Source organism: Pelodiscus sinensis, chromosome 24, assembly GCF_049634645.1.
Source record: "Pelodiscus sinensis isolate JC-2024 chromosome 24, ASM4963464v1, whole genome shotgun sequence".
Taxonomy (NCBI): Eukaryota; Metazoa; Chordata; order Testudines; family Trionychidae; genus Pelodiscus; species Pelodiscus sinensis.
Genome location: NC_134734.1, coordinates 1965393 through 2240324, shown reverse-complemented (window position 1 = coordinate 2240324; position 274932 = coordinate 1965393). Strand labels below are relative to the sequence as shown.

General features: G+C 55.4%; 14 protein-coding genes and 1 long non-coding RNA gene across 39 annotated transcripts; 7 read left to right on the top strand and 8 right to left on the bottom strand.

Annotated features, from left to right (window-relative positions):
• Nucleotides 1-3847: 3847 nt before the first annotated feature.
• On the top strand, nt 3848-15089 carry SPACA6 (sperm acrosome associated 6). 7 transcript variants are annotated; one of them, XM_075908395.1, is made up of 10 exons: nt 3848-4190; nt 5663-5773; nt 10354-10431; nt 10627-10695; nt 10998-11021; nt 11413-11490; nt 13475-13635; nt 13866-14019; nt 14240-14453; nt 14962-15089. In XM_075908395.1, the coding sequence occupies exons 1-10, from the start codon at nt 4178-4180 to the stop codon at nt 14996-14998; spliced, it is 939 nt and encodes a 312-aa protein (XP_075764510.1). In that variant the 5' UTR covers nt 3848-4177; the 3' UTR covers nt 14999-15089. The 7 variants fall into 7 exon arrangements, with proteins under 7 accessions (XP_075764510.1, XP_075764511.1, XP_075764512.1 ...); XM_075908396.1 differs by lacking the exon at nt 10354-10431 and having other exon boundaries at nt 3850-4190; XM_075908390.1 differs by lacking the exons at nt 3848-4190; nt 5663-5773 and adding an exon at nt 7424-8295.
• Nucleotides 14973-22247, top strand: LOC102446080 (protein BTG3-like). 3 transcript variants are annotated; one of them, XM_075908399.1, is made up of 5 exons: nt 14973-15111; nt 19242-19433; nt 19628-19765; nt 20164-20368; nt 21249-22246. In XM_075908399.1, the coding sequence occupies exons 2-5, from the start codon at nt 19261-19263 to the stop codon at nt 21435-21437; spliced, it is 705 nt and encodes a 234-aa protein (XP_075764514.1). In that variant the 5' UTR covers nt 14973-15111; nt 19242-19260; the 3' UTR covers nt 21438-22246. The 3 variants fall into 3 exon arrangements, with proteins under 3 accessions (XP_075764514.1, XP_075764515.1, XP_075764513.1); XM_075908400.1 differs by having other exon boundaries at nt 15021-15040; nt 21249-22247; XM_075908398.1 differs by lacking the exon at nt 14973-15111 and adding an exon at nt 15625-15946.
• Nucleotides 22248-77253: 55006 nt separating this feature from the next.
• Nucleotides 77254-91727, top strand: KCNN4 (potassium calcium-activated channel subfamily N member 4). Of its 2 annotated transcripts, none has more exons than XM_075908260.1 (9): nt 77254-77385; nt 81428-81523; nt 84170-84579; nt 85387-85522; nt 86548-86658; nt 87079-87191; nt 88438-88507; nt 88829-89006; nt 90410-91727. In XM_075908260.1, exons 1-9 carry the CDS (start codon nt 77269-77271, stop codon nt 90415-90417), a joined length of 1239 nt encoding a protein of 412 aa, XP_075764375.1. In that variant the 5' UTR covers nt 77254-77268; the 3' UTR covers nt 90418-91727. The 2 variants fall into 2 exon arrangements, with proteins under 2 accessions (XP_075764375.1, XP_075764374.1); XM_075908259.1 differs by lacking the exon at nt 77254-77385 and adding an exon at nt 77928-78263.
• Nucleotides 91728-92241: 514 nt separating this feature from the next.
• On the bottom strand, nt 92242-95889 carry LOC142819701 (uncharacterized). Of its 3 annotated transcripts, none has more exons than XM_075908247.1 (3): nt 95751-95889; nt 94973-95061; nt 92242-94584 (listed from the first exon to the last, which is right to left on the bottom strand). In XM_075908247.1, exons 2-3 carry the CDS (start codon nt 95036-95038, stop codon nt 92554-92556), a joined length of 2097 nt encoding a protein of 698 aa, XP_075764362.1. In that variant the 5' UTR covers nt 95039-95061; nt 95751-95889; the 3' UTR covers nt 92242-92553. The 3 variants fall into 3 exon arrangements, with proteins under 3 accessions (XP_075764362.1, XP_075764361.1, XP_075764360.1); XM_075908246.1 differs by having other exon boundaries at nt 94973-95120; nt 95751-95878; XM_075908245.1 differs by lacking the exon at nt 95751-95889 and adding an exon at nt 95484-95617.
• Nucleotides 95695-105630, top strand: SMG9 (SMG9 nonsense mediated mRNA decay factor). Of its 7 annotated transcripts, none has more exons than XM_075908248.1 (15): nt 95695-95833; nt 97405-97569; nt 97660-97734; nt 98539-98782; nt 98902-98964; nt 99096-99193; nt 99462-99574; nt 99824-99935; nt 100415-100510; nt 100750-100835; nt 101149-101255; nt 101547-101654; nt 102122-102247; nt 102842-102986; nt 104691-105630. In XM_075908248.1, exons 2-15 carry the CDS (start codon nt 97414-97416, stop codon nt 104767-104769), a joined length of 1608 nt encoding a protein of 535 aa, XP_075764363.1. In that variant the 5' UTR covers nt 95695-95833; nt 97405-97413; the 3' UTR covers nt 104770-105630. The 7 variants fall into 7 exon arrangements, with proteins under 7 accessions (XP_075764363.1, XP_075764366.1, XP_075764368.1 ...); XM_075908251.1 differs by lacking the exon at nt 95695-95833 and adding an exon at nt 95869-95944; XM_075908253.1 differs by lacking the exon at nt 95695-95833 and adding an exon at nt 95887-95947.
• A 3786-nt stretch (nt 105631-109416) lies between these two features.
• LOC102448763 (interferon-inducible GTPase 5-like) lies at nt 109417-115640 on the bottom strand. Of its 3 annotated transcripts, none has more exons than XM_075908258.1 (2): nt 115476-115640; nt 109417-111711 (listed from the first exon to the last, which is right to left on the bottom strand). In XM_075908258.1, exon 2 carries the CDS (start codon nt 111705-111707, stop codon nt 110481-110483), a length of 1227 nt encoding a protein of 408 aa, XP_075764373.1. In that variant the 5' UTR covers nt 111708-111711; nt 115476-115640; the 3' UTR covers nt 109417-110480. The 3 variants fall into 3 exon arrangements, with proteins under 3 accessions (XP_075764373.1, XP_075764372.1, XP_075764371.1); XM_075908257.1 differs by lacking the exon at nt 115476-115640 and adding an exon at nt 113021-113056; XM_075908256.1 differs by lacking the exon at nt 115476-115640 and adding an exon at nt 113082-113222 and having other exon boundaries at nt 109418-111711.
• A 4151-nt stretch (nt 115641-119791) lies between these two features.
• LOC102446314 (interferon-inducible GTPase 5-like) lies at nt 119792-122224 on the bottom strand. Its single transcript, XM_075908261.1, has one exon. It carries the CDS (start codon nt 121514-121516, stop codon nt 120227-120229), a length of 1290 nt encoding a protein of 429 aa, XP_075764376.1. The 5' UTR covers nt 121517-122224; the 3' UTR covers nt 119792-120226.
• A 6644-nt stretch (nt 122225-128868) lies between these two features.
• LOC112547806 (uncharacterized) lies at nt 128869-155260 on the top strand. The gene is made up of 5 exons (XR_012897529.1): nt 128869-129571; nt 132144-132252; nt 142756-142815; nt 150238-150507; nt 153318-155260. It is a non-coding gene; the product is annotated as an uncharacterized LOC112547806 (long non-coding RNA).
• LOC102449006 (interferon-inducible GTPase 5-like) lies at nt 132246-143504 on the bottom strand. Its single transcript, XM_075908287.1, has 2 exons — nt 143351-143504; nt 132246-134770 (listed from the first exon to the last, which is right to left on the bottom strand). Exon 2 carries the CDS (start codon nt 134430-134432, stop codon nt 133353-133355), a length of 1080 nt encoding a protein of 359 aa, XP_075764402.1. The 5' UTR covers nt 134433-134770; nt 143351-143504; the 3' UTR covers nt 132246-133352.
• Nucleotides 155261-155393: 133 nt separating the features above from the next.
• Nucleotides 155394-198762, bottom strand: LOC142819711 (interferon-inducible GTPase 5-like). 2 transcript variants are annotated; one of them, XM_075908285.1, is made up of 4 exons: nt 197624-198762; nt 179306-179412; nt 157960-158184; nt 155394-156834 (listed from the first exon to the last, which is right to left on the bottom strand). In XM_075908285.1, exon 4 carries the CDS (start codon nt 156822-156824, stop codon nt 155655-155657), a length of 1170 nt encoding a protein of 389 aa, XP_075764400.1. In that variant the 5' UTR covers nt 156825-156834; nt 157960-158184; nt 179306-179412; nt 197624-198762; the 3' UTR covers nt 155394-155654. The 2 variants fall into 2 exon arrangements, with proteins under 2 accessions (XP_075764400.1, XP_075764399.1); XM_075908284.1 differs by lacking the exons at nt 157960-158184; nt 179306-179412; nt 197624-198762 and having other exon boundaries at nt 155394-156857.
• LOC142819709 (uncharacterized) lies at nt 158119-177303 on the top strand. 4 transcript variants are annotated; one of them, XM_075908280.1, is made up of 7 exons: nt 158119-158257; nt 168076-168152; nt 171350-171703; nt 172398-172736; nt 173650-173771; nt 174895-175000; nt 175793-177303. In XM_075908280.1, the coding sequence occupies exons 2-7, from the start codon at nt 168095-168097 to the stop codon at nt 176464-176466; spliced, it is 1653 nt and encodes a 550-aa protein (XP_075764395.1). In that variant the 5' UTR covers nt 158119-158257; nt 168076-168094; the 3' UTR covers nt 176467-177303. The 4 variants fall into 4 exon arrangements, with proteins under 4 accessions (XP_075764395.1, XP_075764392.1, XP_075764394.1 ...); XM_075908277.1 differs by having other exon boundaries at nt 173596-173771; nt 175793-177299; XM_075908278.1 differs by lacking the exon at nt 158119-158257 and adding an exon at nt 158271-158466 and having other exon boundaries at nt 173596-173771; nt 175793-177300.
• LOC142819712 (interferon-inducible GTPase 5-like) lies at nt 181611-186019 on the top strand. Its single transcript, XM_075908286.1, has 2 exons — nt 181611-181907; nt 184317-186019. Exon 2 carries the CDS (start codon nt 184398-184400, stop codon nt 185535-185537), a length of 1140 nt encoding a protein of 379 aa, XP_075764401.1. The 5' UTR covers nt 181611-181907; nt 184317-184397; the 3' UTR covers nt 185538-186019.
• A 146-nt stretch (nt 198763-198908) lies between the features above and the next one.
• Nucleotides 198909-203451, bottom strand: LOC102446549 (interferon-inducible GTPase 5-like). 2 transcript variants are annotated; one of them, XM_075908281.1, is made up of 2 exons: nt 203319-203451; nt 198909-202096 (listed from the first exon to the last, which is right to left on the bottom strand). In XM_075908281.1, the coding sequence occupies exon 2, from the start codon at nt 202084-202086 to the stop codon at nt 200917-200919; it is 1170 nt and encodes a 389-aa protein (XP_075764396.1). In that variant the 5' UTR covers nt 202087-202096; nt 203319-203451; the 3' UTR covers nt 198909-200916. The 2 variants fall into 2 exon arrangements, with proteins under 2 accessions (XP_075764396.1, XP_075764397.1); XM_075908282.1 differs by lacking the exon at nt 203319-203451 and adding an exon at nt 203075-203298.
• A 658-nt stretch (nt 203452-204109) lies between these two features.
• On the bottom strand, nt 204110-212812 carry LOC102449248 (interferon-inducible GTPase 5-like). Its single transcript, XM_075908283.1, has 2 exons — nt 212594-212812; nt 204110-208940 (listed from the first exon to the last, which is right to left on the bottom strand). Exon 2 carries the CDS (start codon nt 208919-208921, stop codon nt 207680-207682), a length of 1242 nt encoding a protein of 413 aa, XP_075764398.1. The 5' UTR covers nt 208922-208940; nt 212594-212812; the 3' UTR covers nt 204110-207679.
• A 2369-nt stretch (nt 212813-215181) lies between these two features.
• LOC102446797 (interferon-inducible GTPase 5-like) lies at nt 215182-239314 on the bottom strand. The gene is made up of 4 exons (XM_075907100.1): nt 239298-239314; nt 235789-235863; nt 234265-234863; nt 215182-217012 (listed from the first exon to the last, which is right to left on the bottom strand). The coding sequence occupies exons 3-4, from the start codon at nt 234821-234823 to the stop codon at nt 215811-215813; spliced, it is 1761 nt and encodes a 586-aa protein (XP_075763215.1). The 5' UTR covers nt 234824-234863; nt 235789-235863; nt 239298-239314; the 3' UTR covers nt 215182-215810.
• Nucleotides 239315-274932: the final 35618 nt, after the last annotated feature.

The window sequence follows — 274932 nt, the reverse complement described above, 5'->3', positions numbered from 1 at the left end:
AGTTCGAACTACCTACCTGCAGCTACACGCGGCACGGACTAAGTAGTTCGAATTAAAGCTCCTAATTGGAACTACCGTTACCCCTCATTGCAGGAGGAGTAACTGTAGTATGAATTAGGAGTTTTAATTCAAACTTAATTTGTGCCGTGTGTAGCCACGGGGAAGGTAGTTCGAACTACAGGGCATTTAAAAATGGCGGCGCCCAAGAATATGCAAATAAAGCCCAGGATATTTACATCCCAGGCTTCATTTGCAAGTTCGAATGCCTACATTAGCCGCCCTAGTTCGAACTAGGGGGCTAGTGTAGACATACCCTATGAGATTTTGGAGTCCATTTATGCATAATTGAGTGATAATGTGATGAATGTAGTTGTGCAGTACAGGTATGTTCTGGTATGTATATTTTGTGTTGTGTGCTAGTACAGGGGATGTGTGGCTAGTATCGTCATATTGTACTTGTGTTTGTATTTTACCGTGTGTGTGTTGTCTGAGCAATAATGTGGTGATTGCATAGTGGGTACTAGTCGTGTGATTGTGTATATGGGATTGTCATGTGTGCATAGTGGGTTATGTGTTGAATGAATGTTGCAGTGAGAGTATATATTATGTGTTGTGTTGTGTTTGGTACTGCACTTTTGTGTATGCATGGTGGATATGTGTTATTCATACACTGTGGGTGTATTGCATTCTGTGTGTATATGTTATGGCTATGTGAGTGTTGTGGGAGATATTGTGTGGGTATGCACAATGAGTGAGGATGTTGCAATGGATGTGAGGGTGTGTGATATTATATGTGGGTGGGTGTGGATGGAGTGTATGTTGTGTATGTATTATAGTGGCTGTGTCTCATGTGGTATTATGTTGTGAGAATATTGGGTGTGTAATTATGTTTTGTGTGTTATGGCGGTGGGATATTGCATTGTGTTTGTTATAGTGGTGGTGGGATATTGTGGGAGCTTTGTGTGTGTGCTATAGTGGAGATGTTGTGTTATGTGTGTTCTGCTGGTGGGTTGTGTGTGTTATAGTGATAATATTGTGTGTTATTGAGGGATGTTGTGAGGTGTGTGTTATTGTGATGGATGGGAGCATAATGGTGGAGGATATTGGGAGGTGTTTGTGGGAGTGTTGAGGTTATTGTGGGAGTGTTGTCTTGTGTCTGGAGTGTGTTATTGTGGTGTTGTGAGGATGTTATGTATTGAGTTGTGGGTGGGTGTTATGGTGGGTGGTGGATATTGTGTCATGTATTGTGGTGTGAAGTGTGATTGTGAGATGTGGATTGCAGGGGTTTCTGAGTGTATTATTGTGGTGTGGAGTATAGTGTGTTGTGTGATGGTGTGTGATTGTGGTGTTGTTGGGAGTTTTGTTTGTGTGGTGTAGTGTGTTACCTTGTGAAGTGTGACTGTGGTGTGGGTGATTTGTGTGTGATTGTGGTATGGGGTGTAGTGTGGGGTGTTGTGTGTGTGATTGTGGTGTGGGGTGATGTGTGGTGTAGTGCATTGTGGGCATGTGTAGTGTTGTGCATGTATGATTGTGGTGTGGTGGGTATAATGTGTTGTGTTGCGGGTGTGTGATTGAGGTGTTGTGTGTGACTGTTGTGGGCTGTTGTATGTTGTGTGGCAGGGGTGTGATTGTGTTGCAGAGGTGTGGTTATTTTGTGGGGTATTGTGTGTTGTGGGTGTGATTGTGGTGGATTGTGTTCCATTGTTAGTGTCTGATTGTGGTGTTGTAGTATGTTGTGATCTGATTGTGTTTTGCAGTGTAGTTTGTTGCATTGAAAGTGTGAGATTGTGGTGTGGGGTGATGTGTATGCTTACGGGGTGTGGTGCTGAGAGGTGTAGTGTGTTGTGTTGTGGATATGCATTTGTGGTGTGGGGTGTTGTGTGTGATTGTGGGGTGTGGTGTTGTGCAGTGTAGTGTGTTGCATAGCGGGTGTGTGATTGTGGTGTGGAGTGTTGTGTGTGGTTGTGTGGTGTGGTGTTGAGCTGTGTAGTGTGTTACATTGTGGGTGTGTAATTGTGGGGTGGGTTGTCGTGTGGTGTAGTGTGTTGTGTTGCGTGTGTGTGATTGTGGGGGTGTGATTGTGGGGCGAGTTGTGGGTGTAGAATATTGTGTTGCGGTGTGTGATTGTGGGGTGAACTGTTGTGTGCTATAGTGTGTTGTGCTGCGGTGTGTGATTGTGGGGTGTGGTGTTGTGTGTGGTTGTTGGGCGAGCTGTTGGGTGCTGTAGAGTGTTGCATTGTGTGATTGTGTGTGATTGTGCGGTGTGAACGGTTGTGTGCTCTAGTGTGTTGTGTTGCGGTGTGTGATTGTGCGGTGTGAACGGTTGTGTGCTCTAGTGTGTTGTGTTGCGGTGTGTGATTGTGCGGTGTGATAGCGGGGTGAACGGTTGTGTGCTCTAGTGTGTTGCGTTGCGGTGTGTGATTGTGCGGTGTGATAGCGGGGTGAACGGTTGTGTGCTCTAGTGTGTTGCGTTGCGGTGTGTGATTGTGCGGTGTGATAGCGGGGTGAACGGTTGTGTGCTCTAGTGTGTTGTGTTGCGGTGTGTGATTGTGCGGTGTGATAGCGGGGTGAACGGTTGTGTGCTCTAGTGTGTTGCGTTGCGGTGTGTGATTGTGCGGTGTGATAGCGGGGTGAACGGTTGTGTGCTCTAGTGTGTTGTGTTGCAGTGTGTGATTGTGCGGTGTGATAGCGGGGTGAACGGTTGTGTGCTCTAGTGTGTTGTGTTGCGGTGTGTGATTGTGCGGTGTGATAGCGGGGTGAACGGTTGTGTGCTCTAGTGTGTTGCGTTGCGGTGTGTGATTGTGCGGTGTGATAGCGGGGTGAACGGTTGTGTGCTCTAGTGTGTTGCGTTGCGGTGTGTGATTGTGCGGTGTGATAGCGGGGTGAACGGTTGTGTGCTCTAGTGTGTTGTGTTGCGGTGTGTGATTGTGCGGTGTGATAGCGGGGTGAACGGTTGTGTGCTCTAGTGTGTTGCGTTGCGGTGTGTGATTGTGCGGTGTGATAGCGGGGTGAACGGTTGTGTGCTCTAGTGTGTTGTGTTGCGGTGTGTGATTGTGCGGTGTGATAGCGGGGTGAACGGTTGTGTGCTCTAGTGTGTTGCGTTGCGGTGTGGGGGGGTGATTGTGGGGCGAGCTGTTGTGCGCTGTAGTGTGTTGCGTCGCGGTGCGTGCGGCTCCCACCTGCCGCTCGCTGGCTGCCCGGCCCCTGGCGGCCGCCCCCGCCCCCGGCGGCCCGGCAGCCGGCGCGGCTCCAGCCAGACAAGCGCCGCATTGCGATACCGGCCGCCGCCGCCCGCCGAGACAGAGCGAGACAGACGCGGCGGGGCAGAGACGCGGAGCCAGCGAGCGCCAGACAGCGCCCCGGGCCGACAGACAGACCGACAGGCGCAGCGTCCCCCCGCCCCACGCCCGCCCGCCCGGCGGCGCAGCCAGGACAGGACACGGCCAAGGACGGAGCCCAGCGACAGGCAGAGTCCGCCGCGGGGCGGGGAGGGACGCGCCGGGGGGAGCGGAGGGAGAGGGAGGAAAGGGGGATCGAGAAAGGCTTCGGCATGGAGAGGTGCCCGGGGAGACAGGGAGGGAAGGGGGGGATGGGAGGGCAGGGATGGAGGGATGGGGTGGGGGATGGGAAGGCAGGGATGGAGGGATAGAGGAAGGGAGGATGGAGGGATAGAGGAAGGGAGGATGGAGAGATGGGGTGGGGGATGGGAAGGCAGGGATGGAGGGATAGAGGAAGGGAGGATGGAGGGATAGGGGTGGGGGATGGGAAGGCAGGGATGGAGGGATAAAAGAAGGGGGATTGGGGGATGGGAGAGCAGGGTTGGAGGGATAGAGGGGTGGAAGGATGGGAGGGCAGGGATAGACTTGGGGGTGTTGCAGGGGTGGGGAATACAAGCTATAGGGGTGTTGGGAGCATGGGCTGTTGTGGTTTTTGCATGGGGTGGAAGGTTACAGGCTGTGGTTTTGGGGTTGTTGCAGGGGGTGGGTTATATATAGACTGTGGAGCGTGTTACAAGAGGTGCTTGAGGTGTAAGGCTGTGGGGGTATTGGGGTTGCAGTGGAAGGTGTTACAGGAGGTGTTGGAGGTATAAGGCTGTAGGGGAGTTGGGGGTTCTTGCAGGGGGTGTCATTCACAGGCTTTGGGACCATGGGTGCTACAGGTCTCTTGCCCCTCAGTTATGGGGGCAGCAGGTAAGTACAGTGGGCTCCCCGGCTCCTGGCGCCAGGGCGGAGGCTGACTGTCCCCGGTGAATGGGACCGACAGACTGTTCAGGTGCTACTAGCTCAGCCCTCACCCCAGGATACCCCCAGGCATCCCCTGCCCCATGGGGGGCCTGGGCTCCCAAGGCCTGCCCAGCACTCAGCCTCCTGCTGATGGGGGAGGGGAAGGGAGGCTCGTACTATGTGGGGGGGGAGGGGCTTTTGGGAGTAGGACTGAGACCTTGCAAACTTGGCTCACATACAGAGCTGCTGAACCACATTTTGCGACCACGCTGCCCCCTCCCCCTCCAAGGCCAGCCAGCCTCTGCCCTGGGACCAGACCCCCTGCCCCACAACCCTGCCATCTCCCCCCCCCATCCCTGAGGCTGGTCAGGGTCGGTGCCCCCTAGAGGGAAGGGCCCATGTCCTTATTAGGTGTCTGGCTGGTTCTCCAATGCTCTAGATAGCGTTGGATTTTGATACAAATGGGGGGGGGGGGGATGCCCAGGGCCTCTTGGGGGTCCTGGCCAGGGTATCAGACAGGCTGGGGGGCAGCAGGGGTTCTGAGGACAGTCGGGATCCTGGAGAGAGGGAGGCAGGCTGGAGTTGTTCAGGGTTTGAAGATCTATTTCTGGGCTCCTTGGGGGGCTCAGTTTCTCTGAGCTGGCCTTAAAATGGGGCCATGGGAAAGGCCCCCTGTCACTGGGGTTTGGGGGATCCCTTCCCTCCTAGGCCCCCCAGACCAGCCGTGCAGAGCCAGCCCACAGTCCTTGGTGACAGCCAGCAGCCAGTGTTACCTGTCGGTGACCAGCCAGAGCTGTGGATCGTTGTGGTAACGGCCTTTCCCAGGAACCACTCGTGGGGGGAGGTGGGGGGGGGGGTGTCTCTGGCCTTCCCGGGCCTTGGTCTGTGGCTGATCCACCTTCCCAACCACTGTTGCCAGCCCTGCAGCTCCAGGCTGGCGGTTCTGTGTCATGGCCAGTCAGCACCCACTCTGGGTCACCCCTGCCATGGCTGAGCCCCCCAGCTCCCCCAGCTGGGAAAATCTGCATTTAACCAGTGCCCCCAAAGCAGCTTGTTTCAATCCCCTGACTGGGATATGTGTGGGTACCAAAATCTGCAGATTTCCCTCCTCCCATTGGGATCCCAGCAGGACAGAAGAACAAGCCTGACAGGCACTCCCTGGCTCCCCCTACCGCCCTACTGACAGCACCAGCAGAGAGACAGAGAGCGAAAAGATCGGTGGGGGAGGAGGGGCAGGAGTTAGTGGGGAAATGCAGGTTGCAATTGAGGGGCACTGGCAGAGTGCTGGGGGGAGCCCAGAATGGGGATCAGTGGTCAGGATTGAGGGGCATTAAAATCCACCCAAAATCCCCAGGTCAGGCTCCTCCTTCCAGTCCGCTCAGCCCGCCCCCTGGGGGCTCTGCCACTCTAACCTCTCCGCACCCCTCTCTTTGTTCCAGCGGGGCGAACGGGACTCCCAGGCCTGCGCTCTCCTCCCTCCCTGGCTCGCTCCCGGCAGCCGGCTCTGTCCCTGAGACCCTTAACCTGTGAGGGCAGCGCAGAGTTCACAGGTGAGGTTCTTGGGAGCTGAGCCACTGACCCCGATGCAGCACTCGCCAGTGGGATAGGTCTCAGCCTGTTCGTGCCTCAGTTTCCCCAGCTGCACAATGACACAACTGGGCCCTGATCGCAGTGGGGTCTGGTGGAGTCTTGGCTGAGCATGGCCTGAGTTTGAGCTGAAACAGGCCTGGGAGAGCACGAAACACTTCTCCCCACCCCCACCCCTGGCTCGCCTGAGGGAGCAGGTTTGACGGGTGTCTCTGTGCCTTTAAGGCTCCTGCTCCCAGAGACACCATCAAATGGCTGAACCCCAAAGCACGCAGCATGGACCCGCTGAGCCAGGCAGTATGGGGAGGCTCCTCATCACCTACAGCCACAGACTGAGAGAACCCAGGAGTCCAGGCTCCCCCACCCCCACTTCTAACCACTAGACCCCTCTCCCCTCCCAGCTGGGGAGAGCACCCAGGAGTTCTCCCAGCGCCCCTCCCCCCTGCTTTACTCACTCGACTTCCATCCCCTTTTCTATGGTAACTACTTGGAGAAACAGCTCTCACAGCGCCCCTCGCCCCCGGCCCGCAGCCCCGGCTAGCGCAGATCTGCACAAGGTGGGAGTTGGGACCCCAGGGCTGGGGGGCAGAGGCTGCGGGGCAGGAGTGAGGGGTGCCGGCAGGGTGGGGGGGCAGGGCTGGGCTGGCAGGGAATGCGGGTCGGGAGCGAGGGGCACCAGCAGGGCAGGGGGCAGGGCCGGACTGGCAGGAGCTGTGGGTAGGGAGGGAGGGGCACAGCAGGGCTGGAGGGGCAGGGGCTGCAGGTCGGGAGCAAGGAGCAGCAGCAGGGCTGGGTTGGCAGGGGCTGTGGGGTGGGAGTGAGGGGCACCGGCAGGGCTGGGTTGGCAGGGGCTGTGGGGTGGGAGTGAGGGGACCAGCAGGGCTGGGTTGGCAGGGGCTGTGGGGTGGGAGTGAGGGGCACCGGCAGGGCTGGGTTGGCAGGGGCTGTGGGATGGGAGTGAGGGGCACCGGCAGGGCTGGGTTGGCAGGGGCTGTGGGGTGGGAGTGAGGGGCACCGGCAGGGCTGGGTTGGCAGGGGCTGTGGGATGGGAGTGAGGGGCACCGGCAGGGCTGGGTTGGCAGGGGCTGTGGGGTGGGAGTGAGGGGCACCGGCAGGGCTGGGTTGGCAGGGGCTGTGGGGTGGGTGTGAGGGGCACCGGCAGGGCTGGGTTGGCAGGGGCTGTGGGATGGGAGTGAGGGGACCAGCAGGGCTGGGTTGGCAGGGGCTGTGGGGTGGGAGTGAGGGGCACCGGCAGGGCTGGGTTGGCAGGGGCTGTGGGGTGGGAGTGAGGGGCACCGGCAGGGCTGGGTTGGCAGGGGCTGTGGGATGGGAGTGAGGGGCACCGGCAGGGCTGGGTTGGCAGGGGCTGTGGGGTGGGAGTGAGGGGCACCGGCAGGGCTGGGTTGGCTGGGGCTGTGGGGTGGGAGTGAGGGGCACCGGCAGGGCTGGGTTGGCAGGGGCTGTGGGGTGGGTGTGAGGGGCACCGGCAGGGCTGGGTTGGCAGGGGCTGTGGGATGGGAGTGAGGGGACCAGCAGGGCTGGGTTGTCAGGGGCTGTGGGGTGGGAGTGAGGGGCACCGGCAGGGCTGGGTTGGCAGGGGCTGTGGGATGGGAGTGAGGGGCACCGGCAGGGCTGGGTTGGCAGGGGCTGTGGGGTGGGAGTGAGGGGCACCGGCAGGGCTGGGTTGGCAGGGGCTGTGGGGTGGGAGTGAGGGGCACCGGCAGGGCTGGGTTGGCAGGGGCTGTGGGGTGGGAGTGAGGGGCACCGGCAGGGCTGGGTTGGCAGGGGCTGTGGGGTGGGTGTGAGGGGCACCGGCAGGGCTGGGTTGGCTGGGGCTGTGGGGTGGGAGTGAGGGGCACCGGCAGGGCTGGGTTGGCAGGGGCTGTGGGGTGGGAGTGAGGGGCAGGCTGGGGGGGTGGAGGCTTCTTGTCCCTTTGCTGCGCTGATCCTCCTGCCTCACAGGCCCCCCTCTGTTTAAGGGACATATTAATTCACAGCTCCATGCTGGGCTGTCTGGTTTCCATGGAGACAGATCTTGGAGGCCGACAGCTCCCCCCTTCTCCTATCGCCCCGAGCTGCCTCCCTCCAGCGCTGGGTGTGCGGGGACCCCTTGCCTGGCATGGGATGCAGCCACCTCTGGGGTGGGGTGGTGCCTGGTTATAAAGGGACCCCTCACCCCATACAGAAATCCAGCTGCCTCTGGGGTGGGTGTGGCCAGAATGTGGGCCCGCCCTCTCCATTGTGATGTCCCTGCAGGTTCCATGCCCCCTACGCTGGGCGATGCCCGTCACCTCCCGGCTGTTGCTGCCCCTTTGCCTCAGCCTCCTCCTGGTCCCCTGGGCGCCCGGCTGCCTCTTCTGCTTCTCCACCCCCCAGCAGCGCCTGCGCGTCTGCCAAGTCTTCCTGGGCCATGCCAGTTCCCGGCACACCGCCTGCCTGGGCACCCTGCAGGCTGCCTTCCAGCCCCACACCCAGCTGGTGGTGGGTGAGTGGGGACCGGGAGCTGGACAGCCAGCCCCAGATCCGCCCCCCAAAACCCACCCCCTGCAGCTCCGTCCATCCTCTGTTCCCTCCCTTCCTCCTATCTGTCTGCCCATCCCTTCTGCCTTCTGTTCCCTCCCTCGCTCCTGTCCCTCTGCCCAGCCCTCCCACAGCTCCACCGGGCTCCAGCTGTGTCCTCTGTGGCCTGTGAGTTAGCCTCTCCCGCACCCATCCTGCCATTTCCAGCTCCACCCACCCATCCGGCCATCCCTCAGTTCCACCCTTCCCCTTCTCCAGCTTAGCCACTCTCTAGCTCTCCATGCCTAGCTCCATCATTCCTCCATCTTCCTCTCCGTCCATCCCTGGCTCTGTCGTCCCTCCGTCTTCACCTCCATCTGTTCCTGGCTCCGTCATCCCTCTGGTTTCCCCTTCATCCCTGGCTCCATCATCCCTCTGTCTTCCCCTCCTTCCATCCCTGGCTCTGTCATCCCTCTTTGCTCCCATCCATCCCTAGCTCCATCATCTCCCCATCTTCCCCTCCATCCATCTCCATCCCTGGCTCCATTATCCCTCTGTCCTCCCCTCTGTCCATCCTTGGCTCTGTCATCCCTCCGTGTTCCCATCCATCCCTGGCTCTGTCATCTGCATCTTCACCTCCATCCATCCTTGTCTCCATTATCCCTCTTTCTCCCTCTTCCTCCATCTCTGGCTCCTTCATCCCTCTGTCATCCTTCCCTAGCTCTCTGTCATCCTTCCATTCCCCCCCCCCCATCCATCCCTGATTCTGTCATCCTTCCATCTTCCCCTCCATTCATCCCTGGTTCCATCATCCCTCCATCTTCACCTTCATCCCTTCCTGGCACTATCATCCCTCTGGTGTCCCCTTCATCCCTAGCTCCATCCTCCCTCTATCTTCCCCTCCATCCATCCATCCCTGACTCTGTCATTCCTCTGTGTTCCTATCCATCCCTAGCTCTGTCATCTCTCCATCTTCCCCTCCATCCATCCCCATCCCTGGCTCTGTCATTCCTCCATCTTCCCCTCCGTCCATCCCTGGCTCTCTCATCCCTCCACCTTCACCTCCATCCCTTCCTGGCTCCATCATCCCTCTGGTTTCCCCTTCATTCCTAGCTCCATCATCCCTCTTATCTTCCCCTCCATCCATCCATCCCTGGCTCTGTCGTCCCCCCGTGTTCCCATCCATCCCTAGCTCTGTCATCTCTGCATCTTCCCCTCCATCCATCCATCCATCCATCCATCCATCCATCCCTGTCTCCCTTATCTCTCCATCTCCCTCTTCCTCCATCTCTGGCTCCATCATCCCTCTATGGGTATGTCTACACTACCCCGCTAGTTCGAACTAGCGGGGTAATGTATGCATACCGCACTTGCTAATGAAGCCCGGGATTTGAATTTCCCGGGCTTCATTAGCATAAGCGGGGAGCCGCCATTTTTAAATCCCCGCTGCTTCGAACCCCGTGTAGCGCGGCTACACGGGGCTCGAACTAGGTAGTTCGGACTAGGGTGCCTATTCCGAACTACCGGTACACCTCGTTTCACGAGGAGTACCGGTAGTTCGGAATAGGACCCTAGTCCGAACTACCTAGTTCGAGCCCCGTGTAGCCGCGCTACACGGGGTTCGAAGCAGCGGGGATTTAAAAATGGCGGCTCCCCGCTTATGCTAATGAAGCCCGGGAAATTCAAATCCCGGGCTTCATTAGCAAGTGCGGTATGCATACATTACCCCGCTAGTTCGAACTAGCGGGGTAGTGTAGACATACCCTATGTTACTCTCCATCCATCCCTGTCTCTGTCACCTCTCTGTCTTCCTCTCCATTCATCCCTGGCTCCATTATCTTTCTGTGTTCTCTTCCATCTGTCCCTGGCTCTGTCTTCCTTCCATCTTCCCCTCCATTCATCCCTGGCTCCATTATCTCTCTGTCTTTCCCTCCATCCATCACTGGCTCTGTCATCTGCATCCTTCCCTCTGTCTATGATCCCCCCGTGGGCCGGACTTCAGGGCAGAACTTGTTCCCTTACCCACTAACCCTACTCTCCCCAGGTGCAGTGGAGCTGGAGAAGCTGAAGGATACTTTCTCCAATGTCATCTTCTCCCTAGAGGAGAAAGGAGTGGCCAAGGGTGGGTCAGGGCTGGTTGGGGCCATGGGGAAGGAGGGAGGGGAGAGGAAGGGGGAAGGGAGGCCCAGGAGGTGGCTGGGAAAGGGGAAGGAGTTAGGGTGATGTGGGGGAGGGGCTAGAAAGGCAGGGGGAGGAGCCAAGGCTGTGGGGAGGGTGTGGGCAGGGGGCTTGGTTCTGACCCCCTCTGGCCCCCCAGTTCCCTACCAGGTGGCCTTCCCGGAGGTTGCAGCGCGGATCCAGCCGGAGCTGGCTCAGCTGAAACCAGGTGAGACGGGGCCTGAGGGGGGCTGGGAGCTGACTGCCTGGAGGGACCTGCCCTAGCACGTGCCCCCCCCCCCATCCACGTACATCCCCTGTCCTGGAGCAAGCGGCGAGGGGCTGGGTCCTCAGGGCCCACCCAGCCCTTGGCCTGCTGTGGGGCAGGGGCTGAGACCCGCAAACTCCTTCCCCCGACCAGCCAGGCCCTGCTCTGTGGCTGGGTTGGAGCCAGCACCCCCTGGAGGGGCCGGGCTTGGGGGGGATGCCCAGATATGGCCTGACCTGGGCTCCTGTTTCCTCCCTTTGCAGCTCCTGCTTGCATCCCGCCTTGTGGTGAGTCCTCATGTCAGGGGGGGCTCCCCTCCCCCCAGCCCTGCCAGTGCCCCTCCCCACCGGCCCACAGCCCCAGCTCTGCCCCCCAGCCTGCCCAGTGCCCCTCACTCCTGACCTGCAGCCCTTGCTCTGTCCCCCCAGCCCTGTCGGCACCCCTCACCCCTGACCCTCAGTCCCTGCCAACCCAGCCCTGCCCCCCAGCCCTGCAAATGCCCCTCACCCCCGACCCGCAGCCCCTGCTCTGCCCCGCAGTCCTGCTGGTGCCCCCACTCCCGACCCCTGCTAACCCAGCTAACCCAGCCTGGGCTCCCCACAGCTCTGCCGGGCCCCTCACTCCCGACCCCTGGCCCCCTGCCCTGGTCTCTCCTGCCCATTTGACCGTTCTCCGCAGGGTATCAGAAAGACGCCCAGGTTTACCGATGCTCCTCGTGCAGCACAGTGGAGTGTCAGCTGCCCCTGGACTGCCCAGGTACGTGCTGCTCCCCGATGCCCATGGGGCGCTGTGATGCCCGGTTCCTCCAAGAGTCCCATAACCCCAGGAGCCCTGGCCAAAGCCTACCAAGGGGTTCAACCCAGGCTCCACAACCCGGTCCTGTGCTTTCGGCAGACACAGAAATCCCCTCATCTCCAGCCCCACGCCCCACCCGGGTAGCCATGTCCCAGTGCTGGGCAAGGGGTCCTCTCATCTCCAGCCCCACGTCCCACCCCGGGTAGCCGTGTCCCAGTGCTGGGCAAGGGGTCCTCTCATCTCCAGCCCCACGTCCCACCCGGGTAGCCATGTCCCAGTGCCGGGCGAGGGGTCCCCCCATCTCCAGCCCCACGTCCCACCCGGGTAGCCATGTCCCAGTGCCGGGCGAGGGGTCCCCCATCTCCAGCCCCACGTCCCACCCCGGGTAGCCGTGTCCCAGTGCTGGGCAAGGGGTCCTCTCATCTCCAGCCCCACGTCCCACCCGGGTAGCCATGTCCCAGTGCCGGGCGAGGGGTCCCCCCATCTCCAGCCCCACGCCCCACCCGGGTAGCCATGTCCCAGTGCCGGGCGAGGGGTCCCCCCATCTCCAGCCCCACGCCCCACCCGGGTAGCCATGTCCCAGTGCCGGGTGAGGGGTCCCCCCATCTCCAGCCCCACGTCCCACCCCAAGTAGCCGTGTCCCAGCGCCGGGCGAGGGGTCCCCCCATCTCCAGCCCCACGTCCCACCCCAAGTAGCCGTGTCCCAGTGCCGGGCGAGGGGTCCCCCCATCTCCAGCCCCACGCCACACCCGGGTAGCCATGTCCCAGTGCCGGGCGAGGGGTCCCCCCATCTCCAGCCCCACGTCCCACCCCAAGTAGCCGTGTCCCAGTGCCGGGCGAGGGGTCCCCCCATCTCCAGCCCCACGCCACACCCGGGTAGCCATGTCCCAGTGCCGGGCGAGGGGTCCCCCCATCTCCAGCCCCACGCCACACCCGGGTAGCCATGTCCCAGTGCCGGGCGAGGGGTCCCCCCATCTCCAGCCCCACGCCACACCCGGGTAGCCATGTCCCAGTGCCGGGCGAGGGGTCCCCCCATCTCCAGCCCCACGTCCCACCCCAAGTAGCCGTGTCCCAGTGCCGGGCGAGGGGTCCCCCCATCTCCAGCCCCACGCCACACCCGGGTAGCCATGTCCCAGTGCCGGGCGAGGGGTCCCCCCATCTCCAGCCCCACGCCCCACCCGGGTAGCCATGTCCCAGTGCCGGGTGAGGGGTCCCCCCATCTCCAGCCCCACGTCCCACCCCAAGTAGCCGTGTCCCAGTGCCGGGCGAGGGGTCCCCCCATCTCCAGCCCCACGCCACACCCGGGTAGCCATGTCCCAGTGCCGGGCGAGGGGTCCCCCCATCTCCAGCCCCACGCCACACCCGGGTAGCCATGTCCCAGTGCCGGGCGAGGGGTCCCCCCATCTCCAGCCCCACGTCCCACCCCAAGTAGCCGTGTCCCAGTGCTGGGCGAGGGGTCCCCCCATCTCCAGCCCCACGTCCCACCCTAGGTAGCCGTGTCCCAGTGCCGGATGAGGGGTCCCCCCTATCTCCAGCCCCACGTCCCACCCTAGGTAGCCGTGTCCCAGTGCCGGGCGAAGGGTCCTCTCATCTCCAGCCCCACGTCCCACCCCAAGTAGCCGTGTCCCAGTGCTGGGCGAGGGGTCCCCCATCTCCAGCCCCACGTCCCACCCCGAGTAGCCGTGTCCCAGTGCTGGGCGAGGGGTCCCCCATCTCCAGCCCCACATCCCACCCCGAGTAGCCGTGTCCCAGTGCCGGATGAGGGGTCCCCCCTATCTCCAGCCCCACGTCCCACCCTGGGTAGCTGTGTCCTTGCACCGGGCGAGGGGTCCCTGTATAACCAGCCTCACACCCCACCCCAGAGGTGGCTGCATCTCAGTGCAGGGCAAGGAATTCCCTGGGGGGAGGGGTTCCTATATAACCTACTCCCCATGCCCCACCCCAGAGCATCTGCATCACTATCCTTGCTTGGACTCCCCCCACCCCTGTTTTGCTCTGCCAGTGGAGGACGTGTGGAAGGCGGAGGGGAACCGGACGGCCCTGAGATGCAGGGTCCCCTTCCAGACTTCCCCCGAAGTGAGGATCGGCTGGAGGTTTGCCAAGGATGTGAGTGTGGTTGGGGGAGGGGTCCTGTCTCGTTTTGTGGCTGCCCATTAAGGGAGCAGAAAAATCAATGGGGGCACCTGGGGGTGTGTATGGAAGCAAGTCATTTTACTGGCTGTCCAGACTGGAATGGGGCGGCTGTCTGTCGGCTGCCCCCGCTCCATCCCCCTCACCCCTCCCCATGCCCACTTCCCCGGCCCACACCAGCCAACTCCGCTCGCTCCTGCCCCCAGCTCCGAACCCGAGATCTCTCCCTCTTCCGGGACCTGCGCCAGGGGGCCAGCTCCCTCATCCTCCACCCCACGCGGGTCTCGCACCGTGGCACCTACGTCTGCCAGCTGACCGAGGAGGACGACGTGGTAGCCCGCAAATACTTCTACCTCAATGGTGAGAAGGGATGTGGGGTTGAGTGGTTAGAGCCGGGGGACTGGGAGCCTGGGTTCCATTCCCAGCCCAGGGAGGGGAGTGAGGTGGAGCTGGTAAGACCGGGGCAGGCGGCTGGGAATGGTGACTTGTGGGTTCTATCTTGCTCGGGGAGGGAGTGGGGTCTAGTGGTTGGAGCAGCAGGCGCTGGGAGCCAGGACTCCTGGGTTTTCTCTCCCCACAGTGACTTCCAGCAGCCAGGGGGCAGAGACGGACCTGCAGAACATGTTCCTGGCCATTTTGCGGTCCCCAGGGGGGCGGGGGGCCGGCGGGCCCGAGGGACATTTCCCCCGGCTCCCGGAGCTGCTGGCGGAGCCCGACTCCCTGCACAAGAGGAACGTGGTGCTGCTGATGGTGGGGCTGGCATTGAGCGCCATGCTGGGCACCCTGCTGCTGGGGTGAGCTTGCTGGGCCCCTCCAGCCTGGGAACCTCTCCGCCCCATGGGCCTGACCAATGGCCCATCTGGCCTTGGACTCCACCCCTACCAGACCTGACCATTGGGCCCACCCACAGCCTGGTATCTGGTGGCAGGGAGTTCCCCAGGCCCCCACTTCCTCCTCTTATCAAGCCCTTGGTGGCCCCAAACTCCCTGCTCTGGGGGGGCCTAGCCCAGCCCCCAAGACCCCATTGGCCTTCTGGGTCCCAATTCAGTCCAGCCCCCTTCCCTCCCCCTTCCGTAAGCACCCAGCAGTGACACCAGCATGCTGGGGGCTGGAGGCTGCGTCCCTCCTTGGGCTTGTCACTCCCCGCCGGCCCCCGGGCCCCCTGCCATGGCTTCCTTCTCTCACTGGCTCCTCCCTTCACAGAGGAGATCCCCCTGCCTCTGCTCCCTCTTTTCCTCTCCTCCACCCTAGCACTTCTCCCCCCCTCCCCCCCGCCCACATCTTCTCTTTCTCTCCCCACAGGGGCGTCTTTCGCCGGGCCATGGCCTGGCCCCGATGAAACCAGCCCAGAGCGGACCCTCGGCTCCTGCCGTGCCCCAGGGTTGGAGGAGTGAATTCCCTGATAAGAATAAACTCACAGTCCAGCCTGAGCCGGAGTCCCGCAGTGTGGGGGTGGGTGCAGGAGCAGGTTGCAGGGGGAGGGGGGGATGCTGGTGGTCAGGGGGCAGCATGAGGGGTGCTGCACTGCAGAGGGGGCCTGGTAGGGTGGGCCCAATGCTCTGAGGTGGTGCACGGGGTCCTGGGCTGCATGGGGGGGTTGTCAGTGGTCAGGGGGCAAGCCTGATGCACTAGAGTAACACCGGGGAGTGCTGGGCTTGGGGGGGGGGGGTTGGGAGTCAGGGCTGGCTGATGCCCCGGGACAGCCCTGGGGGGTGCAGGGTGGGGGGGGCTGGGAGTCAGGGCTGGCTGATGCCCTGGGACAGCCCTGGGGGGTGCAGGGTGGGGGGGGCTGGGAGTCAGGGCTGGCTGATGCCCCGGGACAGCCCTGGGGGGTGCAGGGTGGGGGGGGCTGGGAGTCAGGGCTGGCTGATGCCCCGGGACAGCCCTGGGGGGTGCAGGGCGGGGGGGGGGGGTTGATGCCGGGGTATTTGATGCTGTTGGCACATGCAAATAGCTGGAGCAGGGTCTGGGGTGAGGAGGGCCCCCCCTGGGGAGGAGACAGTCGGGGGTGAGGGGAAAAGGGGGCGTAGCTTGACGTTTGAGGAGTCTCCCCTCCCCACTTGCCCCGCCCCCTTTGTTTCCCCGCCTCCCGGCACTCGCTGCCTCCCCCTGGCGGCCAGGCGAGCTGGGTGCGGGGGGAGGGGCAGGCTCCTGGAAGTTCCCACGGGCCCAGGATCTCCTTATATGGTCAGTGATGTGGCGCGAGGCGGGGATTCCCCCTGCGCGCGGCCGAGCCTGGCCCGGAGCAAACAGAGCCGCGTGGCCGGGGAGCGAAACGCAGCGCACGGTGCGTCCGGGGCGGGGGGCAGGTTGGGGGGACCCCACGGGCGGGCCCGGCAGGGTTTGGGGGGGACCCCACGGGCGGGCCCGGCAGGGTTTGGGGGGACCCCACGGGCGGGCCCCGCAGGGTTTGGGGGGACCCCACGGGCGGGCCACGGCAGGGTTTGGGGGGACCCCACGGGCGGGCCACGGCAGGGTTTGGGGGGACCCCACGGGCGGGCCCGGCAGGGTTTGGGGGGGACCCCACGGGCGGGCCCGGCAGGGTTTGGGGGGGACCCCACGGGCGGGCCACGGCAGGGCTTGGGGGGACCCCACGGGCGGGCCCCGCAGGGTTTGGGGAGGACCCCACGGGCGGGCCCGGCAGGGTTTGGGGGGGACCCCACGGGCGGGCCCGGCAGGGCTTGGGGGGACCCCACGGGCGGGCCCCGCAGGGCTTGGGGGGACCCCACGGGCAGGCCCGGCAGGGTTTGGGGAACAGGCTCCGCTGTGGGGGGGGTCTGACCTGCCTTATCGCGCCGACCAGGGGCTAAGATGATGGGGTCTGACCCTCCCCCCCCGAAGCCCAACAGCGTCCCGGGGGGATTCCTCCCCCCCCCCCCAGTTCTTTCTTCCTTTTCTCTGTCGCTTTGTGTCTTCCCTCGCCTGCGTCTGCAGCTTCCTCGGAGTACCAACCAACCCCCCATGCCCATGGGGAGGAGAGACTGGGGGAGGGAAAGCTGTGGAGGAGTGTTGGGGGGAGAGAAGGGATTATGGGGTGTTGGGGACAGAGGAGGGGCTGTGGGATGAAGGTGGGGGAGGGGTTATGGAGTATTGGGGGCAGAGGAGGGGCTGTGGGGTGGGGGAGGGGTTATGGAGTGTTGGGGGCAGAGGAGGAGCTGTGGGGTGAGGGTGGGGGAGGGGTTATGGAGTGTTGGGGGGCAGAGGAGGGGCTGTGGGGTGGGGGAGGGGTTATGGAGTGTTGGGGGCAGAGGAGGAGCTGTGGGGTGAGGGTGGGGGAGGGCTTATGGAGTGGTGGGGGGCAGAGGAGGGGCTGTGGGGTGGGGAGGGGTTATGGAGTGTTGGGGGCAGAGGAGGAGCTGTGGGGTGAGGGTGGGGGAGGGGTAATGGAGTGTTGGGGGCAGAGGAGGGGCTGTGGGGTGAGGGTGGGGGAGGGGTTATGGGGTGTTGGGGGCAGAGGAGGGGCTGTGGGGTGAGGGTGGGGGAGGGTTTATGGGGTGTTGGGGGCAGAGGAGGGGCTGTGGGGTGAGGGTGGAGGAGGGTTTATGGGGTGTTGGGGGGCAGAGGAGGTGCTGAACCTGGTAGATAGAGCGGGGGCTGGGGCGGAGGGGGGGGGGGAGGAATACTGAGATTTCCCGGAGGTCAGGAAATGTTTCCAAACATCCTGATGTGAGGAAAGAGGCTGTGACGTGGAGGGGGCGGGAGGGGAGGGTGTGTGGGGGTTACCCGGGCATGTGACTCATAGGAGGAGACAGTTGCAGGGTCAGTTTCAGAACCCAGGTATCCGGACAAGTATCTTCCCCCTGCCCTGCTGACCCTGATGGGGGGGGGGGGGGGGGAGCGGAGCTGGAGGGGCTGGGGAGATGGAGGAAGGTGCTTCTTCCCTTTCCAGCTGTTGTTTGGGGACTGATGACCCCCACCCCTGCCAGGGTCACCTACAGCCACCTCCCTGAGACCAGCCTGGGACTTTCACCCCACCCCGGGGGGCAGGCGGGAACAAGGTTCCCCAGAGCTAGGTCCAGGATTCCCCAACCTGGGAAGTTCTCCTGAAAGTCCCACACATGAGGGGGGAGGGGCTGAGATTGTGAGGGGTGGGGCTTTGCACCTCTGTGAGACCATGTGGCTGTGAGTGAGAGTCTGGGTGTGTCTGTTTATTTGTATGGTTGTATGTGTGCAGAGGGGTGTGTGCCTGGGTACAGCTGTGCATCTTCATGGCTTTGGGTGTGATTGTGTGTATCTGGGGTTGTACATCTGCATCTCTGAGTGCCTGTATCTTTGTGCGGAGGTCTCTGGGTGGCAGGGTGTTGATGAGCCTGTGCTGGCATAGCTGTAGGCCCAGCACCGTGGGTGTGAGGGAGAAATGGTGTGCAAGTGTGTCTTGGGAGTGCACTTCATTTCCCCTCTCTTGGGAGTTAAATGATTGCCAATTAATTCCAGCTAATTAACACTTCTGTGGCCTGGTCAGAGCTGTATAACTCCCCTGGGTTGGCTTGGCAGCTGCCCTTCTGTGGCCTTGTCTCTGGACAACCAGGGTGGTGTATAGGAGCCCAGCCTCAGGGTGTCACCTTAACCAAGCGGGCGCACAAGGCAGCTGCATGGGTCAGGTTTAGCATAACTATGGCTGGTCGTAGGTTGGCCTCCAGGGCTGACCGTGCCAAGAGGAGGCTGGAGGCCACCAAACCCCCATCCGAACCTGCTGGTGGCTGCCTGACTGAGGCTGGCACAGACTCATTGTGGGGTGTAGTCCCCATCCTGGCTGGGGATGTCTCGATCCCTGACTCCGCACCTTTGCTTTTGGGTGCCTGTAGGTGATCTGGTTTCTCCAGAGGTGTCTTTCCCTCTGTGTGTTGAGGCCTGCCTGCTTGTGATGTGAGGAGGGGTGGGGGGGACTGCTTGGTTGTATGTGGGTGTCTGGGGGGTGTCTCTGTGTGTTTTTCTCTGAGGGTGTCTGTGTGCCCACATGTGTGTTTCTCTGGGGGTCTTTCCCTCTCTGCCTGTGTGTGTATTTGGGTGTGAGCAGCTGTCCGACTGTGTGTCTGTGCTTTTTTTGCTTGTTTCTCTGGGACTGTCTCTTACCCTTACTGCCCTCTCCGCCTGTGTCTCTGTCTGGTGGGTGTGTAGGGAGGTGTCTTTCTGCCAGTCTCTCCCACGCCTCAGCCCTGGATTTCCGGCTGTGTTGTAACCTTGTGACACCCGGGGCGGGCTGTGGGTGGGAACACGAGAGGCCAGGCTGCACCAAGAAATGGGCTGAGGCCACCCACGAAGGGGGATACCAGGGTGTCAGGCCTGGGGGAGGCACTGATGGGGGATAGGATGCCAGGGTGAATGGCCCCAGGGGGGATTGGATGGGCCAGGAAGCCGGGCAGGCCATAGGTCTGAGCCTAGCTGAGCAGGCGCGTGGTGATGTAACTGGGCTGCAATCCTGCCGTTGTTCCTGACTCGCAGTGATGTCACCGGCTTGCATCAGCCACACAAACCCCTCCTCTTCCTCGCTGGCCAGAGCTCCCCTGGATCCAGCCCCTCAGTACCCTGAGCCCCATTCCCCTGCCCCCCACAAGCGGCTCACCGGGGTCCTGCCCCCCCAGGACGAGCCCCGCCCGCGCCATGAGAGAGGAGGTGGAGACGGGCGCCCGGTTCCTGTCGTGCTTGGTGAACCGGCACGGCCGGCTGGACGAGGGGCGCATGGAGCAGTTCGGGGAGCACCTGGCCGCCGTCCTGCGCGAGCGGTACAGCCAGCACTGGTACCCCGAGAACCCCGCCAAGGGGCAGGCCTACAGGTACGGCCAGGGCTGGGGGCTGTGGTGGGGAGGCTCAGCCCGCTGGGTACCACAGCCCGAGCTGTAGCCGGGGCTCGCTGTGCGGGTGGTGGGGAGGGAAGCTATTTTGCATGGTGCTTGGTGGGGTGGTTGCCTGCTGGGGGTCCCGTCAGGTCGCTGGTCTCTGACCCCCTCCCCGGCCTCTCCCACTCCAGGTGTATCCGCATCAACCGGAGGCATCGGGTGGACGAGTCGCTGCTCCAGGCCTGTGTGGACTGCGGGCTGGAGTACTCGGAGCTGGCGCTGCCCCGGGAGCTGGCGCTCTGGATCGACCCAGGGGAAGTTTGCTGTAGGTGAGTTTCTCCCCCGCCCCTGGCTCGCAGCACCCTGCTGGACCCCTCCTGTAGGAGACAAAAGCCCTACTACCGCTGCAGTGCCTGGAGAATCGCCCGTAGCTCAGCCCCTTATGCCAGGACTCCTGGGTTCTGTCCCGCTCCCACGCAGCTCCCCCACCAGGCACTAAGCCCTTCCTCGCCCCGCACTGGCTCTCGGGTTGGGACTGGCTGGCTCAGGAGGGCCGGGAACGGGGCACAGGGCCTGTCTCCTCTAGGGGGCGCTGGTTCTGATCCATCCCAGGGCAGGGAGCTGGCTGGGCGGTATGGGGCACAGGGACCATTGTGGACTAATGGGGCCGGGGTGCCAGTTTCTGAAGCACCCTCTCTCCCCCTCTCCCGACGCGCCCGTCCCCCAGACTTGGGGAGAACAGCCAGTACTTCACGGTGAGCCCCTCAGAAGAGGCCAGCGGCAAAGGGACCCCGGAGCCCGAGACGTCGGACTATCACTCGGCGTCGCCCTCGGACAGCTCCTCGGAGGACGAGGGATCGGCCAAGCCTGCCTTGTTGCCGGCCCCGGCTCTGGCCCCGAGCCGACCTGTGCCGTGGGAGCCTAGCAAACAGGTGATGGGGTCCCTGTGGCCCAGCTGGGGGGAGGGGGGATCCCTGTCCTTACGGGGCGTGGGGCTGGGACCCAGCAAACTTACCAATAAACAGGGCTGCTGATGGTGGAGCCCAAGGGGCCTAGAGCCACCCTCCCGAGCCAGCCAGTCCATCCCCTTGGGGCTGGAGCAGAGTTGGTACCCCGGAGAAAGGCCCCACCCCCGAGCCGTGCCCCTGCATCTGGAGTGAACGTTCCAGAGGTGGCTGCATCTTGGCACTAGGCAAGGAGTCCCTGGATAAGCAGTCCCCGCGCCCCACCCCAGAGCCAGCCGCATCTTGGCGCCGGGTGAGCAGAACACCCCACCCCAGAGGCAGCTGCATCTCAGCTCCAGGCAAGGGATCCTTGTATAAACAGCCCCCATGCCTCACCCCAGAAGCAGCCGCATCTCAGCTCCAGGCAAGGGATCCTTGTGTAAACAGCCCCCATGCCCCACCCCAGAGGCCGCTGCATCTCGGCTCCAGGCAAGGGATCCTTGTATAAACAGCCCCCAGGCCCCACCCCAGAAGCAGCCGCATCTCAGCTCCAGGCAAGGGATCCTTGTATAAACAGCCCCCATGCCCCACCCCAGAGGCCGCTGCATCTCGGCTCCAGGCAAGGGATCCTTGTATAAACAGCCCCCATGCCCCACCCCAGAAGCAGCCGCATCTCGGCTCCAGGCAAGGGATCCCTGTATAAACAGCCCCTATCCCCTTCCCCAGAGGCAGCTGCATCTTGGCTCCAGGCAAGGGATCCCTGTATAAACAGCCCCTATGCTTCACCCCAGAAGCAGCCGCAGCTTGGCTCTGGGCGAGGGGTCCCTGGATATTTCGACTCCTGCTAAGGTCTTTTCTTTCCCCACAGGCTGCTGAGTTATTCTACGTCCCAGCCCCCATGTGGGTTCCTTGCACTGCCCAGCGCCTGGTCAGCTACATCCCCACCTACCAGCCTCTCTCCTTCTACTACGTCAGCCTCGGAGCAAAGCCCTCGCTGACCAAGAGACCCAACGCCGACCGGCTGCGGCGCCTCACCCACCGCGCTGCCAAGGCTTAGGGGCAGGGTGGGAGAGGGGAAAGACTCCAGCCCCTCTCCCTCCTGCCCCCCAGCCCTTTCTCCCAATTAGCACCCTGAGGCTGAGACTGGGTGGAACTCACCACAGCTCTATCCTGCCATGCAAACAGCGCCACCTGGTGGCCATGCAAGGAAGCAGGCTGGAAATGGCTGGAAGCTGGGGATGTCCTCTCCCCACCTCCCAGCTGGTGTCTTAAGGGTTAACCACTCTTCTTGTCAGGCAGGGGATGCGACCCCCAAGACCATGAGGCTGAGCCAGTCGAGTCCGTGTCCTCGGGGACCAGCCACATAGGCAGAGCTCAAAGGCAAAGGGAAGGAAAGACAGGCCTTTCTCTCCCTGGCTGTGGGAGGGGAGAGAGGCTTAGTGGTTAGAGAGGGGGAAGATTGGGAACCAGCTCTGGGATGAGAGTGGGGCCTAGTGGATGGAGCAAGGGGCTGGGAGCCAGGACTCCTGGGTTCCATTGTTGGCTCTTCTGGCACAAAAACAAGCATGTGCACCCACAGCCACACAAGCTGTGCCTCAGTTTCCCACAAGACTCACCTACCTCAGACGGGTGCTGTAGTGCAAACAAATGCAGGGACACTTTATAAAGGCTTTTTCCAGGCAGGGGAAAGGGTTCTGCTAATGATTTTAATATATGTGCTGTAAATAGTGAACCAGTAATTTAATTTATGGGAGCGGAGAGCTGGGGGGGGGGGGGGGGGTTAAGTCAAACCTATTTACAGAGGCTTTTTGTAGGGTTTTTTAAAAAATCCTTTTTCTATAAAAATTCACAAGTGCCAATTAAAGCGAAATCTGTGGTGACGCAGGAAAGTCTCTGTTTGTCTCTGTCTGTCTGTCTGCAGCTGTGTGGAGCCGGCCTCTCCCGGGCAGAGCGGCTGGGAGGATATTTGGGTTATGGCACCAGGTGGTAGCTCCAAGCTTGGCCTGGCCCAGGAGAATGCTGGTCCCAGTATGTTGCCACGATTGGGTGTATTGTGTCTTCAGTGCGTGCAGTCGGGAGAGCTAGGAGCTAGTTCTGGGAAGTATGTGGGGTCTAGTGGTTAGAGTGGGGGGGGAGGAGGGGCAGGGAGTCAGTATTCCTAGGTTATTTTTCAGGGTCTGCTCTGGGACCTTGAGCAGGTAACTTCCTCTGTCCTCTAAGGACCCCTCTGTTGCCCATTAAAATGTCCCAAAGAAAAAATACCGTTGGAAACGTGAAGAGATGAGATTTGGGCCGGAGCAGCCGCACCTCCAGATATGGCCACAGGAGGGAGCCAGAGGGTCCCATGACACCTGGAGGGATTTCCCAGCTCTTCCAAGGAAGTTGCCCTCCTGGCCTACCGTTGGCCTGTGGAACTCCCTGCCACTGGATGGGGTTGGGGTGGGGACGAGTTTCCAAGCAGTCCTGGTGCTCCAGCAGGAGGGGAAGATCCAGAGTCAGAAGAACTCAGGCTCCCAAAAGTATGGGAGAGCGGGAGAGGGGAGTGCAGGACTGGACCCCATGGGGCTGGCAAGGGCCTTGCGTCCTCCCCCCTGCTCCAGCTCCAGCTATGATCTAGAAACCCCGGACCCAACCCATTTCAGGCTAGCTGAAGGACGGTCTCCTCCTATATGAACCTGCCTGGGGACTGAGGTCAGTAAGGGAGGCTGTGATCTGTGCTCCTTCACTTATGGAGATACGGTTGACATCTACGCGGGGCAGGGCCTTCTCAGCCTTCACCCCAGGCCATGGAGTTCTCTTCCACTGGGATAGTCGCCTGGCCCCAACGTTGGCGCTGTTTCAGTGCCAGGCCAAGGCCACCCTTTTTACCCAGGCTTTTATTGGTATTTACGTGTGTGTGTCTGTGTCTGTCCCTCCTCTTGAGGTGTTTCAGGAGGTGTTATGCCCCCCCGTTGGGGTCTTGTTTTTTACTTTATATTCATTTATTTATTGTGTTTTAAACACATTTTGTAAGCCACTTTCTATATTTTAAATAGAGAGGCAGGGTAAAAATATTTTAAATAATAGTTCCCATTCATGAGCCTGTCTTTCAGGGACTTGCCTTGAACCTAGATACACTTTTGCCCACTACAGTATCCCCTGGCAAGGAGTTCCACAGGTTAACAACACATGGTGTGAAGAAGTGCTTTCTATTGGTTTTAAACCTGCTGTCTAGATTTTGTGTGACTTGAAAGGATACATAACACTTCCCCGTTCACTTTCTCCATGACAGCCTGGATTGTATTGACCTCTAACATATCTCCACATCCAGACTAAACCGGCCGGGTCTTTTCAATCTCTTCTCATATGGCAGCCGTTCCCTATCTCCAGTCATTTTAGTTGCCCTTCTGTGTAGCTTTTCCAATTCCTATATATATATTGAGATGAGGTGACCACATCTGCACGTAGGTTTCAAGTTGTGGACGTACCAAGGATTTATACAGAGGCATTCTGCTATTTTCTCATTCTCTATCCCTTTCCCAAGGATTCCCAACTTTCTGGGGCTGGGGGGTTGTTTTGGTTTTTTGCTTTTTTGGTTTGTTTTGTTTTTGACTTCTGCTGCACGGTGAGTGGATGTTTTCAGGGAATTATCCATCATGACGCCAAGATCATCTTCTTAATCCCTAATTTAGACCCCGTCCTTGTACATGGAAAAGAGAATCCCAACTATCCAATGGGCATTACTTTTCACTGATCAACGTGGAATTCCATCTACCGTTTTGTTACCCCGTCACCCTGTTTTGCAAAATCCCTTTGTAACTCGTCAGTCTGCTTTGGACTTAAGTATCGTGACTAACGTTGTGTCCTCTGCAAACTTCACCAGCTCTGTGGTTAGCCCCTTGTTTAGGTCACTGGAAGATTTCCCCGGCGTTGCTCTGGTCCTTAATTTTTCTGAGGGACAGCCATGTTAGTCTCTAATTTTAAAACCAATGAGCAGTCCTGAGGCACAGTAGAGACTAGCAAAAACATATAGGCTACGTCTAGACTGGCATGATTTTGCGCAAATGCTTTTAAAGGAAAAGCTTTTCCGTTAAAAGCATTTGCGGAAAAGAGCGTCTAGATTGGCACGGACACTTTTGCGCAAAAGCACTTTTTGTGGAAAAGCATCCGTGCCAATCTAGACGCGGTTTTGCGCAAGAAAGCCCTGATCGCCATTTTCGCCATCGGGGCTTTTTTGCACAAAACAATACCGCGTTGTCTAAACTGGCCCTCTTGCGCAAAAGCATTTGCACAAGAGGGCTTTTGCCCGAGCGGGAGCAGCATGGCATTTCCTCAAGAACACTGACAATCTTACATGAGATCGTCAGTGTTCTTGCGGAAATTCAAGCGGCCAGTGTAGACAGCTGGCAAGTTTTTCCTCAAAAGCAGCTGCTTTTGCAGAAAAACTTGCCAGTCTAGACATGTCCAGTCTAGACTTGCAGCCATAGAGGATCATGAGCTTTCGGGGGCAAAACCCACTTCCTCAGAGGAGCTGCAGTGGAACCCAGAATTCATAACAGAAAAGGCAGGGTGAGGAAAAAAAGGTCCCTGTCAAAGTAGGCCCGGTGCTAATGAGGTTAGCTGAGCGGGCTGGAAGTGTCCCGAACTCGGCTTTTGGTGTCAATGAGGGCAGGCTGGCTTTATGATGTGACATCCAGTTCTGGGCTTTGATCAAGCCCAGGGAAACAGTGTCAATTTGTAGATAAACGTCAGTTCTGCACTCTCGCTCTGTATAGGCTGGTGAAATTCCTCTGTGGAACGGCTACTTGTAAATCCAGGACTGAGACCCCTGGCGGGTTAAAATGGCCCCTACAGGTCTGGGTGCTACCATTCCTGAGTCTGATTTGGTCCATTTATCCCTGCCCGGTTTGGCCCATAGTCACAGCAGAGGGGCCTGGCTGGCACAGATCACATTAGCAGTAGGGTTGCTAGATGGTCTCCCAAAAAATACTGGACACCCAGTATTTTTTGATCAAGCCCAAAAAAAAAAAAAAAAAAAAAAGGAACACGGGCGGGGGAGAGGGGGGGGGGGGCAGGGCCAGGTGTGCAGGGAGATTGTGGATGCTCAGTCGTTCCCTCAGGAAGCCGGTGAGGAGAGAGTCAGCAGAACCAGAGAACCTTCGTTTGCATCCAAAGTGGAGTCCCAGACATTTCCAGGCCTCTGTTAGCCTCATTAGCACTGGCCCTACAATTAACAGGTACTTCCCCCTCCCCCTTTTTTTCAGTTATAAATTCTGGGTTCCTGTTACTTCCACTCCAGCTCCCCGAGGAAGTGGGTTTTGCCCACAAAAGCTCATGGTCCTCTCTCTCTCTCTATTGGTTAGTCTCTAAGGTGCCACAGGACTACTCCATCCATTAACTTTTGCTTTTCTTCATTTGTCACTGCTCTGGGGTGGGGCTGGGAGGGAGGGGTTCAGGGTGCAGGCTGCCCTGGGGAGAGAGGACAACCCCAGCCCTCTGTCACCACAGCTGGGGCCAGGTGAGAAGTGCCTCTCTGTGACCACTACAGCTCCAGCAGGCACAGATGGGGGAGGGGGCACATCCCCCAGCTGGGGCAGGTCCAGGTTTGTCTGCCCCCCTGAACCCCCCCAGCCAGAGTGAGGAATGCAGCAAACTGGGCACTTTCCCCTGGGGGAACAGCCAGCGATGTCCCCGTATGGACTGAGGAGGGGAAGCTTCAGCTCTTCCCACCCTCCCTAAAGGGCACCTGGAGGGTGGGGCAGTCCCAGATTGGGGGTGGGGAGGGTCCAGCCAGTCCCTTTCCCCTGCCTGGTGATTTTCTTTTCTGTCTGGTTCGCTGATAACTGGTTAAAAGGCAGGAAACAAAGGGTCAGAATAAATGGTCAATTTCGCAAGAGTCCCTCAGGAATCTCTATGGGGACCAGCAAAGCGAGTGTACGCTCCCCGGGATCCCCGGCTAGTCTTGTGGGTGTGTCGTGCCAGCCCGAGACAAAGGGACGGGTCGCTTTCCAGCATATGCAGGCTTCCTTTTGGATGGGAAACCCTTGTTTCTAAACTCCTGCCCCCATTGAAAATTGCCTGGTTGAACGGATACATCGGTGTAGGGTTTGGTCGCTTGTCTTTCCAGGACCAACCCAGCCCAAACTTGAGAGAAAATCAGGCTGCTCTCAAGTCGTTAAGCTGATCACATTGTCATTCAGGGCACATCTGCACAGCAGGGCTGAAGATGAATTAAGTACATAACTTGGGCTAGGTTAATTGTATAGCCGGAGTGGAAATCGCTTAACTGGTTTTGGCGCTGTCTGCAAGCAGGAAGGGGAAGGAAGAGCGCTTTTCCCCCCAATTCCCTTACTCCTGGTGGAAAGAGGGTTACAGGAGGAGTCGCGGTAAGAAGCCCGTTAATTCGAGATTATTTCGAAAGAAGGGACTTGCTGGGTAGACCTGCCGTCTGGTATTTAGAAACAAGCGCGCAGTGTAGACACAGCTGCAGGGGTCTGAGCACTGGAAACACCCCTGAGGGCTTCCCTTTGCACATTTAAACCCATAAGCCATCCCCTACCCCACAGCTCTAACTCGGCGCCCCCGCGTGACACATACCAGAACGAGCTCTGCTCGTCCAGCCGATGGCGACCTGAAGACTGGACGGTTACAGGGGGGCGTATTTTTGAGTTCTGCCCATTTGTGTCCCTATGTCAATTTCATAAAGCGGGGCAGAGGGACTGTCGTGGCCTGGTGCTCAAACCCTCCAGCAAGGGCGTCCCCACAATACGCAGCTGCGGAGGGTGCCGTGAAGTTTGGGGAACCAAATGGCCCCATGTTTCATGGAGCCAGGGCAGCTATGGGCTGTGATACGTATTGTTCCGGGCTCCGGCGGCCAGCCCCATCCCCCGGCTGACCCCCCACCCCCGTGTGCTGTGCCCAGCAGGGTCTCCCCTAGGGGGTGTGGGGCTGGGACACCCCCCTGCTCTGCCTTGGCCCTGCCCACACTCCACTCCCACCCCTTTCCAGCCCCTCCTCCCCAATCCACCAGTTTCCCGAGCCCCTGCCCCAAGCAGCTCGACCCAGGGCATTAATGGGGGGCTCTGCATCCCACCCCCAGAGAGCATGGGGGCTGGTTCCCCCCTTCCCCTGGGTCCCCTCTCCTGAACAACGGGGAGTCCCACTGCTGCCGGTGAGTGGGGCTGGTCTGCACCTGACTCAGGCATGTGCCTGGCCTGCGGCAGGTCTCTGCTAGCGGTCAGAGCAGGGCCTCCCCGGGGCAGCTGCGGGCTAACTAATTCTACCCCCCCACCTGCTTGGGGGCTGCCCTGTGGCTGACAGTCTGCCCCCAGGCTGGCACTCACAGTCGTGAGCCACTCCAGACAGCCGCAGAAACTGACCATCGACAACGGCTTTCTGTAGTTACTCGGGGGGGTTGGGATTTACAGCCGTGGCACCTGGACAGGTCTCTGGCTCTCTGGACCCCAAAAGAGCCCCCCCAAAGACCACAAATCAGATAAGGATTGAAGGTGCCCGGCCAGGCGCATTGCTTAGCGAAGTAGTGGTAGTTGTCATAGACTCTACAACAGTAGCCTCCGGCTGGACAGACTGTCCCTCCAAGACACCGCTTTATATACAGGTACAAACAACCTACACGGCACTGCTGACATGCCAGGTCACCACCCTCGGACGCTGCTTAGATCCCACCCATCACCCTGGGCCTTTGCGGTTTGATTAGAGCCTCTCTGTCCATCACACTGTCATTTTAGACCCTCTCCTGAATGTGGCTACAGCCCAGGGACAGCCGACCCCAGGGTGGCCGGGGCGATGGAGTTGTCTGAGCAGCCAGGATCCCCACCAACCCAGTGGCTGCCACGCTGCCTCTGTCAGGGTCTGGCTGGGGCACACTGGAGCAGGTGGGCCTGTGTCCACCCCTACCCTCGGGTGGCAGGTTTCCTCTGTGGGTGGGGTCAACCCCCCTACGCTTGTCAGCCCTCCGCCAGCGAGGAGACCCGACCCCACCCAGCTGGGACCAGGCTGGTGCTTTACACTGTGGTTGAACTGCTTGTGTTCAATGTTTGTCTGTCCACCCCGCTCTGACCCGGGGCTGGGCCTTGCAAATTGCTTGCCCAGGCCAGGCCCTTGTTACTCCACGGCTCTGCCTGAACTGAAGACCTGGCTTATAAATTGCTCATTTGGTGCCCACCCTGATGGAGGCCGTGGTCGTTCTAAACGGTTGCTCAGCCTGCGGCCAGGCCCACGATGTTCCGGGCAACTTGTTGATAGCCAGTGGCCCTGCAATCTCCCTTTAACGGGGCACTAGAGGGAGTCAGCATGGCCTCCCGCTGACACTTTCCAACTTGGAACAGTCCCCAGGCCGGGCAGTGGGCTGCCTCCCCCTAGGGCCTAGCGTAAGAGGCAATGTGGAATGGAGAGCCCCGTAGCATTCGGGGCAGCCTTGCCCCTCGGCTAAGAGCCCAGCCGGCTGCTACAACTTTGCCACCGTTGAGAATCACAGAACGTGACTCGCCGGGTCAGACACTGTCCCCGTTTTCATCGGTTTACTCTCGAGCCGGCTGCCCGCCACGTTTCCAGGGGGCGCTCTAGGCGACCGATTGATCCGGGGATGCGGCGGGTCTCAGGAGGGGGAGCCCACTGCTGTGGTGATATTTCTGGAAGTCTGAGTGACCTTTTGTGGGAAGGTCTGGGGGAGAAGACGGAACGGGAATTCCAAGGGGACTGTCTGGACTCCGTGGTGAGACTGTTACAGTGACCCAAGAGCTCACGTCTGACACGGTCTCAGTGACGTCTAACTCTACGCTCCCCCCCTCCCCAGCTTGAGGGCTGCCCTGTGGCTGTCACGGAGGTTGGCCCTCATGGTCATGAGCCACCCCAGACGGCAGGACAATCGGGTTCCAAAGGGGGCACCGGAGCGTTCGTTCAGGCGCGCTTGGCTGGCAGACGCAGGCCGGCTCACTCACCAGGCGTGGGCTGGGTCGGAGGGTCTGGCTTGCTCAGCCAACTGCATAATGTTGAGCTCTGTGGCCGGACTGGGAAGCAACGTCTCCTGCAGTTAGAGGCTGAAATGACCCTGACGGGGGAGGTTCGCTGTCCCGGCACAATTAGACACTCCTGGCTGACCCGTAACTTGTGAGCTCCCCACAGCCCACCCCCCGCCGGCTCCTTGCCAGCCTCCCTGCCCCCAGCTCCCTGGGTGCCCCCACCAGGGCCGGATTATGACGGGATTTAGGGGCTGCAGCCCAGGGCACCGGGTTAAGGGAAGCCCCTTAGGCTGAGGCGAAAGCCCCCGTGTGCTGCGGCTGTGACTGGTGGGGGTGGAGGAGTGGCTCTGTGTGATGCCATTCCCCCTCCCCTCCCTGGAGCCATGTCCATCACTGCGAGGGGTGGTCACCTGACTGGTCCACCCCTGCCACTCCCATTGGCCAGGACCACTGGGGGGTACTGCCTGAAAGCAGTGGAGTCCCCCATGGAAGCTGTGCCAGGGAAGAGCCCCATTCCCTTCCTATCTTCCAGGTCCGGCACCCCCCAGCCCTCTCCTGCATCCTGCCTCCCACCCAGACCCTGCACCCCACTCTCTGCTCCCTCCCAAAATCTCCCTCACCCAGACCCTGCAGTCCCACCACCAGCCCTGTCCTGCCTCCTGCCTAGACTCTGCACCCCCCTTCCCTGCCTCCTCCCAAATCCTCTCTCCTCCCAGACACAGCACCCCACTGCTTGCCCCACCAGAACTCTCCCTCCCACTCAGCCCCTGCACCCCCATCTTGCTCTGCGTCATCCCCCTCTCACACACCGAACCCCTCATTTCTTGTCCCAGCCCAGCACGTAGGGTCGTGGTGTCCAATCAGTTCTGGTGCAGTAGCTACTATAGTGGCTGCTTCTATTGTGAACTAGCCACGTTATTTGGAAAATGTAAATAATGTTGTGAACCAACTAGCCACCCTAAACCAGCCAAACAGCCACAGGTGGCTAGTGACGAGCATGTTGGTCATCCCCCCCCCCCCCGAGGGGGACTCTAGGAGATGCCAAAGGAGCACACGAGGATGAAATTAATTAAATTCTTTGCTTAGGTCTTCAAGGCTGGGGATATTGGGGAGATTCCCAAACCTGAGCCATTCTTTTCAGGTGACAAAGCTCAGGGATTGTCCCAGATTGAGGTGTGATTAGAGGAGATTTGGGAACAAATTGATAAACTCAATAACAAGTTCCCGGGACCAGTTGGCATTCACCGAACAGTTCTGAAAGAACTCGGATGGGAAACTGAGTATTTACTAATCTTGGTTTGTAACCTAGTCTATCTATCCGCTTCGGAACCCACTGTCTGGAGGGTCGGTAATGTGACACCAATCTTTAGAAAGGGCTCTAGAGGTGACCCTGGCAATTACAGATTGGTAAGTCTGACATCAACACTGGGCAAATTAGTTGAAACTACAGTAAAGAATAAAATGGTCAGACACATTCATGAACATAGTTTTTTGGGGGAAAGTCAGCATGGTTTCTGGAAAGGGTTAATCATGCCTTACTAATCTGCTGGGCTATGTCTACACTGGCATGATTTTCCAGAAATGCTTTTAACGGAAATGTTTTCCGTTAAAAGCATTTTCAGAAAAGCGCGTCTAGATTGGCAGAACACTTTTTGCAGAAAAGCGTCCATGGCCAATCTAGACGCGCTTTTCTGCAAAAAAGCCCCGATCGCCATTTTTGCCATCAGGCTTTTTTGTGGAAAACTATGCTGTCTACACTGGCCCTTTTGCGCAAAATTTTTTTGAAAAAAGACTTGTGCCCGAACGGGAGCAGCATAGTATTTCCGCAAAAGCACTGACAATCTTACATGGGATCGTCAGTGCTTTTGCGGAAATTCAAGCGGCCAGTGTAGGCAGCTGGCAAGTTTTTCCGCAAAAGCAGATGATTTTGCGGAAAAACTTGCCAGTCTAGACACAGCCCTAGAGTTCTTTGAGGGGGTCAACAAACATGTGGACAAGGAGGATCCAGTGGATCGAGTGTACTTAGATTTCCAGAAAGCCTTTGACAAGGTCCCTCAGGAAAGGCTCCTAAGTACAGTAAGTTGTCATGGGATAAGAGGGAAGGTCCTTTCATGGACCTTTAATTGGGATTGGTCCTGACTAGGGCAGGGGGCTGGTCTTGATGGCCTTCTAAGGTCTCTTCCAGCTCTATGGTTCTATGACTGGTAACTGGCTATAAGACAGGAAACAAAGGGTAGGAATAAATGGTCAGTTCTCAGAATGGAGAGAGGTAACTAGTGGGGTCCCCTAAGGGTCTGTCCTGGGACCAATCCTATTCAACCCCTTGTGACAGGGTCAGGCTAGAGGGCTCGATTAGAAGTGGGGAGAGGCAGCTCTAAAAAGAGGAAACTCTCTCCTAATTAGCCAGGTCCTATTTCAGAGCAGCCAGGTGCAGCTGACCCGGATTTAGCATTGGCAGAGTGAGAACAGCCAAGACAGGGCTGCTCCAAATCAATGAAGGGCCAGCTGATTTCATTCAGGCTGCCACCGACCTTTCAAAAAGCCTTCCCTGCTGGGGGCGGGGAGAGGCGAGGGTAGGAAAGGAGGTTAGAGTGAGGTGGAGAGAATACAAGCTAGGGAGAGAATCAGAAAAACCAAGAGATAGAACTGCAGCGTGGCCAGAGACCATGGGGAAATTGAGGGGCTCCAACTCCTGATCTCTCAAGTAGCCCAAGAGTCCAGCCAGTAGCTGGGGAGGTCTGGCTGCCCAGCCGAGGCTGACCAGGAGACACCCGCCCTAATGCCCTTTTCAGCTGAAGTACAGAACCCCAGCCCCTTGTTGCAATACCGAGATTGTGGATTGAACAGGGGCCCAGGAGTTGGACTGACCTTGCCACAATATTCATAAATGATCACAAGAAAGGGGTAAGCGGGGGGGGGGGGAATCTGCAGGCGGTACCAAACTGCTCAAGTAGTTAAGACCGAAGCAGACTGTGAAGAGCTTCAAAAAGATCTCCCCAAACTAAACCTACAGGGGGAGCCGAGTTAGCCTGTAGCAGGAAAAACTGAAAAAACAACAAATAGTTTAGTAGCACTTCAAAGACTAACAAAACACATAGGCGATGTCTGGCGATGTCTACACTGGCAAATAGTTGCACAAGAATCCGCAGCACGTCCACGCGGCCTGCCAGCTTTTGCACAAGAAGATTTACAGTAAAGCGTGGGAAGAGAGGGCTTCTTGCACAAGAGCTACACAAGAGAGCAGTTCCCATAACATAAGCACTAGGTTCACCAAATGAAATGAAGAGGTAGCAGGTTTAAAACAAACAAAAGGAAGTATTCACGCAGCGCACCGTCAACCTGTGGAACTCCTTGCCAGAAGATATTGTGAAGACCAGGACTTGAACAAGGTTCGAAGAAGAGCTAAATAAAGTCATGGAAGACCGTCCCTTTGATGGCTTTTAGCCAGGATGGGCGGGGATGGTGTCCCTAGCCTCTGTTTGTCAGAAGCAGGGAATGGATGACAGGAGAGAGATCACTTGATTCCCTGAGGGGTAGCCATGTTAGTCTGCAACTTAAATTTAAAAAAACCCAAGCGAGTAGCACCTTAGAGACTAACAAAGAATGCCTAGAGCAGGATTATGAGCTGTGGAGGGCACAGCCCACTTCAGAGGGGTGAAGTAAGAGGCCTCTCTATTAGCCTCATTTAGCATGGACCCTATCTTTGACAGGGTGACTTGTTTCCTCCTTTCTCCTTCCCCCCTCCAACTTTTCTGCTTAAAACTTAGGATTTCTGTACCTCTCTGTGCCTCTTGCGCCACTCGTGAGTCCACAGAAGTGCACGATCCCATCTGCATGTGGTGTTAGTCTCAAAGGTGCGGCAGGACCATTCATTTTTAATTGTTTTTTGATGATTCCCGGTTGTGTTCCCTCCCTCTGTTGTACTTAAAAGAAGTACTCGGGATCTTTTTCAGAGGGATAAGGCAACACGCCACGTTTATTGATCACACATAGAATAATCAATACTTATCATATGCATGTGCCGAAAGTGTCCGTCTGCTATGTACATTGGACAAACGTCTCAGACACTTCGGCAAAGAATCAATGCCCACAAAACAGACATTAGACAGGATCACAAAGAAAAAACAGTTGCTTGTCATTTCAACCAGAAAGGACACTGTCTGAATGACCTGCTAACCTGCATCCTACTTCAGAAGACATTCAAATCTGCACTTGAAAGGGAATCCTCTGAACTGGCATTCATGCTAAAATTCGACACTCTCCGCACGGGACTTAACAAAGACCCCAGCTATCTTACCCATTACAAAGATAGCTTCCCCCATTATCACCTCAAATTCTATTAACTCACAGACATTTCCCCTTCCCCACCTCTAATATCATTAACTCACTGGCATTCACCTCCTCCCCCCCCCCCCACATCCCCCTTCTGTTCTGCAATGTGATTTGTCCTTTTCATGTGTGTTCACTTTTTTTTAAATTGTATCCTTTGGTATATATGGTTGTGACTATTTTCTTCCATTATTTGATCTGAGGAAGTGGGTCTGGCCCACGAAAGCTCCTCACCTAATAAACCATCTTGTTAGTCTTTAAAGTGCTGCATAGTCCTGTATTTTGTTTCAGCTACACCAGACTAACACGGCTACATTTCTATCACTATTCTATCATATGCATGTGACACATCACACTCACACACTCTCTCTCTCACACACAAGCACACTCCATCTTGTTACCAAAAGTTGCTCCCCCTAACTGCACTGGCCAGGTGAGTTAGATGGGGGGGGGGGGGGGGGGGGAGCCGGGCTTCTGCCAATCCGGATCGATGCTCCCATGTTGACAAGATGAAATCCCGGGGTCCCTCTGCAAGATGCCTCCTATTTATCCCTCTCATGCAGCCAATTGGTCATCACCTCGCCTATCTTAATGCTGCTTCAAAGAGAGATCTTCCAAGGGCAGGCACTTGCTGCTTGACTCCCAAGGCGCTGTCTGTCCAGTCCTCTTAATACCCACTTTGCAGGTATTGTCTTGGATCTGCCTCCCAGACCTTCTCCACCCTTGCAACTGCTGCTGGAGGGGCTCCCCTTTCATTCTCCATTCACACCTCGTTCATTGCAACAGGGCAATCAAGGAAAGGGGGGAGCTCAAAAGACATTTTTTCTTACAAGATCTATAGATCTTAATACAAAGTTCTAGGAGAAATGTTCCAGAGATGCTATAAGACACGTAACAAAGATAGATCGAAAAGGACAAGATCTTAATACAAAATATAATATCTCAGGGATTTCTCCACACCTCTGGGGCACCTGGCACTGGCCACTGTCAGCAGACAGGACGGGGGCAGGACGGACCTTTGGTCTGACCCAGTGTGGCCACTCTGGTGTTCTTGTCATGTATGGCAGCCCGTGTGCCATGCCAGCAGGTCTTCTCTTGGCCACCAATACTGGCTGCTTCAGCACACGCCAGCCCCTTTTGGCTCCTGGCTGTTCTCCTCACCAGCTGCCTCAGACGTTCTGCTGGGAGTTAGACTCCTGTTCTGCGTGTCGGCTGACGGATTGCCAGTTGGCTTTCCTAGCCCTCGGGCCCCAGCGGAATGGCCCGTGCTTGTGAATCCTGCAGGCTCTGAGGCAGGGCTGAGGAGCGTGACAGCCAGCATTCCCTGTAAGCCGGGTGCTTGTGTGGCTGCCCAGGAGACAGCCAAACACCGCCCAGCTGATCAGCAGAGCCCCCGCAGCCAGCTTTGTGTGTCTCCTGGTGGTGCACACCTGAATATGTTCCAGCGCGCAGAACAAATTTATTCCACACATGGCTGGAAAAATCCAGCCATGAAGAGAAACTATTAGAGGAAACAGTGGTGATGCCCCCTCCCCCCATGGTTTATGAAATTGGCTTATGAGTATAAAGATGCTTGAACAAGGGGCCCTGGCAAAGCAGGGCAGTGGGGCGGGAGGCAGCAGCCCAGGGCTGAGCTGGAAGGGGGCAGCAGGTCAGGACTGAGGGGCACCTGCACTGGCCCCGGCTCACCCAGCGGGATGTAAAATCTCCCCCGTGTCTGTTGGTAGCTAGTGCCAAGGGTCAATTCCCCTCTCGGGTAACAAGCTGCACCTCAATTAATCTCGCTTCAGCTGCCAGCCGTTGGCTTTTGTTCTGTCCTGGGCCGCTGGGCGTAACAGGCCTCCGAAATCTGACATGCAACAGCTCAAATCCCTGACGTCCCTTGTGAGGCATTTTCCAAACCTGACTCATTCCTGAGGCTTTCTGGCAACAGCCAGGGTTGAATAGAGGCCTCCTGCTTTACAAGGCACGAGAAATGCATTACCTAGGGTGAAACCTCCATCCCTAGAGGGCTACGTCTACACTGGCATGATTTTCCAGAAATGCTTTTATCGGAAAAGTTTTCCGTTAAAAGCATTTTCGGAAAAGCGTGTCTAGATTGGCAGGACGCTTTTCCGCAAAAGCACTTTTGGCGGAAAAGCGTCCATGGCCAATCTAGACACGCTTTTCCGCAAAAAAGTCCCAATCGCCATTTTTGTGATCGGGGCTTTTTTGCGGAAAACAAATCTCTGCTGTCTATACTGGCCCTTTTGCGCAAAAGTTTTTCAGAAAAAGACTTTTTCCCGAACGGGAGCAGCATAGTATTTCCGCAAGAACACTGACAATCTTACCTGAGATCGTCAGTGCTTTTGAGGCAATTCAAGCGGCCAGTGTAGACAGCTGGCAAGTTTTTCCGCAAAAGCAGCTGCTTTTCCGGAAAAACTGGCCAGTCTAGACACAGCTGAGGTGTTTAAGTCCCTTCTTGACAAAGCCCTGGCTGGGTTGTTGAGTTGGGGTTGGTCCTGCTTTGGGCAGGGGGCTGGACTCGATGACTCCTGAGTTCTCTTCCCACCCTGGAATTCTATGAGTCTATAAATTAAAGGGGCATCTTCTTCCAGGGGAAGGCAGTGTGGGGCATAGGATATTGTGACAGACCGGGCCGTGTCTGGGCACAGCTGAGGGCGTCCGCTCAGGGTGAATTGCTCAAATTCGGAGATCCTTACAGCCCCCAGACTGGTGACCTCTCCGAACAGGCCACAAACCAGTCCCACAGAGCGCTTAAGCTGCCTGCCTGAAGCCTCCCGAGCAAAACCCCTCCGACACCCCAGCAATATCCATGCCCCAGATGGCCCCGGGCCTCGTACACAGGTGGGGAGTCCTAGCACCCAATCCCACCTACCCCGAACAAGTTCTGTCCAGTTCCAAGAAACCAGCCACAGATCCCTGGTCAATTTACCCTCTGGACCTTACCCACAAATCACGCTGGGCCAATCCTTTAGAATCTATATCTAAAGGTTTATTATCACAAGAAAGAAAAGCAGGAGAGTAAGATTGTTAAAGATTAGTACATTACATGCACCGAATCTCCCAGTCCTCGATGCAGGCTCTAGCAGAGATGTCACAGCTGCTGGTTTAAAAGTTCTTATTGCACATCCTGGCATCAGGATGGGTTCACAGGTCTTCCGGACTCTTCGATCCCTGCAGTGCTGCCTCTGGGATGAAGTGCTGAGCTGAGAACAAAATGGCATCGACCGCATGGCCTCTTTATACCTCCTCCTTGGCCTCTTCTAGTATGTAGCAGGTCACCTGGACAGAGGCCAATCTCTGTGTTTCCTGCTGGCTGCTCTCAGATGACAGCCCCCAATCTTTAGGTGTGTCCTTGGCCCATTGAGAGCCATTGTCCCACAGGGCCTCGGTAATTAGCATGTCCACAGGCTCGGCCCTGCCCAATGCTTAACCACATGCAGGGAAATCTTCAGTGTCCATACAAGTACATGCTAATAATTACACACACAGACATTATACAAACACATGAACAGCGTACATAGGATTATCAGATAATAAGCTTCTATTCAATACCTCACATGGCCCCCTTCTATACCATTTTTGGGGCCAACTCCCCCACCTATGGGTGCATCAGTGATCTGGCTGCTCCCCTCAAGATCCAGTAACGTGACAGATATTGATTTTAAAGTGTTTCCTTGCCTCCTTAAATCTCATGCAGGACGAGCCCCTGAAAGATCTGAATAGTCGAGGGGGTGAGGGAGGGAAGGGGGAGGCCAAATGGAACAGAGTCGAAAGGAACATGTGAGCTTGTAGGCACCTCCCCCTCGGGGTCAGTGGGCGGCCACTCTGACCCACTACAGATCAGAACAACATTGGCTTTAAAGAAAGTAGCTTAGATCTGTGTTTCTCAACTGTTTTTTTAAATAAAGTACTCCCCCCCCCTTTAAAAAAACTTAGAAGTACTGCCAGTACCTACAGTTTTCAGACACACAACCTTTTTTTTCTACTATTGCAACACATTTGTTTAAACAAGTTCATCGTAGCCGGGCGGGTGATGACATTTTTGGGTGTAAAAAGTACAAAACTAATAAAGTGCTGACAAACTCCGTATAAAAATTCAGTGTTCTCCAAATGTCAGTTGTGTTGACGTGACCCCCAGACGTCTCTCGAGGAGCCCTGAGGGGACTCGTACCCCTGCTTGAGAAACACTGGCTGAGATCACATCCGGGAATGGGACCTGGGGCTTTTCCCCTTTAGGGGATGGGAGCGGGGAACAGGCTGGCTGCCAGAGGGCAGGGACTGGGACAGGGAACTTTCCCCTCTAGGGGGTGCTGGTTTGCAGAGCAGTCCCCCTAGTGGCCACATCTGGAAGTGCAGCTGCCTAGGATCTGATTTCCGGTATTTCATTGCCCCTGTAAGATTTTCCCCCCAAGGGACATTTTAGCACCTCTGGCTGGAAGGGGAGGGGAGGGGCTGACTCAGAGCTCAACCCGTCTGGGTGCGGCCAGGGCCTGGCCCGCTCAGGCACCGCTGGCCCATTGCGCAGAGGAGGAAACGAATGCTTGGAACTGAGACGGGTCAGAATTACTTTCCCAAAGTCGTAGAGTAGAGCTGAGTTGGAAACCAGAAGTTTTGGCTCCCGGCCCCTTCCTCCCCACCCCCATGTCCCCAGTTCTGACTTACTAGACCTCACTCTCTTTCCAGAGCAGGAAAAGAACCCAGGGCCTGGATCCCAGACCCCCTGTCCCAGCTCTAACCACTAGACACCACCCCCTATCCAAAGTAGGGAAAGAACCCAGGGCCTGGATCCCAGACCCCCTGCCCCAGCTCTAACCACTAGACACCACCCCCTATCCAGAGTAGGGAAAGAACCCAGGGCCTGGATCCCAGACCCCCTGTCCCAGCTCTAACCACTAGACACCACCCCCTATCCAGAGTAGGGAAAGAACCCAGGGCCTGGATCCCAGACCCCCTGCCCCAGCTCTAACCACTAGACCCCACTCGCTGACTTCCCTTTCTGGTGTTTAATTCCCAGCCCACCCCTGCAGCGGCACTGGGCGCACATGAGCCTGCGTGGCGCAGGGAGAGAGGACATGACACCGTCTAACCCCCTGGCTGTGTCCTGTAATAACCGGCATCCAGAACAGTCAGTTCAGCCCCGCAGGTGAGAAGAAGTGACGCCAGGCTGTGACGTAAGACGAGCCATTTAATCGCAGAGCGGCAAAGCATCGGGCAGGGCCCCGGCCCCAACGGCCTGCATGGCCCAAGCCCCTCCCACGGGGCTCGTTCCTCCTGGGGAGCAGAGACCTGCTAAGTGCAGGGAAAGCAAGAGCCGTGGCTGTGCTCTCCCTGGGGCTGGCCTCCGTGCTGACCCCAGTTAAGCAGCACGATGCTTAGTGCAGAGGTGGCTATTTGGCACCTCTCGTAAACATCCCTGCCTGGACCGGGGAGGGGGGAGAATGTCTATGACCTTGCTTGCCACTGAGGCCCACGGCTGCTGTTTTGCCGGGCTGAGCTCCGCCCTCAGGGCCTCGATCTCTCGTTTCTGCTGCTCGGCCTCCTTCTTCCAACCCTCCTCCATCAGCCACGCTTGCTCCTGCAAAGGACAGTGAGGGCAGGGCATGAGCAGCTCTACTGGGGAGCCTGGGGCACCCCCACTGGCACCCCAGGCACTGAGCCCTGATGATGATGGAGCAGCTCAGGGGGTTAATTACAACCAGGCTTGGTCCTCTGTGGGTCTCACTGTCCCGCCTGACGCTAACCTTCCACCTCCAGGCCTGGCACAGGCACAGCCCACAGTGGGGTGGGAAATCGGGGCGGGGAACGGCCAGTGGAGCAAACTGCTCAGGGAGGCGGCAGCTCGTCCATCTCCTGCCCCCTTCGCTGCAGCCCGGGCCAGTCCGTCACACGCTCCAGCCACACCCGAGTCACTGGCGTCAGGGCCGGGTGACTGGCCCAGCCACAGGCCGGTGCTGTCCAGGGCATCGAAGGGAGACACAGGTGCCATCGAGAGGGCAGGGACCGTTGTGAGCAGCTCGAGGGACCCCCGGACAGCCCAGGCCAGGCACCGGCCCTCAGAGCAGACGGGTGAGAGAAACAGCCCCACAGTTAATTCCCCTCCCCCTTAAACAGTCACCCATTACATCCCGTCTGTACCTGTCGGCTCCCGGTCCGTGGGCCACGTCAGCCCTTCCCCCCTGGACTGTAGAACCTGTCGCCAATACCTGCCCCCGTGTAGATAGTTACAGGTAGGACCCAGGCACCCCTCGCCTTCTCGGTGCTAGCTACGAAGCCGGGTCAGCTCCTTGCACATCTCCCCCCAAGGCCGATTTTCATCTGATCCCCGAGCATCGGGCTTCTTGAACTGCAGGCACCAGACCGGGCCGCACAATCCCAGCAGAGGTGACACCTGGGCCAAGTCCAGAGGCAAGATCCCTCCTGCTCCTCCTGAGAATCCCCCGCTGATACCGGCTGCGACTCCAGCCAGGGCCGGCCCACAACGTTTTGGCACCTGAGGGGGGGAGCTCAAATGACGCCCCCAGGCCTCCTCACTTGGGCCAAAACTTTGAAAGGTCCCAATTCTGCCTCTTCCTGTTCTGCTCCTCTCAGGGGGCTGCTCTGCTACCTCCATTCGCACCAGCAGCAGACACAATGTTCTACACGCTGGGTCCAAGTGGCGCCCACCCCCCCTCCACAGTCTGGCACCTGAGGTGGCCGCCTCAGTTTTCCTCATGGTGGGGCCAGCCCTGCCTCTGGGGTTCACATGGTGGGACACTAAACCCCTCCTGTTCACACCTGGATCAAGTTATCGTGTTGTTCGACGACGAGGTATCATGTCTAACCTCACGCTCTGCTGAATATGATTGCTGGGCGAAATGTGGGGAGAGCCAGGAGATTTCACTGCGTGATGGTAGAACAATGTGTTATCCTTGTGGGGAACACACCGACCATCTCCTCAGAGACAGCCTGGCCGGGCGTTAGCAGACGGTGGCCTGTTTAAGGGGCGAGGGGAATAAGAAATTAACATTTCATCCAGGGACAATTGCAACCTCACTCCCAGAAGAAACGTTTTATCGGCTGCACTCCGGCTGGGCTGAAGGGATTCTTCAAAGAGGAGCAGGAAAAGAGGGGGTGGGCTCCAATTCACTTCTTAGCCCCCTCTCTGCTCACTGTAGCGATAATGATGGAGGTAGCTCCCCCCCTTTCCCTTCTTGTTCTGTTATAAATTCTGGGTTCCTGTTATTTCCACTCCAGCTCCTCTGAGGAAGTGAGTTTGCCCACAAAAGCTCATGAGAAATATATGTACTATCGTTATGTTCTAAGGTGTCACAGGACCACTCATTGTCAATGATTTTTTTCTTCATTGCAATCATAGTTCTGGGGCAGGACTGGAAAGGAGGGGCTCAGGATGCAGGCTGCCCCGGGGGGAGCGGACGACCCCATCCCTCTTTCACCGCAGCAGCGTGGGGAGAGGTGAGAAGCACTTCTCCATGGCCACTGCAGCTCCAATGGGCACAGCTGGGGGAGGGGAGCATGTCCCCTGGATGTAACAGGTCCAGGCGTATCTGTTCCCTGCACCCCCCAAACCAGAGTGAAGAATGCAGCAAACTGGGCACTTTCCCCTGGAGGAACAGCCAGCGATGTCCCCGTATGGACTGGGGAAGGAGCTCCAGTCCTTTCTGCCATCGCTAAAGGGTGCCTGGAGGTGGGGCAGTCCCAGATAGGGGCTGGTTAGAGGAACCCTTCCCCCCGCACATTCCCCTGCCTGGTGAGTCTCTTTTCTGTATGGTTCAATGGGAAACAGTCCCATTCCAGGCACATCCCATTGCCCAGGCAAAACTCCACCTTCACCTGGCTTTCAGTTAGGATTAAAGGAAGCTGGGTACTGAATTTGGTGGCCCCAGCCCTCACCGGTTAGGAGGAGTTGTTGGACAGACAGACAGACAAACTCTCTCACGCATATCGGAGACAAGTTGCAAGCTTCTGCCAGCAGATGGCTCCCTGCTTCACGAAATAAGATCCCCCGTTCCTTGTGTCCTTCATTTATTTTCATTCTGGGCACTGACTCAGCACAGCCAAGCGCTGACCTGGCTTTCAGTTATGCTCCGAGGAAGCTGCCTACCAGAGCTGGTGGTCCTAGCTCTGGCCATATAGGACTGGACTGGGGAACCGTTTTTGGGTGGGACGGCCGACCCACAGAAAAATCTGTTGGGGGCCACACACAAGGGAGAAGTAAAAAAACAAATGAAACCCTCATTGATGTGGCCCCTGAGTGAGAAGGAGAAAGATCCTCCCCATATTCCCCTCATACACCAGAGCCTGGGGGGCCCAGACTAGTAGATTTTGTGGGGCAACAGGGGGGCTGGAGCATCAGTGCAGGCTCCCCAATGCCGGGGGGACCCTGAGCCTCAGGGGTTGGATCCAGGCAAGCTGGGGGCCCCATCCGGCCCCTGGTCCTGAGGTTCCCTTCCCCTAATTTGGGAGGCGTTCTTGAACGAGCAGACGGACAGACCCACAGACAGACAAACTCTTTCAAATACGTAGCAGATGAGCAGATTTATCCGGCGTGGCCTGGTAGCGCCAAACCAGAGCACAACCCCACATGCCTCCATGTTATCTCTTTTCCGTGCGGTTTATTGAGAGGCAGCCCTCTGCCAGGTTCCTCCTCTCTTCCTGGCTCCTCTAGTTCGGCCTCTTTCAGCATCCACTCGGTGCTGTCTGTCGGGAGGGCTGCGCTTGCTTTGGTGACTCAGTCTCCCTTCTGTTGGGTTTCCTGAGAAGCAATCTCATTCCAGGCACATCCCGTTGGCTGGGCACCACCACACCCTGGCCTGGCTTTAAGTTCCAGTCAGAGGAAGCTGCAGACCGAATTTGGAGTCCTTGTTCTTGCTGTTTAGGAGAAGGTCTTGATCCAACAGACCAACAAACAGGCCACCTCTCCATAGGGATCATTTATGAATGTGTGGACCAGCACTGGTCCCAGTAGAGATTCCTGGGGGACTCTTGTGAAAATTGACCATTTATTCCGACCCTTTGTTTCCTGCCTTTTAACCAGTTCTCAGTCCATGAAAGGACTTTCCCTCTTATCCCACGACAACTCACTTTACTTAAGAGCCTTTGGTGAGGGACCTTCTCAAAGGCTTTCTGGAAATCAAAGAACACTAGATCCACTGGATCCACCTTGTCCACGTGCTTGTTGGCCCCCTCGAAGGGCTCTCCTAGGTTAGTCGGCCTTGGGTTCCCCTTGGGAAAGATGTGTTGGCTGATCCCCAACAAACCCTGTTCCCTCTTCAGCTGAGAATTTTGTTCTTCTCTTGAGTTTCAAGCCATGTGCTGGGCACTGAAGTTAGGGTCACTGGGCTGTGATTGCCAGGATCCTGTCGGGTTTTGGGGGACAAGTCAGTGATTAATCACCCATGATGGGGAGAAAGGAATCAGGCCACAGGGGATGCAGCTGCGTGGTGTGACTGTCCCGGGGGCCTTGGATCTCCCGGAGACTCGTGTTAATAATTGACAGTGCCCAAACCTTGTGGCCTGGGGAGCTGTTCAGGGCAGGAAGGGGGAGGTTTTGGTGCTTGGATCAGAGCATAGCTGGGGAGATGCCGAGTGGGAATTTGCCATCCGAGGGGGAGGGGAGAAATTCCTCCTCTCGGCGGCAGCAGGTGTGTCCCGGATCCTTCAGTGGGGTGTGAATAAGTGAGAGAAAACTGTTCCCGGGGGCTGTGCCCGTGCTCTGCCAAGGGGAAATGAGTCATCCTGTCTGGGGTGTCTGCCAATCACAACAGGACTCCACCATGCATGGCACTGCCCAGACCCAGCCAGAAACAGGCCCTGCCCGGCTGGGATCAGGGCCCTGTTGTGCCGGGTGCTGCTCAGGCTCAGACAGAGACAGGCCCTGCCCAACTAGGATCAGGGGGCCATAAATGAAGAGTGCCCCCCCCCCCGACTCAGGCACATTCTGCCCCCTGTAAGTCCCTGCCCCGGGGCCTGCAGCTATGAACCCCCAGCCCCTGCCCTGCTGTTTGGCAACCAGGAATTTGCTCCCATAGCTTATCCGGCTGTATCCAGGAACAACCCGCAGCCCCGTGAGAGGAGCCCCCTGTCTGTGGCCGCCCCACGGGTCTGCTTGCTAGCCACTGCAAAGGGGCCTGCGCTCTGGAGACAGGCCGACCGGGGCTGTTCACCGGGCTCCGAGCAGCAGGCCTGGGAAGCTGTGCTCGGACAGCAAAGCTGGGCCCTGCACCGTCTCTCCCCATGGACGGGGAGAACGAAAGACCCGACACCGGCCCTGGGGTGGAAAAGCACAAAAACGGGACGTGGAAGAAATAAACCACCAGCATCTTTGGTGGGAGCTGCTTGACAGTGTGAGGTCAGTTGCAGGGGAGGGGAGCTGAAAATTCCTTTAAACGCCCCCTCCTTCCCCACTGAAAATCTGTTTCCTTCAAAGTTCGCTGTCCGTTTCCTGCTTGGTTGCCCTTTTCTCTCCATGAGGAAGGGGGAGTCGCTGGGCAGGGGGATAACAAGCAGCCCCGCCCCCGAGCAAAAGGCCAGTGTGGGGCTTGGTTCGTGGTGTCGATTCCACAAGGGCTGCGCTGACGAATGCAGACCCCAGCTGCTCCCCTGCAATCCCCTCATGCATCCTCCCCCCGGCATTGTCCTTCATCCGTCGCTGCATCTTCGGCAGTGCTCCCTCGCTGCCACGCCGGCCCGGCCCAGAGAAACGCGCCTTCGGCTGGTCACAGGCGTTTTCTGGGCCAGGATCTCCTGCCAAGGAGCCATGCTGAGCCAATCCCTGCTCACCGTTTCCAGATCCCTCAGGGGCCACCAGCTGGTAGCAGATCCTGCCACGAGGCAGCTGTTCCCCTGTTCTCTGTACAGCAAGTCCCTGCCTGACCCCAGCAGCTCTGGGCTCCAACTCTGGCCCATTCTAATGGAACAGCCTCCTCTTGGAACCTAACACACGCCTGTCGAGTTGCCCCAACACCCACCAGATGTGGCTTCGCCAGACCCTGCTATGAGAGACCCTCTTCCTGTTCCCTGACCTCCTCAACGGCCCTCCCTGTCTGAACCCCGGCTCCTTTGTGACCTGGTTCTGACGGGGATGTTGCTGATCACAGCTGCAAGGCCGTGTCTGATCAGAACATCTGGCGGAAGTCGCTCCCTGGCTCCAGCGCCCATGTCCCGCTGCAAGGCTCCCACTCAATGTGGAGCTGTACGAAGGGCACCTCAGCTGTCTGCCCAAAAATGCCTCCAGGTTCCTCCTCCCGGGCTAATTTCCTGTTAATGAAGCTAATGTCTGCGGTGGGATCTCTACATCTCGGGTACAAAACCCCGCTGACCCCGGCGCGCTGTCCGGACTCCTCATCGCCCCTCCGTGTCTCATCCCTCCCTTATTTCCATTCCTTCCTCCTTTTCCTTTTCGGGATTAGCAGAGTGGTAGCAGCAAGCCCTGCAGTGCTCCCCTGTGGCCCCAAGGTGGCAGTGTTTGCATTTCAGTGACGCTGTGTGGACTATATCCGAGGGGTTGCCGTGGTACTCGGTATCGGCAAAACCAGCGAGGAGTCTCATAGACTCATAGACTTTAAGGTCAGAAGGGACCATTTTGATCATCTAGTCTGACCCCTGCACAGTGCAGGTCACAGAATCTCACCCACCCCTCCTAGAATAATCCTCTCACCTAGAGCTCAGATATTGAAGTCCTTGAAATGATGCTTTAAAGACCCCAAGATGCAGAGAATCCTCCCGCTAGTGACCCGTGCCCCATGCTACAGAGGAAGGCGAAAAACCTCCAGGGCCTCTGCCAATCTACCCTGGAGGAAAATTCCATCCCGACCCCAAATAAGGTGATCAGCTAAACCCTGAGCATGTGGGCAAGACTCACGAGCCAGACACCCAGAAAAAAGTTCTCTATAGTAACTCCTATCTTCCCACCATTGGCCTATTTACCACTGGTAGTGAAAGGTCAATTAATTGCCAAGATCATGTTACCTCATCAAATCATCCCCTTCATAAACCCATCTAGCTTTATCTCAAAGCCAGATAGATCTTTTGCCCCCACTACTTCCCTTGGAAGGCTGTTCCAGAACTTCACTCCTCTAATGGTTAGAAACCTTCGCCTAATTTCGAGTCTAAACTTCCTACTAGCCAGCTTATATCCATTTGTTCTTGTGTCCACATTGGTATTGAGCTTAAATAATTCTTCTCCCTCCCTGGTATTTATCCCTCTAATATATTTAAAGAGAGCAATCATGTCTCCCCTCAGCCTTCTTTTGGTTAAGGTAAACAAGCCAAGCTCCTTGAGTCTCCTTTCATAAGACAGGTTTTTCATTCCTCGGATCATCCGAGTGGCCCTTCTTTGTACCTGTTCCAGTTTGAATTCATCCTTCTTAAACATGGGAGACCAGAACTGCACACAGTATTCCAAATGGGGTCTCAGCAATGCCTTGTATAACGGCACTAACACCTCCTTATCCCTACTGGAAATACCTCGCCTAATGCATCCCAAGACCGTATTAGCCTTTTTCATGGCTATGTCACAATGGCGGCTCATAGTCATAGTCCTTCGGGTATGTCTACACTACAGTGCTATTTCAAATTAACTTAATTCGAAATAGTTAATTTGAATTAAGCTAATTTGAAATAACGCATCTATACACAAAAACGATTTTGAAATAGCGTTTTGCTATTTCAAAATAGCATGTCCACACTGAGTGGACCCTGAACCGAAGTTAAGGCTGGCCGGAACCAGTGCAGGCAGGGCATCAGGTTAGGACCTAGTGTGTGGGGCTGCTGCCTGAGGCTAACTGAGCTCCTCCCTAACTGCTTAAAGGGACCCGACTCCCATCCCAGACAGACAGTTCTCAGGGTTCCCCGCTTGCTTGTCTACCTCGATGAGGGACAGCAAAGCAGTCCTGGCTTGGAGTGCCCTGAGTGCCCGCACTCAGGATACCACAGCACTCGGCCACATGGAGCCAGAGTTGCCCCTGGGCTCGCCGGGGCGTCTCATGGGGTCATTGCTATCAGCCCGGCTGCACTTGCTGCAGGCTACCATCCGGGGGTCCATCGGGGGGCTGTCAGGATCCAGGAGGCCCTGAGGGAGAGCATCCACCTCTCAGAGCCCCCAGAGCCTTCCCAGTCCTCCCCACAGGGGGCTCATGCCCCATTCCTCAGAGTTAATTCGAATAGTTAATTCAAATTAAGCTAATTCGAAATAACACATCTATACAAAAAAACATTTTGAAATAGCATTTTGCTATTTCAAAATAGCACATCCACACTGAGTGGACCCTGAACCAAAGTTAAGGCTGGCCGGAACCAATGCTGGCAGGGCATCAGGTTAGGACTTTGTGTGTGGGGCTGCTGCCTGAGGCTAACTGAGCTCCTCCCTAACTGCTTAAAGTCTACACAGCACTTAATTTGAAATAGCTATTTTGAATTTGGTGTTACTCCTCATAGAATGAGGTTTACCAAATTCGAAATAAGGGCTCCACTATTTCGAATTGATTTCGAAATAGCAGTTGGCTTGTGTAGATGCTAGGAAAGTTAGTTCGAAATAGCGGTTTGCCTGTGTAGACGTTATTAAAGTTAATTTGAAATAACGGCTGTTATTTCGAATTAACTTTGTAGTGTAGACAGACCCTTAGAGATTAACCTTTTCCCACCAAAGGGTATAAACTTCGTCAGATGTCTGGAGTGGAGTCCAGAGGCAGCAGAAATATACTAGCCCATGAAAAGCAGGGTGTTACCGTATCAAGTGAAGAACCAGAACTAATGAGGCCAATTCACAGGGTGGATGTGGCCGACTCCAGACAGCTGATGAGGAGGTGTGAACACCCAGAGAGGGAAAATTGCTTATGCAGTGAGCCAGCCTTTCCCAGTCCCTAGTTACACCTAGATTATTCCTGTGAAGTTTGCAGAAAAAAGAAAAAAAGTGCAGCTCTGCAGTTTCAGTTTGATGTCTGTTGGTGATGTTTGTGTGTTGGAGGAAGGCCACTTTTCAATTGCTTACTGCATTCCCAAAGAAGTGAAAGTCTCCCCCACTGGTTAGTGTGTGTTACTGTTCTTGAGGTCAGATCTGCGTCCATTTGGTCTTTAACTTGATTCTAAATCAGACTGTTAGTCTATTAGGCTTATGTCTACACAGCAAAGTTATTTCGAACTAACTTTCCTAGCGTCTACACAAGCCAACTGCTATTTCGAAATTAAATCGAAATAGCGGAGGGCTTATTTCAAAATTGGTAAACCTCATTCTATGAGGAATAGCACCAATTTTGAAATTGCTATTTCGAAATAAGTGCTGTGTAGGGCTACGTCTACACTGGCCCCTCTTCCGGAAGGGGCATGTAAATTTCACTAGTCGTCGTAGGGAAATCCGCGGGGGATTTAAATATCCCCCGCGGCATTTAAATAAAAATGTCCGCCGCTTTTTTCCGGCTTTTAAAAAAGCCGGAAAAGAGCGTCTAGACTGGCCCCGATCCTCCGGAAAAAGTGCCCTTTTCCGGAGGCTCTTATTCTTACTTCAAAGTAAGAATAAGAGCCTCCGGAAAAGGGCACTTTTTCCGGAGGATCGGGGCCAGTCTAGACGCTCTTTTCCGGCTTTTTTAAAAGCCGGAAAAAAGCGGCGGACATTTTTATTTAAATGCCGCGGGGGATATTTAAATCCCCCGCGGATTTCCCTACGACGACTAGTGAAATTTACATGCCCCTTCCGGAAGAGGGGCCAGTGTAGACGTAGCCTAGATGTTTATTTCGAAATAGGAGGCCTAAAGCCCTTCCCAGGGTGAACCTGTTGGCTGCCCTGGCCACAAGGTAACTTCTGACCTGATGCCCTGTCGGAATCAGTTCCGGCTGGCCTTAAATGTGATTCAGCGTCCACTCAGCATGGACGCGCTATTTCAAAATAGCAAAAAGCTATTTCGAAATGCATTTTGTGTGTGGACGCGTTATTTCGAAATAAGATATTTCAAAATAACTATTTTGAAATAACGCTGTAGCGTAGACATACCCACAGACTCCTCCTTGGTTTTGCATGGAATATGGGGGACCCGTGTATCTCTGACACCAATAGTACAGAATTGCAATGGCAAGATATGTCACGTAAAGCGTCAGTGGAAAAGGTACAGTTTGCCAAGTATGATCATGTCTCGTCTTTGTGTCGTGAGTTATTAATATGTACGCTGGGCGTGCGTCTCAAACCTGTGCTGTGTGTCTGGATGTCACCCCCAGACAGATTGGTGTCTGCATTACCGTGCCTGTGTAATAGCCAATTCAGGGTCAACTGTAACCCCTTCAAGAGAAGCCTGGGAGTCAGCAGGACACGCTGGGACGTGCCTATGGACAGGGGACTCCAAGAACTTTTTTGTGTCCACATGCTGTGGTAAAGGATGTCTAAGCCACGAGGAAAAAATAATCTAAAGGGCAGTTGTATCATGTTCCTTTTGTCTGCAGTCTTGTGTCTCAGCTCGGGAACCACTTCCTTACAGACTGGAGCTCTAAACAAAGGACTGCCAGACCCACCCAATCTTTGGACTCATTCCCTAGGGACTTGATTCAACAGGAAAGTCACCCATGCTGATAGAATCTTATCTATGGACTTTGAAGTCAGATATCGATAGACACATTACCTGGCCTTGTAACAACTCTTGTCTTGTCTTGTCTAGAAAAACTTTTCCTTGTAGATACTAAGGGGCTGGGCTGCAGCGAGGGATTTTGGGTAAGATCCAAACTACTCTTCATTTGGGAATGTGGCTATTGGAAGAACATTTTGTGGAGTCGGCAGAGTTGGATGGATGTGCAGCTTGGGAGCCAGGGAGCTGGAATCCCATCACGGGTTCTGCGGGATTTGTTCTTTCAGCTCCTTGATAACCTGCGTGTTGGATCAGGAGTCTGCGGTGGGTTGGTGAATACATGCCGTCTTCGCGATCAGTCCAAGATAGGTTCCAAAAACCGTGGACTTAGAGCGAAACAACTTCAAGCGGGGAATTTTTTCCCTTGGCCGACTTCCATTTGAGCAAAAAAAAAATAAATAAAAAATGTTGTGGTTGACTTGAGAGTGGGGAACGGGAAGATTCATAACGCATCAGTTCCTACAAGCGCCAACGACTTTAGTGTGGAAGGGATGTATCCCGGAGCAACGCACAGCAGGGACACCCTGTATAACTACAATGTTACCCACCAGCTTTGGGAGAACCGTCTCTCCTTTTGCAGCCTGCCCGGACCCGGGCATTTCTACCGAGGGCTGTGCCTAGGGACCCCAGGTTGCATTGGTGTAGTAGACAGGCTCCACAGAATAAGATAAATTGGAGTTTGGATCGGAACCCAACATTGACCCAAATTGAAAATTTACTACCGAGACTGGTAAAGGGCAAGGTTAGGATCATTCAAAGCACCTACCTATACAGTGGATGAGAAGCTGGATATGAGTCAACAGGGCACTCTTGTAGCCAAGCAGGCTAATGGCAGGTTGGGCTGCATTAGGAGGAGCATTGCCAGCAGATCCAGAGAAGTGATTATTCCCCTTTATTCGGCTTTGGTGAGGCCACATTTGGAGTATTGTGTCCAGTTCTGGGCCCCCCACTACAGAAAGGATGTGGACGCATTGGAGAGGGTCCAGTGGAGGGCAACCAAAATGATTCAGAGGCTGGAGCCCGTGACCTACGAGGAGAGGCTGAGGGATTAGGGCTTGTTTAGTCTTCAGAAGAGAGGAATCCAGGGGGATTTGATAGCAGCCTTCAACTTCCTGAAGGGAGGTTCTAAAGAGGATGGAGAGAGGCTGTTCTCAGTAGTGACAGGTGGCAGAACAAGGAGCAATGGGCTCAAGTTACAGTGGGGGAGGTCTAGGTTGGAGATTAGGACAAACTATTTCCCTAGGCGTGTGGGGAAGCCCTGGGCTGGGTTCCCTAGGGAGGGGGTGGAATCTCCATCCCTAGGGGTGTTTAATCCCAGCTGGACAAAGCCCTGGCTGGGATGATTGAATTGGGCTGGTCCTGCTTTGGGCCGGGGGCTGGACTTGATGCTTCCTGAGGTCTCTTCCAGCCCTAAGGTTCCATGATTCTGACCAAACAAGAACTGAAACAACCATGCACAGGTAGAAACAAGCCTCAAAGGGCCTGCTCTGGTCAGAAGATGAGAGACTTTCCCAGGGTCAGTGACCAGAGAGACGCGTCCCCGCCTGTCCCTCCCACAGACGTAGCTACTGCAGGAGCAGTCAGTCTGCAAGCCCCTGTGTGGGGGAGCAAGGCAGAACTTGGAACGCGAGAGCAGGACATCTTGGCCCAGCAGGAGAAAGAAGCTGCCGAGGGAGAAGAAGGATCTTGCAGGAGGCCCATGGAATTGCTCCAAGCCGAGACAAGAGCTGCCAGATTCCAGCTCCAAATCCTGGGGGGGGAGCGTGATCTGTCGTGCCAGGAAGTATCTCTCCTCGCAAGGCCAGGGGCTGGAAGAGACGCGTCCTGTTCACACGGACAATGCAGATGTGGAGGGATTTCTGTCCACACGGGAAAGACTTGACAACAGTCCTCAAGAGAAAATGCCTGTTCGCCTCCCCAAGTGATCTGGAAAGGCAAGAGAGGCCCACGCACACACTGGCGACCAACGGTGGGGAAGTCTGGTCGGCCCTCCCGTGACCAGAACACCAATGTCTGCAGTGCTAGGCCTCGTGTCGGCCTTGTCCAAAGTATGAATCTCTGTCATGGCTCCTTAGGTCCGACTCAAGCCTGGACATACACGTACGTACGCAGCCAGGCCAGAAAGGGTGGGGAGAGTCAGGAGTGCTGCCTAATTCTGCAGAACTTGGACAGGACAGTGACACCAGGCCAAAAAGACCAGAAACAACCTGCTACTAGCACATCCCATATTTTGATAAGAGAAAAATTCCAGAGACAGCCAGAAAAACGACTGAAGCGCTCTTGCAATATTTTGGCATTGCAAATCGTATCCCAGCTAGTGGCATAATAGGAGTTTTACGCAAAACGTACTTGATTGGTAGATACGACTAGAACGACCGAGTCGCGTTTGCTATAAATATAGAGGTAAAAAAGATAATCAGTGGGAGGGAATAAGCAGGATCGACCCACAGGTCCTGCTTTCGATGTAACAAGAAGGAATGGACCCCATCACATCGGCAAGCCCAGTGCCTGGCGTTCTGACGCGTGGGAAACAAAGGAACCACGACCGCCTGTCTGACACTGTAGGTAGCATACGGGTGAAGTGTAGGTGAACTAGGCCTAATTATTGTATTACTAGACAATTAGCCTGCCATAAGACGGGATTTTCCAGTCTCTCCTCCACGCCGGTCTCTCGCTCCCTCTCTCTCCTCCTCCTGCTGCCTCCCCCCCCTCACAGCTCTCCTCTGCCTCCTGCCTCTCTCTCCGTCTCTCTCTTTCTCTTCTCCCCCTCCTGCCTCTCACTCTCCCTTTCCCTTTTCCTCCTCCTCCTGCCTCTCACTCTCTCTCTACTCTAGTCTGTCTCCATCGGGGATACACACTTGTCCAGGCCCCGCCCTCTGGGCGTGTACATCACCTCCTTGCCCCCCTTCGCCTCCTGCCGTGGCATTCGGATGACTTCTGCGCCGCTCAGCCAGGCCACTGCGGGGGAGCCCAAACGGCTACTTGCTGCTGCACGGCAGCCTGACTGAGCAGCGCGGAAGTCAGCCGAGCACCACGGTGGGGTGGGGCAGTGATGTGCAGCATGACAGCAGCTCCAGGCCCCGCTCCCTGACCGTGAATGTCACTGCCCCGCCTCCCTTTGCCTCCCGCTGTGGCCCTTGGTTGACTTCTGCAATGCAGCACGGGGAGCGCGGAGCCCAAACGGCCGTTTGGGCTCTGTAGTCCCTGGAGTGACAGGCAGGAGGGGGAGGAGAAGAGAAAGAGAGAGGCAGGAGGTAGAGGAGAGCTGAGAGAGAGGGGGGGAGGCAGTAGGAGGAGGAGGAGGAGGAGAGAGAGACACGGACATGGAAGAGAGACCCGAAAATCCCATCTTATGACGGGCTATTGGCTAGTATGATAGTAGTCTTCTATTACTTGCTTTTGCATTGCTTTGCACTGTATTAATTGCTTTAGATTTTAAACCTTCAATATTTTAAATTGTACAGTGATTGTTGGTAAGGCTTGTAAAACCTAAATAACTGTGTTAACTCTTTAAAGCTTGCAATAAAGAAGAAAATGGTGACGTCTCTCTGGAGCCTTCTGGTTTCCTTTGGCTCTAAAAAGGGAACCACACGACACCGACGAGTTAGAACAGGCAAACCCCCAGCTCCCTTTCTTGCATCCCGGTCACCGGCTCCCAATCAGCGACTGGGTCCCGGACAGTGAGAAGTGACGTCAAACGCTGTTCACTGCACAAAAGGTTTTCCTGGGCCCCCAAGGACATTACCAGGCTGGTGTGACTCCTCCCCCAGTACCACGCTGCCAGCTGACCCTTCAGTACGGAAAATGGAAAGTTGTATTAGATAAGAAAAGAAATAGAATCCGAGAACACTAGGACGGGAAGGGACCTCGGGGGGTCACCAAGTCCAGTCCCCTGCCCTCACCAAGCACCATCTAGATCAGGGGTGGGGAACCTAAGGCCCGAGGGGCTGGATGCAGCCCCTGGCTTGCCTGGATCTGGCCCCCAAGGCTCAGGGCTCCCCCCAGCATTAGGGAGACCAAACTGGTCCTCCAGCCCGCAACCCTGCACCCATGCAGGGCCGGCCCACAACATTTTGGCACCTGAGGTGGGGAGCTCAAATGACGCCCCCAGGCCCTCTTGTTCGGGCCACAACTTTGAAAGGTTCAATTCTGCCTCCTTCCTGTTCTACTCCTCTCCTGGGACTGCTCTGCTGCCTACCCCAATAAAGGGGAACTAACAGCAGCAGACACAATTTTCTACACACTCCTAGTGGCACCCCCCACAGTCTGGCACTTGAGGTGGCCGCCTCAGTTCACCTCATGGTAAGGCCAGCTCTGCGCCCATGGACAGGAGCACACAAAATGTACTAGCCTGGGCCCCCCATGGGAGGGGTGGGTCTTTCTCCTACTCAGCCGGGGACCACGTTAGGAGGTGTTTGGGGTTTGTTGCTTCTCACTTGTGTGCAGCCCCCAGCTGATTTTTCTGTGAGTCAGTGGCCCCCAGCCCCAAAAAGGTTCCTCTGATCTCGATCCTCCCTGACAGGAGTCTGTCTAACCTGCTCTTAAATATCTCCAGGGATGGAGATTCCACAACCTCCCTGAGCGATTTATTCCAGTGTTTGACCACCCTGACAGGCAGGAACTTTTTCCTAATGTCCAACCTCAACCTCCCTCGCTGCCGTTTAAGGCCCTTGCTTCTTGTCTTGTCCTCAGAGGCCAAGGGGAACAATCTCTCTCCCTCCTCCTTGTAACACCCTTGAAAACTGCTCCCGTGTCCCTTCTCAGTCTTCTCCTTTCCAAACTAAACAAACCATGCAAATAAAAAGAGCTGTTAAATGATAAAGCAACCGGATACACACCGAGTACTTCGAAGTCCAGAGATAACGTTTTTATCAGCGTTGGTGAATTTGCTGACTTGGACAGTCCCTTGGAATCGCTCTGAGGAGTCTGTTAGCCCTTTGTTCAGGGACCAAAGCAGAACCAACCCCAGCGAAACCTTCCCAGCCAGGGCTCTGTCCAGCCGGGGCTGAAACTCCCCTAGGGATGGAGATTCCACCTCCTCCCTAGGGAACCCAGCCCTGCACTTCCCCACCCACCTAGGGAAATAGTTTGTCCTAATCTCCAACCTAGACCTGCCCTTTGTAACTTGAGCCCATTGCTCCTTGTTCTGGCACCTGCCCCCACTGAGAACAGCCTCTCTCCAGTCTCCTTGGAATCCCCTTTAGGGACTTGCAGGCTGCTCTCAAATCCCCCCTCACTCTTCTCTTCTGCAGACTGAACAAACCCAAATCCCTCAGCCTCTCCTCGTAGGTCATATGCTCCAGCCCCCGAATCATTTTGGTCGCCCTCCCCTGGACCCTCTCCAATGTGTCCACATCCTTTCTATAGTGGGGAGTATTCCTGGTTAATCCGTTAGACATTCTGTTTAACCAGTTTACCAATTACAGTGGGGGGGGGGGGTGGGTTTGCCCCAGCCCACAAGTTAACTGTAACTGGTAATCATCACCCAGTAAGGGTGCTCCCTACCAGTTAACTGGTTAACTTGTCTCATCCCTAGTGTGCAAGGAGAGGAGTCTTGCGTCAGAGGTATTGTTTGTGTAGTCGGTGCTGGCCTCAGGGTTTATGCTGTTGCTTCCTCTAATAATAAAGCTTCCTTTGTTGACCCCCCCGACTCCCTCCCATCTCCAGAGTTACATCTTGGGCAGGGCAGCTCTGCCTCTCCCAAGCAGGCAGGGCTCTCTTTGCGGGGCAGTACACGTACTTTCCCAGGGCTCTGGGTGGAGGCTTGGGGCGGGGTTGGGTTTGCAATGGACCCCTCGGGAAACAGGCTGCTTTTTCTGCCCACCTGGTGAAAAGCTTTCCCCGAGACCCTTGTGAATATCGACTGTCTTCCAACACGTGAATGTCCAAGCCAGCCCCCAACCGGCAGGGCTGATGTTGGGAGTTTTGCTGCCCTGCCCCACGGTCCCCACAAGCTGGGTATTTCCACAGCCTCACCGAGGTGGCTTCCGTGCTGACCTATGGCCCCACTGAGATCACCTCTCCCTAGTGCAGACGGACCCTGCGCTGGGGCTGGCTGGGGCTGCAGCTGCTACGTCAGGGGAAGGGTTTTCCCGTGAGGGCTATTCCTTTCCCAGGGGCGGGGAAGAATTCCCCTGTGCCAGGCTGAGGAAGAATTCTCCATCCGCCCTGTGGCAGCCAACCCAGGGCTGTCAGCCTGTCTGTGGGGCTCAGGGTGAACAACGTTCCCCAGCCCTGTGCAGCATGGCGAGGCTGCTCTAACCCAGAAGGGGGGCTGGGTGGGGTTCATGTGGTAGCTCATCAGACAGTGTCCACACAAGCTTTGCCTGCGGGACCATTGGGAGGCATTGCGGAAACTGAGAACAAGGAGCAATGGGCTCAAGTTACAGGGGGGGAGATCTAGGTTGGAGATTAGGAAAAACTATTTCCCTAGGCGTGTGGGAAGCCCTGGGCTGGGTTCCCTAGGGAGGGGGTGGAATCTCCATCCTTAGGGGTGTTTAAGTCCCGGCTGGACAAAGCCCTGGCTGGGTTGATTGAGTTGGGTTGGTCCTGCTTTGGGCAGGGGGCTGGACTCGACGCCTCCTGAGGTCTCCTCCAGCTCTACGATTCTATGACTTGATCTCTGCTTTGGTTGGTTCCAGCCTCATTCAAAAGCATCTTCATTTCACAGCAAAACCAACCCAGCTGCTCTTTCCTCTCCCCTGATCGTACTTAGTCGTTCTCTCGGGGCACGGGCGCCAGGAGGAAATGCTATTTCCTCTCCACGCGGATCCAGTCCCCAAGCGCCGCGGGCTCCGGGCCAGACCTGGGATGCTTTTGTTCTCTCGCATGGCTGGCCCCTGTCAATGGAATGGGTCCAACCTCCCTTCCCTGTGCTGGAACAGGGGCTCTCAGCCGGGGCAGTTAAGGGCTGGAGTGTGCCTCAAATGGTACAGGCCACAAAGGGTAACGTCAACACCAGGGGTGGGCAAGATACGGCCCTCGGCCACCCCCCCACCCACACTAGGCCAATCAAGGCCCAGGGCTGGGGCAGTGCGCACAGTCATTTGCTGTTCCTAAGGGCTGGTGGGCCCCCCTGGGCGTCGTGCACCCCCAGCAGGTTGGAGACGGGGAGGTGAGAAACTTCATGCGCTCCCTGCTCCTAGGCCAATCGGGGCCTGGATGGCAGAGTGCATGGAGTTTCCTCCCCCCACCAGGGTGGGGCGGTGCCTAGAGGGAACTGCCCCTTTCTTCCGGAGGCCCCGCCCCTTTCCGCTGGAGACCCCACCCCTTTCTGCTGGAGGCCCCGCCCCTTTCCGCTGGAGACCCCACCCCTTTCTGCTGGAGGCCCCACCCTTTTCTGACAGAGGCCCCGCCTCTTTTGGGGTGGAGCTGGATCATGACCACAACCAACATTCATGAAGTGGCTCCCTTCCCCCCCCCCAGCCAAAATTATTGCCCACCCCTGGTCTCCACTGTATTGTAAGCCTGGGTCTGTGGATTCAGCCTTTCCAGCCTGGGCCGGCACCCCTCCTCCGACCCCTTCAGCACAGCAACAGCTCTGGAGACGTTCCCAGCTGGGCAGCCCTATGACACTCTCCCATTTCCTCCTCAGCCCCCCAGGCCGCCGACAGCCCCCGCTCGGAAACAAATCAGCCAGGGCGGTTCTTGGATCGTCCATCGTCCTGGAAACAGAAACAAACAATCTGTTTGGGGTCGGGGTCCCCCCCGGAGTCAGCCGAGCCAGAGTCACGACGCCATAAACGTTAAAGTCAGCAGGGACCCCCTGGGTCACGGGGCTTGGTGCTCTGCCGCTCGCTGCCCGCTGCCTGGACACAAACCCAGCGGCCATGGGGAGAGCCTTAACGCCCCCAGCAGGCCGACCCGTCGTGTGCTGCAGGAAGGGACCAGGAGGCCCCGGGCCCCTCTGGTGGCAAGGAACTGACCGAGGGGGAGAGACTCCTGGGGCGGGCGGGAGGGAGCCGGTGGTGAGAACGGGCCGATAACACCTTGCGAAAGCTTTTCAGCACCGACGTGCCCCTCCTGGGTTCCCTCCCCTGAATCGTTTCTGTTCCCCTGTGCCGGGCCATGTCCCATGTGCCCACGTCCTGTCTGTCGCGGGGGGCCCGGAACGGGACGTGACACTCCAGGGCTGTGTCTAGACTGGCAAGTTTTTCTGCAAAATCATCTGATTTTGCAGAAAAACTTGCCAGCTGTCTACACTGGCCGCTTGAATTTCCGCAAGAACACTGACGATCTCATGTAAGATTGTCAGTGTTCTTGTGGAAATACTGTGCTGCTTCCGTTCGGGCAAAAGCCCTCTTGCGCAAGTCATTTACGCAAGAGGGCCAGTGTACACAGCACAGGACTGTTTTCCGCAAAAAAACCCCATCGCGAAAATGGCAATCGGGGCTTTTTTGCAGAAAACTATGTCTAGATTGGCCCCGGACACTTTTACACAAGAAGTGCTTTTGCAGAAAAGCGTCCTGCCAATCTAGACGCGCTTTTCCGAAAATGCTTTTAACAGAAAACTTTTCCGTTAAAAGTATTTTCGGAAAATCATGCCAGTGTAGACGTAGCCCAGATGTGAGGGGCCAAACGGGCTGTTACGGGTGGTTATTATGGGATGCCGGCCTGAGCCTCTGGGGTCCGGCCCTTGAGGCTCCGGCACCAATGTCTCCAGCGCCTCCGGACACGTTTTCCCAGCCAGTAACGGGGCTGGGGCAGAGATGGCCCAATGCTCCTGCCAAAGCTGTGGGGACGCTCAGCTGCCGGCTGCCCATGCTGCAGGGCTGCTTGGCCCCTGTCGGGCTGGTGCGGTGTGGCACTGGGGGGCAGGCAGCGCGGCCAGGGGGGCACTGGTGGGGATCAGGGGGACCAGCGATGGGGGAGGCAGAGATTCAACCTGGCACGGGGGCCCTCGAGCCAACTGCAGCCCCCAGAGCCGGAAGAGGCTCCAGCCCCACTCAGGGAGAAGATGCTGGAGGGAACCCCCCCCCCCGCTGGGTAAACCAGGCAGCTTCACCAGCACTGGGGCCCTCCTAGCCCCCACCCACTGGTAACTGCAAGGGAGGGAGCATGGGGTGTCTGGGGGCACGCAAGGGACTGGGGGCTGCTTTCTGTGGGAAAATGCAAGGGCCGGGGGCTGTGCACTGTGGGGAACACGGGGAGGGTGGGGCATGTGCCATGGAGAATGGGGGAGCGGAGGCTTCGTGCCTGGGGAACACAGGGTGGGTGGGGGCTGAGTGGGGCAGGGGATCGAGAAGTTTGTCACCCCACTGACATTTATCGTCCCTCTCTCCCTCCCAGGAGCGTTTCTTCCCAGTCCCCCATGACGTCCCCTGAGCCGAACCCCCCACAGGGCAGAGCGGGAAACAGGGCCAAGCCAGCCATCTCCAGTGTAGGTGGGGGGTTTGTCTGGGTGCCGGGTCGTCACAGGAGGCCCCATGGGGCTGCCTCCCGGGAGCTGACACGGCCCCTGCCACTCTCACCGCCCGGTCCTGTGGGGCCAGCTCCCTGGTCTCCCCCAGCCACGGCCTGGAGCTGAGATCCCTGTTGTCCCCCCCACCCCCGCCCCCGCGGAGCAGCACAGACTGAAACCCTTCAGCTCTGAGGGAAGTGCAGTTGTGGGTCCAGCTTCCAGGGGAACCCCTCCCCAGCTGGGCTCAGGACCCCAAATCCATCATCCAGGCCAGCCCCCGATGGCCCCCCAGGAGCAGTGATGGACACTGGGCTGGACAGTGAACCCAAGTGATTGTGGTCAGGGTAGAAGAGGCTGCAAGTGAGACCAGGCCGAGCCAGGTGACTCTCAGAATTCACAGACAAGCAAACCCAGAGCTAGTTCCAACCCACGACACTTGCTGCAAACTCACCCTAAAACCGGTCTGGTTCAGGACCCCTCAGCCAGCAAAGCGCGTGTACGCTCCCCAGGGTCCCCGGCTAGTCTTGTGGGTGTGTCGTGCCAGCCCAAGACAAAGGGATGGGTCACTTTCCAGCATATGCAGGCTTCCTTTTGGACGGGAAACCCTTGTTTCTAAACTCCTGCCCCCATGGAAAACTGCCTGGTTGCACGGATGCATTGGTGTAAGGTTTGGTTGCGTGTCTTTCCAGGACCAACCCCGGCCCCAACTTAAGAGACTACGCAGCAGGAAGTGGACAGAAAAGCCCTCTTCCCCCGACTTCCCTTCCTCCTGGTGAAATAAGCGTCACAGGAGTCACAATGAGAAGCCTGTTAGTTGGAAATAAGGAGCTTGCTGGGTAGACACGCACTCTGGTTTGGGGGATACGTGCACAGTGTAGACAGAGCCCGGGGTCTGAGCACTGGAAACACCCTTGAGGGCTTCCCTTTGCACATTTAAACCCACAAGCCATCCCCTACCCCATAGCTCTAAATCTACACCCCCGCGTGACACCCCAAAGTGAGCACCGTACCCCGTAGGACAGTGGTCACCAACCAGGAGCTAGGGATCTACTGGTAAAACTTGGAGCCTCGGACAGGGGATCCTGACTGGTGTGGCCAAGAGGCTGTCAAGTGCTGACACGTCAGCTGCCGCTCCCCCCACTGCTGCACATCTCCTGCCCTTTGCCTTGGAATTGTCCCATCAGGAGCCTCCTACTTTCTGTGCAGGGCAGGTGGGGGAGGAGAGGTTCCCCCCTCCCACCCTGTAGCCTATCTCCAGGACTTGAAATGGGGTTTGCTGGCTGCTTTTGGAAGTGGTGCGGGGACAGGACGGGGGTGAGCCTGCCCTAGCTTCACTGCACCCAGGAGTCACTTGAGGTAAGCAGTGCCCAGCTGGTGCCCACCCCAGTCATGAACCCCCTCCTGCACCTCTAGCCCTGAACAGCCCTGCATCCAAATGCCCTCTCAGTTCCTGAACCTAGAACCCCTCCAACAGCCCAACTGCCTGCCCCAAGCTCAGCTCAGAGTCCCTCTCCCACTCCAAATCCCTTAATCCAAGATCAGAGCCTGCACCCCAACATGCTGCCCCTGCCTGGTGAAGGTGAGGGAGGGTGAGGATGGAGTGAGCAGGGGTGGAGCCTTGCAGAAGGGGCACGAAGGGGGCGGGGCCAGGGGATCTCAGGTAGATCTGGGATTGCATTTAAATGCAGAAAGTGATCTCGCGCAAAAAAAGGGTTGGAGCCCACCGCCCTAGGCTATCGGGGGTGTGTTCTCCAAAGCATCTTCGAGTTCTGCCTCTGTGTCCCTATGTCAATTCCATAAAGCGGGGGTGGGAGAACGGTCAAACCCTCCAGCAAGGGCGTCCCCACAAACGCGCAGCCGCGGAGGGTGCCACGAAGTTTGGGGAACCAAATGGCCCCATGTTTCATGGAGCCGTGGCAGCTGTGGGCTGTGATACTCAGGGTTCCGGGCTCCAGCAGGGAGCCCATCCTCTGGCCGACCCCTCACCCCTGTGTGCTGTGCCCAGCAGGGTCGCCCCTAGGGGGTGTGGGTCTGGGACACCCCCCTGCTCTGCCTTGGCCCTGCCCACACTAGAATCCTACCCCTAAGCTCCCACCCCTTTCCAGCCCCTCCTCCCCAATGCACCAATTTCCTGAGCCCCTGCCCCAAGCGACTAGACCCAGGGGATTAGCGGGGTCTCTGCTTCCCACCCCCAGAGAGCACAGGCGCTGGTTTCCCCCTTCCCCTGGGTCCCTTCCCCTGAGCTACAGGGCGTCCCACTGCTGCTGATGAGTGCGGGGTTCCTGCCCCTGGCTCAGGCACATGCTCGGCCTGCAGCAGGTCTGGGCTAGCAGCCGGAGCAAGGCGTGCCCTGGGGCTCTCCGGGGCAGCTGCGGGCTAACTAATTCTAGCCGCCCCACCTGCTTGGGGGCTGCCCTGCGGCTGACAGTCTGCCCCCAGGCTGGCACTCAGTCGCGAGCCGCTCCAGACAGCCGGATAAACTGATCAGCGGCAACAGCTTCCAAAGGGGCCTTGGTCCCTCCGTCGTGTCGGGTCTGAGACCCCGCATGGAGGGAGATTCCCAGAGCCCCAGTTCTCACCTGAGCCCCGATGTCTACGCTGCATTTCTGGACCCGCAGCCCAACTCAGACAACCTGCGGCCGTGCGGTGGGGCTTTTATTGCAGCAAAAGCCTCCCCTCGGCATCTCAGCGCCTGTCGTGTCTCCGGGTTCCCGAGCGTCTCCACGGCACTCCTGGTTGTGAGCTTCTCCAGACCTCGGCCCAAACTGAGCCTCGGAAACAGCTTCCAATTGGGGCATTGGACCCGTCCTCATTTCAGGTCTGTAAATCCAGCCTGGCCACCAGGCTTGAAGGAGCATGCTAGCTCACCCCCCAGATATGGGCTGGTGGGGATATGGCTTGAATAGGCAGGAGGCCAGCACAGCACTTTCTGACCAGGAATTCTGGCTGGATTGTGACTCAGAGAGGCTGAAATAACCCTGATGGGCGAGGTTCAATATCCCTGCCAACATGGTTAGGGTAACATGCTAGAGACATAAAGAGTAACAAGAAGACATTCTACAAATATATTAGAAGCAAGAGGAAGCCAAGGACGGGTAGGCCCATAGCTCAGTGAAGAGGGAGAAACAAGAACAGGGAAGCTGGAAATGGCAGAGGTGCTTAATGACTTCTTTGTTTCGGTTTTCACCAAGAAGATGGACGATGACGGGATATTCAACATAGTGAAAACTAGGGAAATACAACCTGGATGGGCTACTATAAGATTGGGTGCATAACTGGCTGGATAACTGTTCTCAGAAAGCCTCAGAGGGTAGCTGAGTTAGTCTCGGCTCATTCCACGAGGAGTAACAGTTCATTCGAACTAACTCCTTAGTTCGAATGAATGTTTAACTGCCGCATGTAGCTGCGGGCAGTTAGTTCGGACTAAGGGGGATTTAAAAATGGTGGCACCCAGGAACATGCAAATGAAGCCCGGGATATTTAAATCCCAGGCTTCATTTGCAACTCCAGTTGCCCTCATTTGCCGACCTAGCTCGAACTAACGAGCTAGTGTAGACATACTCTAAAGTGCTACCAGACCATTTGTTGTTTTGTTCTCAGAGAGTAACTATTAACGGTTCACAGTCATGCTGGAAGGGCATAACACGTGGGGCTCCGCAGGGGTCTGTTTTGGGACTGGTTCTGTTCAATATCTCCATCAACGATTTAGACATTGGCATTGAGAGGAGGCTTATTAAGTTTGCAGAGGATACCAAGCTGGGAGGAGTTGCAGGTGCTTTGGAGGATAGGGACATAATTCCAAATGATCTGGACAAATTGGAGAAATGGTCTGAGATAAACAGGATAAAGTTTGATAAGGACAAATGCAAAGTGCTCCACTTTGGAAGGAACAATCAGTTTCACACACACAGAATGGGAAGCGACGGTCTAGGAAGGAGTCCTGCAGAAAGGGATCTAGGGTCATCGTGGACCACATGCTAAATATGAGTCAACAACGTGAGAGTGTTGCGAAAAAGCCAACATGATTCTGGGCTGCATGAACAGGAGTGTGGTGAGCAAGACACGAGAAGTCATTCTTCCGCTCTCCTCTGCACTGATTAGGCCAGTTGGAGTATTGTGTCCAGTTCTGGGCACCTCATTACAGGAAAGATGTGGAGAAGCTGCAGAGAAGAGGAACAGAAATGATGAGAGGCCTAGAAAACATGAGCTATGAGGGCAAACTGAAAGAACAGGGCTTGTTTAGTCTGGGAAAGGGAAGACTGAGGGTATGTCTACACCGGCCATTTTTCCGAAAAAACCTGAATTACGTCTACACTGCAATTGCATTCTTCCAAAAGTAAATCGAAAGAACAAAGAGGGTTTTGAAAGAAGTCTGCAGTCTAAACATAACCTGAAAGGGGACAAGGGAGCACTTTTCAAGTATCTAAAAGGGTGTCATGAGGAGGAGGGAGAAAAATTGTTCTCCTTGGGGGATATAAAATATATCCAAAGGATAGAGCAGGCCGGGTGGGTGGTGGAGTGGCACTGTATGTGAAAGATAATGTAGAATCAAATGAAATAAAAATATTAAGTGAATCAACATGTTCCATTGAATCGCTATGGATAGAAATTCCATGCTCCAATAATAAGAAATTAGCAGTAGGGATATAATACCGACCACCTGACCAGGACAGCGATACTGACATTGAAATGCTGAGGGAGATTAGAGAGGCTACCAAAATAGAGAACTCTATAATAATGGGGGATTGTAATTACCCCCAGATTGACAGGATACATGTCACCTCAGGAAGAGAAGCGGAGATAAAATTTCTCAATGGCTTAAATGACTGCTTCTTGGAGCAGCTGGTGCAGGAACCCACAAGGGGAGAGGCAATTCTCGATTTAGTCCTAAGTGGAGAGCAGGATCAGGTCCAGGAGATAACCGTTACAGGACCGCGTGGGAATAGTGACCATAATATAATAACATTCAACATTCCTGTGGTGGGAAGAACACCTCAGCAGTCCAGCACCTTGGCATTTAATTTCAAAAAGGGGAATTACACAAAAATGAGGAGGTTTGTTAAACAGAAATTAAAAGGCACAGTGACTAGAGCCAAATCCCTGCAAGCTGCATGGAAACTTTTTAAAGACACCATAATAGAGGCCCAACTTAAATGTATACCCCAAATAAAAAAACATAGTAAGAGACCTAAAAAAGAGTCACCGTGGCTTAACCACCATGTAAAAGAAGCAGTGAGGGGCAAAAAGGTATCTTTTAAGAAGTGGAAGTCCAACCCTAGTGAGATAAATAGAAAGGAACATAAACACTGTCAAATCAAGTGTAAACATGTAATAAGAAAAGCAAAAAAAGATTTTGAGGAACAGCTAGCCAAAAACTCAAAAAGAAATAACAAAATGTTTTTTAAGTATATTAGAAGCAGGAAGCCTGCTAAAAAGCCTGTGGGTCCCCTAGATAATCGAGCTATAAAAGGAGCAATCAAGGATGATAAAGCCATTGCGGAAAAACTAAATGATTTCTTTGCTTCAGTCTTCACGGCTGAGGATGTTGGGAAGATTCCTGAATCAGCACCGTCCTTTGTGGGTGATGAATCTGAGGAACTGTCCCGGATTGAAGTGTCATTAGAGGAGGTTTTGGAACAAATAGAAAAACTTAATGTTCACAAATCTCCGGGACCGGATGGCATTCATCCAAGGGTTCTAAAAGAACTTAAATGGGAAATTGCTGAGCTATTATCTGTGGTTTGTAACCTATCCTTTAAATCGGCTTCCGTACCTAATGACTGGAAGGTAGCCAACATGACACCAATATTTAAAAAGGGCTCTAGAGGCGATCCTGGCAATTACAGACCAGTAAGTCTAACTTCAGTACCGGGCAAATTAGTCGAAACAATAGTAAAGAATAAAATTGTGAAGCATGTAGAAGAACATAATTTGTTGGACAAAAGTCAACATGGTTTCTGTAAAGGGAAATCCTGTCTTACTAATCTATTAGAGTTCTTTGAAGGGGTTAACAAACATGTGGACAAGGGGGATCCAGTAGATATAGTATACTTGGATTTTCAGAAAGCCTTTGACAAGGTCCCTCACCAAATGCTCTTGTGTAAATTACATGGCCATGGGATAAGAGGGAAGGTCCTTTCTTGGATTGAGAACTGGCTAAAAGACAGGAAACAAAGGGTAGGAATAAATGGTAAATTTTCAGATTGGAGAGGGGTAACTAGTGGTGTCCCCCAAGGGTCAGTCCTGGGACCAATCCTTTTCAACTTATTCATAAATGATCTGGAGAAAGGGGTACGCAGGGAGGTGGTAAAGTTTGGGGATGATACAAAACTGTTTAGGATAGTCAAGACAGAAGCAGGCTGTGAGGGACTCCAAGAAGATCTCACCAAACTGAGTGATTGGGCAACAAAATGGCAAATGAAATTTAATGTGGCTAAGTGTAAAGTAATGCACATCGGGAAAAATAACCCCAACTATACGTACAGTATGATGGGGGCTAATTTGGCTACGACAAATCAGGAAAGGGATCTTGGAGTTATCGTGGACAGTTCTCTGAAAACTTCCACACAGAGTGCAGCGGCCGTCAAAAAGACAAATAGGATGCTAGGAATTATTAGGAAAGGGATAGAAAATAAGACCCAGAACATCTTACTGCCCCTGTATAAAACTATGGTACACCCACATCTTGAATACTGTGTACAGATGTGGTCTCCTCACCTCAAAAAAGATATTTTGGCCTTGGAAAGGGTTCAGAAAAGGGCAACTAAAATGATTAGGCGTTTGGAACGGGTCCCACATGAAGAGAGGTTAAAGCAACTGGGACTTTTCAGTTTAGAAAAGAGGAGACTGAGGGGGGATATGATAGAGGTCTATAAAATCATGAGTGGTGTGGAGAGGGCTGATAAAGAAAAGTTATTTATTAGTTCCCATAATAGAAGAACTAGAGGACACCAAATGAAATTAATGAGTAGCAGGTTTAAAACTAATAAAAGGAAGTTCTTCTTCACACAGCGTGTTGTCAACCTGTGGAACTCCTTGCCAGAGGAGGCGGTGAAGGCTAGGACTATAATAGAGTTTAAAGAGAAGCTGGATAGGTTCATGGAGGTTAGGTCCATAAAAGGCTATTAGCCAGGGGATAAAATGGTGTCCTTGGCCTCTGTTTATCAGAGGCTGGAGAAGGGTGGCAGGAGACAAATCGCTTGATCGTGTCTTCGATCCACCCTCTCTGGGGCACCTGGTGCTGGCCACTGTCGGCAGACAGGATACTGGGCTAGATGGACCTTTGGTCTGACCCAGTACGGCCGTTCTTATGTTCTTATGTTCTTATGTTCTAACAAGAAGCAATGGGGTTAAACTGCAGCCAGGGAGGTTTAGGTTGGACATTAGGGAAAAACATCCTACCTGTCAGGGTGGTTAAACACTGGAATAAATTGCCTGGGGAGGTTGTGGAATCTCCATCCCTGGAGATATTTAAGAGCAGGTTGGACAGACACCTGTCAGGGATGATCTAGATGGTGCTGGGTCCTGCCATGAGGGCAGGGGACTGGACTTGATGGCTCTCGAGGTCCATGCCAGTTCCAATGTGTGATTCTAGGCTTCTATGCTGCCTAGTGCATGTTAGATCATAGAACCATAGAGCTGGAAGAGACCTCAGGAGTCATCAAGTCCAGCCCCCTGCCCAAGGCAGGACCAATCCCAACTCAATCAACTCGGCCAGGGCTTTGTCAAGCCGAGACTTAAACACCCCTAGGGATGGAGACTCCACTACTTCCCTAGGGAACCCAGCCCAGTGCTTCACCACCCGCCAGGAAAATAGTTTTTCCTAGTATCCCATCTAGCCCTCCCCCACTGTAACTTGACCCCATTGCCCCTTGTTCTGCCACCTGTCACTACTGAGAACAGCCTCTCTCCAGCCTCTTTGGAACCCCCCTTCAGGAAGTTGCAGGCTTCTCTTCTGCAGACTGAACAAACCCAGATCCCTCAGCCTCTCCTCGTAGGTCATGTGCTCCAGCCCCGAATGATTTAGATGAACTCATTTCCTTCTCCCGGGCTCCTTGCTTCCTCCTCCCCCCCGCCCAGCTCCCTGGGGGGCCCCACCCATAGCCAGTGTTTCACAGATTCCAGTCGCTCGGGGTGTTGATATTTTAATTGCTGTGGGGACAATGGGCAGAGCTGACGGGAGGGGTTAGGTGGGGGGGGGCAGTGTCTTTAAATCCATCGAGAAGCTTCCTGCTAGCTCACCCATCAGATATGGGCTGAGTGGAGGATCCTTGGGCGAGGGGCTCTGGTCTGTGCTATACGGGGGCCTAGTTGGGCCAGGGAACGGGGGATGGGGGGATTTCAGGGCTGCGCGGTGCTGGCGCTTTGTCCTAGAGACGATCACACACCCGGGTGAAGCAGGCGGCTGTGCTGACGAGATCCCTGGGGCCCCGTATCTCCCATTTCCCCCCTTCCTGGTGTCAGGATTTCACCCAGAAGCTTGGCCCATGATGGTTTGAAAGGCCTCAGACATGGCAGCCAAATGGCAGAGCCAGGCCAGCGGGTTGAGTTTCTCCTCACTGGCTGCTCCCGACAGCGTCCAGCACGGCTCTTTCACACGGTGGCTGTCGCTGCCGCTCCCATTCCCACGCACCTTTCAGGAACCAAGAGTTGAAATACGAGTTTTCCGGCCACTGCATCTTTGGGGCTTCTTCCAGCTTCTTGAAACAGCCCAGGCCTGGCCTATGACCCCCAGCCACTTCCCCTTTGCTTTAGGAATCGGGCTCTCTCGGTTCAGACGAGGACAGACGTGCACATGCCATGGATCATGCACACATGCCTCCCTCCCCCAGGATCACGCTCCCTGCCTCAGTTTACCCCTCTGTAAAATAGCATTACTGATTCTCTTAGGTGGTGAGCACTCAGGGCAGGGCCTGTCTCTCGCTGGGTCTGGGCAGCGCCTGGCACACACACGCACACGCACAGAGCAGGGCTTGTTCCCTCCAGCCCACAGCAGCAGGGAGGGAGGACGGTCACACACACAGAGATGGGGAACCAGATAGTGACTTCCGCAGGTCCCAGGTCACAGTGAGAGCAGCATCCACCCCATATCTGATCAGCGAGCTAGCACCACGGCTGCACACGCACCCAGCCTGAATTTCCAGGCCTCTCCGTGTTCTTTGGTAACTTGTGCCAACGGTCGATGCCAGCAACAAGCTGTACCAGTTACCAGTTCAATTTGCTTTGCTTCAGTCTCCAGCTGTCTGCTCCCGTCCTGCTTTGGGCTGCTGGATTTAGTGCATTCATGAGCCAGTAGCTCAACCCCCTCTCCCCGCCCCCTACCTCTTGATATTTCTCAAAAGGTGTTTTCCCCACCCCGGCTCGGCTCATTCTTGATTTTTCCCAGAAATGAGCAGGCCCCTTTCTGCTTTACAATGCACGGTACATTTCTGGGGACTCTTTCCCTAGGGGAAGGCAGTGCGGGGTATAGGATATGGATTTTCAAAGGTCCCTTTGCCTCTTCAGATATCACACGCTCGGAGGCCGTGCAAGACCTGAACGGCTGCGGGTGTGAGCGAGGGACGGGGAAGGTCAAATGGCACCGAGTCGAAAGGAGCAACGACCAGGAATCGCTTTCGGTTTTAACTGCAGCTGCTCAGATCGCATCAGGGAATGGGGCCCTGGGCTCTTCCCCTCTAGGGGGCGCCGGCCCTCATCCGGCCCCAGCCTGGGAAGGGGCTGGCTCGGGGGGGAGGGGGGGGGCAGGGCCTAGGGCAAGGGGCCTTTCCCCTTATGAGGTCACCGGCCCCCATCCGGGCCCAGGGTGGCGACTGGCAGCAATGCGTTATCCTGAGCTCTGCACGTGGCGCCCCCTGTTGGCCACGACTGGAAGTGCTGCTGCCCCTTTCTCCATTTCCTAGGGAAGATTTTTTTTCGCTTAAGGGATGTTTTAGATCCTAGGTCGGGGGTGGCAGGGCCAGGTGCTGGCTCAGAAACACCCAGCGCTCGACCCCACTGTGTGCCTGAGGCTGCCCCATGCCACCAGCCCGGGGCAGGAAAGAAACACAGATGGGGGTGGGGAGATTATTTGCCCAGAGTCATGGAGCAGGGATGTGGATAGAATCCAGGAGTCGCGGCTGGCTCCCAGTGCCCCTGCTTTAACCACTACCCTGCTCTACCCTGTCAGCACTGGGGATAGAACTGAGGACTCCTGGCGACCCAACCCACTAAACCACCATCCCCAAGCCAGGGGCAGGGGGAGGAGGTGTCTAGCTATGGCACGGAGTGGAAGGACCACTGCTCTAACCACTAGGCCTTACTCCCTGCCTTCCTGGTCCCGTTTTAAAGCCCAGCTCAGCCCGTCAGCAGCACGCAGGGGGGCTGTGCAGCTCTGTGGCTCCATAAATGAGGACGCAACAAAGTGTAACCCTCCGGCGTTGTTCCTTCATCATCCTGCAGCCGTGAGCGAGTCGACTCAGCCCCGGGTGTGAGCGGCGCTTAAAACGGGGCTGCCACAGGTGAGTTAATCCTAGAGCGTCAAAGCATCGGGACCCCCATAGGTCCCCACAGGTCCTTTGTTCCCCAGCTCTGCGGCTAGGCACTCGCAGGCTGCCTGGCCTTGTCGTCCCAGCCAGGCCAGCAAACGCCGCTCCAAGGTGCAGGTCCCCCAACCCCCGGCCTCCCCCCACAAACTCTCCAGCGGGTCTTTGACTCCAGTTGCCTTCGGGGGAGAGTCCAGGGGCTCCGGCCGGGCAGTTCACCACAGAGAAAGTTCAGGTCTGTCAGCACCTACACGGGTGTTTTGCTAACGGGCCCCTCAGTCCGGCAGGGAAGGTCGGTCCCGACCCCAGGCCGGGAGCCGCCGGACAGACTCCGACTGGGAATCGAGAGTTTTTAACAGGGAGGGAATTAACCACCAGGCCCCCCCAAGGGTGGGGGTGCCCCATCGCTGGCAGCGTGTAACCCCATCGGGGCTGCTTGCCTGGTCTGCTCGGGGGCAGGTCTCCAGCCTGGCCTGTGCTGGGGTCACATGAGCTGCTCACGCCCGTCCCCGGGGCTGCTGTCAGTGCCGTGGGTTGGGCCCGACAGGGAGGTGGCCGAGCAGTTCGCTCCCGTGGTCAGTCGCCCGCCGGGCTCCAAACCCTGCGTGTTGAAGCCGAACATGGGACGTGGGGCCTGGGCCTGGGCCTGGTGTAGCCTCCCTCTGCGGGGCCGCGGGGCCCTGGGGGCGTCCCCCAGGCTGAGACGCCGGCATCATGTCCCTTGGTGTCATCTCTCTGGGAAACTGAGCGGCTGCTGCTCTTCGCTCCGCCCCGTCCAGCGTTTGCTCCTCGCGGGCCTGAGGCGCGAAGCCAGCGGGTCTCCCCAGCCGGGTCGGCCTGCCCGGGGTGCTTGGCAGGGTGAGAAATTCCCCCCACTCAGTGCTGCAGCCAGGCCCAGGCTCCAGGCCTGAGGTCTCAGAGGCAGCAACTCCCTTCCCCTCAGCCCTTAGGAGAAGACTCTTGCATGGGAATTGAACCGGAGCCAGGGCAGCCGCCCTTCCAGGTGTGGCCACCAGGGGGACATTTGCAGGCTTTGTGTGTTGACACCAGTCTCCTGCCCTAGGTCCAGATCCGGGCTGGAGCCCCCTAGAGGGAAAAGGCCTCTGCTGAATTCCCTGCCCCCGTGGGCCTGGCAGACCCCTGACCTGGGCCCGGGTCAGGGCCAGTGTCCCTTACCCCCTTCCCTGATGCGATCTAAGCCAATTTTATTTAAAACACAATGAATTCCTGCTGCTGTTGTAACCCACTCACCTAGGCTACGTCTACACTGGCATGATTTTCCGCAAATGCTTTTAAAGGAAAAGTTTTCCGTTAAAAGCATTTGCGGAAAAGAGCGTCTAGATTGGCAGGATGCTTTTCCGCAAAAGCACTTTTTGTGGAAAAGCGTCCGTGCCACGCTAGACGCGCTTTTGCGCAAAAAAGCCCCGATCGCCATTTTTGCAATCGGGGCTTTTTTGCGCAAAACAAATCTGAGCTGTCTACACTGGCCCTTTTGCACAAAAACTTTGCGCAAAAGGACTTTTGCCCGAACGGGAGCAGCATAGTGTTTCCGCCAGAAGCACTGATTTCTTACATGAGATTGTCAGTGTCCTCGCGGAAATTCAAGTGGCCAGTGTAGACAGCTGGCAAGTTTTTCCACAAAAGCAGATGATTTTGCGGAAAAACTGGCCAGTCTAGACACAGCCCTAGTGTGGTTACTGAGGAATGCAAGTAGTACCTAGACCATAGCAACCGTTAAAATCAAGAGACCTCTACAGCATGGGCTGGGAGCCAGCTGGCTTTTAGCTCAGAAGGCAGAAGCTCCTATACTAAGATCCCAGGTTCAAATCTGCCTGGTGGTGGTGACCCTGTGATGTTCCTTTACACTTGTTTCTATCTGAGCTTCTGCTTTGCCATGTGGGTCTTTCAGGGGCTTTTAATACATGAGGTTTAGAGAGGCAAAGGGACATTTGACAATCCCCATCCTATTCCCCGCACTGCCTTCCCTGGAAGAAGATTCCCCTCTTTCACGCCTTGCACAGCAGAAAGGGGCCTCTTTTTAACCCTGGCTGCTGCGGAAAGCCCCCGAAATGAGCCGGGGTGTGGAAAACGCCTTGGCTACATCTACACTGGCATGACTTTCCGGAAATGCTTTTAACGGAAACCTTTTCCGTTAAAATCATTTTCGGAAAAGCGCATCTAGATTGGCAGGACGCTTTTCCGCAAAAGCACGTTTTGCGGAAAAGTGTCCTTGGCCAATCTAGACGTGCTTTTCCGCAAGAAAGCCTCAATCGCCATTTTCGCAATCGGGGCTTTTTTGCGGAAAACAAATCTCTGCTGTCTACACTGGCCCTTTTGCGCAAAAGTTTTTCGGAAAAAGACTTTTCCCTGAACGGGAGCAGCATAGTATTTCCGCAAAAGCACTGATAATCTTACATGAGATCGTCAGTGCTTCTGCAGAAATTCAAGCGGCCAGTGTAGACAGCTGGCAAGTGTTTCCACAAAAGCAGATGATTTTGCGGAAAAACTGGCCAGTCTAGACACAGCCCTTGTGAGGACATCGGGCGTTTGAGCTGTTGGCTTAGGGAAGAGATGACGCTTCCAGAGGGCAGCCCAGAAGGGGAGCCAATGGCTGGACGTGGAAGTGAGACGGATTCAGCCTGGGACGAAGGTGCTGCGTGTTACCAGAGGGAGAGTCGACCCCGGGCATATGGGGGAGCCTGTGAATCCAGGCTGGGTGTGTCTGCGCCTGCGGTGCTAGCTCCCTGACCAGATAAGGGCTGGATGCAGCATTCACTGCCTGAGGGGACGGGTCCTGTGTTGCGCAGAAGGTCGGACATTTGCCTGGCTCCAAATCTGTGCCGGAGGGTGTCCCTGCTCCCATCTGCCGGGGGCGGGGGGTGGAACCTGGCTCCGCATGTGTCTGCCTGTAGCTCCCAGGTATGTGCCCTGCCTTCTCTGCAGGGGGTGAAATCTCTCAGCTCCCTCACAAACTGTGCAACTCAGTGAGCCCGAACAGTGCCCAGGGTCTGTGCCAGCTCCCTGCCCTGCCCTGCCCAGCCCAGGAGAAATGACTCATTCTGTGCAGCACAGGGGGGTCTGCCAGTCGCAGCTGAGATCCGGGCCCCGTTGTGCCGGGCACTGCCCAGACCCAGCCAGAGACAGGCCCTGCCCAGCTGAGATCCGGGCCCCGTTGTGCCGGGCACTGCCCGGACCCAGCCAGAGACAGGCCCTGCCCAGCTGAGATCCGGGGCCCATTGTGCCAGGCGCTGCCTGGACCCAGCCAGAGACAGGCCCTGCCCAGCTGAGATCCGGGCCCCGTTGTGCCGGGCACTGCCCGGACCCAGCCAGAGACAGGCCCTGCCCAGCTGAGATCCGGGCCCCGTTGTGCCGGGCACTGCCTGGACCCAGCCAGAGACAGGCCCTGCCCAGCTGAGATCCGGGCCCCGTTGTGCCAGGCACTGCCCGGACCCAGCCAGAGACAGGCCCTGCCCAGCTGAGATCCGGGCCCCGTTGTGCCGGGCACTGCCCAGACCCAGCCAGAGACAGGCCCTGCCCAGCTGAGATCTGGGCCCCGTTGTGCTGGGTGCTGCCCAGACCCAGCTGGAGAAAAGCCCTGCCCCAAGCCCTCATTGTCTAACAGCGTCAGTATCCCTATTTTACAGTGAGGGAAACTGAGGCAGGGAGCATGGCCCTGCCTAGCCAGTGGGAGGCTGAGCCAGATGTGCAGGATCCCTGAGCCCGGCGTGCCCCTGTTCTGGGCGGGTGTGGGTGGATGTGGGAAAGGGAAGTTCAGGAACCGAGGGGAAGTAGCCGGGGGCCACTGGCTGGACCTAGGCCAGTGTGAGAAGCTGAACAAGATCACAATTGGTTGCCCAACGGCTTCCGGGAAGAGCTGGGGGGACACATACAGGGGCAGCCTTGTGCCCTTGCACCCGACCCGCAGCCCCTGCCAGCCCAGACCTGCCCCTGCTGCTGCTGGGACCACAGGGATTTCACCCCATGCGAGGAAGGGCTCAAACTTTCCAGCCGTAGATCCAGGCTGACTTCCGACCCCTCCCGTCCCTCCTGAAAATAGCAGCTTGCGGCTCACCCGTCCCTTTATGAATCACATTTTCTCTTCCTCCCAGTTATCTGAGCACCATTATTCACCATGACAGGGCACCTTGGCTCTGGCTCATGCGCTACAGCTCCAGGCTTGCCCAGCTGGCAAGGAGATGCAGCCGGCTCTGGGGAGGGACGCAGGGGCCAGTTATGCAGGGTCCCCTCACTCAGTGCTGAGGTGCAGCCGGCTCTGGGGAGGGACGCAGGGGCTGGTTATGCAGGGTCCCCTCACTCAGTGCTGAGGTGCAGCCGGCTCTAGGGAGGGACGCAGGGTCTGGTTATGCAGGGTCCCCTCACTCAGTGCTGAGATGCAGCCGGCTCTGGGGAGGGACGCAGGGGCCGGTTATGCAGGGTCCCCTCACTCAGTGCTGAGGTGCAGCCGGCTCTAGGGAGGGACGCAGGGTCTGGTTATGCAGGGTCCCCTCACTCAGTGCTGAGATGCAGCCGGCTCTGGGGAGGGACGCAGGGGCCGGTTATGCAGGGTCCCCTCACTCAGTGCTGAGATGCAGCCGGCTCTGGGGAGGGACGCAGGGGCTGGTTATGCAGGGTCCCCTCACTCAGTGCTGAGATGCAGCCGGCTCTGGGGAGGGACGCAGGGGCCGGTTATGCAGGGTCCCCTCACTCAGTGCTGAGATGCAGCCGGCTCTGGGGAGGGACGCAGGGGCTGGTTATGCAGGGTCCCCTCACTCAGTGCTGAGATGCAGCCGGCTCTGGGGAGGGACGCAGGGGCCGGTTATGCAGGGTCCCCTCACTCAGTGCTGAGGTGCAGCCGGCTCTGGGGAGGGACGCAGGGGCTGGTTATGCAGGGTCCCCTCACTCAGTGCTGAGATGCAGCCGGCTCTGGGGAGGGACGCAGGGGCTGGTTATGCAGGGTCCCCTCACTCAGTGCTGAGATGCAGCCGGCTCTGGGGAGGGACGCAGGGGCTGGTTATGCAGGGTCCCCTCACTCAGTGCTGAGATGCAGCCGGCTCTGGGGAGGGATGCAGAGGCTGGTTATGCAGGGTCCCCTCACTCAGTGCTGAGATGCAGCCGGCTCTGGGGAGGGATGCAGGGGCTGGTTATGCAGGGTCCCCTCACTCAGTGCTGAGATGCAGCCGGCTCTGGGGAGGGACGCAGAGGCTGGTTATGCAGGGTCCCCTCACTCAGTGCTGAGATGCAGCCGGCTCTGGGGAGGGACGCAGGGGCTGGTTATGCAGGGTCCCCTCACTCAGTGCTGAGATGCAGCCGGCTCTGGGGAGGGACGCAGAGGCTGGTTATGCAGGGTCCCCTCACTCAGTGCTGAGATGCAGCCGGCTCTGGGGAGGGACGCAGGGGCTGGTTATGCAGGGTCCCCTCACTCAGTGCTGAGGTGCAGCCGGCTCTGGGGAGGGACGCAGGGGCTGGTTATGCAGGGTCCCCTCACTCAGTGCTGAGATGCAGCCGGCTCTGGGGAGGGACGCAGGGGCTGGTTATGCAGGGTCCCCTCACTCAGTGCTGAGGTGCAGCCGGCTCTGCGGAGGGACGCAGGGGCTGGTTATGCAGGGTCCCCTCACTCAGTGCTGAGGTGCAGCCGGCTCTGCGGAGGGACGCAGGGGCTGGTTATGCAGGGTCCCCTCACTCAGTGCTGAGATGCAGCGAGCTCTGGGGAGGGACCCAGGGGCCGGTTATGCAGGGTCCCCTCACTCAGTGCTGAGATGCAGCCGGCTCTGGGGAGGGACGCAGGGGCCGGTTATGCAGGGTCCCCTCACTCTGTGCTGAGGTGCAGCCGGCTCTGGGGAGGGACGCAGGGGCCGGTTATGCAGGGTCCCCTCACTCAGTGCTGAGATGCAGCCGGCTCTGGGGAGGGACGCAGGGGCTGGTTATGCAGGGTCCCCTCACTCAGTGCTGAGGTGCAGCCGGCTCTGGGGAGGGACGCAGGGGCTGGTTATGCAGGGTCCCCTCACTCAGTGCTGAGATGCAGCCGGCTCTGGGGAGGGACCCAGGGGCTGGTTATGCAGGGTCCCCTCACTCAGTGCTGAGGTGCAGCCGGCTCTGGGGAGGGATGCAGGGGCTGGTTATGCAGGGTCCCCTCACTCAGTGCTGAGATGCAGCCGGCTCTGGGGAGGGACGCAGGGGCTGGTTATGCAGGGTCCCCTCACTCAGTGCTGAGGTGCAGCCGGCTCTGGGGAGGGACGCAGGGGCTGGTTATGCAGGGTCCCCTCACTCAGTGCTGAGATGCAGCCGGCTCTGGGGAGGGACCCAGGGGGGCTGGTTATGCAGGGTCCCCTCACTCAGTGCTGAGGTGCAGCCGGCTCTGGGGAGGGATGCAGGGGCTGGTTATGCAGGGTCCCCTCACTCTGTGCTGAGATGCAGCCGGCTCTGGGGAGGGATGCAGGGGCTGGTTATGCAGGGTCCCCTCACTCAGTGCTGAGATGCAGCCGGCTCTGGGGAGGGACGCAGGGGCTGGTTATGCAGGGTCCCCTCACTCAGTGCTGAGATGCAGCCGGCTCTGGGGAGGGACGCAGGGGCTGGTTATGCAGGGTCCCCTCACTCAGTGCTGAGGTGCAGCCGGCTCTGGGGAGGGATGCAGGGGCTGGTTATGCAGGGTCCCCTCACTCTGTGCTGAGGTGCAGCCGGCTCTGGGGAGGGATGCAGGGGCTGGTTATGCAGGGTCCCCTCACTCAGGGCTGAGATGCAGCCGGCTCTGGGGAGGGACGCAGGGGCCGGTTATGCAGGGTCCCCTCACTCTGTGCTGAGATGCAGCCGGCTCTGGGGAGGGATGCAGGGGCTGGTTATGCAGGGTCCCCTCACTCAGTGCTGAGGTGCAGCCGGCTCTGGGGAGGGACGCAGGGGCTGGTTATGCAGGGTCCCCTCACTCTGTGCTGAGGTGCAGCCGGCTCTGGGGAGGGACGCAGGGGCTGGTTATGCAGGGTCCCCTCACTCTGTGCTGAGATGCAGCCGGCTCTGGGGAGGGATGCAGGGGCTGGTTATGCAGGGTCCCCTCACTCTGTGCTGAGATGCAGCCGGCTCTGGGGAGGGATGCAGGGGCTGGTTATGCAGGGTCCCCTCACTCTGTGCTGAGATGCAGCCGGCTCTGGGGAGGGACGCAGGGGCTGGTTATGCAGGGTCCCCTCACTCTGTGCTGAGATGCAGCCGGCTCTGGGGAGGGATGCAGGGGCTGGTTATGCAGGGTCCCCTCACTCAGTGCTGAGATGCAGCCGGCTCTGGGGAGGGACCCAGGGGCTACAAGGGGATTTTAAAAAGAGCGAGGTGAGTGCATGGAGTTAGGTCCATCAATGGCCATTAGCCAGACTGGGCAGGGATGGTGTCCCTGGCCTCTGTGTGTCCCTCCCGCGTGGGCACCTGGCCTGGCCACTGTGGGCACCCAGGACACTGGGCGGGATGGGCCTTTGGGCTGAGCCAGACGGGCTGGTCTTAGCTCTCACACGGGGATCTCATCCGGGGCTGAGATGCGGCTGCTTCTGGGGCAGGGCGACAGCATCAGAGCGGAACGAATCCACATGGGAGGGGGCGGGGGCGGGGTGAGACCTGGCAGGGGAAGCCAGGGAGCCACAGGATGTGCCTGGCCTGAGTCAGGGGAGGCAACCTCACTGCTGACTCAGAGCCCAGCTTGGGGGGGGGACTGGGGGGTGAGTCAAAGTGGGGCAGGGACGGCTCTGATGCAACAGTTGCCCCTCCTTGGGGGGGGCATCAGCAGGGCGGGGGGCAGGGGCTGGGGGGCGGGAGTGAGGGGCTCCGGCAGGGTTGGGGGGCCCAGTCTCTGGCTCGGAGTGTTGCATTGAAAACTCCCCAATTCCTCCCCCCCGCGAGCAAGGGGGACAGACGGGGGGGGGGGGCGGGGGCAGGTTCCAGCCCCTCCCAGCAGGGCTCCAGATGCGGCCCCCGGCCCGGATCCCCCCTGGGGGGCGGGGCTGGTCCAGGTGACTGACCCAGGACCCCCCCCTGCTCCGCCGGTGTCCCCCCCCCCCAGCCCTGGCTCCTGCCCCGCCCCTTTGTCCCGGGACACATGCTCCTGGGAGCCCCGCCCCCGTCAGCCCCGCCCCCCCCCCGCCGCACCCCTGGGGCCGAACCGCGCCGGGGCAGAGACTGGAGCGGCCGGAGCGGAGCCCAGCGGCAGCTGCAGGTGCCCTCGCCCGGCTCGTCCCGTCCGGCCCCGCTGCCCAGCCCGGCCCGTCTGCCCGTCCCGTCCCTCTGCCCTGCCTGCCCGCCTGTCTGTCTCCCTCGATCGGCCCCGGCTGCCCAGGTCCCTGCCTCCTGCTGCGCTGCCCTCGCCTGCGCCCTGCCTGGCTGGCCGCCCCGTCTGCCTCTTCCACCTCCCCCCGGGACCGGGCTCCCTGCGCTCCTGCCGGCTCCCCGCCCCAGCACCCTTCTCCCCATCCCCGCCCCAGCACCCCTCTCCCCATCCCCTCCCCGGGCACCCCTCTCCCCATCCCCTCCCCGGGCACCCCTCTCCCCATCCCCTCCCGGGCACCCCTCTCCCCATCCCCTCCCCAGCACCCCTCTCCCCATCCCCTCCCCGGGCACCCCTCTCCCCATCCCCTCCCCAGGCACCCCTCTCCCCCTCCCCTCCCCAGCACCCCTCTCCCCCTCCCCTCCCCAGCACCCCTCTCCCCATCCCCTCCCCAGCACCCCTCTCCCCATCCCCTCCTCGCGGCCCTTTCTCTCTCCCCCCCCCCCCGCCCTGGGTTTGGGCCCCCCCGTGTCACGCTGGCTGCACGCTGGTTGCTGAAGCGCCAGCGCCTCAGGGCAGCCGGGGAGTCCCTGGCCCCCTGCCTGCCCATGCCGCCCTATGCCCATGAGATGGGGGCCAAGCAGAAGCCCCCCGAAGCCACCACCCTGCCCGTGCCGGGGGCGCCGGGCGAGAACCTGCGGCGCTTGCGGCTGCGGAAGGGGCTGCTGAAGGCCGAGGGGCAGCTGGCGGGCTGGGGGCTGGCCCTGGCGCTCGGGGGCCTCCTGCTCATGGTGCTGCACGCGGAGCTGGCCTGGTTCGGGGGCTGCAAGGTAGGAGGCTGCAGACCCCCCCTGCTTCCCCCCAGCCCTGCCGGTGCCCCCACCCCTGCCCCCCAGCTCTGCTCCCCCCAGCTCTGCCAGTGCCCCCCACCCCTGCCCCCCAGCTCTGCTCCCCCCCAGCCCTGCCGGTGCCCCCCACCCCTGCCCCCCAGCCCTGCCGGTGCCCGTCACTCCTGCCCCCCCAGCTCTGCCAGTGCCCCCCAGCCCTGCCCCCCAGCTCTGCTCCCCCCCAGCCCTGCCGGTGCCCCCAGCCCTGGCCCCCCAGCTCTGCCAGTGCCCCCCCACCCCTGCCCCCCAGCCCTGCTCCTCCCCAGCCCTGCCGGTGCCCCTCACTCCTGCCCCCCCAGCTCTGCCAGTGCCCCCCAGCCCTGCCCCCCAGATCTGCCAGTGCCCCCCCACCCCTGACCCCCAGCCCTGCTCCCACCCAGCCCTGCCGGTGCCCTTCACCCCCGACCCGCAGTCCCTGCCCCCCCAGCCCTGCCAGTGCCCTTCACCCCTGACCCGCAGTCCCTGCCCCCCCAGCCCTGCCAGTGCCCCTCACTGTTTATCCGCAGCACCTGCCAGCACTGCCGTGCCCCCCAACCCGCAGCCCCTGCCAGTCCAGCCTTCGGCCCCCCCGTGCCCCTCACTCCCGACCCGCAGCCCCCCCATGTCCATCTGGGGCACTTGCTCTGAGCCAGGCCATGGGGGCGGGGACAGTGGCTGTGGCTCTCAGCCCCATCCTGGAACCAGCCCCCGTGTGCTGGAATTCGGTGCTTCGGGCCTGGCCTGCAGGAACTTCATTAGCCCAGTTATTTAATTACCACGTGTGGCCGGGGGGGAATCACGGGGCGGGGGCTGGGCGCCCGGGTTCCCATCCCTTCTCCTAGGCCCAGGAGTCCCGGGTTCCTGCCGGGGTCTCGGTCAGTGGGTTGGGTTTTGCTAACTCTCGTGGGTCTCTGACCGTCCCTGCACCCAGGACTGCCTGGCTCGGAGTCTGGAGCGGGCCCTGGATCCGTCCTGGATCCTCTCCCAGCCCTTCCCTCTGTGGGCATGTCTGGGCACGGGCAGGGTGCAAAACCCTGTGCTGGGTGTGGGGGCATCTCCCCAGCAGGCAGGGCTGGCCCCGATGCCCCAGGGGGCACCGTGCTACAGGGGGGCAGGGTGGGAGGCTCAGTGGGGAAACTGAGGCATGAAGCCGTGAGAGTTTTTCTCTCTCTCTCTGGGCACCTGCCATCTCCTCCCAGGGCGGCCCTCGGCCACCCTGCTCCCTCTCTGGGCACCCGCCAGCCCCATTCCCAAGACGCAGCCAAGACTAGCTGCTCCGATTGTTCCCAACACAATCGTGCCCTTTCCCCGGGCTGGGGGGGTGTTGATTCTGGGCCAGTGACAGGATAAATATTGATCCGGATGGAGGAGGTAGCAGTTTGCTACAGAGTGAGAGAAACCACCGGCCAAAGGCATGGGGAGGGAGACCTAGTGGTTGGGGCGGGGAGCCCGGACACCCGGGGTTCCACCGGGGCTGGATTCTGGGTCCCTGGGCCTGCCTTGCCTGCACCCGGCCTTCCTCTGCGGGATGAATCTCCGCATTCCCCGCGGCCTGGCTCCAAAACCTGCCCCACGGCCGCCTGGTGTTTGCTCAGGGTGGGGCTGGCAGCAGAGCTGGGGCGGGGGACGATCCCCACTCCCTACCCCCTGGGCCCGGGCGTCCTATTGGCCTTGCCTGGGTCGATTGCAAACAATGAGATTTTTGCACTGAGGCCTACAAGGCACATGGGTCAAACCCCCTAGAGCCACCCACCCGGCTGGGGGCAGGAAAGGGGGCTCGTGGCCTGTCCCTTCTGGGGGTGCTGGCTCCCATCTGGCCCTGGGGCAGGAACTGACTGGCTGGGGCAGGGACAGGGACTGGCTGGCTCAGGGAATCGGGGTACGGTGGGGGTGGGGCAGGGACTGCCTGGCTCTGGGGGAGAAGGGATCTATTGGGGGCCCCAGGGCAGGGACTGGCTGGTTCAGAGGGTTGGGGGGGGGCAGGGACTGGCTGTCTCAGGGAGTCAGGGGGAGGAGGGACTGGCTGGTTCAGGGGGCCGGGGGGGCAGGGACTGGCTGTCTCGGGGGGTTGGGGGCCGGGGAGGCAGGGACTGGCTGTCTCGGAGGGTTGGGGGGCAGGGGGGCGGGGACTGGCTGTCTTGGGGGGCCGGGGGAAGGGGGGACTGGCTGGTTCAGGGGGCCGGGGGGGGCAGGGACTGGCTGTCTCGGGGGGTTGGGGGCCGGGGGGGCGGGGACTGGCTGTCTCGGAGGGTTGGGGGGCAGGGGGGCGGGGACTGGCTGTCTTGGGGGGCCGGGGGAAGGGGGGACTGGCTGGTTCAGGGGGTCGGGGGGGAAGGGACTGGCTGTCTCAGGGGGCCGGGGGGGCAGGGACTGGCTGTCTCAGGGGGGTGGAGGCAGGGACTGGCTGTCTCAGGGGGCCGGGGAGGGGGCAGGGACTGGCTGTCTCAGGGGGCCGGGGAGGTCGGGGGGGACAAGGACTGGCTGTCTCAGGGGGCCGGGGGGGTGGTCGGGGGGGCAGGGACTGGCTGTCTAAGGGGGCCGGGAGGGGGGTCAGGGGGGACAGGGACTGGCTGTCTCAGGGGGCCAGAGGAGGGCCGGGGGGGCAGGGACTGGCTGTCTCAGGGGGCCGGGGGGATCGGGGGGGCAGGGACTGGCTGTCTCAGGGGGCCGGGGGAGTCGGGGGGGCAGGGACTGGCTGTCTCAGGGGGCCGGGAGGTCGGGGGGGCAGGGACTGGCTGTCTCAGGGGGCCGGGGGAGTCGGGGGGGCAGGGACTGGCTGTCTCAGGGGGCCGGGGGGGGCCGGGGGGCAGGGACTGGCTGTCTCAGGGGGCCGGGAGGTCGGGGGGGCAGGGACTGGCTGTCTCAGGGGGCCGGGGGAGTCGGGGGGGCAGGGACTGGCTGTCTCAGGGGGCCGGGAGGTCGGGGGGGCAGGGACTGGCTGTCTCAGGGGGCCGGGGGAGTCGGGGGGGCAGGGACTGGCTGTCTCAGGGGGCCGGGGGAGTCGGGGGGGCAGGGACTGGCTGTCTCGGGGGGGGCCGGGGGGGCAGGGACTGGCTGTCTCGGGGGGCCGGGGGGGCAGGGACTGGCTGTCTCGGGGGGTTTCACTCCAGTTTTCTCTCCTCGCTCAGTGGTTTGCGTATCTCTTCCTGGTGCGCTGCCTCCTCTCGCTCTCCACCGTTGCCCTGCTGGCCCTCATCCTGGCCTTCCACGTCAAGGAGATCCAGGTACCCCCACGTCAGCCGGGCCAGGGTCCCGATCCCCCCGGGCTTGCCCCCCATAACGCTTCCCAGGAGGGGGTGCGCCGGTGGGGTTCCCGCTTGGGACTAACGCTCCCCTCAGCTGTTCTCAGCTCTATGGCAGCCAAGTCAACTAGGGACCCAGGCGCCCTGGCTCCCAGCCCCGTGTCCTGCTCTAACCACTAGACCCCGCTCCCCTCCCCGAGTTGGGAGACAGAACCCAGGCGCCCTGGCTCCCAGCCCCGTGTCCTGCTCTAACCACTAGACCCCGCTCCCCTCCCCGAGTTGGGAGACAGAACCCAGGCGCTCTGGCTCCCAGCCCCCACTCCAGCCCCCTCCGCCCAGTGACAGAAAACGCACCGGCAGCTTTTCCGGTAGTTGGGGCAGATCCCATCTAATCTCTGCAGATCAGGCTGAGTCTGCGCCTCACACACTGGGGCCCATGTCCCCGCTGCACGTGCAGAGACACACACACACAGATACACACACAGGCAGGGACACAGAGACACACACACACAGATACACACACACAGGCAGGGACACCGAGACACACACACACAGATACACACACAGGCAGGGACACAGAGACACACACACAGATAGGGACACAGGAACACACACACACAGATACACACACAGGCAGGGACACAGAGACACACACACACAGATACACACACAGGCAGGGACACAGAGACACACACACAGATAGGGACACAGGAACACACACACACAGATACACACACAGGCAGGGACACTGAGACACACACAGGCAGGGACACTGAGACACACACACACAGATACACAGGCAGGGACACTGAGACACACACACACAGATACACACACAGGCAGGGACACAGAGACACACACACACAGATACACACACAGGCAGGGACACAGAGACACACACACACAGATACACACACAGGCAGGGACACAGAGACACACACACAGATACACACACACACCGGCAGGGACACAGAGACACACACACAGATACACACACAGGCAGGGACACAGAGACACACACACACAGATACACACACAGGCAGGGACACAGAGACACACACACACAGGCAGGGACACAGAGACACACACACAGATACACACACACACCGGCAGGGACACAGAGACACACACACAGATACACACACAAGCAGGGACACAGAGACACACACACACAGATACACACACAGGCAGGGACACAGAGACACACACACAGATAGGGACACACAGGCAGGGACACCGAGACACACACACACACAGATACACACACAGGCAGGGACACAGAAACACACGGATGCGTCTAGACTGGTAAACTTGCCAGCTGTCTACACTGGCCGCTTGACTTTGCGCAAGAGCACTGACGTTCTAATGCAAGAATTCAGTGCTTCTTGCACAAATATTTTGAAGCTCCCGCTCAGGGATAAGCCCTCTTGTGCAAAAATACTTGCGCAAGAGGGCCAGTGTAGACAGGCACCTTAATGTTTTGCACAAGAAAGCCCGATGGCTAAAATGGCCTTCGGAGCTTTCCTGCACAAAAGCGCGTCTATACTGGACACGGATGCTTTTGCACAAAAGCACTTTTTGCACAAAAGCATCCTTGCCAATCTAGACGCTCTTTTGCGGAAATACTTTTAACGGAAAAACTTTTCTGTTAAAAGTATTTCCGGAAAATTGTGCCAGTCTAGACGCAGCCACAGATTCACACAAAAACGTACACACAGATACAGACACTCACAGACATGCACAGACACACACACTTGCACAGACACGCAAACAGATACACACAGACAAACACATGCAGATACACACACAGGCACGGACACAGAGTCACACACACAAACACACAGATACACGGACACACACAAACATACACACACAGATACATGCACAGGCACAGACACAGACACACAGACACACATACAGATACACAAACAAATATACACACGCAGATACACAGACAGGCACAGACACATAGATACACATACAGATACACACACAGGCATGGACACATAGATACACACACAGATGTGCACATAAACATGTACACACATACACACACAGGAATGGACTCTGAAACACACACATGTACACACAGGCACAGACACAAATACACACACAAACATACACATGCATGGACAGACACACACGTACTCACACATACACAGAGGCAGGAAAACATCTGCACACAGATTCACACACACATGCATGGACAGAGAAGTGCACACGCATACACACACACGCACACACACACACACACACACACACACGCACGGTGTTGGAGCTGCAGCCAGGTTTTGCAGTCCGTAGGCAGGAGCGGGAGGTTGATCTTGTGAGGCTGGAAATTTCCTACCCTGGGTTATTGGGGCAGGTGAGCAAAGGGATGGCGGGTGTGAGTCACCCACACCCGCCTCTGGGCCCAGACACACACACGCCTCTTGGCACAGACAGACAGACATGTGTACACGGGGAGCAGGGCTCAGCCCACACACACACACACCCGACAGCGGGAGGGTGTCTGTGACTGCATTCTCTCTTGCTCGGCGGGGGCAGGGGCAGGGGAGTCTAATGGTTACAGGGGTGGGAGCCAGGACTCCTGGGTCACATGCTCCCCCCGGCTCTCTCCCCCCACAGATCTTCATGCTGGACAACTCGCTCCAGGACTGGCGCATCGCCATGAGCGGCCCCCGGCTGGGCCTGATCCTGCTGGAGCTGCTGGTCTGCGCCCTGCACCCCTTCCCCATGGGGGGCTCCCCCTGCCTGGGCTCCGAGCAGGGCCCCTCCCTGCTCTTCCTGTCGGGGGCCGAGACGCTGCTGTCGCTGCTGATGTTCCTGCGGCTCTACCTGGTGCCGCGGGCGGCGCTGCTGCTGAGCCGGGTGCTGGGCGACGCCTCCTACCGCAGCATCGGCTCCCTCAACCAGATCCGCTTCCAGTACCCCTTCGCCCTGCGCCTGCTGGTCAACAGCCAGCCGGGCCGCGTGCTGCTGGTGCTCACGCTGGGCCTCTGGATCACCGCCTCCTGGGTGCTGTCCGTCTGCGAGAGGTGGGCCGTGGGGACGGGCGGGCGGCTGAGAGCAGACGACTGTAGGCCCAGGGGCACCGAGGGAAAGCGGCCAGGTTATGGCCCAAATGCATCGTGGGAAAGCAGCCAGTTTATGGCCCCAATGCATTGTGGGAAAGCGGCCAGCTTATGGCCCAAGTGCATCGTGGGAAAGCAGCCAGTTTATGGCCCCAATGCATTGTGGGAAAGCGGCCAGCTTATGGCCCAAATGCATCGTGGGAAAGCAGCCAGTTTATGGCCCCAATGCATTGTGGGAAAGCGGCCAGCTTATGGCCCAAGTGCATCGTGGGAAAGCGGCCAGCTTAGGGCCCAAGTGCATTGTGGGAAAGCGGCCAATGTAGAGCCCAAGTGCATCGTGGGAAAGCGGCCAATGTAGAGCCCAAGTGCATTGTGGGAAAGCGGCCAGCTTAGGGCCCAAGTGCATCGTGGGAAAGCGGCCAGCTTAGGGCCCAAGTGCATTGTGGGAAAGCGGCCAATGTAGAGCCCAAGTGCATCATGGGAAAGCAGCCAATGTACAGCCCAAGTGCATCGTGGGAAAGCGGCCAGCTTAGGCCCCAAGTGCATTGTGGGATAGCAGCCAGCTTAGGGCCCAAGTGCATTGTGGGAAAGTGGCCAATTGAAGGCCAAAGAGCAGCATGGAAGAGGGGTCTGTGCCCAGAGCAGGCTGGGCAAGTGGCCAGGCAAACGAGACTGGGGCACAGGGGGAGGGGTCCTATTTCAGAGGTGGGGGTGGGCCCAAGGCAGGCTCCATGCGGGGTCACTGACACTGCCTTTGTGACCCCCATGCAGGGAGAAGGTGATGGGGGTGGGGCACCTGGAGGGGACGCTGTGGCTGATCCCCATCACCTTCCTCACCATCGGCTACGGCGACGTGGTGCCGGTGACAGTGTGCGGACGGCTGGTCTGTCTGTGCACCGGCATCTTGGTAAGAGTGCAGCCCAGCGCCCCCTAGGCAGCCCCGGGGCCAGTCCCCCAGCCCAGCGCCCCCTAGTGCGGCCCCAGGGCCAGTCCCCCAGCCCAGCGCCCCCTAGTGCGGCCCCAGGGCCAGTCCCCCAGCCCAGCACCCCCTAGGCAGCCCCGGGGCCAGTCCCCCAGCCCAGCACCCCCTAGTGTGGCCCCGGGGCCAGTCCCCCAGCCCAGCGCCCCCTAGGCAGCCCCGGGGCCAGTCCCCCAGCCCAGCGCCCCCTAGGCAGCCCCGGGGCCAGTCCCCCAGCCCAGCACCCCCTAGTGCGGCCCCTGGGCCAGTCCCCCAGCCCAGCACCCCCTAGTGTGGCCCCTGGGCCAGTCCCCCAACCCAGCGCCCCCTAGTGTGGCCCCGGGGCCAGTCCCCCAGCCCAGCGCCCCCTAGTGTGGCCCCGGGGCCAGTCCCCCAGCCCAGCGCCCCCTAGTGTGGCCCCAGGGCCAGTCCCCCAGCCCAGCGCCCCCTAGGCAGCCCCGGGGCCAGTCCCCCAGCCCAGCGCCCCCTAGTGTGGCCCCGGGGCCAGTCCCCCAGCCCAGCGCCCCCTAGGCAGCCCCAGGGCCAGTCCCCCAGCCCAGCGCCCCCTAGGCAGCCCCGGGGCCAGTCCCCCAGCCCAGCGCCCCCTAGTGCGGTCCCTGGGCCAGCTCCCCAGCTCAGCGCCCCCTAGGGCGACCACAGTGCCAGCCTCCCAGCCCAGCACTGCCCTGGGGCCAGCCACCCCCAGCACAGCGCCCCCTAGTGCTGCTGTAGGGCCAACCCCCCACCCCAGCGCTCCTAGTGCTGCTGTAGGGCCAGCCCTCCCAACCCAGAGCCCCCTAGTGCAGCCCCTGGGTCCAGCCCCCCTGCCCACCACTGCCTAATGTGTCTCCGGGGCCAACCTCCCCCCAGCCCAGTACCCCCTAGTGCAGCCCCGGAGCCAGCCCCCAGCACAGCGCCCCCTAGTGCGGCCCTGGGGCCCTGCCTGGATAACCACATCCCCGACTCTGCCGCAGGGCGTGGGCTGCACTGCGCTGCTGGTGGCCGTGGCAGCCGACAAGCTGGAGTTCAGCCGGGCGGAGAAACACGTTCACAACTTCATGATGAACATCCAGTGCACCAAGGAGGTAGGGGGAGTGCCAGCGCCCGCCCCCTTCCCAGCGCAGGATGAACCCAGGGGTCCAGGTTCTCTCCCACCCCGCTGCCCAGTCCTGGGACTGGGGGGAGGGCCAGGGCCCCCAATGCTCCCCCCCCCCCTTCTGGCCAGGCTCTACCCACCCCCACTGCCCAGAATGAGGTGACACAGGGGCATTGTGGGAAAACGGCCAAGGCTCCTGGGTCCAGGTGCATGGTGGGATGGGGGAATTAAGCTCCAAGGTGCATGGTGGGAAAATGCCCAACCCTATGATCCAAGTGCATTGTGGGAAGTATAGGAAGGACCCCTCCCCCAGAGCTGGGACAGGCATGGGGCAAGGCACAGCTGTCCCAGTGCATTGTGGGAAGAACCAGGGGCCCAGGATCACATCCTGTCTCCTCCGCATCCCCAGTTGAAGAACTCGGCTGCCAGTGTCCTGCAGGCAGCTTGGTTCTGCCACAGGCACAGCAGGGCCAGGGCCGGGCCCCGGGCACATCACAGGCGCCTGCTGGCGGCCATCCACAGGTGAGTGACAGCACCCGGGTCTGCTCCCAACCAGGGAGCAGTGGAGTCTAGTGGTTAGAGCATGGGGCTGGGCGGCGGGACTCTGGAAGGGGAGTGGGGTCCAGTGAGACTGGGGGCCAAGGCCTGGGCTGCAGGTGGGGAGTGAGGTCGCAGTGGGGGCAGGGCTGAGCCAGCAGGGTCTGAGGGTGGGGGGGTGAGGGGCACAGGCAGGGCTGGGCCGGCAGGAGCTGTGGGTCGGGGGTGAGGGGCACCAGTAGGGCTGTGGGGGGTAGGGGCAGTGGGTTGGGAGTGAGGGGCTGGGGCAGGTCTGGGCTGGCAGGGGCTGTGGGTCAGGAGTGAGGCTGCTGGGGGGGGCAGGGCTGAGCCAGCAGGAGCTGTGGGTCAGGAGTGAGGCTGCTGGGGGGGCAGGGCTGGGCTGGCAGGGGCTGTGGGTCGGGAGTGAGGCTGCTTGGAGGGGGGCAGGGCTGGGCTGGCAGGGGCTATGGGTTGGGAGTGAGGCTGCTTGGAGGGGGGCAGGGCTGGGCTGGCAGGGGCTGTGGGCCGGGAGTTAGGCTGCTGGGGGGGGGCAGGGCTGGGCCGGCAGGGTCTGAGGGTGGGGGGGTGAGGGACACAGGCAGGGGTGGGCTGGCAGGAGCTGTGGGTCGGGGGTGAGGGGCACCAGTAGGGCTGTGGGGGGTAGGGGTTAGTGGGTTGGGAGTGAGGGGCTGGGGCAGGTCTGGGCTGGCAAGGGCTGTGGGTCGGGCGTGAGGCTGCTGGGGGGGGGGCAGGGCTGGGCCGGCAGGGGCTGTGGGTCGGGCGTGAGGCTACTGGGGGGGCAGGGCTGGGCCGGCAGGGGCTGTGGGTCGGGAGTGAGGCTGCTGGGGGGGCAGGGCTGGGCAGGCAGGGGCTGTGGGTCGGGCGTGAGGCTGCTGGGGGGGGGGCAGGGCTGGGCCGGCAGGGGCTGCGGGTCGGGAGTGAGGCTGCTGGGGGGGCAGGGCTGGGCCGGCAGGGGCTGCGGGTCGGGAGTGAGGCTGCTGGGGGGGCAGGGCTGGGCTGGCAGGGGCTGTGGGTCGGGCGTGAGGCTGCTGGGGGGGCAGGGCTGGGCCGGCAGGGGCTGTGGGTCGGGGGTGAGGCTGCTGGGGGGGCAGGGCTGGGCCGGCAGGGGCTGCGGGTGGGGGTGAGGCTGCTGGGGGGGCAGGGCTGGGCCGGCAGGGGCTGCGGGTGGGGATGGGGGGCACTGGCTGAGCCCTTTCTCTTGGCTCGGCAGGTTCCGAGAGGTCCGGATTCGGCACCGGAAGCTCCAAGACCAGGTGAACGCCCTGGGGGATGCGTCAAAGGTGAGTCCTGCCTGCGTGGCCCGGCCCAGTGGAGGGGTCACTGAATCGAGGGTCCCTGAGTCCTCTGACCTCCCCGGGCCCTTAAGTAACCAGCCCCACAGCCCCCTGCTCCGGGACGACCCAGGACTGAGCCAGCGGGGGGCTGGGAGCCAGGGCTTCTGGGTTCTTTCCCTGGCCCAGGGAGGGGGTGGGGGCTGGTTGTCAGAGGCAGGGCTGCGGGCTGGGAGCAAGGGGCACTGGCTGCAAGGCGCTGCTGCCCAGGGGCTGTTTGTCCCCCCAAGGCTCAGCTGGGGGGTGTGACCCTTGGCTGCTCCTCCACAGATGCAGACGCTCCTCTGCGACCTCAGCACCGGGCTCAGCGGCTCCCAGCGGGGCCTGGAGAAGCGAATCGATGCCCTGGACCAGAAGCTGGACACTCTGACGCAGCTGGTGACGGCTGCCCTGGAGGCCAGAGCACCGCAGGAGCTGGGACTGCTACAGCCCCACGACAGCCAGACAGGTGGGCACAGTGCCCCTCGCTCCTGCCCCACAGATCCCTGCCCCCCCAGTGCCCCTCACTCCTGCCCCGCAGATCCCTGGCCCCCCAGTGCCCCTCGCTCCTGACCCACAGATCCCTGGCCCCCCAGTGCCCCTCGCTCCCGACCCGCAGCCCCTGCCCCCCCCAGTGCCCATCGCTCCTGCCCCGCAGATCCCTGGCCCCCCAGTGCCCCTCGCTCCCGATCCGCAGATCCCTGGCCCCCCAGTGCCCCTCGCTCCTGACCCACAGATCCCTGGCCCCCCAGTGCCCCTCGCTCCCGATCCGCAGCCCCTGCCCCCCCAATGCCCCTTGCTCCCAACCCGCAGATCCCTGGCCCCCCAGTGCCCCTCGCTCCCGACCCGCAGCCCCTGCCCCCCCAATGCCCCTTGCTCCCGACCCACAGAGCCCTGGCCCCCCAGTGCCCCTCGCTCCCGACCCACAGATCCCTGGCCCCCCAGTGCCCCTCGCTCCCGACCCCAAGCCCCTGCCCTCCCCAGTGCCCCTCACTCCTGACCCGCAGCCCCTGCCCCCCCCAGCTCTGCCGGTGCCCCTCGCTCCCGCCCCGCAGATCCCTGGCCCCCCAGTGCCCCTCGCTCCTGACCCCAAGCCCCTGCCCTCCCCAGTGCCCCTCGCTCCCGACCCGCAGATCCCTGGCCCCCCAGTGCCCCTCGCTCCTGACCCACAGCCCCTGCCCCCCCCAGCTCTGCCGGTGCCCCTCACTCCCGCCCCGCAGATCCCTGGCCCCCCAGATCCCTGGCCCCCCAGTGCCCCTTGCTCCCGACCCGCAGCCCCTGCCCCCCCCCCAGCCCTGCCGGTGCCCCTCACTCCCGACCCGCAGCCCCTGCCCCCCCCAGCCCTGCCGGTGCCCCTCACTCCCGACCCGCAGCCCCTGCCCTCCCCAGCCCTGCCGGTGCCCCTCACTCCCGACCCGCAGCCCCTGCCCTCCCCAGCCCTGCCGGTGCCCCTTACTCCCGACCTGCAGATCCCTGGCCCCCCAATGCCCCTCACTCCCGACCCGCAGCCCCTGCCCCCCCAGTGCCCCTCACTCCTGACCTGCAGGTCCCTGGCCCCCCCAGCCCTGCCGGTGCCCCTCACTCCGGACCTAGTCCCTGCCCCGCCCCACCGTGTGGATGCCCCTCACTCCCAACCCACAGCCCCTGCCCCCCAGTGCCCCTCATTCCTGACCCACAGCCCCTGCCCCCCCAGCCCTGCCGGTGCCCCACTCCCAACCCGCAGCCTCTTGAGGGTCCACCCTTTAGCTCCTCCCCCCAGCTTTGCCTACTACCCTGCCCCCCTTAGTGTGGGTGTGTGTGTGGGGGGGGGAGCTAGGGTGTGATAAAGGGCTTCTTTGGTGTAACCTGTCTCCATTTCTCTCTGCTCTGCAGGCCGCTGAGGGGCTCACCCGGCGTTGGAGCCCAGACCCTGATCAAGGGGGCGCCTGCCCCATAGGGGCCTGCCAGGACTCAGCTCCCTGTACCAGGGAGATGCCTCTGGGGGGGCTGGAAATGGGTGAACAGCGCCACCTGCTGGCCACAGCGCCAGGGGCTTGCACACTAGAGGGGGCCTGGTTAGGCAGCTCTGCAAGGCACTGGCATGAAACACGCAGGGCACAGGCCTTGCTGGAGGGGATTCTCACTGGGGAACAATCTGGGGGGCCAGGGGCAGCAGGCCCACGCTTTGCAGCAGGTGTGCAAAGACGGAAGCCATGTGCTTTGCACCAGTAGATTTGATTGTGAAATGTGTGAGCCAGGGAGGGCATATGCTTTGTGCACTGGGCTGTGGATGGTGAACGCTCCAGGCCCTGAGACACGGTGCGTCTATGCACAAGGCTGAGCGGTGAATGCGAGCCGGTGTGCAAAAGCACCAGGCTGTGAAGTATGGCCAGCCTCCCCATCGCACCAGAGTGCTGGGATTGTGAACAAGTGTGAGGGATGCTAGCTATAAAACATGGCAGACGTGTGTTTTGGCTCTGGCGTGCGAGGGACAAGTGTGCAAGGCTTGGGAAGCACTCGCTTTGCACAAGGGACTTTGGAATTTTGAAACACAGAGCTCACAGGCGGGCAGCTCAGCGTGCAAGGGGGCGAAGTGTGAAAAACAGCAGAGCGTGCACACTCGCACTGGGTATCTCAGACCACGGCGCTCAACCCAGGCACCCGGCGGTGCGTACATCACCAGGCGTGGCCAACGCTGGTTCCCGCCACGGCCAAGCCCCGAGCAGCATGAAATGCCCCTTGGAACGTGGGCTTTAACTCAGGGGATAGTGGTGCCCTGGGGGTTTCACTCGGTCCCCTGAGGACAGTAGGGGCCTGTGGGCTCCCCCTTGCCCGACTCGGGCATCAATCCAGGGGTCCTGGCCCAGCCCAGCCCCTGTGATTTCCTTCCAATTCCCTACAGTCCCCACTAGTTTGGGTCTCCCTCACCTGCTGTCCCAATGCCCCAGAGCCACTTGCATCTCAGGGGGTGGGGGAGGGGTCCCTGTAGAGCCAGGCCCTGCCCCATCCCAGAGCGGCTGCATCTGCACCCAGGCAGGGGCCCTCTCTAGATATCTGGGCTTGAGTCAGGACTATCATAGGGAAAAACAGGCTTGAGAAATGTATGAGGGGGAGGGGCTGGCATCCCCATACAGGGCAGCCCGGGGGCGAGATGGGAGCATGATGGTACCAGCCACAGCAGCAGCGCGGGGAATAAAAGCCATTTGCCAAGTGTCCGTCTCGGCCTCTTTCCTGCTCCAGAACTCGATGGCCCTGGCTCCAGAACTCCCCCCCCCGCCTCCACCTTCAACTCCCCCCCCCTTCAGCTTTCCTCCCCCATAAATGGCCCCTGCAGCCCTTCCCCCATCAGTCACCCCCAAAACCTTCCACCTACCCCTCAGACACATTGTTAGCTCCCTCCCCCAGTGTCCTGCTGCCTATTGTGCAGCCCTCCCCCCCTTCACCTACATCTGGCCCAGCCCCGCCACAAGCCCCCCCTTCCCGCTCTGAATGCCCTGTGGCTTCCCCCAGCCCTAGACAATCTCCCGGACACGGGGCCCGCTCCTTGCTTGGCAGAGCTTGACCTGGCCCCTCAGAAGGGAGGATGGCGCGTGTGTGCGGAGATGGCAGGTGGGGGCACACTGACCCCCCCTCACAATTTCAGCACTGCCTGGGGAAGCCCCCACCCCATCACCAACACCCTCAGGCCAGGTCCCAGGAGGGGGGGAGAAGAGGCGACAACGGCCGCTTGTTAGCTCTTTAATTAGGAACAATCTAATTACAAGAATCAGGTAGCTCGAGTCCTCCAGACCCCGTGTGAGGGCCAGTGCCCACTGGAGTGGACGGGCCCTGTGCCCCATTCTCTGTCTGTCCTGAGCCAGCACCCCCTGGAGGGCACTGGCCCTGTGCCCCATTCTCTGCCTGCCCTGAGCCAATCAGCCCCTGTCCCGGGGACAGATGGGAGCCGCTGCTCCCTGGAGGAGACAGGCCCCGGGCCCTGTTCCCCCACCCCTGAGCCCATCAGCCCCTTAGCAGGGAGAGACCTCACATGGTCCCCCTCAGGCCGGGGAAAGGAAGCTGGCCAGGCTGTAGACACCCAGGCCAGGTGGCTGGTTCCGGATGCGGTGCCAGAGGTACCGGGGCAGACGCTGGAATCCTGCCCCGCAGGGGCAGCGGAAGCAGGGGGCACCAGGGTGCCGCCTGCCATGCCGGCCCAGTGCCCGGCGCCCCCTCAGGGCCTCCCCGCAGGCGGCGCACAGGAAGGCCGCAGCCTCCAGCTGCCAGAGATGGTGTCGCAGGATGTGGAGGAGGCCACGGAAGGGCCGGCCGCAGCCACACAGTCGGCGCCCGGGCCCCCGGCGGTGGGAGCGCAGCTGGGCTGCCCGGCCGTAGCGCACCCCGCAGTCAGGGCACCGGAAGTGCCGGTGCCAGCTGGCACCCAAGGAGAGCTCCGTCCCCGCCGTGCCAGGCTGGCCAGCCACTACCTCCTCCCAGCTGCTGATGTCTGGCTCCAGCTCCACCACGATGTAATCATCCTCGGCCTCCGCCTCCAAGCCGCTGCCCGGCGCGTACTCCAGCTCCAGCACCTGGGACAGCTCGCCAGGGTGGGCAGGCATGAGGTGGAGGAGCACGGGGGCCCGCGGAGACGGGGGCGGCTTGGCCAGGCCTGGGGGGCGACACTGTTGGTTGAGCGGCGGGAGGTAGCCCGTGAGCTGGAAAGCCGTGGGCTGAACGTCTCCAGCCTCGTCAGGAAGCTCTCCTGCCATCTGGCTGCCCCACGGGACAAGCCCTTGGGAGTCGGGGAGCAACGGGACCAGGCGGAAGGTCACCGCATCCAGCGCTGTGCTAAGGCCGGGCTCGGCTTCCAGGAACAGCGAGGGTGGGACCTCGTCTGCCCGCAAGGGTGTAGGGTGGAGGGGACTCACGCCAACTTGGCTTTCCAAGATGGCCGCCGGCTCCTCCGCTCCCATCACCACGGTCCGGAAAGAATGGAGAGAGTTAGCGCCCAGTAGGCTAGCCAAGATGGCTGCCTCCTCCTTGAGGTGTACCGGTGGAGTCCCGGCAGCCAAGCTAGCCAAGATGGCTGCCTCCTCCTCAGCGGTGATGACCAGCGTCCTGAGAGAGCTCTCGCCAACCTGGCCATCCAAGATGGCTGCCTGAAGAGTGTTTGCACCAAGCTGACCGTCCAAGATGGCCGCCTGAAGTGTGCTCCCGCCAACCTGGCCATTCAGGGGCTGTGGAGGGCTCATGCCAACCTTGCTGTCCAAGATGGCATCCTGCCCCTCATCCTCCACGGTCACTGGCTGAACAGGACTCGTGCCAACTGGCCTGGATAGACCGAACTCCCGGCCCAGAGTTGGTTTACGCCGCCGGGTCCCTTTTGGCCGTTCCATGGTCCGTCCCTTGCTTGCTCTCTGGGTCTTGGGCACTGTGGGCATCTGCCGCCCCTTTGACTGTCCCACATGCCTCCAAGAGCGGGCTCTGTCCTGCTGTTTCCTAAGGCTGGGCACACCCTCCCGACTGCCTCGTGGGCAGGGGACGCCCCCAGAACCCTCCTGGCTCTCCCCAACTCCTGGCGGCTCGTACACATAGGAGGTGAGGGAGCAAGGCCGGGCCCCCAGTCTCCGCTGCACCCAGATGCCTGCCTGTGCCAGCTTGAGGTGCCACCTGACATGTCTGGTGAAGCGGGGCTGGTGGGAGAACCTCTTTCCACACTCCGGGCAGCGCTGCTTCCTCCGGGTTAGAGAGCGGGGTGGGGCTGGTGGGGGCCGGCGGGCCAGCTCCTGCGCATGCTCCTGGCTGTGCTGGAGATAGTGCCACTCCTCCACGAAGACCTGGCAGCACTCCTGGCACTGGTAGGCCCCAAACACTTGGGTCCCTGGGGAAGAAGCAGCAGGCCCCGGACGGAAGGGGACGATGATGTTCTCGAGAGGCAAGGATTTGGTGGCGAAGGGGGGTGCCAGCCGGTGCGGTGCCAGGGGCCGCGGTGGGCGCAAAGGGGGCAGGAAAGTGGGGGCGCCGGCTTCCCCGTCGTCATCGCTGCTGGAAGCTTCCAGGCCTTCCCACGAGAGGCAGTTCTTAGCGTTCTCCTGGGGGGCAGGAAAGGGGGGTTAGTGAGGGAGAGAAGCCACACTGGGGAATCCGGTGAGTGGGGAATCAGTAGAGGAATCCCTCCTCCCTGTGACTGCGACCCCCAGCCCTGCTCCGGCGCGCTGGAATCCCCCAACCCTGCCCCACACCAGGTTCTCTATGGAGTTTGCTCCAGTTGAACAGCGGAGGAAGGACCTGGGTCCAGTCCAAAACCACCCGCACTCGCTAACGTGATGCTCCTGCCCCTCTAGCCTGACGCAGCCGCCCCCTTCCTCTCCAGAGGCTGCTGCATCTCTGGGCTGGGCCGGGAGCTCCTGTCCAAGCAGCCGCTGCGCCCCACCCCAGAGGTGGCTGCACCCACCCGCCCAGCGCAGCGCCGGGACCTACCAGCCGCAGCGGCAGCTCCTCCGCGGCCCCGTCTTCGGTCACTTCGATCTCGGCCCCCAGCTCCATGGCGGGGGGGGCTCCGTGCAGGCCTGGGAGGGAAGCAGGAAACTCCCTGGGGGGGGCAGCTCGCACCCCCCGCAGGGCCCCACTGGGCGGGGGGGCAGGGTCGGATCAGCACGTGCTGGAGTCCTGCCCCCCCCCCGCTCTAACCACTAGGCCCCAGCCCCGCCCGCGCGCAGGAAATGGGGGCAGCCCCGGGGGGGGGGGGCGGGAGGATCCCGGGGCCGCTCCCCCCCCCGCGCAGCGGGAGCCCCCGGCCCGGACCCAGGCGGGGGGGGGGGGTCACGGCCCCCCCTCCACAGCCGCGAGCTCCACGCGCCCCTCCCCCACCCCGCGCAGCGCTGGGCGCGGAGGGAAACTGAGTCAGCGGGAGCAGCGCCTGACCACGCGAACAGGCTCCGCCCCCTGCCTGGACCCGCCCCTCCCGCCGCCGCTCGGTGCGCATGCGCACTGGGTGTTCCCCGGCGACAGCCGAGTTCTGGCGGGAGGCCACGCCCCTGAGCCGGGATCTCGGCGGCCCAGGCCGGAGCAGTGCGCATGTGCGGCAGCCGTGCGTGCGCCTGAGAGGTCGCCATTTTTGGCCACGCCCCCCTCGCGCGCAGGCGCGCTCGGAAAACAACGGTGGCCGAGCGGGTTCGTTCCCAGCCGGCGCCCGGATGCTCTGATCGCGCCGCGCGCCGGCCTCCCCCGGCAGCTCGTCCCGGCCGCGCCACGGTACCTCAGCGCCAGTGAACCGCCCGGTATCCCTCCGCCGTTACCGGGGAGACAGCTCCGGCCTCTGCTCTCAGCTGCAGCGCCCAGGTATCGCTCCGCGGGGCGGGGTAAATAGCGCCGGGGCCGCGTTACACTCCTCAGATCCCTCCGAGGGGCGGGCGGCTGGGACGAGTTACCCTGCCGGGTATCCGTCCGCAGGTAGTGAGTTGGCGCCTCCTTTTACCTATTACCCCGCGGCCGGACCTGTGGTCCTGGCGCCTCTTCACGCAGCGTGTGACCTTCCGCGGGGCATGGAGTCCCCACAGCTTCATAACCGGGGCGGAATCCCTCCACCGGATCTATTTTATATAGCGCCCGGTATCCCTCCGCGGGCTTTATAGCTCTGGGTGGACGCCTCACCCCTCTGGTCTGTATCCTTCCGCAGGCCACATGGCCCCCTAGGGGCTGCCTCTCGCTCTGTATCCTCCACAGCCCCTGGAGCCCTGGCGAGTCCCGGCACAGGCGGTCCGGCGCCCCGGGGTGACCCCTCGCAGCCCCCGTATCCCTCCGCGGGCCGTATCGCCCCGGGGTGACCGCCCCTCCCCCGCGCCCCTTCTGCAGGTGGGGGCACTTGCCCCCGTATTGGCCCCTCTGCGCGGGGTGAGGAGTCGGCAGGGCTGTGAAGGGTGTCACCCCTCAGTCGTGTGGAGGGATACGGGGCGGGGGGCGTGAGGCGTCCCCATGGGGCTGCAGGGCCCGCGGAGGGATACGGGGCGGGGGGCGTGAGGCTGCAGGGCCCGCGGAGGGATACGGGGCGCTCTGTGGCCTTGGTGCATCACCCCAATGGCGCCCCCTCCAACAGCCTCACGCCCCGTATCCATCCGCATCTTGAGAACACCCCAGCGCCTTCACTCTCATCTTAAATATTCCTCCGCTCCGGGGCAAAGTAGTCCCCCACGGAAGGGCCTGGCGGTGCGAACCCCAAAGCCAGCCCCGGCGCCGTGCGCTGGTTTGATCCTCCACTGAGCAGGGTGAACAGTCCCTAGTAATAAGCCCCGTCTTTCTTCTTCCCCCGCCAGGTCTCTGTTGCTTGCTGGTTGACTAACCCTGGCGCCCTTCCATGTGCCAAGTAAATAGGCCCCGGTGATGGTGTCTCTTGTGGGGGCAGCGACATTGCCCTGCTAAGTCCAGGGTTGTGAGTTCAGTCCTTGAGCAGGGCCATTTAGGGATGTGGGGCAAATCTCTCAGGGATGGTACTTGGCCCTGCCATGGGGGCAGGGGACTGGACTCAATGACCTCTCGAGGTCCCTTCCAGTCCTAGTATTCTATGGTTCTACGCTAGGGAAATAGTCCCTGGCAATCTCTGCAATATAGTCCTCTGCCTTTTTGGGGAAATAGTCCCCAGTGGCCTCCTTGGTTTGGTATCCCTTCACCACCCGTGGGAGGGAGTTCCATGGCTCTCTTTTGCAGTATCCCTCCGCCATGCCAAGGGATAGTTCTCTGGGCTAAATCCCTATGCTGGGGAAATAGTGCCAAGGTGTTGAGCGTCACCTCCCTCTGGTATCCCTCCACCACTTTGGGGAAGTAGTCCCTAGATGTTATTACATTCTCCCCTGCAATATTCCTCTGCTGTGGGGCTGGTGTTGATGTGACTCTCACCTTCTCCCTCCCCCCTGCAGGCGGTGGCCATGTCGGACTCTGGGCACAGCCAGCCCGGCCTGTACGGCCCCGACCGCCGGCGCCGATGGAACCGTGACAAGGAGCTGGGCCCCCCAGGCGGCCCCCAGAGCTTGTCTGGGCCGGGCCGGGAGCGCGACTATGGTCCCTGGGACCGCGAGCGCCGGGTGAGTAGTGGCGGAGGGGCCGCAGGGTGGGGTTGGGGCACTGCAGGGACCCCCCCCCTTTCTCACCCTTTCCCCCGATCTCTCCCTCAGGAGCCCTCAGAGGAGCCAGTCGGGTCCGTGATGCAGAAGACGCCCATCATCCTGGCCAAGCCGCCCGCGGAGAGGGTAAGTCCCATACACGGGGGAGGCTGCCCCCTAGGGCCTGACACTCCCCCCAGCAAGAGCAGTGCCAGCCCACAGGACTGGAGCGGCTCCATCCACAGGCAGCTCTGGTAGGGCTGTATCCCACCGCCTGGAGCTGCAGGAGTTACTCTGGCAGCAGCAGTAGGCTGTTAACCAGACCAGTCGCTTAGTGAGGGCGTCTCATCTCACTTTCCTGGGGTTGTCTACACTACCACCCTAGTTCGAACTAGGGTGGTTAATGTAGGCAACCGAAGTTGCAAATGAAGCCCGGGATTTGAATTTCCCGGGCTTCCTTTGCATCTTGCCGGGCGCCGCCATTTTTAAATCCCCGCTAGTTCGGACTCTGTGCCCGCGGCTACACGCGGCACGGAGTAGGTAGTTTGGATTAGGCTTCCTATTCCACGAGGTGTACCGGTAGTTCGGAATAGGAAGCCTAATCCGAACTACCTACTCCGTGCCGCGTGTAGCCGCGGGCACAGAGTCTGAACTAGCGGGGATTTAAAAATGACGGCGCCCAGCAAGATGCAAATGAAGCCCGGGAAATTCAAATCCTGGGCTTCATTTGCAACTTCGGTTGCCTACATTAACCACCCTAGTTTGAACTAGGGTGGTAGTGTAGACATACCCCAGGAGAGTCCAGCAAGAGGGAAGACTGGCCAAGAGCCATGGGTTCTGCCCCAGCTCTGGGAAGGGGTGAGGGGCTGGGAGGCAGGACTCCTGGATCCTGTTCCCAGCTTAAGGAGAGCGGGAGCAGGGACGTCCTTGCTAACCTCGTTCTCCGCACAGTCCAAGCTGGCCCCAGCCCCAGCTCCGGTGCCACCTGCCACTGCTCCTCCCCCCATGGAGAAGCCCATTGTGCTGATGAAGTCACGGGAGGAAGGCAAAGGCCCAGCAGGGGCGCCAGAGGGGACTGCCCAGCCTCCCACAGCTGCCGTGAAGGGGGAGAAGGAGGGGCAGCGTCCCACGCAACCCGTCTACCAGATCCAGAACCGAGGCATGGGCTCCGCCGCGGCCAGCAGCACTATGGACCGTGAGTGTGCTAGGAACAAGTGGGGATTGGGGGCAGGACAAGGGGTAGGAAGCTGTAGCCCCAGAGCGGTGCGATGGGAGAAGAGCCCTGGGTCCCTTTAACATGCATGTGGTTCCCAGTGCCAGCTACCGGATGGCAGCACCCCTCCCAGCTGAGCAGCTGGACCAGGCTCCTGGCAACTGGTGAGTGTGGAGGCTGGGGGTCAGGACTCCTGGGGCCTCTCCCCAGTGGTCTGGAGCCGCACGGGGCGGGGACACCACGTAGCCAGGCCGGGCGGTAGGTCTCTGAGCCCCGTCTCTTTGCCCCTCCCCAGCTGTGGTGGGCCAGGCGAAGCTGCTGGCGCCAGAGAAGATGAAGCACAGCATCAAGCTGGTGGACGATCAGATGAACTGGTGTGACAGTGCCATTGAGGTACCTGGCCCAGGGGTGCCCCCACCCCACATACAGACCCTTGGGTGCCCCTCTGCTCTTGGGAGCGAGGCCAGAGCAGAGCTGGCACCCCATTCCCTCTCCCTCCCCCCCCAGCCTGCCAGTCTCTGCCCGGGGCTGGGTGGGAGCCATCACCCCCTGGAGGGGACAGGCCCCTGCCCCATTCCCTGCCCCCTGTGCCGCGCTCCCTGCCCTTGCCCTGCTGGGTTCCCGGGGAGCTGGCTGCCACTGAGTGCTGTGTCCTCGGCAGTATCTGCTGGACCAGACAGACGTGCTTGTGGTCGGGGTGCTGGGATTGCAGGGCACCGGCAAATCCATGGTGATGTCTCTGCTGTCAGCCAACCAGCCTGAAGAGGATCAAAGGTGGGGGGTGCGAGGGGGCTCGCCCGGGGTCTGGTGTGCTGGGGTGGATGCTGAGTGGCCGGGGCAGGGGGAAAGCTGGGTTGTGGTGGATGGGAGGGGAGATGGGGGGCGGTGGCAAGCGTTTGGGGGGAAGTGCGGGCTGGGCAGGGGGGTGGTGGGATGTTGGGGGGTGTCAGGTAGGGGATGGGAGGCAAGAAGCAGGTTGAGGAAGCACAACCCCCCCCACTGAACCTTCTCCCCCCATCCCAGGGCCTACGTGTTCCGCACCCAGAGCCAGGAGATCAAGGAGCGTGGGGGGAACCAGACCAGCGGCATCGACTTCTTCATCACCCAGGAGCGCATCATCTTCCTCGACACCCAGGTCCCTGCCCTGCCCCGTCCCCAGGGGCCCCCGCCCTGCCACCCCGTTGGCAGCAATGGCATGGAGATCCCGGCACAGCAATGCCTTTGGCCACTAGGGGGCAGCACCTCACCACTCTGCCGTCTGCGGCTGGCTCTGCCAGAGCTGGGCCATGCCCGCTCAGCTCCTTACCTTGATGAGCTCAGCCCTCAGGACTGACGCCTTGTGCTTGGTGAGGCGCCCTGGGTCCGTAGCAGTATGGAGTCTATGTGACACGTGTCAACAGGGCGAGGGCTGGTGGTGGCAGAATGGGGATGGCTGGCTCCATGGCTCTGTAGCAGTGCGGGATCTCTGCGGGCAGAGAGTAGATCCCTCCTTCCCATTGGCCCATTCAGGGTTAGAGTGGGGTGTTTGTGTGTGTGTGTCCGTGTGAGCCCCTGGCACCGCTCAGGTCGGACGGACGGACGCTGTAACGCTTCCTGCCCCGTGTTCCCCTCCAGCCCATTCTCAGCCCTTCTATCCTGGACCATCTCATCAACAACGATCGGAAGCTGCCGCCCGAGTACAACCTGCCGCACACCTACGTGGAGATGCAGGTAGGCTGCCACCCACCGCTCCCGCCTGGCCCCTGGGCGCGGACTGACCGGCTCGCGGGGACACAGCGCCAGTTCCTCTTGGAGGCGCCAGCCTGGCCCTGGCTGGGGTTCAGGGGAAGGGTAATGGGATCCGGGTTGTTCCCTTTTGTGGGGAGGGCATTTGCATTGCTGGCTGGGTTCTGGGGGGGAACCTGGGTCCTGGGGGGGACCTCCTTTGACCACTGCTCCACTCCTCACAGTCCCTGCAGATCGCAGCCTTCCTCTTCACCGTCTGCCACGTGGTCATTGTGGTGCAGGACTGGTTCACTGACCTCAGCCTGTACAGGTGAGAGGGGCCCTCGCGGGCAGGGAGCGGGGCCCGGGGTCCTCCCCTCTGGGGCACCAGCTCCCATCCGGGCCCGGGGCTACCTGGCTCGGGGTGAGGGGCAAGGGGCCTTTCCTCTTCTGGGAGGGCCAGCTCCCATCTGGCCCCAGGCTGCAGGCACAGCTGGCCCCTTCTACCTCAGCAATTCATGTGTGACTCAAGTGTGCCAGGTCTCAGCCCTGTTCTCCATCCATCCCATGAGCACTAAATGGCCTTAGGGACCCGGCCCCCACCACACCCCCCACTAATTGCTGCTCCCCGTGTCCCCTGGCAGGTTCCTGCAGACGGCTGAGATGGTGAAACCCTCCACGCCCTCCCCCAGTCACGAGTCCAGTGGCTCCTCGGGCAACGATGAAGGCACAGAGTATTATCCCCATGTCGGTGAGCAGGCACGGCTCCTGCAGCACAGCGCCCCCTGTGCCAGACCTGCTGGGGGAGCCCCACCCCCAGTGCCAGCCTGGGCACCGGGCAGCCCTGCCAGGGAGAGCCCCACCCCCAGCACCAGCCAGGGCTGGCCTTGATGCCCAATCAGGGGAGGCCTCCAGCCTATCCCTGCAGCCAGTGTCCCCCAGCACTGCCTGGGTGATTTGGGGCCAAGTTACTCCCTCAGGTGTGGGTCTGTGCAGCTAAATTTTCTCCCCCCCCCCCCCCACCCCTCTCCCCCGGCCCCAGTTTTCCTGCAGAACAAGGCCAAGCGGGAGAACTTCTGTCCCCGGAACCTGAAGCAGATGCACGTGGTTATCGACAAAATCATGATGCACTCGCACCTGAAATACAAGGGTGAGCCGCTCCGCCTGGGTGGGGTGGGGCAATCGGGCCCGGACACCTGGGTTCCTGTGGGACTGCACCAGGCCACAGAGCTAATGGCCCAGCTCTTGCCAGGGAAAGTGCTGGGGGACTTGGAATGGCTGGTAGCGGGGGTGTGCTCACCCCAAAGTAATTCAGCACCCCCCAGTGCCATGCTGGGCATCGGGGAGAGCCCCCACCCTGCCCCCTAGCGCTGCCCAGCCGCCAGCTGGAAGGTGTGTCTGTCTCCACCCTGCCCCCTAGCGCTGCCCAGCCGCCAGCTGGAAGGTGTGTCTGTCTCCACCCTGCCCCCTAGCGCTGCCCAGCCGCCAGCTGGAAGGTGTGTCTGTCTCCACCCTGCCCCCTAGCGCTGCCCAGCCGCCAGCTGGAAGGTGTGTCTGTCTCCACCCTGCCCCCTAGCGCTGCCCAGCCGCCAGCTGGAAGGTGTGTCTGTCTCCTAGGCACTCTCTCCATGCTGGAGTGTAACATCTTCCCGGGCCTGCCCTACGACTACCTGGACACGGAGGTGAATCTCTTCCTGCTGCCCTTTGCCGACAGCGACGCAGACGACTCTTTCCCCAGATCAGGTCGGGCTCTGGGATCCCGCCCCGCAGGCCTCCTACCTCCCGTTCCTCTGCTCTGCCTTGTGTGGGTCACGTATGTCCCCCCCCCTGGGCTGGGGAGCAGGCGCCTACCGTCCCAGGGCATGGCCCCCTGCACTCCCCTCGTGTGGCCCCAAGAGCGGCACAATCCCCCATGCCCCCTGCTGTGTGGTACAGTTCCCCTGTCCTGTACCTCTTGCGACCCCAGTGCGCTACAGTCCCCCCGTCCTCCTCCCACATAGTACAGTCCCCCTGCCTCCCCCCCCTTGCGGCACCATCATAGTACAATCCCCCTGCATGACCCCCCGTGTGGTACAGTCTCCTTGTCTCCCACCCCTCATAGCCCCTGCGTGGTACAGTCCTGCCCTCCTCTATGCAGGCCCCCACTCAGTACAGTTCCCCTGCCCTCCCCGCAGGGCCCGCAATGTGGTACATTCCCCCTGCCCTCCTGTGATCCCCAGTGTGGTGCTGTCCATGCCGCCCCCCCCTTCCCTTGGCCCCGTTTGTGCTGTCCCGCGCCCTGCCCCCACCGTGGTCCTCGGGTCGGTGCTGTTCTCATTCCCCCCCTTGTGCCTGCAGCTCCTGGGGGTGGCCCCCTCTTCTCCCTGCTGCCTGGGTACAAGGGGCACCCCAGCTTCCAGTCGCTCATAGCCAAGCTGCGCAGCCAGATCATGTCCATGGCGCGGCCCCAGCTCTCCCACACCATCCTGACCGAGAAGAACTGGTGAGAGGGGCACAGCTGGGGGTGCTGGAGATAGTGGGGCAAAGGATTATGGGCCCCGCTCGCCAGCTGCGCTGTCCGGCGCTCAGCGCATGTGCAGATCGCCCAAACCCGGCTCTTCCGGGTTGTAATCTACTCGCCGCGGGCATTATTTGTTGAGCCCTGATTATGGGTACAGCTGAGGGATGTATAAAAAGGGGTGGGGTTGGGTTGGGGGCTCTACCCTGGCAGACACCACCAGTCCCAATGCCCCAGGCAGCACTAGGGGGCGCTGTTCCACAGGGAGTGGGGGAGAGGCTGGTCCCAGGCAGCACTAGGGGGCGCTGTTCCACAGGGAGTGGGGGAGAAGCTGGTCCCAGGCAGCACTAGGGGGCGCTGTTCCAAAAGGAGTGGGGGAGAGGCTGGTCCCAGGCAGCACTAGGGGGCGCTGTTCCACAGGGAGTGGGGGAGAAGCTGGCCCCAGGCAGCACTAGGGGGCGCTGTTCCACAGGGAGTGGGGGAGAAGCTGGCCCCAGGCAGCACTAGGGGGCGCTGTTCCACAGGGAGTGGGGGAGAAGCTGGCCCCAGGCAGCACTAGGGGGCGCTGTTCCACAGGGAGTGGGGGAGAGGCTGGTCCCAGGCAGCACTAGGGGGCGCTGTTCCACAGGGAGTGGGGGAGAAGCTGGCCCCAGGCAGCACTAGGGGGCGCTGTTCCACAGGGAGTGGGGGAGAAGCTGGCCCCAGGCAGCACTAGGGGGCGCTGTTCCACAGGGAGTGGGGGAGAAGCTGGCCCCAGGCAGCACTAGGGGGCGCTGTTCCACAGGGAGTGGGGGAGAAGCTGGCCCCAGGCAGCACTAGGAGGGGCTGTTCCACAGGGAGTGGGGGAGAGGCTGGTCCCAGGCAGCACTAGGAGGTGCTGTTCCACAGGGAGTGGGGGAGAGGCTGGTCCCAGGCAGCACTAGGAGGTGCTGTTCCACAGGGAGTGGGGGAGAAGCTGGCCCCAGGCAGCACTAGGAGGGGCTGTTCCACAGGGAGTGGGGGAGAGGCTGGTCCCAGGCAGCACTAGGAGGCGCTGTTCCACAGGGAGTGAGGGAGAGGCTGACCCCAGGCAGCACTAGGGGGCGCTGTTCCACAGGGAGGGGGGAGAGGCTGGTCCCAGGCAGCACTAGGGAGCGCTGTTCCACAGGGAGGGGGGAGAGGCTGGTCCCAGGCAGCACTAGGGGGCGCTGTTCCACAGGGAGGGGGGAGAGGCTGGCCCCAGGCAGCACTAGGGGGCGCTGTTCCACAGGGAGGGGGGAGAGGCTGGTCCCAGGCAGCACTAGGGGGCGCTGTTCCACAGGGAGGGGGGAGAGGCTGGTCCCAGGCAGCACTAGGAGGCGCTGTTCCACAGGGAGTGGGGGAGAGGCTGGTCCCAGGCAGCACTAGGGGGCGCTGTTCCACAGGGAGTGGGGGAGAGGCTGGTCCCAGGCAGCACTAGGGGGCGCTGTTCCACAGGGAGGGGGGAGAGGCTGGTCCCAGGCAGCACTAGGAGGCGCTGTTCCACAGGGAGGGGGGAGAGGCTGGTCCCAGGCAGCACTAGGGGGCGCTGTTCCACAGGGGGCGGGGTAGGGGCTGACCCCAGGCAGCACTAGGGGGTGTTGTGCTGCAGCAGGCTGCAGGAGGCGGGGGTCAGCAGGGGCGTTCTTCCCTGGCTGTCAGTGCTGACCCACAGGCTTTGTCCCCTGGCAGGTTCCACTATGCGGCCCGGATCTGGGATGGTGTGAAGAAATCCTCGGCACTCTCGGAGTACAGCCGCCTGCTGGCCTGAGCAACTGCTGCCTGAGGAGCTGCCATGCTGGGGGGCCAGATGGGGCCCCTGCTCTCTGCCTCCTGGGGCCGAAGGGGCCTGCCGGGCAGCCCGGGAGGAGCTGTTTGGTCACTGGCCTGAGGCAGGAGAGGCCAGGCCAGGCGGCAGACGTCCTTGCCATGCCACCGCTCTGCTCCTCGAGGGCAGCAAGGGCAGAGCCGCCCTGACCGCTCCCCCTGGCAGACGGGGAGCTGGGGGGAGCCCACGCTTCCCCCACCTTGGCTGGGGCTGAGAATGCGCCCACAGCCTGCAGGGCAAGATCAGGGAAAGACTGGGGAAGGGGGCACCACTGGGCAGAGTCACAGCCATGGGGCTGGGCCTTTCATCTCCTCTTCCCGTTTCCTTCCTTCCTCCTCCTCCTCCCTTCCCTTCTTCTCTCCCTCCTTCCCTCTGTTCCTGTCCCTTCCTCTCCCTCCCTCCCTCCCTCCCTCCCACCTCCTCCTCTCCCTTCCCTCTGTCCCCTCGCTTCCTCTCTCTCCCTCCCACCTCCTCCTCCTCCTCCCTTCCCTTCTCTCCCTCCCTCCCACCTCCTCCTTTCCCTTCCCTCTGTTCCTGTCCCTTCCTCTCTCTCCCTCCCACCTCCTTCTCTCCCTTCCTTTCATCTCTCCATCCCTCCCACCTTCGCATCTCATCCCCACCAGTCTTAAAGAAGAATCTTTTCCCTCCCCCATTAATTCCCCCTTTTTTACTCTTCCCAGAGTCTCTGCCACATGTGACTCTCTGATCCCATACTAGGGTCCCTCTACATTGACCGTGGTGTGTGTCTGTGAGGATCCCCTCCTTGTGCCCCCTCCCCTGCTAATAAAGAGGCCTTCAAGCGAGGCACTGAATTTGTGATGTTTTGTTAACACCCGAGATCATCCCCTGGCCCAGGTCCAGCCAGTGGGCCTGTCTGCCAGGTGTCGACCCACGCCACCTCAAGGCAATGGCTCTGTCTGCATGGGTAGCAGGTCAAGTGGGGGCTCAGGTTAGGCCAGGGGTGGGCGATACTTTTTTGCAGGGGGCCACTCCAAAATTTTGGATAGTGTCCAAGGACTGCACTTTTCTGTGGAGGGGGTGCAGGATGGAGGCTGCGTGCAGAACAGTGCACAGGGTAAGGGACTGGGGTGCAGGAGAGGTTGTGAGGTCTCAGAGGGTGTTTAGGTGGAGGAGGGGGTTGTGACCTGGGGCAGGGGTATGGGGTGCAGGGTCTGGGAGGGTGTTGGGGTGCAGAAGAGGATTCTGGCCTGTGGGAGGCGTGTAGGAGGGGGTGCAGGGTCTGGGAGGGAGTGGTGACCTGGGGCAGGGGGATGGGGCACAGGGTCTGGGAGGGTGTTGAGGTGCTGGGGAGGGGTGTAGGAGGGGGTGCAGGGTCTGGGAGGGAGTGGTGACCTGGGGTAGAGGGATGGGGGGCAGGGTCTTGGAGGGTGTTGGGGTGCAGGAGAGGATTCTGGCCTGGAGGAGGTGTATAGGAGGGGGTGCAGGGTCTGGGAGGGAGTGGTGACCTGGGGTAGGGGGATGGGGGGCAGGGTCTTGGAGGGTGTTGGGGTGCAGGAGAGGATTCTGGCCTGGAGGAGAACAACTGAGCGAAGCTTCCAGATCGCAGGCCCTGGTTCTCATGGGGGACTTTAATCACCCTGACATCTGTTGGGAAACCAATAGGCAGTACACAGGCAATCCAGGAAGTTTTTGGAGAATGTTGGGGATAACTTCTTGGTACAAGTGCTGAAGGATCCGACCAGGGGCCGTGCACAGCTTGACCTTCTCCTCACAAACAGGGAGGAACTAATAGGGGACGTAGAGGTGGGTGACAACCTGGGAAGCAGTGATCATGAGATGGTAGATTTCAGGATCCTGACCAAAGGAAGGAAAGAGAGTAGTAAAATACACACCTTGGACTTCAAAAAAGCAGATTTTGACTCCCTCAGAGATCTGATGGAAAGAATCCCCTGGGATGTTAACATGAAGGGGAAAGGAGTCCAGGACAGCTGGCAGTATTTTAAAGAAGCCTTATTGAAGGCACAGAAAGAAACCATCCCAACACGTAGCAAGAGAGGCAAACCTGGTAGGAGACCGGATTGGCTTACAGGGGAAATCCTTGGTGTACTTAAGCACAAAAAGGAAGCTTACAGAAAGTGGAAACTTGGACAAATGACTAGGGAGGAGCTTAAATGTATAGTTCGAGAATGCCGGGGGGTTATCAGGAAGGCGAAAGCGCAAATGGAGTTGCGACTGGCTAAGGATGTGAAGGATAACAAGAAAGGTTTCTACAGGCATGTCAACAAGAAGAAGGTGATCAGAGAGGGTGTGCAGTCCCTAATGGATGAAGGAGGTAACCTAGTGACAGAGGATGTGGGGAAAGCTGAAGTACTCAATGCTTTCTTTGCCTCTGTATTCACGGACAAGGTCGGCTCCTGGACTTCTGTGCTAAGCGACGCAAGATGGGAAGAAGATGGACAGCCCTTGGTGGGTAAAGAACAGGTTAGGAACTATTTAGAAAAACTAAACGTACACAAATCCATGGGTCCAGACTTAATGCACCCAAGGGTACTGAAGGAGTTGGCAAATGTCATTGAGGAGCCTTTGGCCATTATCTTTGAAAAGTCGTGGAGATCGGGCGAAATCCCGGATGATTGGAAAAAGGCAAATGTAGTGCCCATCTTCAAAAAAGGGAAGAAGGACGATCCAGGGAACTATAGGCCGGTCAGTCTTACCTCGGTTCCTGGAAAAATCATGGAAGGGATCATAAAGGAGTCCATTTTGAGACACTTGAATGAGAGGAAAGTGATCAGGAATAGTCAGCATGGATTCACAAAGGGCAAGTCGTGCTTGACCAATCTGATTAGCTTCTATGATGAGGTAACTGGCTCAGTGGACATGGGAAAGTCAGTGGATGTTATATACCTTGACTTTAGCAAGGCTTTTGATACGGTCTCCCACAATATTCTTGCCAGCAAGTTAAGGGAATGCGGATTGGATAAATGGACGGTAAGATGGATAGAAAGATGGCTAGAAGGCCGGGCCCAGCGGGTAGTGATCAACGGTTCGATGTCAGGATGGAGGTCGGTTTCTAGTGGAGTGCCCCAAGGTTCGGTTCTAGGACCGGTTTTGTTCAATATCTTTATTAATGACCTGGATGAGGGGATAGATTGCACCCTCAGCAAGTTTGCAGATGACACTAAGCTAGGGGGAGAGGTAGATACGCTTAAGGGCAGAGATAGGGTCCAGAGTGACTTGGACAAATTGGAGGATTGGGCCACTAGAAATCTCATGAGATTCAACAAAGACAAATGTAGAGTCCTGCACTTGGGACGGAAGAATCCCAAGCATAGTTACAGGCTGGGGACCAACCAGTTAAGTAGTAGTTCTGCAGAAAAGGACCTGGGGGTTACAGTGGATGAGAAGCTAGATATGAGTCAACAGTGTGCCCTTGTAGCCAAGAAGGCTAATGGCATATTAGGATGCATTAAGAGGAGCATTGCCAGCAGATCCAGAGATGTCATTATTCCCCTTTATTCGGCTTTGGTGAGGCCACATCTGGAGTACTGTGTCCAGTTCTGGGCCCCCCACTACAAAAAGGATGCGGACGCATTGGAGAGGGTCCAGCGGAGGGCAACCAAAATGATTAGGGGTCTGGAGCATATGACCTACGAGGAGAGGCTGAGGGACTTGGGTCTGTTTAGTCTGCAGAAGCGAAGAGTGAGGGGGGACTTGATAGCAGCCTTCAACTTCCTGAAGGGAGGTTCCAAAGAGGATGGAGAGAGGCTGTTCTCAGTAGTGACAGATGGCAGAACAAGGAGCAATGGTCTCAAGTTGTGGTGGGAGAGGTCCAGATTGGATATTAGGAAAAACTATTTTACTAGGAGGGTAGTGAAGCATTGGAATGGGTTACCTAGGGAAGTAGTGGAGTCTCCATCCCTAGAGGTGTTTAAGTCTCGGCTTGACAAAGCCCTGGCCGGGTTGATTTAGATGGGATTGGTCCTGCCTAGAGCGGAGGGCTGGACTTGACGACCTTCTGAGGTCTCTTCCAGTACTGATTCTATGATAAGGGGATGGTTGGATGAAATAACATGATCTTGGTAACTAATTGACCATTCATTTCCAGTTGGAAATAGGTCAATGGAGGGATGATAGGAGTTGCTATAGGGAACTTTCTGGGTGTCTGGCTGGTGAGTCTTGCCCACATGCTCAGGGTTTAGCTGATCGCCATATTTGGGGTCAGGAAGGAATTTTCCTCCAGGGTAGATTGGCAGAGGCCCTGGAGGTTTTTCGCCTTCCTCTGTAGCATTGGGCACAGATCACAGCTGAAGGACTCTCTGCATGTTGGGGCCTTCAAAGTATTGGAAGGCTTCAATATCTGAGACATAGGTGAGAGGATTATTCTAAGAGGGGTGGGCGAGATTCTGTGGCCTGCACGGTGCAGGGGGTCAGACTAGATGATCATAATGGTCCCTTCTGACCTTAAAGTCTATGAGTCTATGGGTGCAGGATCTGGGAGGGAGTGGTGACCTGGGGCAGGGGGATGGGGCACAGGGTCTGGGAAGGTGTTGAGGTGCTGGGGAGGGGTGTAGGAGGGGTGCAGGGTCTGGGAGGGAGTGGTGACCTGGGGCAGGGAGATGGGGCACAGGGTCTGGGAGGGTGTTGAGGTGCTGGGGAGGGGTGTAGGAGGGGTGCAGGGTCTGGGAGGGAGTGGTGACCTGGGGCAGGGGGTGCAGAGGGTTTGCAGGCTCTGGCTGGGAGTCGCTTATCTTAGTGGTTCTTGGCCAACAGCCCTGCAGCACCCCCAAGGCAGGCCGGGCTTCCTGCCTGCGGTGGCCCCAAATGCCTTAGAGCTGCAGGCTGCTCCCTCCAGGTGGCTCTCAGCTCCAGGAGGAGAGAGAAGCATGTGCTGCCCCCATCCCCCAGGCTAATCTCTCAGCTCCTATTGGCTCGTTTCCAGCCAACAGGAGCTGAGGATTGGGCTGGGGGAGGGGAGATCGCACAAAGCCTCCCCCTCCCTGCAGAGCAGAGAGCAGCACGGACTGCGCTTTAAACCGCGGCAGCTGCGTGCCTGAGGGTCCCGGCAGGGTGTCCGTGGGCCGGATCCAGTGGCTTGGTGGGCCGGATCCGGCCCCTGGGCCGTATTTTGCCCAGCGCTATGTTAGGCCTTGGTGGAGAGAGGGTTGTGAAGTCTGCTCCGTATTCCATCTCAAAGCTGGGGTAGAAGCCAAGGTCCCGGCTAGACCCCCCCTTCTGGTGCCCACGTGTCCCGAGTTCACGGGAACAGTGCCGCCATGAGACTGTTTTATATGGCACCTATTGCCCCTCACTCCCTGTGCCACTTGTTCACATTCGGTGTCTGGTCCCCTGTCCTCCCCCTGAGCAGGGACAGAACCCAGGACCCCTGGCTCCCATCTCCTACTTCTCCATCACACAAGTGCATTGACCATTTGTTTATTCAGCCACTTGTGATCTCGTCCCACCCTTCTCCTGGATGTACCATGCCCAGGTTGTGCCAAAACCAGGCAGATCCTGGACTAGGGCCGTGGTGCTCCCACAATCCCCCACTGCGAGGTGCAAGGTGCCCCTTGCAGGATGCCCAAATAGCACCAGAGTCTGTGGCTTCCCGTTTCCCCTACTCCCACTGAGGATCCGGCTCCGAAATCTCTCCCGCCCGCCTGGGGATTTCTGTCACAGCCACGCTCCCGGGTCCTTCAGACGCCCGTCTCAAAGGCCTTTATGAAGACGTTGTGGGCGTCCCTGGCTAGCTCGTTCAGGAAGCTGTGCAGCATGTAATAGGTGGTTCCAAAGGAGACCGCCCCGGCCGTCATGGACCCAACCACTGGCACCAAGCTGACCAGGTACTCTGCGAACATCAGGGCTGCCCCGCCGGCCTTCGTCAGCATCTTCACCACCAGGTCCTTCGAGAGCTCCTTGGCCAGCGGCGACTGAATCGCCTCCTTGATGTCCTCCACGGGCTTGCCCACCCTCTCGGCCAGCTTGCAGAGAGACTCGTCGTCCAAGCCGAAGTCCCGGCGGTAGTTGGAGAGGGTTTTGACCAGGATGGTCACGTCACAGACCACCGAGAGCCCCGGGATAGGGACAGCAGCAATGCCACAAGAGATGGTGGCCAGCTTCCAGATCTGCTTCTGCCTGGCTTCCTTCTTCCTCTGCAAGATGGCCAGGGACAGGTTGGGCAAAGCCATGAGGAACGCGTGTCTCTTGTGGCTGGGCAGCTCCTTCTCCAGGGTCTCCTCCAGCGCCTGGAAGTCATATTTGCCCAGCTCCCAGCTGGAGAGGAGGAAGACGGTCGGGGAAGCCACCCCTTCGTCCTGCAGCAGCTTGCAGCAGTTGTTCCGGATCTGCTCCAAGATCCTGTGCTCGCTGTAGCTTGCCCGCCGCCGCATTTTGGAAGCAGCCAGGTCGGCATCCACCTTGGAGCGCACGAAGTAGAAGCGCTTGCCCATCTGCTGGATCTCCCGGGCCAGCTGGGCGTGGTTGGCACGGAAGCGCTCGGAGGCGAGGACGATGAAGAAATCGTAGCGGGCGAAGCCCACCTGCTCCAGGTAGGTGCTGGACTGGAACGCCGGGGTGCCGATGCCCGGCAGGTCCCACAGCGTCACGTTGGGGTATGTGGGGTGTGGGTATGGGGTTGGCTCCGTGGTGGTCTCCACCACCCCTGTGGGGGCTGCGCCCTCGTCCTCGTCCTGCATGCTGAGAATGGCGTTGATGAAGGAGGATTTGCCGGAGCCGGACTCCCCGGTCACAGCGATGTCCAGCCGGGTGTTCTCCAAGGACTCCAGGCTCTCCAGGATCTTTGAGGCGGCGTCGGCCAAACTGCCCCCTTCCAGGGCCTCCCTGATCTCCGCAATCTCCTCGTCGGTGATTGTTTCAAACTCCTCCAGGATGCTGGCCTGGCACTCATCACTCTGATCCGCCATGGGGCTGGGGAGGATGCAGACATGGGGGTTAGTGTAGGGAACAGGACATGGGCCTTCCCCTCTAGGGACGCTGGCCCTGATCCAGCCCCAGGGGCAGCAGGGAGCTGACAGGCTTGGGGGCCAGCGACTGGTTTCCTTCCTACTGGGGCAGGTGAGCAGAAGGCCAGGGCACTGCTGAGTTGTGGTCTTCACCCCCCCCATCTTCACAAGGACAAGTGCAGAGTCCTGCCCTTGGGACAGGGGAATCCCAGCATTGGTACAGGCTGGGGACCGACGGGCTAAGCAGCAGTTTTGCAGGAGAGGCCCTGGGGATTCCAGTGGAGAAGCTGGAGATGAGCCACCAGGGCGCCCTTGTAGCCAGGCAGGCTAATGGCGTATTATGGGGCATTGGGAGGAGCACGGCCAGCAGATCTAGGGCAGTGATTGTTCCTCTTTCTTTGGCAGCAGAGGCCACAGCTGGAGTGTTGTGTCCTGTTCTGGGCCCCAATACAGAAAGGATGCGGGTGCACTGGAGAGGGTCCAGTGGGGGGAGAGGGGAGCCACACAAATTATTCGGGGGCTGGAGCACATGACCTGCGAGGGGAGGCTGAGGGATTTGGCCTTGTTCAGGCTGCAGAAGAGAAGAGTGAGGGGGGATTTGAGCAGCCTGCAACTCCCTGAAGGGGGGTTTCCAGGAGGCTGGAGAGAGGCTGTTCTCAGGGGGGGCAGAACAAGGAGCAATGGGGGAGTTCTGGGTTGGAGATTAGGACAAATGTTTTCCTCAGGCGGGTGGGAAGCCCTGGGCTGGGTTCCCTGGGGGGGGGGGAATCTCCATCCCGAGGGGTGTTTTAGTCCGGGCGGGACAAAGCCCTGGCTGGGCTCATTGAGGTGGGTCGGTCCTGCCTTGGGCAGGGGGCTGGACTCGACCCCTGAGGTCTCTGCCCGCCCGGGGGTCCTGCGAGTCGGCGATTCCCGTCTCTCTTACGCGTGGCCCCGCCGGGGGGGCTCAGGCAGAAAGCGGGGCACGCTCAGGGGCTCCCTGGGGCCCAGCTGCGTTTGGGGCGCTGGGAGAGCGGCTGGTGGGGTCCCCGCCTCTCCCTCTGTCCCCCCGAACCCCCCAGCTCCCCCTTCTGCCCCCCCAGCTCCCCCTTCTGGCCCCCAGATCCCCCTCCCTCTTCTGCCCCCCCAGCTCCCTCCCCCTTCTGCCCCCCCAGCTCCCCTCCCTCTTCTGCCCTCCCAGCTCCCCCTTCTGCCCCCCAGATCCCCCTCCCTCTTCTGCCCCCCCCCCCCCCATCCTCCTCCCTCCGCTCTGCCCCCTGGTCTCCGCCGCCTGCCTGGTTGCTTCTCTCCGGCCGCCCAAGCCTCCGCTCTGTGCCCCCGCCCGCGGCGTGTTACCTCCCCCTGCCGGGTCAGATCCGTCCCTGCTCCAGCCGGCCGGGGACCCGAGGGATTTATTCGCGCACTGGCCGGAGACTTTCACTTTCGTTTCCTCTGTGTGTGTCTGCTGCCCCCTGCTGGATGGAGCCAGCGCTGCTCTGTGTGTGTGTGTGTGTGTGTGTGTGTGTGTGTTTGTGTCTGCTGCCCCCTGCTGGATGGAGCCAGCGCTGCTCTGTGTGTGTGTGTGTGTGTGTGCTGCCCTCTGCTGGATGCATGTGGTATGTGTTTGTGGGGGGGGACGGGGGGGGAGGAGCTGTCTGTCTCTCTCCCTCTCCTGCCCTGCTGCCAGGAACTAGCCCTCGGGGGGGGGGGGGGGGGGCGTGTAACAACCAGCCCTATTCTGTGTCTGTGTCCCCCTCCTGGACACCCCCTGCCCTCTGTGTTGTCTGGTCCAAGCCCTTCCCCACTGCTCGTGTAGGAAGCTGCCGATTTCAATCAGTGTCGCTGCTCCATGCACTGCAGGGACCTAGAGGCAGGGCCAGGCCCCACCCAGCTCCCTGCGACATACGCTGCAGGCTTTGTCCCTTCCCTGCTGGGCCCCGAGCCCTTCACCATCCAGCTTGGGGCCTGCTCAGAAAACAAAACCGTTCCCAGGGGGCGAAAGCTCCGCAGTGAACGTGGGATCCCGCCCAGCCCGGCCGTGCGAGAGACTGCCCCCCCCCCCCGCATCCGCTCGTGAGCCACGCCAGGGGGGCACGGTTCTGTCACAGCCGCTGGCGCAGTGGGGTTCCAACCGCGACGGCGTTTATAACCCAGAGAACCTGCGTAAGCCGGCAGGTGCCACCTCCACACCCTGTGGCCCCCAGTGCCAGCTACTGGCTGGGCCTGCCAGCAGGCGGGTGATGTGGCTCTCACCGCCCACACGTGCCAGCTGCCCAGTGCTCCTGGCCGGGGCAGCAAGCGGCTTGGAGAAGCAAAACGGACCAATAAATACAGCTGGAGTTGGAGGGGAAGCCCTGTTCCTTGGGCCGTTGCAGCCGCTGACAATTTGTCACTTAACGGCTCCCAACCTTCGCTTTCTGCATCACTGCAGCTCTGGGCACAAAGTCATTATTGGCTCCCCCACCCCGAATTTCCTGCTGCTGGGATAATGTAAATCAATAAAAGGGGAAGGGGGGTGACACGTGTACCGCAGCACAATGGTGAACATGCACGTGGATAAAAGCACGAAACGCAAAGTGCACTATTATCCAGCCAAACGCCGTCCACCTGATCGTGTTGTGCCAGGCCTGAATGCAGCCCGGATTCGGTACCGGCTGTGGGGGTGTTTCCGTGTTTGGCTTGTGGGATTGCGTGTTCTAGAGCAGTGTTTCTCAAGCAGGGGTCCGAGTACCCTCACGGGTACTGGAGAGACGTCTGGGGGGTAGGTCAACACTACTGACATTTGGAGACAACTGAATTTTTGTTTGAAGTTTTACAGCGCTTCATTATTTTTGTACTTTTACACCCCAAACTGTCATCGCTGGCCTGACTACAATTAAGTTGTTTAAACAAATGTGTTGCAATGGTAGGGGGAAAAAATGGTGTGTCTGAAAACTGTAGGTAGTGGGGGGACTTTCTTTTTAAAGGGGTACTTTACAAAAAAAAGTTTGAGAAACACTGTTCTATAGGATTCCGTGTGTGAGACAAGGAACCAGAAAGTGTGTGTGTGTGTGTATCCCACCAAGAGCATGAGCGGCGGAGTGGGGTCTGAGATGGCTCCAGGCTGCGGCGGTAGAGCCAGGGGCTGGAGCAGGCTGGACAATGTGAAGAGGGGCAGGGGATAGTCGCTTTCTGGAGCCCAGGCAGAAGGAGGAACCTTGGGGCCTGGTCTAGAGAGTGGAAGCCGGCAAGCAGCCGGGGAAGGTAGATCAGGCATTGTGGGGAGCAGCGGGGGCTCGCCTATGGAGGAGCAGCTGAAGGGACTTAGAAGCGAGCCCAGGAAGGGCAGCCAGGAATGGCCTGGTGGGAGGGCCTGGTTCCCTGACCAGTCGCTGGCCAGGCAGCACCGGGCCAGAGACGGGGGCTGAGGATGCCCAGAAGCCCAGGGTAAACACGTCAGCACCGCATGGCTGCGGCAAGGGGAAACTGGCGAGAGCAGGACAATTTTCCTCATCACAGGCTGCGTGGCCCCTCCAGCATGACTACAACCAGCATGCCCTGTCAGCTGGGTGCTTGGTTGGCTGCCCAGGAGAGAGTCTGGTGCCGCCCCATTGATTAGCAGAGCATCCACAGCCGGCAGCATATTTCTGGTGGTGCACATCTGCGCACACCTTGGTGCGCTGAACAAAATTTATTCTGCACACGGGTGGAAAAACTGAGAGGGAACATTGAATAGGACCGCCCCAAAGGCCCCTCAGGCTGTATACTCACTGATGTCAGCTGTTTGGCTGCGTGTGTGGGTCTCCCTGTGTCCCAGCTCTGCACAGACCTCACGCGAGGCGCCCAGTGGACCCACACCCTCGGTCGGTAGCGAAGGAACGTGGCCAGTGACGGACGGTGCTAGTGCTTGGGCTGCGCAGGCACCGGCACGCTGACCCAGGTGCACTGTGGCAATGGACTAGCTCAGTTACGTGCAGGACTTTCCGCGATCTCTCAGGCCTGCCAGAGACAACTCCCTTAGTTACCGCCTCGGTCACAGATACAAACGAGTTCTGCAGCGTGCCTGCCAAATGTCGGCACCTCCTCTGCCGGCTCTGGGTGGTGCCCACCGCCTCGTGCAGGCTGGTGCCCTGTGAGCTGCTTTCGGACGGGCAGTTCCTGGTGTCGCCGGGGCCTGTGGTTGGTATCGAGGTGTTCTGCTCCCGCCGTCCTGGAATGTGCTTGTGCTTCGCACGGCCCAGGGACGAGCGCCACCGGTTCCTGCCAGATTCGCCCACAGGTCAGCTTGGCTTCAGAAAAGCAGCGTTTTGCCTGTCAGCCCAGGCCCTCCCATTGACACGGGGCTTGTGCGTCAGGTGACATTCCCCGGCTGTTTGTCCCTTTCCGGGCAGGGCGTTGCCCCTTGTCTGGGAGAAGCAGAGGGCATCGAAGATGGACTGGGGGGCTCGACTCGGCTTTGTGGTTGTCTCACTTTATCATGCCTCGTCTCTCCTCTGCTCTGCCCTTCCCCTCCTCCGATCGATGGCCGGGTTTTGTTTTCCAGTTGATGGTAGCCCTCTGGGTGGGCCTGGGAAGGTTAGGCCCAGCCCCCCTGCATTCTAGGCTCGGGGGGCTGGCGTTGCACTGCCTGACCTCCCGACAGTTCAGGGGGACACTAAGGGCACCAGTGGCCACAAAGGGGGAAAGCTGGCCTCCAGTGGGCTTGGAAGGGGCGGGGCCTCAGGTGGAAGGGGCGGAGCTTGGGGGCCAGCCTCCACTAGCCAGTTGTTTACCCAGGAAGGAAAGGCCATGTTACAGATATTAGTGGTTAGGATTAGAAGCCGAGTCGGCATTTCTGTTGCTTGGCAACCACATCTTCAAAAAAGTTTGGAGTAATTCCAACTGTTGCACGCTAACGGGTTGAACTAATTAGTGTATTGGGTTTATTCAAGTACAGGTTTTCCCTTCTTCTGTTTTCCACGGGTTTATCATGTGGGGGTTTCGGCAAAACGGTAACTTTTAGAACCGGGAGAGAGAACAGAAGGGAGGGGGACAGTGGGGGTAGAACAGCCTAGGAAGACAGGGACCCAGCCAAGAGAGATTCACTCTATCAAGGGAGCTTAACCTCCAGGCAGCAGCAGCAAGTTTAGCAACCTGAGAGCAGAAAGGAAAACTCCACAGGCAGGTACCACCGTTCTGCTTTCAGCTGAGAGCAGAGTGTGGTTCTGCGGGCAGAAACCGTTTGGAACTCGCCCCCCTGGAGCAGTTGCACCCGCAGCTGGGTCGTTTCCCAACTCTCCGCTCTGCTGAGCCCTGACTGGACTCGCCCTGGGCTGGGCTTCACTGGGCACTTTTCCATGGGCCTGTTCCTTAGCCCGGGGGAAATAGTGAAGGGCAGGTGGGGGCCCTGCCCTAAGGGGACGCTTGAACCACAGCTATGGGGTGGGGGGAGGAGTGGAGAGGGTTGACAAGCCCATGAGCTCACCAGGGTGGGGTGTGTCTGGGTTGCGCCCAGTGCCCCTGTTCTGACTGAAACTCGGGATGCAACAATAAGGAAGTGATCAACGATTATTAGGGATTGTAACCCTGGTAATCCTCCCATATGCACTTGAAATGGCAGTGGCCTGGGGACCCCATTCACCTTTTTTCCAGGCAGTGAGGTATTGGTGTCAGAAGTGGGATCCCCTAGAATTTGCCCCCAGCAGCTCAGGTGTCCCTGCTGAGGTGGTGATGGTAGAGGCAGGCCTGCTTTGCTCCTCCCCTTCTGCTCCACACAGAATCCCCTGCTGGGGTTGGGTGAGCTTGGGGTTAACGCCCCAGAAAGAGGCACAGAACAACTCCACTCTCAAGGAGATGGTTCAGGCTCTCTGCTGGTTCAGGCAGCAGCACCTCATACATATCTAAACATGGTCACATGTCTGGGTTTCTCTCACCAGTGGCGAGGGGTAGGAAAGGACACTTTTGCGCAAAAACATGCTGCCTGTCTACACTGGCGGGGAGTTCTTGCGCAAGAACACTGATGTTATAATGTGTGAAATCAGGGCTTCTTGCGCAAGAACTATGATGCTCCCGCTCAGGAATAAGCCCTCTTGTGCAACTGTTCTTGCGCAAGAGGCCAGTGTAGACAGGCAACATGAATTTCTTGCACAAGAAAGCCCGATGGCTAAAATGGCCATGAGAGCTTTCTTGTGCAAGACAGTGTCTACACTGGCACGGATGCTTTTGTGCAAAAGCACATGCTAGTGTAGACACTCTCTTGCACAAACACTTTAACGCAAAAACTCTTGCGTTAAAAGTATTTGCGCAAAATCTTGCTAATGCAGACGTAGCCCATAAGTGTCAGCTCAGAGCTCCTTATGCGTGGCTACTCCCAGGATCCTCCTTCAGCTTTGCTCAGCCCTCATGCTCGCTGCGTCTACACTGCAGGCTTCTTGCGCGTGAAGCTTTTTGCGGAGGAGCTCTTCCGCAAGAAGAGCGTGTCCACACTGCAGAAGCGCATTGAAAAAGCGACGCGCTTTTGTGCAAGAGAGGATCCAGACTGCATGGATGTTCTCTTGCAAGAAAGCTCTGATTGCCATTAACAGAATGGCCACCAGGGTGTTTTGCGCAATAACCCTGTTTCCCATCCACACACACCTTTTTGCACAAGAGCTCTTGCCCAAAAAGGAGTTATTCCTCGTAGAAAGAGGAATACCCACACCGCAAACACCCCTCTGTTCTGTCAATTCACTGTACATTTTCTTGAGCAAAAATGCACTTGAGGTGTGGTTGCTCCGTGAGTTTTTGAGCAAAAACTCTGCAGTGTAGATAAAGCCCCAATAACCTCTCTCCTCAGAGATGCACAGCAACCTCCCTTAAAGCCAGAGAAGGGTCCTATCTAGTGACTTAGGAAAACCTTCACATTCCTTCTCCAGTGGAATCAATATTTGCTAACAGATGTGATGTTCAGAGAACTCATGTTAGCCTGTGTTAGCATGGTAGACTCAATGCTTCTCTATCCATCCTCTGTGTTACCACTGGTCTTTGGTCTGCTGTCATGTGAATAAATTCTGGTTAGATTAGGCTCAAGAATCTGCGTGACTCTCTGAACCAGATGGCTCACTAGTGAATAGGCTCGCTTGAAGAGCCGTGCACCAACACAAGGGCAGAGGAGAAAAATGATCCAGTGAAATCATCTGTCTTTGTGCATGTCGTCAGGAGTGGGGGGCACTGGATGTTTATAACAAATTTCAGTTAGAAACATAGAATCATAGAATCATAGAACTGGAAGGGACCTCAAGAGGTCATCGAGTCCAGCCCCCCGCCCTCAAGGCAGGACCAAGCTCCGTCTACACTATCCCTGACAGATGTCTATCTAACCTGTTCTTAAATATCTCCAGAGAGGGAGATTCCACCACCTCCCTTGGCAATTTATTCCAATATTTGACCACCCTGACAGTTAGGAATTTTTTCCTAATGTCCAATCTAAACCTCCCCTGCTGCACTTTAAGCCCATTACTCCTTGTCCTGTCCTCAGAAACCAAGAGGAACAAATTTTCTCCTTCCTCTTTGTGACACCCTTTTAGATATTTGAAAACCGCTATCATGTCCCCCCTTAATCTTCTTTTTTCCAAACTAAACAAGCCCAGTTCATGAAGCCTGGCTTCATAGGTCATGTTCTCTAGACCTTTAATCATTCTTGTCGCTCTTCTCTGTACCCTTTCCAATTTCTCCACATCTTTCTTGAAATGTGGCGCCCAGAACTGGACACAGTACTCCAGCTGAGGCCTAACTAGTGCAGAGTAGAGGGGCAGAACGACTTCACGAGTTTTGTTTACAACACACCTGTTGATACAACCTAGAATCATATTTGCTTTTTTTGCAACAGCATCACACTGTTGACTCATATTCAACTTGTGGTCCACTATGACCCTTAGATCCCTTTCCGCCATGCTCCTTCCTAGACACTCGCTTCCCATCTTGTATGTATGGAACTGATTGTTCCTTCCTAAGTGGAGCACTTTGCATTTCTCTTTATTAAACCTCATCCTGTTTACCTCTGACCATTTCTCTAACTTGCTAAATCAGAGGAAATCGGGTAGCTTAGTGGAATACCCCGGAGGCCCACTGCATGCCAGAACAGGAACAAAAGAGAGGCATTTTGTACATGCTTTCAGTCCATGGGGGAGACACCAGTGAGGCAACCAGACAGCGGGGTGGAAAGCGTACAATTGAAGCGCACAAAATCGTCAAATGCAGGTCCAGGAAAATGCGATGGGCCTAGAGCGAAGCTCACGGAGAATCGACGTGGCTGTCGCCGAGGGGTCCCCATGAGAATAGAAACAACCACGTGATCGACCCAGAAAGAGCCAGGATGATCAGCTGGTGGAAGGCCTGGACGTGGCGAAGGGTGGCCGGGATAAGAGAAGAATGGGAGTCACGTTGCGCTATCTGGGGGCTGATTGATCAAGGTGATGAAGGCTGCATTAGATCTGAGCACAGAAAAATCTGCCATAGTCCTCTGGTTGGCTCCAGTCTCCATCGGCCAGAGGCAGGTCCACAGCTCACTGGTCTTCATTCTCTTCCTCTTCTTTGGCCAAGGCCTCGACCAGGACCCTCTGGGCATCTTCAGCGACACCATTCAGAAAGCTGTTCAGCATCCTGTAAGTCACGGTGAAAGACCGCTCTGCCGCAAAGACGGTCCCCGCCAGTGGGATCATGCTGACGAAATGCTTTGCTATCAGCAGCCCTTCCCCTGTGGCCTGTCTCAGCAGCTTCTCGGCTGTTTCCTTGGAGATGTCTTTGGCCAACGGAGACCTGACCACGGACTTCAGGTCTTCCACCCTCTTCCGAACCTGGAGGGCGAGGGCATTGAGGGAAATGTCGTCCAGGCCAAAGCTCTCACAGTACTGCCGCATGCTGTCCACCAGCGTGTCCACGTCGCACCTCACCGAGAGCATCGGCAGCGGCACAGTCGCGATGGCGCAGGACTTCAGCGCCTGCTTCCAGATCTGCCCCTGCAGAAGCTTTTTCTTCTTTTCCAAGATTGGCTGGGACAGGTTGGGCAGGGCCATGAGGAACAGGTGTTTCTTGTGACTGTCCAGTTCCTTCAGCAACTTCTTCTGCAGCTTGGGGAACTCGTATTTCTGGAACTCCCGGCTCGACACGAGGAAAACCCGGGGGGAACTGATCCCCTCTTTGGAGAGACGCTCGATGCAGTCTTTTCTGATCTTCTCCAGGATCTTCTCCTCACTGAAGCCCTTTTTGCGATTCTCGTTGTACAGGTCCACATCCACCTTGGAGCGCACAAAGTAAAACTTCTTCCCCATCTTGCGGATCTGCCGGGCCAGGAGGGCGTGGTTGGCTCGGAACCGCTCTGAAGCCAGGATGATGAAGAAATCATAGCGATTAAACATCACTTGCCTCAGGTAAGTGGCAGGCTGGAAATCTGGGGTCCCAATCCCGGGCAGGTCCCAGAAGATCACATTGGGGTACTTAGAATGCTGGTACCGCTGTAGCTGTTTGGTTGTTTCTGTCACCCCAGTCTCCGCGGCGCCTTGGTCTTCATCGCTCAGGCCCCGGAGAGCATTAAGGAAAGAGGATTTGCCAGCGCCTGACTCCCCCGTAATCGCGATGTTGAGCTCGGTGTTTTTGAGCAGCTCGTCAGATCTCTGCACCACGTAGGCCGCTAGGGGAAGGTCTCCTGTTTCCAGGGCAGCCTTGATTTCCTCAGTCTCCTTCTCAGACAGACCGGGAAGCATGTTTCTGTCCTTTTTGAACACTTTACCGAAGATAACTGTGAGCTCTTCTGTGTCCCTGTGGGGGGAAACACACCCCAAATTACACTGTGTCATTTTCCTGCCACAGAACAAAATCACCTAGGAATTGCAATGGGCAGTGAGTAGAAAAGAGTGTTACCTAGTGGACAGAACCTCAACTGGGACTCAGTTTCTCCATCTGTGAAATGGGGTTAATGAAAAGCACTTTAGACTTAGAGAGAGAGACAAGCATGACATAAGAGCTGGGTACTGTGTTTCCTGTGGGCATGGTGTACTCTCCCTGCCCCCAGTTTGTCCAAGCTCCACCTCTCCCCACTACCTCTCTCTTCTCTTCCCTCCACCACCCTGCTCACCTCTTCCAGCCGAATCCCTGAACCCACATGTAGCAAATGATGTTTGAAAAGAAACCCACTCTCCTAAAATTTCTTTCTATTGAAAACGGAGCCTGTTTTCCACGGCACGCCAGATTGTGACGATTGGACATGCTGATGGTTCCTAATTAAAAGCACTAATTAAAAGCAGCGACAGCTTTTTGGTGTACCCTGGAGTTTATCAGAGTTTTGTTTGTAAACACTTCGTAATAAGGGGAAGTGAGCTACATATGACAGAACACACGACACCGCCCCCTCTCTGCTTTACATTCTCTTCAGCTGTATTTCTAAGCTGATTTTATGTTTTAAAAGTACCCTGCAGTCTCCATAAAGCAACCATTCCTGATGGCTACCTGCTGATGTCCCCCAAACAGCAACATTATTTCAAACGAATCAGCCCGATTCATTTGTCCAGAGCAGGTTCGTGTGTCCATAACAGAGTTTGCTCTGTTTAGAAAAAGGGACCCTTCATTTATTTTGCGGGCTCTCTATAACACTAGACAGTCTTACGACACTTCACCTCCTGTTTATATTAAAAACACATCTCCAAAGATTGGAGGCCTACCGAAGGATTTTACGTCTTACGCCAGAACTGATTGGGGTGGCAGGTTCTCTTAAAACTAGTTCATCGAATAGGCCAAAGGAATCATAGAATACGAGGACTGGAAGGGACCTCGAGAGGTCATCGAGTCCAGTCCCCTGCCCTCATGGCAGGACCAAATACTGTCTAGACCATCCCTGATAGACATTTATCTAACCTGCTGTCACATTACTGAATTGGAGGGAAGTAGCCAGATCGCTGCTGCACCCCTAGGTGGGGGTGTTGGCCCCAGAAATTGGTATAAAAGGGAGCCATGTGGCGTATTGAATGGGAGCTTGTTGTTTGTTGATCCTGTGTACACTGTTTATGTGAGTATATAATGTCTGTGTGTGTAGGTAGGAATCTGTGTGGAAGCTGAATATTTCTCTGAATGTGGTTAAGCATGGCTATGGACAGGCTGAGTAGCAAAGCCCTGTGGAACAATGGCTCTCAATAGGCTATGGACACACCCAAAGAATGGGGTTTGTCATCTGAGGGCAGCCAGCAGGGAACATAGAGATTGGCCTCTGACCAGGTGACTTGCTGCATACAAGAAGAGGCCAGGGAGGAGGTATAAAGAGGCCATGCGGTCGATGCCATTTGGTTCTCAGCTCAGCACTTCATCCCAGAGGCAGCATTGCAGGGATTGAAGAGCCCGGAAGACCTGTGAACCCATCCTGATCGTAGGATGTGCAATAAGAACTTTTAAACCAGCAGCTGCAACATCTCTGCTAGAGCCTGCATCGAGGACTGGGAGATTCGGTGCATGTAACGTACTGTACTTTAATAACCTTACTCTCATGCTTTTCTTTCTTGTGATAATAAACCTTTAGATATAGATTCTAAAGGATTGGCCCAGCGTGATTTGTGGGTAAGGTCCAGAGGGTAAATTGACCAGGGATCTGTGGCTGGTTTCTTGGAACCGGACAGAACTTGTTCGGGGTAGGTGGGATTGGGTGTTAGGACCCCCCCACCTGTGTATGAGGCCTGGGGCCATCTGGGGCACGGATATTGCTGGGGTGTCGGAGGGGTTTTGCTCGGGAGGCTTCAGGCAGGTTGCTGAAGCGCTCTGTGGGACTGGTTTGTGGCCTGTGTGGAGAGGTCAGCAGTCGGGGGCTGTAAGGAGCCCCGGATTCGAGCAATTCGCCCTGAGTGGACGCCCTCAGCTGTGCCCAGACACGGCCCGGTCTGTCACACCTGCTCTTAAATATCTCCAGAGATGGGGATTCCACCCAACCTCCCTGGGCAATTTATTCCAGTGTTTAACCACCCTGACAGGTAGGAACTTTTTCCTAATGTCCAACCTAAACCTCCCTTGCTGCAGTTTAAGCCCATTGCTTCTTGTTCTATCCTCAGAGGCCAAGATGAACAAGTTTTCTCCCTCCTCCTCATGACACCCTTTTAGATACCTGAAAACGGCTCTCATGTCCCCCCTCGATCTTCTCTTTTCTAAACTAAACAAACCCAGTTCCTTCAGTCTTCCCTCATAAGTCATGTTCTCTAGACCTTTAATCATTCTCGTTGCTCTTCTCTGGACCCTCCCTAATTTCTCCACATCCTTCTTGAAATGCGGTGCCCAGAACTGGACATTTTTTGAGCTCTGGGCAAGAAAAGGGGCGTAAGGGCTCTTTCTGCAGCGGGTTTTTTAATGAATTGCAGAATTCATTTGAAAACGGCCTCCCGGAAAGGCCAGGCATTTCAGGCTGGAGATGAATACTCAGACTGGGTGTCGAAAATCGTCACAAGGGGTTTTTAGAGCGGTGGGTTTATAATCCTCAGCAGCGGACTGATGAACTGTTTAAAGCACATTCTGAGCAAAGGCCTGGTAGGCAAATTACAGTAACACACGACTGTCAGCGTTGGTGGGTTCAGAGAGGGACAGACTCTCCCTCAGGGTTGGCCATGCTGTGACACGGCCACTCGATGGCTCTGTCAGGGGGTCAGTGTTATGCCCACAGGCCTGGTAGCAGGAAGGGTTTTCACTGTTAAGGTATCAGAGTCACTGCAGGGGAAAAGGCACCAGCCTGAGCCAGGCGGCCATGGGGCTGCAGGGGGTCAGAAGAGGGGTAGACAGTAGGGTTGCCAGGTGTCCGGTATTGGCCTGGACAGTCGGGTATTCGTGCGCTCTGTCCGGTAAAAAAAATCAGACAATACCGGACACGTGCAGTGTGCAATGTGCAATGTGCAACGTCCGGTATTTTCCGATTTTTCCAGCTGTGCACTGGACGGAAGCCCGGTGTGGGCGGGGGAGGGGCTGGGAGTCCCAGCTGGGAGGCGGGGCCACGATTGCCGGGAGCCCTCAGTCGGTTGAGTGTGAGGAGGAGGGGAAGCCTCCTCCTCGTTCGTGCGTTGCCGGGTCCCTGCGCGGGGCAAGCAGCAAGTGCCCAGGTCAGTCCCGCTCCCTGCTGGCCGATTTTCTCACCCCCCCTTCCCCGGCCACCCCCCCCCCCCCCGTACCTCCCAGCTCTGCTTCCCACCGACCCTGCCCTCTTCCTTTTCTCCCCCGGCCAGCGCCGCTGCACCTCTCCCCGCCCCCACCAGCTCTGTTCCCTGCCCCCTCTTCCAGCCCCCCCTGCTGCACCCTCCCACCAGCTGTGCTTCCTGCTCCCCCTTTCTCCTGGCCCCCCTGCTGCACCCCCCCACCCCCGCTAGCGCTGCTTCCCACTCCCCCTTCCTCCCGACCCCCCCCGCTGCACCCCTCCCCACCCCCCAGCAGCTTTGCTTCCTTCCCCCCTTACTCCCAGCCAGCCCCGCCCCCTTCCAGCCGGTCCCCCCTCCCCCGATATACCGTGGCCAGCCCCGTTCCACCCGCCCCCCCTCACACCCAGCCCTGCTTCCTGTTGGCCCCCTCATCACCCTCGCCCCCTCCCCGTTAGCTGTTTCCAGGCCCCCGCGTCCCTCCCCAAAGCGTGTCCGGGTTTGGGTTTTTTTTAATGATTACCTGGTAACCCCTAGCAGTGATCCAGGTTCTCGGAGGGTGGTTTTTTTTTTTTTTTTTTGCTGAAGAACTTGGTCCCCCCGCCCCCTCTTTTTTTTCCCTGCAACAAATTTTTTGGGGGGGGGGGGTATTTTTCTTCAGCCATCTGGCAACCCTACTAGGAAGAGGGGAGGGGCTGAGCACTAAGACCCAGTGAGGCCTCTTAGACCCAGCACGCGTGCTAAGGGGGGCAGGGACATGGAGACCTCGGCTCTGTGTCCCTCCATCCCCTTTCAATTCCTCCCCAGGCGGGAGTCCCCTCCCCCTGCCTCCCTGTCAGGGACGGGGACCCACCACTCCCCGACTTGTCCAGCCACGGGGCACCAGGTCCTGCCCATCCCCCCGACTCTGCTGCTCCCGCGGTCGGTCAGAGCTGTGCAGCACAGGAGGGCGGGGGAGGTTCAGTCCCCCCCAAAGCCCCGTGTCTCCTCACACCCCAGCTCTGCCCCCTCCTGCCTTCATGCCAACCCCTCCTCCTCCCCCTTAATGCTCATACACCTCCCCTGCCCCACTTGCCCCTCCACGCCCAGGGTGTGCCGGGCAGGCGGATGGGAGGCCAGGGGAGGTACAGCTGAGGCGTGAGCTTTGGGGGAGAGCCCCACGGAAAGTAACAGCCCCAGAATTCGTGAAGGGGGCCCAGAGGTGCCCTTCCGGAACGTGCCGAGGGACCAAACATAAAGCCCGGACAACCGGGACGTGACCAGTGAAAAATACTCCCCAAAGCCCCGCAGGGCAGCCCCAGTCCTGCTGCTCTCACTCACCCCTCCACCTGCCCCGGGGACCCCAGGCCTCTGTGCCACGAGACAGTCGACATTCCCCGCAACCGGCAGCCTCGGTGTGTGGCAGCAGCCTGCGGCGCTCGGTACGTCCACCCGTCTCCTCTCAGCCCCCTGCCCGGCGAGCGCGTCCTTCCTCCAGCCCGGCTGCACCTGCCCGGCGAGCGCGGTGTGTGCCAAGGGTGCAGGAACTCAGCGCCGGCAGCAGCGCAAACAACGACATTCCTATCAGGTCTGGGCCCCGCCCTTGCTCGGCCAGTCCCGGTGGGTTTGGCTGGCTTCAGGGAGGCAGTCACGGTGGCTGCCGACCTCCTGGGCCCTGCGTTCACACCCCGGCGTCCATGGGGCACAGCTCTGACCTGCCACGTAACCTGCTCCATGGGCAGACGCCGCCGTTGTTTGCAGCCGTCTCCTCCGCAGCAAAGGGGCTTAACGGCGGATGGAGAGGGCTGGGTTGTAATGGGGAGTCCTGGCTCCCATTTCTCTGCTCTAACCACTAAACCTCATGTCCGCTGGCCCGGCTGTGTCTGCGCTGGGACTGTCAGCAGAGCCACGTCGGCCTGTGGCGGGTTTTTCACGTCCTGGACCCCTGCTGGGCAGATGCACGGAGCGAGCACAGAGCAGGCCTGACAGGGCCCATCTGCAGGGCAGCTAAAGTCCCTCAGGGCCGAGCATCAGGTGACTTGGACTCCGGGTGCTTAGGCTGAGGAGCTAAGAGCCGCGTAGACGCCACAACGCGGGTTCGGGGAGGGTGTCAGCGGGGGTGGGTGTGTGCAGCCCAGACACCTGCCCTGCAGCCCAAGCCTGGGGAGGGTGAGTCGACTGGCCTGATCTCAGACCTGGTGCAGGGGCGTTCCCCCTGCAGTGCAGACGTACCTGCCACGGCGCCCCCTCACTTAGCCATGAGATGGCTGGTTTGGCTGCTCAAATGAACCGCGTTGAGGGAATCGACTTGGCTTGGCAGAATTCAATTTTTTTTAATATAATATAATTTTGATGGATAATATTCATGCTTATTTTTAAGCCTTTTTTTTTAACAATGAACATTTCAAGAAAGTATGGAGAGAGGGGTCGGGCAGGAATTATTTCATGCTTATTTCCTGACAGTGGAAGAGGCAATTCAAAACATTAGATCTTAGTAGACCATTAAAATCATGGTCTCCAGCCCTTGTTGAAATATGCAATCGACGCGACTTTACTTCAAAGTCTAGTAACGTCGCCCGCTGCATTTTTCGTCCTCTGCCTAAATTTCAGTGCTCACAGACGGAATCATTTTTCATTGGTGTGTGTGTGGGGGGTGTGTGTGTGCGTGTGGGGGGTGTGTGTGTGCGTGTGGATTGGTGTGTGTGTGTGTGTGTGTGTGTGTGTGTATGGGTGCAGGCGTGTGTTTGTGTGTGGGTGTGGTCCATTTGACATTTACTAAGGAAAAATAATCTTTTCAAGTGTAAACATACTGAGAGATCTGTGAGATACCTGCCTTGGCTCTGCATGTCAGTCAGATAAAAAGACACCTAGAACGATACAAACATCGGGCGGCACCCGGGAAATGGAATACAAGCTGGCTGACAGCTCTCCAGGTGTCATTGTAAAGGGGGAACAACTCTGGGCAGCTGGGACTGGTTGTATTTGAACTGCCTGCAAGAACTGGGTGTTGGGCCTCCCTCTGCTATTTAACATTTTCTATCCCTGCAGGCAGCAGCAGATCCATGCCACAACGTTAGCAGATGACTCACAGAGCGGGGGAGTGGTACACAACGACCAGCACAGGTTAGCGACGCAGGGCGACCTGGCTCACGTGACAAGCTGGGCACAGGCGGACAAGACCTGTTATTAGTCGTTGCGGTGTCAATGCATTCGGCCAGGAGCAGATCGTGTGAGGTAATACACTGAACATGAGCTCTCAGTGCAACACTGGGGCCATCGGAGCTCACCTATCCGGCCTGCGATGCTGGAACAGAACAGCTCCTGTGCTTATCCGTGTAGCAGTCTGTGCACGGGGTGAGTGGTGGGGAAGTAAAACCAAAAGGCAGTCATGTAGCACTTTAAAGACTAACAAAATAGTTTATTCGGTGATGAGCTTTTGTGGGGCAGACCCACTTCCTCAGATCTTCTTCTGAAAGTGAATAGGCATGACCATTATACAACAGAAAGTTAAACAAAAGAAGTTAAAATGAAAGAAAGTAAAAAAAAAATGTTTTTAACTGACAAATCAGCTACACAGAACAGAAGATGGGGGCAAGGAGGGAGAGCGACAAGAAAGGAGGAAATTGCTTATTGTAAGAGTCAATTAAGTGGCTAATCTGGGATCACTACGAATATCAAAAGGTGGGGAGGCTGTCTTTGTAATGTGTAAGATAATTATCATCTCAATTAAGGCCCATTTGCAACGTTTCAAATTTTAGCATAAATAAAAGTTCTGAAGTCTCCTTCTGTAATTTGGTGTTAAAGTCTCTTTGTAATAAGACGCATGTTGTTAGTGATAGAAATGTAGCCGTGTGTCTTTAAGAGCATGGCCAGTTTGATTGAAATGCCGGCTGACAGGTCTGTGTGAGTGGAGATTTCTGATGTCTGATCAGTGAGCATTAATTCTTTGGTGAAGTGACTGACCAGTTTGTCCAATATACAGTAATTTTTTTTTTTTACTTTCTTTCATTGTATAATGGTCATGTCTATTCACTTTCAGAATAAGATCTGAAGAAGTGGGTCTGCCCCATGAAAGCTCACCACGGACTAAACTATTTTGTTAGTCTTTAAAGTGCTACACAACTGGCTTTTTGTTTCACTATGGTGGGGAGGTGTCATTCGAGAACCCCCAGACTGCAGATGACGTGTGGTGACAGTGTGTGCAAAGTGCTATAGCTCCACTGGAGGGTGCTGGCAACACACGATACACCCCACCGCCCTGCCCACACAGAGGTTGTTACCCAGGTCTGTGGCGCGTGCCAGGAGGCAGGTGTGTGAGCTTCAGCAAAGCTGTCAAGTGGGAAGGGCAGAGACCGAAACCCCAGGCAGAGGAGGAAAAACAGCTGGAAACAGCCTCTCCTGGAAGTGTGGTCCCTGGAGGGACTGACCCTCTGAAAAGGGGACGACCTCCCCCCCCCCCCCCCGCAGGACTCTCACTCGCTCTGAGCATGGGCTCACGGTGTGAGACAGGGCCGGGGAGCAGCCATGACCCCGAAGAAGGGTCCTGGCCCACGGAGTCCGGCCAGTGACTGCTGGGAACACGTGGTGAGAATTCTGCTTTCAGCGGCCCCTGGTCTGTCACGGCCCCGGCTGCCTTTCGTCTTGGTTTTTCTTGCAGCATTTCTGCCTGGCTCCTCCTTTGGATTCACTTACAGTCTCGCCCCCCGTCATTAATACGCCTGCCCCACTGCTGCGCCCAATCCCGCGGGTTTGAATGGACGGGTCTGGGACACTCCACGTGAGGTAAGTAGGTTGGCTTGGATCGTTTCTGTTCATAACTGGAGGGACCTTGTAGGAGCCGGCTGTGCCCAGGAGTGGGCAGGGCAGTACGGGGCGGGGGCCTTTCCGGGTCTAACTCTGGGCTGGGAGTGAGCTGGCGTCCCCCCGGGGGTAACTCAGGCTGGGAAGGCCTGGGTGGGCCTGGCGGTTTGCAAGCGCGCACAGAGAGCGGGGAGAGGTGCGCAGGGCGGGGGTGAGTGTGAGCCGGCTAGCGAGAGGCTACCGCAGCGAAGCCGAGCTAAGCGTGTCCTCAGTTAGCGGGCCAAGCTGACCCTGCTGCTCTGGATTGTGCCTTGGGGATGTCACAGTGGTGTAAACAGGGGAACTGGAGAGCTCCCCTCTGGGCCTGGCGCGGGTGCGACTCCTGCTGGAATCCTGTGTCCAGCCCTGGTGTCCCCTGAGCGCACCAGGCACCCGTAAGTCTGCCCAAAATGAGTTATTCCGCTCATGCCGGCAGCAAAAGCCCCCTAGCCCCAAAGCCTCCCTCAGCTCCCAGCCATTCTCCCCCTTCCCCGCAGCTGTCCAGCCCCTCTGCACGGCCCAGCCTGCAGGCTGAAAGTCCCGAGTCAGGCCCCTGAGATCACGAGCTGTGTTAGAGAATCCGCTGGTGCAGGCAGGTCTGTTTGTCCCTCCCCAGCGTGCGGGGAACTCTCCTCCCATTTCCGGTGCCCTAGTGGGCTCAGGAGCCATCACGCCCCGAATTCCTAAATCCATCTTGTTCCCAAAGGCTCCATCCAGCCATTCCCAAGCCCCCGTCCTCCGCATCAACTCACCCTCCCAGCCCCACTTTTAATTCCTCCTGTGCCCCCCATCCCGCAGGTGAGCCCTGCCCCCACCCCCTGCATCTGCCAAGGGGGCACCCCCTGAGCTCAGCCGGCAGCGTGAAGAACCCAGGCAGTGCGATGTCGCTGGTGCACCCACTCCTGCCCTGGCCGACTCTTGGATCTTCAGCTGCCCCCCTCCAAACCTCCCCAACTCACTCATGGTTAGATCTGGGGCTGCTAAAGGCCCTTACGATGTCATCACCACACCCACCGAGGGTTGCCAGGTGTCTGGTTTTCACCCAGTATTCGGGTCCCCCGCCCGGTAAAAAACCCCAGAAAATGCCGCATGTTTCATTTCCTGTTTCCCTCGGATGAAAGCCCAGTGGGGACAATTTTCCCCTGCCCTGTATGGTGGGGGGCAGGGAGGTGAGGAGTGCAGGGCCGTTTAAAGGCACAGCGCCCCCCCCCCCTTTTTTTTTTTGCTTAACAACTTTGGTCTCTGCCTTTTTTTTTCTCAACCGAATTTTTTCTGGGTGTTTTTTTGGGGGTGTTTGGTATTTTTTGTTAAACCATCTGACAACCCTATACCCAGCCCCTGCCCCTGCCAGCCCCTTTGCATGGCTGAGCTGCTCCCCCCCCCCACATTGTGAGTTTTGTGGATCAAGCCACACGCAGCCTGGCCTAGATCTGCAAAGTTTAAAACCAGAAAAGACTCTTAGATGGTCTAATCTGATCCCCTGCCCACTAGTGAGTGCTGCACCAAGGCCTCCTGGGACACCCCTCCTCACATGGGCTCAGAACCCAAATCTATCATCCCGGCCAGCCCCCTGTAGCACTGAAAGGAGGGTGTGTGCACTGATGTTGTAACAGTCGTTTACACAGGGCTGGATAGTACACACAATTGTTTTTATTCAGGACAAGCAGCGGGATTTCAGTGGCTGCAAGTGAAAACAGGCCGAGTACAGTGAATTGAAAGTTTAAAACAACCATAATGCAAGAGCCAATTCCAACATACACTCACGATCACGACAGTCACCCTAAAAGTGTCCTTATTGCAGCCAAGCCTCCAAACCAGGGAAGTCCCCTTTCCTCTGAGTCTTTAGTTGTCCTCTTTGGTGGCCACGCCAGGTAAAGACCAAGGGACAGCCAGTTCCCCATTGTGTTACACAGGGCCGGCTTTGGGAAGTCCGGGGCACAATTTGAACAGTTTCGACGGAGCCCCGGCAACCAAGATTTTTTGTTGAGCACGGCACGTCACAGAGCTGTGGGAGGGGAGCAGCCAGCGCGGGACCCTCTTAGGCGCGGGGCCCGATTCGGGGGAATCGGTTGAATTGGCCTAAAGCCGGCCCTGGTGTTATAGATCCCACTTGGGGTGGGAATTCTCTGTTTCTACATTCCACCCTTTCACTGAAAGTTACCTGACCAGCCCTACCCGCTGGGGTGGTCCCAAGTCTTCCTAAGACCAGTCTCTGCTTGGATTCAAAGGACAAAGGAGGCTGTTTACTGGTGATCACTCAGACATCGAAGGAAACACCCTGGGTGGCTTTTGTTTGCACATTTAAAGCCATCAGCCATTTCCTATCCCATCACACAAGGGTGAGACACACACCAAAGCAAGATCCACAGCCCCGGCAGACTGTGACATGGAGGGCGATAGGTTCCCTCAAACGTTTTGTCCAAAGCATCTCGGAGTTCTGCATAGTTGTGTCCATCAGTCAGTTCATAAAGGGGGGTTCGTCACAACGGTAACAGGTTGTCTTTCACGCTTGCAGATTTCCGCTGGGATGGCATCTTTTCCAAAAGCCTTGCCACTTGACGGCAAATGACTGACCTTGCTTAGCTCTTCTGCTGTGAGTCCCGCATCGAGCTCTGGTGTAACAGGTAGAGTTGCTATTTCATAGTCCAGCCTCCCACCTGTCCCCACAACCGCTAATGCGAGACCCTTTAGATACCATCCACCAACACCAGCACTGCCAAAGACCCTCCAGGACCCCCACTCACCTATCCAGAGACCAGGGCTGTCACGAAATTTAAAAAAAGAATGATGCTGAATCGCGCTGTTACACAATAAGCGCTCGCCATTTCGTGGAATATTTCTGGATTTTTCTACATTGTCAGATATACTGATTTCAATTACAAAGCAGAATCCAAAGTCTACAGCACTCACATTATTTTTGATTACAGATATTTGCACTGTAAAAACAAAAGAAATATTATTTTTCGTTCACCTCCTACCGGTACCGTACTGCAATCTCTTTATGTTTTTTAAATTGTGCTTGATTGATTAGAGTCGGCTGCATGAGTTAACTGTGATTAATTGATAATCCTACCCCAAACCCCAACACCCACTCATCCTGTTTCTCCAACAGCCCTCAGTCCTCAGTGCACCCCCCATAGATCCTCCAGCCCCCACCCACCTGCTGTGGAATCTCCAGAAACCCCAGCACCCGTGTATGGGGGATAGATGTGTGTGCAGGGATAGATGAACAGACAACATTACAGGGGCTATTTAATGGGATGTGGAGCAGCCACTGTCTATGGGGTGCTTCTCCTCCCCGTGTGCTGCTGCCTCTGTCCATGGGACCCCCTGTGGACAGGGGCTGCTGCCACCCCATGGTCTTGCCTCTGTATCAGAGGCAGCAGCGCAGGGTGAGGGGAGCCCTTTTTCAACTGGCTCCCCTCGCGGACCAGCTCCTGCCTGGCACCCCACACTGCTGCCTCTGATCCAGCAGCAGCAATGCAGAGTGGGAGGGGGCTCCCTGGGAGTGGGGCTGGAGTGCACCCGCCCCCACGGACCATTGAATAGTCACGTAACTGTTAACATTTCATGCAGTCACATGACTATTTCCTTCCACGTATGTACCACCCCGCTATCTATATGTCTGGCGTGAGCTTTCAAAGGCACGTGAGAAAAGGGGGAGGGGAGAGAGGGAAAGAGAGAACCCCAAAGGTCCCCCAACTCTATTTTAACTTTCCCATTCTCATTGCAAAGCCTCAGTCAGCACACTTTGGGCATCATCGGCCAGATCTGCCACAAACGCATCCAGAACCTCTTGTATCTGAATTAAAGCATAACCTGAACTGAACACTGGTAGCCACCAGTACAGCCCGCTCCCTGCTCTATTTTCCATCTTGGTCTTTATATCAGCATATGTTATTGTTGAGGCGAGTGGAGTCTTCATAACATCTGTGAGGTCTCTGATGCGCTTCCGAGTCTGGTTAGCAATTGCTTCGAGGGAACTGTCATGCAGGCCAAAGTCCTTGCAGTAATCTCTCATACAGTCTGCCACAATGGCAGCAGTCGCCTCCTTAGAGAAGATAAAAGCGACAGAGAGACCGAGACCTAGGGCACCTGGCCTCCACGTTGTCCCCTGGATCGCCTTTTTCTTCTCTTGTAGGACAGAGCGAGAGATGGTAAATAACATCTCAGTATGTCTGCTGAGGATGGATGAAATGTAGGTCTTCAGGCCGGGTAAATCATACTTGTCATGATTCCGAATGGATGTAAGAAACACGTCAGTGCAGTCAATCCCTGCAGTTTGCAGACGATTGTTGAAATCCTTTCGGATCTGGTCCAGGGTTTTCTCCTCGGAGTAGTCTTTTTTCTTCCTTTCATTATCCAAGTCCTTGTCCACTTTGGAGCGCACAAAGCAAACGCCTTTTCCCATTTTCTGAATCTCTCTGGCAAGGCTGAAATGGATGGCTGTGCAGCGTTCAGCGGCGATGATAATGAAGAAGTCATAATGGCTCAAATGTGCTTTCTCAAGGTTTTGGCTTTCTTTAAAACATGTGCCGATTCCTGGCAGATCCCAGAGAGTTACACGAGGATTACTGGGAAATACGTATGATTCTTTTTCCCGTGTAGTTTGGAATGTCCCTGTTTTGGCAGCACCTTCATCATTATTCTTCAGATCTGTAATTGCATGAATCAAGGAAGATACACCAGAGCCAGATTCTCCTATAACAGCAACATAACACCTTGAAAGAATCATCTTTGCGATAGAAACTGCTTTTGAAAGATCACCTGTTTTGACAGCTGCCTTGAATTCTTCTGTTGACATGATGGCATTAATAGCTCCTATTTCTTACTATCAGAAAATTGGATCCAAGCCAACTCTCATAAATGGAATACGTAATATTAGTGACTCCAGGAGTTTAGCAGCACTCGGAAAAGGACATCAAAGGCAACAAACCATCATGCTTCAGGGCACAGTCCAAACATTAATAAACAGAGATCGTGAAACCAACACCCCATGTAGGAAGGTTATCACATCACTGTGAACCAGGCAGTTTTTTGCACTTCCCTCTGACCAGCAGCTCAAAGTGGTCACACTTGGAGACAAGAAGTTGGGCTAGAAGATGAAGCAGGGGTCCGATCTGGTTTGCAGATTCCTAAATTCTGAGAAAAGGCAAAGAAAGAGTTAGATTATTATCCATCGGTTTATTTCTTATTAAGCAACACAATTGAAAAGGAAGAAGAAAAAGCCCTTTATGATGACTTTTTGAGTTATGCTTTGCAGAGGACAAAAAGTTAATTAGAAAAATCTCAATCCCCATTGAACACGTATGTGACTAATCCCAGTAGAGACAGAATTTTATTTTAGGAGGCGCTGAAAAATCAAGGCCTCTGAAATCAGAGTTACTCACTGGAGGAGAATCAGGCTAGTGGACTCTGGAGGAGAATGTTACAGTCTGGGGGACAAACCTGATGAGTGAGAGGTTGTTTCACTGCCTGCCTCTTAATCCTGGGTACCTCAGAATGTTTTGTGGCTGTAACTTCTAAACTGGGATGTTCACAGTCAGTTACTCCCTGAGCACCTATGGGTAGCTGCAGCTCTGGTCCAGCAGCTTGAAACCGTGCAGCCTACAAGCAACATGCCGGACACATTCTGGCTTCCACCAGCCTTTGTTACAACCAGCAAGGGGACCCCAACAGACACCTGGTCCTGATTGTTTTGCAAACCATGTGCTCTGCAAAGTCCAGCCCTCTCCTGGACTCTTGAGAGAAATGACATGGTTGGTTTGTTCCTCCAGACCGGGGCCTCCAACCTTTTCATGTCCAACATTTACTTTTTGAATTTAAGGGCAACCCAGGATCTACCCTGCACCTTCTGGGGGCAGAGCGTGGGCGGGGCCAGGAAGGGTGGGTCTTCTCCTGCCTAAGCCAATGGATGCCCACGCAGAATATTGATAACGTCTGAGTATCAGTTTTCAAATGATACCTCACAAGGCATATTTTGTACAAAGATTACGACAACAGGGCGTAGGGTTCTCATGATTATGAGGGTTAGCCAGCAGCCTGGGGACTATGGGGTTAACTACACCTAGCCTGGTGGAGTGGCCGATAGGAATCATAGAATCATAGAATAATAGGACTGGAAGGGACCTCGAGAGGTCATCGAGTCCAGCCCCCCGCCCTCAAGGCAGGACCAAGCTCCGTCTACACCATCCCTGACAGATGTCTATCTAACCTGTTCTTAAATATCTCCAGAGAGGGAGATTCCACCACCTCCCTTGGCAATTTATTCCAATATTTGACCACCCTGACAGTTAGGAATTTTTTCCTAATGTCCAATCTAAACCTCCCCTGCTGCACTTTAAGCCCATTACTCCTTGTCCTGTCCTCAGAAACCAAGAGGAACAAATTTTCTCCTTCCTCCTTGTGACACCCTTTTAGATATTTGAAAACCGCTATCATGTCCCCCCTTAATCTTCTTTTTTCCAAACTAAACAAGCCCAGTTCATGAAGCCTGGCTTCATAGGTCATGTTCTCTAGACCTTTAATCATTCTTGTCGCTCTTCTCTGTATCCTTTCCAATTTCTCCACATCTTTCTTGAAATGTGGCGCCCAGAACTGGACACAGTACTCCAGCTGAGGCCTAACTAGTGCAGAGTAGAGCGGCAGAATGACTTCACGAGTTTTGCTTACAACACACCTGTTGATACAACCTAGAATCATATTTGCTTTTTTTGCAACAGCATCACACTGTTGACTCATATTCAACTTGTGGTCCACTATGACCCCTAGATCCCTTTCCGCCATGCTCCTTCCTAGACAGTCGCTTCCCATCTTGTATGTATGGAACTGATTGTTCCTTCCTAAGCGGAGCACTTTGCATTTCTCTTTATTAAACCTCATCCTGTTTACCTCTGACCATTTCTCTAACTTGCTAAGGTCATTTTGAATTATGTCCCTATCCTCCAAAGAAGTCGCAACCCCACCCAGTTTGGTATCATCTGCAAACTTAATAAGCGTACTCTCTATCCCAATATCTACATCATTGATGAAGATATTGAACAGTACGGGTCCCAAAACAGACCCTTGAGGAACTCCACTTGTTATCCCTTTCCAGCAGGATTTAGAACCGTTAACAACAACTCTCTGACTACGGTTATCCAGCCAATTATGCACCCACCTTATCGTGGCCCTATCTAAGTTATATTTGCCTAGTTTATCAATAAGAATATCATGTGAGACCGTATCAAATGCCTTACTAAAGTCTAGGTATATGACATCCACCGCTTCTCCCTTATCCACAAGGCTCGTTATCTTATCAAAGAAAGCTATCAGATTAGTTTGGCATGACTTGTTCTTCACAAACCCATGCTGGCTATTCCCTATCACTTTATTACCTTCCAAGTGTTTGCATATGATTTCCTTAATTACCTGCTCCATTAGCTTCCCTGGGACAGACGTTAAACTGACCGGTCTATAGTTTCCTGGGTTGTTCTTATTCCCCTTTTTATAGATGGGCACAATATTTGCCCTTTTCCAGTCTTCTGGAATCTCCCCTGTCTGCCATGATTTTTCAAAGATCATAGCTAAAGGCTCAGATACCTCCTCTATCAGCTCCTTGAGTATCCTGGGATGCATTTCATCAGGACCTGGTGACTTGCTGACATCTAACTTTCCTAAGTGATTTTTAACTTGTTCTTTGTGTATCCTATCTTCTAAACTTACCCTCTCTCTGCTTGTATTCACTACGTTAGGCACACCTCCAGACTTCTCGGTGAAGACCGAAACAAAGAAGTCATTGAGCATCTCCGCCATTTCCAAGTTTCCTGTTACTGCTTCTCCCTCCTCACTAAGCAGTGGGCCTACCCTGTCCTTGGTCTTCCTCTTGCTTTTAATGTATTTATAAAAGGTCTTCTTGTTTCCCTTTATGCCTGTAGCTAGTTTGATCTCATTTTGTGCCTTTGCCTTTCTAATCTTGCCCCTGCATTCCCGTGTTGCTTGCCTATATTCATCCTTTGTTAGTTGTCCTAGTTTCCATTTTTTAGACGACTCCTTTTTTATTTTGAGATCGTGCAAGATCTCCTTGTTAAGCCAAGCTGGTCTTTTGCCATATTTTCTATCTTTCCTACACAGCGGAATTGTTTGCTTTTGGGCCCTTAACAACGTCCCTTTGAAATACTTCCAACTCTCCTCAGTTGTTTTTCCCTTCAGTCTTGCTTCCCATGGGACCTTACCTACAAGTTCTCTGAGCTTATCAAAATCTGCCTTCCTGAAATCCATTACCTCAATTGTGCTGGTCTCCCTTCTACCTTTCCTTAAGATCATGAACTCTATTATTTCGTGATCACTGTCCCCTATACTGTCTTCCACTTTCAAGTTCTCAACTAGTTCCTCCCTATTTGTTAAAACCAAATCCAGAACAGCTTCTCCTCTGGTAGCTTTTTCAACCTTCTGAAACAGAAAGTTGTCTCCAATGCAGTCCAGAAACTTATTGGATAGCCTGTGCCTCGCTGTGTTAGTTTCCCAACATATGTCTGGATAGTTGAAGTCCCCCATCACCACCAAATCTTGGGCTTTGGATAGTTTTGTTAATTGTTTAAAAAAGGCCTCATCCACCTCTTCCACCTGGCTAGGTGGCCTGTAATAGACTCCTAGCATGATATCACCCTCGTTTTTTACCCCTTTTAGCTTAACCCAGAGACTCTCTACACAGCTATCTCCTACATTCATCTCCACTTCAGTCCAAGTGTGTACATTTTTTATATACAAGGCAACCCCTCCTCCCTTTTTTCCCTGTCTGTCCTTCCTGAGCAAGCCGTACCCTTCCATACCAACATTCCAATCATGCGTCCCATCCCACCAGGTTTCTGTAATACCAATGATATCATAGTTGTATTTATTGGTTATCAATTCCAGTTCTTCCTGCTTAAAGGTAGGTAGAATGTAGGTAGGAATTTCAAACTGGGACAAAGGAATTTGGCTAGGTCTACACTGGCATGATTTTGTGCAAAAGCAGCTGCCTTTGCACCAAAACTTGCTGCCTGTCTACACTGGCGGGGAGTTCTTGCGCAAGAACACTGACGTTCTAATGTGTGAAATCAGGGCTTCTTGCGCAAGGACTCTGACGCTCCCGCTCAGGAAGAAGCCCTCTTGCGTAACTGTTCTTGCACAAGAGGCTGGTGTAGACAGGCAGCCAAGAGATTTTGCGCAAGAGCCGTCCAAACGGAAAAAAGCCCTAGTGGCCTCTTGGATGCTCTGTACGTGCAGGCAGCTCTGGACTTCCTGGTAACCCGAGCCCCCTTAAAGGCAGACGCAGCCGGCAGAGGCCACGAGGCAGAAGCCCTTCTGCCATCTCTGCCACCCAGCTCTGCCGTGCGGCTCTCCTCCCTCCCCAAACAGCCACCAGACCACCAGGATGGCCGCTGCAGAGGGGGAACAGCCCGCACCCCCAGTGCAGGAAGCCCCAAGGGGCACAAAGCAGCATGCCCCGTCCTGGTCCCCAGGGGAGATTGAGACCCTCCTGGGCCTCTGGGTTGATGAGGAGACCCTCCACGACACCCGGTCCCATCGGCACAATGCAGACATCTTCCGCTGCATGGCCCAGGCGCTCTCCGAGTAGGGTCATCCAGCCCGGACCCTCGAGCAGGTCCAGGCTAAGGTCAAGGAGCTGTGCCTGGGCTATGTCCAGGCCAGCGAGGGCCAGGGGGCAGGAGCCAACACCTGCCCCCATTACCAGCGGCTCCATGGTATCCTGGGCCAGGCAACACCCCAGGGACCCTTGGTGCCAGTTGACACCAGCAGGCGCCCCCCCCGTCACCAGGCCCAGTGAGGTGGGGGATGAGGAACAGCTGCCCAGTGGGTTGGAGGAGGAGGAGGACCAGGGGAGCAGCGTGAAACTCCAGCTGGGGGTCCTCTCCGAAACCCCGACGTCTCCCGTGCATCATCGAAGGCCGGGGAAGGATCCACTGGTGAGTGTTGCACTTTGCACTCACAAGGGCGAGGGGGAGCCAGGCACACAGCTCCAGGAACGTCCGCTTTCGCATGCGAAAGTTCTGGAGCCATTGCTGGTCGTCCCATCGCCCCAGGACCAGCCAGTCCCACCAGTCGGTACCGGTGTCCAGTCTCCACAAGGGCCTCTCCACGGTGGGGTGGGGATGCCACAGGGAAGCCAAGGCCTCCCTGGTGAGGGAGTCCAGAGCGACCTGCACCTCGAGGTCCTGGACGAGAAGTGCAGCAGCTTGGAGCAGCAGCTGCAGGCATTCCAAGATGGCCGGAAGGGACCAGAGCAGGCACAAGGCCACCTCTGGCTCCATGGCACACAAAGAGAGCTGAGGTCAAAAAATCAGCTAATGGCACTAAGGCACAAGCTGTGGTGTCCAACAGGCAGAGAGCAACCACAAGTAGAACTGCTACGGCTGTCAGTCCCTGCAAGAGGTCCTATAGCTCGCAGCAGGAGAGAAATGGCTGTCCAGGGAGATCCCTTTGAGAATGTGTTTCAAAGGAGATCCAGCCCCTGCCCCTGGAAAGGGCTGGTGCCCTTTTGCTCTCTCCAAAATGGTTCTGGGCTCCTGCTTTTGCGCAAGAGCGTCCCACCAACGTAGACGCTCTCTTGCGCAAAAGTGCATCGTTCTCACGATGAGTCCCAGCCAATATAGGCGCTCTTTTGGGCAAATACTTTAACGCAAGAACTCTGTGATAGGGAACAGCCAGCATGGATTTGTAAAGAACAAATCATGTCAAACCAAGCTGATAGGTTTCTTTAATAGGATAATGAGTCTTATGGATAAGGGAGAAGCAGTGGATGTGGTATACCTAGACTTTAGTAAGGCATTTGATACCATCTTACATGATATTCTTATCAATAAACTAGGCAAATATAACTTAGCTGGGACTACTAGAAGGTGGGTGAATAACTGGCTGGATAACTGTAATCAGAGAGTAGTTATTAATGGATCTCAATCGTGCTGGAAAGGCATAACAAGTGGGGTTCCACAGGGGTCTGTTCTGGGACCGGCACTGTTCAATATCTTCATCAACGATTTAGATATTGGTATAGAAAGTACGCTTATTAAGTTTGCAGATGACACCAAGCTGGGAGGGGTTGCGACTAATCTGGAGGATAGGGACATAATTCAAAATGACCTGGACAAATTGGAGAAATGGTCTGAGGTAAACAGGATGAAGTTTAATAAAGACAAATGCAAAGTGCTCCATTTAGGAAGGAACAATCAGTTTCACACACACAGAATGGGAAGTGACTGTCTAGGAAGGAGTACGGCAGAAAGGGATCTAGGGGGTATAGTGGACCACAAGCTAAATATGAGTCAGCAGTGTGATGCTGTGGCAAAAAAAGCAAAGCTGTTTCTGGGCTGCATTAACAGGTGTGTTGTGAGCAAGACACGAGAAGTCATTCTTCCGCTCTATTCTGTGCTTATTAGGCCTCAGTTGGGCTGTGTCTAGACTGCATCCCTTTTCCATAAAAGGGATGCAAATTAGACACATCGCAATTGTAAATGAAGCGGGGATTTAAATCCCCCCCTGCTTCATTAGCATAAACATGGCTGCCACTTTTTTCCGGCTCGGAGCTTTGCCAGAAAAAAGCGCCAGTCTAGATGCGGATCTTTCAGAAAATAAAGCCTTTTCCGAAAGATCCCTTATTCCTCTTAAAATAATAAAAAATAAAATAATTAAAAAAAGCTTGCATTATGGTCCTAGGACCTGCAGGTATTTGGGAAACTGGAATTTTTACATGCGTGAGACTCCATCTAAACAATTCCCAATAGAAGGTACCATCAATCTAGATAAAATTTTATTCCTCAGAGAAACCCTTAAATCACCAAAAATGTCTGGTATACAGTGGGAGCCATTTGTCTATTGGTGGGAGGAAGCCACGAAGAGACTCCATGAGTCTTTACTGCGGAGTCTAAAGGAATCCCAGGAAAAATGAAAAACTCAAGTGCAGGATTTAAAAACAAACCGTAAAGCATCCAGATGCCTTCCCACCCAAACTACTCCATTAACCCCCTCGGCGCCTTTATATCCCCAATTAATTAAGACTGAGAGCAAGGAGGAGGCAGCTCAGGACATTGTGGATTTCTTCTGCAGTGTCCCACGGCAGCAGCCATTACCTTCTTCTCCCTCTCAGCCAGCTGCGCTTCCTCCTGATCCACAAGCTGCAGCACAAACCTCACTGACACGTGTCAACTGTACGAATTGATCCCTCTAGAGAGAGCTCTCTCCCTCCGCCGCCCTGTCATCATCAAGCCAGTGGAGCTGATTCCGATTTATCCAACAGCTCACCCAGTTCTGGGTCCTTTAGCCCAGGCCCAGTTGCAAACCACACTAGGAGCCGACAAGACCCGGCATTATTGATCCAGGCCCCCTTGAGACAACTACCTGGTGCAGGAGATGACTTGGTTACAGTACACGCTGCTTGGACACCGAAGGACCTTAGGAATATGGTTAAAGAGTTTCCAAATATCAGCGGAGCACGTCTGAGTCTTCCCTGCCGCCATGTGGGCTTTGTCCCCTGTCCAGATCAGACCCCGTCTTCCAGCAGAGCCTCCAATATCCCCTACAGCAGCCCCTCCCCAGCCATTAAGTTCAAACAGTGGGATTTCCGTGGTTGCAGATGAAAAACGGGCAGAAGAAAGTAAATTACAGAATTAAAATGAAAGTGCACAGCTAATTCAAATCCACTAAAACACTCGTGACGAGCAGCCCCTTGCCCTGACGAGCTTGTTATTTCAGGCCTGTCTTCAAGTCATAGATGATCATTTACTGAGACTTGAATTTCCAGTGGTTCCCTTTTGTTTCTCTTGTATCTTAGTTCGTCAGACCTTTCCCCAGCCTAAAGGCAGATAAAAGGACCCATTGTTTATATAGGTTCCCACGTGGGGTGGAAATCTGTTACTCTCTATCTCCACCTTCCATGGAAAATTATTTGGTCAAACCCCTACCAGGTGGAATGGCCCCACGTCTTCTTAGGACTAGCTGCTGCTTAGACTTAAAGGACAAACAAGGCTGTTCTCAAGTCGTTACATTGATCAGCCCGTCATTAAGGTGTCTGGGAGCACCCCTGAGGGTTTACATTGGCACATTTAAAACCATAAATAATTTCACCCCTCATATTTCTTCTAACATTTCAGACAAGACTGATGCATGCAGCCAAATCGGCCACCCAGATGCAGCAGATTGTATTACAGCTGGTAAGTTAAATGAGGTATTTTGTCCGAAACATCTTCAAGTGATGCTTTAGAGTTAGCAACCAATGTTATAAAGTATGGGGGGAGGAGAAATGGTCACAGTTAGGGTTACCAGGTAGCTTCAGAAAAAATACCAGACACACTTGAATGGGGGTGAAGGCGGGTGGGCGGGACCAGCTGGGAGGGGAGCGGCGCTGGCTGGGAGGGGGGGGGACGGGAACCAGGGCTGGTGCGGGGGGATCGGGAACAGTGAGGCTGGCCGGGGAAGATTGGGGGGGGGTGACCGGTGGGAAACAGAGCTGGTCGAGGGTGGGGTCAGGGGCAGCAGGGCTGGCGAGGGGAGATGGGGGAGGATTAGGGGGAGCAGGGCTGGTCAGGGGAGACTGGGAGAAGGAGAACTGGCCAGCAGGAAGCAGGGCTGTCCGGGAGGGGGTTAGGGGGAGCTGGGCTGTCCTGGAGGAGGTTGGGGGGAGCAGGGCTGGCTGGGGGGAGGAACGGGGGTGGGGGAGAGAATCAGCTAGTGGGGAGCAGGACTGACCTGGGCACATGCAGATCCCAGGGCGTTGCCTGTCCCCCGCATGGTCCCAGCGAAGCACGAGCGAGTCCGGCTATGGCTCCACAACGCACTTGACCAGCGCTCAGGAGCACAGACAGGGCTTCTCCTCCTCCCCATCAGACTCCTACAGCACACACAGCCACAGGCTCCCAGCACCGATCATGCCCCGCCTCCCAGCCACTCCCCCCGCCCCCGCCAGGCTCCCGTTGGCACCCAGCCAGAAAACCAGAAAATATTTTAAAATAACTGGGACTGGTCTCTCAGAATGTGTCCTAAGTGCTTACGCTAAGCAGTGAGTTCCCCCAGACCTCTGGCAGAGCCCCTGGCCTGCTGCGCCCGGCAGCCTTAGCTCAGTGCCGTGAAACTGGCCTGCGAAGACTTAAAAACCAACCAATCGTCTTGCAGCACCTTAGAGACGAACAAACCATGTCGATGGGATCAGGAGCTTTCATGGGCACAGCCCCCTTCCTCAGGTGAAAGAAAGGCTGGTGCTGGGAGAAACTCTCAGGAATGTTCACTGCTATTTTCTGGGGATACTTTGTCCCCATTGCTCTGTGCATCCTGCCAGTCAGAGGGTGGGCGCCCTGCAAATAGCCCTGCTTGACAATGCACCTTCACACAGGCAGAGCAAACATTCTTCTCTCTGTAGATTGCCAGGAAATCATAAACAAGTTCTCCTTAGTGCTCGAAACCTCTCACGCCAGGGACAAGGGTCTGGGGAGTGGGGAAGTGAAACCTGAACAGAGGATGTTGGTGCCCCAAAACAGTCACCTCTTTCGTAAGAATAGTTGGGCCTAGCCAATCCATAGCACGTTTAGTTCAAAGCAGCTCATCCAGCTTAGCCATTGGGCTCTGGCCCACTTCCCAGAAGGCTGCCATTGTCACTGACCCTCTGTGACCCTCCTCACAGCTGAGGACAGTGAGGCAGAAGAATTAACTCCCCGTGTGGAGCTGCTCAAGCCAGGGAGAGAGGATCGGAGGCAGACCTGAGCCCCAGGAGGGGGCCCTGGAACCTTGCTCCCATGCAAAACCCTCCCAGGAGCTTTCCATTGTCACAGGCGCACAAGTGGTACATTGCTTCCCAGGGCCTCTGACTGCAGAGCACTTCACAGAGTCAGCATAGCCCACACTGCCCATGTCAGGCCGGTCTGGGTCGTCTCCAGTGCGCGGGCGGCTCCCGCTGGCTTCAGCGGCACTGCGGCAGGGCCAGAGAGAGGCTGAGGGACTTGACCCTGATCATGTAGCAAGTTGGAACCCTGGTGGTTGGGCCCCAGCATGAAGTACCTGGCCAGGCAGCTAGTCTGTGCCCCAAGTCCTGGCACATGGTCCAGTTGAGGGGAAATATTTCCTATTTGCAGTTCCCTTATGACCATGGGCAGCCCAGGCTCTGCCTACTGTAGGTGTTCTGGGAGCAGCATGGGGGCAGTGTCCACCCTCCCCATGCACCAGGGCCAGGGAGGTTCACGCCCCATGCTCTCCTCTCTCCCCGGTGCTCTGAGATGGGGAGTCTGGGGTGAGTGTGCACTCGCATCCTCCCCATGGTGGGGGGCATGCACATTCAACGTGCTACCCCTCCACCTCTCCTCCTCATGTTGGGGGCAGAACCTCAGCAGAAGGGACAGGGCTGCAGGTGGAGTTGGGGGCCTACCTCCCCCAGCCCTAGCTGCACTGACCACCCATGCTTATGGGGTAATGGATGATGACTTCAGTACTCCATGTGGGGGAGAATGTGGGTACCTAGACCCCTGTTAAAAGGGGAGGGTGAAACAGGCACGGTGGAGCACAAGCGGCTTCACAGACACAGGGGGAAGATTCCCAACAACCCCCTAATTGGATGCCGGGGTGGGGAACCCAGACCGAAGGGCCAATGCGCATTGAAGAAGAGATCCACCTGCTGAGGCCAGACCTTAATCCCCAAAGCGTATGTTATGAGCATGGGCAAGAAGGCCACTGGAAACAAGAGTACCCCTTTATGGACTGTGCGTACGGCCAGGCCATGGCTGCTAATCTCCAAGCGAGACCCCGGGATCAGACAAAGATTACTGTACAGGGAAAACCAGTGACAACCCTGGTGGATTCTGGGTGCAGCCAGACCATGGTCTAGACAGAGTTGGTCCCCGAGTAGGAGGGGGCAGGTGGTACAGTCCTGATGCAATGTATCCCCGGAGATATTAAGATGTATCCGACAGGGTGGGTCTGCCTGTCTGATGGGGTAGATGAGTTTGTTTGTAGGGTAGCATTAATCTTGAAACTCGTATACCTGGTCCTCCTGGGGTGGGACTGGCACAGATTTGGGCGCATTCTGCACAACTGGGACCAGTGGGGGCAGGGTCAACCGCGACCAGCAACGAGCAAGAGCTTGAGAAGGGAAACATCCCGAGATCGTGGGGAGGTGTACGACCCCGAGAAGACCCTCGCTTCGGAGGAGGTAGGAGTGGATGAGGACTTCCAACAGGAACAACAGGAGGATCCTTTCTTGACACGCGTGAGAGCAAGATGAGGAAGGGACAGAAGATCGTGACCCTGGGACACCTTGCGGCCCAACCCTCGGTTTGAGGTAAGAGCCGACCGGCTGTACCGTATCATGAGACTGTCTGATGGACAGACATAAGTCAGCAAATTGTTGGTCCCCACACGGTACCGGAGGCAGGTATTAGACCTCGCCCATGCTGATCCATGGGCAGGACATCTGGGTCAAGAGGTCAGTCTCTCGAAGAGGATGCCATGACCAAGGAGAAACGCAGGGGGACACCACCTAGAGAGAGGCATCCAGAGAGGCAAGAGAGCTAATTCCCAGGACAGCTGGCTGGGGGTACCAGGGTGATGAGCCAGCCCCCCAACACTGACACACTGTGTGACCATCCGTAATGTCACCATCGCCGTGAGCACAGCGGTAGAGAGCAGCGTGGGATCTATTCTTTCAGACACAGATGGCGAGCCCACCACAAACAGAGGCCGCTGAAGCCGAAGCAGGATCTGAGCATGTGCACTACCGATGCTGTTACAATGCTTTTGGTCAGCAGTGTAATTTTTGCTGACAAAACTGAGTGTGCAAGGTGCAAGGAATGGAAAATCTGAAATGGCTCAGCAGCACCGTCTGAGTTACAGGGAGCTTGGAACAATTCCAGGGCCGGCGCGGCACGCACCTTCGCATCTGATAGAAACCGAAAGCAACAGGCTGGGCTGCCCTTTCCCAGAAATAGGAGATTGTCAGGAAGGGGCCTGGCTGTGAGTCATCAACAGAAAACTCCGGAAGTCCTTTTCTTGCAAGGAAACAGGCCCCCAAACACAGGCCAGAATGCCAGAAACAAAAACCTGCAGCCAGATCCCCAACTGCTCCATTTATCTCTGCCCCCTGCAACTCACCTTCCAAGATCCACGGTTTCTACGCACACCTGTCACAACCTATGCACCTCATCCAGTTCCCTAAATGTCCCAGAGACAGCTGGTGGGGTTAAACCGGACCATCACTTCTCTCTTTGGTGAGCTCACACAGGAAAATGGTCTGTCCTCGCCCTCAAAGGCACCCTGCACAGCACTTTCTGAAGGGGTATGTCTACACTACAAAGTTAGTTCGAACTAACGGACGTTAGTTCGAACTAACTTTAATAGGCGCTACACTAGCGCTCCGCTAGTTCGAATTTGAATGGAACTAGCGGAGCGCTTAGTTCGAACTAGGTAAACCTCATTTTACGAGGATTAAGCCTAGTTCGAACTAGCTAGTTCGAATTAAGGGGTGTGTAGCCCCTTAATTCGAACTAGTGGGAGGCTAGCCCTCCCCAGGTTTCCCTGGTGGCCACTCTGGCCAACACCAGGGAAACTCGTCTGCCCCCCTCCCGGCCCCGGACCCTTTAAAGGGGCACGGGCTGGCTACAGTGCCCATGCCAGGTGCAAGCCTGCCAGCACCCAGCCAGCAGACCCTGCACCTGGCACGGCACAGAGCCACCCACCCGATGTCCCCCAGCCCACCCCCTCTTCCCGGGACCAGGCTGGCGGCTCCCGGGAGCTTGCCCTGGACCGCAAGAGGCGGGCACCTTCCTGGGCTAGTGCGGACATCGTGGACCGCGTCCACGATCTCCGCACTAGGCACAGGAAAGTGGCCGTCTAGGGCAGGAGAGCTGCCAGCCTGGCCACCCAGGAGCAGGTGTGCATGAAAATCAAGGGGGTCCACTGAGACCCCCGACCCTGAGCCCTGAGCTTACAATGGCCGTCCTGGGTCAGACCAAAGGTCCATCTAGCCCAGTAGCCTGTCTGCTGACAGCGGCCAACCCTAGGGACCCTGGAGGGGATGAACTGAAGACAGTGACCAAGCCATTTGTCTCGTGCCATCCCTCTCCAGCCTTCCACAAACTTTGGGCAGGGACACCACTCCTACCCCCTGGCTAATAGCACTCCATGGACCCAACCTCCATGACTTGATCTCACTTCCCTTTCAACTCTGTTCTAGTTGTAGCCTTCACAGCCTCCTGCAGCAAGGAGTTCCGCAGGTTAACTATTTGCGTCGTGAAGAACAACTTTCTCTTACTAGTTTGAAGCCTGCTACCCATTCCTTTCCTTTGGTGTCCTCTAGTCCTTCTTTATGGGAACTCAGGAAGAACTTTTCTGAATGCACCCTCTCCACCCAACCCCTGCTTTTAGAGACCTCTATCCTGTCCCCCCTCCGTCTCCTCTTTTCTAAGCTGAACAGTCCCAGTCTCTGTAGCCTTTCTTCATCTGGGACCTGTTCCCAACCCCTGATCATGTTAGTTGCCCTCCCCTCTCCCAGCCTTTCTCTTCCCCTGTCCCACCTCCTTTTCCCAGTCTCCCCCAGTTTTGTTCAATAAAGACAGAGTCAATGTTGGAAGACACGTTATCTTTATTTTGTACATCAATAAGAAGGGGGGCTAGGGAAGGGTAAGTGGAAGGAGGTGAGGGAGGAATGGGGTACGAGCCCCCGATGGGGAGGACTGGGCTGGCTCTGCGGGCTTCTGGGGGTGGAAGCTCTCCTGCAGCCCCCCAATTGCCCCCTCTCCCCAGATGGCAGCCTGCGGCAAGTGCAGCCGGTCTGATGGCCGAGTGGTGCGATGTGCGCAGTGTGGGTACTCCGGGCACTCCAAGCCAGAACTTCTTTGCAAGCGGGGCACCCCTGAGAACTGTCTGTCCGGGGTGGGGGTCGGGACCCTTTAAGCGCAGCCCTCGGCTAGCCTGAGACAGCAGCTCCACGCTCTAAGTCCTCCTCTGATGCCCTGCCGGCACTGCTTCCGGCCAGCCTTAAGCCCTGTTCAGAGTCCACTCAATGTGGACTTGCTAGTTCGAATTAGCAAAACGCTAATTCGAACTAGTTTTTAGTTCTAGACATTTGCATCCTCTGGGAGGGAGTTTTGCTCTGTCAGCAGGAGCGTGCTCCTGCTGAGACAGCACCATTCACACGTGCACTTGCCATGGCAAAACGTGGTTGTCCATGGTTATTTTAAGCATCCATTAACAACAAAAATGTTGGTGATCAAGAGTAAGGGTAGACAAAGCTTTACTCTGAGCCGAAACACCATGGACTGAACAAAAGCCCTTGCTTTAGGGCTCATTGCAACAATCTGTGACCCAGTAACCTCTTTGGGCATGTCTACACTACAGCGTTATCATATATTTAGTAGCCCAATGTCTGAGACTCTGTAACGCTGTAGTGTTTGGTGTTGCCTCTGAGTGGTGCTGTTGCCCCCATAATGTCCTTCGCCGCCCCCCTGTCGTGGCACTCGGCTGACTTCTGCGTCACCCATCTGGGCCACCACATGGGAGCAATTGGCGCAAACGGCTGTTTGGGCTCTGCGGTCCCCTTAGTGCTACAAACCTCTCATGGGACTGTGACGGCGCGTTGTGGTTTTCCCGTCTCCTGCACCCCTGTAGTGGCACGAACAGACTCCACCAGCCAGTAGAATAGAGGGAGTCCTCTGGGCTGGACTTGGCCTGGCAAAGCTCAGCTTTGTGTGCCTGGGCTCCCCGAACAACGCACAGAGAGGAGGAGCTGAGAGTGGGACCCACAGAAGCCAGCCTGCTGAGCCGAGGGGTTTGGCCTAAGGGATTTAGTCTCCTCCATCTGCCCAGGATTCCCCCCAGGAGCCCTTTTCTGGGTGATGTTCAGGGTTACCCAGAGCCCCCCCCCCCAGCGCTCAGACCCCCTGAGGGATGCCAGATGCAGAGGAGAGATTCCTGGGAGGGGCCTGCAGAGACATCTTCCCTCTGAGCCCAGCTCTGGCTGGGGGAACAGGTCCCACCCTCCCGTCTGTGCACCCTGGGCGTTTCTCTCAGCCTCTGGGCACGGACTCACTGTCTCCCTGCCAGCAGCACCCTCCGTTCATGAGCTTCCCCCCGCTTTGGCCCTCGCCTCAGCCCCGGCCCTCAGCTGTGTCTGGCATGAAACCCAACAGACGTCTGTCTGACACGGCTCCACATAAAGATTCCAATGAGGACAAGTCTACGCAGGGCCGCTGATTGGGGAGGAGTGGGGAGCTGCCCTGGGGACTAGTGACTCCTGGCCATGGCCACTGCTTCCTTGGAGCGACTAGAGCCCCAGGGCCTTCAAATTGCCCCCCAGTATCCTCTGTAGCCCTGACAGCAGTGAAGGCCTGGTGGGGGGAGGTTAGCCCTCAGCCCCACCCCTTCTGCCTGAGGCCCCGCCCCTTAGCCCTCAGCCCCGCCCCTTCTCCCTGTGGCCCCACCCCTTCAGGGCAGCTCAGAGCTGGCTCTTCCCAGGGCCCAGCAGAGTTTCTTGTCAGTCCTCAGTTTAAGGCTTGGAACTGTACGATTACAGATAAAAGACAACTATAAATCACCACCTAGAGCCTGAACTGATTAACAAATTCCCTCCCGTCTAACGGGCTATTTCTCACCCAAAGGTCGGCCTGAACCCTGCTGGTCTGGCAAGAGAGCCGGGATCCGCTCCTCATGAGCCTCCCACGCCGGCAGAGCGACACCGCCACAGTGTGCCGAGGAGACGTCCCCGATTCGTACGATGTGGAACAGCATCACCAGAAGAGACCGAGAGAGCTGGCACCACAGCACGTCCCCCAGCCCCATCCGCGGGACAGCAACCTAGCACGTAGGAAACCTGGATTCATTGCTGCAAAGGAGATTGCTAGTTTAGTGCCAAAACTAACAGTGCTGAGGTAATCCACATTGGCTGAGCAGAATTCCACTGTTTTATATATAACCTTCTGCTAGGTCGCGCCGGCAGCAGCCAGGGCTGGGTTCCTCTCCATCCATCCAACACAGAACTGACTCCAGCCCCCACCAGTAGCCTGGGAAATCCACACAGACCCCTGGGCACCTCTGAGTCCAGGTGTGGAAGAGTCCAAGTGTGGAAAAGAAACTTTTAATACAAAGGGAGAGCAGTAACATGGCATTGATTTTGGAAAACCCACAGACACAGTCCACAGGAAAACACCACAGACACAGTCCACAGAGTTCACACAAACCCACGAGTGACCGTCCCTACTCAAATGAGTTGGGCAATGTCCTTGTCCTCTCAAGTCCAGCAATGTAAGTGTCCCATTCACAGGCCCAACCCTTCTCTGCACCCCCCTCAGTCACGGCCCTTGGTCAGGGCAGACCAGAGCTCAGAGGTGATCTGCAGAGTTCTCCTCCCATCGGAGGGGAAGGGGTAAGGGAGGAGGGGTAGGAGGCATCTCGCCCACTCTGCGGGTCACTTGTCATCCACCGGCTCTCTGCTCTCTGGTGCGGCCCTGCTGATCATTTGTTACCCCTCGCTGCCACGGCTCTGCTGGCTCCGCCTCACACCTCCCCACCAGTTGCCCCTCGCTGCCTGCTTCATGTTACAGGAGACCCCGAGTACCCCAGGGGTGATGTGGGATCGTCGGGGGTCCTCTCCACCCCCTTGCTGCAGCCCTTGACTCCTAAAGGAGTATAATAGGGTGGTGCCGCCACCTGGCTGGGCCTGCGCACACTGAATAGGGTGCCCTAGGAGCCTCCAGGAATCAACGTATTCCAGTAGTAATCTGGCTGTAGCCCCAAATCAACCATTGGAAATACCACACACCGGACTGGTCCCAGGAGAATTCACCCACCTGTACTGAAGTACTACGGAAACCGGGCTGAACATTCTAAGAGTGAATAAAATCAATTCACAAGGCCCCCAGAAATAAAGGGCTGCCAGGTGTCCGGTTTAGAACTGACAGTCTGGTACTTGAGGGTTCTGTTCAGGAAACAAATTGAGAAAATACCGGACATATAAAATGTTGGGTATTTTCTAATTAAGGAAGTTTTATTATTATCAGGAGTATCCGTACGTAGTTGCAAACTGCCTGGCTGGTAGATACACTCACACTGCATCAGTGTGTCCACCAGCCAGACAGTTCGCAACCAGGCGAGGGGGTGGACGGAGCCGGGGCGGGATCGAATCTCTGGGGCTGGACTTGCTCGTGCTTCACCAGGACCCTGCGGGGGTCGGGCAGGGCCCCGGGATCCGTGTGCACCCGGATCACTCCCGCTCCCCGCTGGCCGATTCTCTCCATCCACTCCTCTCCCAGGCCAGCCCTGCTCCTCCTGACCCCCTCCCGGCCAGCCCTGCTTCCCGCTGGCTGGTTCCCCCCCGATATACCCCGGCTAGCCCTGCTGCCCCCGACCCCTACCCCCATCTCCCCCGGCCAGCCCCAATGCCCCCGACCCTCTGCCCAATCTCCCCCAGCCAGACCTGCTGCCCACCGGCTGGTTCTCCCCCTCCCCCGCACCTCCTCCTGGCCAGCCTCATTCCCCTCCCGGCCTGTCTCCCCGCCCTCTTATTTGAGATCAAGTGTCTCTAGTATTTTTTTAAGCCACCTGGTAACCCTACATCTCACTGGCATTTGCCTGGCCGCCATGTATCCCACCCAGCGCATGGCTCCCTCTGCATCGCAGAGTCCCATACACTGGCTGGCCTAGGCACTTGCAGGCCTCTGGCTGGAGTGGAGACAGCCCTGGGCAGGGTGTGTGTATGTGTCAGTCCAGGTAGCAACAGCTGCACAATCCCCTGCCACTGGGGCAGGCCCCACTAACTGCCAGTGGCTCTGGTGCCTTGGGCAGGTCTTTTGGCCTCTCTGCAGACTCAGAGCCCGTCTGTTTGCTGGGCTCCGCCCAGGGAGAGCTTTCCCAAACAGCCTCCCTTACTCACAATCACTTCTTTGCAGGCCCTTTCCAGTCACAGGCACAGCCAGGGCCTCTCTGCTCCAGGGACAATCCCCACCACCCCCAGCAGGCTCCCCATGGCGGTCCCTGGCCTGGAAAAGGCTCCACCCCAGCTGTCACATTATGGGATTTCACAGGGAACAGCAAGATCACTGCTGGTTCCAAGGGAGGAGGGGTGTTTGCCCTAAAGTCTGTACAAAGGGGCCATGGGAGGTGTCAAATGAAAGCTTGTATCCTACTGATTGTGTGTGTGCTACTCATGTACTTGTGTGATGCCTGTATGTGGAGTTATGAATATGGGCTCAGCGCTGGTGCTGTGAATGTTGTCTGCCTGAGATAGAGCAATGGGCTGTGGAAGGAATGTCCAGTCAATGACTATGCTAATTAGCGAGGCTCCAGGGACAATGGCTCTCCAGGTGGCCAATACACACCTGAGGTAGGTGTCTGGAAACCTGCAAACCAGCCAGGGCATAATGGCTGCCAGTATGTGAAACACAGATAGGTCACTCGACCATGTGACCCACTCCAGCTTGGGAGACACCAGGAATGGATATAAAATGCCACGAGGCGGTTTCCATATTGTCGTCAGTCTTGCTACTGATCCCAGATGCAGCCTTGTGAGGGACAGGGAGCCGGGAAGGATTTGCCAACCCATCCTGCCATTGGATGTGCACCAGAGACTTCTAAGCTGGCAGTTTGTAACAGCCCTGCTGAGAGCCTGTATCAAGAACTTGCTGATCGATGCATGTGATGTATTCTCCTTAACAACCTAACTCTCAATCTTTTCTTCCTTTAGATTTTAGATCCTAAAGGATTGGCCCAGTGTGCTCTTGTGGGTAAGATCCAACGTGTAAACTGACCAGGGATCTGTGGCTGGTTCTTTGGGACCTGTCGGGTCCAGAGATAGGTGAGATTAACCCCTCATTTGTGTGCAGGCCCGGGGCTCATTGTGGCACGGGGAGAGGTGGGGTGTTGGAGGGGTTTCGCTCAGTGTGACTGGCTTGTGGCCTATTTGGGAAGGTCTCCAGTCTGGGGCTGTAAAGAGCCCTTGTTTTAAGCAATTTTCCATGAGTGGACACCCTCAGCGGTGCCCAGACCTGGCCCAGTCCATCACACCTCCCCTCCCCCACTCACTGTGAATTTTGTAGATCAAGTCAGCTGCCCAGGGCACAGCAGGGCTGCTCAGGGCCACATGCAGCCTGGCCTAGAGCTGTAGAGTTTAAAACCAGACAGCGATAGATGATCTGCCCATCCCTGCCCACCCCAGCCTCCTGCCTGGTGTGGTTGTGAGTTGTGGACCAAAGTGCCCTCCAGAAAGGCCCCAGGTTCACACTGGACAACTTCACGGGATGGAGAAAGCCCCAGTGCCCTGGGAGCTGGGAGGAATCAGTGTTGTGAGGGGAAGGGAACAGGCCACACTTGTGAGCACGACTCATACCCCACATGCCCAGCGGCTCTGTGCTAAGGTTGCACAAGTCACTGTAATTCTGGTGCTGCCGAGCTTTTAAAGGCCTGGTCTCCGCACAGATCTTGGTCCTTACAGAGCCATTGGGGCCGGGCTGTGTTGCTTTATTCTGACCTGCGTACCTATCCCAGCCCAGCTTCCAGTGAGTGCACAGATCTAGCTCCACAAAAATGCCGCCCACCAACATAGCTCATTCCCCTCTCTGCACTGGTACGCAGGCCTGTACACGGACACGGCTGAGTTCTGGTAGCGGGAGAAGGGGAACGAGCCCCCGCTCACCAGCCTGCTAGGCTGAGATAAAACAAAGACGTGAGGCTCTCGTTCAGAGATCGCCGCGCACGGCGCTTGGATACGTGGCCCTTGGACACCCTGGCGATTGCTGGAAAATGGAACTGAAAGCTCCCTTATTCCATGGGGACGACCGAATGTCAGGGCAGGGGTGTCGTAGGGCTGCCCCTGTGGTGAGAGGGGAAAAGGGAAACCAAACAACAGAAACTCCAATGCTCCCTGGCTGCAGGCTTCTTTCAGAAGAAGCTTTTCCCGAAGAGATCTTCTGAAAAAACTTCTTCCGACAGAGAGCGTCTACACTACCAAGGCACATCGAAAAAGCCGCCTGATTATCGAAAGATAGAGTCCACATGGATTGGATGCTTTCTCTCAATTAAGTTCTGTGGACGAGTGACCACCAGGGCACCTGTGCTTTTTCCTGGAGGCCTCTTCTTTCACAAGACGACTTTTTTCCTCGTCCACACAAACTTTGCTCTGAAATAGCTCTTTCGGAAAAAGCATTGCTCCTCATAGCAAGAGGGTTACCCATGTCGGTAAAGCCCCTCTGTTCTTTCAATTTCTTTCTAGAATGAATGCGATTGCAGTGTGGATGTAACTCAAGGTTTTTCCAGAAAAACTCTGCCATGTAGACATACCCTCAGTGATTTTAAGGGCAAAGACTTGGGCAGGGAAAAAATCTCCCACCTACAGCTGGCGATTTCCACGCCTTGAATGTGGCCAGCACCAAGTGGCTCAAGCAACAGAGATTCTGAAGCGCTGACCTTCTCTCCATAGCCAACCCTTTATCTGGGATCTGCCCCAGTGACTCCAGTGGAGCTATGGCCCATTGACCCAGCTGGGATCTGCCCCAGTGACTCCAGTGGAGCTACGGCCCATTGACCCAGCTGGGATCAGCCCCAGTGACTCCAGTGGAGCTATGGCCCATTGACCCAGCTGGGATCTGCCCCAGTGACCCCAGTGGAGCTATGGCCCATTGACCCAGCTGGGATCTGCCCCAGTGACCCCAGTGGAGCTATTACAGCTGATTTGCCCCCTGGAGGGACCTGGTCCATTACTGTGGGTAACATGCTCAGACACTGAAGCGCTGGAGGAGCCCAGAGGGACCCAGGTAGACAGAAGCAGGTTCAATACAATTTTATTTCTCTTGTATGAATGTCAAAGGGGAAGCTGCTTTGGGGGGTGGAACCGCAGAAGCGCTGAGTCGTCACCACCAGGTCTCCTTCCTTAGGGCGCTTTGGCAGGTTGGCAACGATCCCCCTGGACGGCTTATGGGGCTGGAACGTGGGACCCCTACATGGAGAAACACGAATTTTCCCTGTGTGGAGTCCAAGGCTCTGTCCCCTAGGCGGCGGCAGGCCCCTCCCATGTGACACCCAAATCCTAGATGCTTTTTTTCCCTTCTGCCTCCAGGGCTTTGCTCAGCACCCGCCGGGTATCGTCAGCCACAGAGGCCAAGCCCTTCCACAGCATGAAGTAAGTGGCGAGCAGCGCCGCCCCTCCGGACACCATGGCCCCAAAGATGGGGAGACGCTTCCACGAACACTCCTGTGCCATCACCGTGAATCCCACCGCATCCACCAGCAGTCTCAGGGCCATCATGGGGGTCGGTCCCAAGGTGGACATCACAGCCTTCAGCTCCTCCACCGGTTTCCCAACCTGCCGGGCGAGTGCGGAGAGGGACCTGTTGTCCACCCCGAAGCGGCTGTAGTAGCGGAGCAGGTGCTTCCGAAAGATGAAGAAGGTGCCCAAGAAAGCGAGGCCTGGGAGGGGAATGGCAGCGAGGAGACAGGAGAGAAGGGCTGGTTTCCAAATTTCCCCCTCCAGGGCAGCTTTGTTCTGGCTGATGATGGGGGAGGCGACGGCCGGCAGGCTGAGCAGGAAGGCGAGTCTCTTCAGGCCCGGCAGGTCCTTCTGCAGCGTCTGCCGCAGGAGGGGAAAGTCGTAGCTGTCGGGTTCCCAGGAGGACACGACAAAAACCTGCGGGTGGCCCACTCCTTCAGCGGCCAGGCCCCTCTGGCAGTCCTCCCGGATCTCCTGCAGGATTCGCTCCTCGCTGTAGCTGGAGGGACGCTGCCGCCGGGAAGCCTCCAGGTCCATGTCGGCTTTGGAGCGCACAAAGTAGAACCTCTTGCCCATGCCCTGGATCTCGCGGGCCAGCTGGGCGTGCGCGGCGCGGAAGCGCTGGGAGCCGACGAGGAGGAAGAAATCGAATCGTCCCAAACTGAGCTGCTCACAGTAGGTGTTCAGAGGGAAATGGGATGTGCCCGCCCCTGGCAGGTCCCAGAGGGTGACGCCTGGCAGGACAGGGTCTCGATAAGCCATTGTCTCCGTCACGGTCTCTAGCATCCCAGTTTCAGCAGCACCTTCATCACCAGCACGCAGCCCCCGCAAGGCATTGATGAGGGAGGACTTCCCGGAGCCTGGCTCCCCCGTGATGGTGATGTGGAGCGTGTGGCTGTGGAACGACTCCGGTGTTCTCTGCTGCACGTCGGAAATCGCATCTGTCAGGCTCCCTTGCGAGACTGCGGCTTGGAACCTAGCGAGAGCCATGGCGCTCGGTCTGCGGCAGAGCGGGAGAAACATTTCAGCCCCACGTTAATGCTCCCGCTGGAAAATCCTGTGCTGACAGCACATAGCTTATGCTGGCAACGTCACACCCGTGGCAGTAGGGAAAACGCACATTTGTTGTGACCTGTGTCACCTTAACTCTGCCCCTCACACATCTGGCCCAGGCCCGGAATGAGCCAGTGCCAGTGTGACCCCCCCCAACCATTTCCTGGTTGTAACTGTTATATCCTATGTCTAGTATGATAGTGCACATGACTCCTGACTGAGGATCAGGCCCCTTTGTGCCAGGTACTGACCAGACTTGGACTGAGATCAGAGCCCTTTGTGCCAGTGGCTGCACAAACCACTTCAAGATCAGGGCCCCAGCACCAGGAATATTGCTGGCTGAGAGCTAGGCTCCACCAAAACTTTCTCCCTGCCGTCTCCTGCCCTACCGTGCTCCAGGCCTACCTGCTGCCCTGCACGCTCCCCCCTGCATGGCAATTTATAATGTCCCAAAGGCCCTCGCTGCCACCACTGGCAGCACGGCAGGGCTAGAGCAGCTTCCTGCAGCCCAGGGCTGCCTGCCTGTATGTCCACATGACCCGAGATCTTTGTGCGCTGCTCCCAGCACAGAGACCCCCACCCACCCCGCAGCCAGACAGGGGGTTCCCCTTATCCCACTCCCCCCTTGTGCACCCCACCCCTGCCAGAGCTAGCACCCTTGCTCCACCCAAACTCCCTCCCAGAGCCTGGGGGGGGGGGAATGAGTGTGTGTGTGGGGTCTGGGCACCACCCGCTATTTCGCTGCCCCAGACCAGGGGGAGCCTGGCCAAGCGCAGACACGGAGACAGGCTGGAGGGACCCCAGCACCTGCTACCCTGCAGGGCCACGCAATTGGCTGTGAAAGGGCAGAGCGCTGCAGCCCCTCCCCCCGCAGCCCCTCTCCCTCTGAGTCGGGACCCCCGCCCGGGCTGCAGGAGGCAGAGCGCCCCGCGTCTGCGCCCCATCCCTGCTAAGCGCCTCGGGGCAGAGCGCGCGGGGATCGGGCCCAGCAGCGCACCCGGGGCAGAGCGCCCCGGGATGGAGCTGACCGCGGGGGTGCGGGGAAATCTCGGCCCGGAGTCCTCCCAGTTACCTGCCCCCGGCTGGGCTGCGCCCCGGGCTGGTGCCTGCGGAAGCGGCAGCGCTGGGCGGGCGCTTCTCCCGGCGTCCCAGCAGCTCTGTGGGGCTTTCTGCCTTCCTCCGCTGCGCCCCGCTCCCGCGCTCCGCCAGACTAGGAGGTGCTCGGGCCGCACCGCGAGGAGGGCGGTCAGGTGAGAGTTTCTCCTCGGCTTGGGCTCTCCGAAGATTCTCGCTGCTGCTTCCTTCAGGGCAGATGAATGATGCAACGTGACGCGCTAAGATGCATTTTGAAAATGGCTGCGGGCTGTTCGGTGAGTTTTAAAGTTTTTTAAGCTACAGACTAACTCGGCTCCCCTCTGAGATGCCTGTTAGGGACCCAGCCCTCTTCCCCACGGCCTCTGCTCGGTATTTAGGGTCACACGACTCCGGGAGAGGAGGCCTTTCTCCTGGATTTCGAGACCAGAACGAACCGATGTGGCTAACTAATCTGACCCCCTAGGCCAGCGTTTTTCAGCCAGTGGTAGGAGAACCCTTAGGGGTACTTGAGAGAAGTCTGGGGGATACGTCAGCACAACTGAAATGTAGAGAAAACTGAATTTTTGTTTTAAGTTTTACTGTGCTTTATTATTTTTGTACTTTTTACACCCAACAATTTAATCGCCTGCCTGGCAACGATTAAGTTGTTTAAACATATGTGTTGCAATAGTAGAAAAAAAATTGTGTCTGAAAACCGTAGGTACTTATAATTTTTTTTGAAAAAGAGGGTACTTAAATATTTTTTTTAAATGTGTACTTTATAAAAAAAAAAAAGTTTGAGAAACACTGCTCTAGGTAACGCAGGCCAGAGACCTACCCTGAATTAATTCCTGGCTGAACTAGAGCAAATCTCTCAGAAAAAAATATCCAATCTTGATTTTAAAATTGCCAGGAATGGAGCATCCACCATGAATATTGGGAAATTGTTCCCACGGTTAACTTCCTTCACTGTTAAAAATTAACACTTTATTTCAGGTCTAAATTTCTCTATTTTACTCAGATATACAAAACTAGATTGCCAGACAGAAGAGAATGAGTCCCACAGTAAGGCATAGAAAATGGCAGGATTTTTGTATAGCTTTTACACTCAAATTTGGAAGAATCCTAACCCTGATGCATAATTCCATAGGCTGGTCCAAATCCCATATTAGAATAATGTACTATATGCATTTAGAGCTAATCAAAACTTTTCTGATAAATTTTGTTTAATTGAAAATGCAATGTTGTTAGAAATGTGGGGAAATACTTTTTCATCAACAAATTCAAAATGAACATTTTCATATTGATTTCAATTTTATTAGAAAAAAATGTTCTGTTTTGATTTTCTGGTTTGGGATTTTTCAGATGTTTCCAACTTTCATGGGTTTAATTTTTAAAAACTTTTTTCCCCAGTAAAAGGGAGAAGTGTTTTGGGTGGTGGTTTTTAAAAAAAATAAAATAAAGGGGAAGGAGGAGGAAGAGGAGGATATGGATGGAGAACAAAAACAATCCAAAAACTGAAAATCAACTCCCAAAAATATTCATTTTAGAAAAATGAAAAGAAACAAAAATTGCGATTGGAATTCCAGTGAGCTAGTCAGTCTCCTCCGTGGGCAGGGTTACATCTGCCATAGTATGTTGGGATCTCTGTTGTGGCTAAGCAGCCAGGATGCAACACGAGAAATGTAGCTCCCTTGTGGAGCCTGTCCCATAAGGGACAAAGGGCCTGAGGCACCCAAACAACAACCCCCATGAGGCACTGGGATGGCTTAGTGCAGGGTTTCCCAACCTATGGATCAGGACCCAAATATGAGTCTCTATCACATGTCAAAAGGGTTGCCAAGTGTCTCCCCAGGTGGCTCTGCCCCCTCTCCTCCCCCCATTTTTGTATTGCCTTGGGTCACCAAGTCTTCCTGAATTGAAAAAATGGGTCCCCATCTGGAAAAGTTTGGGAACCGCTGGCTTAGTGGAAGATGGATTGACGTTGAACTGACAAGACTTTCAGTTTTGCTCTTGGCCTTCTGGCTTTTGGTTTTCTTGGGAAGCAGCATGGCCTGGGTGTTGAGCAAGACACCTGGTTGGGAATAGTGCCTTTCGCTCATTGAGCTCCTCATAGTTACAGGGCGCAAGCTGCAGGTGATGGGGGAATGAGGCAGTGCTGGGCTACCTGACAGATGATGGGGGATGCACTGCAGCGGTATAGACCGGGACTCTGGACCCACTCATGCATTGAGTCTGCCATTCAGAAAAATAAAGAACATCAGAGTGGCCAGGCTGGGTCAGACCAAAGACCCATCCAGCCCAGTATCCTGTCTGCCCACAGTGGCCAGTGCCAGGTGCCCCAGAGGGAGTGAACAGAACAGGGAATCCTCAAGCGATCCTTCCCCTGTCATTCATTTTCAGCCTCTGACACACAAAGTCTAGGAACATTCCTACCCATCCTGGCTAATAGCCATTGATGGACCCAACTTCCATGAATTTATTTAGCTCTTTTTTGAACCCTGTTAAAGTCCTGGCCTTCACAACCTGCTCTGGCAAGGAGTTCCACAGGTTGACTGCGTGCTATGCGAAGAAAAACTTCCTTTGGTCTGTTTAAAACCTGCTGCCTATTCATTACATTTGGTGATCCCTAGTTCTTATGTTATGGGAACAAATAAATAACTTTTCCTTATTTACTTTTTTCACACCAGTCATGACATACAATGTACAGTCAACCTGTGGAACTCCTTGCCAGAGGATGTTGTGAAGACCAGGACTCTTTAACAGGATTAAAAAAAAAATCTAGATAAATTCATGGAGGTTAGGTCCATCAATGGCTATTAGCCAGGCTGGGCAGGGATTGTGTCCTCCTGAGCCTCTGTCAGAAGCTGGGTATGGGTGGTAGTGGTGGTTCATTTGACGAATCCCTGTTCTGTTAATTCCCTCTGAGGCACCTGCCATTGGCCACTATTGGCAGACAGGATTCTTGACTGGATGGACCTTTGGCCTGACCCAGTATGGCCATTCTGATGTTCTTGTGTTCTTTTTAGTCTGCTGTGGCACATTTAGTAGATGTTTCCAGGGAATTATCCACAGTGACCCCAATATCTCTTTCCTGACTAGTAACAGCTAATGTAGCGCCCACCACTTTATATGTACAGAAGCTTCAGGGGGTAGCCAAGTTAGTCTGTGCAGGATAAACTTAAAAACCAACAAATGGTCTGGTAGCACTTTATAGACTAACAAAACGTGTAGATGGGATCATGAGCTTTCTAGGCACAGCCCACTTCTTCAGATGACCAGAGTTTTGAGTTTTGGATGTGCAGACCCAGAATAAATAGGGGAGAAGGGAGGGGAAGGAAAAAAAATGGAAGTGGGCAGGAAACAAGAAGCAGAAGGTATGTAAATATCAAAGGGAAAACCATACAGGCAAAACTGGTAATCTATAAGCACCTAAAAATTGGATAGGTAAAAGAAGCAGATAAGGATCATAGGATAGCAATTGGTGAGGAAGAGTACTAACACAAGAATCTACCCAGACAAAGAGATGTTGGCACCTTCATTGTTTGTTTGATAATGTCCCAGCCCTCCATTATCTCGATTGAGGCGTAGGTGTGAGAATTAAATTTGTGGATGAATTGTAATTCCAATGCCGCTCTGTGTATTTGGCTTATAGAATTGGTCTGTAACAAGACAGCCACTTGGAGATCTTTTAAAGTGTGACCAGGTAGACTGACGTGTCCCCAACAGGTTTCTGTATGTTCCTTTTGTAGATATCTGATTTGTGTCCATTGATTTTTTTCCTGTAGGAACTATCCAGTTTGTCCAGTATATATTGCAGTGGGGCATTGCAGGCATTTGATGGCATAGATCAAATTACTGGATGTGCAGTTAAATGAACGTCTGATTTGGTATTTTATGTTGTTGGCTCTAGTAATGAATTCTCTTGTATAGATATTTGGACAGAGTTGGCACCATGGCTGGTTGCAGGGCTGGGATCCTGGATGCTTATGATGTAGTTGTAGAGCACGGAAACGGGAAAGAATTCATTTCAGGTTGGCGTGTTATCTGTAAGCGAGAATAGGCTTGTCCCCCAAGGCCTGTGAGGCTTTGTCTACACTGCCGGCTTTTGCAAAGTACAAAACCACTTTGCACAAAAACAGCTTGAATAGATTATGCAAATGAAGTGCAACAATGCTAATCAGTGCTTCATTTGCATATTTTGCTGGCAGTGTAGACAAAGCCTGAGAGTGAGGGGCCATTTTTGAAGATAGGTTACAGCAGCGTTTCCCAAACTATGGTCCGCGGCCCGGTACCGGGCCGTGGAAAATAAATGCCGGGCCTCAGCGTGCCTGGTGGCTGCCGGCCCTTTGGTGGAATCGGGCCCTGCACCCGGCAGTGCCGGCGAGTGATGAGCCGGGGCTCTGCCCCAGCACTCTGCGGGGCTGGGTCTCTCCCTGGCTCCGCCTGGAGTGGGCCCCGCCCCCGCACATCCTCCCGCCCCGCCTCCAGAGTGTCCCCCTCGGCCCCGGGCATCCCTGCCGCCAGTGTGCGGCGTTGCACGTGGGCGGGGAGGACGCCCGGGCATGACGTGACGTCACGGCCCGGGGGTTTGGAACCCGCGGGAGGCACGTGACGGGGCCTGGCTGGCTCCGGGTTCGGCCTCTGGGGTCTGAGCGCGGACCCGGCCCCGCAGCGCGGAAGGAGAAGGGGGGGAACCGGCTCGTGCGGCGGAGGCGAGGGAAGGAGAAGGGGTTGGGAGGGGAAGGCACCCAGGGACAGGGGTGCAGGAGAGACAAATGCCGGGGGCCAAGTGCAGACCATGAGGGAAAGGGTGGGTAGGGCGGTGTCAGGGGGAGGGGGACAGGGTGATGCTGGGAGGGGGGGAAGGGCACTGGGGGCTGGAGGGGTAGGTGTTGGGAGGAGGCTTGAGAGAAGGGGTGGGCATGAGGAATGTCAGGTGTGAGGGCCCAGAGGGGCAGGAGGGGATGGAGCAGAGACTGGTGAGGGGGTGGGTATTAGGGATAAAGAGGGCAAAGGGAGGCACCAGGAGGGTGCAGGGCTAAGGGACGGTGCAGGTGCCAGGGGATTCTGGGGTGCGAAGGAGGGAGAGCTGGCCACCGGAAGCAGAACTGGACGGGGGAAGCAGGGCAGGCTGGGGAGATTGGGGGGCTGGTGGAAGCAGGGCTGCCGGGGGGGGTGTGAGCAGGGAGCTGGCCGGGGCAGATGTGGGCGGGGTGGGAGAAGGGGTCGCTGGCAGGAGAGCTGGACGCAGGTAGCGGGGCTGGCCAAGGGAGATTGGGAAGAGAAGCGGGGGAGAACTGGCTACCAGGGAGAGGGTTGGGGGAAGTGGGGCTGGCCAGAGGCGCAGCAAGGAGAGCAGGGGGGAGGAATGAATCGGCCTGCAGGGAGTGGGACCCTGTTCCCCTCTCCCCCCCCCCCCCACAAAGCACAAAGCACGAGTTAGTCTGGCACAGGGATTCTACTGTCATCCCCCCCCCCCCCAAACCCCTCGAGTAGTCGCGATCTATCTGGCTGGTAGACACACTCATGCAACCTGAGCACATTTACCAGCCAGGCAGTTCGAAACTACAAACTGATACATCTAGTAATAATACAACTCACCTCCTGAGAAAATACCAGACATGTTATGTGTCTGGTATTTTCTCAGTTTGTTTTTCATGTGTTTATATTTTTGGGCTGCAAAAAGCAGAACTGAAAAAAAAGGGTTCCAGTTAAAATAAAAAGTTTGGGAAATGTTGGTCTAAGCAGCTTTCTGTCTGTCTTACAGCCCATTTATCCAATCCATATTCCTTAACTTGCTGGCAAGAATATTGTGGGTGACCATATCAAAAGCTTTGCTAAAGCTGGCACTGGGAGATTTGGGAGGACCAGAAACAACTTATTTGAATATTCATCATTTGATTAATGAATATGCAAATATGCAAATGAACATTACTGGTCCTCCAAAAGTTCGTGAATGGATTTACTGGTCCCCGTGTCAAAAAGTTCAGGAACCCCTGAGTTACAGATTGGAGGGGTTTGAGATGTGGACTGTGGGTAATAAGAAGTGGACTTTTGTTATTTTCTCTTTTGGTCTGTCTTGAAGTAGTTCATGTCTGGGTACTTTTTTGGCTCCATCAATCTGTCGTTTCACTTCTCCAGGTGGGTATTTCAGTGTTAGGAATGCTCTATAAAGATCCTGTGTAGAAGTTTGTCTCTGTCTGTGGGATCAGAGCAAATCCGATTGTATCTTAGGGCTTGGTTGTATACAATAGATTGAGAAGTGTTGAAATCCTTGTGAAATTCTTCAGGAGTCTCTTTTCTGTGGGTCAATGTGATGAAGATGTTATCCATGTAGTATAAGTAAAGTAGGGGTGTTCGGGGGTGAGAGCTGAGGAAACGTTGTTCAAGATCAGCCATAAAGATGTTGGCATATTGTGGGGCCAAGCAAGTGCCCATGGATGTGCCGCTGATTTGAAGATACAAATTGTCCCCGAATCGGAAGTAGTTGTGGGTGAGGATAAAGTCACAGAGCTCTGTAATCAGGTGTGCAGAGCTGTGTCACATTACTGCATTTTAAGGGGAGCAACCAGATCACTGCTGCACCCATGAGGGGGTGTTTGCCCCAAACGTTGGTACAAAGGGGGCCATGTGAGGTGTCAAATGAAAGCTTACTTTCTACTGATTCTGTATATGCTATTCGTATACTTGTATATCATCTGTATGTGGAGTTATAAATATGTACTCTGTGTTGATGCGGGAAAATTCTCTGTCTGAGGCAGAGCAATGAGCCAGGAATGTTTGCGCAGTGGCTATGCTGATGAGTGAAGTTCCAGGGACAATAGATCTCTAAATGCCAAAGACACACCTGGGGAATGAATCTAAAGGCCTGGCCGCTGACCATGTGACACTCCAGCTTGGAAGAGACCAAGGAGGTATATAAATGCCATGTGGCATCCTCCATTTTTGTCTTCAGCTCAGCTCTTAATCCCAGAGGCAGCCTTGCAGGGAACCACGAGCCGGAAAGAACTGTGGACCCATCCTGACATGGGATGTACACCAAAGACTTTTAAGCCAGCAGTTACAACATCTCTGCTACAAGCCTGTATCGAGAACTGGGTGATTCGATGCCTGTAATGTATGATACTTTAACAACCTTACTCTCATGCTTTTCTTTATTTTGGTAATAGACCTTTAGATCGTGGATTCTAAAGGATTGGCTCAGCGTGATTTGTGGGTAAGATCCAGAGTGTAAATTGACCTGGGAACTGTGGCTGGTTTCTTGAAGAACCCGTTTGGGGTAGGTGAGATTGGGTTCTATAACCCCTCACCTGTGTGTTAGGCCAGGGGCTGATTGCGACACGGAGGGAACTGGAGTGTCAGAGGGGATTTGCTCGTGAGGCTTCAGGCTGGCCAGACCAGCAGTTGAATCACTCGGTGTGACTGGTTTGTGGCCTGTTTGGGAAGGTCTCCAGTCTGGGGCTGTACGGAGCCCCGAGTTTGAGCAATTCTCCCTGAGCAGATGCCCTCAGCTGTGCCCAGATCTGGCCCAGTCCGTCACAAGCTGTTATTGGGGATGGTGTTCCTGATGGCCTGTAATCTGTCTTCATGTGGAATGTTGGTGTAAAGAGCTTCTACGTCCATGGGGCTAGCTGGTATTTTCGGGTAGATTATTGATGTTTTGAAGTTTCCTCAGGAAGTCAGGGGCATCACAGAGGTAGCTGGGAGTGCTGGTAGCAGGGGGTCTGAGGAGGGAGTCGATATAGCCAGATAATCCTGTGGTGAGTGTGCCAATGCCTGAGATGATGGGTTGTCCGGGATTTCCAGGTTTGTGTATTTTGGGTAACATCTCTTTGTCTGTGTAGATTCTTGGTTTAGTACTCTTCCTCTCTTATTGCTATCCTATGATCCTTATCTGCTTCTTTTAACTATGCAATCTTTAGGTGCTTATAGATTACCAGTTTTGCCTGTTTGGGTTTCCCTTTGATAGTTACATATCCTCTGCTTATTGTTTCCCATCTCCTTCCTTTTTGTTCCTTCCTGCCCCCCCCCCCCCATTTATTTTAGGTCTGCACATCCTAAACTCAAAACTGCGGCCATCTGAAGAAGTGGGCTGTGCCCAGAAAGCTCATGATCCCATCGACATGTTTTGTTAGTCTATAAAGTGCTACCAGCTATTTGTATATGTACAGTTGGGATCATAGATAACTGGTGCCTAAGGTGTTATGCTTGTAAGAGGGACATGGGAAAAGGCAATACGCTGTGTTTAGTGAAAATGAAACATGAAAAGCAGCATATTCATTCACGCACATGGGTCCTGCTGATGTTCTTATAGTTCCCGGTCTGTCATGGCTTGAGTCAATCTAGTGGCCAGTTAGATTGAACACAAGTGAGGAGTTGGGCTCTGTCCGTCATGATCCAATGTGCTGAGGCTCTGCAGGACTGAACCTGGAGAGCCATGGGAAATCACCCCATTCTTACACTTACATGTTCCCACCTGACTTTGTGGGTTTGCAATGTCATGCTGCAATCAGCAATGTTTAAGTGGCCAGAGTTTTCCAATGTTATCCTTTAATGGTTATTGTCAGGCTGCCCACCATTATCTCTCATTTGACATTTCACTGTTCGGGTGGTGGGGGGATCTGCCTGTCTCCAATGATTGTCAATTCTACTAATTTGTTTCTAGCACTGAGTACAACGTGTGCTTCCTGGCTGGCTCCAAGTTTCTCACATCTTCTTGATCATCTGGACGTGTGTGATGGCTTTCACACTTACCCTTCCCTAGGCATTCCTCCGCCACTCCCAGCAAACAATTGAACAGAGCATTTCCTGTTAAATAGTGTTACGGGCAGAATTACCTGCTAGAAATGATCACGTAGTCACTCAAAGCATAACAAAAGAACCTTACACAACTGAGTGTGCAATGCAGACAAGAGGCACAACTCCATTTGTGATGCTAACGAGAAGTAAGACCTTATAGCAAACACTGGCTAATAACGAAGCATGGCTGGCGGGATGAAAGAGAAGCAAATAGGATGTTTATGCCAATCACTTCATAGGACTTATTGCCATCAATATACTTATATCCTTATTCCAACACTAAAATATTACATTTTGCCTACAGTGCGAAGAGGGGGTGCAGGGAGGGCCAGCCATAGGAGCAGAGAGGATGTATCTGGGCACCTCATTTATGGGGAGAGGTGCACCTCCCATGCACAGCCACAGGTCAGCCATGGTTCAAGGCAGTGTTCCCTGCGAGCTGTGCGCTTGTGTGGCCCCTCAGGAGAGATTCCAGTGCTGCCCAGCTGACTAGCAGGGCACCCACAGCTCAGTTTTCTTTCTACTTGTGGTGCACATTCACACATGTGTCAGTGCACATACCAATATTCCACACATGGATTGAAATGATTGGAGGGAACATTGGATGGGATCGTGTTTTGCCCCGTGCATCATTTTTTTTTTCATTTCCCAAATTTAGCACACTGAGGTCTCTGAATCAACATTTTTTCAGTGCTTGCAATGATTAGGGGTGCGGAAGAGCTTCTATAGGAGGGAAGAGAATAAAACTGGGATGTTTCAGCTTCGAAAAGAGACAACAAAGGGGGGATTGGATAGAGGTCTATAAAATAACGACCAGCGTGGAGAAAGAGAATAAAGAAAAGTTACTTACTTCTTCTCACAGCACAAGAACTAGGGATCACCCAATGAACTGAATAGGCAGCAGGTTGCAAACAAACCAAAGGGCTGTAAGAACGGTCATATAAGGATTAGAAGGGTATTTCCTGGATCAGCTCGGGGGGCAGTGGCAGGGATAGAACCCAGCTCTCCAGTGCTGGCATTCAGGTTCCTCAATCAGCTGCCATCTTTCCTCTTTCTACCAGCCCCTGCCTCAGACACAATACATCTTCCAACGTCTGTTCTCCATAAGGCAAGGGCCCTACAGAGAATAGCCTCTTCACTACACTGCCCTGCCCCACTCCCGGTCCATCCCGTAGACTGAACAAGCCCTGCTGATTTTGATTCTGCAGAGCAAGAGAAAGGGCAATCAGGTTTGGGAATTGCGGTTTTGAAGTTCTGATGATGCTCTGGGCAGAATCCAGCTGTGCTGAGCATCTTGCCCTCTCTTTTGCAGACATCAGCCTGACTGCAGCATGATGAGGTTGCCTGCCCGTTGGCTGGTTCGCTTGGTCACACTGTGGGCTATCAGCAGTGAGTATCCTGTTTTGCTCTGCTGCGCCTCTGCAGACTGATTTGGTGTCTCCTCTGTCCCCTCGCTTGTTGGCCTGTGAAAATTCAGGCACTGGAAGCATCAGATCAACAGCCTCCAGCAATAGTACCTGAAAGCAGCTGCAGCGTATGCAATAGTAGGGTGTACTGGCATGTATTTGCATGTATACACCCACACGCACACCCACACATGTACACAGCCTTTTGCCATGGGCTTCTGTCCTACCCTGAAGACAGTCCCTCGCTCTGAGATAGTGCTGGAGAAACAATTCTTTTATTACAACTGTGAATTAAAATGGCCTTTTCAGATGAAAGACAAGACAGAAGAATAGTCACTGAAAAGGAATTTATCTTAAGCATTTACAAGACAAATGACACTAAGCTGGGGAGAGAAGTAGATAAGCTGGAGGGCAAGGATAGGGTCCAGAGTGACCTGGACAGATTGGAGCTAGCCGAAAACTCAAAAAGCAATAGCAAAATGTTTTTTAAGTACGTTAGAAGCAGGAAGCCTGCTAAAAACCAGTGGGTCCCCTAGACGATTGAGATACAAAAGGAGCAATCAAGGACGATAAAGCCATTGCGGAGAAACTAAATAATTTCTTTGCTTCAGTCTTCATGGCTGAGGATGTCAGGGAGATTCCCAAATCTGCACCGTCCTTTGTGGGTGATGAATCTGAGGAACTGTCCTGGATTGACGTGTCTTTAGAGGAGGTTTAGGAACAAATAGAGAAACTTAACATTAACAAATCACCGGGACCGGATGGCATTCATCCAAGGGTTCTAAAAGAACTCAAATGGGAAACTGCAGAACTATTGACTGTGGTTTGTAACCTATCCTTTAAATCGACTTCCGTACCTAATGACTGGAAGATAGCTAACTCGACACCAATATTTAAAAAGGGTCCTAGAGGCGATCCTGGCAATTACCGACCGGTAAGTCTAACTTCAGTACCAGGCAAACTAGTTGAAAAAATAGTAAAGAATAAAATTGTCAGGCACGTAGAAGAACATAATTTGTTGGACAAAAGTCAACATAGTTTCTGTAAAGAGAAATCATGTTTTACTAATCTCTTAGGGTATGTCTACACTACCAACCTAATTCGAACTAGGGTGGTTAATGTAGGCAACCCAAGTTGCAAATGAAAACCAGGATTTGAATTTCCTGGGCTTCATTTGCATCTTGCCGGGCGCCGCCATTTTTAAATCCCCGCTAGTTCGGACTCCGTGCCCGTGGCTACACGCTGCATGGAGTAGGTAGTTCGGACTAGGCTTCCTATTCCGAACTACCGGTAAACCTCGTTCCACAAGAACTAATGGTAGTTAGAGTTCTTTGAAGGGGTTAACAAACATGCGGACAAGGGGGATCTAGTAGATATAGTATACTTGGATTTTCAGAAAGCCTTTGACAAAGTCCCTCACCAAAAGCTCTTGTGTAAATTACATTGTCATGGGATAAGAAGGAAGGTCCTTTCATGGATTGAGAATTGGTTAAAAGACAGGAAACAAAGGGTAGGAATAAATGGTAAATTTTCAGAATGGAGAGGGGTAACTAGTGGTGTCCCCCAAGGGTCAGTCCTGGGACCAATCCTATTAAACTTATTCATAAATGATCTAGAGAAAGGGGTAAGCAGTGAGGTGGTAAAGTTTGCGGATGACACTGAACTGTTTAAGATAGTCAGGACAGAAGCAGACTGTGAAGAACTTCAAGAAGATCTCACCACACTGATTGGGCAACAAAATGGCAAATGAAATTTAATGTGGATAAGTGTAAAGTAATACACATTGGAAAAAATAACCCCAACTATACGTACAATATGATGGGGGCTAATCTGGCTACGACAAATCAGGAAAGAGATCTTGGAGTTATCGTGGATAGTTCTCTGAAAACGTCTACACAGTGTGTAATGGCGGTCAAAAAGGCAAATATGATATTAGGAATTATTAAGAAAAGGATAGAAAATAAGACACAGAATATGCCCCTGTATAAAACTATGGTACGCCCACATCTTGAATACTGTGTACAGATGTGGTCTCTTCACCTCAAAAAAGATATTTTGGCCTTGGAAAGGGTTCAGAAAAGGGCAATTAAAATTATTAGGGGTTTGGAACGGGCCCCATATGAAGAGAGGCTAAAGCGACTGGGACTTTTCAGCTTAGAAAAAAGGAGACTGAGGGGCGATATGATAGAGGTCTATAAAATCATGAGTGGTGTAGAGAGGGTGAATAAAGAAAAGTTCTTCATTAGTTCCCATAATATAAGAACTAGAGGTCACCAAATGAAATTAATGGGTAGCAGGTTTAAAACTAATAAAAGAAAGTTCTTCTTCACACAGCGGGTAGTCAACCTGTGGAACTCCTTGCCAGAGGAGGCTGTGAAGGCTAGGACTATAATAGAGTTTAAAGAGAACCTAGATAAATTCATGGAGGTTAAGTCCATATGGCTATTAGCCAGGGGATAGAAATGGTGTCCCTGGCCTCTTTGTCAAAGTCTGGAGATGGATGGCACGAGACAAATCGCTTGATCATTGTCTTCGGTCCACCCCCTGTGGGGCACCTGGTGCTGGCCACTGTCGGCAGACAGGCTACTTGGCTAGATGGACTTTTGGTCTGACCCAGTATGGCCGTTCTTTTGTTCTTATGAGGTTTGGGCCAACAGAAATCTGATGAGGTTCAACAAGGACAAGTGCAGATTCCTGCCCTTGGGATGGAAGAATCCCAAGCATAGTTACAGGCTGGGTGACTGACTGGCGAAGCAGCAATTTGGTCCAACCCAAACCCTGACCTTGCTTTATGCTAGGAAAAGAAGATGCTGCATACCAAATGTAGTGGTCCTAGCTCTTACCGTTTGGGAAGAGTTCTTGAACAGCAGGACTGACACACATTTCTAAAATATGTGGTTAGATTTCCATGGTGGGAAGAAGAGACATTTTTGACCTGATCCATTAATCAGAAGCTAAGGCTCAACTAATCACGGCTATTTAAAACAAAGGAATATTGTGATTTTCAAACTATATATTATTTATTAATAACAAACTTCGTAACCACAGTGTCTCGTAAGAAACGGGACATAACTTTTACCTGTGTGGTAGGTTTTTCCCATGAGACATGATAAGTATGAGGGGGAGAGGAAACTAAGGATGAAATGAAAAGACTAGCACCGACCTTTGCTTGCCTTTCAGGGGTTGTTGGGACTCAGTCGCCCATCACTGCTCAGTACGGAAAGAACGTTATCCTGAACTGCAGCTTCCTGTCCATACCTGGGGTCAGGTTTCAGCGCTTGAACATCACCTGGCTGAAGGAAAGCGACAATGGACCAGCTCTCCTGGTTCACCAATACTACTGGGGCATGGACCGACTGTACAAACAGGACAAGGGCTACCAGGGCCGCACAAAGCTTTTTCCAGAGCAATTCCCGGAAGGAAATGCGTCCCTGAGACTCCGTAGTGTCTGCATGCAGGATGAGGGATCCTACCGCTGCTCTGTCGAATCTGAACTCCAGTCATCTTCCAGGACGATGTCCCTCTTTGTGATCAGTACGTTGGCGGTGCCTGGGCACTTTTCTTGCCTCTGACGAGCTTCCATTCCCCAGCGCGGACTCGCCCTGTCGAGACCCTGGCCCTGGGATCCCATGGCTGTGTCAGAGGCTGTGTGATTCTCCTCTTGGCAAGGCTGGGGGGTAAATCATTGGCAGTGCTGCATAATTCAACTCAGATGGTGCCTGTTGGACACAGCCCATTGTAAGACGAGGTGCGGTGCTGGGCCGCTCTCAGGAGCCAGCCTGCCAAGCCACCTCGCCCAGCCCCACTTGTGCTGGAAGAGAAAATAACGAGAAAATAATTGTGTGTGCTGTCTGCATGAGAACTGACATGCTCTTGTTTAACGAGAGTAACTGGGCTCCGTGCATCACTTTAAATGGGAAATGCTTCCTGGTTCTGGTTAACAGATAAGCCCCTGTGGGCAGGGGCTGCTCCTTTGGGGGCCGGCATGCAAATAAGAATGGGGGGGAGGGGAACGCAGGTACAGATAAATAATGTGCTGCAAATTCTTCTTCGATGATGGAAAATCTGTGCACAGGCTGTGTGTGGGGGTGTGCACTGTTGTGTGTGTGAAGAGTGAGGTGTTCGGTGTATTGTGGCCATGGAAGGTTTCAGAGAAATTAAACAAAAACTTTTTGCAAAAAGCGAGTCTGGGGCTGGGATGAATAATCCCAATTTGCTTCTCTCTAAGGGGAGGCTGTGGCAGAGGAGACCATCCGTGCTCAGGCTGGGGAGGACGTCACCCTGAACTGCTCCATTGGCCCAGTGTCCAACCACCGGTTGCTGAACATCACCTGGAAGAAGGGACCCGAGCTCCTAGTTCATAGCTATTTTTCTCAGTGGGACCAGCTGGAAAGCCAGGCGGAGGCTTTCAGGGGCCGGACCCAGCTGTATCCAGAGAGATTCCCCGAGGGGAACGCGTCCCTCAGACTGAGGAAGGTCTGTCTGGCAGACGAGGGCTTCTACACCTGCCACGTCAAGCTGGAACAGGGCAGGTTTTCGGTGCGGATCCGACTGTCCGTGCAGGAAGGTAAGGCAGCCCCTCCTCCATGGTGCAGCACAGCCCCAAAGCTTGGCCACCAGGACGCTCTGAGCCGCTCAGACGTACTAGTGAGTTGTGAACTAGCCATAACTGCGCAGGGCAGAGGCTGGGGCAGCTCAGAGAGGTACCGGGATGTTGTGCAGCCCTAAATAGCACCGGAGTTGGGGGAGGGGAACGGGAGGGTGGATGGGGCTGCACAAAGGCCAGAGCAGATGGAGCCGGAAGAGGAGAGGGTGGGGGGACTGGGTGAGGGAGGGATGGGGCTGGGCAAGAGGGCAGTGGGAATGGAGGGCTGGGTGAAAGGGTGGGAACAGGGTGAGGGAGGAGTCAGGGCCAATGGGGGTGATCAGGAGGGCCATTGGGCCTGGGCCTCAAGGGAGGGCCCTCAAATTTAGACCTTGGTTCATTTGTCTTGCACAGAAAAAGGCTAAAAAAAGAATTGGTTAAATACGTAAATATTCAAATTACGTCTCACCCCTTTGTTGGTGCCTCATTTTGTTGACAGGTCTCGTCATTTTTTATTTTTATTCTGGCTGGGGCCTCAAAAGCAGGGCCCCTCTGGACCTCTGACAGGGTCTGGGAGGAGACGGGGGGCTGGCTGACAGAGGACAGGGAAGGGGGGGAGGCAGCGATGGGGGTGCAGGGGGCCAGGCAGGGAGAGAGGGGGTGGGGGCTGAGTGTGGGGAGAATGGAGAGCGTGGCTGAGAGGGAGATCCGGGGGGCGGGGATATCCCATTGGCCAAGCTGGGCATTGTGTTCTCTGATGTGAGGAGGCTGCAGAGCCGCTTGCTTAGGTCAAAGGGAAGGATTTTAAAATGTTCCCTTGGGAATCTCTGGTCTCTCGCAGCGCCTGAGAATGGCCGCCTCCTATGGCTTCTGCTTCTGCTTCGTGTTCTTCTAGTGTGTGTTGGCCTATGTGTAGCGCGGATGCGAGGTCACCCTTCCATTCTGAGAACACCCTTAGCAACCCCGCCATCAGGACAATACAACACAGTCCAGCACTCGCCTGATGGCAGGCCCCAGGTAACTCTCCAGACATTTGGATTTCCTGCTGTGTGTGTGTGTGGGGGGGGGGGGGGGGGGAAACAACCAGGTGAAGTCTGAGCTGCTACATCAGCACAGCTGTTTGCAGCGCCGCAGACCCGCGCTCTGAGACTCACTGCAACAAGCTCCACCGCACAGCACAGCCTCCCCTTTCCAGTCACAACCAGACTGGTGCTAGTTTACAGGTGGGCCATCTTGCCCCTGGAGCTCACAGACATCTGCTGCCGAGTAGCAGTCACCTTCTCACACATTAGCCTCTCTCTGCATCCACCCTCAGTCGCTGGCTCCAACTGCCCCTGCTTTATTCTCCTAGAACAGATTGTGGAGATCTGCTCTTCTGTGTATTAGGCCTTGGCTACACTTAGGGGAAAAATGACCCTCTGTAGATCGAGTTTTCAGCGTTTGATTGAGCGGGTCTAGTAAGGACCCACTAGATCAAATCCTGATGGCACCCCTGTCAGATCCCAATACACCTTAGAGTCGTGAGGAGTAAGGGAAGGTGACAGGAGAGTTTCTCCCATTGATTTCCTGCTGTGGGGCTGTCCCAGAAATTCGGTTTTAAAACATATGGACAAATGTTTTGCCATAAAAAGTGCAGCTGTGAACAGGGCCGAAGGGCAAAGTAAGCTGGTGCGGCCTGGTGCGATGCACCAGGAACCGACGGGCCGTCTGGGGATGCAGCTGTGGCTGCTGCTGGTCACTGTATGTTGGTAAGGCTCCCATGACAGTGCTGGGCATGGGCAGCGCATCCGAAGAGGTCCCAGCTCCGGTGGGTGCAAGCCAGTACCCACAGCCTCCTGGTAGTGCAGCCTCAGCGCAACCAGGCTGCAGCCCCAGTGCTTAGACAGCACAGCTGTGCACCCGCCAGCTCTGGGGATGCAGTGGCCAGACAGTGCCATTGCCACGCCCTGGCCAGCCCTGAGGACCTGGCAGCCAGGCAGTGCAGTCACTGCTCCCTGGCCAGCCCAAGGAGCCAGCTCTGGGGAGTGTTGGTCACACTCTCCGTCCTGAGCTCCCCCCCTCACACTCCCAGCCATAGAAATAGTCTTTAATTCCTCCCACTAAGCACTTTTCTTCCTCTCCAAATGTGAATCTTTTCTAGAGGCCAGCTGGGAATGGAGATCCAAGATGTGAAACCTGTGGGAGCATCCAGAGCAGCTCTGAAGCAGGGGACCATGAAACGAGGCTGCTGAACCCCAGTGAAGAAGGTAAAATAATTCTGTCTGTCAGAAGGTGGAGATTCCAGCATGAGCCCCACGTCAATTAGTCCAGTGGTGAATTCCCCTCACTGCTAAACAATGATGCCTTAATTCCAGCCGCAATCTGTCTAGCTTCAGCTCCCGGCTGCTAGATGGTCAGCCCTTCCCTTGCTTGAGTGAAGAGCCCTTTCTCCAATGTTTGTTGCTCGTGGCTCTTCTCTGGCCCCTTCTCAACATGCTTCTCGAGTAACAGGCTTCCGGGCTCCAGCTAGTCAGCAACATGCATATGAGCTTTGCAAGAAATGTCCCCTCAATGTGAGATATTGGTACATGCCTAGGCATTGTCCTGCTGGCTGGAAGGCAGCACAGTGTGTTCTCTCCCGGCTCTTACCGACAGGAAGTGGAGCAAAGTGGATCCAAGTTGCTCCTCTTCCTCCATCACTGCCAGTGAGGGCGGGGAGAGGGGGGCAGATCCCAGCTGCCAGCACTGGCCTGTTGCTTTAGTCCCCCAGGGCACATCACTGGAGGGAGGGTGTTGGGGGAAGAGGTGGGGTAAGGTAGAACAAGGGGCAGAGAAGGCGCAGAGAGAGGCAGGGTCTGGAGTGGATGGGGGGGCTGTCCTGGCCCTTCCCCAGGTTGGGGGATTGGTCATGTAGCTGGCACCCCCCCATGCTTCCCCGTCATCAGTCGCCCCGTCCCAGAGAACGATGCCGAAGCCTGTATCACGTGCAGAGAGTTTACTATTCATCCAGTAACTTTAAAATCAAACCATAACCAAACCGTTTCTCCTCCTTTTTGAAGACTGTGCCCAGGGGTCCAAGGAACAGCTCCTGAGTCCTGATGCAGACAGTGCCGATCTCCCTGAGAATGGTGGTGAGGAACTGGGGGCTGCTGGTGGAACAAGAGACCTTTCAGACTCATCTTCAGGTTCTCAGGAGTCACCAGCACACACTACGTGTAATATCGCTCTCCTGGGAGAGACGGGCTCTGGGAAGTCCTCCTTCATCAACACAATCTGCGGCTGGTTGGACGATGATGCTGATGCTGCCCAGACTGGGGTGATTAACACAACACGGGACACGAAGGGTTATGAGCATCCCAGACACCCAAACTTTACACTCTGGGACATGCCAGGAATCACACTGGGAAAATTTTTACTACAGAATGACATTGATATGAGCAAGTATGATGTGTTCCTTCTCTTCTCCTCTGACTACTTCACACCCCTCCATGCCAGCCTTGCCTGGGAGATCCAACAAATGAAGAAGATGATTTATTTTGTGCGCTCCAAGGTGGACTTGAACCTGTTCAATAGCCAAAGTAAGAAAGAAGGAATCCTGGAGGAAGTCCGGAAGACCTGCATAGACAGCCTGACAGAGGGGAAGGTCCATAAACCGCAGCTTTTTCTCCTTTCTTGCATTGATCACGACCAACATGATTTTCCTTGCCTAGAGAAAGTTCTTGGCTGTGACTAGACACTTGAACTGGCTCCATTAGGAGGTTTGTATCCCTACTGGAAATCAGGACCTGTCCTAACACCAAAACATCAGGAAGTGAAATTCTTCCCGTCTGAAAGGACCCCCTCCAAGGTAACAGAGACCTGTCTCTTGCCTGGCCATGGCCCCTTGTGCCTTGAGACTATTTGCATTTTGTGCCTGGCACTAAGGAACAGCTTTCAAAAGCTACAAGAAAGGAAATCTGGGCACTGAAATGCACATTGGGGAGAGAGTGTCCTGGTTTTTAATGCACTGAATTGCTTGAGTGTCTGTTGGGAGGCCAACGGCCACACCTGGATCCTTCACCACAGAGGCCAAATGACATGCTTGTGTCAGGACTGACGAGCCCCAGCCAGCCTAGCTGTATAGGCTCTGGATGCATGTTGTAAATTTACTTTGTGTGTAACTTATTGCCATAATGTGGCCTGGTTATCGTGGCCAGTGTGTGCCAGTCAGCATCTCTCTTGCTCTGCCCAGAAGGCTGAACAGCCAGCACTTCCCGCTATGCCCCAGCGCTCCCGGCACCTCCTCCCTGAGGGCTAGAAACACCGACACCCCGTACCCGTCTGTTTCAGCAGGCCCATCCATTTGGATCTGTCAGTGCTCACCCCGCCTAGGAGATGCCTCGCCGCTGTGGAGCATGTTCCCATGTTCAAAGGATCCCACCTGCGGGCCGCGTGTTGAGTGGTCCTGCTGTTAACCATTGCATTGGGGCATTAGCACTGTTCTTCATCAGCATTAAACCTGCCAGGTGCTTTTATTATTAAACCAAGTCTTGTGGTCTTATTGGGCAGTTCGATTGGAGCCTACTGCCTGGGTGTGACAGGGTGGGATGGGACCCCGGGCTCTCTGCTGCAGGCTTTGTGACCCCACCTCAGAAAAAAGAGCAGTGGAGAAGTCTTTCGAGCTCCTGGGAGCGGCTGCATGAGAAGCAGCCAATCAGGGCCCAGCACACTAGTATAACGAGAGCTGCTGGGCCAGAGCCATGGCCAGCATGGTGCTGCCAGGAACCAGAGGGCACGAGAAGAAGCCCGTTGTCGGGTGCTGGGACTTTATCTGGGCAAAGCCCATAGAAGTCGATGCAGGGCCCTGGAGAACTGGCCCAGGGCATTAGAAGAGAAGCAGATGCTGACTGAACAGACAGCTGCTATTTCCAGGGACCCTAGGCTGGGACCCTGGAGCGATGGGTGGCCCTGGGGGAAAGAGGGTTGATTGTTCTGAGGCACCTCGAGGAAGGAGCTGAAGCACAGTAGCCCGATGAGAGGGGGAGGATGTGCTCCGTGGCAGGACACTGCTCAGTCCCACAGCAGGAGGCAACAGGGGGCAGGCAGGTACACTCGGCTAAGGGGGCGCCCCTGAGAACCGAGTGAACCTTGTGACAGTCTGGTCAGAGCTGGTGCAGCGCTCAGAGCCCACGTGCACAGCTTGTGTGATTCTCTGCCCTATGGCCGGAGGGGCCTATTGTTCATTTGCTGCAAGGAGCTCCTGGCCCTGCGAGACCATGTATGGCAGGGGTGGGCAAAAGGGCCACTGCAGGCTGGAGCTGGCCCACCAAGCAGGCTGATGGGGTCCACAGAGGCCCTGCCACTCCCCTGCCCCCCAGGCCAATCAGATCTTGGGGGGGGGAGCACCCAAAGTCTCCTCCCGCCCCGCTCCCACCCTGCAGTGCTTCGAAATGTCACACACTTCTTGCAGGTAGGGGGCAGAGTGGGAGGAGACTTCTTCATGTGCCCCCAGCCAAGCTCTGATTGGCTGGAAAGAGGGGTGGAGCATGCAAAGTCTTCTCCTACCACCAGGGGCGCAGGCACCTAGAGGGAATCATCAGCTGGGTCAGAACATCTGGCGGTTGTCTCTGTGGGAGGGGTTGGGGCAAAGACTTCACGCTCTCCACCACCCCCAGACCAATCAGAGTTTGTGGGTGGGGAAGTACTGAAGTTCTGGCCCCGCCCTTTCTGCCTGCGACCCCACCCCTTCCAGGGCAGCCCGGGGCCACTTAAAAATGTTCTGAAGTGTCCCCTGGTCAAAAATTTCCCACCCCAGCATACAGGGCTTTGGAGGCCAACGTGGCTGAATTGAGGGAGCTAAGACCGGCAAAGAAATACGTAGCTGAGGTTTTTCTGGGACACTGTAGAACTCTCCCACCTCCGGTCAGACAGCCCCTGTGCTGTTAAGGAGGGTGAAAGGCTCAGGGAAGGAGAACAGTCAACTGGAGCAGAGGGAAACGCTCCCATAGTTGGGACCCTCCTTCAAGATGAGGATCTCTGGGGGTATGTCTACACTACCCCGCTAGTTCGAACTAGCGGGGTAATGTATGCATACCGCACTTGCTAATGAAGCCCGGGATTTGAATTTCCCGGGCTTCATTAGCATAAGCGGGGAGCCGCCATTTTTAAATCCCCGCTGCTTCGAACCCCGTGTAGCGCGGCTACACGGGGCTCGAACTAGGTAGTTCGGACTAGGGTCCTATTCCGAACTACCGGTACTCCTCGTGAAACGAGGTGTACCGGTAGTTCGGAATAGGCACCCTAGTCCGAACTACCTAGTTCGAGCCCCGTGTAGCCGCGCTACACGGGGTTCGAAGCAGCGGGGATTTAAAAATGGCGGCTCCCCGCTTATGCTAATGAAGCCCGGGAAATTCAAATCCCGGGCTTCATTAGCAAGTGCGGTATGCATACATTACCCTCCTAGTTCGAACTAGGAGGGTAGTGTAGACATACCCTTGCTGAGGTAGGGAAGAGACAGGCATTAGTAATGGCAGATTTGATCATTAGAAATGTAGATAGATAGATTTGTGATGACCGGAGAACCGTATGGTGACTTGCCTGCCTGGTGCGAAGGTTGCGGATCTTGCAAGACATCTAGACAGACTTATGCATAGTGCTGGGGAGGAGCTGGTGATCATGGTACACGTTGGTAATAGTGACACTGGAATATAGAAGAGAGGTCCTGAAATTTAGGCTGCTAGGCGGAAGTCAAGGACCCCCATGGTAACATTCTCTGAAATGTTTCCAGTTACATGAGCAGGCAAATTAGGTCGACAGAACGGCAGGGTCTTAGTGCATGAATGAGACAAGAGTGTCAGGAGAAGGGGATTCGATTTATTAGGAGCTGGGATAATTTTGAGGAAAGGGGCAGCCTATGCAGTAAAGTTGGGCTCCACAAAAATGAACATGGAATCAGACTACTGGCACTTAACATTAAAAAAGTCGTTGAGCTTTTAAACAAAGGGCTGAGGGAAAGCCAACGGGTGTGGAAGAGCACATGGATCGGACAGAGACATCCCTCAGGGGACAGTCTATTAATGGGGATTGTCTGTGTCCTAGTAAGGAGGGGAAGAGGGAAAAGAAAAGACAGGAGGGTTTGATGAGAAATGAAAGTATCCCATTCAGTTAGATCCCACTAGCTGGAGTTACCCAGCATTGCTTGGTCCCGCTTCCCACCAGCAGATTCGCTCCCTCTCCCCCTTCCCAGCCCAGCTTCCTGCCAGCCGCTCCCTCCCGTTTTCCCCTGGCCTGCCCCGCTCCTGCCAGCCGCCCCCACACTCCAATCTCCCCAGGCCAGCCCCGCTGCCCCTCACCTCCCCCCGCCAGCTCTGCTTCCTGCCCCCCCTTCCTCCTGGCCAGCTCTGCTCCCCTACCAGCCAGTTCCTCTCCCGCCCCAACCCCCTGATCCTGATCAAATGTGTCCGGTATTTTTGTTTAGACTACCTGGTGATCGTAGCCGCGGGGGGCAGGGCGGGTGCTCGAGCCATTGTGCGTGTGGGGTGGGGTGGGGTGAGTTCCGGACGGTGCTGGGGGCCGTAGGTGGTAGGCAAGTGACCTAGGGTGGGCGGGGCTGCCCCTGCAGCACAGCATGGTGGGTTATTTTTGATTTTTACAGGTTGAGATCAGGCCCAATTGGGTCCAAAAGTACCTTAAACCCTTCTCCTGGAGGAAAGGTGATCCCATGCAAAGTTTGGTTGCGGTAGCTCTTACAGTGTCCAAGTTATTAGAGCACAAAGGTACAAACATTCTCCTTTATAGAGTAGATAATGGGCCCCTTTGAATTCCTATGGATGCGCCAGCTCCACGCAGCACTCAGGGTTGGAGGGTGGCCCGTGTGCTGTGGTACAGGTGGGCTAAGGGCTGATTATCCTCAGTCCCACCCCTTCTTGGGATGTGGAGCCAGACCCTCTCACCCCTTGCCCCAGGTCCCGCAGTGACTGTCGGCTCTGCTGTGAGCTTCTGAGGCCAGCATAATCTGCCTGGAGGTGCAGGACCCACCAAAACAAGGTTGGAGCCTTGTCACATTATAGGTGAAGGCTAGAAGTCCAAATACTTAGCAGGGTGAACTAGAGGGCCTCGTACTGAATGAGGAGCTCAAGATAACAGGCACCACAGACCCTTGGCAGAGGGAGGGCGATCAATGGGACACAAACAGCAGGGTACTCTGTATTGGAAGGACAGAACAGGTCGTGCTCGTGGGGGAAGGTCACGATAATGGGAACGAAAACCGAATCAAATGAAGCAAAAATCTTAAATGAACCGAAGTGTCCTGTAGACTCTCTAGGGATAGTAATTCCACGTTCTCACTACAGACAGCAGAATGTCATCGACCAGGATGGCAACAGTGACAGAAATGCTCAGGGAGGGTAGAGCGCCTATAAATATTTTAAAAAATCATTTTCTGCTTTCCCCACAATAACTGGGTTCACGTCACCTCACGATGGGAGTCAGAGAGAAAGTTTCTTGACAACTTAAACGGCTGCTTCTTGGAGCAGCTGATCCTGAAACCCACAAGAAGGAGCAAGAGACCATCCCAGATTCCTTAAATGATGCCACTGCTGGGAGACAGGACACCTGGGTTATGTTGCCAACTCTGGCAGGGGAGTGGGGTCTAGTGGTTAGAGCAAGGCACAAGCCAGAAGCCAGGACTCCTGGATGGTTAAGTGGGGTGGGAGCTGCCATTGCAATTACAGTGCACCCCAGAGGAATCACCTGTCCCACTTGTGTTCAAGGCTTATGTGTTTCCGTGAGATCTGTCTGTACACTGGGCCCAACCCTGCCTATCCTATGATATCTGATTTGGTTAAATTCCAGGCTGCTGCAGGAAATCTTTTCAGAGGATTTTTACAACAATCCAACCAAACCTGCTTTTCTCAAAACCCGACTCTGCTTAAGGTCAGTCAGGCATTTTTGTCCAGCCTTTTTGTACCATTCAAGTATCTGGCTTTGTGCCTTGCTGCTGTAACTAGGGACTATGCATTCAGACCTGTGCTCAGGACTTTATTACGTGGTAGTTTGTCCTGACGCTTGTTGCTTTCACTTCCACTCTGACTCCGAAAGGCACGGACAGGAAGGACAGAAAAAGAAAAGCAATGTCGTGTTCTTTGCTTGACTTCTCCCCGGAGCTCAGACTGTATGAATATTTAAGACTGGAAGGTAAGACAATCTCCTCTGGTTTGTGCCTTTTTAAATTATTCTGGTGCTGTATTTTGTCACTTGCTGTTGTTTGCTTAAAAGTTGAAGGCTTGTTTAAAATGGCTATGTGGCCCTTAAAATGGCTGCCGAGTATGAACCCACTGTATGGATTTTGTGGTTCTAAAGTGGGGGCAGGGAACTTTTTCTGGATCGGGGGCCACTAAGCCACAGAAAAATCAGTTGGGTGCTGCAACAAGTGAGAAGCAAAAAAAAAAACCCCAAACCAAACCCCTCTCTGACGTGGCCCCCGACAGAGAAAGAGACAGACTCTCCCCACATTACCCCCGCACACCAGAGCCTAGGGGGTCCAGGCTAGTAGATTTTGTGGGCTCCAGCCCCACAATGGAGAGGCGGGGAGCTAGAGTACTAGTGCAGGCTCCCAATGCTGAGGGCCCCCTGAGCCTCAGGGACTGGATCCAGGCAAGATGATGTCAAAATAATCGTGTGTGCAGAGTTGCGTGTGCCATGTGAGTACAATATTCCTGTGTTCGCCATGGGTAACATTTTCAAGAGCACCAGAAACTTAGGGCCAGATCCTCAGTGGTTTTCAGACAGGGGTATGGAAGTCTCGTCACGGGTATGTAAGAAAAATCCTGTAATACCAGACAGCATATTTTGTTTAGTAAGGTTTGGCAACTTACCCATAGCTACACTGTGACTGTTTCTCAGCAGGAAGTATGCATAAATAACATTATTTGGAAAGGGAAGTGCTGCCTAAAAAGTTTGCAAAAGCATCGTTCTAAGGTTTTCATGCTCAAAAGTGTCACGTTGCATGATTCTTTCCACTCTACTTTCCTTTTGTCAGACCTTTGTGACATTCTGAATGTTGGGGGTGCTGAAATGATCCGTGACAAGTGACAGATTTCTTATCTTTAAGACAAATCTCTTCAGCTGTGTTTGAATTATAAAAACATGTTACTTTTCCTACCAAGTAAAAATATTGTCAGCCATGCATTTTTTTTAGCATAGAATATTTTGTTTTAAAAGAGATAAACTTTAAAATGTGATACAGGGTACAAGCAGTAAAGTCAACTCATTACTAAATTCAGGGCACACAGAGAACCGGCATTAAGAAAGCTATGAGTTTTTTGAAAAGATGCCTTGCATTCTTGTGTTCACAAAGGTCTTTTAAATAACTCTGGTTGAGTTAGAGGCCTTAGACTAAGCATAAATACTGTAACTCAAAACCTTACAGCATTAGTAAATTCGCTATAAAACAATGTTACACATAGCATTGGCCAATGTATTTCAATACACAACATTTTAATCAAAACAGGCCATTTTTCTAAAATGAAAATGTACATGCATTTTAAATAGTTTTTTATTTTTTTAATGAAATTGTCAAACAAACTCCCCTCCCCCTCCCCCGGGAAATGGTTTAATTTTTAGTGTGATCCTTTCTATTTTCCCAGCTCCCCTTTTTCTGTAACAAAATAAAAAGAGGGGAGAGGCAATAAAACAGCCATCACTACTGTCATGGCTCCTTCCCCACTCTGGCACGATAAATGCAGAAGTGGGGGCCAGCAAGTGTACCCCAAAACCTTATCTACCAGGCTTTGGTATAAAACTTCCCCTCAAAATCTTAAAACCCTAGATTTTGGGAATAAAATTTCCGCTGCCACCACCCAAATATTAAGAAATAAGCCAGGGAAGAGATCACTTGGGAAATCTCAGCCCTAAAGTACAAAGGAGGACACACCATTAACCAATGCCAGGTTAATAAAAAGAAAAGAGAAAGCTTTTATTATCACCACAATATTCCTGTTGCACGCATAATGACTAGATGGAAAAGTAACAGAATATGCTCATGGAGAAACTCCATAGGCCTAGAACTTAGTTAGAAAGAAAAAGCCAAACATCTTTTAAAAAGTGCACAGACCACAGATCCCATACCCAAACCATAAAACAATAAAACCTAATGGATTTATCTAAACTTTACCCTACTTACAGAAAGAGAAGAAAGTCTTTTCTTGGAGGGAGGGAGAGACATGCTTGTCTCTCTCTGTAGCTGCAGAGCCACTCTCTCAGGGTCAAAAGAGTGGTCTGACATGGTTTGAGTTAGCTGGATGTCCACTTTTCACAGGTGTGGCCACGTTTCCCGTGGTCCCATAATATTTGTTATTGTAGCCACGAGGCTACAGCCTCAGGGTTCTGTGCTGTTATTCAGCTCTAATTTACCCCCAAAGAGTCTTCCCAGAGCCCAGTGAGCAGTGGAAATGTTGGTCATGCTGCTAGAGAATATCGACCTCCCATGGTCCAGCAAATTTTCTGGTTCAGCACCAGTCAGGTCCTGAGGGCACTGGACTAGAGAGGTGCAACTTGTAATAATAATAATAATAATAATAAATCTGCTCTCTGTTACACATACAGGAACAATGACAGAGATGACTTTCTTCTGAAGCAGAAAAAAATGCCATTGATGCTATTGTGATAGCTGGAAGATCAAAAGCTATGGCTGTTGTTCTGAGGAAAACTTGGACATACTCAGAAAATGCTGCTCTCAACATCGCCGTGATCGGTGAGTGCGGCTCTGGGAGGTCATCATTCATCAATGCCATCCGTGGCCTGGATGATGAAGATGAGAATGCCGCAGTGACCGGAGTTGTAGAAATTTCACCAAAGCCAGTGCCGTATGCATTTCCTACACACCCTAATGTGACCATATGGAAACTGCGGTTGATAGGGGGCCCAATGTTTGAGGCAGGGAGCTACCTCCAGCAGGTGAATTTCAGCTGCTATGACATCTTCATTGTCATTGTCTCCGAACGGTTCCGACTCAGTCACTTCGCCCTGGCCAGGGAGATCCAGAGGATGGGGAAGAAGTGCTATTTTGTGCGCTCCAAAACGGATGTGGATTTGCAGTGTGCCGCACGACGCCGGCCATCCAGCTACAATGAAGAGGCGATCCTGCAGGAGATCCGAGAATACTGCTGGGAGTGCCTGCAGGAAGAGGGGGTGAAGAACCCTGAGATTTTCCTCATCTCCAACAGGTATTTAGCCAGGTATGATTTTCACCTGCTGCAGGAGACTCTGATGGAAGAGCTCTCCAGTGAGAAAAATCACGCTCTTCTTCTTGCCCTGCCCAGCTACTCCAACAAAATCATAGAAAAGAAGAAAGAAGTCCTGAAGGAGGGGATTTGGCGGGTAGCCGCTGCAGCATGTGTTGGAGCCCTTGTTCCTATTCCCGGTGTCTCTGCTGCTTGCAATGTTGCTGTCTTAGTAAAAAACACGAGGAGTTACAGCAAGAACTTTGGTTTGGATAGAGATTCCTTCTCCAGACTCTCAAAGCGATCACAGAAATCCACAGAGGAACTGGAAAGAGCTATTGTAAAAACACGACTGGCTGAAGAGATAAACCAGGCTTTTGTAATCACATTACTGGCCACTGTTGCTTTGGCATTAGCTGGTTCCTTCTTTTTGTGGGTACCTGTGATTGGCATGGTCGTAAATGCGGGGCTTACTTACAAGGCTTCTTACAGAGTCTTGGATTCATTTTTGGAAGATGCTGCAGAAGATGCTAAAAATGTGCAAAAGAAAGCTTGGGATCACGAGATTCCAGCTCCAGCAAGAGTCTCAAAGAAAGTCAGTTAGCCCAAACTTTGCCTTTTTCTGTAGCCGTACTGGAAGGCCTCAGGACTATTACCTACCAGCTCGATCATGTAAAATAGGATTTAAAAAAAGAGTTAGAAGGTTGGATTGCACCTGCAGGAACAGGAATTTGTTTAGTTGCTGCCACAAACATAGAAGTTCTGGAACATGGTAAATGTACAAAAGTGTGGGAGGAAAGAACATTTGCACTGCATTTGTGAAGACCAAGCACTGGAGGACCATGATGAGTGCTTCTTCCCACCACCTGGGAATTGGTGTCACTGTTCTTGCCCTGTTCTCTAGGAAGTTGGTTCTCTTGTTGTCTATGAGGGTAAAGCATGCAGGTGTGTATGAACAAGCTGTAGTATGGTATTGATTAATGCAGTGTTTTCCAACTTTTTAAAAATAAAGTACCGCTTTTTCCAAACAAACAAACAAACAAAAAATAAATAAATAAATTTGTGTGTGTGTGTGTGTGTGTATATGTGTATGTATATATATATATATATATATATATATATATGTACCCCTCGTACCTACAGTTTTCAGACACTTTTTTTTGACCATTGCAACACATTTGTTTAAATAACTTAATCATAGCCATGTGGGTGATGAAATTTTGGGGTGTAAAAAGTACAAAAATAATAAAGTGCTGTAAAACTTCAAACAAAACTTTAGTTTTCTCCAGATTTCAGACATACCCCCCCCCCCCCCAGACTTCTCTCGAGTACCCCTAAGGGTACTCATACCACTGGTTGAGAAACACTAGATTAATGGACACTGGATTCAACCCCTGGTGTCTTACACTAGTCACTGTTTCTGTAATGTAACTACAATTGGTAGCTGTGATAGCAAGTGTACCCTGCCTATGTGGACTGTGCAGCATTTGCAATCCTACCCTGAGTTACACAAAGAGATTTCCCCCATTGCACTGGGAATGGGTCTCAAGGTTCCATTGAGACTCCGTCTCCTGCTTGATCTTGCTGGGGGCTTTGCTGTGCTTGTCTCCTGCCCTCTGGACCCTCGGCTACCATCACCATCTGGGAACCCCGATCAGTGCAAGCTCCGTGGAATGGTGAGATCTCTCTCTCTCTCTCTTCCCACTCCAACTACCTCTCTGGAAAGCCTCCTGACCCTGCCCTAGGTAATCAGTTCTATAGTTGGCTAGCCCTAACACTCATAATCAGTTTCAGTTTGTAACTATTTTGTGTGTTTGGCTACCCCACATATCCATATCTATATTCACTACCTGGAAATAAATACTTTCATGGTTAGCCTGGTTGCTTCTCTCTCTCTCCCTCTCCCTCAGGGGGGTTGTTTTGGCTTCCCCATTCGCTCTGCAACAACACTTCTTGTACTCAAGCTAAAGATCCCTGTCGTGCCCAAAATCCTGTGGGGTTTGCTCATCGGGTGGTTACCAGAAGAAAAGGCTTTGCTGCCCCCTTGAGGAGGAAGGCAAAGAGAAAAGGCCTGAGACCTGGCTGTACCGGCGGCGGGGGGGGAGGGGGGGGCCTTTAAGCATGAGCCACAAGTAGCCTCAATCAGCAGCCACACAAAGTTCCTGCTGACCTGATGCTCTGCCTGAACTGGGTCCGGGTGGCCTTAAATGCAAGTTAGTATCCAGTCAGAGTGGATGCTTTCTTTCAAAATAGCTCAGTGCTAGTCTGAGGCACATTTTGTGTGTAGACGCTTACTTTGAAATAAGCTATTTCGGAGTATTTCTTCCAGACTAGCTCATTCCGAAATAAATGTGCCGTGTAGACAGAGCCCTTCTGACCAGTCTGGTGGTAACTATTGTAACAGTTTTTCAGCTATAGGCAGAATTGGCACTGGGGCTGATTGCAGGGCTGGGTCCTGGATGCTTATGATTTGGTTGTGTGACATAGTTACCGGAAAGAATTTGTTTTGGGTTGAAGGGTTGTCTGTAAGTGAGAATAAGCTTTTCCCCCAAGGCCTCTGAGAGTGAGGGGTCATTTTCCAAGATAGGTTGTAGATTGTGTATAATGCATTGGAGGGGTTTGAGCTGTGGACTGTGGGTAATAACAAGTAGAGTTCTGTTATTTTCTCTTCTGGGTCTGTCTGCATGTCTGGGTACTTTTTTGGCTCTATCAACCTGTTGTTTCATTTCTCCAGGTGGGTACTTCAGTGTTAGGAATGCTCTATATAGATCCTGTAGGTGTTTGTCTGTGGGATCAGAGCAAATCTAGTTGTATCTTATGGTTTGGTTGTAAACAATAGACTGAGAAATGTGTCTGGGATGGAAGCTGGAGGCACGAAGGTAAGTGTAGCGGTCGGGGGGTTTCCGGTATAAGGTGGTGGAAATTTGTCCATTATTTAATTGTACTGTAGTGTCCAAGAAACGGATTTCCCATGTGGACTGGTCCAGGCTGAGGTTGATGGTGAGGTGAAAGTTGTTGAAATCCTTGTGAAATTCTTCAAGCGTCTCTTCCGTGGGTCCATATGATAAAGATGTCATCCATGTAGTATGAGGAGAGTAAGGTTGTTAGGGGACGAGAGCTGAGGAAATGTTGTTCAAGGTCAGCCATAAAGACATTGGCATATTGTGGTGCCGTGCGGGTGCCCGTGCCTGTGCCTCTGACTTGAAGATAGGGCTGTGCTGCTGACTTGTGTCTTCGAGCTGTTTCGATGTCCATTTGGTGGTTGGTTTCTAGCACAGTGCCCCAAAGATCCACTCTAGGGCTGGTTTTGTTCAACATCTATTAATGACCTGGCTGAGGGGATGGATTGCACCCTCAGCAAGTTTGCGGATGACACTAAGCTAGAGGGAGAGGCAGATACGCTGGAGGGCAGAGATTGGGTCCAGAGTGACCTGGACAGATTAGAGAATTAGGCCAAAAGAAATCAGATGAGGTTCAACAAGGACAAGTGCAGAGTCCTGCCCTGGGGACAGAAGACTCCCAGGCATTGGTACAGGCTGGGGACCGACTGGCTAAGCAGCAGTTCTGCAGAAAAGGCCCTGGGGGTTACAGTGGATGAGAAGCTGGATGAGAGTCAACAGGGCGCCTTTGTAGCCAAGAAGGCTGATGGCATATAAGGGTGCAGTAGGAGGAGCATTGCCAGCAGATCCAGAGAAGTGATTACAGGGGCGGATGAGAGTTTTGCGGGGCCCAGGGCAGCACAATGTCGCGGGGCCCCCTTTGGAGAAAAAATAGAAAAAAAGGCATCAAATGCGCAAATGTAAGGCTATTTTCATATTACATGTGAATTGGGTAAATTTGATAGAAACTTAATTTAGTTGGATAATTTTATTTTAATTATATTGCAATTCATTCTTAAACAAAATCCTGCATCAATTACAAATTTTCATTTGTATTTAAGTCTATTATAGCTGTCTAGCTCTTTTGGCAGCACATTCTTCAATTATATCATTAAAGTCCATTTCTTTACACAGGTCGTTTTCAATCGATATAATTGAAAGACCTACAAAACGCTCCTGGCTCTCAGTAGATCTTAAGTAATTCTTCATTAGTTTCAATTTAGAGAAACGTCTCTCTGCCCAAGCTACTGTCACTGGACTAGTTAGAAGTATCCTAAGAGCGTTATAAATATTAGGACATATGTCTTCCATATTGTTTGAACAAATTATTTTCAAACAATCATGAACTGTAATACAACTCTCTCCCCTTTCTTCTTCTGACCTGCCCCCCTCCCCTCAGCACAAGCCCCTTCCTCTCCCACCCCTTTCCCCTATTTTTCCCCCTTCCCCTCCCCCACCTTCTGCCTGCCAGTTTGCGGGGCTGGAGTCTGTGGAGCCGCTCCAGCAGCTGGCCCAGGGCCATGAGACCATAGTAACCACAGAGCTCGAAGCCCCAACGCTCTGGGCGGGACCCGCACGCAGAGGCACCGGAAGCCACATTTATCCTCTGGGCTCAACATCCCACCTGCCTGGGAAATGTAGCTCCCCAGAGCAAGCTGCACGTGGCCAAATTGGTGATTCCTGTGTGTCCGGGGCCATTGACTCCTAAGAATCTATCACCTCAGTAATGCCAACTCCTTTAGAATGGAGGCTGTGATTATCCAGCACCAGCTGAGGTAGAGCAGGCACTTTGTGCACGTGTGATATATTTTTACCAAAACGCCTGCCTGCCCAAAGGTTTCTCAGCTTTTTTTATAAGCCTCAGAGGGGGGAGCTGAGTTAGTCTGGAACAGGAAAAACTTAAAAAACAACAAATAGTCTAGTAGCACTTCAAAGACCAACAGAACATGTAGATGCCTTCATGGGCAGAAGTGGGTTGTATCCATGAAAGCTTGCGCTAACATCTACATGTTCTGCTAGTCTTCAAAGTGCCACTAGATTATTTGTTGTTTTTTAAGTTTTTCCTTTTTTATAAAGTACTTTTTTGAAAAAAATTATAAGTACCCCCAATGCACACCCCCCTCCCATAGAGCCAGGCACCCAACCCATCACTCTAGCCCAATGCCCCACCCTTCCCGCAGAGTTAGGCACCCTCATTTCCTTCTCCCCCATCCTAAAGCACCCACCTCTCCCACAGAGTCAGGCATCCCAGTCCTTCCCCATCCCAATGCATCTACGCCTCCCCCAAAGCCAGGCACTCCTAGCTCCCCCAAATCCGCGTCCCACAGAGTCAGGCGCCAGAAGTAGGGAATGGGTAACCCTACCTTTAAAATGGCCGATTGCAGTTTGCATAGCCTGCCAGTCGCCCCCGGCTCGCTGCAGTGCGTGGGGCTGGACTCCCACCCCAGCCCAGAGCCACCAAAGATCGGGATTCCAGGACGTGCACGCATCCTGGTTTGCTGTGGCACACACAAGTGACCTCTCCTCCAAGCTCTCTCTCTGGCCCGCTCACTTTCTTCAGCTGCGTGGCCCCGGCTTTTGAAGTGCCCACGCAACTGCGGAGCATGTGCAGCAGTTTCGAGGAATGCCGGGCAGCCCAGCTTTTGATGCCGCGGCTGCCAGCGTCTTCTTGTGGGGATAGGGGGACGGGCTTTCCCCGTCACACCCCTCCTCCTCCAGCAGCCGCCAGCCGGCCTTTTTGAAACATTAGGGTGTGCCTGGGCACGCCTATGGGCACAGGGCCTATTGAGGCCCGAGGCAACTGCCCTGCTCGCCCTACCCTATATCCGCCGCTGAGTGATTATTCCCCTTCATTCGGCTCTGGAGAGGCCACATCTGGAATACTGTGCCCAGTTCTGGGCCCCCCACTACAGAAAGGATGTGGACACATTGGAGAGGGTCCAAAGGAGGCGAACCAAAATGATTGGGTGTCTGAAGCACATGACCTATTAGGAGAGGCTGAGGAATTTGGGCTTCTTTAGTCTGCAGATGAGAAAAGGGAGGGGGGATTTGAGAGCAGTCTTCAGCTTTCGGAAGGGAGGTTCCAAAAAGGATGGAGAGAGGGTGTTCAGAGTAGCGATGGATGGCAGAACAAGGAGCTCAAGTTGCAGAGGGGGAGGTCTAGGTTGGATATTAGGACAAACGATTTCCCTAGGCAGGTGGTGAAGCCCTGGGCTGGGTTCCCTAGGGAGGAGGTGGAATCTCCAGCCCTAGAGGTTTTGAAGTCTCGGCTTGACAAAGTCCAGGCTGGGATGATTTAGTTGGTCCTGCTTTGGGCAGAGAGCTGAACTCAATGACCTCGCAAGGTCTCTTCCAGCCCTAAGATTCTATGATTCTTTGATTATAGAAAAAAGTTGAGATAGTCCATTAGGTTTTGTTGTTTTCCTTGTTTAGGGGTTTGGAAATCATGTCTGAGCTGGTTCATTGTTTTTCTTTTTGTAACTAAGGATTACAGGCCAGAGGCTTCCCCATGTCTATTTCACTCCCTGGCTTTTCAACACTCAGGGTATGTCTAGACTACAGGGTTTTGTCGACAAAAGTGGACTTTTGTCGACAAAACTATACCTGCGTCTACACTACCACTGAGTTCTGTCACCATAACTTCAGAACTCAGCAGTTTTGTCGATGGCTGTGAACCTCATTCTACGAGGAATAACGCCTTTTGTCGACAGAAAGCATTATTGCATCTACACGTTCCATCTGCAACTTGCTTTGTCGACAGAACTGAATGTAGTCTAGATGCTCTTTGTCGACAGAAGCTTTGTCGACAGTATCTGTCGACAAAACTTCTGTCGACAAAAGCCTGTAGTCTAGACGTACCCTCAGTGATTTACTATGTTTGCAGCAGTAGTTTTGTTTTGTTAATAAAAATGTTTTCCTTTTTGCTTTGATTAACTGGCATTGGTTGATGGTTGCGTCCTGAAACCTACATGTCTGATTATCCAGGAGGAGCAGAGCCCATTGTTCTCTGCGGATTCCCTCTGTTTGTTTTCATCAACTCCAAGGAAAATGGAGGCTGGGGTAGGGGAAGAGCTTTGCCTTAGGGCGGTGATTCCCAATTCCCTTCTCTGGAAAAGGGTTTATTTGATATTTGTTTACTCACTTGGGTGGTGCAGCGTTTTCTTTTGGATCTCAGGGAAACTGCGACCGGACAAGTTTGTCTCTGGGGAGTTACAGAGGCAGGTTCTTACAGAGTTTATTGTGCTAGCTGACCCCCGTCTCTACACTTGACGTGTCAGGTTGGGAAATTAAACCATGACAGATGCTCTCAGTGATGTTCCTGGCATCACTTCCTGCATCAGGACACAAATAATCCCCAGTTCACCTGGATGTATAAACAGCTGTATTTAACGGAGGCATGTAGTCTAGACACACCCTAAGAGACCTGATCTCTCTGTGGGCTCTTGTGGAACATCAGGGCCCCTACAGCTGTCTCTTAAGGGGAGAGACCAGGGGTGGCTCTATTTCAGTGGTTCTCAAACTATTTGGCCCCTGAACCCCCAGCTCAATGTAAACCTTTCCAGCTGCTAATGGAAACTCACCATTAATTACATAAATATGAGCAAGCCATTTTGCTAGCACGGCAGGTAGGGAGAATGGGTTAATTTAAATGATTGAACAGATCAAGTGTGTTAACTCATGTTAGTTTTTCAAATTTCATTTTAAATACAGTAAAATATTAATTTATCTCCAACACAAAAGATTTCAATGTTTTCTTTATTTATGGCAGGGCTGAGGAACCTTTTTTGGGTTGGGAGCCACTGACCCACAGAAATATCAGTCGGGGACCACACAAGTGCGAAGCAAAGAAACTCCTCCCAAAACCCCCATCCTCACAAAGGTGGTCCCTAGCTGAGACACCTCACTCCTCTGGCACTCCAGCCCCAACGGGGCGAGGGGAAGGGCAGGGACTACTGAGGGTCCGGGCTTCCCATATGCCAGAGTTGCTTTTTTGGTGGATTTTATGGACCCCCTTATGTTTTGGGGTGGAACAAAACTATGGGGTTCAGTGTGCAAGACAGGGCTGCCAGTGAGTGGGATAGGGATGGGGTATAAGAGCTGGGAGGGAGGTGGGGGGCAAAAGGAGGGAGAAGTTGAAAGATCTGGGTGTGAGGTAGGGATGGGTGCAGGAGTAGGGTGTCTGGCCAGGTGGAGGGAACAGGAGCTATGGTGGATGCAGGAGCAGGATGGGGGTAGGGCAGCGGTTCTCTTACTTTCTGGGCTCTAGAGCCCTTTACATGCGTAAAAATTTATGAGGAGCCCCAGCGGCCCACTGAGTGTATGTGTTGTACCTATCGATGTTGGCCACATTAGACTTCCAAATTTTGCACATATATTTATCAATTCATGTGGGTTTGATCCATAAATAATAAAAATCAAATCATTTACTTGTACAATACTTTTTTATTCAGATTTTAAAACACAACATTTTTTATAAGAAAAATTACTGCATTTTGCCCAAAATCAAAACCAATCATTATTTTTAGTGAGAAGAGTGGGCTTACTTTCTATTCTTACAAAGTTCTCCAATGTCTGGCTTGATAGAAGAAAGTTGGATTCGCATGTCTGCTTCTGCATCCAGTCTGTTGCGGTATTTAGTTTTAGTTCGAGGTGAGTCTCAATTATGCTTTTGAAGGCTTTCCAGTTTGTCAACCTCGCAGAGCCCCTGGAGATGTCTCGTGGAGCCCTGGGGCTCCGCGGAGCACCGTTTGAGAAATACAGGGGTAAAGTGTTTGGCCAAGGGGGAAGATGAAGAAGCAATCTTGGGGTACAGGTTGGACCTCCCTGGTCCAGCACCCTCGGGACCTGACTGGTCCTGGATGAGCAATTTTGCTGGACCTGGGAGGTTATTTCAGGCCCCCTGCTGCCACCCCACACTGGGCTTCATGGTTCCCCCCCACCCCTGTAGTCCAGCTGAGCAAAACATTGGTTCTGTGTCCCCCAGCCCAGCTTACCATGCACTGCTTCTCCGTACCCCCTCCCCAGCCCAGCTGCCTTCCAATGTCAGCACCCGCCCACCCCTCTTTCCCCCACCTACCCCATGCAACCAGCCTTTTGCTGTGAGCAGGGGCATGTACTTGGTGCGGTTCACCCCCGTTCCTGACACTTGCCCCTTCTGGGGCAAGAGGGAGACCCTAGTGCACATCTACCTTGAGTGTGCCAGGTGACAGCCCCTCTTTCGGCTCCTCCAGAACCTCAACAAGAGGTTCCGGCTACACTTCTCTCCTCAACTCTTAATTTATGCACACCCCATCTGTGGCCCCACAAAGTCATGGGACCTCCTGGTCAACCTCCTCCTGGCTATAGCCAAGATGGCGATTTATAAAACCAGGGAGCAGAGGTTGGCCGAGGAAGAGGCCTGCGACTGTGGGGCTTATTTCTGCTCCCGCATCCATTCATGCAACCAAGCAGAGTTCCACTAGGTGGCATCTGCTGGCTCTCTCAAGACTTCGGGGGGTAGTGGGCGCTGTCCGGGGTTCTCTGCTCTGTGTCCCCATCTGGGTCCCTCGTTTTAGCCATTTGACCTTGTTATAGCCTGTTCAGCTGACCAGCACCCAGTGACTAAAGGGTTAACTAATGTCTCCCGTACCTAGCCAGGTATTGGATGGCCAGCTAATAACAATGCAGGTAGGAATTTGAAACTGGAAAAGAGGAGTGTTTCTCTGTTTCTTTATTCAAGATTTAGAGTGGTTTCTTCCAAGTCTGAAGGAGATGGGAGACCTGTCTCTTTCTAAGAACAGACTTCTTACAATGTGTAGGTAGGGAAAAGTTTAGATAGTCCCTCAGGATTTTGTTGTTTTCCTGGTCTGGGAATTTGGAAATAATGTCTGAGCTTGTTAAGTGTTTTTTTCTCTTTTGTAACTAAAGCTGCTAGCCAAGGGGGTCCCAATGGCAGCTCTTTCCATCTAGCCAATTTACTATGCTTGCAACTGTAGCTTTGTTTTGATAATAAAGGATTTTTTCTTTTTTCTAATTAATTGGGATTGGTTGAGTTTTGTGTCCTGGAAGGTCTGTCCATGTGTATCCACCTGCCTGACTGAGGAGTCAGCTACCACACATTGCAGCTTGTTTTTCTCTTTTCAAGCTCTTTGGGGAAAACAGAGCTTGGGGTGTCCTCAGGTTGGTTTTGAGTGTCCACCCGTTTGTGGATTTAAAAGTACTTGATGGTGACAGTGGATTCTCCAAAATCTGGGTATTAGGATTTTGGGGGGAGTTTTTGTACCGTAGCCTGTAAAATACAAGGTTTTGGAGTACTCTTGCGGGCCCCAAATTCTGCATTCATTGTGCCAGAGTGGGGAACAGCCTTGACAGACCTCCACACCCATCTCTGATTTTCTTTTTTTTATCCCCTGGAATCAGTTGGTGTTCTGGGTTCTGTGGATTGTCTCCGTAGGCTGGGGGGGAGGACTTTTAGATGTGAGTGGGCTAATGCTTGCTCACCTTCCCAACTCCATTAGGAGTACTTTTTTGTAACCTTCGGCTCTTACCCTGTCATAATGCCTAGAGATCTGTGAGACTTGGCTCTGCATGTCATTCAGATGAATAGAAACCTAAAATGATAAAAAAAAATTGGGTGGCACCCGGGAAATGGATTACAAACTGCCTGACAGCTCTCCAGGTGTCACTGTAAATGGGGAACAACTTTGGGCAGCTGGGACTGGCTGTGTTTGAGCTTTGCGCTGCCCGCAGAGACTGGGTGCTAGGCCTCTGCTATTTAACATTTTCTATCCATGCAGAAAGCAGCAGATCTTTACATTTGCAGATGACGTACAGAGCAGGGGAGCAGTAAATAACGACTAGGACAGGTCAGACATGCAGATCACATGACAAGCTGGGCCCAGGCGGACAATACATGTTGTTATATGTTACAGTATCAATGCCTGCAGCTAAGAGCAAATCATGGGAGTCCTGGTGGCTAATACACCGAACAAGAGCTCTTGCCTGGAAGTTAATAAACTTGCTTTACTGCTGTGCCCACTCCTCCAGGCGTCCCTGAGGGTATGTCTAGACTGCATTCCTCTGTCAGCCGAAGGATGCAGATTAGGCAGGTCGACATTGCAAATGAAGCGGGGATTTAAATATCCCTTGCTGGAGGCATAAGGGATCTGTCAAAAAAGGCTCTGTCTCAACAGATCCCCCTGTAGACTGCTGCTTTTTGCTGACAAAGTGCTGAGTTGGCAAAACGTGGTGGCCATTTTTATGCAAATGAAGTGCGGGATATTTAAATCCCCACTTCATTTGCAATGTTGACCTGCCTAATCTGAATCCCTCTGCCGACAGAGGGATGCAGTCTCGACATACCCTGAGGCTACGTCTACACTGGCCCCTCTTCCGTAAGGGGCATGTAAATTTCAAGAGTCGTCGTAGGGAAATCCGCGGGGGATTTAAATATCCCCCGCGGCATTTAAATAAACATGGCCGCCGCTTTTTTCCGGCTTTTAAAAAAGCCGGAAAAGAGCGTCTAGACTGGCCCCGATCCTCCGGAAAAAGCGCCCTTTTCCGGAGGGTCTTATTCTTACTTCAAAGTAAGAATAAGACCCTCCGGAAAAGGGCGCTTTTTCCGGAGGATCGGGGCCAGTCTAGACGCTCTTTTCCGGCTTTTTTAAAAGCCGGAAAAAAGCGGCGGCCATGTTTATTTAAATGCCGCGGGGGATATTTAAATCCCCCGCGGATTTCCCTACGACGACTGCTGAAATTTACATGCCCCTTACGGAAGAGGGGCCAGTGTAGACGTAGCCTGAGTGTATCCCGCTGACTATGCCAGATGTTGCTCTATCAGGAGGCTCGGATACATTCTGTGAAGCCACGCCAGATGCATAAACATAAGGGCTGTGTCTACACTGGCCACTTATTCTGGAAAATCATCCGCTTTTCCGGAATAACTTGCTAGCTGTCTACACTGGCCCCTTGAATTTCCGGAAAAGCACTGACGATCTACTGTAAAATCATCAGTGCTTTTCCGGAAAAACTATACTGTTCCCATTCGGGCAAAAGTCCTTTTCCGGAAAACTGTTCCGGAAAAGGGCCAGTGTAGACAGCACAGTAGTCTTTTCCGCAAAAAAGCCCCGATCGCGAAAATGACAATTGGGGCTTTTTTGTGGAAAAGCGCGTCTACATTGGCCACGAACGCTTTTCCGCAAAAAGTTCTTTTCCAGAAAAGCATCCTGCCAATGTGGACGCACTTTTTCTGAAAATGCTTATAACGAAAAAGATTTCCGTTTTAAGAATTTCTGGAAAAGGGTGCCAGTGTAGACATAGCCAAGAGGTTTATTGCCAAAGCATAGTACGCCTTACAGCTGTCACACATTACTAAATATGTATTTCTCACTGCGGAGAAGCAGGCAATTAAGCAAGCAAGCGAGCAAGAATCCAATGCTTATGCCCCTTTGGCTACAGACGGTCCTGGACATCCACATGGCCTTAGATCCACAGGTAGGGCTGTCTGTTCAAGCAGTGCCTTTTAGCTGTTTTATAACCCTTTCTTTCTGAGAGGCACAAACATGCACAAGCAGATTCTAGCAAGAAACACCACAGCTATCCAATTCCTACACATGTCCTTGTTACCCCAAAAATATTCTCACTGGAGACCATCCAGGGTTACACTTGTATGGGTTTATTTCCACTAGGTAAAATTAAAGAGAAGAAAGCAGCCACCAGACTAAAGAAGGGAGAACTCTCTCTCTCTCACCCACACACTCAGACAAGCAAGCACCCCCCCCCTTCCATTCATTCACACCCATTCATTCCTGCCCTCAGGCACTCACACACTTACACAGACATATGGGTTGCAGAGGGAGCCAAGGCATGTGAATCCTGGAGGGTCTGTCTTCTCTTCATGGCTGTGGAAGCTGGTCAGGAGGAGAGACACTGGAGAGGAGCTTCTCCGGAGCAGGGGAAGGAAGAGAGTCTCACATGTGCTCCTTCTCTTTATATAGTGTCCAATGGCTCCTGTGACTCATTCCTCATCAGCAGAGGGCAGGCCCAGACTTCCCTTTATCCAGCAGGGAGCATGCCCAGACTGTCAGCAGGGAGCATGCCCAGCCTTCTTCAAACACACTCTCATACTCATGCTCTCTCTCCATTCACTGGGGGAGACTGCAGCTCAGGGAAAGTTCCAAGCACGGGGCTGAGAGTTACAAAGATCACAAAGTTGCAGCTCACAGTAAGTTTCTGAGAGTTTTATTTTTCATTCAAAACTGCAGGAAGCATTTATAATAGGCATGCAGAATCCAATGTCCTAAATTAGTATTTGACCATCTGAGTTGATTAACTAAGATTACTAGAGTTAAAAAAAAAAAAGCCCTTGAGCTTGCAAAAGGTGGTGTGGGATTTTAATTATAGAGGGAAATCATGCACTGTAATGGGTTCTATTTGAAACATGGGAAAGTCCGTCCTGCAGGAGGGACGACTGGACCCATGTCCAACTAATTACTGGGGACAAATAATGACAAACAGGGCAAGAAGTGCAGGCTAAAGGTTTATAACTAGGGAACCGGATGGGGACACCGAGCAGAGAACCCTGGGCAGCGCACACTGGTCCTCGAAGCTGACAAGGGAGCCAGCGGACACTGCCCAGAGGAACTCTGCCCGGATACATGACACAAGGGAGGAACAGAAATAGGCCCCGCAGTCGCAGGGAACCCCCTTGTCCAGCATCCTCCTCCTCGTGTTATATAGAGCAGCTTTAGCCAGTGCCAGGAGGAGGTTGATGAGGAGGTCCCGCGACTTTGTGGGGCCACAGATAGGGTGTGAGTAGATGAACAGATGGGGGGAAAAGTGCAACCAGAACCTCAATAAGAGGTTCTAGAGAAGCCGGAATAGGGGCTGCAACATGGCGCATTCAAGATAGGCATGCGCCAAGTTTTCCCTCATGCCGCAAAAGGGGCAGGTGTCAGGGATGGGGGTGAACCGCGCCAAGTACACTGAGAGTTACACAGATTATAAAGTGATAGAAATGTAGCCGTGTTAGTCTGGTGTAGCTGAAACAAAATGCAGGACTATGTAGCACTTTAAAGACTAACAAGATGGTTTATTGGTGATGAGCTTTCGTGGGCCAGATCCACTTCCTCAGATCAAATAGTGGAACAAAATAGTCACAACCATATATACCAAAGGATACAATTAAAAAAATGAACACATATGAAAAGGACAAATCACATTTCAGAACAGAACGGGGATGCAGGGGAGCAGGGTAGATGTCTGTGAGCTAATGGTATTAGAGGTGATAATTAGGGAAGCGATCTTTGTAATGGGTAAGATACCCAGAGTCTTTGTTGAGACTCACGCATAGAGTGTCGAATTTTAGTATGAATGACAGTTCAGAGGATTCCCTTTCAAGTGCAGATTTGAAAGGCTTCTGAAGAAGGATGCAGGTAATTAAGTCGTTGAGACAGTGTCCTTTCTGGCTGAAATGGCAAGAAACTGTTTTTTCTTTGTGATCCTGTCTAATATCTGTTTTGTGGGCATTGATCCTTTGGCGGAGTGTCTGAGATGTTTGTCCAATGTACAAAGCAGACGGACACTTACGGCACATGATAAAGTTTGACAGAGATCACAATAAGTTGCAGTTTAAAACCTTAGACCTTACAGTTTGGTGTAGTTTCAGAAAATCCATGTATATAAGTCAAGTAAGCTCAGGTGGAAGCTTTTTTATGCAACAGTCCTTGGACTTAATTATCTCACAACTTTGTTTATGCAGCTAAGGAGGCCTTGAGCCAGCTCATCACTGGTTAGAACCGGCCCACTGCTGGCTCCAGCTGAGCCATCTGCAAGAAACAGCAGGGGTAACTAACGGTCACACCTGACAATGGGGATGACCGAATGGGCGGGGCTGTCATGGGGCTGCCCCAGTGGTGAGAGGGGAAAAGGGAACTTTTGCAACAGAAACCCCAGCTCTCCCAGTGATTTTAAGGGGCAAAGATCTGGGCAGGGAAAAAATCTCCCACCTAAAGCTGGTGATTTCCAGGCCTTGAATGTGGCCAGCACCAAGTGGCTCAAGCAACAGAGATTCTGAGGCTCTGATCTTCTCTCCACCGCCACCCCTTTAGACTCTAAAATCTGGAGGCATAGTCCCAGAGGCTATGTCTACATTACACTGCTTTTCCAGAGCAATTTGCGTAGCTTTTTCTGTTTCTTTTTTTGAAAGAGGCTTTTCCAACATATGGCCTGTCTACACTGGGCCAAATGTCAGAAAAAAACTCTTTTTCAGAACATCCCTCCTGCCTCGTAAAACGAGGTTGACAGGGATGCTGAAAAAGTGTGTCTGGTTTTCTGAAAATTTTTTTGGAAGAGAAGAAACATTCCCTGGATGCAGCAGAGTTTTTCCAGGATAGTTCCTGTATCCCGGAAAAACTCTGCAGTGTAGATACACCCAGTGAGAGAGAGAGAGAGAGAGAGAGAGAGAGAGAGAGAGAGAATTAGTTAGTATTAGTTTAAACTCCTCCTGGGTGACAGACACTGAACTGAAAAAGCTGTTTGGCTGCCAGCATGAGAGCATCCACACTCGATCAGTTCAAATTCACATCTGGGCTTATAGGAAAAAGCTTTTGCACAAGGAGAAGGCCTTTGACTTCTCACCTCCAGTGACCATTGACTCCAGTGGAGCTACAGCCCAATGACCCCAGCTGGGATCTGCTCCATTGACTTCAGGGGAGCCATGGCCCATTGCCCCAGCTGGGATCTGCCCCAGTGACCCCAGTGGAGCTATTACAGCTGATTTGCCCCTGTGGAGGGACCTGGTCCATTACTGTGGGTAACATGCTCAGACACTGAAGCGCTGGAGGAGCCCAGAGGGACCCAGGTAGACAGAAGCGGGTTCAATACAATTTTATTTCTCTTGTATGAATGTCAAAGGGAAAGCTGCTTTGTGGGGTGGAACCGCAGAAGCGCTGAGTCGTCACCACCAGGTCTCCTTCCTTAGGGCACTTTGGCAGGTTTGCAACAATGCCCCTGGATGGCTTATGGGGCTGGAACATGGGACCCCTGCAGGGAGAAACACGAATCTTCCCTGCGTGGAGTCCAAGGCCGTGTCCACTAGACAGGCCCCTCCCGTGCGACACCTGAATTCTAGATGCTTTTTTTCCCTTCTGCCTCCAGGGCTTTGCTCAGCACCCGCCGGGTATCGTCAGCCACAGAGGCCAAGCCCTTCCACAGCATGAAGTAAGTGGCGAGCAGCGCCGCCCCTCCGGACACCATGGCCCCGAAGATGGGGAGACGCTTCCACGAACACTCTTGTACCATCACTGTGAATCCCACCGTATCCACCAGCAGTCTCAGGGCCATCATGGGGGTCGGTCCCAAGGTGGACATCACAGCCTTCAGCTCCTCCACCGGTTTCCCAACCTGCCGGGCGAGTGCGGAGAGGGACCTGTTGTCCACCCCGAAGCGGCTGTAGTAGCGGAGCAGGTGCTTCCAGAAGATGAAGAAGGTGCCCAAGAAAGCGAGGCCTGGGAGAGGAATGGCAGCGAGGAGACAGGAGAGAAGGGCTGGTTTCCAAATTTCCCCCTCCAGGGCGGCTTTGTTCCGGATGATGATGGGGGAGGCGACGGCCGGCAGGCTGAGCAGGAAGGCGAGTCTCTTCAGGCCCGGCAGGTCCTTCTGCAGCGTCTGCCGCAGGAGGGGAAAGTCGTAGCTGTCGGGTTCCCAGGAGGACACGACAAAAACCTGCGGGTGGCCCACTCCTTCAGCGGCCAGGCCCCTCCGGCAGTCCTCCCGGATCTCCTGCAGGATCCGCTCCTCGCTGTAGCTGGAGGGACGCTGCCGCCGGGAAGCCTCCAGGTCCATGTCGGCTTTGGAGCGCACAAAGTAGAACCTCTTGCCCATGCCCTGGATCTCGCGGGCCAGCTGGGCGTGTGCGGCGCGGAAACGCTGGGAGCCGACGAGGAGGAAGAAATCGAATCGGCCCAAACTGAGCTGCTCACAGTAGGTGTTCAGAGGGAAATGGGATGTGCCCGCCCCTGGCAGGTCCCAGAGGGTGACGCCTGGCAGGACAGGGTCTCGATAAGCCATTGTCTCCGTCACGGTCTCTAGCATCCCAGTTTCAGCAGCACCTTCATCACCAGCACGCAGCCCCCGCAAGGCGTTGATGAGGGAGGACTTCCCGGAGCCTGGCTCCCCCGTGATGGCGATGTGGAGCGTGTGGCTGTTGAACGACTCCGGCGTTCTCTGCTGCACGTCGGAAATCGCATCTGTCAGGCTCCCTTGCGAGACTGCGGCTTGGAATCTTGCGAGAGCCATGGTGCTCTGTCTGCGGCAGAGCGGGAGAAACATTTCAGCCCCACGTTAATGCTCCCCTTGGAAAATCCTGTGTTGACAGCACATAGCTTATGCTGGCAATGTCAAGCCCGTGGCAGTAAGGAAAACACACATTTGTTGTGACCTGTGTCACCTTAACTCTGCTCCTCACACATCTGGCCCAGGCACGGAATGAGGCAGGGCCAGTGTGAAAAAAAAAAACCCAAAAATCCTTTCATGGCTGTAGTCATGATTTCATGTCTAATATAATCGTGCGTATGAATCCTGCCTGAGATCAGCCCCCTTTGTGCCAGGCACCGACCAGACCTGGACCAAGATCAGGGCCCCATCATGCCAGTGGCGGCACAAACCACTCCAAAACCAAGGCCCCTGTCGGGCCGGGTGCCCAACTCGCAAGCAGAGGCAGTGGGTTCCATGAGCCCGTGGTGTCCCGGCACCAGGAATATTACCCGCTGGGAGCCAGGCTCCATCAAAACTTGCTGCCTGCCCTCTCCTGCCTCCCCCCACATGGTGATTTACAATATCTTGGAGGCTTCCGCCTGCTGCTTGCTGCCAGGGCTGCTGGCCTGTGCATCCCTGCGGCCCAGGGTCTCTGCACGCCGCTCCCAGCATGGAGACCCCCTCCCGCCCCACAGCCAGAGGGGGGTGCCCCCAGGTAGGCGTGACATCCCCACCGCCACCCCCTCCCCCTCAGCCTTCTGTGCACTCCACTCCCTCCAGAGCCTGCCCCCTCTCCCCCGTCCTGCCCTAAACTCCCCATAGCCACCCCCACACTCTCCCCCACAGCCTGCAGTCAGGGCCCCACCCCCTCCCAGAGCCGGCTCCCCTCCCCTCCCCAAACTCCCTCCCTCCCTCGGAGGGTGCGGGGTCTGGGCACCACCCGCATTCCTGCCGCTGCGGCCCACGGGGGCCTGGCCAAGCGCGCAGACACGGAGACAACCGGGGGGGGGGGGGGGGGGGATCCCGGTACCTGCTGCCCTGCGGGGCGCGGGAGGGGCCGTGAAATGGCAGAGCGGGGCAGCCCCCCCCCCCAGCCGCTTCCGGCCGCTCCCGCCTCCCCCCGGGGCCACTGGACGCGGAGCGCCCCGCTTCGTGCGCCCTGTGCCGGCTGCGCGCCCGGGCCAGAGCGCGCCGGGATCGGGGCCGGGGGCAGCGCGCAGGGACCGCGCGGGGCGCTGAGGAATCCCGGCCCGGGGACCCCCCGCTCCAGCTACCTTCCTCCGGCCGAGCTGCGCGCGGGGGAAGCGAAAGCGAAAGCAGCGGGGCTGCCGGGCAGGGGCAGGTCCCCCCCCCCCCCCCCGGCCGCGCTGGCAACGCCCCGCTTGGGGCATTTCCGGGGGGCTCGCTGTCCCCCCCCCCCCCAGCAGGTTTCACACACACCCCACCAGGGTCCCACACGGGCAGCAGGGTCCCGCGCAGGTTGTGTTCCCGGGGGGGGACACACACACACACATACACACATACACATACACACTCACACTCACACCCCCATCCCCAGGGTCCCGCGCAGGTTGTGTGCGGTGCGAGGGCAACACACACACACACACACACATACACACCCACACACCCACCCCCAGGATCCCTGGGGGGCAGCGTCACAGCCCCTGTGCAGGGGCCAGGTTAAGCGCTGGCTGGCCAGCCCGGGACTGGGCCCACTTCCCCCTGCTCTAACCACTCCTCAATCCAGCCCCGTCCCCCTGCCCTGGGCGCAGCGCACACTAGGGCAGGGCCTTGCCCACCCTTTGGCCCTGGCCCCCCGCTCAGTGCTCAATGCAAACCTTTCCCAGGCCACCCGCTGCTACTAACGTAATTACCCCCCAGGCACGGTGCCAGGCCGCAGCCGGGCAGGGCGCTGTCGGTTCACCCGTAGGAAGGGGGCTATTCCTGGAAATCCTTAAACCCGTCGAAGCGCCTCCACTTTGTCGGGTTAGTTCATCAAACTTCATTTAAAAACCCTTCTCCTGCGGGACAGAGTGAGGCCACCGCGTCCCGCAGCCCCCCCGTGCTGGGCAGTCTCGCCTCCCTTTGCCCTCCTCCCCCCCTTCCCGCCCCCGTGTGCTGGGCTGGGCCCTGCGAGGCCTCAGAGCGCCCCCTCTGCAGCAGGGAGGAGAGGGCGGGGCCTCGGCCCTCCTCGGCAGCCAGGGGGTGAATGTGGGGAGCCAGGTGTGGTGGCCAACAGCAGGGGCAGGGTGGCCTCTTCTGGGGTTCTGGGTGGATTTTGTGGCTCCCCTTGGATCTGGGGTTGGGCCAAAAGTGAGGGGTTCAGTGTGGGAGCTGGGGCTGGCAGTCAGTGGGATAGGGCTGGGGGTGCAGGAGCAGGCTGGGAGCAGGGTGTCTGGCCGGGGGAAGAGGGCAGGAGCAAGGGAGGGTGCAGTGTGTGGCCAGGAGAGAAGGTGCAGGAGCGGGCTGGGGGTAGGTGTTTGGCCAGGGGGGAGGGTGCAGGAGTGGGCTGGGGGTGCGAGGTCTGTACATGAGGGGAAGGGGGCAACTTACCTGCCTTTGTGCCCCCCTCTGCTCCCAGGCACCTACGATTCCGGCCAATGGGAGCAGCAGGGAAGTGTCCAGTCAGCACTTCCACACGCTGCTGCCCCCCCAGCTGAGGGAGAGTGGCAGCCCTGGAGCCGCTTGTGCTCCTGGTGGGGAGACTCAGGGCTTTCTTCCCCACCCCCCAGTGGGAAGCCGGCGCTGGCTCGCCAACCTCGTGGGTGTGTGTGTGGGTGGGTGGGTTATGTCAGTGAGAGCCACTGACTTAAAGGCAGCAGAACTTTATGCCCTTGAGCAGCGATCACATTGAAGTCTTGGGTTTAAAGTGAAACAAAAGGTGCAGCACTTCAAAGACTAACAAGATGGTTTATTAGGTGATGAGCTTTCGTGGGCCAGACCCACTTCCTCTAATCAAATTGTGGAAGAAAATTGGCATGACCATGTATACCAAAGGAATATAATGAAAAAAGTGAACACATTACTAAACTGACAAATCAGATTTAGTTTAAAGTGACACTTACGCCTTTTGTTATCGCACTGGGGGTTAGCAGTGTTAACCTGTGGGACTCCCTGCCACTGGGAATCAGCGGGCTTAACCCATAAGAGTGGCCATATGGGGTCAGACCAAAGGCCCAACTAGCCCAGTGTCCTGTCTGCTCAGAGAGTCCAATGCCAGGTGCCCCAGAGGGAGTGAACAGAACAGGGAATCCCCAAATGACCCCTCCACAGTCACCCATTTCCAGCTTCTGACAAAACTCACCATATTTCCTGCCCCTGGGAACCAGTGGGGAAGCTGTGGGGTTAACCAGCAGGACTATATCTACACTCTATGACTATGGCCATTCTTGCGCAAGAACCCGCAGAGTGTCCACACTGCCTGCCTGCTCTTGCGCAAGAAGATTTACAGTACGGCGTCAAAAGAGAGGGCTTCTTGCGCAAGAGCTACGCTCTTTTCTAACAGGTGTAAGCCCTCTTGCACAGGAGCTCTTGTGCAAAAGGGCAGAGTGGACGTGCAACAGGGATTTCTTGCACAAGAAAGCCCTGTGGCTAAAATGACAGTACTATGCAGCACTTCAAAGACTAACAAGATGGTTTATTAGGTGATGAGCTTTCGTGGGCCAGACCCACTTCCTCTGATCAAATTGTGGAAGAAAATTGGCATGACCATATATACCAAAGGAATGCAATAAAAAAAAGTGAATGCATATAAAGTTGACAAATCAGATTTTAGAACAGAGGCAGGGTGGGGCGGAGGGGGGGGAAGGTTAGTGGCTATGAGATAATGATATTAGGGGTGGTAATTGGTAAAGCAATCTTTGTAAGGGGTGAGGTAATTAGCATCTTTGTTAAGGCCCATTTGTAAAGTGTCAAATTTAAGCATGAATGACAGTTCTGAGGTTTCCCTTTGAAGTCTGGAGATAAAGTTTCTTTGTAGTAAGATACATGTAGCAAGGTCATTGAGAGAATGTCCAAGCTGGTCGAAATGACAAGGAACTGTTTTTTCGTTATGAAAATGTCTGGTGTCTATTTTGTGGGCATTGATTCTTTGGCGAAGAGTCTGAGAAGTTTGTCCAATGTACATAGCAGATGGACACTGTTTGCACATGATGGCATAAATTATATTTCTGGATGAACAGGAATATGTGTTCTTGATCTTCTAACTGACATTGTTAGGTCCTGTAATGGTGTCAGCAGAGTAACTATGTGGACAAAGCTGGCAACAGGGTTTGTTGCAAGGGAAAGTTCCAGGGTTGGTGTTAGTGGGGTATGTCCTGTGGTTGTTGGTAAGAATCATCCAGAGGTTAGGTGGTTCTCTATAGGAGACTATGGGTCTGTGTCCCAGAGCCTCTTGGAGTGTGGTATCCTGTTCTAGTATAGGTTATAGGTTATTGAAAATGCGCTGGAGGGGTTTAAGTTGGGGGTTGAAGGTGATGACAAGTGGTGTTCTAGTGTTGGTTTTCTTGGGTCTGTCTTGAAGTAGATGGTTTCTGGGTATTTGTCTGGCTCTTTCAATTTGTTTTTTTTTTTTATTTCACCGGGTGGGTAATTGAGGTTTATAAATGTTTGGTAGAGATCCTGAAGTTTCTGGTCTCTGTCAGCGGGATAAAAGCAGATGCGGTTGTATCTAAGGGCTTGGCTATAGGGGATGGATCATATGGTGCATTCTGGATGGGAGCTGGAGGCACGTAGGTAACTGTATGAGTCAGTGGGTTTTCTGTAGAGAGTGGTATTTAATTTTCCATCTGTGATTTGTACTGTGGTGTCCAGGAAATGGATCTCTCGTGTAGAATGGTCCAGGCTGAGATTGATGGTGGGGTGTAGGTTGGTAAAGTCTCTGTGGAAAGCATGAGATTATCACACAATTATGGGATTAGGATCAAACTGCTCTTTGGATCAACTGATGTCAAACCCAGCATCATTACACTCCTTATATGCGTGTGGCTAACTCTTGTGATGCCTGCAGTATTTGGATTTCCCACTAGAGATTCTGGAGTTGTATGATCATTGAAGAATTTCCGTTTTTACTTCAAAAAGAACTTTCTAGCCCTAGTTTTAGTGGTGCTGCAGAACGGCAGGAAAAGTTGCCCAGCACAGCCTCAAAACGGGAGACAAACAAAGAAAAATATTTTTTCAGTCTCGTGATGTTTGAATGCTTCTGGTTGACGCTACTGGGAGATGCTTGTTCCAGGGACCTCACTGATTTGTAGCCTTGCTGATACATACAAACAGCTCGTCGGCTTTACTTCTTCACATCCAAGGCGGGTGTGAAAGGCCACAGAGTGTGCTCCAGGCACTGGCCGGCCGGCCGTGCAGGCCATGTACTAAAGAGACACCAGCTGAAGGCAAAGTTGGTTGTGACACCGAGTTACATCCACTGTAGATCGTGGTGCATCTGGTTGGGTTTCCTGCATTAGATGTTTGGCTGCTCTAACAGTCCACCAGAAAGCCTAGAAACTTGACACTCATGGTAGGAAATTAAAGAATGAAAATGCTGCTTTCTTTTAGCTTGATTATTAACATGCGAGGTAGGGGGATTATGGTCCGATCTCCAGCTGGGATTGAGTATCTCATCCACGAACACGTCTGCTGATCACTGAAGCTTTTTCCTGCCTTCCCCCAAAGCCGTCTGCCGAACTCTTTCAGCATCTTCAGCCATTTCATTGACAAAGTGCAACATCATGAAGTAAGTGGTTGTAAAAGACATTCCTGCAGCTAACAGGGGACCAGCGATTGGTATGTTTGCAATTAATGCCGGGACAGCCTTCTCCTTTAGCAGCAGTTTGATGACAATGTCTCTGGTTATGTCGCTTGCCCTGGGAGATGTGATAACAGCCTTCAGCTCTGCTATCGGTTTCCCACACTGCCTGGCCAGAGCAGCTAACGAGCCGTCGTCTAGGCCGAAGTACTTGTAGAAGCTGATCATGGAGCATAGCAGGAAGGCGATATCACAAGCGACAGGGAGCACTGGGAGAGGCACGGCATTGATTAAAGCCGACACCAGAGATATGAGCAACACCAGCTTCTGCAGAGAAGCTTTCTTCTTGTCGATGATGTCGGCAGACAGGTTAGGCAGACTGAGCAGGAAGGCGAGTCTCTGCAGGCTTGGAAGATCATCCCGCAAAGCCCTGAGCAGAGCAGGAGCATCGTACTGCGTGAAGTCACAGCTGGAGAGAAGGAAAATCTCAGGGTGGCTCATTCCTGCCCTTTGCAGGTTCTCCCTGCAGTCTGCCCGGAGTTGCTGCAGGACCATCTCCCGACGGAACGTCCTGGGGCGATCCCTTTCTTCGTTGCGCAAGTCGTCGTCCACCTTGGAGCGCACAAAATAGAACCTCTTGTCCATTCTCCCGATCTCCCGGGCCAGGGTGGTGTGGCTGCATGTGAAGCGCTCCGAAGCAACGATCATGAAGAAATCGTAGCTCTTGAAATCTACCTTGTGCAGGTACGTGCGTGAGTGGAAATCCGGGCCCCCAATGCCGGGCAGGTCCCACAGCCTCACCTTGGGGTGGTTCGGGTGGGGATAAACAGTTGGCTGCTTTGTCGTTTCTGTCACCCCAGTGGGGGCAGCCCCGTCGTCCTCCGCCGTCAGGCCCCGCAGGGCGTTGATGAAGGACGATTTCCCCGCCCCCGTCTCTCCCGTGACTGCGATGTTGACAACGGTGGATTCAAATGACTGTAGCTCTGCCTGAGCAATAGAAGCCACGTCAGCCTGCCCTTTGTCTTGGAAAAGAGCCACGAACTCCTCAAACACCTTTATGACATCATTGAACAGATCCTTTGGCTCCGACCCAAGATCCAGACCCTTCATGAGCGCAGAGATGGACCCCAGATCCATGGCACCTGCAAGGGAGCCCCTATACCCAAGAGAAGAAAAGAAAAAGGGGCATTTCAGGGAGTGTAATTGTAGCCTTAAAAACACACAGCGGCTCATGTAGCACCCTACACACGTGCAGCAGAGAGCCGGTTTCACTTCCACCAATGTATATGCTGAAAATTGCCGCCCTGGCTCCAAGGTGCTGATTAGAATTCGATTCTAGGCCAAAGTTTTGACAAAGAACATTGACGGCTTGTGTTTGAACAGCCAGAAACGTTTGGTGTCTCAGTGTCTACTGGCATCACTGTCTACCCACCCCCTCTCAGATTTTCTGATCCTCCATCTCTTCCCACAGCTGTGGACATGTAAATCGACACAAATGTGTCAAGCTCATAATTTTACACAACAGGGAAACCTGAAATCACTAGACATGCAATAAACACTCAAACCAAGATGTAAGCAGGGTCTGAACGACTACTTGCAGTGCACCCAGCTTCATGCCTGCCAGGTGTGAGCTGTAAGACTGGTTCAACCTATTTCCTTTCCCCCTGTTTTAAGGATAGACCTAAAGCAGACTCCATAAGGAGTCTCTTTGTTTTACCAGTGGAAGCAGGAATCTTTTGGCCATCCTAGGTGGCGGCTAAGTGTTGAAATCCCTAAGGCAATGTCTACACTGGCAGGTTCTTGTGCAAAAATGGCCGTTCTTGCGTAAGAACCCGCAGAGTTCACACTGCCCGCCCGCTCTTGTGCGAGAAGATTTGCAGTACAGCGTCGGAAGAGAGGGCTTCTTGCGCAAGAGCTACGCTCTTTTCTTACAAGTGCAAGCCCTATTGCACAAGAGCTCTTGTGCGAGAGGGTAGTGTGGACGGGCAACAGGAGTTTCTTGAGCAAGAAAGCTCTATAGCTAAAATGGCCACCAGAGGTGTCTTTGTGCAAGAGAGCGTCCACACTGCCATGGATGCTCTTGTGCAAAAGCACATGGCAGTGTGGACGTGTTCTTGCGCAAGATGTTCTTGCGCAACAACCCGCCAGTATAGACATAGTCCTTGGGTATATCGACACTGCAAGCTTTTGGTGCAAGAACAGCTGTTCTTATGCAAAAACTTGTGGAGCGTCTACACTGCACGTGTGTTCTTGCACAAGTAAATTGACAGTAAAGCGTCAGAACAGAGGGCTTTTTGAGCAAGAGTTATTCCTCTCCCCACAAGGAATAATCCCACTTGTGCAAGAACTCTTGCGCAAGAAGGCAGTATGGACGGGCAACAGGAGTTTCTTGCACAAGAAACCCCTATGGTTAAAATGGCCATCAGAGCTTTCTTGCTCAAGAGAGTGTCCACACTGCCATGGACGCTCTTGCGCAAAAGCACATTTCTTGCACAAAAGCACATAGCAGTGTGGATGCACTCTTGTGCAAGACATTTTGTGCAAGAACTCTTGTGCCAGTTCTTGCACAAGAAGCCTGCAGTGTAGACATAGCCTAAGAGCTGAATTCACTGGTTTGGCCTGGAGTCAGACCCATTGTGACTGGTGGGCAGCTGGTAGGAGCAGTGGCAGGTGGCCAGCAGGATGGCTGGAAGGAGCAACTGGTGGGCAGCTGGCAAGAGAAGTGACAGGCAGCCAGCAGGTTGGCTGGTGGAGCAAGTGGATCACAGGAGCAGCACAAAGGTGGCCTGGCCTTAGGCTCAGGGAGTGGAGTCATCAGGGTGACGTGTTGGGGTTCGCACTGACTGGACAGAGCTGTAAGTGGCCATTTGAAGTGGGGTACGGAGAAAGTTTGGGTAGGTGAATGGGACCCTTGCATGGTTGGACTAGTGAGCCTGAGGGGCAAAGGACATGGCTCAATCCATATGAGCTGGGGGGGGGGAGGGGGTTATGAACTCTTTAAGGTATTTTCCCAAGTTAATACCATGTGACTTCTCTCTCTCTTTCATTAGAAGATTCTTTTCTACCTTCAGATTCTGTGCTTGCCTCTCACAGGCGCCCAGGCTACTGGGTGGGGGTTCAAGCCGGTTCTGTGTGGGATGGATGAAAAGGAACCCCTAGATATTGAACCCAGCCCTGGTTGCTGCCAGCACTTCTTGGCCGAATGGTTACACTGACAGTGCTCTAACTTAAAAACCAGGTTCTGCCAAGCCTGCATTTGGGCCTTTTTTCTCCTCTGCGCAGGTTCCAGTGTAGCTCCAGGTTTCAGATCTCCGTGTGGGGTGAGCAGAGATGGCCGGTGTCCTTATTCCTTCGTTTGCAGGCCTTCTAATTGACAGGAACTGCCATTTGATTTTGCGAAGAGGAATTCAGGGTCTGAACCCGCAGTTCTGTTTTGTCGCAGCGCTGGGGTAGCCTGACGGGGATTTACTGTAACTGAGACTCTCCCTAGTTCCTTGTACCTTCCCCCACCTCAGAGCTCCACAGCTCCACCTTGCCCCTGTCTCCCTCAGGCCCCCTCCCTGGCTTCAGCTCATCCCCCTTGAACTCCCTAATTTGCCCCCACAGCGCTTCTCTCCCCAGCTACCTCCAAGCTTCCTCTCTGTCGCAGCAGGAGCAGCCACCAGTTTTCTTCCGTGCGGAGGCAGGAGCAGAGTGCAGGTGTTTAGTTAGCGGGGTCGGACCCTGCCCGGCAGTGGCAGGGCTGCAGGAGAGACGCTATCTGCTGCGGGTGGTAGCTGCCAAACCACTGGGGAGGTGACTGCTCGGCCCTTCCCCTCGCCTAGTTGATAACAGCAGGGCCACAACAAACCCTGGAAACTTGTTCCACTGGAATCCAGTGTTCAGAGCCTCTGACCCCAAGGGGAAGCTGGTTCCCTGTCACCAGGGTGATAAGGGCAGGGCCAGAACAAACCCTGGAAACTTGTTCCACTGGAATCCAGAGTTCAGAGCCTCTGACCCCAAGGGGAAGCTGGTTCCCTGTCACCAGGGTGGCGGGATGCCCGGGCACCTCAAGCCAAAATTTCAGACGACCTAGAAACCTCCCTCGTAAGCGCTGAGAGTCCCGCTGAACCTTGCGACCAATCTCGTCATCTTAGGGCCGAAGGGGGCAGCCGTTTGGTGCTCCACGCCACACAACTCCCGTGATTTTTCCAAAATCGTGGACATAAGATAAGTGCCACAGCGTGTCAGGGTTTCTTTAGTACCACGCGCCCTGCCAGAGAAAGGGAGCAGGGCCGTGGTTCCCCAGAAACGCCACGCCATAAAAACAGTGAGTCAGCTCCCCTCCCCCACCACCCCGAGCTCCCCAGCCTGGGGAAGCCCAAACCGGAACCTTCACGGGTGGGGGTGGCTGGTCCTCAAGGGAATGCGGGGGAGGCGGGCTGCTAAACCTGCCTGGGCGTAAAGCTAATGGAAACTCTTAGGCTAAGCCTACATGGCCACTGTACCGCGCTGCAACATTCTGGCTCATAGGGTGAGAAACACCTCCCCCTTCCCGAGCACAGCAAGTCCCGGCGCTATAACAGTGTAAACGGGCTCCCAGCACTGGCGGCTGCTCCCCTCCTGGAGGTGGTTTACTTAGAAGGCTGGGAGAGCCCCTCTCCCCCTGCACTCCAGTCATGGCCACGGTTCACTGGAATGTGCTGCCCTGGCTGTGCCCTTATTTTAGAAATGCAGCCAAAGCCCAAGCAGCTCAAATGCATCCAACCCCCAAGAGCCAGCAGCCCCACCCTCTGGCAGCAGCGTGGTGCAGTTGATCAGGGGACGTACCTTCCACAGACTGGACTGGTGCACCCTGCGTCCCGCTCCTGGAGCCCCTGCTGGGTCCAGGGAACCAATCTTTGCAGCTGGAACAAATTCGGCGTTTAGGGAAACTCTCAGGGCTTTACTTCAGGAGCTGAACCCAGAGAAGGAACTGACTTTCTCCTAGCGATTGTAGAGGTTGCAGGGATAGTGAGGTGGTGGGTTTGAGCTGAAAAGGGAGAAGCTTTTTGTACTTAGGGGTAGGGCCAGATTTGATCCCTCCCCTACCGGAAACAGAGTTTAGATAAACCCTGTCCAGTTTTACTTTTCATTTCCCTTTTCTGTGTCTCAGCTGCAGGGTGAATCATTCCTTCCGGGCAGCAGCCTTCTGCCACATCTGAAATCCCAAACTCTCTGCACACATTAACTACCTGGTGCATAAAGAGAAACATGGGAAATTGTTCCCTTGCCGAGATGTCTCCCCCTCTCAGAGATCAGGAGGGGGTCTGATTCTCTACCACAGAATCGTAGAACTGGAAGGGCTCTCGAGAGGTCATCAGGTCCAGTCCCTGCCCTCATAGCAGGGCCAAGCGCCATCTCGACCATCCCCAATAGGTGTCTGTCCAACCTCCTGTCATAACCAAGAGACCTGGAGTTGACCAGCAGCCTGGTGACTAAGGGGTTAACTATATCTCCTGTTCCTATCCAGGTATCTGGTCTGTCAATAGCAATGCAGGTAGGGATTTCAAACTGGGACAGAGGAATTTTTAACTTTTCCCTCCTTTGTCTGAGTTAGAGGGTTTCTTTCCCAAGAAACAGGGAGCTAGGAAGGCCCGTCTCTCTCCAAGAAAAGTCTTCTCGCAATGTGTAAGTAGGTTAAAGTTTAGTTACACCATCAGGTTTTATTGATTTCTGGTTTGGGGATTTGGAACTGAGGTCTGTGCTGTTAGAAATGTTTTTTTCTTTCTTTGAACATGTTTTCCCCCCTCTCTTTTATAATTAAGTTTTGAGCCCATGGAAGGTTCCCCCACGAGTATATTAATTAGTGGCTCTTACCATCTAGCCACCTCAACTATGCTTGCAACAGGAATTTTGTTTTGATAATAAAAGTTTGTTTTCTTTTTCTTACTAACCGGTATTAGTTCATTTTTGTGTTCTGAGAGGTCTGTCAGTCTGACTAGGAGTCAGCTACCACAGAGTGCAGCTTATTTTCTCTCATCTTTCCAAGCTCTACGGGGAAAAGAACTTGAGGTACCCTGATTTTTAGGGAGGGGATTCCCCAAGTGATCTGGTCCCTGGTTTTCTTGGAATACTTGTGTGGTGGCAGTGGATAGTCTCCAATGTTGAGGTATTAGGATTTTGGGGAAAAGTTTTTTGTACCAAAGCCTGTAAAGACAAGGTTTGGGGGTGCTTTGGCGTGCCCCTCACTTCTGCCAAAGTGAGGAACAGCCTTGACACCTGCTCTTCAATATCTCCTGTGATGGAGATTCCACAATCTCCCTGGGCAATTTATTCCAGTGTTTAACCACCCTGACAGGAATTTTTTCCTAATGTCCAACCTGAACCTCCCTGGCTGCAGTTTAACCCCATTGCTTCTTGTCTGTCCTCAGAGGCCAAGGAGAACAATGTTTCTCCCTCTTCCTTGTAACATCTTTTTACATACTTGAAAACTGCTCTGATGTCCCCTCTCAGTCTTCTCCTTTCCAAACTAAACAAGCCCAATTCTTTCAGCTTCCGAGGTTTATGAGGAGGAGCAATGACTCCAGCTGGTACAAGATAGAGGAGAAGAGGCCAAACCCAGAACCACCCTGATTTAAACTGACTGTGGATCAGTCCTGGACATTTCAGTACCCCCAGGAGGGCGAGTCACTAGATCAGGGTTAAAAATTCCAAGGTGCCAAAGTGACATACTTCCCGCCCGCTTTTGCATAAGAAGATTTACAGTACGGTGTCAGAAGAGAGGGCTTCTTGTGCAAGAGCTACGCTCTTTTCTAACAGGTGTAAGCCCTCTTGTGCAGGAGCTCTTATGCAGGAAGGCAGTGTGGATGTGCGACAGGGCTTTCTTGCACAAGAAAGCCCTATGGCTAAAATGGTCATCAGAGATTTCTTGTGCAAGAGAGCGTCCACACTGCCTGGATGCTCTTGTGCAAAAGTCTATGGCAGTGTGGATGTGTTCTTGTGCAAGAATACTTGTGCAAGAACCCACCAGTGTAGACATAGCCCTGTCACTGGAAATTACTGAGGCTAATCTGTGGAACTCCCTGCCACTGGATTTCTCTCTCTGAACGTAGTCATCACGAGCCACACAGAGGTTTAATTTAAGTTATATGTGAATTTATTACATGGTACAGCTATCTCGGTGAGAGCAGCAATCATAAAGCACCAATATTCAAGTTATTGATAAAGTAGCAATGCAGTTGCAATGGTGATAGATTATATAGAATTTATCTTTTATGCCCAATGCGTAGCAATGTGCTGGCTTGTCCAAGTGCTCACCCAATTACGGCATTATGAGATTATCACACAATTATGGGATTAGGATCAAACTGCTTTTTGGATCAACTGATGCCAAACCCAGCACCATTACATTCCATACATGCATGTGGCTAACTCTTGTGACACCTGCAGTATTTGGATTTCCCGTTACCGATTCTGGAGTTGTATGATCATTGGAGAATTTTTGTTTTTACTTAAAACATATTTTCCAGCCTTAGTTTTAGTGGCTCTGCAGAATAGCAGGAAAAGTGGCCCAACGAAGCCTCAAAACGGGAGACAAACGAAGCAAAATGTTTTTTCAGTCGCATGATGTTTGAACATTCCCGGTCGACATTACTGGGAAATGCTTGTTCCAGCGACCTCGCTGATTTGTAGCCCTGCTGATACGTACAAACTGCCCGTTGGCTTTACTTCTTCACTTCCAAGTCTGCTCCAGGCACTGGCTGGCCGGTCAAGCAGGCCAGATACTAAAGAGACACCAGCTGAAGGCAAAGTTGGTTCTGATACCGAGTTACATCCACTGAGGATCGTGGCGCATTCGGTTGGGTTTCCTGCATTAGATGTTTTGGCTGCTCCAAGAGTTCATCAGAAAGCTTAGAAACTAGATACTCATGATAGGAAATTAAAGAATGAAAAAGCTGCTTTCTTTTAGCTTGGTTTTGAACATGGGTGGTGGGGGGGGAAGGGTTTACAGCCCAATCTATCTCCATCTGGGATTGAGTGTGTCATCCACGAACACGTCTGCTGATCACTGAAGCTTTTTCCTGCCTTCCCCCAAAGCCGTCTGCCGAACTCTTTTGGCATCTTCAGCCACTTCTTTGAGAAAGCTCAACAGCATGAAGTAAGTGGTTACAAAAGAGATTCCCACGGCGAGCATGGGACCGAGCACTGGCAGGTTTGCAATTAATGCCGGGAAAGCCTTCTCCTTCAGCAGCAGTTTGATGACAACATCATTGGTTATTTTGTCAGTCTCAGGGCATGTGATAACAGCCTTCAGTTCTGCGATGGGCTTCCCACACTGCCTGGCCAGTGCAGCCAAGGAGCCGTCGTCTAGCCCGAAGTACTTGTAGAAGCTGATCATGGAGCCTATCAGGATGCTGATATCACAAGCAACTGAGAGCCGTGGGATTGGCACGGCATTAACTAAAGCCGACCCCAGGGATATGAGCCACACCATCTTCTGCAGAGCAGCTTCCTTCTCGTCGATGATGTCGGCAGACAGGTTAGGCAGACTGAGCAGGAAGGCGAGTCTCTGCAGGCTTGGGAGATCATCCCGCAAAGCCCTGAGCAGAGCAGGAGCATCGTACTGCGTGAAGTCACAGCTGGAGAGAAGGAAAATCTCAGGGTGGTTCATTCCTGCCCTTTGCAGGTTCTCCCTGCAGTCTGCCCGGAGTCGCTGCAGGACCATCTCCCGACGGAACGTCCTGGGACGATCCCTTTCTTCGTTGCGCAAGTCGTCGTCCACCTTGGAGCGCACAAAATAGAACCTCTTGCCCATCCTCCCGATCTCCTGGGCCAGGGCAGCGTGGCTGAATTTGAAGCGCTCCGAAGCAACGATCACGAAGAAATCGTAGCTCTTGAAATTCACTTTACGCAGGTATGTGTGTGGGTGGAAATCCGGGCCCCCGATGCCAGGCAGGTCCCACAGCCTCACGTTGGGGTGGTTCGGGTGCGGATAAACAGTTGGCTGCTTTGTCGTTTCTGTCACCCCAGTGGGGGCAGCCCCGTCGTCCTCCGCCGTCAGGCCCCGCAGGGCGTTGATGAAGGACGATTTCCCCGCCCCCGTCTCTCCCGTGACTGCGATGTTGAGCATGGTGGATTTGAACGAGTCCAGCTCTGCCTGTGTGATAGAAGCCACGTCAGCCTGCCCTTTGTCTTGGAACAGATCCATGAACTCCTCAAACACCTTTATGGTGCCATTGAACAGATCCTTTGGCTCCAACCTGAGATCTAGGGCTTCCATGTGAGCTGAGATTAACTCCACGCCCTTCATGAGCTCAGAGACGGACTCCAGACCCTTCATGAACGCGGAGACGGACTCCAGATCCATGGCACCTGCAAGAGAGCCCCTCTTCCCAAGAAAAGAAAAGGAAAAGGGGCGTTTCAGGGAGTGAAAATGTAGTCTTAAAAACACACAGCAGCTCACAAAGCACCCTACACACGTGCAGCAGGGAGCCGGTTTCACCCTCACTAGCGTGTGTGCTGAAAACTGCCGCCCTGGCCCCAAGGTGCTGATGAGAATTTGATTCTAGGCCAAAGTTTTGACACAGAACATTGACGGCTTGTGTTTGTACAGCCAGAAAGTTTCCACTTCTGGTGTCTCAATGTCTACTGGCATGATACACCCTGCCCCCCAGATTGTCTGACGCTTCCCACAGCTGTGGACATTTAAATCGACAAAAATATTTGAAGCCCAAATTTTATGCAATTGGGAAACCTGAAATCACTCAACGTGCAATAAACACTTACACCCCAGACATTGCTATAAAGTACAACCAGGTTCTGCCAAGCCACATCGGGGCCTTTTTCCCCCTCTGCATTGGTTCCAGGGTTTCAAATCTCCAGGACGGGTGGGGAGAGATGGCTGGTGTCCTCAATCCCTTGTTTTCAGGCCTTGTAAGTTATAGGAACTGCCGTTGGGTTTTGGGAAGAGGAATTCAGGGTCTGAACCCGCAATTCTGTTTCATCACAGCACTGGGGCAGCCTGACGGGGATTTAGCATAACCGTGACACTTCCTAGTTCCTTGTACCTTCCCCCACCTCAGAGCTCCACAGCTCCACCTTGCCCCCGTCTCCCTCAGGCCCCCTCCCTGGCTTCTTCTCATCCCCCTTGAACTCCCTAATTTGCCCCCAAAGCCCATCTCTCCCCAGCTACCTCCAAGCTTCCTCTCTGTTGCAGCAGGAGCAGCCACCAGCTTTCTTCTGTGCGAGGCAGGAGCAGAGTGCGGGTGTTTAGTTAGCGGGGTCGGACCCTGCCCGGCAGTGGCAGGGCTGCAGGAGAGACGCTATCTGCCGGGTGTGGTAGCTGCCAAACCCCTGGGGAGGTGACTGATCGGCCCTTCCCCTCGCCTAGTTGATAACAGCAGGGTCACAACAAACCTGGAAACTTGTTCCACTGGAATCCAGTGTTCAGAGCCTCTGACCGCAATGGGAAGCTGGTGTGTTGTAAGCAAAACTCGTGAAGTCATTCTGCCGCTCTACTCTGCACTAGTTAGGCCTCAGCTGGAGTACTGTGTCCAGTTCTGGGCGCCACATTTCAAGAAAGATGTGGAGAAATTGGAAAGGGTACAGAGAAGAGCGACAAGAATGATTAAAGGTCTAGAGAACATGACCTATGAAGCCAGGCTTCATGAACTGGGCTTGTTTAGTTTGGAAAAAAGAAGATTAAGGGGGGACATGATAGCGGTTTTCAAATATCTAAAAGGGTGTCACAAGGAGGAAGGAGAAAATTTGTTCCTCTTGGTTTCTGAGGACAGGACAAGGAGTAATGGGCTTAAAGTGCAGCAGGGGAGGTTTAGATTGGACATTAGGAAAAAATTCCTAACTGTCAGGGTGGTCAAATATTGGAATAAATTGCCAAGGGAGGTGGTGGAATCTCCCTCTCTGGAGATATTTAAGAACATGTTAGATAGACATCTGTCAGGGATGGTGTAGACGGAGCTTGATCCTGCCTTGAGGGCGGGGGGGCTGGACTCGATGACCTCTCGAGGTCCCTTCCAGTCCTATTATTCTATGATTCCCTGTCACCAGGGTGATAACGGCAGGGCCAGAAGAAACCCTGGAAACACATCCCACTGGAATCCAGAGTTCAGAGCCTCTGACCCCAAGGGGAAGTTGGTTCCCTGTCACCAGGGTGGGGGGATGCCCGGGCACCTCAAGCCAAAATTTCAGCCACCTAGAAACCTGCCTCGTAAGCGCTGAGAGTCCCGCTGAACCTTGCGACCAATCCCGTCGTCTCAGGGCTGAAGGGGGCAGCCGTTTGGTGCTCCACGCCACACAACTCCCACGATTTTTCGAGAACTATGGACATAGGATGAGTGCCACAGAGTGTCAGGGTTTCTTTAGTACCACGCACCCTGCCAAAGGCTGTGGCTCCCCAGAAACGGCGCGCAATAAAAACAGTGAGTTGGCTCCCCTCCCCCACTGCCCCGAGCTCCCCAGTCTGGGGAAGCCCAAACCGGAACCCCCATGCGTGGGGGTGGCTGGTCCCCAAGGGAATGCATGGGGGGGGGGGGCATGCTAAAACTCCCTGGGCCTAAAGCTAATGGAAACTCATAGGCTAAGTCTACACGGCCACTGTACTGCACTGCAACTTTCTGGCTCATAGGGTGTGAACCCCGCCCCCCCCCCCCCCCCCACCAGCACAGCAGGTCCCAGCGCTATAACACGCCAGGCCAGTGTAAATGGGCTCCCAGCACTGGCGGCTGCTCCCCTCCTGGAGGTGGTTTACTTAGATATCTGGGAGAACTGCCCCCCTCCCCTCGCACTCCAGTCATGGCCACAGTTCACTGGAATGTGCTGCCACGGCTGTGCCTTTATTTTAGAAATGCAGCCAAAGCCCAAGTGGTTCAAATGCAACCAACCCCCAAGAGCCAGCAGCCCCGCCCTCTGGCAGCAGCATGGAGCAGTCGAGCTGGGGACGTACCTTCCACAGACTGGACTGGTGCACCCTGAATCCCGGTCCTGGAGCCCCTGCAGGGTCCGCGGAACCGATATTTGCGGCTGGAACAAATTCAGCCTTTAGGGGGAACCCTCAGGGCTTTACTTCAGGAGGTGAACCAAGAGGAGGAGCTGACTTTCCCCTAGCGAGTGAGGTGGTTGCAGGGTTAGTGACGTGATGGGTTAGGGCTGAGCAGGAAGCGGCTTTTTGCAAACCGGAGTGGGACCAGATTCTAGATAAACCTGTCCAGTTTTACTGTGCATTTCCCTGTTCTCCGTCACTGCAGGCCCTCTTCTGTTCTCCCTCGGGCAGCTGCTGCCTGCCATGCAGAGCGTATCCCTCAAACCCCAAACTCTCCGCACACAGAAACTGCTGGTGCACAAAGAGAAACATGGGAAATTGTTCCCCTGCCAAGATGTCTCCCCCTCTCAGAGATCAGGCCCTAGTCTGATTCTCTACCACAAAATCCTAGGGCTGGAAGGGGGCTCGAGAGGCATCAATCCAGTCCCCTGCCCTCATGGAAGGTCCAAGCATCGTCTAGATCATCCCTGACAGGTGTCTGTCCAACCTGCTCTTAAATATCCCCAGTGTTGGATATTGTACAACCTCCCCAGGCAATTTACCGTATTTTCCGGCGTATAGGGCGACTGGGCGTATAAGACGACCCCCTATCTTTTTAATTAAAAGATAGGGTTTCATCTTATACCCCAGCGCCCCTCCGCCTCCTTTGCTCCCGGTGTCCCTGGTCTGCTGGAGCTGGTCCCCAGCAGACCAGAGGCACCGGGAGCAAAGCCGCCAGGAGCGCCAGGAGCGCCTGGGCTCCCCCCCCCCCCGCCGGAGCCCCTCCGCGGCTTTGAAAGCCTCGGGGGAAGCCGGCGGGGGGGCATCCCAGGCGCGCATGGGCTGCCCCCCCGCCGGAGCCCCTCCGCGGCTTTGAAAGCCTCGGGGGAAGCCGGCGGCGGGGCATCCCAGGGGCGCATGGGCTGCCCGCCCGCCGGAGCCCCTCCGCGGCTTTGAAAGCCTCGGGGGAAGCCGGCGGCGGGGCATCCCAGGGGCGCATGGGCTGCCCGCCCGCCGGAGCCCCTCCGCGCGGCGCGGAGGGGCTCCGGCGGGCGGGCAGCCCATGCGCCCCTGGGATGCCCCGCCGCCGGCTTCCCCCGAGGCTTTGAAAGCCACGGAGGGGCTCCGGCGGGCGGGCAGCCCATGCGCCCCTGGGATGCCCCGCCGCCGGCTTCCCCCGAGGCTTTCAAAGCCGCGGAGGGGCTCCGGCGGGCGGGCAGCCCATGCGCCCCTGGGATGCCCCGCCGCCGGCTTCCCCCGAGGCTTTCAAAGCCGCGGAGGGGCTCCGGCGGGGGGGCAGCCCATGCGCGCCTGGGATGCCCCCCCGCCGGCTTCCCCCGAGGCTTTCAAAGCCGCGGAGGGGCTCCGGCGGCGGGGCATCCGGCGTACAAGACGACCCCCGATTTTTGGGGGATGTTTTTTAACTTCAGAGGTCGTCTTGTACGCCGGAATATACGGTATTCCAGTGTTTAACCACCCTGACAGGCAGGAAGTTTTTACAAGTGTCCAACCTAAACCTCCCCATCCTCAGAGGCCAAGAACAATTTTTCTCCCTCCTCCTTTTAACACCCTTTTAGGTACTTGAAAACTGTTACGATGTTTCCCCTCACTCTTCTCTTTTCCAGGCCAAACAAGCCCACTTGTTTCAGTCTTCCCTCCTAGCTCATGTTCTCTAGCCCTTGAATCATTTTTGTTGCTCTTCTCTGCACCTTCTCCAGTTTCTCCACATCTTCCTTAAAATGTGGTGCCCAGAACTGGACACAAAACTCCAACTGAGGCCTAATCAGCATGGAGTCAAGCGGAAAAAAGACTTCTTGTGTCTTGCTCACTCCTCTAAAAGCTTTCTTTTCTGTTCTCCTCTTTATTTAATTAGCTTTTACAATGTATTTAATTTTTAGTTCTTTTTAAGCCTCATCCTATCTTCAGCAACAAGCTTTCTTTGCTTTCATTACCTCCTCTTTTATTTAATGACCCTTTTCATTTTCTTAACGGGCAACAAAACTATTCTTTTTACAGCACCCTTCTCTCTCCTGGGGCTTTCCCTTCTTTTTCTCCTTTAAACCTAATGTATCCACTAATTTCATTTTTTTCTCTTTTTCAAATCTTTTCTTCTTACCCAACAAGCTTTCTTTCCTTTCATAATCTCTCTTCTTACTCCGCCTAAATCAAACTTTCAATTTTTCAAACTCCTTTCCTCTAATGACTCTCTAAAAAAGCAACCAAATGTGTCCAAACAGAAGCACGCTACATCCCTTGCCCAAACACTGAAATAACCTTTTCTCATATTTCATCTGGGTCAGCCCCTGGTTGGGAGGCCCTGGAGTAGTCCTGCTGCAGGTCTTTGATTTTGCAGCGGACCTGCTCCTGGGTCCACGTGGCCTCTGGCGGCCAGGCTGGTAGCCATGCGGCTGTAGACGGCCGCATTCCTGTGCCTAGTGCAGAGGTCGTGGGCGTTGGAGGCCTCCCCCCAAACCTCAATGAGGTCCACAATCTCCGTATTAGACTAGGCGGGCACAACAGAGACAGGACCCCGCTCTCGAAGGACTTGGCCCAGACACTGACAAGGTCTGAGCCGAGGATGTCCCAGAATGAGCGGTACAACTCCACAGTCAGCTGGCCTGTGCCTGGGGTTTTGTTAGTGGGCATGAGATGGAGGGAGTCCGAAAACACAGCCAGAGTGACAGGCAGCTCCAGCCGATCTCAGTCACCCGTGCTGACTGTCAGGACATCGGTCCAGAGCACCCTGCTGGCTTTGGCTTTTCTCGGATCCAGGGAGAACAAACTAGCATAGAGGGGCCTGGCCCTTCCACACATCTGCTCCACATCTGTGAGGGGGGTTCCATCCTCTGCCAGGGCGTAGAAGAAGCAGGAGTATGATCCATCTCCCGATGGATGTGGGATCAAACTAAGGCGCCTGCGGTGGATGTGTGATGGGGTGCAGTCACAGAGGACCCATTGAGGGTGCCTCCCGGGGTGCTAATACGGCCACAGCCATTCGCCTTCCCACTCTCCGGGGCTTCTCACCACCTGGTTCTCTTGAGCCAGTTCACTGGTAACAATTAGGGTATGTCTACACTACCCCGCTAGTTCGAACTAGCGGGGTAATGTATGCATACCGAACTTGCTAATGAAGCCCGGGATTTGAATTTCCCGGGCTTCATTAGCATAAAGCCGGCGCCGCCATTTTTAATGGAACGAGGAGTACAGATAGTTCGGAATAGCTAGCTAGTCCGAACTATCTAGCCCGTGCCGCGTGTAGCCGCGCGGCACGGGGTTCGCACTAGCCGGCTTTTAAAAATGGCGGCGCCGGCTTTATGCTAATGAAGCCCGGGAAATTCAAATCCCGGGCTTCATTAGCAAGTTCGGTATGCATACATTACCCCCCTAGTTCGAACTAGCGGGGTAGTGTAGACATACCCTTATTTACACTGGGTTTAATAGAAAATAAGGATGATTTTATTCAGTAACAGCAGTGGAATTTAAGTGGTTATAAGCGAGAACAAGCAGAGCAAAATAGGTTACAAATCAAAAGTAACAAAAGTGCTTGGCTAAATCTACGCTGAGACCTCAGTACAAACTTACTCAAACTCACCCGAAACCTCTTTTCCTGCCTCTCCAAACCAGGGCTGTCTCCCCACCCTGGGGTTTCAGGCTCCTTCCTTTAGGTGCAGCCCCCCCAAAAGACCCAGGCCCCTGCTTTCCTATTCTTTTTGTTAAAGAGTTGAGGCCTCTTCCTACCTACCACTGCTAGGACTTAAGGACAAAAGGGATAGTTTAACAGTTGCTCATCAAGGCTACTTCAAGATTGCATCCCTTTTTCGCCCAGGGTCTTTGAGGCTGTTTGCCAGTGTTGCAGGTCCTGTGACTCCTGCTGTGGGGGGGAGGGAGGAGGAGCCCCGGATACGTGTAATGAGGCTTTGAGGCCCCTGCCCATCATAGAGGAACCTTTCCAGAAGGTGGCAATGGATAGAGTGGAGCCTCTCAGCAGGATAACCCGATCAGGGAAGAAATACATCCTAATGGTGCTGGATTTCACTACATACCACCCAGAGGCTGTGGCACTACCCTCTGTCAAGTCCGACACGGTGACAGCCATGCTGCTGACCATTTTCAGCAGAGTGGGGTTCCCCAAGGAGGTCCTTACAGACCAGGGGTCCAAATTCATGTCGGCCCTGCTGCTTTTTGTGAGAACAGTGCGGGGTCCAGCACACCTAGGCCTCGGCGCATCCCCCCAGTCCAACAGGCTGGTGGAGAAATGCAATGGAGCACTCTAACAAATGGTGAGAACCTTTATGGACCAGCACCCCCAGGACTGGGACAAGTACTTACCCCACCTGCTGTTTGTGTATAGGGACGTGCCCCAGGAATTCACGGGGTTCTCCCCACTCAAGTTGCTGTGCGGGAGATGGGTGAGGGCCCCCTTGACCTGATGAGGGATGAATGGGAAGGGAAGGCCTCTCCAGATGACGAGTCAGTGGTGGAGTGTGACAGGAATGCTGAAGGCCCTGAGAGGTGCCATCTTGGATGTGGAGGGGCGGCACCCCCAGGTGAGAGTGGGCTCCTCAAGAGAGGGTCACCGAACTGGAGTGGATTCCCTGAGAAAGGGCTGTCTCACTGCCGCTGGCGTGGAGTGGGCTGCTGCACTAGAGTGGGGGGTCCTGCCTGGGGATGGACGGGCCGAGCGTGGGCATGACCTGTGAGCCGTGACAGTACCATCACAGTCCCCACGGAGAACAGGCACATGCCGAACAGGTTCAGAACAGGGTCTTGGTCGATCGCGATGTCTTGATTGAAGCACCATGTACAAGATAATGGTTGTGCCACAAAGCTCCTACTCAGTCCTAGTGGGTCCTGCACTTGCAGGCAGATGGCTTGTCTCAGAGGATCGCAGCAGTCCTCAGTTTCGGCACCACCCCTTGGGCACCAGCCTGCTCTTTGCTGAGCTCCTGTCATCATGGCCAGCATGAGGTATGGCAGGAAACCAAACTCTGCAGTCTTGCTGGGCCGCCAATCACACAGGGCTGAGTAGACCCTTTTCTTTCCCCAGACGGTCCTTTCCCTGAGTGGAAATGGGAAAGTGGGTGGTGGGGGGCCACCTGTGTCCACCCTCTGCTCTGGGTTCTAGTCCAGGGCCCTGTAATAGCAGCTGCCCATAAAACACCAGCCGTGAGGCAGCTACACACCCTCTGGGCTCCTTCTCTGCACCTTCCTTAGCCCAGATTCTCCCTCCTAGTATCCATCAGTGCTTGCTCCTCCTAGATCCTCTGCAGCCCTCCCTCTGTCCTCTCAGCTCCCTGTGCGCTAGCTGCTCTTTACAACCAGTCTCAACTGGCTCTTTACTCGGCCCCAGATGTTCCAACCAGCCGTGGCTCACTTAACTCGGGAAGCCCAATTAATTAGCTCCGGGTGCTAAATTGTCTGGATTGATTCTCGCATGTTCCCCTGGTTCTGGACTAGCCCCTGCCAGTTTTCCCTGGGCACAGAAATTTACTCAGTCTAAGGCTAATATACCTCCCTTCTGTCATTCCCTTGCGCCCCTCCGACCTGACCCTGTCACAGACGGGGGTACCTAGTGTGACGGACCGGGCCGTGTCTGGGCACAGCTGAGGGCATCCGCTCAGGGCGAATTGCTCGAATCCGGGGCTCCTTACAGCCCCCAGACTGGTGACCTCTCCAAACAGGCCACAAACCAGTCCCACAGAGCGCTTAAGCTGCCTGCCTGAAGCCTCCCGAGCAAAACCCCTCCGACACCCCAGCAATATCCGTGCCCCAGATGGCCCCAGGCCTATACACAGGTGGGGGGTCCTAGCACCCAATCCCACCTACCCCGAACAAGTTCTGTCCGGTTCCAAGAAACCAGCCACAGATCCCTGGTCAATTTACCCTCTGGATCTTACCCACAAATCACGCTGGGCCAATCCTTTAGAATCTATATCTAAAGGTTTATTATTACAATAAAGAAAAGCATGAGAGTAAGGTTGTTAAAGAATAGTACGTTACATGCACCGAATCTCCCAGTCCTCGATGCAGGCTCTAGCAGAGATGTTGCAGCTGCTGGTTTAAAAGTTCTTGTTGCACATCCTACGATCAGGATGGGTTCACAGGTCTTCCGGGCTCTTCGATCCCTGCAATGCTGCCTCTGGGATGAAGTGCTGAGCTGAGAACAAAATGGCATCGACCACATGGCCTCTTTATACCTCCTTCCTGGCCTCTTCTGGTATGCAGCAGGTCACCTGGTCCTCAGCCTCTCTGTGTTCCCTGCTGGCTGCTCTCAGGTGACAGCCCCCATTCTTTGGGTGTGTCTTTGGCCCATTGAGAGCCATTGTTCCACAGGTAATTAGCATGTCCACAGGCTCCACAGGCTCGGCCCTGCCCAATGCTTAACCACATGCAGGGAAATCTTCAGTGTCCATACAAGTACATGCTAATAATTGCACACACAGACATTATACAAACACATGAACAGCGTACATAGGATTATCAGATAATAAGCTTCTATTCAATACCTCACATGGCCCCCTTCTATACCATTTTTGGGGCCAACACCCCCACCTATGGATGCATCAGTGATCTGGCTGCTCCCCTCAAGATCCAGCAATGTGACACCTAGGTACATCAGAGGGAGGCACCCTGATACGTCAGGGCTGATGTGTATAAGGATGTATCCTAAGGGGTTGTCCTTGCCCAGCACAGGGGCCAATGGGAATTTCCATCATTGACCGAGCTGAAAAGGGACATTGTCTCTTTATGGACTCTCTTTAACAGTGAGGTAAAAGGGAGTAGGGGTGATAGAAGGAACAGGCAGAGTTTGGAAGCAAGTTTTTGTACGGTAGCAAATACAGTTAAAATGTGTATTTTAGATGGAGGGAGAGGTTTTTTCCAGAATGTATTTAAAAATCTCTAAAGGTCCAGAATGTGCATCTAAATATCTCTGCCTGGATTTTTTAGAGATGTGCCTGAGGAACAAACAAATGAAAGAGGTAAATCAAATTGTAAGCTAAGGTCCAGCAGGCAGAACAAAGCACAACTGGTTTTGTCACTAAATTCAGGTAGACACGTGCTTGTTAAATGGTTTTTACCTCTTCATGGTTTTTTGCAGATTCAGTCTTTTGCTGATAGATCTAGCAAGCCGAAAGGCTTTTCACTTTTAAGTTAACATCCACGGGGGTGGTGGGTTACTAGTCTGCAAGTTCCAACACCCGGTTGTGGGAGCCTTCAGGAACAGTCAGAATGGGGATAGGCTGAGGGGAGTGGATGAGCACAAAGACCGGGGAGGCATTGACTCCTCTTGCCTTTTAAACCCATCGCCCATGATTCCAACCTAACACCCAGGCTATGTCTGCACTGCAGGCTTCTTGCTCCTCTTTGTGGAGAAGATCTTCTGCAAAACCTTCTTGTCCACATGGCGCCGTACTGCTCCTGCAGGAGCTCGACTTGGAGCTCAATGTGGAGACCCTCTCCCTGGATGTGGTGGCTACACTGTGGAGAGGTGTTTCTGGAGGCAGGACACTGGTTCCGACTGGTGGGACAGATAGTGATGGAATGGTGGGACGACCAGCAGTAGCTGCAGAACTGCTTGAGGAAGGAGACGTTTCTGGAGCTGTGTGCCTGGCTTGCCCCTGCTCTCCAGAGACAAGACACCCACCTGCGGCAGCCATCCCCCTGGAGAAGAGGGTTGCCATCACCCTCTGGAAGCTCACCACCCTGGACAGCTGCAGTTTGGCATGGGCAATTCTACTGTTGGAGCTGTCCGCATGCAGGTAAGGCCCTCTGGGGCTGCAGTCCCTGCACAGGAGGGTAGGGAGAGTCCTGGCTGGGGGGAGTGCTGTGGGGGTGGGGGAAAACCCAGTCCCCCACGGGGTTGTACAGTTCTGCCCCCACACAGCTCTGCTGCTGGGGGAGGAGCAGCTTAATACGGAGGCTTCTGGGGTGTTTGGGGGGCAGAGGAGAGAGACAGGGTGCATACCTCCTAAGGGCTCAGGCATCCCCTCTATCTCATTCTCTCTTTTGTGTGTTTCTCTGTGTCCTTCTGCAGGTGGTGAGGGCCATCAACTCCATCCTGCTGAAGAGGGTCATCTGTCCGCGACACCTGGACATGGTCGTGGCCTGATTCGCTGCCCTGGGTTTCCCCAACTACAGGGGAGCCATCAATGGGACCCACATCCCCCTCCGAGCACTGGACCATCGAGCAGCCCACTTCATCAATTGCAAGAGCTACTTTTCGATGGTGCTGCAGGGCCTTGTCAACCACTGTGAACACTTCATGGATATTTTTGTGGGGTGGTCGGGCAAAGCATCTTTCTAAACTCCAGCCTCTTCTGCAGGCTGGAGACGGGCACATTCTTCCGGAATTTGTGGTTGGGGATGTGCAGATGCCACTGTACATTGGGGGAGATGCAACCTACCCCCTCATGTCCTGGCTTATGAACCTGTACACCGGACACGTGGACCCCAGCAGAGAGCAATATAATGCCCATATAACTCCTGCCATGTAACTCCTTCAATGAGGAGTAATGGTAGTCCGAATTAGGGGCTTTAGTTCCAACTACGTAGCCCGTACCGCGTGTAGCCACGGGCACGGAGTTCGAACTACTGGGCATTTAAAAATGGCGGCGCCGGGAACATGCAAATAAAGCCTGGGATATTTTAATCCCAGGCTTCATTTGCAAGTTTGAATGACTACGTTAGCCACCGTAGTTCGAACTAGGGTTGCTAGTGTAGACATACCCTTATATAGTTTTCTTAGGGTATATCTACACTTCAAAGTTAATTTGGAATAACAGCCGTTATTCTGAATTAACTTTCATAGCCTCTACACAGTCAAACCTCTATTTTGAAATAAATTTGAAATAGCTGGGCGCTTATTTTGAGTTTGGTAAACCTCTTTCTACAAGGAGTAACTCCAAACTCAAATTAGCTCATTCGGAATAAGCGCTGTGTAGATGCTCATTCTGAGTTAGCGGAGCTCCAGCCCTTCCCAGTTTCCCCTGGTGGCTACTCTGGGCCAAACAAGGAAAACTCTTCTGCTCCCGCCCAGGCCCGGAGCTCTTAAAGGGGCAGAGTCTGTTTGGCCACAGGGCCTGTCAGCCCAGAGCCCTCAGGTGCTGCCCCGACCTAGTTGCCAGCATGAGCCAGCCACCCGGTGCCAGCCAGCCCTCCACCACTCCCCAGGAGCAGTCTGCAAGCTCCCAGGAGCATGGAGAGGAGGAGGAAGAGGATGACGACGATGGCCAGGAGCCTGGAGGGAGTGTGCCGTGAAGCCCGGAACCCAGAGCCTTCCCAGCAAGCCTGTTGCCTGTGTCGTCCGATGCCGGGGAGGCCTCGATATGTGAATGCCATCACTGTCCCCTTATGCAGAGCAGGGGGGAGGGGCGAGGGAGCCCAGGGACTGTGCGTGTGGGCCTTGCTGAGCATGGATCATGCAGCAACCTGTGCATGTGCTGTGCCAGCCGGGGCATGTGGCCCGTTTCCTGCCACACAGGGGCCGTGGTACCCTGGCATGTATGTATGAAGGCACATGACATGCTCCTGACCCTGGAGAGGGATACTGCACAATGCCCTTCCTCCAGAAGCCCTTTTACACAGAGACAGAGCACATCTCCCCTCCCACCCGACACACCCACACGATATACAGCACAGGGGCATGGATGTAGTCCCGGGCCAACTCTCATGCCGAGGGATAGCAGGACATGATGGTGCAAAGACCTGCCATCCTCGCCTTGCAGAGTGGGGCTGGGTTTTACCCACTGTGCCCCAGGGATAAATGACCACTTCTCTGGTTTCTCCACAGTCGCACCAGCTGCGAGTGCAGGGTGCACCACCCCGCCAAGGACAGCCTCCCGCACCCAGGCCAGCAGGATGGCCCGGAACCAGGAGGGGTACCAGCGACAGCACCTGGAATTATATGCAAGGCAGGTCCGCTGCCAGGAGCGCTGGGTGGAGGAAGACCTGCATCTGCGGCGGGAGGGCTTGTGGGCGCTGTTGGACCAGGGCCATGCCATCCACGACCACCTGCAGACCCTGGTGCAGAGATTGGTGCCTGCTGCTGCTCCAGCCCGTGGCCACCGTAGTGATCGCGTCTGCTCCCCCTCCCGCTTCTTCCACCCACTCTGCTCTCCCCCTCCCCACCTGAACCACCCGCTATGCCCGTTCCACCCCTCCCGCCCCAGGATGCCGAGGCTCCTGTACATGCAGTACTGTGAGACAGGAGGGCCAGCAAGACCCCCAACCCTGAGCTTCTCCTCCCCCTTCCTCCTCCTCCCAGGTTTCCCCCTCCCGTCTCCCTCCCTCTCTCCTGCTTCCTTTCCCCAGTCTCAATGGAGTTTCATATCCACCCCAATTTTGTTAAATAAAGAGAGTTTGTGTTTATGAAAATATATCGGGAAGGGGGCTAGGGAGGGGTCAGTGGAAGAACGTGAGGGAGGAATGAGGCAGAAGGCCCCAGGGGGGTAGACCAGGGAGGCTCCTAGTGCTCCTCAGGGTGGATGCTCTCCTGCAGGGCCTCCTGGATACTGACAGCCCCCGATGGACCTCCCAGATGGCAGCCTGCAGCAAGTGCAGCCAGGCTGATTGGTGCATCTCGTGGATGCATTGCTGAGTGCCCAGGAGCAGCTCTAGCTCCATGGTGTAGAGTTCTACGGTGTCTTGAGCGAGGGCAACCACAGCACTCCGAGACAAATGCTTTGCTCTCCCACAGCGAGGCAGGCAAGCAAGCAGGGACACCTGAGAACTGGCTGTCCAGGGGAGGGGAGGGGAGGGATGTTTGTGTGTGTCCCTTTAAGCACAAGCCTCAGGCAACAGCCACACAAAGACACTCCTGACCTGATGCCCACCCCTGACCTGGTTCCGGCCGGTCTTACATCTGAATCCATGTCCACTCGGTGTGGACGCAGTATTTCAAATTAGCAAGATGCTAATTCAAAAAGCATTTTGTGTGTAGACGCATTAATTCGAATGATCTTAATTCAAAATAGTTCTCAAATTAACACTGTAGTGTAGACATATCCTAAGGGATTTCCAGTTACCACCTGGAGGGCTGGCAGCTCTTGCCCCAGGATCAGGCCCATAATTTAAATTATTCTGCGGTTGGGAACTCTGCTGAGCACAGATGCCACACTCACGCTACGGGCGCTCTTGTATATTTGCAAATAGAGTTTATTAATACATGGGGCCCAGTCACAAACACTTGAACACCACAAGATAGAGAGGGACTGTACATCTACAGAGCCTTATACCCACCCCATTCCTTCTAGAGCAACTTGAGGTGTTAACCCTCATTTGCCTCTATCACCCTCCCCTCACCATCAGGGGCCATCATTCTGGCACTGCCCCGGACCACTTCTCTTCCTACCGCCTTTAGGTTGGGGTGCCACTTTGATCATCCGGTGCACTGACGTTGTTCTGCTCGATGCATATTCAGGAGCCGATGTTTCCCTTACTCCATATTCGCGTCACTTCTTATCGGTCAGTCTACCATTGACCCCCATTTCTTCTCCTGTATGTCCATGTGTTACCATAGCCCCTTCCGTGCTTACATACCACATCAGTTCTTTCTGCCTGGCGCAGTTACTGGCTCTATTCTACCTGGTGATTGCGGGTTTCTCCAAGAGGTGGTGTTCCAGCTGAGTGAGAGAGTATTCTTGGATGCCCCTATGCCACTGAAAGTCGCTCTATTGTGCTGTAAGATCCTGAATGTGCACACCCAGACTATGTCTATACTACAGAGCTTTTCCACAAAACCTTGCAGAGTCCACACCTCAAGCATGTTTTTGGTTGAGTAAGTGAAAGAATCCAGAGGGGGGTTTGTGCAATTGTTAATACTCATTCTACGAGGAAGAATGCCTTTCTAATCAAGAACTCTTGCACAAAGACGCGTGTGTGGATGGAAAGAGAAGTTTTTGTGCATGAAGAGGGAAGAGGAAAAGGCACAGGTAGTCTCATGGCTATTCTGTCCAAAGCCATCACTGCTTACTTGCGAGAGTCTGGATGCTCTGTTGTGCAAAAGCACATTGCTTTTCCGATGCATTTTTGCCATGTGGACACTCTCTTGCACAAGAAGTTTGTGTGGAAGATCTCTTCTGAAAAAAACTCCTTGCACAAGAAGGCTGCAGTCTAGATGTAGCCTGACTTTCACCCAGAGAGCAAGTGTCCCACACGTAGGTTGGCTAACTTTGCCTTAGCTTGACATACAGGACGTGGCCTGCAGGTCCCTTGCGTTACAGCCTAACTGCAAAACTACTTTCATATGTAGCCTATTATAATAGCCAGAAGGAAACAAAAACCTACAGGAAAAGATACTTAAATGCAAACAAGCAGGTTAGCCCTTGGTTCCCAGTCTCGCTGGGGACACTCACAAAGGTGGACACCCTACCGTGATGGATCCCCCCTCTGCACCACTGTAAACAGCAACCTCACCATGGGGCGCAAAGTCATGGCCTGGAGACCAACTACAGCCTGAGCACTTTTGCAATACAACCTAGGACTCCCAGCATCCCAGGAGGATGTCCCCAAGCTCTGCCCCTTCCCACAATGCTCTGCTCTCTGCCCTCATTGAGACTGCATCCTCTGGAGCAGTTCTTTAAGGGTTACTGGGGGTGGGCTGGTGTGGGATGGCAGCAGGGGTCATATCCCACCACACCCCCCTCAGTGATGGGAGCCCTGCAGAAGTCAGGGTTGGGGGAGTGAGGATGGGCTCAGGACAGAGTGCTGTGTGGGGGTGGGGTGAAGGAGTCAGGGTTGGTGGGCAAAGAGGAGCTCATGGCCAGGGGCTGCTCAGTGTGTGTGTGTGTGTGTGTGTGTGTGTGTGTGTGTGTGTGTGTGTATATATATATATATACAGGAATCACAGATGGGGTTAGGGGGTGCTCAAGGCCAGAGGCTGGGGGTGTGGGGATGCAACAGGGATAGGGGTGAGGAGGGGCTCAGGGCAGAGGTTGTGGAAGGTTCAGGTGTTAGGATGGGGGTGAAGAGGGGCTCAGGTAATGAAGGCCTGGGGTGCAGGAGACAGGGCTAGGAGACGGCAGGGGCTCAGGGCAGAGGGCTGGGAGGTGCTGGAGTCAGGGTTGAAAGTTGCATAGGAGTCTCTCTACAGTGGGGTTCTGGTGTCAGGGCCTGGGTCTGGGGGTCAGGGATGTGCAGGAGTCAGGACTGGGGGGAGGAGGGGTTCAGGACAGGGGGCTGCAGGATCCAGGGGATGCAAGAATCAGGGTTGGGCTCAGAGCCAGGGCCAGGAGGAGTGGGGGTTACAGGAGTCAGGTCTGGGGTGGGGAGGCTCTCAAGGTATGTGGTTAGTGGATGGGGGTGCAGAATTCAGGGTTGGGGTGAGGAGGTTCTCAGGGCAGGGGGTTGGAGTGTGGGGGCGGCTCACAGTAGGCGGTGGGAGTGTGGGGTGCGCAGGAGTCAGGGTTGGAGGGTGAGGAGGGGCGGAGGTGAAGGGGTGCTGGAGTCTGGGCTGGGGCCTGGGATTGTGGGGGGCTCAGGACAGGCATACGGCTGTGGGGTTTCAGGAGTCCGTGCTGGAGGAAGGGGCTGTGGGGCACTCAGGTCAGGGGTGTGGGAGTTCAGGAGGGCAGGGAAGTGATGCCTCCCCCCAGGGCTCACACCAGGTTGCTTCTTGCTCTTCCCCTTCCTATCACTCTCAGCTGTGAGCCCCTGGAGATATTGCAAGGGAAGGGACAAGCTTTTGATTCACCAGTATCCTGTGTGATCTGACTCGGTCGTTGTCTCTGCTGTTTGTTGGATTCAGGTGCAGTTTTGTGTCTGTTGGTTTTGTTGTTCTCACCCACTTCTAGAGGTTGAGAGGGCTGGGCTGGGCACGGAGGGTTTTCTTTGTACACGTGTAGGTCGCTTTGTTACTGCTGTGCAACTTTTTCAGCTTTCAGTTCAAGGAACTTGGTTAGAACTTTCTTAGCATCTTCCGCAGCATCATCCAGAAAGCCCTTCAGCATGTAGCGTGTGGTCCCAAGAGACAGTGCTCCACCTGCCAGGGAGCCAAGGACTGGTACAAAATCCAGAAGAAGTTCAACTGCCATCAGGCCTCCAGCTGTAGATCTAGAAAGCAGAGTCATTACAAAGTCTTTTGTTACGGTTGAGGCCAGTGGAGATTTTTGGATGACAGATTTCAGCTCTTCAACGGGTTTGTCAACCTGACTGGCCAGTTTGCTGAGAGATTCCTCATCCAAGCCTAAGTACTTGCAGAAATGCTTCATGCGAGACATCAAGATGACTACATCACAGACGAGAGAAAGGCCTGGAATAGGAAGAGCACCCATAACACACGACACCAGGGCTGCTTCCCAGATAAGCTCCTGCAGTTCAGCTTTTTTCTTTTCCACAATCTTTGCCGAGATGTTGGGCATGGCCAGGATGAACACATGTCTCTTCTGAGCATCCAGCTCATTCTCCAGTGTCTCCTGCAGGAGCAGGAAATCATAGTCAGCCAGTTCCCAGCTGGAGATCAGGAAAACCCATCGGGGGGCTTCACCCAACGCTTTCAGGTTCTCTTTGCAATTCTCCCTGATCATATACAGAGTTCTCTCCTTGTTGAAATTCCTTTTCCTTTCTTCAGCCTTCAAGTCATTATCCACTTTGGAGCGCACATAATAAAACTTCTTGCCCATCTTGTGAATCTCACGGGCCAGGGAGGCGTGGTGGGAAGTGAAGCGCTGTGAGGCGATGATGATGAAGAAGTCGTAGCTGTTGAAATTTACCTGCTTGAGGTAATTGTCTGCCTGAAAATTGGGGGTCCCGATTCCTGGCAGGTCCCAGATTTTTACATTTGGCAGAGTGGGGTGTGAATAAGCCTTTGGCTCGATCGTTGTTTCTGTCACCCCCGTCGCTGCAGCACCTTCATCATCATCACGCAGGCCCAGGATGGCATTGACAAAGGATGACTTCCCTGACCCCGACTCTCCCGTGATGGCGATGTCTAGTGGGGTGTCATCCAATGACTCCAGCTTCTCCTGCAGTTTAGCAGCAGCTTCTGTGATGTTTCCTGTCTCAGCGATGGCCTTCAGGTGTTCAATTTCCTTTTTATCAGTCATGGCAGCCTTCGGCAACGGCTCAGTTCCTCTTACTGCAGATCTGAACAAAGGAAAAGACAAACATCCAGTGATGTGTCTGATTAGGATCAATCAGACAAATCTCTTCCCTTCAGAGCTTGTGACTGGTTGGGGGACGAGTTCATTCTGACATCAATTTCAATTGCATGAGGCTGTGATGAAGGTTAACATAGGCTGATTTGCCTAGAAGCAAACACCCAGCCTCCGGCAATAGCGATGCTCTAGGATGTTTGATTGTATTAAAGGGGGAATCCGTAACAAATAGACAGTTCCAAACATCCAAGGCCTGAATGAGCTTTCTCCAGCAGCTAGCTTGGAACAGGAGAGATTGGGGGGGGGGGGTGAACCGACCCTCAGAAAAAAAAAAAATCAGTCGGGGGCCATGCACAAGTGAGAAGCAAAAATAAAAACCAAGAAGCCCCTCCCTGATGTGGGCCCCGACTGAGAAGGAGAGACACTCCCCACATTCCCCTCGCACACCAGAGCCTAGGGGAGTCCAGGCTGGGGGCCCCCAGGGGATCACAGGGAGTTGGAGCAGCAGCACAGGCTCCCCAGTGCTGGTGGGGGAGCCCTGAGCCTCGGGGGCCAGATCCAGGCAAGCTGGGGGCCACACCCCCCCTTGTCCCATTTCATCTTTACAGTTACAAGTGGCTGCGTGGTTTGGGGATATTTCAGAGTCAGTGGGGGCTTGGGAAGGCTTGCAGAGTTGGGCAGGGGTCTGGTCTGGCCAGGCCTGCAAACTTTCCTTGCTAGATAATAAGCCTGTTTGTCTCTTTGTGCAAGTCCCATTTTCCCCACCTGATGCTGGGACCATTTTGCATGTGGCACTTTCCCACTCATGGCAAGAAGAGTTTGGACTGAGCACAGAGAATTCCTGCCTTGAGCAACAAGGTGTATTACAGGGGGGACCAAAAAATACAGGTGGGTGCCAGGAGATTCCCACTTACCACTTACGATGCCAGCTGGACACTCCTAAGACTGCGCAGGAGGAAGGATCAGGCCCAAGGTCAGAGGCTGCCTAGCTTGAGAGAGAGAGGATTAGAACAGCTGTTTAGAGTGAGGAGATCCACAGAACAGGTTCCTTAGGGAACTAGCTGGCGTGTTTGTTTATTTTGGCTGAGTGACTTACTTTGAGCTTCACTTTTCACGTGCAATCCCTTAACTGACTATTCATCTTCCATACAAGGCCCGTGTGAATAGCTGTTACCCGGGAGGGGGAGCAACCACTGGCCACCTCTCATTCCCTGATAAGGGGGGGGCTAAGCTTTCCTGTAACCCATTTATACAAAGGAAAACGGGATTATTCTGGGTTCTGGCCCCTTTGGGGTGCGTGTTCCTGGGTGCGGCAGGGCTACAGCTGAGCCCTCCCGGTGCGGAGCTGCAACCAGCACTTGTGGGGGTGGGGTGCTTCAGAGGGGCTGCATGAGGGCTCAGTGGCTTGATCCCTCCTCCGAATGAGAACCCCAAGGGGACCCCTGTGATCCCACCCGTCACAGTGTGGATTCTGCTTCAGGTCCCTGGTCTGGTTTAACCGGTTCCCCACCCTGGTTACACAGACAGAGGCTCCACTGGGAACCCTCGGTTTGTATGAGCTCTCTGGGCACTGACGCTGCCTACGGGCTGGGCGGCACCTCAGGAGAGTGCCCTGCAGGGCTCACAGCAGAGGCAGGTGGAGCAGAAGGTGAGTGAAGACTGGCTGGCAGGGCAGTGGGAGTGAGCTGGAGAGGCAGCCGGAGCAATTGCTCCGCTGCCTGAGCCCGCAAGATGCCTTCTTCCCCACCCCGGGGTGAGAGGTGAACAATCGCTGGGGCCTCCCTGACCAAGGGCAGCCTGTGAGGGGAAGAGGGAGCAGAGAGGGGCCCAGGGAAGGACGGTTTGGCCGTAGAACCCATGAACACGAGGCCCAAGGCTCTGCCCCAGGGACTCTGGGGTGGGCGTCCTGCTCAGTTTTGGGAGGAGCCTGCTCGGGGCGTTTCCCTAATGAATGTCAGGGAACTTCTTTCGTTGGTGGTTTCTCTCCGCTCAGTCCGTGTGCGCGGCAGGGAAGTGCGGCCTGGCCGAGGCAGCCAGGGGCAACGTAATTTCCCCAGGTCGCTGGGTGGGGTTCTAGCTGGTCTGTGGTACAGTGTGGGAAAGGACCCTAGATATAGAACGCGACCCTGACCTGTCAGAAGGGTCACACTAATTTCCCGAGGGAAGGAAAAACAGAAGTGGTGGGAAAGATCCGCCTCTATGTTTATATATGTAGCAGGGAGCTAACAATGTGCTGTAAGGCCTAAGAGCGTAGCAGTCCCATTTCATTGCAAATTATCCTGCTGTCAATGCAGACAGAAGACTGTTGGAAGTTTGCCTTGCCCCAGACACAGAGAACACACAAACCCAGAAGACGGCAAGTGCACTGTGCCATGGCTTCTGCAGCACAGGTCACCTGCCATTCAACTTAGACCACAGGATGTGCACTGGAGCATCAATGCCAGCTCTGAACCAAGCAATGAACTCACAAACACAGCCTGAACCGTGCGGAGGTGGGGGGCAGATTCTACCCATTTTTAGCTGGAAAAAGAAAAAACAGAACAAAACGTATCTTATGTAGCTCCCATTCAGTGATGCAGTTTAATTATTTATCTATATATTTCGGAAATGTTCACACCTCTCTCTGTCTCCGCATCTTTCAGTCTTTGAGTCTGTTTCTGAAGAGGTCATGCTAAACGGTAAGAGCTAGGACCACCAAATTCGGTAGCAGATTTGGTTGTGCAAGGAAAATGGAAAGTGCCTGCAATTGGACTGTTTCCTATCACATGCAAAGGGATGGGCTGTACAGAGGGATGCTATACTGCAGAGTGACTGCAGGGACTGGTCAGAGGGATGGTGTACTGCAGAGTGACCACCAGGGGGCCGGGAGTACAGGGAAGACCAAAAGAGTGTCTGTATGAGGATGGGGTTTGACATGTTGCCAGACATGGTCTCTCTCCTCTTACTGTCCCTACTTCCCTGCTGAAGCCAACAGCAGAGGGAGAAAACCCTCTGGATGTGGGTGAGAAACGGCCACTGCAGCTAGGTGGAGGGGAAGAAAAGGCCCCTTCCAGATGGGGTGGAAGATCCCTGCAGGACTAGGATGGGGATGAAAGGCGCCTGCTGAAGGGGAGCGGGTGAAGACCACCCCCTGCCCTGCCCCCAGATACCTTATTCTAATCGCTCCGGACGTCATTAGCACATGGAGAATATGGGCAAGGCAGGAAGCAGGCCCCAGAAATGTATGCATTATGGGGAATAGGACCTCTCCCGACGCTGCCCAGCCGGCATTGCAACGCATGATTATTCCTTTTCTTTGAGCTCATTCTCCACCAAATGGGCCCTAGAGCCAAGGCCGTGAACACTTGAGTGTCTATTTCTATCACTTTCCCACCGTCTCCAGCCCAGGGACCGTTTAACCCTCCTGCCTGAGGAGAAGGGCCACACACAGCGGGGGTGTTGTCAGCTCCCCACAGCGCAAGGCAAGAACGAGGTAATTCCGCCTGAGGGAGAAGCTGTTTGTCACTCCATGGCGAGTTCCTGTTTGCACCTGCTCCTCCATTCGGCCCGAGCCCTTTTGCCAGTCCCTGCCTCCCAGACACCCAGTGCCCAGCTCCCTCCCTGTGCTGGGAAGACGGGAAGCATCTCAGCAAGAGACGCTCTCTGCTCGCACCGAACACGGGGCTTCATTAAACTCAGGGGAACCGGATCCATTCTCCACAGCGACCCCACCTGCCTCGTTGCCGCTCCAGACCAGGGCCTGCTCCATCCCCTGGCTGCCAATTTGACCCACAGAACACGTATCCTCCCTGAGCTGCTGCCCAGAGCTTCATCCCTCAACCCAGACACCACCCCCCGCAGCCCAGCACCCGCCACAGACCTTCATCCGGCTGTCTGCAGAGCAGCACCCAGAACCAGCCAGCCCAGCACCCCCCCCCACACACCCAGCCCAGCCCCCCCACACACACACCCAGCCCAGCACCCCCCACAGACCTTCATCCAGCTGTCTGCAGAGCAGCACCCAGAACCAGCCAGCCCAGTACCCCCCCACACACACAGACAGCCCAGCACCCCCCCCCCACACCTTCATCCAGCTGTCTGCAGAGCAGGACCCAGAGCCATCCAGCCCCCCTTCCACAGCCTAGCACCCCCCACAGCCCAACATTCCCTGCAGTACAAAGCCCCCATGACCCCACACCCCCTCCTTGCAGCAAGTGGAGCCCCAGCCATTCCCTGCAGCACAGAGCCCCTCCCTGACACTCAGCCCCACTGCCTGTTGAACAGCATCCCACATGGAGCCCACTCCCTAAAACACAGCCCCTCTGACTGCCAGCCAGCCTGCTCCTTGGGAAACTGGGGGGGGGGGGGCAGCTACACCCTCCCCCTCCTGGCTGCACCCAGCCTTCCACTGGCATCATCTCTCACCCATAGCCCCTCCACTCACTGTGCTGCTGAGCAGTCAGGTCTCCAGCTGTGATCTTCACAGGCTGGGCACAGCCTCCTCCTTATATAGAGAGCTGGGGCTGGACTGACTCATACTGAAAGTGAAGGCAGCAGGTCACAGCTCAGCTGCACAGCTGCCTGCCCCAGGGAGTGGGTTGCTTAGCAGGCCCCTTTGCTCTCTCCTCAGCCCTCCCCAACAGAGAAATCACCACAGCTGTGGCCACCCTTCCTGCACGGGGGGCCCCTTTGTTCCTCCGCTGCCCTTGCAGAGAGACTGTTACAAACCAGACCCTGCCCATGTGCTGGGTAGCTCAGGAGAGACCCTGGCTCCCCCCAGAGCACTGGGGGAGCATCCATTGGAACTCCCCCCCCCCCACAGGTTTGCTTGTTGCCACCAATTCCTGCCTGTGAGCTCTCAGAACAAGCACTCAGTCATGTGGGCCTCAGGTAAGCCTGGCCCATCCAAGCTTGGCCTCAGGACTGGGGCCCTTGGGCCAGCGGTACCGTCCATGTGCTGTGACGGGGCGCACTCATGCCGGGTTCTTCCTGGCGTTGTGGGGAGCACCTTCACAGGACGGAGGCTGTGCGGCGCCTGTTCCCGGGCATCCAGCTGGGAGGCAGACGGAACTGTGAGAGCAGAGCAGGAATGCTGCATCACAACACCGGGCAGGCGATGCCGGGAAGAGGGCAGAGACCAGGCACGACGTCGACACCATGCCAGGGTGCCTGCGGGAAAGGCCAGCGGGTGAGGTGAACCCGGGGGATGCGGAGAAGGGAGGAGAGACTGACCCTGGAGCCCGGGGAGAGGGGCAGGTGGGCTCGGAACCCCCCAGTGTGAGCAGACGGGGGAAGAGGAGCGAAAGGCTCCAGAGCCACTCCCGCCACGAGCCCCACGGCGGGACGCTCTGAGGGTAGGACTGCATCGCGTTCAGTGAATCGGCGGAGCCCGGGGATGGGGGCAAGAAGTAGGAAGTAGCCCCGGGCAGAGCTCTTTGGGCCCACGGGTTGATGCGCTTCGGGAGGATTCCCCATCAACCAGACAGGGGAGCAGTTGTGACCCCACCTTAGGGCTCTGGCCAGGACCTGGGGGAAAGGGAGGGACCGGGCCCCCTACTCCGCCACTGGCGGCCGGAGACGGGCAATCGTGGGCAAGTGGGGACTCGGATTTGTAGAAGAGCCAAAAGGTCATGCCCGTGGGACAAGAGAGAGAGAGACTCCGTGGGGATTGGAGGTCACTCACCTGGGCATGGTGGCCAAGCCCTGGACTTGGGGTTGGTTCTGGCTGAAGTGGGAGCATACGTCTGGGGCATTGTATAGGATAATAAACCAGCAGTAAACACCCATCTAAGTAACTCCTTGTAGCATGCGCTGCCTCCCAAAGGACGCTGGAGGCAGTGAACACTCAGCTCACTTATCCCAGACTCGGGTTGGTTGGTTGGCCCCCGAAGCACCCACCTGGACAAATATTTGTGAAGCTCCGTAGGTGTCGGTGCTGTTCTGGAGCTATTGTAGCTGCAGTGACTTTGCCAGACTCCCCCATGGTTCCAGGAGCTAGAGTTACCCGCCCTCGCTCCTGGAGACACAAACAATCCCTAGCCCAGAAGGACAGACAGACAGACAGACAGACAGACAGACAGCGGCATTTAATTCTACACACTCCAAGATACTCAAGGTCCTTCAGCAAGGTGGGTCGAGAATAGGGCCACGCACATCTGCCACACCTGCCGTACAGGTGACACTGCTGCCCCTGAAGGAGGTTCCCCCCCAGCACGGGCGCTCCAGGACTGTGCTCTCCAGCAGAAAGAGCTGAGCTTCCTATCCTGGCTCCCAAGCACACGTGATCCACGGAGAAACTGTGTCTGTTGGCTGCAGGAAGCAGGTTTGTGACACAGAGGCTGGGAGCTCTCTACTGCGTGTCCCCATCCTGAGCGGTTTGTGCTGTGTGACTCGGCACGGTCAGATCTCTATCACACGTCCCCCCCCCCTCCTCATGTGAGCTCCAGCACACGAGTTGTCCAGTCCGGGCCCTTCCGGGGCATTCGACCAGTTCCTAGATGGTTCACCTGCTAATGCTGCTGGAGTGAAGATTTTTTTGTCTCCATCTCCGCATCCTGCCCAGGGGTGGGTCAATGCCTATGTCCATCCATCTGTCCATAGTCCTCCTTACAATACGGTCTAGGCACCTCACAGACCCCAATGAATTTGACCCTTTCAGCATCCCTGGGAGGTGGCCCGGTGCTGTCCGCAAGCCACAGGCTGGGGAACTGAATCATTCAGCGATAGAGGGCCACACTCACAAAGGGATTTGGGCACCTGGCTCTTTGGGTATATCCACACTACAGAGTTTTGTTGGAAAAATGGCTGTTTTCCGACAAAACCTGAGTTCTGTCGGCACCGCAAACGCGTTCTTTTGACAGTGAATCGAAAGAACAGAGGGGTTTTTGCTGCACTGGTATTCCTCATTCACAGGGCTTGACAAATAGTGTAATCTGCCCGCCTGTGGCGAGTAGATTACACCCCGAAAGAACCCGCACGGAGCGTTCTGCGCAGAGCACAGAACCGCACGGCTGGCGAGCAGGGCTCGCTGCCGCTCGGCAAGCCCTGCTCATTCTACAAGGAAGAAGCCTTTTCACTCCAGAGCTCTTGCACAAAAAGGCATGTGTGGCCGGAGGGGGGGGGGGGGTTATTCAAGAAGAGGCCTCCAGGGAAAGCACAGGGGCCCTGGCAGCCACTCCATGCAAACTAATCACCACTCCCCTGGCCCCTCTTTAGGCTGCAAGTACCCTGGCCAAGCTTTGTGGCAGGAAGTCGGACAGGGAGCAGCACCTTGGAGATGCAGCTCTCCCTGCCACAGCCATTGCCAGCCATGTCCGCCCCTGAAGCCTCCTGCCACCCTCCTGGCCCTTGCAGCGAGCAGCCCCAGGGGTCCCAAGACCAACCCAGGGGGACAAAGAGGTGCACCCCATCCTGATCTGGCCCGGAGATACAGTCCCTCCTGGAGCTGTGGGGCGGGGAGGAGACGCTTCAGGATCCTGGGCCAAGCAGTGCAATGTGTCTTCCAATAAAAGCGTCTTGCACAAGAAGCCTGCAGTCTAGACGTAGCCTTTGTCACCTCAGTCCAACCTTGGGCACTCCCGAAATCCTCAGAGCCCCTCTCAGCCTTTAGAAGGCTTTTGCAGGAATGTAGCCTAATTAGGCAAGCCAGGAGAGGGTAAGCAGTAATCATCTGAAGTGAACCTGTATCTTTGCCCTCTCTGATATTCGGGGGTAAAAATCCGTCTGCGAGAAAGGGAAGTCCGGGTGCATTTTACGGTGGTTGTTACAGGTGTAAGCAGGGGCTGAACTACTGCTTGCTATCAGCCAGCTAAAAGGAGGGGTGGGTGTGCCCACTGCAAGGCTGCGTCTAGACTGGCAAGTTTTTCCGCAAAAGCGACTGCTTTCGCGCAAAAACTTGCCAGCTGTCTCCACTGGCCACTTGATTTTGCGCAAAAGCATTGACATTCTACTCTCCGAAATCAGTGCTTCTTGCGCAAATACTTTGATGTTCTTGTTCGGGCAAAAGCCCTTTTCCGGAAGGCTGTGTCTAGACTGCATCCCTTTTCCATAAAAGGGATGCAAATTAGACACATTGCAATTGCAAATGAAGCGGGGATTTAAATCAGTGCAATGTGTCTTCCAATAAAAGCTTCTTGCACAAGAAGCCTGCAGTCTAGACGTAACCTGTGTCACCTCAGTCCAACGTTAGGCACTCCCGAAATCCTCAGAGCCCCCCTCAGCGTTTAGAAGACCTTTGCAGGAATGGCGACGAGGAGTCCTGTGGCACCTTATAGACTAACTGAAGTGTAGGAGCATAAGCTTTCGTGGGCAAAGACCCACTTCGTCAGATGCATCTGACGAAGTGGGTCTTTGCCCACGAAAGCTTATGCTCCTACACTTCAGTTAGTCTATAAGGTGCCACAGGACTCCTCGTCGCTTTTGCAGATTCAGACTAACACGGCTACCCCTCTGATACTTTGCAGGAATGTAGCCTAATTAGGAAAGCCAGGAGGGGTAAGCAGTAATCAAAAAGGTCTGCTGCCACCACTGCGAATAGGAAACGTAGGGTAGTGGTGGTCAGAGACTGTCTTCTGAGGGAGACAGAGGCGCCCATCTGTTGCCCTGACATTTTATCTTAGGAGGTATGCTGCCTGCCAGGGACCCATATCGGAGATGTTATGGAGGCATTGTCAACGATTATCCGGCCCTCTGACTATTACCCCATGCTACTCATCCATGTGGGCACAAATGATACTTCCAGGTGTGACACTGAGTGGATTAAGCGTGACTTCAGGGCTCTGGGAGTACGGGTGAAGGAGTTTGGAGCACAGGTGGCATTCTCTTCGATCCTTCCTGTTGAAGGTAGGGGCCCAGGCAGAGACAGGTGCATCCTGGAGGTGAATGCCTGGCTGCGAGGATGGTGTTACCAGGAGGGCTTTGGCTTCCTCGATCAAGGGGTGCTATTCCAGGAAGGACTGCTAAGCAGGGATGGTGTTCACCTTTCAAGGAAGGGGAAAACCGTATTTGGACACAGACTGGCTAACCTTGTGAGGAGGGCTTTAAACTAGGTTCGACAGGGATAGGTGAGCAAAGCCCACAGGTAAGTGGAGAACATGGAGACCTGGGAGATGGGTCGGAAATGGGAGAGAGCATGGGCTATAATGGCAGAGAGAAAAGAGGATCAGGGCAAAACTGGGAGGCAAGGTCAAATCAGTATCTTATATGCCAATATACAAATGTGAGAAGTATGGGTAATAAGCAGGAAGAACTGGAAATGCTAATAAATAAATACAAGCAGGACATTGCTGGAATCACAGAAACTTGGTGGGATAATACACATGATTGGAATGTTGGTATGGAAGGGTACAGCTTGCTCAGGAAGGATAGACGGGGAACAAAAGGGAGGTGTAGCCTTATTTATTAAAAAGGGAGGAGGTGTTGCCTTATATCTGTTAGGCCCTAGAAAATTAGGCCTAGTGCAGTTATGCTAAAGCAAATGTAACCCAGGTTTCTGGGTAGTCCCTGAGCAGAACTGGAGATGAGTTCAGGCAGGGACGCACCCTATACGCTTGCCTAAGAAGCTGCATTCTTGTACCTGCTGAGATGAGGAACAGTTTGTTTTGAGAACTGATAAGGAGACTCCCTGTTTCTGCTCTTCCCCTGTTAGTTCCAAACTCCCTGTTTATGTTCTCCTTTTGGCCATAACAAACTGTCTCCTTGTTGCCCAGTACCTGTCTTTTGGGCTGATAAGAAATTGTTGATGAATTGCTTAAGGCCATGATGTATAGTTGGCCAAGTGTGCATGGATACTGGAAGTTTCTAACCGATAAAGGGGGGTGGGTTGCTTGGGTGAATAGTCTATGACGCGACGGAACTGTCTATAAAAGCCTACCTGTTAATGAAATCGGGGCTGGTTCTCTTTGGAGACGGGCTGCTCTCTATTGTCGTGTGCACTATTCAATAAAGAGCTCGTGATTGGATCTTGCTGGTGTTGCCTGTCTCTTTGCGGTCAGACAACGAACAAAGGCCGTCCGGGTTCGAGTCCCCGGCATATATTAAAAATGAACAAACTTGGAGTGAGGTGGAGATGGACATAGGAGACGGAAGTGTTGAGAGTCTCTGGGTTAGGCTAAAACGGATTAAAAACATGGGGGATGTCATGCTAGGAGTCTACTACAGGTCACCTACCCAGGTGGAAGAGGTGAATGGGGCTTTTTTTAAACAACTAACAAAATTGTCCAAAGCCCAAGATTTGGTGGTGATGGGGGAATTCAACTATCCAGATATATGTTGGGAAAATAACACAGTGGGGCAGAGACTATCCAAGAAGTTCTTGGACTGCATTGGAGACAACTTTTTATTTCAGAAGGTTGAAAAAACTACTGGGTAAAAGTGATCATGAAATCATAGGGTATGTCTACACTACATGGCTTCATCGATGGAGCCATATAGATTACGTTTGTAGACATAGGAAAATGAAGCAGTGATTTAAATAATCACCACTTCATTTAAATTAAAATGGCTGCTGCGCTGTGCTGATCATGTTTGTTGGCACAGCGCGGGAGTCTGGACGCTTCGCGGTCCACATCAAAAGCCTTTGTCGACTGTCCCCTAGCCGGCCGGAACCAGGTCATGGGTAAGGCATCAGGTCAGGAGTGTTTTTGTGTGGCTGTTGCCTGAGGCTCTCTGAGGCTTGTGCTTAAGGGGACACCCCTCCCCCGGGCAGCCGCTTCTCAGGTGTCCCTGCTTGCTTGCCTGACTCACTGTGGGACTGCAAAGCATTTATGTGTCATGTCACCCCTCTCGAAGGACTTTTCCCACTATCCTCCTACCAACAGGGATTAGTTTGGCCCCCACCAAACTCCCCTCATGCAACTATCCTGCAATTGCATTAACCCAATGTGTGTGACATTAACTCGGGGGCAGAGAGACTGGGGGAGGTGTGCCCTCTAAGGCTATGTCTACACTTGCAGCTTCTTGCATAAGTACACTCCGAACCCAGAGCTATGCCATGTGACACAACGGGGCCCTGAAGAGTTTTAAAGTCCCGGGCCGTGGCGTCACGTCACGCTCGGGCATTCTCCCTGCCCACCTGCAAACACCACACATGGCAGCAGCAGCTGAGGAGGGGGAGCTGCGCTGAGAGCTGTGCATAGAAGGGATGGTCCAGGGCTGAAGGGGATGCTCTGGGGGCGGGGTGAGAGGATGCACGGGAGGGCTGGCGGGGGGAGGGGGGGAGGGCAGGACCCGCTCCAGGCAAAGCCGAGGGAGAGACCCCACTCCATATATTGCTGGAGCAGGGCCCCCGGCTCGGAATATTCACTCGCCGCCCCTGGCGCCCAACACACTTCCGGGTTCAGGGTGCGGGGCCCCTTTAGGTGCGGGGCCCCATTTGGGGGAATCGGGCAAATCGGCCTAAGGCTGGCCCTGGGCCACATGATGAAGGCCATGGAGGACTGAACTGAGATGCTTCCGACGAGTGAGCCCAATGGGCCTCACCTTCCCCACAGCAGACACCCAGTCCTGGTCCATCAATCCCCCTTGTGCCCACGTGTGCCCTTTGGCTCTCTGGGAACAGCCCGTTCCCCTCGCACAACTTCCCTGTGGCAGCTGGACCTGCAGAAAGTGCCAAGGCCCAAGGTCCTGCCTTACCATCAAACCGAGGTGTTTTGTGTGTTTCACTGCAATGTGCCGTGACCAATGCTGGTGACATTTGTAGAGGTACAATCGTATTTTCTGTGCCACAACCCACTTGGCCCAGGCTCCACGGCTCAGGCATTTTCCGGCGTGGCCAGGGGTTCTATTGGATGCCACTGCTGGACCCCATGCTCCCTCAAAGCCAGCCTGATATCAGTAGCAGCGCTGGGGCTCCCACGACAGTGCTAGCATCACCTGCTGAAACTCTGCAGCCAGGCACTGTGCCTCGGTGCTCCACCTGTCACAGGGCGGACTCACCACACGGCGCCCCCTGCCAGTAGTGCTGGGAATTAGCTCATGTGCCCTCCAGGCACCTCCCTCAGGCTGCTGCTTCCCCGTGTCCTCACTCCACAATCGTGTCCCAGAGCTGCATCGCCACCTAGACTGTGCTGTTGCCTTCAGGATACGGACCCTGCCCGCTCCAGTGTCTCTTGACCCCTTCTGCACTCAGGTCTGGCCTCAGGCCCTGCAGCCTGGGAGCTAGGCTGGAGCGAACTTCCCCTGCTCTGCCTTCCCCAGCACTGCACTATCTCCAGGAAGCCTCCTGCCTCCCAGGCAGCCAGGTCCCTCCTGCTCCCCAGCCTGAGCAAGAGTGAGTCTCCTTCCTCCCTCCAGGAGCCCTTCCTTAGTGCCCCAGTTAGCAAGAACTGCCTCAGCCGGAGCTTCACTCTCAGCCCTCGCTCAGGGCTGGGTATTGCCCTTAAAGGGCCAGTGCCGGGCAGGCACCCTGTCACACACCCCTGGGCAAATATTTAACCCTTATTTTCATAGCTATTGTTCAAAGCACAGCAGGCAGCTACAACCACAGGAATATTCTCCCCATAAGGTCTAGCCTGCCTTGGAGACACCTTCATCTCCCTTTCAATCTGCCAAAGGCACATTCCACTCCCAGACAGCACCAGCTCAGCCTGGTATGTCTACACTACAAAGTTAATTTGAACTAATAACTGTTAGTTCGAATTAACCTTCATAGGCGCCACACAGGCAAACCACTAGTTCGAACTTAACTCAAACTAGCGGAGCGCTTAATTCGAACTAGGTAAACCTCATTCCACGAGGACTAATGCCTAGTTCGAATTAAGTAGTTTGAATTAAGGGCTGTGTAGCCACTTAATTCCAAATAGTGGGAGGCTAGCCCTCCCCAGCTTGCCCTGGTGGCCACTCTGGGCCAAACCAGGGAAACTCTGTCCCCCTCCTGGCCCCGGAGCCCTTAAAGGGGCATGGTCTGGCTATGGTGCCTGTGCCAGTTGCAAGCCTGCCAGCACCCAGCCAGCAGACCCTGCACCTGGCACGGCATGAGCCAGCCACCCGCTGCCACCCAGCCCTCCGCCTCTTCCCAGGACCAGACTGGTGGCTGCCAGGAGCCTGCCCGTGGCTGCAAGAGGCGGGCGCCAGCCTGGTCTAGTTCGGAGATCGTGGACCTCATCCAAGTTTGGGGGGAGGCCTCCACCATCCACAATCTCCGCACTAGACACATGAAAGTGTCCGTCTAGGGCAGGATAGCTGCCAGCCTGGCCACCAAAGGTCACATGCGAACCCAGGAGCAGGTTTTCATGAAAATCAAGTTGGTCCAGTGAGACCCGACCCTGAGCCCTGAGCTTAGAACATAAGAACATAAGAACGGCCGTACTGGGTCAGACCAAAGGTCCATCTAGCCCAGTAGCCTGAGAACTGTCTGACCGGGGTGGGGGTCGGGTCCCTTTAAGCACAGCTCTCGGCTAGCCTGAGACAGCAGCTCCACGCTCTAAGTCCTAACCTGATGCCCTGCCGGCACTGCTTCCGGCCATCCTTAACCTCGGTTCAGGGTCCACTCAGTGTGGACATGCTAGTTCGAATTAGCAAAATGCTAATTTGAATTAGTTTTTAGGTCTAGATGCACTAATTCAAATTAGCTTAATTCTGTAGTGCTGTAGTGTAGACATACCCCCTGATATTAACGTGTTCCTAACTCCCCTAAGGCCAAGTCTGCACTAGGAAAGTATTTCAAAGTTACTAAATTAGACTGAATAACTCCTGAGTAAACAAAGTCGAAACAGCATGTCCTCACTATGGGGAAACATCCCAATGAGTGTGAGGCAGGCTCCGTTAATGTGGACTCGCTACCCCAAGAAGGTCTGGGAGTTATTAGTACGAATTACTGATGTGGGAAACCAGATGTGGCTGCTCTTCCCTCTCCCCTAATAACTAGCACGGTCAGCAGGAGGGGGGCACTTCTATCGTCAGTGCCCTTGATTAGCAGGCCCATTCAGGAGCTAAATGAGTTTCCTTCAGCCCCCCAGCTCTCCGGGCCCCCCAGTGCCCTTCTCGGGGTGGTAGCTTGGATTCATTGCATAGCACCAGAAGCCATGCAGTGGGTGACAGCTGAGCCCGGCCTTGGCAAAGCCCATTGTGGAGGGGTCAGGCCAGAGGGGCACAGGGGGGTGTAGGAGGAAAGTCGATCAGCCATGGCCTGAGTGAGCCTCTGTACCCCGGGTAACTAACAAGGGCTGGTGGGGGTGGGGGCAGGATCTAAAGGCACCGTCATGGAAGCCCCATTCTGCAGGGTTGGGGGGGGGTCTGATTGTTCTATTGTGGCACCTTCAGGGGCTTGGCTTGGGATCTCACCTTCCTCCAGCCCTGCCCTGTGCCCGGCTGGCCGATCAGCACAGGGTGTCCTGGGAATGGGTCTGCATTGCTGGCAGGGGGTCAGGCTGCCCCAACCCGCCTCATTCGATGGGCTGCTCCCTTTGCAGGAAATGGCAGCTCTGAACCCAAACAAGAGCCGTGGAAACACAAACACCCTCACAGGTTCACACAAATCTGCCAGACACAAACCTGTCTGGTTTCACGGGCAGGCTGTGCTGGGCCCGTTCTGTGCAAGTGTCTGAGGGACCCAAGCCGTGGCTGTGGCAGGCAGCGACAGGACATGGCGGGAAAGGGGGGAGGGGTCCCTGCGTCTCTCACATGTTTGCACCTCAGGCCGTGGGGCACAAGGGGGTCAACGAGGCAGCGGTTGGGGCGAGACAAGTCAGGGAAGGTCCCGTGTTCCATTGAGTCAGTTTCTGCCAGGAAAGGAATGTGAGTGCGAGCCGCTGCCAGCTGGACACAAATCTCAGCTCCACCTGCTGTTCCCTGGCTGGTCAGAGGTTTGTTTGCTCCCTGGGACCCAGCCCAGTTCCTGGTTTCCTCCCAATTCTGGGAAAGGGGCAGCTCAGCCTTTTGCTTTTGGTTCCCACTGGAGTCAGGGGCAGATACACTGGCCTAGGAGAGAGGAAACTCAGGCACTCAGAGCACTCAGGCCCTTCTCTTTGCCTCACTCCCTGGGCAACGTCCCTCCCGGGGAGCTCTCCCAGCAGCTGGTTTGGCTCCCGCAGCAAAGATGGGCTCCCCTGCAGCAGAGCTGCTGACTCCGGGTGTTCTGGGGCTCCAGCGCCAATGGGAGAAACTCGGGTGCCAGCGCCAGGGAGTCAGAGCCTGTGGGTGGAATGTGCTGAGTCCTGTGCTACTAACAACGTCTGCCCCTGGGGCAGGGGGTTAACAACAGGGGCAGGGTGCATAGGACAGCAAATGGCTTGACATAAGTGACACCGAGGATCCAGGGCGATTGGGACAACAAACAATTTGGCTTTAAACTACATTACAGTTGCTTAGAGGATCCTGAAAGCAACACCAGGCCCTGCAGCTATAAGAAGGGCAACCAGGGGTAGGCATAAATGGTCCATTTTCAGAACAGAAAGAGGCAAGGTTCGGTGGCCCTCAGGGGTCTGGGCTGGGACCAGCTCCGATGAACACATTCAGAAATACCCTGCAAACAGGGGAAACGGGGGACAGAACTAGTGAAGACAGTGAAATCGAAAGCAGATTGCAAAGAGTTCCAAAGACATGTCTCAGATTTGGGGACTTGGCATCCAAGGGGCTGATGAAATCCAATACAATGTGAAAGCAAAGAGATGTACATGGCAAAATAAAATCCCATCCATAGCTGCAAAATGATGGGGTCTAATTGTCTGTAACTCATCCAGTAAGAGATTATAGAATGATAGAATCCCAGAGTATGTCTACACTACCCCGCTAGTTGGAACTAGGAGGGTAATGTAGGCTTACCGCACTTGCAAATGAAGCCCGGGATTTGAATTTCCCGGGCTTCATTTGCATAAGCGGGGAGCCGCCATTTTTAAAACCCCGCTGGTTCGAATCCTGTGCAGCGCGGCTACACGGGGCACGAACTAGGTAGTTCGAACTAGACTTCCTAGTTCGAACTACCGTTACTCCTCGTGAACTCCTCCTACTGCACATCAGAGGGGTTTTTCCCACATTGGTAACCCTCTTTCTACGAGGAAGAAGCCTTTTTGCGAAAGCGCTCTTTTGGAGAAGGCTTGTGTGGACGGGGAAGAGGGAGTTCTTTTGAAAGACGAGGAAAGAGGAGAAAGCACAGGTGCCCTGGTGGCCACTCGGCCCATAGCAATCCCAGCTTCCATGCGAGAGAGCGTCCATTCAGTGTGGGCGCTATCTTTGCAGAGAGCACATCGCTTTTTCGATGGGCTTTCCCAGGGTAGACGCTCTCCTTTGGAAAACGTTTTGGGGAAGCTCTCTTCCGAAAGACGCCTGCAGTCTAGACGTGCCCCAGCAGAGCCGGGCAGGGAGAGGGCTGCTGTCCCAGGCGCACTCAGGGGTTCATTGTCCCCGCAGCCGGCCCAGCCTTGGGGTGTCAGGCTGTGAGGCAGCACTGCACAAGGACACCTGGGAACCTGTGACCGGCTGAGCACAGCGCCCTATGCCCAGCGCAGCACGAGTTTGCCAGGTCTCAGCCCTGAGAGGCCGTACGCTGGGCTGGTGGTGTAACAGCAGCGAGGTTACAAGGGCGTCACCCCAGAGACTCAGCCTGCGTTTTCCCTCTTGGCCTTTCTTCTCCCCCGACCTTTACACGTGTGTGTGGGACTCCAGGCTGTACAGCTAACGGCTGCTGCTCTTCAGCCTGGCTGCAGGGGGAGGCTTGAGGTCTTCTAATATGGCTACAGAAAAAGCATATTGTTCCAGTGTTCTGGAATGTCAGAGCAGGAGAGTCATAAGCAAGAGAGGAAATCATTCTTCTACTCAGCTAGAGCATTGTGTCCAGTTCTGGGCAGCACTTTTCAGGAAAGAGAAATTAGGGAGACTCCAGAGAAGAGCAACAAAACTGTTTAAAGGTAAAAAAAAACATGAACTAGGAGGCCAGATTGAAAGAACTGGGCTTGTTTAGTCTGGGAAAGAGAAGACTGAGAAGGGAAATGAGAGTGGTTTTCAAGGGTGTTACAAGGAGGATAGAGAGAAATTGTTCTCCTTGGCCTCTGAGGACCGGACAAGCAGCAAGGGGCTTAAACTGCAGCCAGGGAGGTTTAGGTTGGACATTAGGAAAAACTTCATAACTGTCAGGGCAGCTAAACTCTGGAGTAAATTGCCTGGGGGGGTTGTGGAATCTCCATCCCCGCAGATATACAAGAGCGGGTTAGATTGACAGCTCTCTGGGATGGTCTAGACGGTATTGGGCCCTGCCGTGAGCGCAGGGGAAGGGATTTGATGCCTCTTGAGGTCCCTTCTGGTTCCAGGATTCTATGATATTCCACATGGTGACCCATATTCCTTTCAGCAACACACCCCAGAGACGTCCACACTGCAAAATGGCAGGAAGCGCTTGGCTGGGAATCCCGGCAGGACTCAGGGTCTCACTTACCCTCTTTCCAGGGTCCTTGGGCCCAAGTCCAAGACGTTTCCAGGCCCGAGTCAGACTGATCGGGGTGTGGATGGGAGCGGGGGCTTGGTGTGGGGATGGAAGAAGGGTTGGACTGGAGTCTAGGGGTACATCTAGACTACATAGATAAAATAGGCTACCCAACATAGTCAATGAAGCAGGGAATTAAATATCCCCGGCTTCATTAAAATAAAATAAATAAACATGGCACCACCAGGGAAACTCTTCTGCCCCCGTCCCGGCCCCGGAGCCCTTAAAGGGGCACATTCTGATTACGGTGCCCATGCCAGGTGCAAGCCTGCCAGCACCCAGCCAGCAGACCCTGCACCTGGCACGGCACGAGCCAGCCACCCGCTGCCACCCAGCCCCCCGCCTCTTAACGGGACCAGGCTGCCAGGAGCCGGCCAGGGGCTGCAAGAGGCGGGCGCCTGCCTGGTCTAGTGCAGAGATCGTGGACCTCATCCACGACCTCCTCACTAGGCACAGGAAAGTGGCCGTCTAGGGCAGGAGAGCTGCCAGCCTGGCCACCCAGGAGCAGGTTTGCATGAAAATCAAGGTGGTCCAGTGAGACCCCCCGACCCTGAGCCCTGAGTCCATCTAGCCCAGTAGCCTGTCTGCCAACAGCAGCCAACACTAGGTATCCTGGGGGGGGATGGACCGAAGACAATGACCAAGCCATTTGTCTCATGCCATCCCTCTCCAGCCTTCCACAAACAGAGGCCAGGGACACCATTTCTACCCCCTGGCTAATACCACTCCCTGGACCCAGCCGCCATGAATTTATCTAACTTCTCTTTAAACTCTGTTATAGTTCTAGCCTTCACAGCCTCCTGCGGCAAGGAGTTCCACAGGTTGACTATTTGCTTTGTGAAGAAGAACTGTCTGTTATTAGTCTGAAGCCTGCTACCCATTCATTTCATTTGGTGTCCTCTAGTCCTTCTACTTTGGGAACTAATGAAGAACTTTTCCTTATGCACCCTCTCCACACCACTCATACTTTTATAGACCTCTATCATATCCCCCCTCAGTCCCCTCTTTTCTAAGCTGAAAAGTCCCAGTCTCTTTAGCCTCTCTTCATATGGGACCTGTTCCAAACCCCTCATCATTTTAGTTGCCCTCCCCTCTCCCACCCTCTCTCTTCCCCTCTCCCACCTCCTTTTCCCAGTCCCCCTGAGTTTTGTTCAATAAAGAAAGTTTCTATTTTTGAACACACGTGTCCTTTATTTTGTACATCAGGAAGGGGGGCTAGGGAGGGGTAAGTGGAAGGAGGTGAGGGAGGAATGGGGCACGAGCCCCCGATGGGGAGGACTGGGCTGGCTCTGCAGGCTTCTGGGGGTGGAAGCTCTCCTGCAGCCCCCCAGTTGCCCCCTCTCCCCAGATGACAGCCTGCGGCAAGTGCAGCCGGGCTGATGGCCGAGTGCTGTGATGTGCCAAGTGTGGGCACTCAGGGCTCTCCAAGCCAGGACTGCTTTGCAAACGGGGAACCTCTGAGAACTGTCTGTCTGGGGTGGGGGTCGGGTCCCTTTAAGCACAGCCCTCGGCTAGCCTGAGACAGCAGCTCCACGCTCTAAGTCCTAATCTGATGCCCTTCCGGCACTGCTTCCGGCCAGCCTTAACCCCGGTTCAGGGTCCACTCAATGTGGACATGCTAGTTCAAATTAGCAAAATGCTAATTCGAACTAGTTTTTAGGTCTAGATGCACTAGTTCGAATTAGCTTAGTTCGAATTAACTAATTCGAATTAAGTTAGTTCGAATTAGTGCTGTAGTGTAGACATACCGCCAATTCTTTCAGTCTTCCCTGATAACTCATGTTTTCTAGACCATTCATCACTTTCCTTGCACTTCTCTGCACATTCCCCAATTTCTTTCCGGAAATGTGCTGCCCAGAACCGGACACAGGGCTCTAGTCGAGTAGAGAATGGTCGCTGCCGTCTCGTTTACGCCCCTCCTGCTGCTACATCCCAGACCCCTGCTTGCTGGTTTGCACCAGTGTTCTGCTGTTGTGCTAAGCTCCCGGCAGGCTGGGCGGCCGTGCACCAATCTGCGCAGCTCCACACAGGCCACCCACCACAGGGCAGGATCCAGCAGCAGCCAGGGGTGGGCTGAGTCACCCCCTCCTGCCGTCCCTTCACCAGCCGTCCTCCTCACTGCAGCCTGGATGGCCTGGACCCTCCCTCCCGCGGTGGCAGGAGCAGCTTGGAGCTGGAGCGGCCTGGTCCCAAGCCCACCCTCTCACCCTTGCACCCCACCCCTCTGCCCCAGCCCTGAGCACCTCCCACCCCTTGGCCCCCACCACCTATACAGTTCATCCAGCTCAGGGTGGGAAACGTGAGAGGCAAACGCTGCTGTTGACTCAGCTTCAGCTTGCAGCTGGGGGTGTGAAGAAACCAAAAGCAACAGGCTGAGCGGCCCCTTTCCCAGAAATGAGCGAGCGGCAAGAAGTGGGGTCGGCTCTTGTCCAGCAGCACAGAGCTCCGGCATCCCTGAGTTCTTGCCAGGAAACACAGGGGAGGTAGCACACGCGAGGCCACGGCCTGTGGGGCGGTGTAGCCTGGCGTCCGCCCAACAGCTGTTCAAAAGCTCCGCTCGCTCCCCAGCAGAGCCTGGCCAAATACTGGTTCTGCAGCCCTATTAGAAGGCCTGAGGAGGAGCAGCAGCTGTTAGCGGTTCAGCTGGAGTCCCACACTCACATGGATCTACCCTGCATTGCAATAGTGTCGCCAGGCTGTGAGCGGAGATCCCCTCCCAATGGCCCCCACCGGCCCCAGACACAGAGCCAGAGCTCAATCTGGGCAGAGGAAACTTAGTTACGGGATTTCCTCTGGCAAGAAACTGCTCATCAACAGCTGGGGCTGTGAAATCCTCCCTCTGATTATGGCCCTCACTCCCCTATCATCCGCCTGTCTGAGCTCAGCCTGGGTGGAATCGTTCCTGGCTGCTGTGTAATTAATTCTGCTGGCTGTAAAGCACCTGAGGCGGCGGGTCTGATCGGTTTGGTAATGCTGTTGCTGTGCGTCAGGGTTGGTTAATAAAAATGAACTAAAATCATTGGTTACAGTCTAGTTCAGCAGGACTCGGGTTTCACTGTATACACGGGGATCCAGCAAGGAGACCGGCAGGAAAGGGAAAAGAGGGAGCACAGGGAAAAGGGAGAGAGGAGCAGCGAGGAGGAGGAGGAGGACCTGGCAGGAGAACTCACCTCCGAGACCCAGCCTAATCCCAGAGTTCCCAGGACTCCTTCGCAGGACTGTGACGGGCAGCAACCAGAGCCAGACCCGACTGACCTGGCAGGTTCTTTTGCCACCGCCCCACAACCCGCTGGGGCTCTGCCTCCCAGCCTTTCAGTCCCAAATGTCCCTGTTCTTCCCAGGGCCCAGCTGCTGGGGGCATGGCCAGAGGGAACCCCGCCTGAGGCCTCTCACCATAGCGGTGATGCCACTGGTGCACCTGGGGCTGTCCTGGAGGAGCGACGTGGGGACCAGCCAGCTGCAGAGCCAGGAGCCATTTCTGTGAAAGCTGCGTTTGTGTCACTGGCCCTGCTGCCGTACGACAAAACAGGCACGAAGGTCGGGGGAGAAGAAAGGCCAAGAGGGAAAACGCAGGCTGAGTCTCTGGGGTGACGCCCTTGTAACCTCGCTGCTGTTACACCACCAGCCCAGCGTACGGCCTCTCAGGGCTGAGACCTGGCAAACTCGTGCTGCGCTGGGCATAGGGCGCTGTGCTCAGCTGGTCACAGGTTCCCAGGTGTCCTTGTGCAGTGCTGCCTCACAGCCTGACACCCCAACGCTGGGCCGGCTGCGGGGACAATGAACCCCTGAGTGCGCCTGGGACAGCAGCCCTGCCTGGCTCTGCTGGGGCACGTCTAGACTGCAGGCGTCTTTCGGAAGAAAGCTTCCCCAAAACGTTTTCCAAAAGAGAGCGTCTACCCTGGGAAAGCCCATCGAAAAAGCGATGTGCTCTCTGCAAAGATAGCGCCCACACTGAATGGACGCTCTCTCGCATGGAAGCTGGGATTGCTATGGGCCGAGTGGCCACCAGGGCACCTGTGCTTTCTCCTCTTTCCTCGTCTTTCGAAAGAACTCCCTTTTCCCCGTCCACACACGCCTTCTCCAAAAGAGCGCTTTCACAAAGAGGCTTCTTCCTCGTAGAAAGAGGTTTACCAATGTGGGAAAAACCCCTCTGTTGTTTCCATTTTCTTTTGAAAGAACGCCATTGCAGTGTGGACGTAAGTGAAGTTTTTTGTAAAAACGGCCGTTTTTCTGAAAACAGCTCTGTAGTCTAGACACACCCCTTGTGTCCCCAGCGCTGCTCCTGCCCGTGGGCCATGTCGCCATGGGAACATGAGGGGCATCTGTAGCAAACACCCCCTGACCTCAGCCTCCCTCCCTGCCCCGACCACTCCCGGGTGTGTGATCCAGGAATGCAGCTGACAACATGCGATGAGACACTCCCAGCCTGCCAGTGGCCCTGCCGGACACACTCTGTGCACCTCTCGCTCATTGCAGGAGGAATACCAGCTAATTCGAGTTAGGGCTTTATTCCAGAATCCCGTTTCACTGTCGCATGTAGACACGGGCAGTTACTTCGGGGTAGTCAATTTCTAAAATGGTGACCGGCCGGGAACATGCAAATCAAGCGTGGGATATTTAAATCCCGCACTTCATTTGAAATTTCAGTCACCTCATTAGCCTCCCTACATCGATCTAGGGGGCTAGTGTAGACGTACCCTCAGAGAACTGATGGGCAGGATCCGCTGGGACCCTAACATGAAGGGCAAAGGACGCCAGAAGAGCTGGCAGTAGTTTAAAGAAGCCTTATTGAAGGTGGGGGAAGAAACCATCCTGATGTGCAGTAAGAAGAGCAGATATAGTAGGCAACCAGCTTGGCTTGGCAGGGAAATCCTTGGTGATCTTAAACAGGAAAAGGAAGCTGACAAGAAGTGGAGACTTGGACAGATGACTAGGGAGGAGTATAAATCGATTGCTTGATCATGCAGGGGAGTTATCAGGAAGGTGAAAGCTCAATTGGAATTGCCACTAGTCAGGGATGTGAAGGGGAACAAGAAAGGTTTCTACAGGCCTGTTAGGAATAAGAGGGTGACCAGAGAGGGTGTGGGGCCCTTACTGGATGAAGGAGGTAAGGATATGTGTATGCTACAAAGTTAATTCGAACTAACAGCTGTTAGTTCGAATTAACTTTCATAGGCGCTACAAGTACAAACCGCTAGTTCGAACTTAATTGGAACTAGTGGAGCGCTTAATTCGAACTAGGTAAACCTCATTCCACGAGGACTAACGCCTAGTTCGAATTAAGCAGTTCAAATTAAGGGCTGTGTAGCTACTTAAGTCGAACTAGCACCCAGCCAGCAGACCCTGCACCTGGAACGGCACGAACCAGCCACCCGCTGCCACCCAGCCCTCCACCTCTTGTGTTTATCAGAGTGTATAAGTAAGGGCTGGGGATAGCAAGTGATGGACAGGAAGAGAATAGAAAGGGGCGGGGCTTCAAGAATGGGGCGGTGTGGTAGATCTTCGCCTGTTCTGAGATTTAAAAAGTGATCTTCAGTGTAAAAAGGTTGGAGACCACTGTGTTAGAGGCTTTTTTGCTGGGTGCTGAGCTTGTGCTTGTGAGTGAGGGTTGGTGTGTGTTCTTTTTTTGTTTTTGTTTGCTTTTTTCCCCCTGTGTTTGAGAGTGAGACTTTTTTTTCCACTTCCCCTTTTCCCTCCCCCTCCCCTAGATGGAGTTTGTGCTGTGATTGGCTATGAGTGGTAGGTGCTGTGATTGGCAGGTGGAAACTGTTGGCTTCTAATTAAAGTTTGAATTCTAGAAGCCTCTGCTGATTGGCTGAGGCTTGGTAGGGGGAAGGACTTTCAGGCGATCCAGGCCTTTATAAGGCAGTGGGCAAGCAACCAAGGAGCTTGTGAACAGGTGAGTGCTAACAGGGAGTTTAGAGAGGGAGTTGGGAAGGGGGCGAGGTTCTCTTGCCTTCTTTTTAAATCCCTTCTCCTGGACAGCAGCAATGGTTGGTGATAGGTCTGCTGCTGTTACCTGCACAGCGTGTGCCATGTTTGTCTTCCTCCCGGAAGAAAGAACGGATTTCATCTGCAGGAAGTGCAAGCTGATCGACATTTTGGAAGAAAAAATTAGAGGACTGGAGGCCCAAGTGTCGACCCTACGCTCGATCAGAGAGGATGAAGACTTCCTCGATAGAAGGCAGCGTTTAATCCTTCAAGCACGGCAAGCAGAGGAGCCAGAGAGGGCAGTACGTGACCAAGAAGAGAACTGGTGGCATGTAACTTCTAGAAGGGGAAAAAGGCCAACACGGGAATCCCCCAATGCTATAGAGGTAAGTAATCGCTTTCAAGCTCTCTCCACAGGCTCTGCAGTGCTGAAAGCTTTGGAAGGGACCTAACAAGAAAGAAACCGGAAGGGAACACCATCTACTGGAAGGCATGGGATGCGTAGTCCTACGGATGGGGGTTCCACGGCCACCACCCCCAAAAGGAAAATGACGGGTGGTGGTGGTCAGGGACTCCCTCCTTAGAGGGACTGAGCCATCCCTCTGCCATCCAGACCTGGAATCTCAAGAGGTGTGCTGCTTACTGGGAGCTCACATTCAGGATGTCACTGAGGGTATGTCTACACTACCCCGCTAGTTTGAACTAGCGGGGGTAATGTAGTCATCCGCAGTTGCAAATGAAGCCCGGGATTTGAATTTCCCGGGCTTCATTTGCATGAAGCCGGCCGGCGCCATTTTTAAATGCCAGCTAGTTCGAACCCCGTGCCGCGCGGCTACACGCGGCACGGAGTAGCTAGTTCGGATTAGGCTTCTAATCCGAACTAGCTGTACTCCTCATGGAAAATGATTAGGGGGCTGGAGCATATCACTTATGAGGAGAGGCTGAGGGACTTGGGTTTGTTTAGTCTGCAGAAGCGAAGAGTGAGGGGGATTTGAGAGCAGCCTTCAACTTCCTGAAGGGAGGTTCCAAAGAGGATGGAGAGAGGCTGTTCTCAGTAGTGACAGGTGGCAGAACAAGGAACAATGGTCTTAAGTTGTGGTGGGAGAGGTCCAGGTTGGATATTAGGAAACACTATTTCCCTAGGAGGGTGGTGAAGCACTGGAATGGGTTACCTAGGGAAGTAGTGGAGTCTCCATCCCTAGAGGTGTTTAAGTCTCGGCTTGACAAAGCCCTGGCCAGGTTGAATTAGTTGGATTGGTCCTGCCTAAAGCAGGGGGCTGGACTTGATGACCTTCTGAGGTCTCTTCCAGCTCTATGATTCTATGATTCTATGAAAGGACGCAATGTCGTATGTGAGTCCTTCCCTAAGTGGAGGACTTAATCTGTCTTTTCTGCAAAGACAGTTTTTTGCGGTTTTAGAAAGGGAAGTCTTCTACTTTACTTTGTAACTCTTTGGGAAACGCTGCTGTGGCTAGCCAGGACCATCTTCTCATAGTGATCGCTATAGCTGTGGAGCGAGCGGCTGTGTCCGCTACATCTAGGGCAATCTGGGGTCCTGCCCTAGCTGATGTGTACCCCTCTTGTACGACAGATCTCAGAAGTGGTCTCTTTGACTTGGGGAGATGTTGGAGCAGCTCCATCAATTTCGGGTAATTATCGACATTATGATTGGACAGCAAGGTGGCATCATTTGCTATGCAGAGAAGCAAAGTGGCTGATGAATACACCTTCCTGCCAAAGTTGTCTAGTTTTGTACTGTCCTTGTCCGCCACAGTGTTTCTGTATTGTGGTGTCTTCGCCTTATGTTGTGCCGTACCCACCACTAGAGAATTGGGTTGTGAGTGGTTAAATAAAAACTCGAGGCCTTTGGAGGGGACAAAGTACTTATTGTTGGCCTGCTTGCTTGTTGGCGCCACAGAGGCTGGGGTCTGCCAGATTTCTTCCTCAGCCTCCATAATCACTTCATCCACAGGAAGGGTGATTTTTTTACCTTTGCTGGGGGTGGAGGTTTTTCAGCAGACGGTATTGTTTGGTCTAGACTTCAGCCACCTGCACCTCTTGGGTTTCTGGAACCTGCTTGAACAGCTCTTGAAATTGTTTCAGGTCATCCGGAGGGGACATGTCACCTGGAAACACCGCTTCATTGGGGAGGAAGAGGACTGATCTGTAGGTGATGTCTCAGGTTGCTGGTCCTCTCCTTCAGATAACTGGCTCTCCTCTGCTGGGGCTCCACTTGGAAGGAGTTGGCAGGTGCTCCTGCTGTTGTGGTTGTGGCTCAACGAAAACATGATGATAAACCGGCGAGAGGTAACAACAAGGGGATCGCCTATGAGAATGTGATCTGTAGTAATGGCAAGCTGAGTAATGTGGTCTGTGGTAATGCTCACAATAACGATCAGAGTGAGCAAGTGATGAATGTCTGGATGACACAACACTAGCATGCCGCCTGTAATATTCTGAGTGAGAAGTCGGTCTTGGCGAATGATGCAAGTGTGGAGAAAACCTCGAGGACGGTGACTTCGAGCTGTGCCTGTCCCTCTGCCTCAGCTACTCCCTCAGTGGTTCCCGGTACGGGGTTCTCACCTTGGGTCAAGGAGAATGAGAGATGTCTCCTGTACGGTACTGAGGATCACTCGGTGTAGAAGAGCGATGATTCGGTGGTGATGGAGAGGGTGCCGGAGAAAAAGTCAGGGCTGGAGAAATAGAAATGCGCCAGTTATCTGACTTATCCATGACTTTGCTTGATGCTGATGTGGTGCCGCTCCTCGGAATCAACCTGGTTTCCCCCTTTCTTAGAGCCACCGCGCTGATGTGTGTGACTCCACCATCATGGGTGCCATTGCGCGTGGCACCGTTGTCAGTGCTGAACGTGTTGGTGCCTGTGGTGGCGAGAGCAACGACAGCGCCGATGGTCATGGTGCCGTAATATCATCCGTTTGGGCTCCCGGTGCCGCTGTTGGTCTCAGTGCCGATGGTGTTCTATGTGCCAAAGTAGTCAACTTTTCAGATTTGCCTCCTGCAGAGATTTCTGAGGCCATGGGGGCGGTGCCAGATGTACCAGGCTTGTCCCCTTTACTGATTCTGCTGACAGGATCAGCAGGTAGAGATTGCATGGGGGATGCTCTGACTTTCTTCGCGGCAGTCACCCCTGGAGAAGAAGCCCTGCGCTTCTGCGTCACACCCACCTCTGAACTCGGCGGTGGAGCGAGGTCTGTGGGTTGTAAGGCTTTGTCAGACAGGATCATTTTGACGGGCATTTCTTTGTCCCTACACACTCTAGCAGTGAGCCTAGAGTGATGCGTGCACTTCTGTGGGACATGTACCTCGCCCAGACAGCTAATCCAGGCCGAGTGGCTATCGGATGCCAGCATGGCCTCGTGGAAAGCACTTTTTAAAACCTGGTTAACCAGGCATTGTGTCCAGTTAGGGATACTTGTAGACTTAAAGCTAACTAAAACAACTCTCTTCTTCTTTGTTTTGGAAGGAAAAACCGCTAACAGAGAACAAAGCTTTTTTTAAAAAATACGAAAGAACTATAGAACTGTAAACACACGAAGACTAACACTAACTATTTCTTAACTAACTATTGACAGGAAAACTCTGACCAGATGAGGAGAAGAACGGAGTGCCGCCTGCGACCGAGGATGGTCGAGAGGAACTAGCAGGAGCCAGACCACACACGACAATTAAAGGATGTGAATGGTGCGAAAAGCTGACGGCGCATGTGTGGTCCAGATGACTACGGCTACTGAAAATCTCTGACCTGTGGCTCTGGGATGAGCCCGACACCTGCAGTGGAGCACCCCCGGGGACCACTTGAAGAAGAATGACAGGTTACATGAGGTATTTGGTCCAAAGCATCTTCAAGTTATGGCTACTTGTGTCCTTAAGTCAATTTCATAAAGCATGGGGGGAGGGATGAAACCTTCACAACACACTAGGGGCCACCCTCCCTCACTCTTCCCCTGGTTCAGGTGTAACCTTCTCATTCTGTTCCCCACTCTGGCACTCCAAGGCAACCTCTACACTGCAGGCTTCTTCCACAAAAGCTTCTGGTGCAAGAACGCACCCACACTGCAAAAGCACATTGGAAAAGCGATGTGCTTAGGTGCAAGAGAGCGTCCAGAGTGCATGGATGCTCTCTCGCAAGCAACCTCTCATTGCCATTTACCCAATAGCCACCAGGGCACCTGTGCTTTTTCCAACTGGCTCTTTTTGCTCAAAAAAACCCTTGTTGCCCATCACACACACCTTTTTTAAGAACGGGGGCACAGGGGTATGTCTACACTACAGCACTAATTTGAATTAACTTAATTCGAATTAGTTAATTCAAACTCAGCTAATTCGAACTAGTGCATCTAGACCTAAAAACTAGTTCGAATTAGCGTTTTGCTAATTCGAACTAGCATGTCCACATTGAGTGGACCCTGAACCGAGGTTAAGGATGACCGGAAGCCTTGCTGGCAGGGCATCAGATTAGGACTTAGAGCGTGGAGATGCTGTCTCAGGCTAGCCGAGGGCTGTGCTTAAAGGGACCCGACCCCCACCCCGGACAGACAGTTCTTAGGGGTTCCCCGCTTGCAAAGCAGTCCTGGCTTGGAGTGCCCTGAGTGCCCTCACTCGTCACATCACAGCACTCGGCCATCAGCCCGGCTGCACTTGCCGCAGGCTGCTATCCGGGGAGGGAGGGTCTATCAGCGGGCTGCAGGAGAGCTTCCACCCCAAGGAGCCCACAGAGCCACCCCAGTCCTCCCCATCGGGGGCTCGTACCCCATTCCTCCCTCACCTCCTTCCACTTACCCCTCCCTAGCCCCCCTTCCTCATGTACTAAATAAAGGACACGTGTTCAAAAATAGAAACTATCTTTATTGAACAAAACTCGGAGAGGCTGGGAAAAGGAGGTGGGAGAGGGGAAGAGAGAGGGTGGGAGAGGGGAGGGCAACTAAAATGATGAGGGGTTTGGAACAAGTCCCATATGAAGAGAGGCTAAAGAGACTGGGACTTTTCAGCTTAGAAAAGAGGAGATTGAGGCTCCTGTTCCTGGGTGGCCAGGCTGGCAGCTGTCCTGCCCTAGACGGCCACTTCTCTGTGTCTAGTGCGGAGGTCGTGGACATTGGAGGCTTCCCCCCAAACCTGGATGAGGTCCACGATCTCCGCACTAAACCAGGCGGGCACCCATCACTTGTGGCCCCGGGCAGGCTCCTGTGAGCCGCCAGCGGGGTCCTGGGAAGAGGCGGAGGGCTGGATGGCAGCAGGTGGCTGGCTCATGCCGTGCTAGGTGCAGGGTATGCTGGTGGGGTGCTGGCAGGCTTGTACCTGGCACGGGCACTGGAGCCAGACCGTGTCCCTTTAAGGGCTCTGGGGCCGGGAGGGGGGCAGACAAGTTTCCCAGGTGGTGCCCAGAGTGGCTACACAGCCCTTAATTCGAACTGCTTAATTCAAACTAGGTGTTAGTCCATGTAGAATGAGGTTTACGTAGTTCGAATTAAGCGCTCCGCTAGTTCGAATTAAGTTGGAACTAGCGGTTTGTATGTGTAGCACCTATGAAAGTTAATTCCAACTAACGTCTGTTAGTTAGAATTAACTTTGTAGTGTAGACATACCCTGGGGGTGCCTGGCTCTGGGGGAGAGAAAGGGGTAATTTTGTTAATATTTTGTTATGTATTTATTTATTTCCAAATAGAATCCCAAAATGTATATTAATTTTACATCAATAAATGTCGAGTTTTTGCAACTGCATGAATAATTGTATATTTATGCAAAATTTCAAACTGACAAAGTATCTGAAATTTTCCCAGAAGCCTGTTCTATTTGATTAACCATGGTCTATACTTATTTTTATTTCAACAAAACAAGGGATTCCAGTCCCCTCTGCTGGTAGCAGCAAGGAGAACAATGCAGGGGGGTGCAGGCAGGGGCACCCAGAGGGGCTAGGAGGAGACATGTGGGGGCTCTCAGTGTAGCAATTAGCACTCAGGTCCCCCACCAAAATGTTACCACGAGTCACCTGTGACTGCGGGACTCACACACACTGATCTAAGTCACGTACATCAATGTAAAAGCGCTCACAGAACATGCACTGGGACTTTGCTATCTACTGTTGCAAAGGGACAAAGAGGCTGAGGGATCTGGGTTTGTTCAGTCTGCAGAAGCGAAGAGCGAAGGGGGATTTGAGAGCAGCCTGCAACTCCCTGCAGGGGGGTTCCAAAGAGGATGGAGAGAGGCTGTTCTCAGTGGGGGCAGGTGGCAGAACAAGGAGCAATGGGCTCAAGTTACAGTGGGGAGGTCTAGGTTGGAGATTAGGACAAACTATTTTCCTGGGGGGGGGGGGGGAAGCCCTGGGCTGGGTTCCCCAGGAAGAGGGTGGAATCTCCATCCCTAGGGGTGTTTCAGTCCCAGCTGGACAAAGCCCTGGCTAGCATGATTGAGTTGGGTTGGTCCCGCTTTGGGCAGGGGGCTGGATTGGATGCCTCCTGAGGTCTGTGCCCACCCTGGGATTGTATGAGTCTATGATTGTTTGCACAGCCTGCCTGGTGCTTTCGGTTTCCCCGCAGGCAGGAAGAGAAAGAGACAACATGTCCGAAACTCTCCTAACTCTCCTGTGCTTTGTTAGTTAGTTTCAGGGGGAGCCGAGCTCGTCTGACCAGGGTAAACGTACACACCCACAAATGCTCTGCTAGCACTCTATAGACTAACACACCATGTAGACGGTGTCTTGAGCGTTCGCGGGCACAGCCCGCTTCTTCAGATGTCCCAGACAGGGAAGCTCTCAGAGATGGAAGGTAAGAGGTTTCTGCTGCGTTTGGGTTGGTGACACGGATCCCAGGTGTCCTTTTAGCTGCTTCCTTGTGTCTGCGAGTGGAAGGCACGAATGATTTCAAACGGTTGCTCTGAAGGGCTCATAGAAAAGTCCTAAGCCAGGACTGTCTGGTCCGGCAGCACCATGGATGTCCCTGGACCACAGAGCCCAGGAACAGGGGGGTCTGGCAGCGGGCCCGAGTGTGATGGGGGTGGGGGGCAGAGACACAGGAGGCCGGGACTCCTGTGTCGGGGTGGGGGATGGTGGCATGGCAGGGAGCTCTGGCCCTGGCAGCAGTGGGGCTGGCAGCAACTAGAGGCGGGGGCAGCAGTGGGGGAGGCTGACGCCCTAACCCGGTGGCAGCAGGGGCCCTTAGGGGAGGGCCCTCCCCTGGTCCGGCAAATCCCCTCGTTTGGAACTGGTCAGGTCCTGAGGGCGCCGGACCAGAGAGGTCCTGCCTGTCGATACTCCCTGTTTGCCGTTCCACAGCCCTGAATACCACCCCCGCCAAAGCCAGTGCCAGGGCTTTTGGTTAGAGCTGGGCAAAGCCTTGGGCCAAAACAATTTTGAGGGGCAAAAACTGCAGGTTTGGGAGACACACGGTTTGTGAATTTCAGTTGGTTTTGACAAATTCTGCATTTGAGGGAGAGACCCTCCTTACAGGGAAAACCAGACGTGTTTCATGTGGAGATTCTCTGGGTGAAAAGTGTCAGGAGTTGGTTTTTTTTGGGGGGGGGGGGGCAGCAGCAACTTTTTGTTCCAGAATTGTCTCTGCTTTCTTTGTGTTCGAAATGATAAAAAATTGAAACGTTTCCTTTGTCCCAAAACAAAACAAAACTGCCACTGGTTGATTAGCTGAAAGTTGTTAAAATTTCCGTTCACAGTTCAGCCCCAAACCCTTTTATTCCCCTGGCATTTCAAAGTGGCCAAGGAGCTGAGAGCCGTTATCTTCCTCGCTCTAGGTTCATGGATTCTGGGACTAGAAGGGACCTCATAGGGTCATGACAGGACAAAGTATTATTTAGAGCAGAAGCTACATGCTGGAGGGGGAAGAGGGTGTCACCATGGGGATCAAGTGCCCCCCTCAGCAGCCAGCCCAGGTGGGGAGTGGATCAGAGCTAACAGAAAAGGGGCAGAGCCACCCACTCCTCAGCTCGGCTTCGGCTGCCTACGAGCGAGGTTTATATCAATGTGTTTAGTTTCGCATGCAGAAGCATGAAGGGGCCTACGCAGGGTGCTGCGTTCCCCTGCCATATGTATGGGGAGCATATTTTCTGACTCACTATTGGGGACATGTTAGCCACGCCCCCGACCCCTGTTAGCCATGCCTCCAGCCCCCGTTAGCCACGCCCCCGACCCGTTAGCCATGCCTCCAGCCCCCGTTAGCCACGCCCCCGACCCCTGTTAGCCATGCCTCCAGCCCCCGTTAGCCATGCCCCCGACCCCTGTTAGCCATGCCTCCAGCCCCCGTTAGCCACGCCCCGACCCCTGTTAGCCATGCCTCCAGCCCCCGTTAGCCATGCCCCCTGACCCCTGTTAGACATGCCTCCAGCCCCCGTTAGCCATGCCCCCGACCCGTTAGCCATGCCTCCAGCCCCCGTTAGCCATGCCCCCGACCCCTGTTAGCCATGCCTCCAGCCCCCGTTAGCCACGCCCCCGACCCGTTAGCCATGCCTCCAGCCCCCGTTAGCCACGCCCCCGACCCCTGTTAGCCATGCCTCCAGCCCCCGTTAGCCATGCCCCCGACCCCTGTTAGCCATGCCTCCAGCCCCCGTTAGCCACGCCCCGACCCCTGTTAGCCATGCCTCCAGCCCCCGTTAGCCACGCCCCGACCCCTGTTAGCCATGCCTCCAGCCCCCGTTAGCCACGCCCCCGACCCCTGTTAGCCATGCCTCCAGCCCCCGTTAGCCACGCCCCGACCCCTGTTAGCCATGCCTCCAGCCCCTGTTATCCATGCCCCCGACCCCTGTTAGCCATGCCTCCAGCCCCCGTTAGCCATGCCCCCGACCCCTGTTAGCCATGCCTCCAGCCCCCGTTAGCCACGCCCCGACCCCTGTTAGACATGCCTCCAGCCCCCGTTAGCCATGCCCCCGACCCGTTAGCCATGCCTCCAGCCCCCGTTAGCCATGCCCCCGACCCCTGTTAGCCATGCCCCCGACCCCTGTTAGCCATGCCTCCAGCCCCCGTTAGCCACGCCCCTGACCCCTGTTAGACATGCCTCCAGCCCCCGTTAGCCACGCCCCCGACCCCTGTTATCCATGCCTCCAGCCCCCGTTAGCCACGCCCCCGACCCCTGTTAGCCATGCCTCCAGCCCCCGTTAGCCACGCCCCCGACCCCTGTTAGCCATGCCTCCAGCCCCCGTTAGCCACGCCCCCATACCCCTGTTAGCCATGCCTCCAGCCCCCGTTAGCCACGCCCCCGACCCCTGTTAGACATGCCTCCAGCCCCCGTTAGCCACGCCCCCTGACCTCTGTTAGCCATGCCTCCGGCCCCCGTTAGCCACGCCCCCCTACCCCTGTTAGCCATGCCTCCAGCCCCCGTTAGCCACACCCCCTGACCTCTGTTAGCCATACCTCCAGCTCCCGTTAGCCACGCGCCTTGCACTTGCAGAAGCATGAAGGGGCCTACGCAGGGTGCTGCGTTCCCCTGCCATATGTATGGGGAGCATATTTTCTGACTCACTATTGGGGACATGTTAGCCACGCCCCCGACCCCTGTTAGCCATGCCTCCAGCCCCCGTTAGCCACGCCCCCGACCCGTTAGCCATGCCTCCAGCCCCCGTTAGCCACGCCCCCGACCCCTGTTAGCCATGCCTCCAGCCCCCGTTAGCCATGCCCCCGACCCCTGTTAGCCATGCCTCCAGCCCCCGTTAGCCACGCCCCCGACCCCTGTTAGACATGCCTCCAGCCCCCGTTAGCCACGCCCCCTGACCCCTGTTAGACATGCCTCCAGCCCCCGTTAGCCATGCCCCCGACCCGTTAGCCATGCCTCCAGCCCCCGTTAGCCATGCCCCCGACCCCTGTTAGCCATGCCCCCGACCCCTGTTAGCCATGCCCCCGACCCCTGTTAGCCATGCCTCCAGCCCCCGTTAGCCATGCCCCTGACCCCTGTTAGACATGCCTCCAGCCCCCGTTAGCCACGCCCCCATACCCCTGTTAGCCATGCCTCCAGCCCCCGTTAGCCACGCCCCCTGACCTCTGTTAGCCATGCCTCCAGCCCCCGTTAGCCACGCCCCCATACCCCTGTTAGCCATGCCTCCAGCCCCCGTTAGCCACGCCCCCGACCCCTGTTAGACATGCCTCCAGCCCCCGTTAGCCACGCCCCCTGACCTCTGTTAGCCATGCCTCCTGACCCCGTTAGCCACGCCCCCGACCCCTGTTAGCCATGCCTCCAGCCCCCGTTAGCCACGCCCCCTGACCTCTGTTAGCCATGCCTCCAGCCCCCGTTAGCCACACCCCCTGACCTCTGTTAGCCATACCTCCAGCTCCCGTTAGCCACGCGCCTTGCACTTGTTCGGATGTACCACTGTCATCCAAGTTATTAATAAATATCTTAGAAACCTCTCCCTTTCCCCTCTGCTGCCATGTCTCCTCCCCACCCCTCACCCTCCTCTGCTGTCCTGGCTCTCGCCTTTCTCATTGTCCTCAGCCCTCCTGTCCCCCTTCCCATCCTCCTTGACCCCTGCACCAGCCCTTCTCTTCAACCTGCGCCCACCCCTCCTCTAGCCCCACTCTGATCATCCGTAGCTGCCCCTTCCAGGTGCCTCCCCCTTCCCTCACTGCCCCTGCCCTCCTTTTTCCCTTTCTTCCTGGTGCCCACCCCCTCACCACCCTCTGCCCCCGTTCCCCTCCTGCCCCTCTGTGCCCTCACACACGACTTGCTCCATCCCCTGCCTTCCTCATGCCCACACCTCCTTTCAGGAGGAGGCGGTGCTGCCGGCCCAGGACTAGAGTTGTTAGGTGTCTGGTATTCAACTGGACAGTCTGATTTTTGGGCCCTCTGTCGTGTAAAAAAATTCAGGAAATATTGGACACGTGCAATGTCTGGTATTTCCTGGTTTTCCGGCTGGGCACCAGAGGGAAGGCTGGCGGGGCCGGGAGAGTGGCTGGGAGGGGTGCAATTGGCGTAGGGAGCCTCTGGTTGTGTCTGACGTAGGAATGATGCCTTGGGGAGGAGGGGAAGCCCTGTCCGTGCTCCTGAGCGCTGGTCAAGTGCCTTGTGGAGCTGTAGCCAGACTCATTCGTGCTTTGCCAGGACCGTGCGTGGGACGGGCAGCGCCCTGGGATCTGCGTGTGCCCGGGTCAGTCCTGCTCCCCGCTGGCCGATTCTCTCTCACCCCGGCCAGTTCCACTCCCCCCGACTCCTCCCGACCAGCACTGCTCCTCCCGACCCCCTCCTGGCCAGCCCTGCTTCCTGTCGGCTGGTTCTCCTCCTCCCTATCTCCCTCAGCCAGCCCTACTCCCCCCGACCACCCCCACATCTCCCCTGGCCAGCCCCGCTGCCCCTGACACCTCCCCCCGACCAGCCCTGCTTCCCGCCGGCCGTCCCCCCCGATCTCACCCGGCCAGCCCCACCAGCCCTGCTTCCCATCTCCCCCCCCCCCTCCTCCCAGCCAGCCCTGCTCCTCTCCTGGCCAGTCCTTCCCTCCCCCCCCCCCCCCCGATCAAGTGTGTCCCGTATGTTTTCTGAAGCTATCTGGTAACCCAAACCAGGACCCCGCATGACAGAGGCGGTTCTGCGGGGGTCGGGAGAGGCCACACGCCACCAGAAGCTGGTCCAGCTGCCCAACGTTCCTTAGTAGGAGGGAGGCAGAGGAGGCTGTGCCATGCGAGTAGCAATGGCACGGCCCCATTTCTTGCTTCTTCCTGCAAGCCAGTGTCCCCATCAAGCAGTGGAATGTCCGGAGGGGCTTTCTGGGATGTTTCACTGCTTGATGGGGCACCGGGACAGAGCATTTAAATTCGGGACTGTCCTGGAAAGATCGGGATGTATGGTCAGTGTAGCCGTGGTACGTTGCCAAGCCGGACATAAAATTAAGCAGATCACTGACCCTGGGCAATTTCCTGCGAGGGCTAGCTAGCGTGTGCCCGAGCTGACAGCCTCCCCCGGAGAAGGGCCCATCGTCAGCCCCACCCCCTTTGAAATCAAAGCTCAAGTGTGCCCCCTGCTGCGGGAGGAGGGCGCTAGGAGACATGCCGATGCCGGCTCCCCCATCACTGTTTCACCGGGGATAAAGGGTCAGCGGGTGGGCAGACAGGACACAGGAGTTTACAGTGGGTGCTGTAACCACCAGTCTACACTAAGGAAGTTAAAATACGGTTAACTGACTAGTCGATAGGCACTTCCCCAGCTCACCACTGGCTCCACTACTCCTTTAAAATGGGAGAGCTGCTGCACAGCTGCCCGGGGTCCACGCAGCACTTCCCTGGAACCCAGGATCAGCTGGGGAGTCTCCAGCTCATCCCCGGCTCCATGGCTGACCCTTTGAAAGGTGCACAGGCAGCATTTTAAAGGGGCAGTCACCGCACAGCTGATCCACGGATAAGCTATGCAGCGGCTGCCCCTTTGAAAAGCCACCTAGGGATTTCAAAGTGTGGGGCTACCCCTTCTCCCTCCCTTTGCTGCCTCTGTCTTATAGAGGCAGCAAAGTGGGGGGGATCTCAGCTAGTCGACTAGGCAAATGCTTATCAGATAGTCGACTAGTCTTTTACATCCTTAATTTACACAGTCATTCTCTCTGTGTGTCTCTGCCTGGCTCAATCACTCTTTAGTTATTCATCCACAGCTTCAGACTAAGTTTGATGCACTTATGCAGTAAAGCCACCAGTTTCACAGTGTCAGTCTGTCCAATCATGTGCTTTGAAATACTTAGTTGTTGGGAGCAAATTGCCTAGAAAGGCTGTGGAATCTGTGTCACTGGAAGTTTTTAAGAGCAGGTTAGACAGACACTACTTGATCCTGCCGTGAGGGCAGGGAATTGGACTAAATGACTTCTTGAGGTCCCTTCTAGTCCAGTATTCTGTGAGTCTATGAATGGCAGGAAAAGTGACTAGGGAAGTGTTAATCCCCCCTTCACATACACAGCCCCCAGGGATCACTGGATGAAATGAATAGGAAGCAGGTTTAAAACAAACATAAGGTCGTGCTTCTTGACTAAATGCACAGCCAACCTGTGGAACTCATTGCCAGGGGATGGTGTGGAGGCTGAAGGCACATAAAATAATTAGCTATTTCCGTGGACTGTAAGCCCATCACTCTCTAGCAACCAGGGTGAGCAGGGATGCAATTGATGTTCCCTCTGTTTTTAATTTCCATGTGCAGATTGTGCACCCCTGCCAGCTGGGGACGCTCTGCTAAGCAGCTAGGCAGCATCTGAATCTATCCTGGGTGGCTGCTCAAGCGCTCAGCTGGCAGGAACACAGGATGAAGTCCTGGGCTCTGTGTCCCTAAGCCTCTGACTGCCTGGGGATGTGACAGCTCAGCAGGGGATGGATCACTCGATGGATCACTGTCAGAGGCAGGCACTGGGCTAGATGGGCCATCGTGCTGACCCAGTCTGGCCGTTAGGTTCTTATCTCATGGCCCAGGAGTTATCGCATCTGCCTGATACAGGACAGTAGCCCTGTCAAGGCTGATTCCCCACTCTGGCATGATGAATGCAGAAGTGGGGGCCCACAAAAGCACCCCAAAATCTGATCTCTCCGGGCTTTGGTAGAAAACTTCCCCCCAAAATCTTAAAACCCTAGATTTTTTCTGCCCCCATCAAGTGTTTTTGAACTCACAAACGAGTGGACACTTGAAACCAACCCCAGGGCACCCCAAGGTCTTTTCCCCAAAGAGCTTGTAAAAGAAAAGAGAAAAGAGTCTGTGGTAGCTGCCCTCTAGTCAGGGGCAGGCTGATCCCACGACAGATTTTCCAGGACACAGAACTGAACCAATTCCAGGTTAATAAAAAAAGAAAGAACTTTTATCATCAGAACAATACTCCTGTTGCGAGCATAATGACTAGAAGGAAAAGGTCACCAATTAATACACTCATGGAGGATTCCGCCATGGGCCAAAACTTAGTTGCAAAAGAGAGGAAACCCCATTTCTAACAGCCACGCGGCCCACCCCTTATGGAATGTCTGTAAATATGGGGTGCATTGAGGTACAACCTTGGACACCTTTAACCCAGTAAGGTCCAGCTCAATTGACTTTAGAGACTGTATTGGTGATATAATGACTTGCTCTCTCTGATCCACTTTTACCACGTGACCCGTTCAATGGGTGTCATCTAGATTTTTGCATATCAGACTCGGTGGCAATTATTTTAAAACTAGCCAATTAGCCCATCATAAGACGGGATTTTCAGGTCTCTCCTCTACGTCGGTCTCTCGCTCTGTCTCTGTCTCTGTCTCTGTCTCTGTCTCTGTCTCTCTCTCTCTCCTCCTCCTCCTACTGCCCCCCCCCACCTCTCCTCCGCCTTCTGCCTCTCTCTCTGTCTCTCTCTTTCTCTTCTCTTCTCCCTCCTGCCTCTCGCTCAGGGGACCACGGAGCCCACATGGCTGTTTGGGCTCTGCACTCCTTGTGCTGCATGAGGGGCGTGGAGCCCAAACGGTCACTTGCACCGCTTGCTCCCACGCGGCAGCCTGGCTGAGCAGTGCAGAAGTCAGCCGAGAGCCACGGCGGGAGGGGAAGGGGGGCGGGTCGATGATGTTCACAGCTAGGGGGCGGGGCCTGGAGCCGCTGTCATGCCACACGTCACTGCCCTGCCCCCTTTCGCCTCCCACCGTGGCACTCGGCTGACTTCTGCGCTGCTCAGCCGGGCCGCCGCTGGGGAGCAAGTGGCGCAAGAAGCCGTTTGGGCGCCGCACTCTACAACGTGCACCGGGCCTTCCCGCTTCATTCCCATGGAGTGATCTTGCTCTGCAAACTTCCGATACAGCCCCTGATCTCCGACTTCCCATTCAACAGGCCTCTCTACCCAGCCCAGGCTGTTATCCATCTTTTGGATGTGAACACACAACTGCTCTGCTATTTTCTTACGGATTTATGTTAATGCCTCTACTGGATCCACTGGTTGTTTAGCACTTTGGGTTCCCACCCATCTGGAATATCAACATCTAACCACCACTGCCAGGGTGTTCGCATGTCCCTCCTGTCATTGCTATAAAAGGAGTGTAACCAGGACTGGCAAGGCCATTAGAATCACGGGCAGCTTTTCATCCCAGGCTTTTCCATTTTCCTTTGCCATTTTTCCTTAGAGTACGGTTAGTTTGTGTGACGGACCGGGCCGTGTCTGGGCACAGCTGAGGGCGTCCGCTCAGGGCGAATTGCTCAAATCCGGGGCTCCTTACAGTCCCCCTGACTGGCGACCTCTCCAAACAGGCCACAAACCAGTCTCACAGAGCGCTTCAGCAGCCTGCCTGAAGCCTCCCGAGCAAAACCCCTCCGACACCCCAGCAATATCCGTGCCCCAGATGGCCCCGGGCCTATACACAGGTGGGGGGTCCTAGCACCCAATCCCACCTACCCCGAACAAATTCTGTCCGGTTCCAAGAAACCAGCCACAGATCCCTGGTCAATTTACCCTCTGGACCTTACCCACAAATCACGCTGGGCCAATCCTTTAGAATCTATATCTAAAGGTTTATTATTACACGAAAGAAAAGCCTGAGAGTAAGGTTATTAAAGTACAGTACGTTACATGCACCGAATCTCCCAGTTCTCGATGCAGGCTCTAGCAGAGATGTTGCAGCTGCTGGTTTAAAAGTTCTTATTGCACATCCTACGATCAGGATGGGTTCACAGGTCTTCCGGGCTCTTCAATCCCTGCAGTGCTGCCTCTGGGATGAAGTGCTGAGCTGAGAACAAAATGGCATCGACCGCATGGCCTCTTTATACCCTTTCTGGCCTCTTCTTGTATGCAGCAAGTCACCTGGTCAGAGGCCAATCTCTATGTTCCCTGCTGGCTGCCCTCAGGTGACAAATCCCATTCTTTGGGTGTGTCCATAGCCTATTGAGAGCCATTGTTCCACAGGGCTTCGCTACTCAGCCTGTCCATAGCCATGCTTAACCACATTCACAGAAATATTCAGCTTCCACACAGATTACAGATTCCTACCTACACACACAGACATTATACACTCACATAAATAGCGTACATAAGATTAACAAACAATAAGCTCCCATTCAATACCCCACATGGCTCCCTTTCATACCAATTTCTGGGGCCAACACCCCCACCTAGGGGTACAGCAGCGATCTGGCTGCTTCCCTCCAATTCAGCAACATGACAGTTTGTTCCACTTGTCCTGAGAATTGGGGGTGTCTTGCTATGTGGAACCTTTGCTTAATGCCTGGCATTTTGAACAGCTCCTGCATAGTTTCCCCAATGACGTGTGAGCCTTGGTCTGAATCGATTTTCTTTGGCAGCCCCCACTGGCTAAACAATTGCCTGGCTGTAGTCAAAGCTGTGTTGGTCTTTGTTGGGATGGGTTCTACCCATTTTGTAAAGGAACCTACAATTACCAAACAATTCTTGTAGTTCCTTGGGGTAACTGGTAGCAGTCTGATATGGCCTGTCTGTTACGGGGCTGCCTTCTCTCTGGATCATCACACTACCGAACCGCTGTGTCTGGAAACGCTCTCTGCTCCCAGGGGCTTGTCCTGCCTGGTCTTACACTCAGCGAGGGGGCTGCTTGCCTGGGGAGTTGGGGTCCCCTCAGACCTGCCCCCCCCTGCCCTCTCCCCGGGGATCCCTGCCTCAGGTCTGCCTGGCTGGCTCAGTCTGTTTTCTGGGTTGCAGGTCGATCTCGCCCACAAACGATGGCCCCAGAGTGGCGCATGGAGCAGCCTGTGTGCCTCATTGAGAGCGATGACAAGGGGGCCCTGCAGGTGAACCCCCAGGCTGTGAAGATCCTGGAGGCCATCGCCCAGCCAGTGGTGGTGGT

Bases quoted from the DNA above. Each gene is read 5' to 3' on its own strand.
- SPACA6 (XM_075908390.1), top strand. From the start codon at position 8,055: ATGTCCCTGCAGGTTCCATGCCCCCTACGCTGGGCGATGCCCGTCACC. The intron at 10,696-10,997 runs GTGAGACGGGGC...CTCCCTTTGCAG, and splicing joins GCTGGCTCAGCTGAAACCAG to CTCCTGCTTGCATCCCGCCT. The intron at 14,454-14,961 runs GTGAGCTTGCTG...CTCTCCCCACAG, and splicing joins CTGGGCACCCTGCTGCTGGG to GGGCGTCTTTCGCCGGGCCA.
- LOC102446080 (XM_075908400.1), top strand. From the start codon at position 19,261: ATGAGAGAGGAGGTGGAGACGGGCGCCCGGTTCCTGTCGTGCTTGGTG. The intron at 19,434-19,627 runs GTACGGCCAGGG...CTCCCACTCCAG, and splicing joins GCCAAGGGGCAGGCCTACAG to GTGTATCCGCATCAACCGGA. The intron at 20,369-21,248 runs GTGATGGGGTCC...CTTTCCCCACAG, and splicing joins CGTGGGAGCCTAGCAAACAG to GCTGCTGAGTTATTCTACGT.
- KCNN4 (XM_075908259.1), top strand. From the start codon at position 78,042: ATGCCGCCCTATGCCCATGAGATGGGGGCCAAGCAGAAGCCCCCCGAA. The intron at 78,264-81,427 runs GTAGGAGGCTGC...CTCCTCGCTCAG, and splicing joins CCTGGTTCGGGGGCTGCAAG to TGGTTTGCGTATCTCTTCCT. The intron at 87,192-88,437 runs GTGAGTGACAGC...TTGGCTCGGCAG, and splicing joins CTGCTGGCGGCCATCCACAG to GTTCCGAGAGGTCCGGATTC.
- LOC142819701 (XM_075908245.1), bottom strand. From the start codon at position 95,607: ATGGCGACCTCTCAGGCGCACGCACGGCTGCCGCACATGCGCACTGCT. The intron at 95,062-95,483 runs GTGCGCATGCGC...CTTCCCTCCCAG, and splicing joins CTGTCGCCGGGGAACACCCA to GCCTGCACGGAGCCCCCCCC. The intron at 94,585-94,972 runs GTAGGTCCCGGC...CCTGCCCCCCAG, and splicing joins AGGAGCTGCCGCTGCGGCTG to GAGAACGCTAAGAACTGCCT.
- SMG9 (XM_075908248.1), top strand. From the start codon at position 97,414: ATGTCGGACTCTGGGCACAGCCAGCCCGGCCTGTACGGCCCCGACCGC. The intron at 99,575-99,823 runs GTGGGGGGTGCG...CCCCCATCCCAG, and splicing joins CAGCCTGAAGAGGATCAAAG to GGCCTACGTGTTCCGCACCC. The intron at 99,936-100,414 runs GTCCCTGCCCTG...GTTCCCCTCCAG, and splicing joins TCATCTTCCTCGACACCCAG to CCCATTCTCAGCCCTTCTAT.
- LOC102448763 (XM_075908258.1), bottom strand. From the start codon at position 111,707: ATGGCGGATCAGAGTGATGAGTGCCAGGCCAGCATCCTGGAGGAGTTT.
- LOC102446314 (XM_075908261.1), bottom strand. From the start codon at position 121,516: ATGACACAGTGTAATTTGGGGTGTGTTTCCCCCCACAGGGACACAGAA.
- LOC102449006 (XM_075908287.1), bottom strand. From the start codon at position 134,432: ATGTCAACAGAAGAATTCAAGGCAGCTGTCAAAACAGGTGATCTTTCA.
- LOC142819711 (XM_075908284.1), bottom strand. From the start codon at position 156,857: ATGTTTCTCCCGCTCTGCCGCAGACCGAGCGCCATGGCTCTCGCTAGG.
- LOC142819709 (XM_075908278.1), top strand. From the start codon at position 168,095: ATGATGAGGTTGCCTGCCCGTTGGCTGGTTCGCTTGGTCACACTGTGG. The intron at 168,153-171,349 runs GTGAGTATCCTG...CTTGCCTTTCAG, and splicing joins CACACTGTGGGCTATCAGCA to GGGTTGTTGGGACTCAGTCG. The intron at 171,704-172,397 runs GTACGTTGGCGG...CTTCTCTCTAAG, and splicing joins GATGTCCCTCTTTGTGATCA to GGGAGGCTGTGGCAGAGGAG.
- LOC142819712 (XM_075908286.1), top strand. From the start codon at position 184,398: ATGGCTGTTGTTCTGAGGAAAACTTGGACATACTCAGAAAATGCTGCT.
- LOC102446549 (XM_075908281.1), bottom strand. From the start codon at position 202,086: ATGGCTCTCGCAAGATTCCAAGCCGCAGTCTCGCAAGGGAGCCTGACA.
- LOC102449248 (XM_075908283.1), bottom strand. From the start codon at position 208,921: ATGGATCTGGGGTCCATCTCTGCGCTCATGAAGGGTCTGGATCTTGGG.
- LOC102446797 (XM_075907100.1), bottom strand. From the start codon at position 234,823: ATGACTGATAAAAAGGAAATTGAACACCTGAAGGCCATCGCTGAGACA. The intron at 217,013-234,264 runs GTGAAGCCCCCC...TGGAAGCCCTAG, and splicing joins AGAGAACCTGAAAGCGTTGG to ATCTCAGGTTGGAGCCAAAG.